The sequence below is a fragment of the Lutzomyia longipalpis genome, chromosome 2 (assembly GCF_024334085.1).
Source record: "Lutzomyia longipalpis isolate SR_M1_2022 chromosome 2, ASM2433408v1".
Lineage (NCBI taxonomy): Eukaryota > Metazoa > Arthropoda > Insecta > Diptera > Psychodidae > Lutzomyia > Lutzomyia longipalpis.
In genome coordinates, this window is record NC_074708.1 from 40,330,804 (window position 1) to 40,617,419 (window position 286,616).

Consider the following 286,616-nt stretch of genomic DNA (forward strand, 5'->3'; position numbering starts at 1 on the left):
TTTGGCTAAGCCTCAACATACCTTTTAAGGACAGAAGCTATGTTGAAACTCAATCAAAGCTTCAGGAAATAATATATCGAAAAAAACGTTTAATAAAACCTCCAGGGAAGGAAATTTCAATAGGAGCTTAAAAAAAGCTGTAGGAAAATAGGCCTAAAAATAAATTTAAAGAAAACTTTAGAATAAATAGAAGAAACAATGAAAGTTTACAGGAAAAAAGCTAAAAATAAATTCAATTAAAGCCTAAGGAAAATTCTGAAAAGAATTTTAATGTAAGCTTTAGAAAAAAATATCTTTATAAAAAAAGCTAAATAATAGCTTTAATCTTTGTAGAAACTAAACAGAAGCTCGATGAGAGCTTTAAGGAAGGAAATCGTAAAAGAGATTTTAAGAAAAAAAAGCTAGAAAGCACAATAAAAGTTTTCGGAATGGAAATCTTGTAATACGCTAAATGAAAACTTTAGGAAGGAAAATCTCAAATAAGCCAATTGGAAACTTAGGCTTTTGTAAAAGATAGAAAGAAACATAACTAAAGCTTTATAAACAAATAACAGAAACTCGGAAATATGCTTTGTGAAAGCTTTTTCTAAAAGTTTCATTAAAAGACTAGAAAATAGCGAAATGAAATTAAATTTCTATAAATCCTTGAAAATCCAATGCTGGAAATGAGGTAAATCTTTCCACTCAAAGGACGTTATGCACAATATATGGATAAGTCTTCTAAAATTAGCTCACTTCTAGTTATTAAATCATTGAAGCACATCGTTAGGAAGCCATGGAAAATGAAATCAAATTTCTGGGAATTTGCTGAGAAAAATATGATTTTCCCGGTAGAAGATGAAACTTTTTCTCACCACGGCGATTTTACAAAATAATCAACTGAGCGAGAAAATCAGAATTTTCTCAAAATTTTCCTGGAAAATTGACCATGATTTCATTGATTACCAAGAAGTACTCTAATTTGTGTTTACCTCACTTTTGAGCTGTTTAACATTCAGCTTGACAATGTGTGGGGGATCATACAACAATAAGGTCACAAATTTCCTGTTGAATCTGTGAGTGCATTTTTTTATGTACTACATGTACATTGAAAATGCAATAATAAAAATCCCTCCCACCCCAGTTTTTTTTACAACTCGCTTGCATTTCCACAAATTTCCCAGGGTTTAACATTGATCCTTGTGCGACATACGTTCATATAGTCGTCTGGATGTGCAGCAGTCCTGGAGTTGCGCTAATTAAATGAATCATGGTAAATCTGATTAAACGCCATGTTGCTACACACTTTAGTTTTCTATCCACGTATTTATGTGGGTCACATGCTCGTAGTCTATCTGCATACTGGATTTGTGTTCTCCGGGAGTTGGGTCAATTGATTTTAAATTAGGCATAAATTTGAAATTGCCCAAATTATAGCGTATTTTTCAATGCACACCCGACATCGATACGCACATCATATATAGTGTAGTCACCCCTCACTGAAAATTACCATGATTATTTCCAGATAACCAGCTTTATTTATTTTTTGTCGCTATGAATATTTTGCAGAATTTTCAATTGATTTATGTTTGCCAACATACCCCCCTATGGGGGTGGGTAGGGTGGATGTCCCCCTTGCACATTTAAGTGAAACAAACCACAACTAATTGGGGTTGTTATATAGTGGCGAGTGAACTCCATGTATGTGATATTTTTCCAAATTGCTAGGAAAAATAACACAACACTGTTTAATTAACAAGAAAATACCAATATACGGAATTTTCTTCAATGCACCCAATTTTCTGTGTGGTATTTTTGGAAAATGCATACAATGCTGGTTTTCCGAACAAATCCCCCAACATAGAAAGACAGACAGCATTTCCCACACCCATACATGTATTGTTTGGGAAAAAGCAGAAGAAGAAAATTGTTTTTTTTTTTTTTGGAAAAACATACGGGACAATGAAAAAAATTTCTCATTGTTCTATGCAGACTTTTGCACTTTTCCACTTAAGTAAGCACAATATATATACGTTAATACTTCTTAATAAGACCCAAAGTAGGTATATTGTGTATAGGAGAGAATGCCAAGTATTTGAATTTGAAACTTTCCCAATATTGATGCTGTTTGATGCACCAATTCCCATTCGTTTGAGTTTCAATCATGAAAAGCTTTTATCCTAAATTACTGGCACACTCACCTATTTCAATTTCCAACGCATGGTGCTCTTTCAATTGAAAGCCATGAAAGCGGAAATATATCTACTCTCGCACTCTCAGTAAAAGGTCAGAAATCAAAGTGCTTTCGCGTTAAAAGCATGAAAAAAAGCTCCCCGGGAAAAATGATCAGCTACTTCCTAGAAGGTACCTTTAGGAGGTGTATTGTTTTACTATACTTTGACCTACAGAGCGTATTGTGGTTGGAAAACATAAAGTAGTTGGTATATAGGGTAGTGCTATATACACAAAATTTCGCTTATTATAAAATACATAAGCTGCATGAAATTAAACAATTTGAAATGTTAATTAAAATTAGTATCCATTTCTCTGATGTGGTTTCACTCTCTGGACTGTGATGTTTGTCTGATGGTCATTTTAAAGTTTCTCCCCCTATAATTACATAGTTAGACATGGTGGCTTTCACCCCAAAATGATTATATTCCATGACCATTGCATATAATGTTTAAATAGTCATGAGTGTGGCGTGTATGCAACATTTTGCAACTCACTAAAAAGTCTGCAAAAGTCTCATCGTCCATCCCCTCTTGTAAAATGTAATGTAATGTTTGTTTATATAAAAAAGAAAACATTAACAGCTCCTTCCATCACACTTCTTCACACTCTAAGCAATTTAAATATAAATTTTCTAGTCAAATAAACAAATTACAAAGTCATTGTAAAATCGTCTTCTTATGTTGCAAAGCATTTTTGAGTCTAGCTCCCACAATTTTTGAGATATCGACTATAAATTGGGAGCAAATGAAATTTTTTTTAGTTTTTCTACATTTTGCTTTTTTCCCGCATTGGAATATCTTAATCTAATGAAAAGATATAAACCATCAAACATGCTTTAACTTTTGACCCTCCTTGTATTAGAAATAAATTAGTTAAAATAATTTGAGAGACAAGAAAAACTAATGCACGTTGAAGAAGCTTTTGCTCTCAATTACTCAAACTCATGCTGTTTGATGATTTTTATTCCGTCTTATTGAATATTTCAATTTACAACCCCTCCCCCACCCATCCCATACTCTGAACTCTCACAATGAATAGAAGACGTAGAAATTTAATTTAAAAATTTGTGTAGCAGGTAGCAGACAATCTCACAAAAGAGGCCATAGTATGTAATTAATTTTGAAAGAATGAAAAAAGAAGAAATTCCGTGAAAATTAGAGCATAAAACGCCTATGAACTCGCAACATCAAACACCCAAGCAAGATGGAAAATAAAGGGAGACAATAAACTTATTACATTTTCGCCTCTATTTGCCGAAGAATTGTCATTTTTGTATGCCCCCACCCTGTTTTTGGTAAAGAGCTAGGGCACCAAAAAAGCTCTCAAACTTGGGTGATGGGAGATGTGCACAAAAAGCAGAGCAATTATTAAACTAAATATAGCAGAATACCTAATACTTTGCCATCGATATCAAAGTGCAAAAGTACGAGAATAATCTCACAGAATGTTTCTTTTTTTTTATTTCACAAAGATGGTACTTTCTCGGTTTTTTTTTATCTAATTTCACGCCACGCAAAACAATCTTTTAAGCATAAAAAATCCCATCATACCCCATAAGTCGAATGTCAAATGCTCTTTGAGGATTTAATGCGTCTTTCCTCGATGGGAAAATATTTTCTTTTATGCAATAAAGGAAAAAGTTTGCTTAGGAATTTTTACTGTGTAAAAAAATACTTTTACAGTGTTTAGAATATTTCTATATATGTATATAAGTAAATTATTTACATATGTACATCTTAAATGTCATGAGAAGATGTTTTCTATGAAGTCAAATATATGGATATCATGCTGATGCATTTATACTTAACATTCATGTGAATAGAATTTTAAAAAAAAACCTATATTAATGGGGAAACACTATGTAAAATTATCTACAATTTTTTTTTCTAATTAATAAAGAAATTCCCATAAATTATACATGACGAGAAAAGAATTAATATTAATAACAATAGTTATAGTTCTGGGAATTGATATATCAATTTATTTGAAAATCCTGGAAAATCGTATTGCAATTTGGTTAAGCTCGTTAAGCTAAAAATTCGATATCTACCTAATACAAAAAAATTAATATAGATATCATAAATTCAACTCTATCCAAATGATTAAATATTTTTAAAATAATTATTCTGCGCTAATAAATTATTCTAATATTTCAAACATTGAATTAAGCTCTGTGAAATTTAAAATTCATTTTTATATATCAATTTTTTTTGAAAATTTTATACATACTTCTATTGAAGCAAAATACCCCGATTAATGAATTCACACACAATCTCCTATATTTAGTAATACGTTCACTTCTAGCTATATATGTATGTAGGTATATTTTCGTTTCGGCGTGAAAGTATGCCACACCGTAGGAGCCATCCATATATGGGAAACACAGCGAAAGAGGAAATGCTATTTTGTCGTGTGCAGCAGAATGAAAGTCAAATAGAGCTTTCGTGCTTTCGTGGCTGGGCTATGGTGGTGGTACAAAATCCGGAATTGATAAGTGCTCACTGAAAAAGCTCATCTTGGTCCCATAGCAAAACAAACGCAGCGCACAGTGGGTGTGCTCTGGGGTTCGTTCTCTTTTTTGGTGGAAAAAGGGGTTCCGCGAGTGATACTACTAATCGCCTCAGCGGGAAAATGCAAATAAACGTCGCGGGGTGTCGAAAATTCACACACACACACACACCCCTGAATGGAGAAAAAAATCCCAATATGGGCGTGAGAGGTTATAAGTTCAGCACATGGTGCTCAATATAGGGCAAATATGGGATATAGAGGGTGTGAGAGATTTTTTTTCTGGCACACCCGCAAGTCGTAGTCGGGAATGTTTCAATGCATAGTTATTAGTTTGTTGGCAATCCCTAAAATACGACTTCAATTTAGTTATGTAAATTCAAGTCTGGCCAATGTTCTCTTAATTTGGTGCAGTAATGCTATGTGAGATATATGTAGTACAGAGAGATAGAGAGAGGGTGGGGGTTGGGGTACTCTACCCGTCCGCACATTTCGCAGTGCGCTATATATGGGGCTCAGCATGGAAGGGTTATATTCCCTTTTGGTGGTGCCATGGCGTGAGGGTGCACATATGTGGGCCGGTTGGGCTGTACCATGGAGAAGAGTTAGAGACAAAGGATGGCGTGTTTAATAGAACACATACGGAACTCGTCGTAAATGGAGATTCATGGTTTAATGGATGGGTTTCGTACACATATACTCTCCTCACCAAGTGAGTTTGTTTGGATCTCTCTCTCTCTCTCACCCTGCCCATATGTATACTCTATGTATGTTGGAGGCATTATAAGAGGCTATGGGGGATTGATATCAATTAAACTGTATCGGACTTTATTGCTGGTGGGGCTTTGTGGTGCTATCGAATCAGTCCTAAATCAATAAAATAAACTGACTAAACCCGCCCATACCCCACGGCCACTTCACATTATATATCTCAGAGATACATTTTACTATATTATGTAATAAAATTGTGCCAATTCACTTCTAAAAGGCCCATATTTTCACCCCCAACCCCCCTCTATGCCATCTGCGCCCTTTAATGAAGACATCAAAACTATATATTTGTACGTACATAATACCTCTACACCGTTGTGCTGGTATCCACCACCACTCACCCCACACCAATTCATGTCAGATATGTTTTTGATGCTTCAGTGAATATAAGTCTGTCTCCTCATATACATACATACATATATGTAGGATGTGGTATAAGTATGAAAAGGATCTGTCCTCTATATGCGGGGAATCCTACACACCTGCCACGTGCTCCTCGTGCTCAAGTCTTTTCCATGATATTTAGAGAATTTATAACGGCATGAAACTGCATAGGAGCATACACGATAGGAGGGGGTGTGTCAGAGGGCATCCATGGGAAGAAGATAGATGAAAATGTCTCTCTTTTTATCCCAATTCCGAATAACCACAGCCATTCAACCACGAAGACTTGCGACACACATAACAACATCCTCAACATATATACACAAATAAAGCATAAGAAGAGATACGAAGAAAGTTCATGCGCAGCTTTCTTTGTGATATATCTCTCTCTGTGGCAATTTTGCCCATTCACCGACAGACACCCAACGTACACACAAAAAAAAAGATCCATGAGAATGGTCATACAGGAGCTGAGGAAGCAAAAGTGAGAAGGACCGGTACGAGAAAAAAGAGCCTCCGTGGTACATCATCCTCAAAATTTCTGTTTATTTTTTTTTCTCCCTATTTACTCTTCAACTAATCTTCATGGGATTTGCCACCCAAGCAATATTTCTCATTGCCTTTTGGTTGTATATATATTGTAAAATCTACGAGATTAACTGCCCTGATCTCTTGTGGATTTGGGCCTTTTTTTTTCTTACCCAGTATTTGACCCCCCAAAAACTACCCGAATGATTCTTCTTTCAGTAAAGGAATAAAAAAAATACTCCCACACCCACCTCCACCAAGAACAATTCACATTCTTTCACTCGAGGGGGAAGGCATGGGGCGTATATTTTGTGCTAAATAAGCAAGGAGAATTTGGGATTCCGGACCGCAGAAATTATTATTCAGTAGCCAAAATAATCTTCAAATATCTTGCATTTTTCTCCTTGCAAAGGAATTTTCACATTTGCACCAATGACATTTTCATGTAAATCACAAAATATCCAATGCAATGAATTTTTTTCTTCTCATTTACCAACCCCCAGTCTCCCTTTTTTTTTTGCCAATAATCCGAATACTTTTTTGTATTTTTTTTTTCATTGAATAATTCAAATATTTTATCAGTCAAACTCATAGCTTTTTGTATCAAAATGAACCCTCATTCTATTAATGCTTTTAAATTGAGCACAGAAAGGCTAATTATATATTTTCCCGAATATTTTATTAAATGCTACAATCGATTAAAAAAAGAACAAACCCTCCCACAAACGATCTAAATAAAAACAGAAAATCAAAATTCAACCCTTTGAATGACACACTCCTGGTAAAAAAAGAAACATCTTCCATCCCATAATACTTTGCCATGAATTCGTGGAAAAGAACCCTTTTTTGGGAAAATTTTCCAATGAGAGCATCCTTGGAAAAAAGGGAGACAGAACACCCCTTGAAATTTCAATTGGATTTCTCGCCGCAAGCAAAAGAAAATTAATAAGAACAAATCCGACAAAATATATCATAACAAGGGGTTGTGAAAACGTTTGAAATTAAGCGCTAAAATCTGGGCTTAAAATCCAATTAAGGCTCAAGTGGGAGGGAAAATAGCATAAAAATATTTCATTTTCAGCATAAGCAGCAAAAGCGGAGAAAAAAGGATTCAATTTTCGCTTGGTCCGCGTGGGAGGGTAGATTCGCGCGTCCTGAGCTTTATATAGGAGGGCTACACACCTCTGTCGATATGTATGTATGAGCTTTTTTTTTCTCTCCGCTCTCTGCCACATCGCATTACATAACACTTATGGGATGAATATTAAAAATCAATATGACAATATTTTATGCTATATATGGTGCTCCTGCAGCATTCAGGGTGGGGGTGTACCTTAATGCGAAAGCCTCCAATGCTATTCGTCATGTATACATTTAATACCAACAGTGGGGTCGAATGAAAAGTCTGACGGTTGTGGGGGAGGTTGGGTCGTGCAAATTTGATGCATGCCATAAATGATTTGGCAGGAAGATGGAAGACAACTGAGGAAGGTACACAGGGGTGGGCTCCATCCGTGTCAGTATTAGCCTCACACTCCACCCCAATGTAGAGGAGTTGAGGCATTTTCCTCCAAACACTGCTTTCTCAACATATATAGAACACTTGAAGTGTGGGTGGGTATATTTGAGCTGGTTGTGCCTTCGGTGGTTTTGGGGTGGAAGAAATGCATTTTGTGTACGTGATTCTCACATAAATTGACGTCTCAAAGTTTGTGCACCCTCTTCAGCTATGCTTTGTCGCGTTTCATCATTGCAAACACTGCATCCACCCCCACATTGGCCCACATCCCACGGCCATTGCGCTGCAGTTGCATTCAGAGAAGCCAATCCACTATGTCATTCCATCCATGTCAAAAGTCAACCATAGTACGGGGTCCGCTACACGGTGGAATGTGCAAAATGTGAGAAAACAGAAGGCAATTTCTAAAGATCCCCCCTCATGACAAAACTCCTCACACTGTTAGTCCCGAACCAGACATTGCCACAGAACACTCCATACGAAATCCACGAAATGTTCCATCGCTATGAAACTCTAAAGCAATATAACGAATAAAGTTATATTGAGGGGAAATTCCTCGACAGATATGAACTGCTTTTCGAGCTTAGAAGAAAATAAATATATAAGGAAAAAAAAACTAAAGAAAGCCAATTTAATTTTCAAACTAAACTTTTAGCATTAAGATATTGAAAGTTTCACGACAAATGAGCTACTTAGAACTAAGAGAAAAGAATTTTCTTAGAGCTTTTTGGGGTTTCTGTTATACTTTTTCATGCTAAAAGCGTTTTTAAGAATTTTTATTGATCAATCGATTTGTAGAGGAAAACTTAAGCTGGAAGTTTTTTTTTTTCAAAATAAATTTAAAAATTGAATTATTTCATCAGAAAAAAAACTTTCAGAACGACTATTAGAAATTTCGAAGGAGTTGTTAACCCTTTGTAAGCTAAGTGTTAATGGGGTAACTGACTGTCAATTCAAACTATCAAATAAGGTTTTTATTTGACTATTCAGAGATTCTCTGACGATTTCTTATTGATTTCTGATCCTCTAAGAGACTAAATATCTTCTATAATTGTTCTTCAAATCAATACTTTTTTCCATACAACCTGAATATTTCTTTTTTATTTTTGAAAAATAAAAGCAATTTTCTTTACGAATTTTTATATTTTCGCATCTAATATTCTTGTTTTAATTCTTTTGGCATTGAATTTTATCAATTAAACGTAAATTGTGGTTGCATTTATATCAGAAAATCGGAAAATTCAAGAATATTTGAAAAAAAGGAAGGGATTTGACCGTTACGCCAATTTTTGAATTTCTTTTTTTTGCATTCTTATTAAAAACTCTTTCGTCCTAAAATTTCTTTACAACCTTCTCAAAGAATCATGGAATTTATGTATTTCCAAAAAATTGACTGCATTGTAACACAAAATATAGCTTTAGGGCCTTTAACCAAACCCCTCATGACATACAGAGGGTTAAAAGATTAAAATATCAAAATTTCTTACTAAAAGAAAGAAACTATATAAAATCTTCTTTACATTAAAATTTATATAAAATCTACTCTCTCGTAGACTTTCATGCAATAGGAGGATTTACCAAAGACTTCAGATCCTGGTACAGACATTCAAACAAGATTATTGAATAATTCATTTAGCTTTATTTAATAAATAATTGCCAAGTAAAAGGTGTTCTGAATACATAACACGGTGCAAGCCATAGTTTGCATAACTTTTAATTTATCTGAAGCACGTTTGCTAACTAAACTAAAAAAGGAATGTGGGAGTGGGTGGTGTGTTATCAAACTGATGTCATTTTGTATGAAATATCACATACATGAGAGAGAATTTCCTCCCACCTTGAAAACGAAAAAAATAGCAAAAATCGACAATATTTTCCTCATAAATTGTTATGCCAATATGTGGAGGGAAAAAAGGGATTTTCTGTACCTTTTTTGGTTGATTTAATTTCATTGCAGTACCACCGCGAGATAATTTCACGGTGCTAAATCTCATGGGGAGATGCCGTGGTATATTATACGGAATCGTACTGTATGAGAGAGGGTGGGAAAAGATGCCCTTATCTCGGTGTTTGCAAAATATTTTTGTGCTCCTTTCTACCCTTCTCATAATAAATAAATCGCAATTGATCGATAGGCTTTCCAGCGATGTGACTTGCTCGGGGATTAAGTAAATCCGCAACCAGCAAATTGGCTTCGCTTTTCAGTCACGAGGAATGATTTATACCATAACGAAGAGTAAATACCTCAGCACTTACTACCCTTCCCGAAAGTATGTATATCAAAGGGATGGGGGTGGTGTAGAGGTATTTTGGAACCGGAGGGGGGGAGGGAGTTGTGAAAAATGCTTTGGAAAATGTCATGAGGTTGTTAAATTTTTGCTCTTCCACGAAAAGCGCCTTAACTAAATTTATCTAATTCCAATTTATATTTAAAATAAACCTACCTCCCAAAAATATCCTATATTATCAATTTATTTTATCCACATGATTGTGATCACAAAATTTCATCCTATTTAGCCGCTTTTTCGCATAAAATATCGCAGAAATTTCCCAAAATAAACGAAGGATGTTTGTTATAAAATCAAAACCAATTTCACTGAAATAGTTCCAAACAGGTAGATGCTGATTTCATTTAATAGTGTGATTGTATGAAATTTTTTTTGATTAAAACAGCTTAATAAAAAATTGCGGAGAGCAATTTTCAAGCCAATTTTGCTGATGGAAAAGTAACAAAAACGAAAATACCATTGGTGGGATCTCATTATGGGTATTAAACCACATTACAGTATGATCTCAAATTTCAAACGTATATACTTCAAAATGGTTAGCTATTCGCCAATGTCGATGGTGCGCAATCTGATTCCAAATCAGCCGCACATTGATGGAAATTATCCAGCACTTGGTGCTGGGTGGGAAAATGAAATTTGGTAAAGTCTGAAATTGGGTAATTTTATTTCAATTTTCTCAACTTTTTTCCACACCTTTGCTCATCTCCTTGGGTTTATGGAGGGTGGAGGAGAGCCCCATCAGAGTAGTAGTGAATGAGTACCTTTGTGCGAGTCACCCAAAAGTGGCAGTGGCAGAGCTAAACGTTTGGGGAATAAAAATACGAGGAAAAGAAGTGCAATAAATTGTAAGAAGTGGTCTCCATTAGATATATAAATTTCTTTGGCGTGAAAACTTTGCTGTATGCGCCAAATAACGCCAAAGAGTGTAAGATAAGAGGTTCTTGCAGCTATGTATGTGTTACGGTGAAAAGCTCCTACCCCCCCCCCCCTCTCTCATCTTATGCCGTATAAGCTTGACGATGGAAATGTTGTATGGTAGCTGTGAGAGGATCCCCCACACCCCACATTGGGCTTTTATACGATCCTCAAGAGCGCCAGAAGAGACGAATTTAATGGTTTTCATTAGAATCTAAATTGAATTGTGAACTATATTGAATGAGCGGAAGTGGATGGAGGAAGTGAAGGAGAAAAAAAGCTATGTGTGAAAGCTTAAGGAGCTTTTGTCCTCATTTCTCCTCCACCCGACCTACCCTTAGCACAAGAAACTTCTTCTTTCTCTCTCTCTTGTTAGAATATTGCAAGCACCTTCCTACGCTGAGTCTCTTTCAGGGCCCTCTTCAAGCCCTACGCCCTCAGTCCTCCCTGCCACATCCCGTTTATCCCTAAAGCTCCCACACATATAGTAAACCCTCAGAAAACTTTTGTGGCAATCAACACAAATGTTGCTATGCTGGAGGAAAAAATACCATTTCATTTCCTCTTCGCCCAAACATCCTATCGAACATGAGAGCTTTCCACAAACAGACGGCCCCCGCATTTGGAGTTTTTGGCCCATATTAATGCCCCGAGTTTGTGTAGTTGCATGAAAAATGATTCGCGATGTTCAGCACCACAGTATTAAACACGTCTTTCTCGTCAGTCATGCCCTCATCACACAGCGTATTGCCAAAAAGTACCTCATACAGCACATTTCTACTACACAAAGAGAGTCCATTCACCATTTGCCCATATTCACAAGAAAATATGCATGAGAGAATTTTTTTTTTCAAATAACTTCAAAAGTTAACGACTTTTACGTACATTTCGTGTGTTCCACTTTTCACGAATCCTACACCATTTTCACGAAATCTCAAAGTTTGTTTCGATAGGCACCTAAAAATCTAAAGGGAGAAACAAATAATATCCCTAAATGAGAGAAAATAGTATTTGAAGCAATGTAAAATAAAATGGGGATGAATGAATGAAAGAAAGGTTGATGAGGAAAAAATGTTTTCCTGAAATAAGGGTGAAATAACTACCATTTCATTAACCCCTTAGCGCCAATTGGATCATACTTGAAGCGTGAATTTATCTAAATGACTTTTATCTAGCTTTATATCTTAAAGAAAATCCTTAAAAAATTATTAAAGGAAGTTCCACCGTATAGAATTAAATTTTATTAAAAACTAACAACCCCCAGAAGTCTCATTATTATAATTTACAAGTACAATTTATCCTGTTTCAGAGTGAATTTCATTTCAAAATAAGCAATTTGTACACACACCCACAGATTACATAAAAGGCAAAAGAAAAACTCATACGAGAGTTCAATGTGCAAAACTTTTACTCACATTACAAACGCGCCCATGTACAGCATGCGTTATCCATCCAAAAAATTTGATTAACGTTCTTCATCCACAAAACTTTCCACGCGTGGCTCCTTCTTTCCACGATGGAAAAAGTTTAAACCTTTCTGTAAATGATGTGCAATATATCATGGTAAAATTGTTTTATTGTCATTAATTTCCTCTCACGCAGTTTGACGATGAGAAGACGTTTTTTTTTCTTCTCTTCTCATACATACAACGGACGGTGGGGCGGGAGGGGATCTGAAAAGCCACTTGTGTTTGCCATTTTGGGTTTGAATTTATTGTTACCATCCATTTTATGGGGTGGCGCGGGAGGGCTCAAATGAAATCTTGAGAGAAACTTGAGTTTAGAAATGACTTTGGGGCAACATTTTCCAAAAAGTTTCTCCTCGAAAAAAAAATGTTAATTGCTTTGGATTTTGATGTACGACGAAGTTCGGGGTGGCCGAGGGATGGGAGCGGTTGTTTTAGCAATATCAGCCAATGTGACAATAAATATTTTCCTTGGAAACCAAATTATTTCACATTTTATTGCCAATTATTGCAATAAAGCCGATATATTGAGATATTTTTGGAAGGGTGAATAGCACTGTAAAAATTCGGAGACAAAGAATTTTTCATTTGAGTTGCTTTGCCATGCTATATGTCTGACTTTTCTTCGTGCTTAAGAGAAAATGCATTGTGTTAAAACAATACCAATTTGGCGTCGTCTGAGACGGTCTGAGATACATTTGAATGTTATAGAGTGAAGAATAATATGTTAAATCATGATAAAAACAAACCCTCAATATTTCCATTTGTTCTAGTTCACGAGGACAGTATGGCATGATTTAGATGTCTATTGATATATTTAATTATTGAATTTTCTTATTAAATAAAAACTTAAAAAAAAACTTTTTTTTTACTAAACTAGAATTATTTTAAATATTTTTTTTCAACTTGGCGGTTCGTTTCGTCTATTAGTCATAAAACAGTTAAAACAATCCGAGAAGTTTCTGTTTTATGTAAAGGTTTTTAGTTTATAGCTTTTTTAAAAGCGAGCTTTCTAATTTTCTTAAAATTGTCCTATTTTTGGAATTTTAAATTTCTTCAATTTCTTAAAATCCGATTATCCTTTATCAGTTAATCAGTTATGTCCCTAATACCACCTTAGATTATTCCAAGTGGTTAAAGATAATTAATAGTATAAAATTTATCTTCTTTTCGATAGATGAACAAAAAATATTAATTTAAAAAAAATATTATTCGCGTCCACGTAAAACACAGAAACAGTGAAACATCCGCTGCTTTTGTCGCAATATTTATTCTATAGATGCTCTCAGAAGACATTTCTCAGTCAAAACGTCTTCTTTGGTCTAATTAACGTAAAATAACGCATTTTTAATTTGAAAAAACAATTAAATTAAATGACCCAATGGACGCAAAGGGGTTGGACAAAAAGAAAATATTTTTTCAACAAATCTTTCGAGCACCTTGATTAACATTTGGTGTATGTAATCGCATAAATTTAATGATGGATTACGACAACTGTATTCCACCTCTCCTGAGGAGTATATTACCATAAATATAAATGTGGAAATTGTTGCTACATAATTATGATTGATTTCTCAAAAAAAGAAAAGAAAGAAACAAAAGGAATTTTGTTGTGGGTAAGAAAAAAAAATTGGAGAGCATTTCCACAAAATATTTCGAGACATTGGTGGGTGAGTTTGTGTGCAGAAAAGCCTCCGCCATCAAAGGGTGAAAATTGTAGGAATTGCCATTGCCACAGAAACGAGCGCGCATGGTATTATTAAATGTTTATCAATTTACTTTTGAATACCTTTCTTGCACGGAAAGTGCACTAATGCATTAAGTTTTACGCCGATGAAATCAACCATAAGAGAACAAACTTCAACTGTGGAATTTCCGTTTTGGAATAGTACAGAAAATACCTTCTTTGGGTGTTTTGTAAAGAAAGAAAATTCACACACAGGTACTACCACGATATAAATTAATTCACAAAATATTATTCATGAGTTGCTTTTTGTACATAGGTAAATGGCGTGGGGGGATGGGGTGGATAGAGGGGAAGTGGCTCAGTAAAAAAAAAACGACGGAAGAGGAAGTAGCGAGAGTTGTGTAAAGTGAATCTCTGTAGATACATTTTTTTTCGCGTGAAGATGAACGCTCATAATTTGCTGATATATAAAACTATGGTATAAATTAGGGAGAAGTACCACCCCGCTCATTTTTCATTTCCACGAATAAAATCCTTGAGCCACTTGTTTGTTTAACTCAGCACAAGTGAAAGTTTTCCTTTATGCACCACACCTTTTTTTGAGGATGCTCTTTTCCGGTTGTTCTCATAGCCACCGCACATACTACAAACCAAGTAGCACCCCCTATCCCTCCCCCAGCTCCTCTTCTTCACACAACTACTTCGCCTCAATTTTCCCCCACACCCCCCAGAGGCATCTCATCCCTTTCACAGAGCCGTGGCTTTTCTTCTTGGTCGACTTCTGGGTGGCAATATGTGGCGCGCGGGTTGGACAAGGGAAACATGAAAAAAGTATAAAGGTAAAAACTTAAAAAATGTGTGATTTATTGTAAAAAGGTGGTTGCTTTTGGGAAAGTTGTTACACTAAGTTGGTCTACCGTCCCTGGCAGTTTTAGTGTGTGCACGTGAAGGGTGAAAAATTGGGGAAAAATCATGAGGATGTAGGGAGAATTCGCTGTGTGCTCAATTTGCTGCATAAAAGCCACAAAAATGAGCAGAAAATTTACCAAAAAATATCATATTGAAAGCTCTAATTATTCTCTATGTCTTACGGAAAAATTAATCTAATAGAAATTCCTTTAAAAAGTCCTTAAAAGAATTTACTAAATATATTTTTTTTACATAGAAATACAAACAGATTGATTTCATTGCAACTCTCCCCCTCTTAAAAATAGACTGTATGTAAAATAAAGTGTTAGAAATGGTTTTGTATATCTCTCCTCAACTTTTACCACTCTGTGAAAAATATATAGTTGTTGGAGACCTATAAATGGTTGGATATGTAAAATAATTTACGACTCTCTGGCAGGATAATCACGCAGATAAAATATTGCTCTTATTTATTTTCTCGCTTTTCGTCCCACAACGTATTGGTGGTGGTCGTGATAGAGGAAAGCCAAAACACCAAACCCCCTTATTCTTGCATTTGAGGAAGTTCATCCAAGCAAAACTCACCCACCCCCATAAGCGCAACAACACTCCTATCCAATCAACTCCAATCTCAATTCATATCATTCTATTTCGCGCCAAACGACCACCAAAACCATCGAGAATAGTTCTTTTGAGTTCTCCCCTTTTTCTCCCAATTTTTTCATACACCCCATACACAGTGATGATCGAAAAAATAGAGTCAAGATCAATTCTTGTCTATATTTTATTTTCAATTGAATTTGATTCATCAATGTTGGGAAACAATCAATTTTAATTTTCCTACAATAATTTCAATTGTGAGATTTATCCAGGGATTTTCCATCCCCAACAGAGATGATTTTTCATCGAATGCATTTTTGTTTGAATTAATCATGCAAATCTCTATTAAAAACATGATCAAATTGACAATTTTTTTTTAATTTCGAAGATAAAATATTTGTGTTTATTTGAAAAGTAAATTCATGACCAATAATCTCAAAAAATGCATATTATTTGTTTATTTTAGTTGGGTTTACGCTACTATTTTTTTGTTCAAGATTGTTAGGGGAGCTAGGCAGCATGTATTAAAGATTGCTGAATGGTTAAATAGAATCGATACTCGTCGGTATGGAGCTCACGCAACCCATTCGTTCAACTTGTACAACATTTCTGAGGGGTGGCGACTAGAGGGGTGTATGTGATTTTAGCTATTCGCCACCTCTCGTGGCTGCCACACAATCAGGGTGACCAAATTCTCCAGATTTCATCCTTGATTTAGCACAATTGTGAACCACACAGCACACATCATGGCACAGCGCCACAGTGTCCCCACAACTTTTCGCAGTCATGCTCAAAAATCTAATTTTTGCCACACACTGCACCGTCACAAATTGCCATCAAACCACCCCCTTCCCCCTTCCCCGTATACCCTACCCTGCTCTCCCACAAAGGGGTTAGGGGTGCATGCAAGGGGGACCATATCAAGGGAATTACTCCTGACGAACACAAATATTCACTTGAGTGGAAATTATCACGAGTACTGCATGCAATATACTTTCCCGGGGAATTATTCTGAAGAAACACCCCGCGCCCCCCGCAGTGTTCATGTGAAGTAGTTTAGAAGAAATTTCGCATTACCATTTGAGGTACACTAAATCACACGAGTTGGCGAAGTGAAGCTCGCGGGATTCTCTTCCGCCAGAATTTAGCGAAATGTGGGTAGGAGGAGGGGGGTATCTCTTAGTTTGAGGAAATTTTAGATATATACATTTATATGGTATTAGGGTGAAATGTCGGGGGATTGTTTCGCAGGAAAAGCGGTTCTTTGAGTTTTGCATGTGAAAGTTTGATGTGAAAAGGGGTTAAAAGTAACCCTTGAGAACCTTGATTCTCTCTCTCTCTCTGTGTACAACTCTTCGCCCCCGTATAGAACTTTATGAAATTTCCAAACAGAGAGGTAAAGAGTCCAAAATGAAAAGAACTTTCGCAGCACTTGAGAATTATTATATGAACAATTCTATAAGCTCATACTTTACATACTCAACATACTCGCATAGAATAAACTTGAACTTTGAACCCACAGCTTCTATTTTCATTTTTTTTTTTTTGGAAATTTGAACACAACAAGAGCTGATATTAGTATTTTCATTGGTTTTTGAGTATTTGAGCTTTTTGGAGCTTTATGAGCAAATTAGCTTCAAAGTTTACTATAAATTCTATTATCTAACGATCAACGTTTATTAACAAAGAAAATTTTTAAATTTAATTTACTAAAATTTAGAATTAGATTCGGAGATAATTCAAAAATTCTTTTTCCTTAATTATTCCAAGTTCCATGAAAGAAAATTCCTTCTTATATCTAATTAGTTAAAAATGCAATTTAAAGTATCCTTCTTTATCTATTGCGGTAATTTGAAAACTTTTATGCAATTTTTTAAGTAGAAAAAAATATAAGCTTTCAATTTTTATGTTAATTTTCGGGTTAAACTTAAATTTTTTTACTCAACAATACATCGCATTTTAAAAACTAAATTTTCTCTAATTAGAACAATTAACATATAAATATTTTTCTGCTGGAATATTCATATTAATTCCATCTAATATACAAAAAGGAAAATTTACGGAAAATTCATTTTATATTTTATTCTAAATTTTTCTTGGAATTTTCCATGGTATTTCCATCTATTCATTTCACGCGCTCTTGCTCTTGCTCTTGATACTAGTTTGTGTAATTTACAGCATCGTTAGCATCTGACTGAGAGGAGGACACAATTAAAGCGAGCGAAAATTTCCTTGCAAGATGATAATTAAAATTATTCCCGTTTTTCTCACAATACCTATATACCGAAATCACACCCATTATTCTCCTGTGGTGCATTATAGTTTACCATTATGTGCAATAAACCTTTTGAATTAAAATCCATGATTATGCTTTTTTGTGCTTTCTCTCTTACTCGTGTGGAAATTAAAGGAATTTTGCATTTTTAATTATTTTTTATTTAAATTATGTTGAATTAGTTTTATGAGAAAAATTCTGCCTTTGTTAGTAATCTCTTCTGCCTACCCTTAAGACTACCCCTTACATCTTACTGCGAAGTTTTCATTTTTTCAATGAAGAAAATAATTTTAATTTTTTTTTTAATCTCCCCCCGCCTCCCACTTGCAGGATTTTCCATTGAGAAGCTGAATAGCGGGGAAGGAAAAGAAAGTGCAATGAAAAGAGATAAAAAATGACTATTTCTAATACAACCAAGAAAATAGTGGTTCACCCCCAAGAAAATATCTATGTCTGCAATTTCAAACTAACATTTCTTCTGAGTCAGTCACTTTATTCAGCACATAAAGGTCTCCACTCCTTGCACCCACTGTGAGATATCTTTCTTTTTTTTCTTCTCTTCTTGTATGTATGCGCCATCATCTGTATGTTGTGTGTTATCTAAAAGCAAGAAGAAGTGGAAAAGCAAGCGGAAATTTCTGCAGGAGCAGTAAAGTAAACGGAAATTTTCCTTCTAGGGGGGGGGGGAAAGAATAAAAGTTGTTGTCTGCAGAAAAGTGATTAAATGTGTATGTCGAGGTTGTATTTGGTACGTTTATATTGTTGCAAAATGGTCATATACCTATGTGTAGACCGACAAATTGATGGACAAAAATATGAAGGATGTTTACAAAGTCCCCGACTTTTTAACAAAAAGGTAATACTATAAAAAAGGAGAAAGTAGCCAGAAAAATATTTTAATTCTAATTTTAATTTTTTTGAAAGCTTTTTGAAGGAAATTTTCTCTTTTCATTGAAAATTGTTTAGAAAAGTAAATTCTCAACCAATTTTTTTGGATGCAAGAAGCCACAAAATTCTTCCTTTAGAGTGAAATTCAGTAAGACAGACTTAAGATTCTTAAAGTTTTCTGAATATTCTTAAAATTTTCTGAAGAATGCGTTAAGTTTTTTTAGGGTTTCTTAAAAAAAAGTTAAGGCTTCTTAAAAAAGCTTAAGTTTCTATAAAAAAAAACTTAAAAATCTTAAATTTTTCTTAGGAAATCTTAAGTTTTTCTCTTCTTAAAGAAAACTTAGGACATTCCTAAGAAAACTTAAGTCTTTCTTAATGAAAACTTAAGTCTGTTTAACTAGTGCATTTCACCCAAAGTCAGCGAAGGTAAAATTTCCGAGCGTATAACAAGCTAATCCGGGTTACGTTTCGAGTTTAAAATTACAGTGGAGACGCCGGGTAATGCTTTCGGTTTTCATTTTCATTATAAATAAATTAAAATTCAGAGGCATTAGATCTAATTTATTTGTATCCTTAAATCTTCTTAAGATTCTTTAAAATCTTGAGAAGATTTAAACAAATATAAGAACTGTTAACGTTGAATAATTTTGTAAAGAATTTCAAACATTTAGCCTGATACTTTTCAACTGTTCCTAATACACTTTATAAATCGAAAATGATACAGATGACGGTGGTTGGTCGTTGCTGACCGAGCCTCCAGTGTAATCAAATAATTGAATCAGGACAAATTGCATCAAACCCTCAAGGGAGAAATCTTATACTAAAGGGAGGTTATATTGTGTGCACAACTATAGTGCAATATGTTCTTCCCTCCCACCTCCGGTATCCCAGCTCAGTGTAGCAACTCCATGAAAGATGATAAAATGATACAACTATACTGTGTCTTTAAACGATGTGTATGCTCTCAATAGCAAGTGATGTTCTCCTATGTTTGTCGGCTTGAGAGAACATCGCAGTTCGTCTGAAGACCTCAGTCAACAGTATCCACCGCACTCTGGTGCAAAAGGAGGTAGAGGAACCATTGCTGGGGACATGACAAAATTGGAAATTTAAACCAATATACAAGCCAATAAGTGCACATTACTCCTACACTTTTGTATGGAGGTTAAGTTTTGGGTCAAGTTTATTAAAAGATGAGACGATGTACGACTAATGGCTTACAACCTCCACTTGCAAAATTTACATGTTACTCAATCAAGCATCTCATTGGGGAATGATGAATAAAATCAATCAATCTCTATGAGAGTTTGCCCTATAAACTACGATCTTATGCATCAAAGAACACCCATCTCTATATTGATGCTATTGTTGACAAAATAATCCTATCACTCTACTCGTATTTATTGCCTTTTGAAGATTGCCTTTGTGCAAAAACGTTAACATGAAAACAAACGAGGAATTTTCCATGCCAACGTTTTTCTTAGGAATACCAGCAATTTATGATAAATCTTTTCCTTGAAATGTAATTCATTCAATTTACATTTTGTTTTATTTTTCCAATGCTTCAGGAAATAATTTAAAGGGCTTGTTAACCTTTAGCCCTTTCTATATGTAATTGTGTCCTTAAAATCTAAGAATTGCCATTGGATGCGGAAAACATTTTCTTATTATTAAATTTAAAAATTCCAGGAATAGAGAATGCTAAGTAAGAGGTCTAAAAGAAGTAAATCTACATACTAGAGAGATCAATTACTAATTGTACGACAAACATACAATTGCAACCAAGGGGTGATCTGGCGAATATTCTGTTATTTTCAGCGAATCATCCGAATATTTTACTCGGTTTGAATTTAGTACTTTCTTAGCTTCCAATCCTCAATCGGAAACTTTTTAATGCTAAAAACCGAATAACTTCTTTTCAAGTTGAATTTAGTATTTTTAGGCTTCAATGAAAAATTTTTCATTAATTTTCCTCCGTTAAGTGCCGGTTAATATTCGATTTACCATTAATACATGTAAATTGCCAGAACTTTCAATTTAGCACTTTTAAGCATTTAGTATTTTTTTTTAAATTTAAATTTAGTAGGTACTTTCTAAGATTTTACTCCTCAATATGAGAATTTTCGGAACTGAAAACTGAATTGCATTTTTTTCATGTTGAATTTAGTACTTTCTGGGCTAGAATTTAGTACTTTTTGGGCTTGAATTTAGTATCGTTGAGCATTCACCCTTTTATTCTTTAAGATTAAAAGGTAAGAGTTGTTTATTTGCCGAATATTTTGATTTTTTTTTAGAATCATCCAAATATTTCCAAGGATCCGAATATTTTCATTCAGATAAATGCCCCTTGATAACAAAAAACTCTTCTAATGTAAAAAAATAAATAAAAACAAGAGAGTGAAAAGGCAAGGTCTTCCTGCGAAATTGTTAATATTTCAATTTGAGAAAATAGAGAAAAAAAGTAATTTATTTGAATGTCTTTTGCATAAAGAAAACCAATAAATGTTTGACCTACAATTTATCGTTAGAAAACTTCGTGACACACGAATCTTTAAATATTTATTTTTGTTCACCTAAATTATATATTCATTAGAGAAAGAAAAAATTCTTTTTTTTTCTCAAATTTCGTGACACAGAAAAAAAGTAACATCCGTGTGTGCAGTTGAATGGTTAAATTGGTTCAAAAACGAATGAATTTTCTTATTTTTTCATTGATTTCGGCATATGAAATTTTCCCCCGGCAAAGGGAAATTTTTTCCGTTGAAGAAAATTCTTCCAAAAAAAAGGGTTGATGCCGGGTATAATTTTTCGGGGTATAACCACACGTGTGTGAAGCAAAAAGGTACATAGAGAGTGTTTTATTTGAAAACATCCCAGGCTCTTTTGAGTGGGTACTCACAATGCATATTGCATGTGGATTTTTAATTGCTTCACAGTTGCGGAGTATTTTGTGTGGTGTTGCACGGGCGGGGGGGGGTCTCTGAGAGTAGCTGCAATAACGAGGATGGGGGTAAAGCGAAAAAAAAGGGGCTTATTGTGTGTTGAAAATTGCTGGGAAAATTGCAGGAAAATGACTGTGAGATGACAAGCAATGAAATGGGATTTTCTGTGCATTTTCTCCACTTTTCCCCAAATCCATATACATGTATGTAGTTCCACATGAAAGTGGCTACAGAGTGCCTTCTGTATGGGTAGGTTCTTTCTGCGTTTCCCACCCCTACACCCCCATCGTTCTCTTACACACAAAAATGCCCTCTAAAACTATCTTCTTTTCATATACAATTTCACAAAGTATTGCCCCACTTGAAAATTTTTTATATAAAATCTATGAGATAGTTTTGAGCATATATCTGAGAAGAAGGGTGAGGGGGAGAAATGCATACAAAGTTGTATGATAAATTATTGATTTCAGTTTGCAATTGAATTCAACTTTATAAAACAATGCCCAAAGAGATAAAAATACAATTGACATATATTTTTCATTCCCGCCCCAGTATTTTTAGCCCACCCACCATTTTCCGATGCGCATTGTTTGAATTTGTTTGTACCCACAGTCATGAAAAAACAATGATTTATTGCATAAAATCCCAATCGCCGCCGCCACCGAAGGCGCGCACACAACCTCTCGTTCAATCCCATATATACCCCACCATAAAAATCCTTTAAGGCGTATTTGTTGGGGGAGAAAATGCTGGCGAAAATATCAAACTTGCACCATCCATCGATTTTGCACACACTGAGAAGAAATTCCCCCACTAGTTTTAAAACAACTTATAAAGTCTTGCATAGTTTTTTTTTATTCCTTTGAAATGGGGTTGGGGGGTGGTTCAATGTGAGTTGTAAGCGAAGCAATAAAATGAACTTTTATTTATTTACTTTTAAAATTCCATTTTCAATTAACTTCTAAATCAATCAGATAAGATAAATAAAATAGAATTTATAATGCGAATTTTGTATGTGATAGCAGTGGAGGCGCCTAGTCATTTAATTTATCTTCTTTTCTTTTGTTCTTTTAATTGGCTTTAAATCAGGAGCGTAGTCGGGAATTAATTCAACAGGGTGTTGAAAAATTTGAAAAGTATATGATTTTTGAATGTATGTATGTAGTGTTAATAAATTTTAAACTTTGATCAATACTTTGAAAACATTAAAATAAATTAAAATATTCAGCTTAAAATGTCGAATTTTTCCCATTTTCTCACCCATATATTTTTTTCAGATTGACCCTGATATCCCCTAATTTCAAAATCATCAAATACTCTCAATTCCCACCCCATGCTCCCACACACAAACGAGCAAATTATTTGTTGCAATACCCCAGAACAATGTGAATGTTTTTGGCATTTTAAGCATCTTCTCAATTTATGTGAAAGCTCTCCTTTTCGTAATATCTCAAGTAGAATGCAATAAAATTCACAAATACTTTTCCTCAGTGCTACATCACAAAGTGACGTGGATGGCGTATTGTGATGTCCTGCGGAGATTGGATTATGCATCAAATCACAAAATCAATCAAATCCCACCCCAGGAAGGGCAGGATGGTGAGACGAGAATTTCCATAAGCCCCTCGTCAGTAGCATACGGGTAAGATTGTTGACTTTTTTGACGTTCAAAAATATGTATAATTTGTGCATTTGTGGTGCCAGGGTCCCTCACATGTGAGTTTAGCGTGTTATGTGAGCAAAAGAGCCACCACAAATGCCCAAAATGTTATTTGACGTGGAAAATTATGCACCTGGGAAGAAAATTATGCAAATACAGTGCAAATTTTCCTCATGCATTCCAACACCACTTTTCATTGCAATTCCTACATTAATTTTTGTGTAATCTCATGTAGCCAATATGTTCCACCACGATGATTTACAATGCATTTTCTACCTACCTATACATTAAATTATGTAGCTAAAATATAACGCCGTGAGTTTTGGCTGGGAAAAAAAGCTCAGTGAATTGTTATAAAGTGTGCAAAAGAACAATGCGGAATTTCCTTTGGAGATGCAAATAGCGATATAGTTTAGTCTCAAATTAACCCAAAGCATTTATCACTCAATCATTTTAATTGACCCCCAGTGGTCACACAGTTTGTCAAGAATTAATCACGATATCACTTGCAATTACCATCAGCATGTAAAGCCAAACCCCCCACCTTACACACAAAATCATCCCCCTTGCGTGACTTTATTGATGGACCATAGTTTCTAATTAATCGCAATTTTTGTTACATTTGAAATATGACAAACAATCAAAATAAATTGTTTTTGCATTCTGAAAAATATATTGAATTTGTTTGGGAATGCAAATTGTTTCAAATTTATTTAAATTGTATTTTATTTAGAATCATAAAAGTAATTTTCAGAATTTAAATTCAATAATAACACCTACAGCATTATGAACGTTGGTATTTCACAATGTGCAAACCAAACAATGCGTTGTAATTTCTATTTATCAGTTCAATTAAAATAAGTCGAACGTTGCAATCTAATATTTGCTAAACAACTCGACCGATTTTCAAGGATAACCTGTCGAAGAAAATGTCTTGCTAACTCCTATAAATATTCTAAAATTTTAGCTACCTAGCTAAAAAGGAATTTCAATCTATAATGATTTTCTGGGTATTTCATCGGTTAAATGGGGGTTCTCACCCAGAAAAACTCACGTTTTCCAAAGCTTTCTGCTCCGTTTGGAGCCTTCTTCAGTGGCTACAGAGAAAAGGAATTTATTTGCAAATATTTTCTACAAAAACAAGACAATTTTCCACTCACTCTCTGTAGCCACTGAAGAAGACTCCGAACGGAGCCGAAAGCTCTAGAATACGTGAGTTCGTCTGGGTGGGAACCCCCTTTTAACCGACGAAAAACCCGGAAAAACATTATTATCTCTACACGTCGGAAAATCTGTTCTTTTTGAAGTTCAATCTGAATTTTGCATTTTTCTTTTTTTTACTCTTTAATAAAATTCTCCAATAAATTCGATATTGGAGATAATAGTTAAATTTCCACCATAAGCTAAGTAAGTCGATGCTCTTTGGAAAATTCGTGAAATTTAATTTCCCACCAAAAGTGAAGAGTAAATATTTTTTGTTTAGGATTGCTAAATATAAATTTATTGGATTTTATTGATAAAAACAGTCAGATGAGGAAAGGAATTGATGGCGGAATGTATGAAGGATGATCCTCTATCGCAGAACAATTTTAACCCATTCCATCTTGTAGAGGATCAAAAAACATTGAAGAATCGCGAGAGAAACTCCCCAAAATCCACTGGGATCACATCGAAAAGTGCAAATAAAAATTGCAAAAAAATTCAAATATTGCGACGCCATTCGACGTTTTTTTCCCTATAAAAAATGTTTCAAAAGTTTTCTGTAGACTTGTCGCTCATTTTCTGTAGAGTTTTTTTCTAGTCAAAATAAATGTTTATTTTTTCGTTTCTGGAGTGATTTCTACATCTAAATCAGGTGATGCACAGCGAAATGAAGCTGAGGGAGGTTGATAGAACCAGCCCCTTGCAAATCAAAACAAATATTTTTACATTTTTTTGGGCCTTTTTGGGAGTGAGAATTTAAGCAAATCTTACCGAGTTGAATCCCATCCAGCGCAAAATACCTGATTCAGATGTAGAAATCAGTTTAGTAGTCAGTATCCGGAAACATTCGACGGAGTCATCAAGCAAATCATGACCAGCACGGAAGACATTTCTGAGAGTCGCAGAACTAACTGCCCTCAAAGCTATTCTGGGATTCCTCCGGAAAGTCTCCTTCTGAGATTGGAACACTGAGCAAGTCCACAAAATCTTCATCACCGTCTTCCCATACATCTTTCCCAAGAGCAATGACTTCCTGGAGCTGACAAAAGTGATTCTCAACTCTCATTTTGCCTCTCAGAGTTCTTTTCTGCAGAATGCCCACGAGGTTTTGCTGTAGAAATTGGGACTTCCGGAAGCGAAAGATTTGCTCCGGCACATTGAAATTGAATCAATGGGTAGTGAACAGAAATTCCATGTCCTCCTCCTTGTTGCATCCACTCTCGAGGAGGCTGCAATGTCAAGACATCCGGAAGTCTCATGAAATTATTCACAGCAATAAACTCGCAATTAGTTTGTTTTCTCAGTGCTTTGAGAGTATCATTAGATGCACAGACTTCCAAGGAGCAGAAGATTTCACAGATTCAGATGTAGAAATCACTCCAGAAACGAAATAATAAACATTTATTTTGACTAGAAAAAAACTCTACAGAAAATGAGCGACAAGTCTACAGAAAACTTTTGAAACATTTTTTATAGGGAAAAAAACGTCGAATGGCGTCGCAATATTTGAATTTTTTGGCAATTTTTATTTGCACTTTTCGATGTGATCCCAGTGGATTTTGGGGAGTTTCTCTCGCGATTCTTCAATGTTTTTTGATCCTCTACAAGATGGAATGGGTTAAAATTGTTCTGCGATAGAGGATCATCCTTCATACATTCCGCCATCAATTCCTTTCAGTCCGCAATAGAATTCCATTGAGATGAGTATGTGTAGAAGAGAACGAAAATAGATGCTTCATCAATATCTGATGTTTTTTTTTTTTTGCTTCTTCCTTTTTTCCTAAGAAAAGTTTCATGTGGAGTTTGTGAGCGTGTGAAGCAATTTAGCACCTTATTGAGGATATATGCGATAAGTTCGATAGAAAATTATATTCTTGGAAAATTCTTATAAAAGAAGTTTGGGCAACAACAACAAAAAAAACCTTCACACAGAAAGGCTTTAATGAACAACGCTAAAATGGCATCTTTGTGCTAAAATTTATAGCAAACTTTCTTTGGAAAATATTCTTCTTAAGTTCTTTTAGTTTCTTTTTTTTTGGGAATTTTTAAAAAGAAAATATTTGCTTAACACATCTATAATTACAAGACATTTAACGGCATACTGATTATTTACTACACGTGGAGTAAAAAAATCAATTTTGAAGTATAAAATGGTTGCTCAATGTGTTAACAAAAACCTTCTCCATCTCTTATTGACTTCAACTTACTGCGAAGCCCTTCTCTTTATCATCCTATAAATTTAATTATATACTTCCTCATTCTGCCAAAATGTGGCAATGTACATACATACATATATTGGCACGCGCTGTCCATCGCGGAAGAATGCAAATAGGAGAACATTCAGAAAATTATTATATTTCATATTGACTTGTTTTCTATTCATGATGTTAAATTATTTTTGAATGCAAAATGCAAATAATGAATTTTTGAATCACATAAATTATATATTGTATGAGTGGGATAAATGGTGTTTTTGGGATTATTCATTTTTCACAATGCACAAAAGCCCTTTTTACTGTGTAAATATTCGCGAAACAATTAAATTTTGGCGTGCATTCATTGAAAAATCGTTACAAAAACGCCCCAATATTTACTTTCTACCCCAAAATGCGTGGTGGATGCTGGCGTTGGCCCTTTTTTGTTGCAAAAAAAAACCAAACACACAGCCAAAAAAAAGAACGTGGCCGTATAATGAAGTTGGGCGGCACAATGAAAAATGGCTCCACTTGAGAGATCCTTATGCAATTTGCTGGCTATGAGAATTTTCAACCCGTATTCGAGGAAAAAGTACCCCGGAAAATTCTCATGAAAATTCCATTTGTTTGTGGACTTTTAAGGGAGTTGAATTTAAAAAAATGAGGGAAGGACCTGAAATTTGACTTTTCCAACATTATTTTCTCATTATGTTACTCTTGCTGAGAATGTAATATTTTCCATAAAGAAAAATAAAATTTAGAAATACAATACCAAAGAAAAGTCAAAGAAAATGAAAATTTTTAGGCAAATTTTAACCCCTTTAAAATGTAAGAACCAATTGCCCCTAAGCTCGTGGAAATTTATTATTTTAATTAATACCATTTAAAAATTTCTTGAACTTGCAAAACTTTCCTAATTTTCATTAAAGTGTGGAAAATGAGATGATGGAGAACTTTTCAGCATAAAAAACAACTTTACAGAATAGTTAATTTTAGAATAGAATCCCTTATCATAATGAAAGCTTCAAAAATACAGCTCCTCTTAGATTTGAGCTTTTAGCAGACTTTAGCTTAAAAAGAACTTGAATTCTTTTTACTTTCTTGAGTTCTTTGTGTAGGATCTCTGTAAAGAAAACGTTAAGTCAGAGAATAAGACAAAAGGCACAAAAGCGAGACAATTTTCAGTTGAGAAAAATTTCCCCTGTGCACAAAGAAAATAATCCTGATGTCTCATGGGGTGGGTGGGGGGGGGGGGTGAAAGATGAGCATATATATGTGTGGTTTTTGAAAAAGAATCGCAAAATTGGTATTTAAATTACTCTGTCATTGGGGAAATATCAAATTTCTCGCCTTTGTCGTCACACAACTCCCTCCTTACGTAAAGGTTGAATTTTCCATTTGTACAACTTCCCACCCACCCCATTGTGGCTGCCGTGTCCCACAAAAGCAAATCCCATATCGAAGCAAATCAGAAATAATCATGGAAATAAATAGAAAATATTCGGAAAAATGTAAAAATCATAAATGGAAAACTTTCCATCGACAAATGGAATAGGGATGAATTTTTCCATCAAGTTCTTCAGCCTTTAGCCGGGGTTTTCTTCTTTAGAAAATCCTCCAAAAGGCTTACGGTGTGATGTCATAAAATTTTATTAAAAAGACGTGAAGTGGTCAAGGGAACGAAGAATCCAGTGTGAAGTACAACCTCGGGGTGAACCGATGAAAGTCACCCCCTTTAAATACATTTTAGTGTTTTATTATTTATCAGGAGAATTCCTCCTTCATCTTTTTTTTTTAACCACAAACCCCGCAACAAACTTGCCCCAAAAATAGGGGTTGGTTCTTTAACCGAAAAAAAAAACCTTTTCCTCTGTGGAAATTCGTGTGAGAAAAAAAAACAACCCCCACCCCCAGACAAACAGAATAAGTAACAAAACACATTTCTTGGGATGAAATTGGAGGCCAAAATCGTTTCTCATGCCTTGAGGGCAGAAATCAATACTCATGATATTTGAGAGAGAAATCGTTTTAAAATTAAATCATCACGTTTTTATTTCTTCGCACTAGTCTCTTTTTTTTCTTTCTTTCATTCAATCTAAATTATGTATGTATATAGCATACACCCGCAAAGAGAAACAAAACAAAAAATTGGCTCAATCAAATGGCGGGAAAAAAGGGCAAATACGAATGAGGGAAAAATGCAGAAAGTATAAAATACAATTTTAAAGCGTGTTCTTGAAAAAAAAATGTAGAATTGATTGAGAAAATCCCTCCCAAACTGACCTTTTCCTGCGGCATTTGAAAGCCACCCATTACAATTTATAGGAAAATTTTGCTAAAGAAAAAAAAAAGAAAATACTATATCTGAGTGAACTTTAAGAGCTTTAACAGCTAATGGAGGGTCATTTGTTGTCCTTGATCTTGTCCAAAATAATCTTCAGACTCTTCAGTGTTCTAATCAATGATAAATAGTAAGATTTATCTCTTTTAAATTAAGAGAATTGAGAAAAAATCCAAAAAGTAAAAGCTCACATTTCTAATAATTTCTTTGCAACACATAAGAGCTTTTGAATATGTAAATTAGCGATAGATGTACAAATGCTTTTAGAGATAATAATTCATTGCCTAATAATAATTTATTTCCTTTGCACACAAGTGCTTTGAGTTGATAACACTTTAAACCAATTTGAAATGAAAATTCCTCGGACAAATGACCGAGAAGAAGTAACGAAAACGCAACGTTTTCACAATCAGCGATGCTTTGAATAATTCATATTAATCTTCAGGTTCCTGTGGATAAATCATTTCAGTTAAAACTTTAAAAGGATTCTTAAAGATTTACTTAAAAAATATTTTTCTTTACGTCGCATTCATTATACTTCCTTATCTTTTTGTTCTTCCTTTTAGCATGAGATTTGAAAATTAGACAAGAGAAAAGCCCTTCAAAAGTGCATTTGTGACATGTTATGTGCAAAATGTAATTTCATACCAAACTTTACAAATTCTCTGTCATATAATTTCATTGTCAAACATTTTCACGGTGCACAATAGAGAGTTAAAAGAGATAATTTAAAACTTGGGGGAAGTTGTTGAGCTTTTGCAAAGAGGAGTTTGGGGGTAGGGGGGTGGACTACTTTGAAGCTTCTGCGCTCCCCTTAAAAAGAAAATGTGAAAGTTTTCGGTGTGTAACACCAGAAAATTGACTTTTCCATTGCAATAGGGAATACATGAGATTTTCTATTATTCGATTAAGGAGATAAAGGATGCGAAAAGAAAAGTTGAACAACGAGAAGCTATTCCAAAGGATAAATCCCATGTAGTCCCGAAAAAAAACGTGGAGAACATTCTCCAAAAGTATTTTTTGGTTGCGAAATCAATATTTTTTTTTCCTTTCTTTCAAGTATTCAATTGGAAAAATATCTGTTTTCCCAAGTCAAGGCTGTTGTTTTTTTTTCCTACTTCAGTATGTTTCTGTATATAGCACTTACTAAAATATTCATAGAGCATTTCACAAAATAATCCGATTTAAAATGATTTTATTCCATCTCCTGCAATATTTAACATGGTCTTTATATGGTTTTTTTTTTTCAAAGTGATTATTGCAGAAGGAAAATTCCGTAGCATATCTCTTTCAATTTAAATTTTCTTTCATTATTTGACACTTTTTAATCTCGAACTTTTTTTTGTTCATTTTCCCATTTAGATTAATATTTCATTTTAAAACAGTTGGAATAATTTGATCAAAAGAGAAAAAAGAAAATTGGAAAAATTCTTGAAATTCAAAAATTGCACGGAAATCTTGTATAGAGGAAGACGGGGCAAAGTGATAGAACAAAAATTGAGTAATTTTAAAAACTTCAAAGAAAAACTTTCAGTATTAATTTCTAGGCTTAAATGAATATTTTAAAAAATTTACAAGCCGAGCTTTGACTTTTAATTGAGCTTTTTTGATTTTTTCTTAGAATTGAATTTTTTCTTGCATTATTTTGTTCTTTGTTTCAAAATTTTCTAAAACTTTTACCAATAATGCGTTAAAATTTACATTCTTAAGCTTTATTAAAAGCTCAATTCCATGCATTAGCAATAAGCTCAAATAATATCTGAACATTGAAGCAATTTATACCCCCTCTCCCCTTCAAAGATTTTGCATAATAAGTCTTCATATTGTTTATTAAGTGAATTTTAGAAAGTTTTTTCTTCTTTTCTCTCATTCTCTCTCCCCACACCTACAAACAGGAGCATTTGGTCATTCCTTGTACTTTTAGCTGTGATTTCTTTTCTTTTTTTTTTCATTGAGATAAAAAAGAAATGACTCCCTGTTTGTTTTTTGTAAATAACAAGAATAAATCTGTGAAATTTGTTAATCTCACACCAAAAAAACGGAGCGCAAAGCGGGAACACATAATTAACGTTATACGAAAATTTTCTTCCTTGGAAAACTTTCACGTAAATTCTCAGGCTGATTGCGCTCTTCTTTGGAAAAACAGGAAAAGTTTCTTATGTAAAATTAATGATTTAATACTTTTTTTTTCTGCATGGTGCTTGTAATTGAATAAATTCAATAAACAAGCTTTTGCACCAAGTCGAGGATGTGACAAAGTTTTGCTGCTCCTTGAAGATTCGTGGAAATTTTCGTGCGAAAAGTTCATTTTCGCGGAAGAAAATCCGAGTGGGATAGAGGAGGTAAGAAGGGATTCACTTTTCGAAGTGTAGGTGTTCCTAATAAATTACCGAGGTGGATTTTTTTTTTCAAGAGATGAGCTGCAGGATATTTTCCGAAACGTAGCGGAATTGTAACAACTTCCTATCAGGAGAGATAACAAGTACGATGAAATTGGAGGAAATTGTTGAAGTCAGAATATCTTGAGATAAGGATTAATCACTCCATTCCGGATAAGCACAGGAAATCCATTCCCATCAATAGTAGACACACCTAGGCAGAACGCCATACAATTCAACCAGAAGACAAATCAGAGAAAATATCTAACCTCACATGGAAAACAAAGGCAAAACAACAACCGAAATTTTAAGGAATTCTCTGATTTGCTTCCTACTGAAAGCTTAGATAGCCCCCTAGATATCCGAAATCATTTACTTGTCTTATGGTTAATTATTCTAAAACTGATTTGTTATCCAACAAATCTTCTTAATGCTATATTCTAATCGTTCTTATTCGGCTCATTCACTGCCCATGATTAGTACTTAAGTTTCTAAATTTCATTTATCACTAAATATAAACTTATTTCCGGCTTAAATATGACCTTAAGTAGCACGTAACATTATTACGGAGAAATAATAAGGAACTAACTCACCGAACATTCCGTTGCGCTTATCTATCCCTCATAAACTGCCTGTAGCTGCGATGACTCTTTAGTGCGCTTCTTATTGAGACGACACAATCTCCTACTGCTGCCTCAAGAGGTCCCTAGAAAGAAATATCTAAAGCGGAGAGCAATCAATTTCTGTAATTACAGAGTTGCAATTGGATATTTGAAGTGAGAGGACGTTCTTGATTTATTGTGTTATCAAAAGTTACGATAAGCTGGGGCTCCCGCAGACCCTGTTCTGTTGGGGGCTCCCTTGTCAGTTTTCTTGAAGGGAAAATTGCTTCATTTTCTTCTTTACGAGAAGAAAATCTAGAAGCAAGATCAGTCTCGGAAGGAATTCATAAAAGATGGATATGGATATGAAATCTGGCTCCTCGTGGGAGTTCCATTGTTGCGCTGCGGATTCTGAGTTCCGGAGATCGAAGTGCCCTCTTCCGGTTCTGACCCATTAGAAAGAAATACTATCTGGTTTAACTCTTGGATTATTTTGGACAACATTTGATAAGCCTTTTTTGTAACATTGAAGAGAGAAGAGTAATAATGACTTAAGAGAATTAATGTTACAGATAAAGAGAGATGAGAGACAATAGTTTAGTGAGGAGGTGAAGGAGAGAAAAAACCCAAAAAATCGAGAACCACAAAAATATCAAGAACTACATAAAACTCTAGAAAAAGACGCGATTTGAAGATGTTTTTCAACCAATTATTTGGTCTGCTTCTTCATCGAAGAAAAGGTGAATGGAAGTCCTCAAACTTCCAAGCTGAGACAGATAAAAGAATTATAAGATTTTGTAAAGAGTGAATAATTATGAGATAGGTGATCTAATTCAGGAGAAAATAAGAGATGTGAAATGAAAAGTTATACTACATGCACCACAGATTATGTATATTAGGCCAACTGGCCAGATTACAATAAATTTTAATTTAGTTCAATTCAATTCTGTAATTACATTAGCAGTGCCTGGATCGTCAACTGCTCTCATCACACACCACTCACACTGGGGCCCCTCTTTCACTCAACATTCACACTTATACTTATTCTCTATTCTTGGAATTTTGGTATTCTTCTTCCGTTTAGCATTGCTGCTTTCTGCTTCAATGATGCCATCTACATTCACTGCACCTTCCCTGATGCGTTGTTGATCTCCGTTGATTTGCTGCACCACTTCACCTTCTTCGTGCTGATATTTCCCATTACTAGTCTTCGCTGCTCTTTTTCCATGGAGACGTGATGATACGGAGACTCATGCATACACTGCTGATCTCCCATGTTGTCATTCTATACTGGAAAACACCCTCTTTTCCCTTTCCCTCATATTTCTCGGAAATGTACTGACAGCTATCTTAGATGCCTTAGAGAAATGCTCCCTGATGCTGATTTTTGCTTTTCATGTTGATTTCTTCTTTTATTCCTGTTTAGGGGTTGCTGTGGTCCAGTTCACCATGGCACCCAAATTTTATAATTTCGGGAACTTCACTTTCCATCATTTTCTGACACCATTATGAAGAATGAGGCACCTTTTCACTGTACGGGCACATAATTCCGTGTAGTTTACTTCTGAAGCATTTTTCTTCCCTCAACTTCTCTCGAATTCTGCTACTCTCGCTGTTAGATTCTCTCGTTCATCTCTTGAAGCTTCCGGCCAAGGGGATGGTTTAACCTCATTTTCAGTGAAGAAAAGTCACTTTTTGTTGAACAAAATGTATGAGGAATTCTCGAATCTCGCTCAATCTCGACCGATTCCCGAGAAAAACTTTAACTTTTTTTATATTAATAATGTTATTTCGATGATGAGAAGGGATCAACCGAGAGCTAATTAAATGTACTTTCGATTGCAAGTGGAATTGTGCAAACTGATCCCTTATTTTGATCGGAAGAACCTGCTGCCTCACTAAAAGTACTGATTTCTCGGGGTTGGGCATCCCCCTGCTTCCGGCGCTCAATGGATCTATTACACTATCCTGCACCGTCACTGCACAGGGTCATCCTCACATTCTGCCGCCAGCGTTACTCCCGTTCAACTGGTGTGCACTTATCACTTCTGCTACAAACGACTTAGAAGTCTATGCAAATCCTCCCAATGAGCTCCCTGAAGATGTTTTGGGTTGATTCCCTTTTTCTTTTTTTTCCTTATTTTATTCACTTTGTTGCCATTGATACACGTGCTGCAATTCTCACTGCTGTAGATCCACTTTTCCAGCTGTTTTGGCCTTCCACAAAGCTCCACTTAATGGATTTTATTCCTTTGTTCACGTCTGCGGCATGTGCTCTTCCACGAATTACGAAGCCGCCATCTTGGATTTCCTCTGAATGATCCTCCAAAATGCGCCTCTATGGGGAGATTTCTCTCTTTCGGTGGCTAAATTTCTCACTGATGATACGATTTCTCCCTTCTGCGGTTCACTGTGATTTTTTTCCACGACTTTTCTCTTTTATTTTATTTTTTTTTTCACTTCACTGGCACACTTCTGTTAAATGTAGGCGAATTAAAATAAATTATCGCGCACTCACGGAGATACGGATTGGGACTGTCACCCTTTTTCACGCCGGAGAGGAACACAGTCTGCGGTGACGTGCGTTCGCTCTCACGGCATCAGCCCAACTCCAACTGATCTTTCTCAGTTGAGCTGCAGTCCTCAGCACCGTTATGGGAGAGAGAGGAATTTAGGAAGAGGAGAGGGTTCATATTTGACCGTCGAGAGGGCTCTCTTCTCGAATTGGTCAATGCGCTCCTACAACTAATTAATTTTAAGCAATAAATCAGCAATAAAGCGCGTTGAAGTTATGGAACTTTTATGCTAAAAGAGAATTAAAATTGAGCTTTTTCTGAAGAATTTCAGAGAAATTCATTTTACTTTTGATACGGATCTCAAAGCTCTCAAAGCTATCTCCTCTCTCTCTCTGTAGAAAGAAGGTAAGGTTTGTTGATGCGATTGGGTCAAAAGTAAAGAAAATTGTGATGTGAACAAAAAACCTCTGGGGCGCGAGTGGAAAAAAAGCTTGCACCCGCAACGAAGTAAATTGCGAAAGCACTTCATTACATCCATAGTGATGTTGTGGTAAAACTGGTACATAATATATTAAGTGGTGTGTGAGTAAAGTGATGTGCGATACGTTTGGATGAAAGAAATGTTAAAGAGAGTGAAGGAAAAAAAAGCAAAAGGGAGGAAAGAGAAGTCATTAGAACAAAAGATAAGATAAAATCATAGAAAATTCCTTTCTCATACACTGAAAGCTCATCGCACGAAGCCCCCCCCCCCACCTTTTTTTTCCCCCGCATTGGTTATGTGAAACTTCTTATGCTGCCAATGAGAGTAGAGTACATCTTTCACACATTTTTCCTCACCTTTATCAAATCCCCTTTCACACCCTCACACCCTGCTGGCCAGGCTAAATCCGCAATAGCACCCCTACACGAGCGTCCAACCACCACCCCCTTAGCACGTTTGCTGTACGACGATGGAACAACCATTCACACAATGAGTGTGTTAATAAAAGAGCTGAGGATTGTGGTGCTATATTTTTCATGCCAATAAAAATTAATTGAACTTGTTTTGTTAATTAATTCAATATATAAAAGGCACCCCCTGTGTGTGGGAGCAATATATACACAACCCGTGGGAGCCATTTTGGTGTCTTGTGAATGGAATACAAATCAACTTATGACCATTAGCCACACTTATAGTAAGACGATTCCACCATATCGAGGCGTAATGAATCACATTAAAATTTTATAGGGGTGGCTGTGTAAGCTATGTATATAGGTCAAGGCACGCAACTTGAGGAAATTGCTGAAAAGTTTAACCACCAACCCTTAGGAAATGCCAAGTGAGAAAAAATATGTAAGCAGATTTTCTTTTTTTTTTATCTTTCTGGTCATTTTATGGTTCTAAAAGTATTCTCATAACACGGAGTTTAGTATTGATTGTTACTTCCGGTTCTCGTAAAAAATATAATTACTACATTTCAGTGTTAGTTTTATATGTATACCATTTCACCGAGGATATGTTAAAAAAAATTAAGCATAATACCTTTATGTTTCTCATAACGCCTGGAAAACTTTCTAACGGAATATTTTTTTTTCTTCTTCTATTTAATCAGTAAAATAAATCATAAACATTAAGTGAGGGGGAAATGCCTTTTTTCTTTACTTTTCCTATGGTATCGCAAATCTTTGGAAGATGTAGTCAATAAATCAGAGTGTCGCTGGAAAATGGAAAATTCCTTTTTTTATCTTTACAGCTTGTGCGTAAAAAAAATTATTAAATAACTAAAACATTTAAAACTTTTTATTAAGCTTTGACAGGTAGGTATGTAGTTGCCTTGGGTACATATAGAATTCAGTGAAAAGAAAAGCTGAATGAACAAATAAATTTATTAAGTTTAGAATCATTTTTCATTAACAAAATTGCCTTCAATTTATCAATTCTTCTCAACGTTTTAAAACAAACCGAACAAATACAAAAAATCAACAAAGAAATTCAACCCATTTCTAGCTTCTTTTGCAATCACTTGATGATGGTGAAAAATTGAATGTTTTATGTGGGAAAAGCTGAGAGTCAATCAATTGTGTGTTATCTCTGAATTCTCTCTTGATTATCTCTTCAAATTGAAAATCCATGCAACTCCCCCCACCACATCAATGATTTTCTCACACATTTCACACAGCATCACACATAAAATCGCATCTTGATTAAATTATATCATGAAAAAGAAGAGGATTGATGCTGTGTGAGATCCATTGTGTGCGATGCCATCCCGGAAGAATAGTTTTGTGTGAAGTATATAGTAGAAAATTTGTCAGTTGACAATTCATTCAGAGACTAACCCACAACCCCCACCCCTTCCACCCTATCCGCAAATGGCATTCCTTTGAGGAGGAGTGGGTACATTTATTTTCGATACTGATAGAGATGATAAAAGCCAAAATGGATTCAATGTGGTGGGGTAAGGAAAATGTGTCAGAGTGATTGAGATGGTGCAATAAGGAGCGTCTTTTCCCTTTTGTATTATACCAAGCAAGGGAATGGGAATGAGATCTAAACAAACATTAATTTAGTAAGTTGCTTAATCAAGATCCCGTAATAGTTGGAGAAATTGATTCTTCTCCTTTGATGCTGTTTTTCCACCAACACCATCACAGATGGAGAGAGAGAGAGGACTCCCCCTGAATCATTTATAAGGCAATCACAATCAATTTCCAGATCAGTGGAGAAAATTGAATATAAGATACACTGACAAACTGCTTTTCATTACTTTCCCATCTCTGGACCTTTTTTGTTGTTGTTGGTGTTGCCCTCAACTATGCTACTCCCTCAAGGGTCTCCCTCTATATGTACATACATACGTAAATGTATGTAATACTTATTGAATTTGAGTTTGAGGATAGTGATGTGCTTTTTTTCTCTTCTCACTCTCCTTCTACTCCGTTGTTGGCCATCCTTTCTTTACACCCACCCACCCCCCAACATTGAACCCCATCCATTCTTCTCTTTCGCTCGAAGCTCTTATTCACTTATATGTGACGGGTGTTAGTAAAAGCCCAGAAAATTGGGATAAATAGCTAAGGATTCCCAGCCGCAATGGTTGGTTAAATTGAATCGTTTATTGGCCTCTTATCTCCGTTGGGTGCACAGCAGACTCGACATTCTCACAAGGCGCGCACATATAGAACACGAGAGGACGAAAAGTGAGAAGTAGCTAAGACTCTCTTGGTCCAGGGAGATGAATAGATTCGGATATGTACGAGTTGGTGGCTCATCACTTGTGAAATACTTTGAGTACTCCCACACACACACACAGTATATATATAGTGTAAATGCGCTATGCTAAATACCAAAATATTTGTATATAGCAAAAGAATTTAAGCAAATTAGTTCATGTTTGACAGAAAAGCGGGAAAGTGGATGCAAATAAAAGCTTTTTTATCCCATAGAATTTTTAGAGTTAAGAGTTAAGTTAACCTTTTAACTGAATTTTTAAAGGTTTTTAAATAAGAAATGATCTTTCGAAATTTTTTTTTTTTTCAATATATTCAAACTTTTAATTTTATGATTTCGGTTTATGCTAATTATGTAGCAATCAAAAAACATTATTGCATAATTAGCACAAAGAATGGTCATAATTATCCCGAAATTAACCACAGTTGTTAATTTTTAATTTTTCATTAATCCAGTAAAATTCAAATCATTTTTTAACGAATAATTAACGGTCAAAAGCTAAGAGAATTTAAAAAGTTCCTTGACCATTTGAAGAAGCCATTAAATTGTAATATAAAAGGATATAAATTCCAGGTTATTGCCTACACGCCCACGCTCTCCCCAACCGCCCACCCCACGGAGGGGCGGGAATGGGTTAAATGCAAAATATCTGCGTGAATTTGAATGGAGAGGCTGCAATAAATTACCAATTCAAATCACACTTCCTCTAATTACAGTCAGTAGAGATATTCTTCCACGCTGTCGCGCGTTCATTTTGGTTTATCTTGGTTTAATTTCCCTCGCGTTGATTTAACTTCATTCACTGTGCTATGCTGGATCACAATAAATTCAAAATGAAATTGAATGTCTCTCCCTTTTCCCCGAAATATCACATCCCTTTTCACTCTATTTTCTCTCTTTCTCTCACTCTCAAAAACTTTGTGAAAATTATCCCGCAAAATAGCTCTGAGAAGATTTTCCAATTATAGAGAAAAGCTGCAAATGCGTGGGGAAAGGGGGTGAGATCTTTTTTCTTCTTCTTCTTAGTTTGTTACCATAAAATACGCCCAATTTAACATTTTCCTCAAAAGCCACCATCTCGCCAAAATATACTTGATCTATGCTCCAAATCTCACAATTTACTGCTCGCATGCATAAATATCTCAACGCGCCATCTTATGCTATGTGAAATGAACTTTGAGCTCTTTCCGTGAATGGAGAGTGGGCGGAAAGGGGGGAGAGTTGAGTGTAAAACTTTAAACACTTTTGAGAGATTTTGTATCACATTTCCGAATACAGAAGTAATACAAGTCAATTGAAAAAAAGGAAGAAAAAAAGAAGAAAAGGGGAGAAAAAAGTCCTCAAGAGAGTGGATGGAACATAAGATAAATTCACCTTTCAACAATTTCTCTTGGAAAACTTTTCACCCAACAATTCCACATTGTTGCTAAATTGAGTGCGGAGATCATTCTCGCGCGCACAAGTGGGGGTGTTGGTCTGTTCGTACATGTTAGAAAGGTCCTGCGGAAGGATATGATTGAAACAGGAGAAGTTAATGTGTCACGGGGTTGGCAAACGCGCGCGAGAAAAGTCAAAAGATCGGCTGTTGGGAGAGAAAAGTTTATTGGTATTTCCAAAGGACTTTTACCTTCACCTTTTGCACCATCTTGAGTGCCGTCTCCCAAAAGAATTTAGCAAGCAATTTCTCACAAATTTCCTTCTGCTTCCCTGCTCTCGCACCCATAGCCCCGCCAAGAGGTGTGCTAGCCCCGTACTTTCGCCCCGCCTCACCCTCCTTTTAAATTACATCATGAAGATTTTATCCCGCATGAGAGAGAGATTTAATGTCACGATTGTTTCTTGTACCACAGCGTGGTTGATTTTAATAATCTGATTGATGGCTACGACCTGCGTCTTCGACAGCATAAAATCTCGCCCCAAACATTCCGCACCCTCATCCATAAATAAGTGGTTTTCAAGAGAGAAAAATAATTTTATTGGGCCCCTCCTCTCTGTGTCAGAAATCTCCATCAAATGTGCTTTATCTTTAATCATCTTTGATTGATGACATCGCGACGTCCCCCACCACCCCTCTTAAAAAAATGCAAAAATCACCGAATTTCCTTCCGTTTCATTTTTACGTCTCAATTAAAAATTTATTTTCTTCTTCTTGGAAAATTATCAAGTTATATCTTCCTGATGGCAAAAAAGTGACAAATAAAATCATCCAGAATTTATAGATCTTAATCGAATCGAAAAGGGAAATATCTCACTGGATTTTTGTAAGGGATTCGTGGGGATATTGAGGTGAAAATATGATAGATAGTGAAAATATCCTTCATGGCGTAGCATAAGAAGCGCACATGATTTATGTATAGAAATGCAAGCTGTGCTAAAAACGCACAAAAGTTTCTTCAATTTTTCAATTTTTGCAACTCAATCATTTTTCAAATGACACGAAGAGGGCGCATTTCGCAGAAGTCAAAAAAGCTTTTTAATTTCTTTCTCATGTTCAATTTTTTGCTCTGAAGAAAGCTCTGCATATGGGGCTAGAGCTTACATATTATCACGGTCCGTGATATTATACAAGCGTTTGGAAAATGTGGGAAATTGGATTTATTTTGGGAAGAATAAAATGTGTTGATTTAAATAAATGTAGTGGAAAGTTCTTAAATTTTTCACTGAAGCTATTAATTTCTTTTAAAGGGATTTTATTTAAGGGAAACTAAAGGAGATTTTAAGTCAAATTTCGAAGAAATCTGTGTGAGAAAAATTCAATCTAATAAATATATAAATTTTCCTTTCTTTTAACTAAAAGTTAGGGTAGAAAATTACCCATAATTTCAATTCATTAGAAATGGAATGAATTGAATAAATGAATGGAGGAATTTATTAAATCAGCATAACCATCCCAATTAATTTTGCAAAAACATACACATATAGAAAGAAGCCTCAGATTACAAAAAACACATAATTAGAGCTTTCAAAAGCTCACAATTAACCGCGTATACCACTCTGAATTTTATTCTACCGCCAATTCTCGTGAATTTTTGCAATTCACAGAAATATGGAAGTTGTGAGCTTTTATATAGATATATTTTTTTGCGATTGTCAACAAGATTGTCAATTTAAAAAGCTCTTGTTCCACTTTGTGACTGATATTCCAATAACATTCATTCGCGTATAAAATGATGCCTGGACTGTATGAATAGCCTATAGATTTTAGAACAATCGTAAATTTCAATTGACTCATAACACCGGACCCATTGGACTCATGGTTGATAGTCATCTCTTGTTCACCCCCTGGGATTGGGGGGAGTTAAAAGCGTGTGTGTGTGTGTGGGTGGGGATTAAAAGCGAATTAGTGAACAAGAACCGAGTGTCATCTCAATCAAAAGTGAAGTATATAAATGGAAAAATATTATACATGATGTTTTGGACATGGGGCTTTTGGGAACAATCACTTCTCCGGCAATGGTGCTCAATGAGCGATTTTATGATGCTTCCAGGGTCATGAGAGACTGAGAGATTGGGTGGAGGGGGAGGGAGGGTCCTTAAGTGTATATTGTATTTGACATATCGGAATATTATTTATTATACATGGGAATGGGTCCTTAAGGAGGCATCCCCCGTATACGCACAATATTCGCCCGTCACTCATGTGCACCTCACTCACCAAGGGGTGAATTGGCGATGAAGCTCGGTCAACAGGCACCCATTGAGGCAATCATCAATTCACCGAATGATTGATTCATGACCATATAGGAGTAGCACACAAAGCACACAGGAGCTGATAGGGTAGGAGGGGGGGGGGTAGTACCCTTGGGGGGCGCTTAAGCTCAATATTTCCTCTGGATCATCAACCACTCTCCGGGGATCAGGGAATTGGCACTATGAGAGAGGAATTGTGCACGTAATATATAATAAATCTTATTGTTTACAATTGGGACGACAAGGATGATTTCTGTTAAACTACTCACCAGCTGCAATGGGTTCCCCTCCCCGCCCCACGTTTACATATGTAAATTATACACAGGAAAGTCATTGAGTAAAACCCAAATATCCAGGGAAATCACCCACATACACACACATTCTAATTATGACTGAAGAGTTGAAAGCATTGTGGTAGATTCTAATAAAAATCTTTTCTTTTCTTTCCTTAAAATTCATCATTTACAAGATTTTTGGTATTCTGAGAAATATTTTATAAGATTTCGACATTTTATTTTCTATCTTTTAACTGGGTTTTGAAGGAAAATTACATTTTCATGGATCTTTAAAGATCTTCGTGATTGTTTTCTAGATCAGGAAATTCTTTATTTTTCCTTTATTAAACGACAATAATCAAAATCTTGCAAAAACTCTTAAGTTGTTAGAATAGATTTTTATCACAATCCGCCCCATTGAAGAATTTTTTTTTGAATGATAAAATTAGATTTTTTTGCATTGAGCTTGTAGTTTAAATTATAAATTATGTAAGTAGTTATTAACCCTTTAACGTCCAACGTGAAACATAAAAACATTGAAACATGCGCTCTTTTATTGCGATTTTTATTCTATAATTTTTTTTAGAGGACTTTTCTCACTCAGAACGTCTTCTTTGACCCTTTATGCGTGAATTTGATGCATTTGTAATATAGAAAAACAATTACATTCATAAATAATTGAAAAAATAAAATATTTCACGTTTGGGTCAGCGTATGACCCAAAAAACCTTAAAGGGTTAATTAAAGGATGATCAAATAGTTATGGAAACTTGAGGACTTTTTTGTGCGATTTTTAAGTCAATTTTGTAACAAAGGATAAGGAATTTTCTTTTTATTTCATTCATTATATTTTTTAACATTCTAATCAATTTTTTCAGTTGCTCAACAGATAAACAGAAAATCAAAGAATTAAAGCAACGTTTTACCTGAGTTTTGATTACATAGATTGCATATAATTAACGGCCATTACCGTTGACAGCTTCTGTTAATTTTATTTCATCAATTTTGACGTTTCTTTGAGGTTCATTTGAAGTTTCATTTCTAACGTTTGACGTTTCTTTTTTAAAGTTTGACATTTCTTGACGTTTGACATTTCATTTTCCAGTGTTTGATTGTTTTTCCTAGGCGTGACATTCATATTCTAACGATTGACGTTTTTTTTATCTTCATTTTCTTGCATTAAATTTCGAAGAATATTTTCATCTTATAAGTAGGTATTTAAAAGAAAATAAAAATTTTTGTTGCTCAATTTACCCTTTGGGCGTCAAAGTGTTAACAAAGAAGAAATCAGACACTCAATCTTATCTCATTATTAATGAAGTAATAATCTCCGGAAAACTTTGCACCATCCTGTTTTGATGCAAATGGCTCAACCAAGTACCTCAAATCTTCCTCGTATTGATCAAGTAATTTATTTTGAATGTTTAATGCATTAGTTACTACATGAATATTACTTTACTTTGTAATGACTTTAGAGTTAAGGGTTCGTTGCGTACATTGGCCCCATTTTGGTTCACTTTTGTGAATAATGAAGAAAAGGAGAGAAGTGTAAGATTGAGAGGAATTTTAGTGAATCGTCAATAAAACACCCCAATTTGAAGGATAACGCACGAATTCCTTCAATGGATGCTCATATAAATTCACATTTAATCTGCTCATTTGCATTTCATTGACACTACAAGTGAGTATACAATGAGATGATTGAGCCCAATTTGTGAACCATGACGTACCCATCGTTATCGTCGCATAGATTTACAACACGCAGCTACTTTGCACAAGAATTCTTGAAGAAATACACGCAAGAAGCGTTTGTATTTTTTTTTTCAAACAATTATAACCGAATTTTAGCTAAACTTGAAGATATTTTTTTTTAAAAATCCGTTTCTTGTATTATAAATAGAAGAAGTTTTTTCACTTAAAGGTTTTCATTGAAAACATCGTCGAAAGTGAAAAATCCCTTCAAGAAAAGATAAAAACGGTTTTTCTTAAACAATTCATTGCTAATTGTAAGATAATATTTATATAAGTTAAGATAAAAATATTGTCTGACAGATTGCGATGTAGGAAGTAACTGGGGTAAAATGGTGAATGTGAAAAAAAAATTAAAATGAATCTGTCTAATTTTGTCAGGAGTTGTACTTTATACCCCTGCTTAAGCCTAGAAAGTTTCATAGTTAGGAAAACTCAAATATTTCCATGGAACTCAGGAAAAATTATCTCCCAAAAATTCACCATTTTACCCCAGGTTGCCCTACTTACCTGTGATATATTTGCTGACCCAATAGTACATTTATTAACTTTTTTTTAAGAATAATTAAAGCCTTATTATATAAAAAATAAACAAAGAATAATTAACAAAATTTTCAAACTTTTTTTTTTAATCTCATGGAGTATAAAAATGAATTAACTCCTTTTATTTGATTTTTTTATCCATTTATTCAATAATTTTTAACGTTTTATATATTAGAAAACTAACTCTCGAATGCTAAAGAAATTCAAGAAAAAATCAAACATTTTTTTTATTCATTCAAATTACTTTTATTCTTTCAGCATAAAAGGGTTAATTGCCCTTGTACTACAAGGGTTAACAAGTTAATTTCCGCGTGAATAAAACGTGCCTTTTATTCGTGAATTCAATGATGATTTTTCTTTAAAAGAAAGAAAAACTCCAAAGAAAAAAAAACCACAAAGCTTCTGTGGGTGGGGTGGTGCCCCCATCCACACGATGGTCCCCCGATGCGGGTACCCCGCTAAATTTGCATAGAGCGGAAGTTGTTTGAAGCATTGCGGTTTTTTCTGTGAAGAGAGTCCTCGAGGAGCATGTTCAGTGAGAATGGGCGCCCACAGCCCAAACACAATATACACATTTTCGGATAGAGCGGGTGGGGGGTTGCTTCGTATTTAAATGTTGCCGCCAATTAAAAGTGTTTACATTCAAAACTCCCGTATATTTTGGGTGGGAAATTGTGCCTGGGCGAGCAAACACTGTCGATTTGCGATTGTTTGCGAGCTAAAAGATAGAATATTTTGCACGAGACAACTTTTTCGTGTACCCCCATCCCGACCCTGTCTATTATTCAAATGACGAAAAACGGCTGCTAGAGACATCCACCCTCTCTCTTTCTCTCTTTCTCCCCACGAGAGCGCCTCTCGGTAAACCACCCACAATTTTCCCTTTTAATGCAATTTTCTCTCCACACCCTGACAAATGAATGGCGAGAATTTTCATATCAAATGGAAAATGAAATTAAAAACTTTTCCTTTTCGCCTTTGGTGTTAATTTAATTAATCGGTCTCCTTACACATTTAAAATAAAATATTGTATAGAGAGAATCTTCCCTGCTATTAACTTCCAGAGAAGCTTCCTAGCACGGGAAGTTCAATCATTGCTAGCATCGACATTATTTTCAAAGTTTCCGGATAAACTCTTACCGCGATGGTTAAAGATGTAGAATGAAGGAATGTTGCTGAGGGTTTCCCAGGATTTTGCCTGTAAATCCACGGCAGCCCGAATCTCGCGGAACTCACCGACAACTTGCAGGATGCTGTACACCAAGACAATTAGACTAATAACTGCCTGCAGTTGAATCTGAAAGATTTCAAATTAACAATTAATGTGTAATGGTTAATTTTTTGTTCTTAGAAAGCCCGGAAAACTCCACTTACATCGAATGGTAGGGAACTAAAGGTCTGCTCTGTGATTCTCAGGTAGGTTCTGTCTGCAGATGGGAAAAAAGTGAGGTTAGTTTGGGATTTTTCCTTAATTCTCGTGAATTTCTACTTACGCTGTGCTGCTGAATATGCAGCGTGAATTAGTGACACGAATCCTGCAACTAGGAGGAATTTATGGAGTGTTTTAACAGCCATTTCTGCAATTTTACAAATAAATTGCCACAATTCTCGAATCCAAACCCGACTTTGCTGTCAAATTGAAGAAATCGTCGAAAATCGTCGAAAATTCGTCGATTAAATCAGCAGTTGTTGCTGTTCGTACAAAAATTTGACAGCTTGACAGCTAATTGTTTTGGTTTTCATTTCATTTTCCAAAGTTCTGCAGGAAATTTCTTTGAAAAAATGAATATTCTACCCAAGAAAAGGTGAGTTTTTGGCAATAAAAAGCATCCTGAAGGACTATTCTAACCCTCAAATGTTTTATTTTCAAGATGGCACGTCCGGACACGTGAGAATATCGCCAGAGTTCGTCGAGATGAAAAACAAGCAGCAGAAGAGGAAAAGGAGCGCCTCCGGAAAATTGCTCTTGCTGTAAGGAAACCCCTGAGAAATCCTCAAGAATTTCTAATTAAAATTGAATTTTCTTTACAGGAGCAAGAAGCCCGAATTGATTTACTACGACGGAAGGCGAAAAAGTTCCTTCCGGAAGGTGCAGCAAAGCAGGAAGAGGAAGAAGGAACATCTAGTCGGTGGGAGATTGAGGAGAAGCTAAAAAGTGGGGAGCATGTGAACTTCTTCAGTGAAGTTGAGAGTGGAAAGTACCAAGCGGAAGGGGAAAACAAGGAGTACGTGAAGGAGAAAAAGGATGAGAAGGAGAAGTATGAGAAACAAGTGGGGTACCTCACGTACCTCGGGCAGGATACAAATGAAGCTCTGGGCAAGAGAAGTTGGTACGAAGAGCCCCCAAAGCGTGAAGATAGATTCACGGAAAGTGGGAAAATTGTCGAAACAGGACTCAAATCAAAGATCTACAATGATCCTCTGAATGTGATGAAGCGCTACCTGGCGGCAGGATCATCGAGAACTTCTACCTCCTCATCAACTCCTGACCCATCTCTGCTGAAAGCCTACGAATCCCTCCTACATTCACAGAGGGAACGATCGAGTGAGGGAAGGTCAAAGAAGCACAAAGAGAAGAAGAGAAAGAGATCCCGAAGAAGTTCTTCGGAATCAGAGGATGAGACAGAGAGGAGCGCTAAAAAGGCAAAGCTGGAGAAATTGCGAGCTGAGAGATTGCAGCGAGAGAAGGCAGAACGTCAGCGAACAGATGCCTTCCTTGCCAAACTCCGGGGAGATCCGGAACCGGAAAAAGAGCCCAAAAAGACTGAGAAGGAGCCTCCAGTTCGACCAATGAAGCAGAAATATAACTCTCAGTTTAATCCTGAACTTGCCAAGCAGAACTACGACTGGCGGCGATGAATCCTTTGCAATAAATAAATTAATTAAAACTTCTTTGATTATTTCTTAAACAATTTATTCACTAATCTAGCCCAAGAAGGAAACTTCCGGACAATTTCTACCGATACCGTCCAAACCATTTGTGGTCAAAGGGCGATAGCCAGTTGTGGCAGCCCCCAAAGTTATTTTGAATGACGTACTTCATCGTGTAGTGGTTTGTATTAGAGCGCTTTCGCTCCTCCTCCTCAGCCTGACGCTTCTCCATGATTTCCTGGGACACAACGAGCGCCTTAAAGGGCAGCTTGTGGGCAACCAATTGGAGGATTTTGTAAGCTTCTGGATACTCCAAATGCCCCCCAAGCTCCATAATCACCCTCCCTTCCTTGATGGGGCTCACGTAGTGATCTATGGCACCTTTCCCGCCACCCATTCGCTGCCCCTGGCCCTTCTTCGTGACCGGCTGCCACGGAGGATCAACGCGCCAAATGGCAAACATGCGATTGACGTCAATTTTCCGCCCAACCCCCATTCGCATCATCTCAAAATGATTCCATTTGAGCCTCCCGCCGCCCAGGGCGATAATCCCATACTGCCGATGAATCAATTTATTGTGCACAAGCTCCGGACCACGCATCAACCTCAGGCGCTTCTGCATCTTTGGTGGACGCAATCCAGCCGTAAACTGCGGAACTTTCTCAACAATTTTCAGCTTTGGTCGATCAACTTTTTCAAATGCTGCAAAAATAACAAAATATCCTCTAAATTCTTAGCATTCTAAGCTACATGAATCCATCTGAGAACCTTCAGGACATACCGTCAAATTTTATTGGAGCCGGAAAGTACTTCAGCCCTGCTATTTGACTGCAATTCCACAGCTGTGGGACATTTTCTGCAAAGAATTTGATTGATTAATAATCAAGCAAGAATTAGAGAAGGAAATTCTCACCTAAAAGTCTTCCTATTCGACTTAATTTTAACATTTTGTGGATGAAAATAAAAATTTCGCGATGCCTGTGCCAGAAGTGAGGTTACGTTTATCTGTTATGAAACATTTCTTGAGCATGAATGGAATGAATGAAACATGAAACACGATTTTGATGATTTTTTGCATATCGATGATGTCGGTATATCGCGATATCGTCGATAGTTTGATGTTCATGATTTCTGACAAAATTATTACAATCTTTGCTGAATAAATAAAAAATTCAATAATTTTACAGTCTTAAAACATAAATAATAATAAAGTTACTAAAAACTCATTAAAATATCGATAAATTTCCAAATATCGATTACGCCGATATCGATATTATCATCAAAACTTGCCCACCGGGTTAACACCATGTGCGTGCTGTGAAACGTCACAAAAATAAACAAAAAGTATTTTTGTTGGCTAAAAAATGGCAAAATTACCGAATTTCCGTGAAAAGAAACCCCCAAAAGTGTCCAGCATGAAGCCCAAAACTTCCGGGAGTGTGCCCAAGAGTAAACTCGAAGTGAAAGTTCATCTAGTTGAGCAGGAAATTAAATTTGCTCAAGCTCTTGCGGGGCATGATCCAAAAAATCAGGCAAAAGTGTTGAAAAATCTGAGAAAATGGCTTTCCCTGCGCTCCAAGAGCTCCTATCGTGAGTACTGGATTATTCTGTTGATTGTCCCTGTTTCTGGAATTGGAGTAAAGATTAAATTTTCCTTTTCCAGCATTTACGGATAAGGATTTTTTGAGGTTATGGAAGGGCTTATTCTATGCAATGTGGATGTCGGATAAGCCGCTCGTTCAGGAGCAATTGGCTGAAGATCTCGGTGGTTTGTTGCACCTCTTCCCTACACCTGAGATAAGTCTCCAATTCTACGCGGTGTTCCTGCAGACAATTAATCGGGAATGGTTTGGAATTGATCAGTGGCGCATTGATAAATTCTTAATGGTACGACCGTCCGGAAGGGAGGGAAAGCAGCCCAAATTGAGACTTCTTTTTTTGTCATTGCAGTTGGTACGGAGGGTTACGCGACAATGCCTCGTTATCCTGCGGGACAATGGATGGCGCTTGGAGCTGATAAAGGTCTTCCGGAAAGCCTTTAAAGAGCACATTTTTGACGAAACACGAATGTCCGTTGGTTTAGCCATGCATTTTGTGGATTTGTACCTTGAGGAAGTGGCCAAAGTATCCCAGGGGAGCATGAAGAAAGCCACCGTGACAAGCCTCATCCGTCCATTTGTCACCCTCGTGGGCACGCTCACGGATACACGCGTAACGAGCTCTATTGTCAAGAATATCTTCAATAATCTCCTGCAGCAGAGTGATTTGGGGCGTCAGCATAGGGAAAAGTATGAAGCATGGAAGAGTTTTGGCTTTCCAACATCTTCCATTGATGATCTGGAACTTGTTGAGGAGGAAGAGAGTGAATTGAGTGAGGCAGAGCCCGAGGAAGGTGCTGATGAGGAAGATTCTGCAGATCCCGAGAAGGTAGCCCTGGATCCACGTGCTGGGCGTGTGAATGTAATCCTTCCGGAACTCAAATTCAATCCGAAAGCCATCCTTGGGGCCCTCGAGAAGCTTCTCTATGCTGCCGATACGAAATCCAAGGCCCGGAAGCGCATAAAGAGGATTATGGAGAATTATGAGAAGTTCGCCGAGGGAACGTATCCTCTGGGCGTTCACACGATGCCACGGTTGCAGGATGAGAAGGCAAAGGCACCGTCAATAGATGAGAAAATCACGGAGATGGTGAATTTTGAGAAGGAACTCCTGAATCCAACAAAACTCCTGAAATCCCTGACAAAGGGTCAAAGGAGGAGGTTTATGAAGAGTGGCCTCTCAATTGAGGAGTTTGTGGCTCAGCTGGAGCCCAAACCCACACAATCTGTGCTTCCGGAAGTGAATGGTATGAATGGGGATTCCGATGATGCAGTTCCGGAAGCAAAAAGGAGAAAAAAGCGCCCGGAAAAGGCGCTCAAGCGCAAAATAACATCCCCAAAGTTCACAGAAGAGCCTCAGGATGAGTGGCAGGAGCCCCTGAAGGATGGTGAGTATGAATACTTTGTGCCATCCATGAAGAAGCGCCTCGAGGAGCTCAACAAAGAGTCCCAGGATACGGTAATCAATCCCTTTGCCCTGAAAAAGGCCAAAAAATCTGCCAAAAAGGCCAAATTAGTCGATGCCACACCCAGCTCGAGCGCCAAGAAGAAGGTACGGATTGCCCTGGAGATGAATACATCGCAGGATACTGCCGAATATCTCAGGCAGGTCAGGAACTCCCCGCAGATTCCCTATGATTCGGACAGGAAGCCCGCAAAGAGCTTACTGAAGCCAAATCTCATCCCCGGGCCCATAAATCCGTACTACAAAAGGAAAATAAATTTTGATTAAATTGTGAATTATTTGTAAAAAATAAATTTTTTTAAGAGAAAATTGAAAAATCTTCCAAATTTTCTTTTCTTAGGTTATGTTGATGAGAAAGGGTGTGGATATTCCTACGACATGTCTGTTGGTTTTCCAACGAGATCAGTTTGAAGTGGAGAAAAAAGTGTTTTGTAAACAAAGAAAAATGACAACAAAGAAAAACTTTTCCACGTGATTTTCCAAAGCAAAATGCTGAGTTTTTTCAAGCGAAAGGAGGTTGAAAGGAAAGGATACAAACTCTCAAATGTGAGCAGAAGCAGAAAAGTCGGTGTTGTTGCGTCTTCTTTGAAGGAATTGCTGAAGAAGGGACGAGAAAAATTTCAGGTAAAGAAAACCCAGAAAAGTCTCAAAAGATGGAAAATCTTTGAGATTCCATTGAAAATTTATAGATAGATGACTGCAGATGCTATTTAGCTCAAGATGGAACCCTTGTGGATGATGAAATGTACTTCCGGAATCTCCCGGAGCAGACATTGTTCGTTGTGGCAGGAAGTGATGAAGTTGTAAAGACGGACTTTGAGCTCCTCTATGACGTCATTCGAAGCAGGAACTCTAGTTTGCTAAAAGTCGGTGAGATTGTAAAGAATTTCATTTGTAGCAACAAAGACAGCTTCCTGAACTCCCTGAAAGTTCTCGAGGAGAAGGAGAATGAAAAGACAGAGAAGAGTCTACGGGAAGAAGATGGAGAATGGTTTTCCGGGCAGGAGAGTCGTTTCGCCAGCAAAGAGGAAGTAATGGCGAGAAGGGCTCAAGATCGTGTGAGAGGATACTTCTATAAGGCCAAAGATGAGATCACACGATGCCAGCTCTATCGTCAGAGTCTCCCGGCAAAATTAAAGCTGGATGAGATTCTTGGGGTCTTTCAGTACTTCCTCATTGGGTGTGATCATTTCAGCTGCCTCTTCGACAGGAAGTACCCGCGAAAGCATCATTCAGTCGAAGAAGATTCCCCCGACGGAGGGATTCCCAAGAAGAGAATGCGCCTCTTACGGAATCTCTTCGAAGAGGAGGAATTCTTCAAGGATCTCTGTGTCTCCCTTTGCAATTCGCACGGAGATTTCCGCTGTCAGGGAGTGTGGAGTGATGTCACATGCCAATACCCAGGACACACAATAAATCCCTACTCAACACGCGAGAACTTCCTCCTCTTCCAAGTCTGGAATCTCGATCATCAAATTGAGATCTCTCGCACTGTCATCCCATCCCTGTTGCAAACAGTTGAGCTCCTCACCACGGAGAATCGGGTCAAGTGCAAAGTTCATCAGTCGCGAGGAATAAACATTGACATTATCACGTACTTCCTGGAGCTCTTTACAATGGACAATCTCAAGCTAGTTCACATTGTCTGCCACGACAAAGGCGCCCACCATGGTCTCCAGTCCAAAGGGAGAGTACTCTGTGCCAAATGCACCGAACAAGATGCCCTTGATAAGATAATGAGAAAGATTCAGCAAACCAGCAGCATCTAAGGTATGTGACTTCCAAATCTCCCAAATTGATCTCCAAAAAAAAATTTTAGTATAAAATTTAATGTTTTTTAATTAATTAATACCATGCCGGACCTAAAGTAATTAATTAAAATTTTTAAATAAATTTTTCACACAATCCTGAAATGATTTTTTATCCCAAAATTGAAGAATTTTTAAACAAGATCTTGATTTTCACTCTAAAATTCTTTACAACTGCAATTTTCTTTTTTTTTCGTTTTTTTATTTAATCGTACGGATTAGAAAAAAAACTTAAAACTTAAATTCCAACTGAAATATTTTAAACAAAACATCAAAAGAGATAACAAGATGGCGGCTGAAGCGTGGTTTCATAACCTCACAGTAAAGTTTTATTCGGTTTTGTTAGAAAACTATTTTTTTTTTATTTTCTAAAAAAAAGAATACAAGAAACTCTTTTATTAAGGTACTTATTTTCAAGATGGCGGATGAATTTCACGACAATATAGGGTTGGGTTTATCCGAATTATCGTTAAATTTAAAGAAAATAACCTAAAATTTAAAAATCCAAGAAAACAAATTTTAAAAAAACCACTCAATAAACGGAAACAAGATGGCGTCCAGTGTGATGTGATAACCCAAAAATCGTGTATTATATTTTTTTTACAATATGATTAAAGTATAGTTCTTTGTACATATGAATTTTCTAGTAAAACAATCAGAAATAATCTTTTTAGCTCTTCTAAACTAAAAGCCAATGGTGGCCTTGAAGAGCTACTTTGTATATTTTCAAAATGGCCGCTTATTTGAATAGCAAATTTATCGGAAACTAACCTAAAAATTTCAGAAGTTACGAACATATATTTCAATGTAAAATTAATAATTAATTTAAATTTTTGACAAACAATGGGTTAGATTCTGATAAAAATCTTTTCTTTTCCAACAACTTTAAAGTTTGTTGTAAGATTTTGACAGTTGATGTTTTTAAATCGTTCTATAAGAAAAACCAAAAATTAGTTGTTCCAGAAAACAATAAGAAAAAACTCTTAAGAACATCGGAAAAGTAATTTTCTTTCGGAAACCCGTTTAAAGAAAGAATTAAAATGTTAGAATCTTATAAAATTTTTCCCAGAATACCAAAGATCTCACAACTAATGAATTGTAAGAAAAGAAATGAAAAGATTTGTATCAGAATTTATCCCAATGTTCTGAAAAATATTTAAACAATTTCTCGCGAATTTTTATTGCAAAAAAAATGTAACTAACTAATAAATAGGAGCACAATATAAAGAGCAAACTGTAGCACTAAAAGTGTACCAATTTACTCTTCTCAAATGAAGATACAGTCTCTATTGTTCATTAGATTATAATTAAGTGTCAACAATACCTTGCAAATTCCCAAGAAATGTTTCACTTTTTTTTGCAATATTTAAATCAGGCAATGAAAGTGAAGGTTTTCTGTGCAAAACGAAAAAATAAAACTTAATGCAAATGAGCCATTCCAAATTATTTTTTCCGAAGATCCCTTTTAATGGAGTGGCTTCCATTCATTAAGAGTATTTTGTGAATCATCCACAGAAAAAGAAAAGTTTTTAGGAAATTGCCATTTTGCAGCTAATTGAGTTGTAAATCATAAAACTTTGAATCGTTTAGTTAGAGGGAAGAATTTATATTCTTTTGCCTCTTTTTATCGATTTTTGTGATCATTTTTTGATCTTTTAACTATTCGTTGGGTTAAAAACCTAAATGATCGCCCCCTTGTTGGGACAATTTCCGCAACAGATTAAACTACATTTTATTCGCAAATTGAGGGCTCTTTTTTTCGTGCAAAAGAAGAAGACAGAGAAAGAAACAGAAAGTCTTGGTTTCCAAGAAAATACCAAACGTTTTTGAGTGCAACGAGGAGAAAATTCAAATGCTACAAGAATTTTAATTTCAAATTGCTCAATTGCGCGTGAACCATTTAATATAAATATAGTAAAAAAAAACATTCGCGAGGCATCCGTGAGATTTTGAGATGAATTTTTAGCTTATTTTGAGATTTATTTTCCGTAAACAAACGAAATTAGTTGCAATTTAGCTTAAATTTACAAATTGATATCAAATTGAAAAAAAACTTTAATTAAGTTTATTACATGAAACAATCGATAAGTTGGTTATTAATAAGAAAGCTAAAATTGATAGATTTTGTAATGTTGTAAATTCGTATTGGAATGTTCTCTTTATGTAGATTTTTTTCTACAGATAAGATTGTTTTTGGTTGGGAAAGTTTTGCAAAACTAAATAATTTATTTGAATAGGTTTTGCAGAAAAATAAAATTTTCAATATAAGAGAACTTAGCTCAATTAGAACCTCCAAAGGTCGCGTAAAATAGAAAAATAAATATAAAATAAATATTTCTTTATTTAGTACGTTTTTCAAGTCCACTTAATGCCTTAAATATTCCCTTAACTATACATATATGTATGTATTTCTAAAGACTTATAGCTTTAAAAAATAAAGTGAATTAACAAAGACGCTTAAGAGATTCGAATTAGGCCAGGTTCCCCTAAATAAATATTCTTTTAAAAAATTCAGAATCATTCATAATTTTTAAAAATTATGAAAAATGATCAATGCAGTCTGAAAAAGCTTCAAAATGTTTTGAGCTTTACCTGTTTTCCGATTGGGGGAGTTTTTCCCAGAGAAATGTTCAAATTTTCTTGAAATAAATGGCCTTTAAACCACTTATTATATTATGCTCTGTATGCTGACTATGCCTATATATTACAATTTTCCTGCTTTAGTCTCAAATGAGCTTTTTCTGAATGGTTTGGGCTTTTTCCAATAGAAAACAAAGAGAAAAATATTGATGCTGTTATTTTTCTCAACACTGTAATTTTATTCTTCCGTATTGTACATTTAAATTTATTTTTATTCCATTAAAATCACATTGAATAAAGCTTATTTGGCAAAGATGATTTCCATATGCAACAGATATTGATATAGCATGTCACAGATTAAATTATTTTAAATGAAAGTTCAACTCATTCAGCTTAATTAAATTCAAATTTGCAATCTTCTCTCACAAAACCTTAAGCTCCGAGTTTTTCGTCAAAGCTTGAAGTCTTGCAGGTGGTTAAATGTTATCTTAATTGAGCTAAATATCTGTCTCAAAGCTCTCTAAAAGAAATCAAAGTAAAAATGAAAAACTCGCGCGCTAAATCTATAAATCCAGTTCAATTTCTTTTCAAACCGTTCAAATCCCTCAGGGCTAATCTCTTTCTCTGCAAATTCTATAAATGATCTCCCCCGCTGTACCCTCTCATGTAATTGCTGGATCTGTGGCAGAAGCTCGCCGCGAGAAATGTGCATTCTTGCGCGAAAGACTCTCAAAGACGCGCGAGTTTTCTTACAGCAATAAATGGTACATATAGGCAAAATTGAGGAAGTTTACGCGAAGCAAGAGCAAAGAGAGGTGTTCAGGCGAATTGCTCTGGAATTGACTTGATAATGAATGCACAGGGGGATCTGGTGAGGGGGGAGGGAGGTAGGAGTGTTGCTCTGTATTTGGGTGTATGGGGGAGCAAGAAGAAAAAAAAAGAGCATAAAACTCATAATTTTGCTTTCAACATTGGAATTACTTAGTGGTGTCCCACACACAACTTTTATATATATGCCTCCGCCGCAAAAAGCCATCATATAGATACACATACATACGAAAGCCAAAGAAGAGGTACAACCAGATTATCCGGCAACGAAGCCACACTTGGGAGCCACTTGGCATCATATTCATTTTCATTTTCCGTTCGATCGTTGGGTTGATCGCACGTTTGTGCTTCCTGGACGTTCAAAAAGTTTTGTCTGTGTGTGATGTGTATATAGCAACGGACAAGCCGGTGCGGGACGTATTTTTTTTTAATTTAAATTTTTATTAAAACACTGAAGGACCTCTCACAAGTGTGCTAGATGACCTCATAGAAGTGTCTCAAAAGTGATGACTTTTAGTAGCACCCACAAGGAGAGAACGTGAGGTGTTTTGATTGTGGAATTAGCAGTGTCGCGATCACATTTAAAAAAGAAAAGAAAACTGCATGTGGTGGTCAGAGATTTTAATTTTGTCCATGACATAACCGTTATTGAACTGTGTGAAGAAATTGTTGTTTTGTGTTAGTTTGAAAGTTAATAATTTGTTCAATATAAAAATCTATATGTGCCAAAATATCTCCCCCAATTAATCAGGTGGAATTTTTTTTTCAAACCTGACTAAGCAATAAAAGCCAATATAGCTACCTTAATCTATATGTAGAAAGAATCCCACCACAAGAGTACCCCGATAGTGTGCCCAAATGGTGTGTAAACGGACGATTTCGTGGCTTATCGAAAGTGCGTGAATTTTCACTATCAAACGGTTTTATTGTTAGAAGTTGAACCATTCTACCTCCTCGAAGTACCATGGCCTCGTACGACGAATTACATTTCGATTGGTCAATGCTCTGTCAAGAATCTAAGAACTGGACTCTATCAGGTACGCTTTTTTACACGCTTTTCTTTGCCACCTCCTTCACTACTTCTTGTGATTCTTGCGTACATTCATAACCCATGTATACCGGTTTGCCCGTACGTAATTCCCCGCACCATGCAATCATACTACAAAACCCAAGGCAAGAATGAGAGAGAAACACTCCAATATATCGCGTATCCCATGCTAAATTACAAAACAACTTCACATCCCATTCATGAAAAGGAAATTATGTACGTACATAGCATGACAACTTTGAGATGTGCTTTTACCATCAAATATAGTTGTGGGAAGACCTCTGATTAAAAATAAAATTCATTCCAGGTAGTAGACGAACAAGAAAACATCAAAACAATAAAAAGAAATTAATTTTAATTAAATATTTTATAGATTTTTATGTATTAAAAGTTCTTTTCAAAAACAATATAATTTAGAAAAGTAATCAGAAACTAATTATTTTTTTTTTATCAAGGAAGTAATGAACTTGTTTGTTCATAATAAAATAAATATTATTCATTTTTTTTGTACTTAAAGGGGATAAGTTTAATAAAAAGTGGGTGGAATAAATTAACAATTAAATTGTTATTAAGAAAAATAAGTCTGTAATTTTGATATTATTTTTCTTTTGAAGGAAAACATTTGAATAAAATTTTTCCGGGAAAATGTTTACTTTGGAGCTATTGAGCCCTTATAAAACTTCAATTAGATTGAATATTTATTTAAAAAAAAAACTAATTATTAGTTCTAAAACCAATCAATTCTGTCCACATTATCTGTAAAAAATAATAATAATAATCAAATTATGTTTTACGATCTTTTCCTTTTTTTCCAACTTAATTACTTCTTGAAATTATTTTTAATGCTAATAACTTCTAAAACATGCTGTCCTACAAAATATCTAATAAAAAGAAATCTTTAGCAAATCACCTAAAACTTCTAAGAAGTCATTAAAGCTTTACAGTGTAAAGTTTACATAAAGCTTTGCAAAGGTAGCAAAAATAGAGAAAGAAAAAACAAATTAAGCGAGCGGATAACGCATAAATGAGTTTTGAATGGGGTGTACGACGTATAATCGCGAAGGCGTCCATTGGTGCAGGTAAAAGGTGCAAACCAGCGGTGTTCTTCATATGGCAAAGACAATTGGGAAGGTGGTCGATTGTATTACATACGGCACAAACTTTTCTCTAATGCAGCATTAGTTGAGTTTCTAAATAATTAACACATTACAGAATATTGTGTACATATACCTACATATTTAAAAAAATATATATTTGCTATTTCCCCGCACATGCTTGATTATTAATTCCACCTTCGAATCCGCACCTGTAAATATACAAATACTTCTCAACCTTCCATTTCGCTCCGACCACCGCAAAGCTCCCCATTGGATGTCCCTTTCGCCCGCTCCATTAAACATTTCTGTCTGTTTTTTTTTTCTTTCTTATTTCGTAAAATAAAAATTCTTTCATCTCGATTTCTTTTTGGCGCGCCGGTGTTAATGCAAATTGTTGTTGTGGAGGAATAAAGAAAGATCAGCCTGACTCATAAATATTGCAAAATCTTTGATTTTTTTGGGGGCTGCATTAGTTTCCTTTTTATGACTTTCCTTCCTAGGAAACAAAAAACTTAAACTTCAATCATCATTATTCGTCATTCCAGACGGACTAATGATTTGTGGCCAAAAATGCACGTGGACAGTGCAAATTATATATTGTTGAGATTTTTGCCCATTGCTTGAAGTACGTGCAAAAGAATGGCAGCACGTAGTTTTTTTTTGCCATTGCAACGGTAGATGGGTGATGTCATCCATCATCTTGGCCATTTGGAAATTAGCATGTGAAGAATACTTTCAATCACATTGTTCAAATATTGAACAATTAACAAATCTTCACGCAGTCATTCCCCACCCGGCGACGGAACTTTCATTGCCGCATTTCTATTTTTAATCTAACGCTTAAGATGGGAATTTTTATATTGAATCTTTAAGCATACTCTCTGTACTCAATTTCCATTTTGTTCTTTGAACCCCTTCTCACACACGGAATACAGTTCTATGCTGAACTTAATGGCGCCACGTTCATAATGAATTAGGTTAGAATTATTTGCATTTAGTTGGGTTTTAAGCATTTTTTTGGGTTAAGTTTTAAAAATCTAAACTGTAATTTTAAGGTTTATTTAAACGTGCAGTTTTTAAGCAATTTTCAGGCAATATTGAGGCAAACTTCGTGCAGTTTTAAACCAATATTTAAGCAACATTAAGGCAGTAATTATTCAAATTAAATGTAAGATTTATGAAGCAGTATTCAAGTTTTCTTCCAGCTGACTGATTCTTCCAGACAATCAGTGATCCTTAAAGGGTTAATCAAATATAAAATAAAATCCCTCTCAAATTATTTCTGCTCCATTATTTTCAGCACTCTACTGTCATTTAAGCTAATTATTTATATAAGTAATATATTTCTCTGTATCAATTGAAAACAAGAAGAAGATCTTTCTCCGGAAAGCATCTACTTCACACCGATTTGATTGGCAAATGTGCCGAAGAAATGCCACAACTGCGTTGAGAATGCAACTCTTCAAGACATGCAATCACTTTATTTCCGTCCTGATTAAATATTGGGTTATTGATAATCGTATAATAATCTCAATTCTCTCAATTAATTATCCATTATAATGCACCCAATATTTATGGTCATCCATGTGAAATTCTTGTTCTTTTGCGCAGGGGAAGATCACTCCAAGATAATAACTTTGCTTGCTTCTATGGAGGCTTTGCTCTTTTATAAATGGATTAGCGTATGCGAAACATGGTGCAATTTTAGCTTCATTCAATTAATTTACAATAAATTATATAGATATATAATAGATCCATGTTTGCAATGGTGTGCATAAATTTAAAAGGCAAACATGGGGTGAGATTAGCTACGGAAAATCATGTTGAATTTCTGGTAAAGTGCCTCCTTTGTGGAGAATATTCTGGATTGAGGAGTAACGTTCTAATTGCTGCAAAAACATAATTTTTCTCTGGTTTTATGTAGTTGATTGGATTTATTAATGGTTTATTCGTATACTTCTCGCAACATACAGAGTCATTATTCAAAAATCTCCCGCAAAAAATGTCAGGAGAGCTCATTTTATAAAATTTATATTTTCTTTAACATTTTTTAATAAAAAACAACTCCGAAACCGTTGGAATTTTTTCCCGCAATTTCTTGGGCAGAAAATACTTTGAATAGAACATACTCTAAGAGTTTGAGAAGTTTCTCGATTGGGCACATAGAATATTTGCATATTTTCTGTATGTTTTATGTGTGATATATGACGATTTACGGGACAAACGGTAGGTCTAATTGAATTTGCGGACACTCGCATATTTTCACATGATAAATAGCATAAACAGAGCTGCAAACGTTTGCAAAAAAAATGTAATTTTTTTTAGTCAAACCCTGTCTATTTTGTTGCACCAACAAAGTTATAAAATTTTTATTTTGAAACGACAGAAAATAACACAATACCTCACGCCAAAATATGTATTTCTTCACATTCTTTTTTTTTTTTCATTTATAAATAAGTCTTTGGGTGCCTCCCCACCCTCCCCAATGGGTTGTATATTTCAACAACAATAAATAACTCGAAAAAGGTAATTGGAGGAAGCAATATATATAGAGAAAGACGTATTTTAGAGGCCTTTTAGGATGATTGGAAATTTTCTTTTTCCCCTTGGCGACCCAAAATAGGGCTTGTTTTTTTTTTAGTTGGAAGTATTTTGAGAGTCATTTCCGGGACTACAAGGGGGTGATATTTGAGCTCTCTCACCGTGATTGGGATCTCCGGGCAAATATTTACAAAAGCGTCTGACTTTTACAGCAAGTCGTCTAGAGTTTATTTATTAAACTGTTTTAGAGTTGGTTCGCTTAGTGATAAAATAAACAGAGAGACTTGCAAAGATCTTATTGCGGAACACGGTGGCACTATAACGTGACCTTTTGGGGTCAAGATCTTTTGCATTCATGAGAAGATTTTGCAGTTTTCTTGAATTTGCTGTTGTAGTTTTAGTTTTTGCAAAAAACTAAATTAAATAAAAAAACTTAATAGGAAAAGAATTCCAAGAAGCTGCTAAATTTTATTTTATGATCATTTAAACAGTTTATTCGTTATTTTAAATTCATTCTTCCCACACTTTAGAAGTACTTTTCCAAACCATTTAATTCGCAAACATTTGTGAATGTTTTTTTTAGGGACCGCACCTCTTCACGATATTGTTGCGTAAACAAAACTAATTCCTCTACATTTTAGAGACATTTCCCAAAATGTTTCATATCGGGCAAATCGTCCGATTTAACATCTTCTTCCTTTCCATTTCTAATGCTGCATTACACATTAACATTTAATTACAACAGCATCATGAGAGAATTTCACAATGTCTCACTTTTGTTACAATTTCAGTTTCTTTTTCTTCATCTTGTACGCAAAAAAATTTATAATGGATCGCGGAGTACTTTTATCTCCCTCTCCCTAATTCACTGATTATTATCTCTTTTGATATCAATTAACCATACTAACAATAGCTTTTGGGTGTTAGAGGTGTAAGAAAGAAGAAAAAAAATCACTCTCAAAGAAGTTTTTTTTTTCTTTCACGTAATCATGCCTGAACGGAGTCAATGCGGAGGAAATAAATATATATATTATGGAAAATATGGGCTGTGGGAACTTTTGCAGTGAATGTTATCATGTATTTACACTTGAAACACTACGAGTGGTAAACAGTGCACTGTCTCCATTATCTTATACTTTCATTCACAAATAAATCTATTTTACTGCATGGAATATGAAAATAATCGCTTAAGATCTTCTCGGCGGCATTTCGACTTGCAGGCAATTTTTAAACTGAATTTCAGGGGATTTTAAAGCGATAAAATAAGTGAAAATAAGTACCTATACAGATGTGCCTCAATTAGTGAACATTGCGCCCATTTACATTCAAAGGAGACTAGGTACGCTATGTACACACAATATAGAGAGAAAATCTGTTAAAATTTAATAGTTTTGTTTAATTTATATTTGAGGTAATAAAAAAGACGAATTGAATGTGGAATAATTTTCATGAGAAATGCTGAGAAAATTGTTTTTCAAATTTTTGATAATAATTCAGATTTTCTTATTAAAAAAATTGAATTTTTTAAAATCTTCCTTGAAAAATATATTTTCAGATTCTCATTGAAAATAAAACAGAATTTTCTTTATAAAAAAAATATTTTACAAAACTTTTTTGAAGAAACTTTTATAGAACTTTATCAACAAAGTTTTAGAATAAAATGAGAAATAAACAATAAAATAACATGTTCATCAATTGCAGCCCCTCTGTGGGTATGTATAGCACAAAATTGTGTACATTCTCCTTATCGTGTTGTGAGTTTTTTGCCCCTTTTGCTTGGCTTATAACATATAATTGAAATTACCACGTTTTTTCTCAACAAAATTGCCTCCATTTAGCCGCTAGGCCTTTTGTGGTGAACCATAAAAATCACCTAACGTTCAACCCATTGCAAATCGGAAGTGAGTTGTGCAGAAGATGGAAAAATAGTGGCAAACTCCTATGTGCAAAAAAAACAAGAAGTCAAACCCCTCGGAGGTGTTGCAGATAGACACAAAATTCCCATAAAGCTTTTGCTAGAAAAAAAACTCTGCTACCAATGATCTGATTCTTTTTTTGCCATCTGCATCATTTCGCTGAGCAAAATTCAAAATATTTTTACATCACATAGCCATCAAAGTGCCAAATGGGAATTTAATGGCACTTATGGAGTAAAGAAATTGGCGAGCTCTATTTGTTTGTTTTTTTTTCTCTCACCTGCATTTCGGTTCAACATAACACACACCACCGGTAAAACATGTTATGCTGTCATGAGGTGTGGTATACCCTCGACGATCCGCATTAGACCCCATGTTTGATGCAATCTCTTTTCGTTTTTGCATTCTTTTTTTCGTCAACCTCACGAAATATCCATCCCAATATTTCTCAATACAAAATGGATCACTTTCCAGCCACGAAGACATATGGCCAATGAAGGAAGAAATGGACTCTCACAAAATCTCAAGCTATAACTTCACATTAAATATTGTTTTTACGGGATAGAAAGTAGTTTTAGACAGGAAGTGATCGTCAGGAAACGGTAGCCCAGGGGGTGAGCGATCGTGGTGATCTTATAGTGTGTGGTTTTACTTATTTATCAAATCTCGCGATCTTTTGGGGGGAAATATTAAAAGATTGCAATTTTAATGCAAAGATCGCTATTTTTGTACGAGGATCACAAGTTTTCGTGTAAAGATCACATTTTTTATGCATATATCGCAATAAACGACATGCTCTTGCGATCTTTGTTTATTTTTTTTACAGCAAGATCGCAAAATTCAGAAAGATTTTAAACTACAAAGAAATCTTAAAAAAGTTTTTTTTTTAATTTGGCTGGATTTGAATTCTTTCTTTATTTTTTTCAATGAAGACGCCTAGTAAAAATTATTCAATGAAAAAATTAATTAAATATAGAAATGGAAATTTAATTGATTATATTTAAAGAAAAATTATTGATTATTTTACACATCTATTCATGGAAAATGAACTCACGTCATTGCAACATGATGATAAATAATTTTTCTGTGTGATTATGAAGCTCAACCATGAGCACAATATATCGATTATTTTCTCGTGAAAAATAGGAAAAAAATACTAATTCAATTGAAGTCCCTTTTGCACAAATATTGAAAAGAAAATGAAATTAAAAATTGCAGACTGCAGTAATTTGTTGTGAAGACCCCAAACTTCCTGTGTGCCCACAAAAAATGTCTGCAATAAAATGAAATTACTCATGAAACGTCGTTTATGAATAAAATAAAATAAAATGAAAAACGCACTTTGGAGGAAATGAGCAAAGTGCGAATGCTCTTTTCATTACTTTGTGGGCAATTTTCCATTTGGTAGAAAAACGTATGAGGCAATTAGCACGTCATTGTGAAAATGGCCACATTTTCAACACGTAGTCCACATCAAACTAACACCAAAAGGGCAGTCTTGGTGTAAATCAAATAAATCTGACGGGCAAATGTGCATTTTTCAGCTCTTTCACACGATGGCATTCCAACAATGTGATTAAAGGTAGAATCGTTAAGATGTTGTGGTGTTGATTGAAGTAGCAATTAAAGAATTTATTGGGCTCGTTGCAATTTGACCTTTCTCCCAATTCACCAAGATAGGCGTCCTCAAGCTCTTTTTTTCTCTCATTCTGTCTTCAACTTCATCAACTTGCAAAAGTTACACAGAGAGGTGAATATATAAGGCATGTAATTATTGCTCAACGGCAATAAGTCAATATGGAATTGCTGAAATATTGTGTGTTGGTGTTGTTTTTTTTCTTAATTCTTTTTGCCGGTTATACCTTCACGCTTGATGCTGTGGCGCACAAAGAGGCTCCTCTTTCGCACGAAATATGGGCTAAATGGTGCGATGAATGAAGAAATTAGGGTTGATGGTGTGGTAGTTTAGAGGTCTCTCTCTCTAAATGGCAATTTGATGTGTGTTGATTCGGGTGAAGATGAAAATCTCTCAAGCAGTGGAATTATGCTTGATTGACATTATTGATTGCCTATTGTTCAAGTCGATTGACCCCATTTCACTACGCGAATTCCCGGCACCAAAATCCCCAAAGCGGAAATTCAAAATGCATCAATTGCAAATCCCAATAAATCGATGTCGATGCATTTTGCTCTGCATTTGAATTCTTTGGAATATTTCTTTATCTATATATTTTTTGAATAATATTATAAACGGCGTAAAATATGCAATCAATACACATACCGTCAAATGGGGTGAGTTGAGCAAGAATATTTTTCGTTTAAACTTATGTGAGTTAACGTTAATTCTAATGCTTCTTCTTATGTTTGGCTTCTATTCTAGCCTTTGACATTTATTCAATGTTTTTGACGTTTAATTCCTAACTTTTTAAAAAGTTTTTTTTTAATTTAAGTTTATTTTAACGTTTAACATTTCTATCATTTACATTTCTTTTTTAAGATTGACTTCAATAATAACGCTTAACGTTTGCTTTTTTACGAGTGACGTTAATTTTAACTCTTGAGGTAATCTTTTTTAACGTTTGACATTTTTATTCTCATAATAACGTTAGAAAATTCCCTTTTTATTCATTTTTTCATATAAGTTTTACCCAAAAATTATTTCTTTTGACATCAAAAGGCAAAAGAAATATCTGTCTCAACTCTCTTCTATTCACCCCCATTGATGGTACATCTTCACGCTCAATCAATTATTATTTTTTATATCTTCTGCTCCATTATCTATTCTCTCAAGGATTTTTTTTCTTTTTCCAATAATTCTGTATGCCCGATAGCGTAGTAAGTAAGTAGATAATAACTATATTTGCCAGCATCTTCATCGAAATTGCATTGCGAAATGCTCTCTATGCAATTTTTAGTTAATTTATTAAAATTTCTCTCACAAACGCGTGATACGTCGTGATAATAATTTGCATTTTGAAATGTATTAAAGAAAGTCCATTAAAGAGAATAAATTCCTGATACCATGGTGCCTATTTTGGCTTTAAATTGACATCTCAGATTTCAGGAAGTAATAATAATTTCTTTAAAAATGCCAACTGAATGTAATTGATTTGTGAAACACGACAGAAACCTTATCAAAATTTACGCTCATTTGAACATGTTTTTCTCTACCACAAGTCAGCAATAAATGTACTAGTTTATCGTAGTTTTATCAAATTCCCTGCACATAAAGAGTGGAGTAACTAATTTTTATTGCTTGAAAATTACTTTTATTAGCATAATCACCTTCACACATCTTTCATGAAAGTTGGTCGGCTTGCTAATGGGACGATCAAATAAACTTTAAAGAAAAAAAAAGTTACATGGTTGTCCCAACAAATTGGTCTAACAGAACTACGCCCTGTCGCCGGCACTCAAAAAGTCACGACAATATTGTTTTGGATGATCTTGCAATCTCTCCTAATAGACCTTTTGTGTGTGGAGGAATAACTCTCAACATGGGACTGTGAGAGAGGTTTTCCCAGCGAGTTAATTTTTTTTTAGAGAGATAGAGTGCCACTCGAGATGGGAATAACGAAATGAATAAATATGTGCATCTGCTAGGTGAAAATTTGTTAGATTTACTTTCATTTTATCTTTCTCCTCATTCTCCCATCTCTCATGGGCCTTTGTTGGAAAGTTATCATGTGCATTTGTCGTGTGGCACGTCTGATAAAAATCACACCCAGGTGTTTCTCAAAAAGACTTCTCTCTCGTGGGCACAGGTGAATGTTGTTGCATCGTTATATGCAAAAAAAGAGTCACTATATTTATGCATATATAATGTTTGATTAGAAAGATTGCATTTGGAAAATGTTGTAAATGGGTTATTCCAAGCACAGACTAAATTGCAATTGAATACATCTCTCACATTCTCATCCATTCCAATTGGTGATTGTTGGATTTTAAATTATTTTGCCACCAACAGCGTAAATTGAGAACGCGATTGTTTAAATTGATATGAACGTGATAAGCGATTGTATGTATATTGAAAATATTAGATTAGTTAGTATATAAGTATTTAAAGATTATAATTAATTAGGCTATCAAATTAATTAACTTTACACGTGAAGAATTTATTTGTAAAGAAAAATACGATTGAGTAACAAATTTATTATGATTCACGACAATTATTTCATTTTAATTTAATTTATTATTTGTGCAGTGGAGGCGCCAGGTAATACGTAATTATTTTCGGTACCTATATTAGACGCAGAAATAATCAATCTTGAAAGAAAAATTAAGAAAGATCGCAAGATCGCGCAGTGGAGGCGCCAGGTATAACTAGGCGTCTCCTTTTCTTGTAGCCAAAATAAACACTTTGATAAAAATCAGATATTTCATCATAATTTTCAGCTGATTTGAAGACAATAAAAGACGCTTTAAACGAGTAAGGTGCATTTCTTGGGCCCATCGATTGACTATAAAAAAACTATACGACCAACGTAAAAATTATCTCAATCTATTGACTTCATATTAATTGAAACTGAAGGAATTGAAAATTCGTTATTTATGGAATTTTCGAACGATAAATAATCGGCTTTTCTTAACACGAAAAGGGCTTCTAAATCCGATAATAATTTACTCATCTTAAAGGTTTTCAAGTGGATTTCACATAAAATGGCATCAATATGAATCCCTTTGAGTATGTAACATTGCAAACGACATTTATTTTATCGTCTCTGTCTGACACGCATTCAATGTAACGCAAGCGCAGGACATTTTACTTCCCCCACATTAGGGGGTTTTTCATAGAAATTTTCCAGAACTCAAAAAATCAACGCTGATTTCATGGGACTCGGTGGTATGAATCATTTATCGTTCTGCAATATCAAGAGGGTTTCTCTGGGTGTTTTAAATTAATAAAGGGGAGACCCGTTTTCCGTGCCAGACATGGCCTATCGATTTTCCTGCCGCGCATTTAAAAAATAAAGGGGTTCGTGCTCTAATCGTGAAAGTCGATTTCTTCCCCTTCTTGAGGAGGGTTGCATTGCACCCAGGGGCTTCAGTTTATTTCAGTTGGTTCTCAACCATCTTTCATCGATTGCAGTGACAAAGATCTCGGGGGGTTCATTGTTAATTTATTTTTTAAAGAAGAATTGTATGTTAAAGTGGTTGCCTTTGAGATCTTCTCTCTGGTGTATTTTCTCACCTAATTTACCTTCTCAGAATTACCTGGGAAATGTGAATAAAAGTGCGACCTTCAGTTGAAATAGGAGGAGCACGCAAAAAGTAGCTCGTTTTTGTATTATACTTCTTATTTTTTTTCTCCTCTGCACCTCATCTCTCGCATTTACTCCCAAAGGGGGGTATGAAGAGTTGTAGAAGAAGTGTATATTATTAGCCTTCGTGTAAAGAGGTATATAGCAAGAAAAAAAACCTCTACAATTTCAAGATAGTTTCATTGCGAACGTGGCGATTCTGTCCGAGAATTAATTTGTACCACCAGTCAATGTGAATAACTCGTTAAACAGAGGTAGACTTTTGAGGCAGTGTGTGAGAAGTTGAAAAGAAGAAAAAAAACAGGGAATATTTTGCCACTGAAAATTGCTGCTGAATACTTTATAAGAGACTTTTACTTCGATAGTAACACCACCAGACTTTAGACAGTAATTTATCTCATTAAATAGCTTCTTATTTGTAAAAGTGATTGCAAATCTTGTAAATCATGTTTCAGTGAAAGTGACAAAGCTACCAAATATGGATTGTGATTTGCTGATTTAATACAAGAAGAGATAAAATTTTTCTTATAAGAAATTCATAGACTCATGCGTGATTAATAAACTACCTTAGAAGGGATTTTCCTTATCGGGGGTGACTGCAAAAAAAATGATTAAAAGTTTCCATGAAGAAATTTCAAGATAGACGAATAAGCGGAGATAGACACCGGAAGTGAATAAAATTCTTATCATTGTGAACATTTGAATACAAAGAGGCGTGACCTTATACGCCGCAAGTAGCAAACATCTCGCAATCTCTGACAATCTCACCGGCATTTGGGTCAAAAGTGCACGGCAACAATGAATGCATTCAGTGAGCCACTTGAAGGTCCATCGGCTACCGAGGATGACTGCCCTCGTCACATGTTGGACGGTATGTTAATGTTGCATTAATGTTCCATCGCGCAATCACCTCAACCGAGGAAGTCACACCGTTCCATTTGAATTTTAATTCTTATCCCCTGCAGAACCTTGAATTTGGCACCATCTCCAAAGTCCAAATGCTGCACATTCATTTCTCATTTTGTACCGCATTGATTAGCCCCTTCGTTTTTCCATAGCAAGATGCAAGGTCATGATGGAGACTGTTTGGCCCTGTGCCTAAAAAAATCTATAAACTACATGGGGAATCTGTCCGGAAAACTCATGCGGGAAACAATGCAAGAGGGGAAATACTCTGCAAACTCTGGCAGATGAGATTCCTATTTAAATAATGCAGCATTTCATGTGAAAAATGTTGCGCAAATCTGTGAATTATATGCGCGTAAATTACGCGTAGAATATAGATTTATTGGCCGTGAAATTAAAGGGATTTATTGATTTTTAATTTTGCACAAGACATCACAAAAACAGGTTGAAAAAAAATGTTTCTAAAGAAAAAAATTCATTGCAACGAATTTGTTGTTTACAGACTGATGGTTTTTGCTATTTATACTTTATTTTATGTTGAAAAAAATCATAAAACATTTTTTACAAGGCCTGTGAGAAATTCTAAATGTTTCACCTATGAAAATAATGGGGCATTAATGGGTTAAGAATAAAGATTATTAATCAAAAGAATAAGTAATAAATTTAATTTATTGCTTTGCTGTAATCTCAACAATTCAGAGGTGGTTATAGCTACATGTACTGTACATTATATTCTTTATCAGAGTTTTAAAATAGAAAAGATTTTGAAGGAAATGAAAAATGATTAGGAAAATTCTAATAGATGCAGTGGAGACGCCGGGTCGTACTATGTATCCTATCTACGAGAAATCAATGATAAATATTTTTCCAAGTACGAAAATGAATTTATCCTTCATTCTAACTCCGGAATATTCTTCAAAAACTCGTAAAGGTTTAACAACTTTTTTAAAAAGGGTTAATGAAATAACGTAAAGCCATTTAAAGGGCAAAAACATACCAAAGAAAATCAATAAAAGAATAAAAGGAGAAACAAAAAAAGAAAAATTAATTACTTGACAAAATATTAGCAGAATAGAGCATCGATCTAACTACAAAAAATCTCATTAATCTTGCACATTATTTTCTCACAACATTTTATAAATTCCGCACATTGATTGATTTCCAGCCTTTTTTGTTGTTGTTGATCTCTTCTTGTAAAATGAGTGAAAATACGATCATTTCTCTGGCATTCACACACTTTGCGCGCATATTAAATAACACCAACACCTCTTTCTCAGTGATTCAACATGAGAAATCACTTTCTTCGATAGCGACCTTCGTCATTTTCTATATCAAGATCATCATATATAGGGGCTACCATCTCTGACGTGGTTTGCTTTGCCCCTTATCTTATCGCACAACCAACGAGGTCTTTTTTTTTGCCACTCAATCTCTCTGCCATCACTTGTCCATGTCGTTTAAAGTAATTATTACTTTTTTTCCGCGAGTTGTTTGCCTTTTTGTTAAGCCTCCATCTTCAGGCATCTGAAAGATTTATGGTTTTCCAACATATGTATATTTATTAATTAATTCAATGGAGTAGGTATTCCTGTGGTGTGAGTATTGCAAGACACCGCGGCGCATTGAAAGCTCGATTGAGTTGTTGAATGCGTGAAAATGAGTTGAACTTTTCAAAAAAAAAAAAGCCACAAAGTCTTTTGTGGGCATTTTCGTGCATTTCATCATGAGAAGGTGTTAAAATTTTTAAGAGACCTTTCATTGGAAGATTTATTTGCAGAAATGTTGAAACACCAAAATAGCGCTGCTTAGCCTGCCGTATAGCCCCTGAAAAGCAATTAATTATCACTAAACAGCTCTCAATGTTTGATTTTGTTTAAAAAAAAAGTCTTCTATTTTCTTTTGCTTACTTTTGTGTACATAACGCGCAATGTTTGAACAATTTGATAAGATCGCATTGAGTAAATTCACATTTAGATGTTTCTCAAGTTATAATAAGTAGGTACAACTACTTATATTACACAGGAGGGTTCACATGTCCAATTGCATTTAAGGTGCTTGCTGGCATGGCTTGGAATTTAAAGGCGTGATGAAAAGAACAAAAATTTGTGAAATAGTAAATTAAATGTTTTGTTATTTAATTGGTGGAGTTGATTTTAATTAAGAGAGCAGAGATTTATTTTTCTAATTAAAAATTCAAATTGGGTTGATTTTTCTCTCTTTCTATTTTTTTTCCTTAATAACTCATTGTGATGCAGAGGAGCGCATGAGGTGGAACAATTGAGATGAATACACCTCTTTACCTCAATTACTCCATCTGCCATGAATTGCAATTTTATGTTCGGAGATATTTTTTATTTCAAGCAAATACTTCCCCAAATCCGCCCCTGATGAAAAGTAAGTTGGTAATATGAATCCAACAATGATTGTGCAGAAATAAATTCGATAGCTCTAACATGTGAAAATGTCGCAAAAAGTGATGAAGTGGACAAAATGCCAAAAGATTCGATGCTAAATGCTGTAACATGGAATTTGAGCTTTCATTGAAACACTCAAAGTGACTTTTTGCTCAATCCACCTATAAGAGGAGCTCTTTAACCTGCCTGAAGCCCTTTTAAATTCATCTTTCACTCCATTCTTCGCTTTAGCCGCATTCTTGTGTACCGTGCATATATGGCTATTGTGTGCGAAAAGAGGGACAGAGGTGAAGCCATCGTGGAGAAGAGAAAAAAAGACCAAAAGGGTCAAATGTTTGGAGCACAAACCACCCACTAATATATTCTATGGGCATTTATTTATTGTGTTGAGGAAATTCCTTAAAAACCACTTGGAATGCATTTGTACATAAACTACAAAGCTCTTCCAGTTATATTGATTCAAAAGAGAACCTCAATGTTTAAGGAAATGCGGAATAATTTATTGTTTGTATGGAAATATTAAAATAGTTCATAAATATCCCATTAATTTCAGTTAAATAATATTTTTATTTTATAATAAATGAAAAGGTTGACGAACAAATAAATTAATTAAATCCACATGAAAAATCATTATGTGAATGACATAAAGACATAAATATTTCCATCATTACGTTTAAAGTACCTACCTATATTTTTTTCTTACGTCAAAAGTATTTATACCTTAAGGTTTTTTTCATTAAATAAATAATGTTGGTTGTAAGTATTTTTAATGATTGAATCAATAAGATTAATCAAATATCGATCAATAATTGATAAATCAATTGAATCAGTCAATCGATTGATTGATCAATTCTACCCCCACCACTCAGTCCCTCCTAAGAACCAATTTTCATTTTTTTCAATTCTTTTTATTTCCATAAATTCGTCAAAATATTTGATTAATTCGCAATATCAGAAGACAAATAAAAACATATAGCTGTGCTTTCCATAAATCACGTAGAAAATTTCCTCGCACACATAGAGATAAATGTGACTCTCTAAAACTGCGCACCTGAAGTAAAAATGTTGTTTGTACACAGGTGTCCCAAAAATTGCCTCTACGAGTGATCTACTGCTCTACTTTGGTGCATGATCTCATGATCAAATGTATCAATTTTGCAAAAATTTTATTATATACTTTTTACTGCCGCTCAGTGGAAAAAAAAAGAGAGAACTCTTTAATATCTCCTTAACATGGATTGTTTCACCGTGTCTGTGAAATGTGTACATAAATTGCAAAATTGCGATCTTTCTCCCCAATATATGATCATGTCTGGCCTGAAGACAGCGCGCAGACGCTGAGGCGTGAAAGGTGTTTGTGTAAATTCTAATTAAAGAGAACTTTTATGCGTCATTTGTAGCTTATTTTGTAGCTATATTTCTTCTCTATTTCCGTTTTTTTTTTCTTTCATTTGCAACAATGTGTGCAAAAGAGGCAAAAAACGTGATAGTGCATGGGAAATTTGCAAGAGAAATGATCATTTCTCCTTCAAGAGACAATTTTATTGTCAAATGACGGTTGGAATGATGATATATTTTTGCATATACTTAACTTAGGTAGTACAGACTCCACGTTGGTCTTTTTCACATACATACATCACTCACTCCAGCCATTTAGCTTAACATTTATAATTTTTTAATTGACTTTCTTTTGGCCACATTACTCACAATATTGTTTATTTTACTGGGTTATTTGCCTCTTTCTTCGTTGCCGGTGCTTTTTTATTATGATTTCTGTCCATTTCATGAGATCTCCTCCTCAGCAGCACGGTGGTAGTTTAAGTGAGAGCAAAAATAAGAAAGGTAAAATGTTATTGCAGCATTTGCAAGTCTAATAATTTTTATTTCTCGTTATAGAATTTTAGCTGTGTTTCTTTCAGACACAGCTTTTGTGTACCGAGCAAAATCGAAAGTCGTCAGATCGGGCTCAAACTTGGGATGAGCACGAATTAGGGTCCCCACATTCCAAAAAACGTATGCGCCAAAAAAATTTTTTTCCGGCCGGCCGTCCGTCCGGCCGTCCGTCCGTCCGGCCGTCCGGCCGGATCATAAACTTAAATTGCAAGAGAACGGTGATAGATAGAGACTTGCGGTAAACGGCAAAGTTTAAATATCGACCTGAAGAAATCCGATTATGAGGTCAAATCCACCCCCCCACCCCTCCGTCCGCCATTTTGAATAACCTCAAAATTTTGTTTTCACTATATCTCAGCCGCTATTATAGCTAGAGGGCTGAAATTTTGATATGTTGTAGGGGCCATCAAGACCTTTCCAACGATACCTCATTTTCGAAAATCGGTCAAGCCGTTTAGTCAATATGGCCGCCACAATTTTTCATCGAAAATCGACCATAACTCGAAAACGGCTTGACCGATTTTGATCAACTCGGGGTCAAATGAAAGATCTCAACAAACCCTACAACTCTCTAGAACATCAGAAGTTTCAAAAGTGACCGCTAGGGGGCCAAAAATCGAAAACAAAATTTTCGATTAGTTTTCGATGAATATCTCGAAAACGGCGACATAAATTTTTTTCATTTTTTGATATGTTGTAGCTGACCATATTATCTAGCTTCATGCCGAAAATGAAGAAAATCTATGGATCCGTTCTCGAGATATAGCCTTCCAAAGTTGGCATGTCATATCTCGGGTTCTACAAGTCCGATCTTGATCAACTCAAGCGCAAATGAAAGGTTTCGTGAAACCCTACAAATGTCTAGAACATTGCAACTTCGAGAAATGACCGCAAGAGGCGCTAAAATCGAAAACAAAGTTTTCGAAAATTTCGAACTCGAATTTTTCGAAAATGGCGACATAAATTTTTTTCATTTTTCGATATGTTATAGCTGACTTCAAGACCTTTCAAACAAAAAAAAATTTATGAAAATCTATGGATCCGTTCTCGAGATATGGCTTTCCAAACATTTCTTAGGGTATGACTTTTCAACTTTTCCCGACTTTGCGCGTATTTAAATTAATTCGCGTTTAGGTTTGCTCTCACAAAATTGGTACACTGAAAGAAACACAGCTCCCGTAAGCTTGGTCAGCTTACCAGTACATTTTTATTTTTATTTAATGATATTTCTCACTATAAAGCCCTTTTTTGCACAGAAAAAAAAAACGTCAAGGCATTATTTACTTTTCTTCTCTCACGCAGCGAGGAAATTGGTATTGAATTCGGTCGGTTTGCAATGCGAAGAAATGAAAGGAAAAGCCCCACAGAGTGTGAAGGAGGGATCATGAGATGAATCAAAAATCAAGTACAAATCATATATTTAATAAAAAAAAAACAGCTCCATACAACGTTTTGTCCAGTGTGATGGATAGAAAAGTCATTCGAAGATGATGGGAATCTTGTGGAACGTTTTTTTTTCCTCCATCATCTCTTTATACTCACATAAATTTATTCGTAATTTGTTGATTTGAAAATGAAGAAAAATGAACTTGTCAGCTTCCGGTGAAGGTTACTCATTAATAATAATTTCATTATTATATTGCAATTGTTAATTCCCCGCCAATCTTTACTTAACCCATTGCTGCTATCAGAGCAGGGGAAAAAGGGAAAGTCATGAAATTTTCTTTCCATGCGAAAAATGTGTCTCTCCGCGAGAAAAGTTCGCCAATAAATTCATCATCTCACGACAGGTGTCCACTTTTCCAATTCCAAAGAGAAATTCTCATGAAATGGGAAAAATTGATTCATACCACGCGCGTTTATATGCAGTTGATGCCGACATTTTGCAATTTAAGTGGTTAATTAAGTGGAATCTAAAAATTAATTTAATCATTCGGTGTGATTTAGTTAATCAGTCGTTAATCTTTTCTTTTCTTCTTTCCAAATGCATATTTGCGTTTTTTTTTTGTGCAACGTTGTGCGTTTATAAATCAAAATTAGCAGTTTTATGTTGTTTCTTTTAACACAAAATCTTATCTTATGCTGCTTCTTGGGTTTTGTTTTCTTCACAGAGGTTAATGTACAAAAAAAATTCAGGTGTCAGCTTTTAATTAAACATCATAAATGTATGTAAATTAATTTATCAGCGTTCAGGTGTTTAAATAATCTGGGCTTTGAGAATTTCCGGGTTGTTTGAAGGAGCTTTTTGCGATAATTTAATCGGCGAAACATTGACTCGAATGATTTGAAGCATTTTGGGCAAATTAATCAGCGAAACATTTTCAGGAATGTTTTGAAACATTTAAAGAATATTTTTGAATTTTAAGTGTAATATTAACCGGCTTTTTTTCTCTGTAATTCCAATTGGAAATTGTAAGTTTTTTTTCGCAAATTCTTACTCTTTTTCTAATTTTCCAAAAAACAATACGAGTCAAAATTATTTCCTTGAGTCAGAGCAACATCCATATATGGTTGAATAAGCTCCTTTTACGACAATTCATTTATTAAAAAAAATCTTGTTATAGAAGGAAACATAAGAAGCAGCATAAATGGGTTAACATGTATTTGCAAGACATCTTTAACAATTTTTTCCTGCCAATATTCCCCGCTAGAAAAAAGCAAATATAAGAAAAAAGCAAATGAAGAAATTTGTCACTTTTTTCCCATCATAGTGCTTATTTTCCCCCACATGAGGAAATTTCTCTATGTATGTATGAGGTTAATGAAGGCTAATCGATTGAAATTCGCTATGAGGCAAAAATTGGAAGTAGCCAAAAAATCACAAGAAATTGATGAAGTGGAAGTGTTTGCTGGGGCATCTTCTAAAGCACTTTTGTCCATCACTTTGTGCTTCGTGGCACAAAATGAAGATTCATTGCACTCGGGCATTACATGAACTCCTTTTCTCCATACCATTTGTCTACTATATACCTACAATTTTATAATACAATTTGATGTACTCACCTGTGTTATATCGGTGTGGTTGAGCGAGAGCTCGTGTATGGGGCATTACTTGCTTGCTTACCATCGAAAATACCTCAGTTGTCGGTTTGACTTCGAACGAGCTAAATCGTGGTCTCCAAGCGCGACTCCCGGGTGCACACTTGGTGTTTGCTCAACACTCATCTTTTTCCCTGGAAATCCAGGGAGGAACTCTCATTAAATTCTTTTTTATTTTAATTTAATTTAAGTGTGGAAAATAACACGTTTTGGCAATCATGTGATTTTTGTGTGATTTTGTGGTTCTTTTTTTTGCCTCGCGGAGAATCATAAACTTCTTGACATGAAGTTTTAGGATTCTCTGTAGCCTCTCCCAGGTTTCTTAATCACTATTAAATTTAATTCACATTCAGTAGCCAAAAAAAGTGAAGAAATTTATCAATAAAAAAATGTTAATGTGAAGTATAAAAATTTTCTCACTACAAAATTAAATTGTAATTGCTAGAAATTCTTCGTTCCACATCAATTACTTTTGTGTTATATATTTTATCTTAACGCGCCCCAAAAACCTCAAGAAATGCAACTATTCTTCTATTTTTTCGGTGTCAAAGAAGGGATTATTTATTAAGACGATTTATAAGGTGTTTTAACTGTCTTCTAATCACATTATGTTGACAGGAAGTTTGAGCAATAGAAGCATAAAAAAGCAAATGATTGTAAAATAAAATAAAATACAATGTTGTCAACCTTCTTCGACCTAATAACATAGTCACATTGCCGAGTCTCTATCATTGCTCGAAAATTTTAAGTTAAATGGAGGGAAAATAGTAAATTGCTGAGCGATAACAGGTGTATTAGCTTTTTTTTCTCTCTCTCGAAAATTGTTGTGCTGAAGCAAAATTGGCTGTTGAATGTGATGGAGATGTAAAGCAATTTTAAAGAAAAAAAAATGTGTATCATCACTGAAGAGGGAAATTGGAGCTAAAATAGGCAGATTATAATTATCTCCAATGTCCCTCTCACTTATTGGACGATGTGTGTGCCACAATTTCCAGTGATTGAAGAGCTTTGGTGAAAAGATGAAATTTTTGGTGAAATGACTTCGAACAATGTGCCAAACGGTACGACGACCAACATCATCAAGGCACCCAATGGGTCGTCTATAAATGGGAAAGGTGCTGAAGATGATCCCTCATGGGATGCTCAATCTGCATCAACATTCTCCCGGCAAAATAGCATGGAGTGCTGGGACTACACCATTGAGCTTGAGTGTCTCCAAGGGCCCCAAGGTTGGCATTTTCTTCTTTTTTTCACTTCTCTGTAGCAGCATCTTTAAGGGGCATATCGTTCCCATCTCTTTTGCATTCTATGTGCAAGAAAATTACATTCTCTTACAGTTATGCAATAAACCTCCATTGGGTGCTTGTTCTCATCTTAAAAAAAAAACTATGCAATAGACGCTGTCTACATTATGCTATATGTTTTAAGTTCTCTCGTAAATGAAGGCGCTGGGAATTTAAATTAAATATCGATAGTTTTTTTTTTTCTTTTTATTCTTTCCTCACCCAAACTCAAATTGCGGTGTGAATGTCGCTGGGAAGCACAAACAACTTAAATTGCAGATCATTAGCTTGGTAGGGTCTGATTGCTCTTATGCTTTAAGTTTAGATTCTTTTTTTTGCACCTCTTCTTGTGTAGGCAAACTAAGCAACGCACCAGATGTAGAACTCCCGTAAATAAAATTAATAGAAGATGTTGAAGAAGTAATTAGAGGAAATTTTCTTTTTTTTTTGTATCTTTACTTAATTTGATTATTGAGCTGAAGAAGCTTTGAAGCCGAAGAAAATCGAGAAAAAATTAATTTAATTTAAAAATTTCATGAAGAAACTTTGAAATAAATAATGAACATTAGCAAAAGATTTCCATTATTTTTTTCAACACAACAATTTAAAATTCAAATTCATTTACAAAGTTTGTGAAAAATTATCCTCAATTTCACAATGAAATGAAAATCATGAAATTTATGAAAAAAATGTTTGGTCATTTAATTTTATAAGTAGGTACATTTGAGACCTGAATTATATCGTAATTTTGTAAACCAACAATCTCTGGAGAGACTTTTTTGGTTTGTTTTGACTCCCGAGGTTCTTGCAGAGTCATAACTACAAGTATTTTGTGATGTTAAGTAGACTCTGGGAGCTTCTAAAAGAATTTAAAGAGTCATAAAGTTATAAATTGACATTTTTCAGGCAATTTTAAGGTTAAAAAATCCGGGATTTTTTTTCAAAAGACTTTGATAATAAATAAATAAATAAAATTACAAATTCTTCTTTAAAAATTCACAACATTCCATGCAATTTTTTGGGGAAAGAGATAAACAAATACCAAAGTTAATGTTTCAGCCTTGAAAATACATATTAGTTGCAAAATAAATATCACCCTGAAAAATTAGCTCCATCTCCCCTAAATTACTATAACTCGTGATAATCTGCCGTAATCAACGTGAAATTGAAGATTTGGAAAGATGAATGGTTGGTTAAGTTTTTGGATAATCTCTCAAAAATGCTTCTTTTGTGAAAATTGCAGTCTTTCCCATCCTCTCTCTAAAACGTCTAAAATAAACACTTTACAACCCATCAATAAAGTGATTGCCACATCAGATATACGTCACCGATTTTAATATAATTTCCCCCGGCAAGTAAAGTGTGTGCCCGTCTTGCGCAAAAGCAACCGAATTACATAAAAAAGGTTGAAGAGAGAAAAAATCGTCGTTGAGCTTTGGAAGCATTTTTTATGCAAGAAAAAGATTACCATTTCCGCCGGTTTGAGGCAAAATCTCCACACCAAAGTCTCTCTGAGGTGGTCTGGAAAAGAAGCTTCAATGAATTCACTGAAGCGATCATTTGATCGTGTTTCTATTGATTTTTATAATCTCTCTTTTCTCTCTGCATTTATTTACCATACATATGTGTGTACCTGTTCAAACTCTAATGATTTACGGGAGTGTTGGGGCGAGCATTAAAAAAATAAAAGATGTGTTAATAATGAAACTTGCTTCAATGGTGATTCAGCTCAATGACTTTTTTTTTAAAAAGGTAGAAAAATTTCATGAGTGTGATTTGCGTTTTATATAAATTGAAATGCTCATTACATGAGCGATCCTCGGCGGTTCGTTTTGTTGAATTAGCCAAACTTCCCATGTTGATGTGGGCTGCCGGAAAATTAAAAAAATATTTACTGACACTTTGGCGGGGATTGTGTAATTATTTTTCATTATACCCTGAAAAAAGAAATTGGAGCATAATATTTTTCCGACTTAGAGCTCGCCGTGTAGCTTTTGCGGAGGTCAGAAGTCAATTGCCTCTGACGAGAAATGTGAAGAATGCGCTTAATTTTAACCTAATGGATCAATTTGTTGCAATTTTTTTTCCATTCACTCACCTGAACGCCCTGAACCCCCTACCAACGTCTCAGTGGACGCTTTGAAGCATTTTGCGATCTTGAAATTACTCAAAAAATAACTCTCATTTTACCTATAAGAGCTATACCTTGGCAACAAAATGAAAGAAGAAATTGGCAGGGAGGATCCCTTGCGAAAGGAAAATGTTTTAATTTTAGGATGATACCGGCATTATATAGAAATATTTAAAGTGAAGGAAAGTCTCAAGTCATGACAGGAATGCTATTTTCCCTTTCCGGCATTGTGTCTGATCATTTTGAGGCAACAAATTGGATTCGTTAGCCAAATTCATAAGCCAAAGTGCCGGTGAAAGTTCTCACTCTCTGATGCAAAATTACTTTTTGGCATCTCTCGCTCATCTGACATGAAGAATTGAAAGATTTGGCAATTTTTTCATCACCCCCCTTTGGCCTTCCTCAGCAGAATCTCTGTGGGAAAATTCAATGAAAGTACCAAAGTGCCCAGATATTTACCATTTTGCCGTTAAAAATTCACAAAAAGAACTTTCATCGGAATTTATTGAGGAAGGAAAAAAAGCTCAAAACTCAAAATGGGGGTGAATGCCATGAGGAAAAAAATGACTCGAAAAGAAATGAAATCGTCAATCAATTTGGTTATAATTGGAAGGTAATAAAAGTTAAATGAATGTGTTTATTGGAATCAATTGAAACCCATTGTTAATGGTAAACCGTATCGCTTTAAAGAGTTTCGCGGTTTTAATTTTCAATAGTGCTTTATTGCCCGGCAAGTGTACTCGACACAGGGAAATTGGAAATTCATCGTGCACAATTTCTCGGAATCTTGAAATTTTGCCAATTGGGGGCTAGTAACTAATTAAATTAAGTGTAACAATGAAGATCATTCACTGATCTATTTAGACTATAAGTCTCCACTGTTTACTTCATTACTTAATTTAGATTAAGTAGTTGAAAATGACCAGGCATCTCCATCATGATTTATGACCAATTTAGCAAAAAACTTATAGGTAGTACATATGGAAACCAGGCGCCTCCACTGTCATCTCTGGTTTACTTCGCACTAAATCTTTTGACGACCAGGCGTCTCCATCGTAATATTTATTTATTCTCTTAAAATTATGTCTAAATTATCTCAACACGCCTAATGTTTAATCGTACGTAGTTTGGGATTCTGCAGTTTCTCATTGAATTAAATCTAAATGAGAAATAATTTTAATTAAAGAACATATTTTTATATTACTTACATCCCCTTGCTAAATTCTTCACCTTCACCTTCGCAAAGTTTTCTAAATGTCTCGCTGAGAAGAAATGAATTTCGCAGATTCATTTCTATCGAGATTATATGTATGTACCTTTTGGGTGAATTTTAATTGAACATGTTTCACCTTTCATTTTCTTTCATTTGCAATAGGAAGTGAACAAAAAAAAGCGAATAAGACTCTTGTCCATTTTACGTGGGTGAACAATTGTGCGCTTGTTTTGCCACAGCATTCACCTTTTATTGGAGGGAGTGTTTCTTTCTCGATATAATACCTTTATTTTTTTTTCTTGCCATGATTTTCACTCACAGCAGCAATTAACTAAAGAGACAATCTCAAAATCTTCAATTTGCAGATCTTCAGCTGGCCGCGGAATTGGGAAAGACACTGCTGGAGCGAAATAAAGAATTGGAGAGTGACTTGCGGCAGCATCAAGCGATCATAAGTGATCAAGCGCAAGAGATTGAGGTAAAGAAATTCATGTCATGCTTAAAGAGCATTGACCATTGCTGGCTGGGTGTAGTATGTCTTTTAGGAGGCAAATGTTTCTCTTTTGCTAAAAATAAAATCGATTTGGTACCATTTCGAGGGTATATAGCATCCAAATGGCATTGTTGGAATTCTCTTGTGGTCAAAATGCCAACAAACTCACACACAATGCGTCCACTGCACACTTTTCGCGGCTTTTTGGCCATAATATTGTTTGGTCTTTGCGCGCGCGAGAACAATTGGGATAGTGTGGTGAGATTGATTGGAATCTCGGTGAAAGAGCAAGCCATTTGGGACTCGTACAGTGCTTATGGGTCGCTCGAAAGTATTTAACATTGTTATGAAACACGTAGCGTCTAAAAAAAATCATGTGTTTGAATACAATGATCCATTTCTGTGATTATTTATGTTTTTATTGTCTGATGGATTAATTAAAAGAAAGAAACTTACACCGAAAATTCTTCACGCCATTTGATCACTGTTATACCCGCCCGAAAAGCCTTGCGAAAATCTTCTCGAAAAAAAAAAAGAAAGGTCCATGGGAATTTGGTCAATCTTTCTATTTATTTCTTTACAAATTTTTTTTAAACTTTTCTGTCCAACTCAGAGAGAAAAGAAGTGTGACAGAGCTATTACACACCCGGAGAAGTGTGAAAACACACCTGGAGAAGTGTGAATGAGGGTCAGTGACGTCACCGAAAATTTCAGCAAATATTTCAACAAAGATGAAACTTGAGTTTCATGGTCATCTCAAAAAGTATGTCGCAACCCTTCAAAAATTAGTGTCTGTCAAAGGAATTCGCGACGACATGTCGTAAGACAATTCAAAAATTTTCCTTTTTTTCAAGATTGAATATTTCTTTAAACGATTTAATCACTTTTAACTTTTTTATGTTATTTTTTATTTAATAAAACTCATAAAATAATTTAAAAAATAAGAAAATATTTTTTAAAAAATGTAAAAAAAAATCGGTGGTAGATAACACATTTTTAGGTTTTTGGGATCTTTTCTTTTAGAAAACAATCAGGATGGCGTCCTCTCATCACATACTTTCGGCCGCCATATTGAATACCAAACCCTTATTGACTTTTTTTTTATATTTCCGAATCTACAAAAAAAAGTTCTGAATTTTTAATTAATTAATTTTATGAAATTATTTTAGCTAGGCACTAAAATATCTATTTAGAATGAGAAATTTGTATACCAATGAAAACTTTTTTGAATAAACCGTACAGTAGTTTTTAATTGATGAATAAATTATTATTATTATTTGCGGTAAACGGCAAAGTTTAAATATCAACCTGATATCTGATTATGATGTCAAATCCATCCCCCCACCCCCCACCCCGTCGGCCATTTGGATAACTTCAAAATTTTGTTTTCGTTATATCTCAGCTCCTGTAGTAGCTAAAAATCTGAAATTTTAATATGTTGTAGGGGACATCAAGACCTTTCCAACGATACATCATTTTCGAAAATCGGACAAGCCGTTTAGTCAATATGGCTGCCACAATTTTTCATCGAAAATCGTCTATAACTCGAAAACGGCTTGACCGATTTTGATCAACCCGGGCTCAAATGAAAGATCTCAACAAACCCTACAACTCCCTAGAACATCCGAAGTTTCAAAAGTGACCGCTAGGGGGCCAAAAGTCAAAAAAAATTTTCGATGAGTTTTCGATGAATATCTCGAAAACGCCATTATCGATTTGCTTCATTTTTTTGATATATTATAGTCTACTATAACATCTATTTATAAAAAAAAATTTGTCGCCATTTTGAAAATATTGAGTTCCAACTTTGACATGTCATATCTCAGGTTCTACAAGTCCGATTTCGATCAACTTAAGCGCAAATGAAAGGTTTCGTGAAACCCAACAAATGTCTAAAACATTGAAACTTCGAGAAATGACCGCAAGAGGCGCTAAAATCAAAAACAAAGTTTTCGAAAATTTCGAACTCGAATTTTTCGAAAATGGCGACATAATTTTTTTTTTTCATTTTTCGATATGTTATAGCTGACTTCAAGACCTTTCGAACAAAAAAAAATTATGAAAATCTATGGATCCGTTCTCGAGATATGGTCTTCTAAAGATTTCATAGGGTATGACCGGTATGATTTTTTGTTTTGTAAAAGATATTGTATATAGTTCAGTGAATTACTTTATGTATTATGGATAATGTCTGAATAAAATTCAATTCAATTCAATTCATTCAATGACTTATCAACTTTTCCCGACTTTGCGCGTATTTAAACTAATTCGCGTTCTAGTTTGCTCTCACAAAATTGGTACACTGAAAGAAACACAGCTCTCGTAGGCTTGGTCAGCTTACCAGTACATTTTCATTTTTTTTTTAAATAAAAAACCAATTTATTTAATAATTTTTTACAACTTTTTTATTATTTAAAAATTTAAATATTTTAAATTAAAATAAAGAATAAACATATTTTTAAAAAATAATAAAAAAACAAAAAATACAGTGTTGTTGATGCTCGAATCATATTTCTTTTATAAAAAATAATAATATTAAATCCGCTTTATGATTATTTTAATTTAAAAAGAATAAGTTTTTATATTGTTTTTTTTCTAATTTTTTTTTATTTTTATTTAAGAAAAAAAAACTTAAAAAACTTATTATTTTTTTTATTTTTTTTAAATTAACTTGTAAAAAACTATTTTGGTTTTTAGAGGTAGTCCGATTGACTTTAATTTTTTTTAAAGTTAGGTAAAAGACTTACAAATATTTCAATTTTTTTTGTAGATTCGGAAATATAAAAAAGTCAATAAGGGTTTGGTATTCAATATGGCGGCCGAAAGTATGTGATGAGAGGACGCCATCCTGATTGTTTTCTAAAAGAAAAGATCCCAAAAATCTAAAAATGTGTTATCTACCACCGATTTTTTTTTTTACATTTTTTAAAAAATATTTTCTTATTTTTTAAATCATTTTATGAGTTTTATTGGTTTTATTAAATAAAAAATAACATAAAAAAGTTAAAAGTGATTAAATCGTTTAAAGAAATATTCAATCTTGAAAAAAAGGAAAATTTTTGAATTGTCTTACGACATGTCGTCGCGAATTCCTTTGACAGAAACTAATTTTTGAAGGGTTGCGACATACTTTTTGAAATGACCATGAAACTCAAGTTTCATCTTTATTGAAATATTTACCAAATATTTTTTTTCTAGATAATTTATCATTTATTAAATGGTTCTAGCTCTGGTTCTATTTGAGCCTATATTGCCGTGGAAAAAAATACGCGAAATATTTGCCAATAATCAACAAAGATCAATTTTATTGTGTCTTACAAATATATCAGTAGCGACATCTATCGATTGTTCCACAAAAATTTCAGAGCTGAAATTTTCGGTGACGTCACTGACTCTCTTTCACACTTCTCAGGCTTCTCAGGTGTGTTTTCACACTTCTCCGGGTGTGTATAGCGGAACAAAAAGTGTGTATGACGGAATGATTTCTCTCTGAGAAATTTCTTTTGCTTGACTTAAGAATAAAAATTTCATAGTCCATTTAGAAATTTAATTAAATTAATAAGAAAAATGTGAAGAATTTGAAGAAAAATTGAGAAGAAGAGAATGAGTTATGACACGGAATTTACCTTGAGAGTGACCAATTCTTTCCTGTTTCTCACCTTCTAAAAAATGTTTAAATTTCTGCAGTATTTGACAAAACAAACGGCGGCTCTTCGGGAGGTGAACGACTCGAGGCTGCGGATGTATGAGAACCTCGAAATCAGCATTTCAGACTTGGAACGAACCAATCATCGGTTGGTTATTGAGAATGCCGCCGATAAGAAGAATATTAAAACGTGAGTTTTATCTAATTCATCTGCTCCAGCGATGTCCAACGATTTCCTGCTATAAACGAAACTTTTCTTTGCTTTTTCTTGCAGCCTGTGCCACACGGTCGAGAATCTGGAGGCTCGATGTGACGAGCTCGTAAAACAAACGGATGAGCTCAATCGAATCATTGCCATGGAGAGGCGGAAGAAGGAGCGCCAGCAAAACAGGGAGAATGGATGGAAGGATGGTGCGATGAAGTCATCAAAGTCATGCCAAGGAAATCACGATAGTGAGCCAGAAGCAGATGAGGTGAGATTTTTCATATGAACATGAAACACGTTAAAAAGACAATTTGAACATATTTAAAATGCCCCAGAGATCAATACATTGTGTATCAAATAGAAGTTTGCAAATAGCCTCTGCATGATTCGCATGATTGCAAAAGAAAAGAAATTAAAAAAAAAAGAAAACGAAACAACTTTATAATTTTTTAATGATTCCCAGCTTTTGCCATGTTAGACATCTTTTTTCTCCATATAATGCTGCATAAGACGTAAAAACATTAATAAATCTTTGAATTTTTATTTGTAATTTATTTTTATGAAATATCTCCTAAAAAATATTGCAATAATACGTTCAGCCCTGATAATTTTTATCTCATGGGAGTTCCTTGATATTAAAAGAAAAAAAAACACCCTAAGATTGCCAAAAGATTGTGGGTGACCCTATCAGGTTCGAAATGTGGGCTAGGGTGTGGTTTTCTGGAATATTTTTTTTCAAAGTTGCAAATTCATAATTTTCCTTTATGGATGAATTTCAAATTTCAAAAATAATTCTTAATGCTTTATGATTCGTTTCTAATTTATTTTGTTTGATTTGTATCTTCTAAAATTCGAATAGGAGCATTAAAATGCATAAACTTCTTTTCCAATCCAGTCAACTTTGAAATTTCTCAAAGAAAGTTAAGAAATAATTTTTCTAGACTTTTAGAAATTGCAAAAAAATCTTTAGCATCAAATTAGGACAATTTTCTTTAAAATATTTTATTTGAGGGATTTTTTTTGTTCATATTAGCGGGAAATTTATATAAAATCTACATAAATAAATTTTGGAAAATAGCTTAGAACAATAAATTCTTTACGTTTATTTTCCTTTATAAAACGATATTTGTCAGTTATTAGGGTTCAACCATAAACTGTCAAAATCTTACTACAACTTTCAAAAAAAAAAGAAAATATTTCTATGAGAATCTATCTTAATTGTTAAAAATTGAATAGTTCAGAAAAAGCTAAAAAAAACTCATTTCCCAGAAAAATTAAACAAAATTAGTTGGTGTTCCACTTCGTGGCCAACACCAAGTATTGTAATCGTCGGAAAAACCGACCACCTCAGATCGGGCTTAAACTTGGTATGAGCACGTTTTAGACATCCCACATTACGAAAATGGTGGTGGAAAATTTTTGATCCGGCCGGCCTGCCGTCCTGCCGTCCTGCCGTCCTGCCGTCCTGCCGGTGCGCCAAACTTTGCCTTATAGCTCAAGAACGGTAATAGATAGAGACTTCCGGTTTGAAGTTTTCTATAGAAATGTGGGTGTAAAATTTCATTTTTTCGCATTTTCAAAATCCAAGATGGCCGCCGTCCGCCATTTTGAAATACCGTCAACCACTTCCCTTACCGCTAGAGATCTGAAATTTTAGTATGTTGTAGAGCTCAGTGAAACGTTTTCATCAACAAATCATACTTGAAAGTCGGTCAAGCGGTTTAGCAAATATGGCGGCCTAAAGCAAAAAGTGTTTTTTCGATATAACTCGAGAACGGCTTGACCGATTTTGATCATCTTGGTATCAAATGAAAGGTATTGAGAAGCCCTACAACTGTTTAGAACATTTCAAGTTATAAAAACATCCGCAAGAGGCGCTAAAAACAAAAACAAAAATTGCCTAACTTTAAAGGGCTATATCTCCGAACATCTGTTATAGATTTCCTTTAAATTTTGATATGTTGTAGCCTGACTCAATATCTATCACCAGTCCGAAAATGAAGAAATTCTATGTCGCCGTTTAGAAGATATCGCAGTTTGAAAAATTCTTGAATTTGAAAAGTTCTAAGAGCCATATCTCCTGAACTACTTGTCTGATTTTGCTCAATTTGGTATCAAATTAAAGGTTTTGCAATTATCTACAACTTTCTAGAACATCAGAAACCTCTAGAACCATTCCTTCAAGACGAAAAATGCGAAAAACTCTTTTTGTGAAACAAAAATCCGCCACTTTGTGTTCTAGAGGTGACCTTGAAAATCATTGAGATATATGTCAAATTATAGCTTATTTCAAGACCTTTCTAGAACTAATCATGAAATTTCTGTAGGTGTTATAGAACTAGAGATATGAACATTTTTATGCATCAAATTGCTGAATTTCACAAAAAAAAATAAACTTTGCCTACTAATATTGCTCACAAATAGTATTACAACGCATAAACAAACTTCTACACGTTGTGGGACACCAACTCTTATAACTGGACGCGTTATGATTGACTTTCCTGAGAAAAAGATTTTGAACAGGAAATTTCCAATATGAAAAAACCTTTGAAAAAAATTTTTGGCGCTTTAAAGAAATAAACCTAATTAATTTCCTAATTTAACCCGTTTTCCCTTAAATATTGAATTATTAAAAATGAAAGAAAAATGATTATTTCTTGATTATTTGGAACTCCTAATTCCCGGATTTCCGCAGACATTCTAAATCAATGAAAATTTAGATAAATGAGATTTATTGAATCAAATTATCAAGAATCAAGAGATAAAAAATCTTATCAATTCTATCCCTATTCTGGTGGATAAATCAATGAAAATTCCACCTAAATAAAATATAGCACATGCAGAAGAAAATTAAGATTAATTTTCATTTTTAATTGTCCTACAATATGCCACTCATTGGGTCAGATTTCTACAAATTATTTCTACAATGATTCTCATCATAAAATAATAAACTCTCACAAATAAATTCATAAAAATTTTCACCATAAAACCTCAATTAAGCATTCCACCACCACAGGTGATATCAGCTAAAATCTTGTCATTTCTCCGTACAAATGACATCATCCCATGATAAGAAAGTGGCATATTCATTTAGCGATGAAAACTGTTGTTTTATTGCAAATAAAAATTTCCCACAAATAAATGCCAACATTAGAGGAACTTTTTCTGAAAATTTTTGGTGTGAATGAAGATTTAATTTTTCTCTCATGTTTCTTCTACACCAAAAAATGGCTTTTGTCACATCTTAATTTTTTAATTTTTATGTGAAAATTTTAATAGAAAAAAAATGCATTCGTTTTGAGAAAGAATTAACTTGGAATAATTTTTCCCAGAGAAAGAACAAACAATACGTTGTGCTATGAATAAATTTTAATGCTTTTTTTGGATGTTAAATAACTTTTTTTTTCGTCACGTGTTTAGAAAGAAAAAAGATAAAAAAAAATGAAGTCAAGGCGAGATTGTGAATTTACAATCTCAGATCAACCTCATGAAAGTCATATTAAAGAAAAAAAATATTTCAAACACTTCACAGAAAGTAATTGAAAGAATTTTGCCAAATTCACTGAGAGAGAAGTATGTCGAATAAATCACGAGTTAATAGGCCGCAAGTGAGAGAACATTCCAGCATAGCAATTATGCTTGCAAATTTTATGCTGGGTTTGAAGAACCCACGTGTTTTTTTTTACTTTTGGGAAAAGTATTATTTTTTTTTGGTTTGTTGTTTATTTTCTCTTCTTTGATTTTCTTTTGCGAGGTATTTTGCGCGCAGAAGAACTTTTTTTTCCGCTTTTGCATTGCTTAAACGCCTCTTTTGGACTAATTAACCAAGTCAATATGCTTCATTTGAGGAAATACACAAATACAATCATGTTATGTACAAGAATGTTATTTTACCCCTCAATGATATTTGGTTTTTCCTCTTCCTTATTTAATACCTTCCTTTATTTTTTCTAGTTTGAGAAAAAACTTGACATTGCTTTTACTTTTTTTTCCACCCAGGCATCAAGTTTAACAAATGAAGAACATTTGCATTCTTCAAATAACCACGAAACCGGAGATTTTAGTAGTTTATCCACGAGACTGCACGATGCTGTTGATTTTGCAGCAAATGGAACCATCAGACCCAGTGCCAATTCCACAGAGGACCAGGTCCATGAAAATGAGGAGCTACTCAAGTTAATGACTGACTTGAATAATACAAAGAAGGAACTTTTCTGTGAACAGCAACGAAATTCCGAAATGGAAGAACAACTCATTTCAATAAGTAAAATAAATAATTAATTTGAGAAATCATTAGGGAATTTTTTTATCTAATAAACCTCTTTTGTGCTTAGTTCAAGAAAATCAAACTCTGCAGGGACGGTTGGCAAATTCAAATGCAAACGAAGAAATGAAATCCATCCACGATGAATTGTCCATTCTTGAGGAAGTTCGGTAAGTTAAAAGAACTTTTTGCACTCATTTCATTTGAATTTTTCTTTTGAATTCCCACTGAATTTTCCACAGACAAGGTCAAATGTGCAGTCGATGCCTAAGAATGGTTGACGATAAGAATCTGCAGCAAGACGAAGATGATGGTTTAATGGGTGTAGATCATGAGGATGACGATCAAAGTTTGCTGGATCTGATAAATGCCCAGAAGGTTGAACATTCATACCGCCCACCACCCACAAAGGTGATTTCTTGCATCAATTTTTCTATTTTCTCTCACCCATCAACTCGCTACTCCTCCGCATCTCCCTCACATCCCCATATTCCCATAAAGGAAATTGGCTTTGCAATCTTTCTCTCAGTTCTATGTCAATTGCTGTGATTAATTGTGGTGTCTGTGCTTCAATTCTCCTCACCCTCCACCACCACCCACTTATAACACCCCCACCTCCACATACGATAAAATGAAAGAAGAAAAAAAACTCAGATTTTGGTGATTTTTTTTTCGTGAGATACTTCTTTGAGAATTAAATCACGAAATTAAACCGCATTTTCGTGTTTAAAAGCTACAAGAGGCTTAGAAAGTATAACTCGCAGCTCTCAGTCAGTCACAATCAATCAACGTGATAAAGTGATTCAACACACTAACAGAAAGAGAAAAAAAAAGAAGGCACGCGGTTTCACTTTTTATATGAACACATGAATTATTTCGTCTTTCTGATCATCTTCAATCGAAAATTAAGTGGTAAGTCATTTGGAGCACACAAAATTAGAATTTTTAAACGCAAACTAATGAATTTTAAAATACGCAGAAAGAGAGAAAAAAAATTTCTTATCTTGCCATTGAATTGCAAAATTCTCCAAATTATGTTGTATGCTATGTATATATTTTCGTGACCAATCAATTTAATGATGATTTCGTGAATCTCAATAACTTCATTTAATAATTGCCATAGCCTAAATTTCTAAGCTAAACGATTTTAATTGAGGGTTAAAAAGAAGGCGGCAGAGTGAAAAGTTAATTAATTGATTAGAAAATTTCGAATATTGAAAGCATTTTTTAGTCGATTTCTCGTGAAAAAAAAATGTCTTGTTCAGGTGTAACTAGGGGTGTGTTTGGGTGTTTTAATACCCCTAAAAATTCAGGCAATTCAGGCATTTTATTTAGGGGTCAAAAAGTAATATTTTTATGCTAAAAATTACATTAAAAAAAATTTAAAAGGGGATTTAAAAAAAAATATATAAAACTTCAAAAATAAACATAAAAAAATAACGTCAAACGTTTGAATTGAACAAACAACAAATTAATAGCTGATAATTCAAATGCAATAGTCGTTATTATGATTTAATTTTAAAATATTTATAACCTTGATTTCTTATTCATTTTCAATTCATTTTAAAAAATTAAAAAATTTGTTTTAATTATTCCCTTAAATAAATTTCTGACCGCGTCTCTCTTTGTGCTTTTTTTTATTAAATTGTGTCGGAAGTTGTGCTCCAAAGTTTTTCAATCAACTCAAGTTTTCTTGAATAAGAAAATGAGGAGAGCTTTTAAAAAGTGTTCGAGATAAATTTCTCCGAAGGTAATGCACAAGCTGAGAGTTTTATGTATTCAAAATTACTTTGCATCGAAGCTCTCTCTCGTAATTGGGCGGTAGCCAATGTAGAGCTTTATACGAATTTATTAGTCAATCAAATGTATTTTTTAAAGAATTTAATCTTCGTAATATTATTATTTTACAATTAAAATCTATTCAAAGGAGGTGTTTAGATGAAAAGTTTATTCAAATAGAAAGAGAGTAAAAATTCAGAATAAAGGATCATATTCAGCAACCAAGAAATCCTTGAAATTTCAGAAGAAAGTCTTGAAATTTCAAGGATTTCTTGGTTGCAGAATAGGGCCAAAAATCTCAAGTTTGGAATTCTCTGTGCAAATACGAATCGTTAAAAAAATATTCAATTAGAAATAAGACGTTAAAATGTTCATTTTCCTAAAGAATCTAACATTAGAATTTTCTGAAATGTAAGTAAATTTTGGATTAAGACCTAAAGAAAATCTAAATTACGGTTAAAACAATAAGAAAACTGACTGTTTTAGTCATCGATTTGAGAGCATTGTAAGTATTTTTTTTTATTATTTATTTCTTTCAATTTATATAATTATTATCAAAAATAAAAGATCGAACGAAAGAATTTTGGCAAAAAGCAAGAAAAATTCATTAAATAGAATCAAAAGCCGCTCAAAGTTAGCACGGCTTAGGACTCGAAAAATTCAATAAAGTAAAAATTCTAATTTCTTCAATTGTATAAAAAATATTTTATATTCTATATTTTACTATATTATTATTATATTATTATAAAATTAATCTAACAAAGTTATTTATTGGGGATTTCTTTGCATGCTATTTAATAATTATTTTATTATATTATCCAATTTGTAAAAGTTATTTTGTGAAAATAAATATGTAGGTATAAAATGCGCAATTCATGCAGATAGAGGTGAAGAAAAATTAATTAAATGAACGTGTTTTATTTAAAATATTTTGAAAAAAATACAATTTTACAAAATAAACAGAGAATATTTTAATAATTTTTAAAGAAAATCATTGGAATGAATATATTTTTATACATGAAACTTGATTTATAGTTTTCAGAGCTTTCAGAGGTATTTCACGAAAGTTACTCCAAATTTTGAGTTTTTTTTTGCAATTGAAAACACACCACTCAACACAGTAATGAAATAAAGTGTACCTCCCTCTCTTTTGAGGTATCGCGCGCCCCCCTCAAATGATTCTCTCACCATGCATTTTACACAACTTTTATTTAATTACACCTTTATACCATTTCTCTCTCTCTTCTGTTTTTAGGCCGAAAATCACGCTTTAATCACGCAAATTTCCCGTGGCTTTAAATTCATGTTTTACATATTACTTGTACTTTTCATGACTTTTCGATAAACTTTATAAAAATAATAATAAATTTAATAATAACTCTGCACAAGTGAGCACGTGAAAATAGGGTACAGTGGTTATTTCTTTTTTATTTAATTATTGGTTTATCTCCGTTTCATAATCACATGATTTTCTTTCTCTCTTTATTCAATTAATCATTGAATATATTTTTTCTTTAAAAAAAAAAGATATATTTTATTGAAGAAAATCACGTTGAAATTTTTTTCCACGTGTTATGGAGTCGCAGAAAGTCTCTGTAAGTTATTACTTCATTCTCTGAATTGATTTCTTATCTATCTAGTAGAACACATACAAAGTATCAAAATTGTCGGGAAAGTCTTTTATACAATTTTCTTTTAGACATAACACCCTTTAAAAGCATTTGAGGAATAAAACTATTAATATTAACACGTAAAAGTCTTGAAAATTAAAAAAAAATGTGAGAGAGATTTTAGTTCAAGTGATTTAACCAACTAACCTGCATGTCCTTTGTCGTAACGTTTTATCTTCTTTTTGGTTTATTTGTTAAAGAATTTTATTGTTGTTGTTGATTTTGTGTAATTTGCATTTAACACTCATAAAAACACACCCTTAAATATTTTTTTTTATAAAAGAAAAAAATTCTTTCAGTTTAAGAATTTTTTCTCATTGAAAAAAAAAAGAAATTTTAGTATCATTTTTTCTTTTATTTATTATTATTTTTTATAGGAGAGTTGTTCGATTTGTGAGCACCTGACAAAATATCTGCATGAATTGCCAGTGTCGTTAATTTCATTATTGCTTGAATTGTGGCTACATTTTAGGAGTTTAGCTTTTATTCGATGGATCCTTAAGATTGTTCAGTGGCCAGCACTCCTCATTTACCGTATGATCGGTTTTCCCAACTATGACGATTTCAATTTTAGTATGTAAGATTGAAAAGAAGAAAAAACAATTTTTTGAAAAAGAAAATAATTTTTTTTGGTAGAAAAAAATTACAATTCCACCCATAACTGTTGAACAGTTTAAAAATTCTTTTAATTTATCATTTTGAAAAATACCACAAAGAGCACCAAGTGATTTTTTTTTTATTTTTCAATAATTGTTTTTCTTTGTTATGTGCCAAAATACTTAATTTATTTTAATATTACTCTAATACTATCTTAGTAAGAAAAGGATGATTAAGTTTTTCTCTCATGATTAACGTATAAACTTGGATTTAGAGGAAATTGGATGAGGAGATTTTTATACCGTAAAAAAATGACATACCAGTGCCAAAATTTGCTAACAATTACTATTTTTACTACTAAGAAGAATTTTTATTTAAAAATGAACTTTTTCACTCTAATTCCTAAAATGCAAGTTAATGTGAATTGGAAAACACAGAGAAAAAGTTGTGATATTTTTTATACGAATGGAAGAAATTAGAATTTAACAAAATCATGAAAAAAAATTGTACAAATAAACGATAAAAAGGAACAAAAAATATAAAGAAAATAAAAGAAAAGTTAAAAGTTGAAAGGAGTTAATTTTCTGTTTTATTGCATGTTTTTTTATTCTTGTTTTTTTTTTTTGTGTGTAAATATGTTTTATTTTTCAGTGGAATTTTATAAAATAACAAAATTAATTTTTATGTCGTTAAAACTTATGCATAAATGTTTGTTTTTTTTAATTATTTCTTTTAAAAAAATATTGTTTAACTTCAATTTGGTTATGTTGTAAAATTCCAAAATGTCTCGTGTGTTAGCACCGCGACGACACAAAGTACTTACAAGAACTCTTGCACAGCATCCGTACAAACAACTTAATGTATTTATAATTCTTACAAATAATCTCAACCTACATAATTCCTTATAATCGAAATATCCTAGTGTTTGTGACCCAACAAAATGGCGTCCAATTGAAGGAAAACTACTTGCATGCTCAATAGATGGCACCACCCACCCACAGAACTCCTGCAGCGTCAATCCTGCGGGTTTGTTATGAAGGTTATGAAACAAAATGGAGTCTCTAACAGCGTGTGACTAACAACCCCTAAATGTTGATCCTTTAAAATAAAATCACAAATAGGATCTTTTTTTAACATAAAATCTTTGTTCCTAAATTCGTATGTTGCTGTCATATCCTTGCAGGAGATATCCAAGCCGGAAAGTTTGGATTTAGCCGCAGCAACTTCTGCAAATCCCTATCGGGTGCTGGTGGAACGCTATGAGGCTCTATTGGAGGGACAGAAGAGACGCAGTCAGGTGATTGGGTTGCCAGAAGAGAGCCACACATCCGGAGATTTTAGTTCCATCCACACCAAGGATACGGATGAGGAGAGTGCAGCAGGTAGTGGTAGGCGAACAGCCGCAGCCGAAAGTGGAAAGACAACCGGAGCAAGAAGGAAGACAACCCTACGGACACCTACAGACTTCTCCGAGACCGAAACCACGAGTTCTGGCTACTCCGATGAGACCAGCAACAAAGCCACACAAACAGATGAACGAGCTGGGTCATTCCTCTGTACAATTGCCGATGGGGAGGACTGCAAGTTCAGCATCTATGACGATGCTAGCCCAATTGGTTCACGTTTCCGCAACAGACCAGAATATCGGGAGTTGTTCAAGGAAATTTTTGCTGTCCTCAAGAAGGCAGCAGAGAATCGTGATGAGGGTGACAAGCTACCACTACTTGATGACACTCATCCCCCGTCGGATGTCAAAGTACCACCTGTTACACCGGCTACAGAAGACCTCCCCGAGATTCAGGATGATGCCATTAGTGTGACTTCGTCAATGGTATCGGAACAATCGGTTGCCATGTCGGAGTGCATCACAAAAACTGAACGACGAAAGATTGAGCAGCAGAAGAAGCACGCAAATCAGGAGAATAAGCCTCCAGTTGGGCAAATTGTTGAGGATGGCCGTGTCCTAACGCCATACAAGCGCCAACCGCTCGAATACCTGTCTGTTAGTGTGAACGTACGTAAGAAGCACCGCAAGAACCGACGCAACCATGCCATAGATCGATCGGAATCACCAGCGGGACTCCCATCGCCACCAAAAGTCTTCTACTCCCACGGGAGTGGACGCAAACGGCGAGATATGCGTCCCGTTGATCTCAGCAAACTCAGCCCAAGTGGCTTCGACTGGCCCGGCAAACAATCCACCAATCGAGCTGTCTCCGAGTCACCATCCACCCCAACAGCTGGCAATAGTAGCCACAACGACATGGAAACAAGTGCCGTGGAGTTCCGTCCCAGCACTGCGTCGCAGGATCTGCAGAAGCTCAAGAAATTGGATCTATCCTACGCGGAGGTGCTCAGGAGGGCTGATAAGTGTCAGCATCAGCACTGGCGCAAGAATCAAACGCCAAATCAGCACCACAATGGCGGACATCGGCATCACCAGCAATCAAGACGCTAAAACATTCCGCGAAATGCCGCCATTTTGGCTCAACGATCCCCAACTTTTATTCCCAGATCTTAATCTTGTTCTATATTATTGAAAGAAAGAAAGAAAAATGTGTAATTTTGAACATTCTCTATAAATGTACCGAAATCCTTTGTACCATATTTTCGCAGAGGTAATCTCAAAAGAAACTCAACAATAAAATTCAAATCTATATAATAAAGAAAGGTCTCTCTAAAATATGGTGTCTGTTCAGCTATGCATTTCTACACCGTTGGTCCGATCGTGAAGAAATTTGGTACAGAGATTCCTGACACCAGGCGGTTTTTACCAACGGCATTCATTTTCCCCCCAGAGCCCCCCTTCGTAGCGCCCCCATATAATTTTCATGCTTTTTTGACTACTTTTTGAAATTGGCGCCATTTTCGGTACTATTTCCTCAAGAGAAAATGAGATGGATGCATTTTACCGCTATCCGTCTCTCTCACACTTTCACTCTTTTACTGTTTTCTCGCGTTTTCCGCCGATTTTTCCGGCCGGAAGTAAGTTTTTGCAACCAGGAAGCGACGCCGCGTCGAATGGCATCATTGGTTTGAAAAGTTCGCGAAAATGCATTTCCAGAAAAAAAAGTGCGTGTAAAATCCCCAACCGTCAAAATTTCCGCGGGCCCCAAATTTCGCACGGAGGAGCTCCCCGAGGCTCCCGGAGCACCCGTAAGTGCCCCAGGAGCCCAAAAAATGCGTTCTATGCCCACAAATTTAGGAAAAAACACGGAAATCACGAATTTTGTCGAAATGCAGAAAAAAGTTCGTTTAGTTCAAATTTTATTATTTTGTGCCCTCTCGTTCTCAATATAATCGATTTAAAATGAGTTTTGAGTGTTTTATGAATGTTTTTGTTTTAATTTGGAGCTGTTGGATACGACAAATTGCTTGGAATTAGTGCAAAGACAACAAAGGTGAGAAAACCCCCAAAACCCCCGGAATATGTGCAGAGGGCCCCAAAGAAGCTCCCCGCGGCAGGAAAAGCGGGAAAATTGCAAAGAAGTGGAAAGAAATAAAGCTTTAATACCGCCGCCAAATTATTTCGGCGTAGTACTTCAAATTTTAAATATTCTGCAAAAGAAAAAGATCTGGGGAGTTGCGCTCCCAAATTGTTACTGAAGCTCCCCGGGGGCTTCCTGAGCATTCACAGCGATTTTGAAGCCCCAAAAATTAGTTTTTTTTCTCAGTAGTTAAAAATTTCCAATCTTTCAATGAAAATGCGGAAGCATAACTCGGAGTGCTTGTGGAGAATTTCCCAAGTTTTGTAAGACACTTCCTGTGGATTGTCCATAACCTTTTCCACACGTACACAGCTGTGGGGAAGCAGCATGAAACACACGTGAAGCTTCAAGCTTGTTTGTCAACAAAAAATATATTTTTTTTTAACTTTTGGGAAAATGCGAATTTGCAAAATTTATCTACCTTCGGAGTATCACAAAGTGAATGAAGAAATCCCCCTTTGGGGATATTACGAAGAAACCAAAGAATTCAGCACATTCTTCGTCGTTACAAACAATAACGGCGGTGACGATGAAACCAAAGAAATTGGAAGGATCTCACCGATTTCGGGCATTTCCGGTGGAAAAAATAAGAGGAAAGCATCTGAATCTTCCGGCAAACCATTCCTAGACTTTCTCTACAGTCCTTCTGAAGAGAAGAATATTCTAATTAGAAGTGTAAAGTTGCCAGACAATCCGGAGGGGGATTTGCAAGTGGAGCTGATCCTCTATCATAGCCGGAATTTTAATTATTTATCCAAGAATGAGATTGTCCAAGCAGGATCACAGAATGATGTGATCAAACTAGCGCACTACCTAAAAATCAGCAGGAGTTGTGCGTCAAAATTTCCTGATTTGCATTTTTTGGGGCTCATCCTTAAGCTCCTTCTTGTTCTGGGGAAGCTGCTGAAGATCGTCTTCCCGAAAACAGCAGTTCCTTGTCATGCTGAAGAGTGGTACGAGAATATGAAGAAGAATTCACACAGAACGTAAGGTTTGATCTAATTTAATTATTTTAATCTCATTTTAATTTAAAAAAAATCTCTTTTAGTGGTCGTTGGTGGACGATAGCCTTTGATGTAGCAGCTGGATTAGCAATTCTTATTTGGCTACACCACTTGGGAAATCCCGAGGAATACCTTCTTGAATTTGCCTATGTATGTTTGATTTTTAAATTTGGGTTTTTCTGGGAGAACTTGTCGTTACGAAATATTAGATTCCTATCTCGGGAAGCATTGACCTTAACGTGGAATGTTGACCTTCAAAAACAAATTAAAAATAAGAACAAAAATTATGCAAAATAACTTTTTTTTCTCAAACGTGACCTATGGCAAATATTAGGTAAACTATTGTTGATTTTTTATAGACTTCTCTCTACCAAATTCCCCCAAAAAATCAGCAAAATTCCCATAATGAAGAATCAGGAGACAAACACGTGCATTGGGGATATTTCTCAAAGTCATTTACACTTATTTAAAAATTTTTTTTAACGAATAAGAACTCCCCAACAAAGCTAACAAACTATCAATTCAGCAATATTCCAAGAATCAACCTTGTGCGTGCCTTGCAAAAGAATGTTTTTATCGCAAAAATATTTTAATTAAACGTGCTTTTTTTAAAGATTAAAACGAGTTGAATATTCTTACAAATGTGGGTCAATATGTCTTTCCTTGAAAATAAAAAAAATCGCCCACCTTCACTCTACTTTTTTTAAATTTTAAATTAATTCCCAATCAAAACTTCCTTTATTAGTTTTTTCTAATTAAAAAATAATTTTTGGAGTTTTCTTTGAGCAACGAAAAAAAATTGCAAATTAATGGGAAAATTTCGCAATCAAGAAATTCTTCTTTTTAAAGATTCAATGTGAGAAATAAAAAGAAACTAAAAATTTAATTTCACAGAATGTCGTTTACTACCTGCGTGGCCTTCTAACGAGTCTGCGGGGAAGTCCGGCCGGTCTCAAGCTCAATGTGCAACTAAATCATTTCCTTCTCAAATGCTTCATCTATCACGTGGATCTCTGGGCTACGTTTTTGGGTAAAAAAGACAAAAAGAAAATTTAGAAAAAAAGCGAATGAATGGATTTTCGCGGGAAAATCTTTTAAATTAAAATTCCCCCTCTCTCTCCTTGCAGATATTGTAGCACCTGCACTTCACTATTTATTCTTGCCATTGTCAATTCTGGGCCTTTTTGGCTTATCATTCCAATTGGCACTCCTATCGGATTTACTTGTACTCATTACCCTCCATGCTCACTGCTTCTACATCTATGCGGCTGTGTAAGTCCAATTAAATGCAGTTTAAATTTTAAGATTAAACGCGATGATTTTTTTTAAGTTAAACAAGGCTAAACAAGGCCGTTTAGAGATAAGGTCAATTATGTTTTTATTGTACAAATAATAATTTACTTTATTGTGGGGGGTGGGGTGGCTCTGTCTTCCGTACAGGCTCTATCGATTGGAGATTTTCGGCATTGGTGCCCTGTGGAGAGTTGTCCTGGGCAGAAGGAAAAATATCCTTAAAAGTAAGTTAAAGACTCTTCCTTCTTATAATCTTTTGCGCAAGATTTAAAAAAAATCATCTTGCAGATCGCGTTGAATCGTTTGAGTACAAGAATTCCCAACTCTACCTAGCAACACTCTTCTTCGCTAGTTTACTCTTCCTCCTACCCACTGTATTGGTGTACTATGTGGTTTTTGCAACGGTTAGTTAAATATATTCTTTTTAAACTTTAATCTCTAAATGTGTAGAGCGCTGAGATTGGTGGAGGTATTCTGTTACGAAGAGAACACACCCCCATATAATATAACTAATTAAATTAATTGACTCTCTCTCCTGTATTAGTTGCGATTCGGCACGTACTGCATCACATACATTCTTCTCATTATACGAAGACGAATTCTCCATTTGCCTGTTGATACAATCATGCGATGGCTCTTTGGTGTCTACATTTCACCAGGTAATTTCACTTAAATCCTCTTCTTTTCTCGTAAAACTCGCTAAAGAGGATAGTTATATGCATTCATTCGGGTAAAATCTGATTAAAATACAAAATTTAATATTTTGTTAATTTTGCGAAATAAAAGGCTAAATGTTAAGGGAGGATGGTCAAATCCGGACCTCTTAATGTCCTTTGTAATCAGCTATTAAGATTTCTTTTCAAAAGAATGAAAATTAAATGGATTAAAAAAAACGTCTTATGAATGTTGAGATTACTGATTCACATTGACAAAATTTGACTATTCTTTTCTAACGTTTGATAGGGGAGAGCGGAGCTAATAAAGTCACGTAAGGGTTTGGAAAAAGCCAAAAATATCATATTTCCCAGCTAGATAGAACAAAATGATCTGAGAAAGAGTTATAGAGCAGTAAATTTCCTAAAGAAATAAGCTATACATTTCACTTTATCTATTTGGGAAATATAAACCCTTAAGTGACTTTTTTAAACCCCGGTCTCACCTACTTATTTTCTAACGTTCGACATTATATTTTTTTAATAAATTGTTTAAGTCTTTTTTTAACGTTAGACGTTTATTCTCTAACGTTTGAGTCTCCATACCGCATTTTTGATGTTTTTTTTTCTAGTGCAAAATTTTTGTTAAGAGGTTTGAGTTTTTTTAAGGTTTTAAATCATTTTCTTTTGCTTTTAAAGATATTTTAAATTCTAAAAATGCAACAAAAACTCAACGTCATTCAATAAATTCAATTTGAATTTATCTAAATTCTTAATTTTATTGCAAAATTTTATGGTTTTCTGGGTTTTCTTAAACATTAATTAATCGAAAAAATGTTTGAGATTCCCTAAAAGAATCTCTTTACTTTTTTTTTTTTTTGAATTTTTGAACTTACGTTCACTCGGAAGCGATGAGCATGGAAACTCTGGACCCAATGCCTTTTAATTCCTTGGATTAATTGAGCAAAGTTTAACGACGCTTCCGAGTGAACGTAAGTTCAAAAATTCAAAAGAAAAAGTCACAAAACACGTCGGAAAATTAAAAATTTAGAATCTCTTTCCCTTACAAAGGATTTTGGTTTATCTTTTAGGTAAATTTCTTTCGCCCCTCAAATACCTACAAAGTAAAAGTAAAATGGGGAGACAAGAGCTTAATTGCGTGTCTCATTTCAAGAGATGGTTGTTGATGTTCATTTGTTGAAGTGCAATCAACTCAATTTAGGAGAAATTGTCTTTAAGATTGATCCTCTCTAATGCCTTGCTTGTGTTTGCAATGAAATCTACAATTTTTCTTTTTCCCTCTTTTTTGCTTTCTTTCCTCCCCCGCACGCACTAGATAATGTGGATGTGAAACTATTGGCAGTTGAATGTGGACATGTGAGTGATTTTGCGGGAAGTTTAACGACAATTTTCATCAAGCCACTGCCCTCCTGGCCACAACAAAGTCCCATGATTGATACGCAGAGTGACGAAAATGTGTACGGTATCAGTCAATTCTTCATTCGGCTCATCAAAGGGCAACTGATGGGATCAATTCAGCCCAAGTTCTCCGCACCGCAGTGAGTTTGTACGTATTGTAAAAAAAACATCAATGTATATGCCTCTCACCTCAACACTTCTTATAAGCCATAGACGACAATGTGGCACGCGACAGGGTGAGAGAGAAAAAAAATGATTGAAGGAATTACAAATAAAAGCTCTTTCGATACGCGCATTGTTCAATTAAATATTAATTTATTGTAGGTGCGTGTATAGCAGGTGATTTAGCAAGGGGAGGGGGGATAGGTGAGATTGAGTAAAACAGGGAAAAACACCTGATGGTGCTCTTGACCTCTTCTCCAAAGTATACAACAGCAATTTGTAGAATCTCCTAAGAATTTTATCTTAATCATTTAACAATCTATTTACTTTATCTCCCTCCCACCCCCTCTAATTGGTTTATTTGAACATTGCGAAGGCATCAATCAAATGCTGTAAATTTCTTTATTGTAAAAAATTCTTTCTCTATTACTTGTCATTGATAAAGTATTATTGGCGGGAAAAAATCGCTGCTTATCGGTGAATTGAAAAGTTTGGGAAAATAGCTGAAAGCTCCTCGAATAATTGGAGCATTATAGCTGATCGAATGAACAATGGAGTAGCGAGGAAAGATGTTCGTGTGTCTAGAAGTTAAAATAACGTTAAAATTGTATGAAAAAAATTGTTAAAAGCTGCTAAATTTAATTTAACAGCATTTCCTTTCAATTCATTTTTAGGGATCTTTTAATTTAAAATAAATTGCTTTTTAAATGAATCCTTTAGAATCTTTAGAATAAGATTTCTGGCTAATTTACTGGAGAAGTAAATTAGACTAGGAAAATGTTATTATTTTAACATAGGAGGATATAGCTCTATTTTCTTGTCATCCTAAAGCCATCTTCCTTGCATCTCTAACAAATCGAATTAAATTCCAAAACTAATTTTAAATCAATCTAAAAGAGATATAAATATAAATATTTTGGCGCTACGTCCCATATAGGAACAGGGCCGGCCGCCCTATATGATGTTGTTGTTCTCCTTGCGGAGAAGTAGTGGGCTGCCTTGCTAGATACTACCACGTGTGGGCCATTTTACGGATAGGAGTGTATCAATCTCCTGATCCAACCGGTCAACGTGATCTAATTGCACGTTGGCGGATGGGGTGCGTTGCCGGGTTCTGTATTCGAACCGGCGACCTTTGGATGCGCACTCAAGCGCTTTATCCACTGCACCCCAGGCCCACACAATCTAAAAGAGAGGAACAATAAAAACTTTCCATGATGGTTGATTTTATGGCGCCTAAATCATGAGAATTTCAGCAGTAATTTTCCCCTTCCAAAAAAAAAGCATCTTTATCATGCTTTACAGCACTACTTGAATCGCCAACAGTTGTAATTAAAAAGATTGGGAAGTGAGCTTTTTCTTTTTCTTTACACAATATCAATGAATTTTCGCTATCAATCGACGTATTTTCTGGGTATTTCCTTAACTTCTCATGCCAAGACATGGGTAATGGTGGTGGGTGGACAAGAAAGGAGTTGCGATCTTATCTGCAATTTATGTTTGTACTCATTAGTCATCAAAACACCAATTGATTGGTAATTTTTTGAGTCATTTAGTTATGAAAAAAAAAACGAAATAAAGAGACTTTAGAACTATTCTTATGTTGCCACATGTTCTGTATTATTATAGAAAATATTTTCAAGTTCAAAATCATATTTTATTTATTTTACCGACAAGTTATTCTAAAAAAAAATGGTGCAAAAGGGATGGCGCAATTGATAAATTGTATGGTAAATATTGTGAAAAAAAAGTGAGTCACATTGAAAGAGGTGAAACAGGAAGGAACAATGCGCGGTTTCTCCTCTCACAGTTTGCGGGAATATTTCAAAGTCATTATCATCTTCAAGGAGGTCAAGCATGGGAAGAGCGTGTGGTACGCATTAGGTACAAAATAATAATGCACGATACAATCGTATTTTGCAACACTATACTTTCCGTCACATTAATTGATAATTATGTTACCGATAAATGTGACTCCTATGCGTGCGCTAACACTACCTACCAGGTGATACTACACTGTTTTGCCCTTTTTTAGCAAAACTTCTTCTCTAATTGGATTTTTCATTGGTCAGAAAGGTTGTGTATACGGAAACTTAATAAGAAATAAAAATATCTTTAGTTTAAATGAATTTTAGAACTTGTGAAAAGTGTCTATATTCTTTCTATTTTTCATGTTAAAATCATTAGATTAAAATCCTTTAGAAAGTCATGAATTCATAGAATTTTTCCAGCTTATCCCAGTGGAAAATATGAAAAGTCTTTTTGGCTTTTTTTATTATTATTATTATTCTGAGACGATTTCCCCATGAAGAGTGGGTAAACCTCTTTAAGATTAGTTAATCTACAATGCAATTATATTTTTTCTTAAATTACTAAAATACTTGAAAAGCAAAGAAAAGAGCCAATTGCCAAAAAAAAACCAGATTCTCATGAAAAATGTCTTTCGGCTAATATCTTAATTCTCATTTGACCTGCAAATCCCTTTTTTATACCAATCTTAAAATTTTATTTGAGCACAGTGGAAGGGAGTGGCGTACTTGTTTTATATTTTAGATGGACTTAGGTAGAGGAAGATAGAGGCTTTTGAACGCAAAATGAGGTCCCAAAGATAAAGTTATGAATCACAGCGTATAGCATATAAAAGAAGACCTACCAATACGTCTCATCGGTTAAACAATACTTTGCACTGATTGGGAATTTTTCAAGTGCTCAAATTGTGCAAATTAATTCATAAAGCATATTCGTTCAGTGAATTTGGAAATTACCCGGAAAATAAAATAATACATAATGCGTGCGGGGAATCCCTTTTGTTAGGAGAACTTTTAGTTTTATTATTCGAAGAACTTTTAAGATTAGTTTTGTGGTAATTTCTCGTCAAAGAAATAAATTTTTTTAGGTTGTGGGAAAATGTGAATTTTCCTTTGAATTTTCTTCAGTTACTTTGCGCATGAGTGAAGCTAAAGTGATCTTGATACCATCACTAATTCTTATTTAATTTCCTTCCCACTATTGGACTTTTCTTTTGCCACCCCCACCATCCGAAAGGGGAAGAAACGTTTAAGAAAAAAAAAAGAAATCTTAGAGAAAGCTCCCAAGAAGCTTCGAAGAAAATCTGCTTCCCATTCAAAGTGTTCTCGTCTCTCGAGCAACAGGTGCAAGCTGGTCAAGTTCCAAAGAATTTTATCAGAAAACAATAAAATTTTTTCATGTGCAAAGTTCGTGTTTAGAAGATTGAAATTGAAAAAAGAAAAAAATATGTTTTAAGGTGATTTTAAAGGGGAGGTGGAGCATTATTTCTCAATCATGTGTTCTTGTCAACATTGCAATTAACAAATATTTTACGGTTAATGAGACAACCAAGAACAATTTTTATCAAACAGACGTGTAAAATTGCTTTATTGTCAGCATTGAAGTAATATAATTTTATTATTATTTGTATACAAACAATTTTTATATACCTCACTCCTCTCTTGGCTAAAATTTTTTTTCTTTACCTCCACACTCGGGCTTTTTTTCTCTCTTTGCCTTTTTCTGACACACTGTGGAATTGAGTGGCGATTAATTTTGCGCTTTCTGGTATATTCTCTCTGACTGTCGGGTCTGGGAAGACTTTAGTTCCATTTAAACTGTCGTCCAGAACAGTTGGAAATAATACTTTACTACTTTTTCGGAAGATCGATCTACTACTGAAAGACGGTGCGCTCGTGTGAGGCTCAAGACGAGGGGCTTTGCCTGATTTTTCTCAACGAGAAATAATCAAATTTTAAAAATTATTTTGAAAGAAATTCTTTAAAAAAAATTAACGTGCTACAGTTCTTTTGAAAAAAAGTGAATTTATGTGCTGAAAAGATAATTATTTAAAAAAAAAATAGAAAAACGCCATAAATAAATAACTATACAGAACACAAACGATAAACCACCGACAATTTAAAGTAATTTTCTGTTTTTTATTATTAATCAATTTTTAATTATATAACTTAGACAAGAAATAAAAAAAGTTCAATTCAGTGAGTGACTACATATTTTATTTTTGCAATTAAATAATTACACATAGAACCGATAAAACAGATAAAATTTAGTTGAAAAGTATTAATTAAACAACAAAAAAAAACCACTGAATTGTAATAATTTTGTGTGGAAAACTAAAGTGAAAATCGTGTACAAGGTGACAAATGTGGTTTTTCTATGGAAACATTCTGTACGAGAGGAGCTTTTAATTGCAAGTTTACCTCCAATTTGAGCTTTTAGAAGTTTTAAAGACTTCATTTTCCTGTGTGAATTGTGATATATATTAATCAAGAGTATTAAATCGACTTGTGGTGCGGATTAAGCTACCAAAAGAAGAAAAAAACAATGAAGAAAACCTACGGAGTATCCAATGGAGGTTTTGTTGCCTCAACAGACGTGAGTTGACCCATTGAAATTACCAAAAAAAAATGCATTTAGAAAATTTAGAAAAAGTTCTGAAACGAGGATCTTTGAAGATTGAAGGTTATTTTTTACTGAGGAAATAAATCTTAATATAAATATCCAATAAATGTGCTCAAGCAGCAACGACAGAAAATCAAGGAAAATTTATATATTATTTAGCATTAAGTATTGAACTTGAACCGTTCGTGCAGTTAATCTTTCAGTGCAACGTACTGTTACGCAGAAGATCACCTTCTCTATTTGATTTAGCAATTGAATGTGGATATAAATGCATAAATGAATTTAATTCTCTACAATTCGTAAAAGTTCCCCAGAACATAACAAGTTTACCTTTGAAGGAAATTTTTTTGAATGAAATATTCTTATCAAATTGAAAAATAAAATGTATTTTAAGTACACGCGCAACACGCGTTTTACTCGCGATTTGTAAGCTTTACTCATTGCGGCTCTTGAACTTCAACGAAATTTTTCATTTTAAAATTCCTTTTGATCTTATCGCAACACATTAATGGCACATTTTTAGATTAATGGAATGATGTCGCGCATTAGCGAAAAAATCACTCAATCTAGTTCAAAATCAAGACTTATTTTAATCAAATTTAGGAATTGATTAAATTAGCTTTCTTTTTATGCGATAGAATAGGGGAGAATAGCTCAATCTGAACCCCTAACGAATGGAACTAAATCAAGAGAAAACTGGAATAATTTAAAAGTCATAATTCTTTGTTAGTTCAAGTTTAAAGATCATTTTCGGACAATCTGAGTCCTTCCTCAGGATATCAAAAGACAGATAGATTAGCTAATAATTGTGAAATGAGTGGAATTTTGTGTTAATGTGAAGATTTTAAAATTGAAAAATTCTTTTAACCAAAAAACTAATCGAAAATCTGAGTTTGGGCATTTCTCCGTTATTTCTCTCAATTTTCGTTTAAGAAACTGTTGAGTGAAAAAAGCCTGAAGAGTCGAAAGTTTTAAAGCCTAAATTTTTTTTAATGATTCTTCTTTTTTTTTAAAATAAATTTATTATTATTAAATAGAAAATCTTCGATTCAGAACTAACCGAATGATCTAAAAGAATTAAAAAAAAAGAATTAAAAAAGACATAAAAGTATTAAATGCTTAAAAAATTAAAATGCCTTTTCTCCTTAAAAAAAGGACCTCAAAGCAAAACAGAATGGTATTGAAATCACAGAGGTACGAGATCCGGGAGAAAGTGAAGCACAGGAAGGTGCAGAAAATCGTGCAACATGGGGTAACAGCATAGAATTCCTCATGTCCTGCATTTCAATGTCCGTTGGACTTGGGAATATTTGGCGATTTCCCTTTATAGCTTATGAGAATGGTGGTGGAGCTTTCCTCATTCCTTACATCATTGTCCTTATTATCGTTGGTAAACCCATGTACTACATGGAAATGATCCTCGGGCAATTTACAAGTCGGAGCTCCGTTAAAATATGGGCTGTGTCACCAATTTTTAAAGGTAAATGAAAATTCTTTATTCCTCTAATTCTAACTTAGAATAAATACTTCTAAATAAAAGTTTTTTCCACTTTGAGTGCAGGAATCGGAATTGGACAAATGGTTGGAACGTGCTCTGTGATCTCATACTACTGCTCAATGATTGGACTAACACTGAACGTAAGAAATTATTAAAATGAAAAATATTTCTTTTTTTTATTTGAGTAAAGTTAAGGTGAATTTAGAGGTGTTCCCGAGAAAATTAATGAGAATCATTCGTTAAAATTACATTTTTATGGTCTTTTAACATATTATAAAAACGATAGTTAAGCGAAAAGAATTTTTTTTAACTAATTTTTGCAAATTATTTTGAAGAAATAAATATTCATTGAACTATATTTTCTCAAGTAAGAAATCTCTAGCGATATAAGTTTACAATCATGATAACAAAATGAGAATCCCCCTTTTGAATTGCCTTAATATGGTGCTCTAAGCCCCCATCATGCCATTGGCCTAAGCTCAGGCAATTTAGGCAGATTTTTTCTTCGGGTTTATTTAATTTGAAATTAAACGAGATTTTTTCTTCGGGTGGGGAATTTTTCTAAAATAAATAAATTCACGGTCATTTTGCAATTTAAAAAAAAAAACCTCTTTCAGTATCTCTTTTCATCATTCCAATCTGAACTTCCGTGGTCACGATGCCGCGAAGAATGGGGAGAGAATTGCGTGGACTCCAAACCAAATCCCAATCAGACCAACATCGAAAATGGTGTTAGCAGTTCCGAATTTTATTTCATGTAAGATCCACCACGTTTTAGTGGCGAAAAGAACACATATCAATATTAATTTTTCTAGGTCATGACATTAATTGTTTCCTAATTTTTCGTTTTTGTGGTATTTTTGCAGGAAAGAAGTTCTTAAAGCAAAAGAGCAAATTGATGATGGAATAGGTAAATCTGATTGATAAGAATCTATTTCTTTTTTTTTAATTTGCGAAATAAAAATACTTATCTTTCCCCTGATTTGACCTCAAAATTCACCTGTTTGGAATTTAATTAAATTAGAAATGTTGTTGATCTTAATTTTCATTGTTGAATGATTATTAAGAAAATTAACAAATTGCTGGAAAATCAGCAGAATTTTATGCACTTTTTACATTGAAAAGCATCACTCTTTAGAACATAATACAACAGTTGATATACGTAACTATACTCTGTATTTTTTCATAAAATACATTAAAGCTCATAGTTCACGCTAATATCTATACGTACAATGAACGTGTGCCAATTTTCGCAAAAACTCTCTAAAGATATGATTTCATTGATAGCTCGCTGAAGCTCTCTGATTGATTGTGCACGCTTGCAGGCAAAAAAAAATAAAAGTATTGAGCACGAGTCTTGAATTAGGGAAATTGGCGGGAAGAATGAAAGCAAAAATTTCTTGTGAATTGTAAAAGAGATGGAATTACTCCATGCGAAGTTATTGCACCTCCTCCATCACGGGGTGTACTAAAATAGGGAAACAATTTTATGATTTTGTAAACAACCTCAATTTTATTGGTGGAATTTTTTTGCACCACTCTCTGACTTTCTTATCACCTGAAAGATGATGGCACAAATTCAATTGCCTTCAATTTATGAATGGAAGTTTTTTTTTTGCTCACTAAAATGACTTTGCAGAAGACGAAAGAAAAATGCGAAAATTGGCGCCAAAAAGATTGGGTTTGAATGTAATTTGATTGATTTTACCACATACAGGTGTTCCTGATTGGAAAATGACGTTGTGGCTCCTTTTGGCATGGGTTTTGGTCTTTATCATCATTTCGCGGGGTGTTAAGAGTTCCGGAAAAGCTGCCTACTTCCTCGCCATTTTCCCCTATGTCGTGATGATCATCCTCCTCATACGTGCGTGCACACTTGAGGGTGCCGGCGAGGGGATACTCTTCTTCATTAAACCACAATTCTCCGAATTACTCAATCCAAAGGTAAATTTCCGCTCTCATAAAATGACGAAAGTAACGAAAAAAATTTCCATTACTGATCAAAAAGAATTTTCCGATATTTTTATTTTTGCAATTTTTCTTCTTTTTTTTTTTATTTTGCATGTTTGTACAGACTCCTATTAAATGTTACTATTTTGCTGAAATATTTAATCAAGTGTCTCTTTACTCTATATTTAAATTTTTATCTCCTTTTCTTTTTCATATACCTACTTAAAAAAAATATGTATAAAAAGCGTATTATATAGCTTTTCGCACTAAAACTCCCACACTGCAGAATGTGCTGTGTAAATAGTTAATCAAAAGAATGTTCGGCAGTGATGAATTTTTCCAGGTCATATAAGTTATTCTTATTTATTCTCTCTCAAGGGGAATTACCCAAGTTCAGGGAATAACGTGATATATGGAAAATTCATTTTGCTAAACTAAATAAAATTTTTTAAATGTATTACCTCTTAATGGCGTCTGCTACATTTTTACTACCCTATTGTAATTTATTACTAAGAACCATTAGTTAGATAATATTGAGTAGACACTGTGTAAAACTCACATATTTCATTTTTTTAATTGGTATGCAATTTTAATCTTTTTACTCATCATTTTCTTCAAAATAATTATTATTTGAAAAATTTAGCTCATAAAAGTACGAAAATTACTTGTAAAATTACTTTGCTTCCTAGCTTAATAGCATTTAAAAACTTGGTTAAAAAAAGCTTAGCTTTAAAAACTGAAGCCTATATGGTTAAAAGAACGTTAAATCTAAACTAAAAGTTAACAAAGTTAAATTGCAGAACATGCTAAATATCGGTTTGTAATAAAGAGAGAAAGCATAACTAACAATCTCTTTATTAATACTTCTCTCGGATTGTTCCGTTAATTCGAGATTGCCACAGATCGCGTAAGCTTGGTGAGGTTATCAGATAATTCTAAGATTTAGGAACAACACATTCTAAACTAGAATTTGATTATCTTGGCTTTGAATAATCTCAACGATCTACGTCAGACAAACTTTCTTTAAATAAAATATTTAGTGGACTATCATCACTTGTCGTTTTTTATATCATCATTTTACAAAAAAAAATAATTTGAGATTTATTACGACAAATACCTACGTCCGCTATGTCAAATGACGATATATTATATTTTTTATATTTTTTAGAATGATTAATGTTGTTTCATTATATTACTCGTTTAATTTGTAAAAAAAAAACTTTTGCTTACATATTTTTTGTTAACCTTCTGTACGCTCTGGCAAAAACCACCACGTATACATTCCATGGGGTATATGACCGACCCCATAAGTAATTTTCCTGCTAAATAAGCAAATTCTTTCAATCAAATGAGCTTTTTTGACTTCTTGGTCAACTCTAAAAACAAACTTCTGTCCATTTCACAGCAAAAAAACATTTTTTTTTTTATTTTAAAGCTTTACGGCCCCAGCCTTTTCAAGCCACAAGGCCAAAAAACACATTTATAAATGGATTGTTAGTGATATTTGGAAAAACGGGGTTATGATAGAATTTTTAAGAAATTTTCTGAACCTTATCTAAGCAATTTTTGGTTTTACTTTTTTTTGCTTTGTGGTTATTCGGTAAAATGTGAATTGTGAATATATTCATAGGAGAAAATGGGGAAAATGTATGAAAATGAGAAGTGAAGAAGCGAGCTTTGACCGTTACGCCAATTTTTAAATTCCCACTTTTATTACATTTAAACATGTCAGATTTATTACGCAATAACACAAAGTATATCTTTGGGACCAATTACCTACCCCTCATGGTAATGGGAGGGTTAAGTTTTCTTCATGCATGCCCTGATCATTTACTGCAATAATTCTAGAATAAATAGCAAGTAGCAGATCCTAAAAAAATCAAAATTAAAAGAATTTAAAATTGCATATCACCTTAATTTTTAAATTGTGAATAATAATAATTGAAAATATCCAAAATATTATGAGATTAAAAGAAAGGTCTCATTAAATATTTTTTCAAAAAAAAAACAAATATTCAATGATATTTTTTGAATTCAATTTTTGGATATTTTCAACAATAAAAATTAAGCAATTTAGCTACTAAATCCCCTGTATTATATATAAAAAAAAGCAATCCATCTAATTCCTAACTAATCCTCTTTTTGTTGCCCTGCATGTAAAAGAATGCCTTTAAATTAAAAATCTCTAAAAGATAAGTAAAAAAAAATTTTAGGTCTGGAAGGAGGCTGTCGTGCAGTGTTTCTTTTCTTTAGCCACCGGAATGGGTCCAATTATAATGTTTGCATCTTATAATAATTTTCATCATAACGTTTATAGGTTAGTGTGTGAGTATTTTTAACTACATTTATCTCAAAAAGATTTTAAAAAAAAACCTTTCTGTCCCCTCAATGTGTGGAATTTTTGAACACTAAACACACACAGAAAAAAAAACATTTTCGCGTAAGATTTCACGTACAAGAAGATTTTCAAGGTGTGGTGCATGTAAAAGGTGAAGCTTTTATAAGTAATTTATTATAGTTTAAGATTTTTAATAATCCCTCCCTCCCCCACCTATTAATTTTCAACCCAAAGAGCTTATTGCTTCAATGAAAGAGCTTTTTCCTCGTAGTCTAAGTTAATTGATATAGATTAACATTAGTGCTTAATTATTTCATTGTAATTTTAATACAAATGGTGTGGGTGGATCATTTGGTTTCGCTTTGTAAAAGATCGCATGCAGAAGTTTTTCTTTTTGAAGAATTTTTCTCAATTTCTTTTTTTCTTTATTTTTTTTTCTTCTACTCTCAGATCTTCACAGATTGTTTTGTTTCAAGAAAAATAAATAAATAAAATTAATTTAAAAAAAATAAACAAATTACACACACTACAGGTCTGGTATGCAGCCACAACTCAACTCTTTTTTTCGCTCTCTGTCGGAATGGGTACCATAGTCATGTTCGCGTCATATAATCGATTCGATCATAACATTTATAGGTAAACACTAAAAGCCACCAGGTTAATAATTTTTTTTCTTCTCATTTATTTTAACTCTTTGTTTTACTTTCATGTGCTTTTTATTTTATTAAAAAAAATTTTTCGTAAAAATGAAATGTTTGGAAAAAACATGTTTGTCGCATAAGGGGGAGAGCTTTCGGAATTTTGGCAATTTTTTTGTGAAAGAAATTTGCAATTGAAGAATATCTAGTTATTAAAAATAAAAGTCTATTTGCAATTAACTAATTCTGTTCATATAGAAAAAAACTAAAAATTCTAAATAAAAAAAAAGTAATTTGAGAATGTTTAATTAATAAATTATTGATGAAAGAATAATAAGGATTGCAAAGAGTTTCTGTTGCTTATTTTATTGCCTTTGCATCATTATATGGTTTTTCAATACATAATAGTTTCCTCTATAAATCAATTAGTTTTGGATTGTAAAACCATTTATTTTATTACCTAAATTGTGTTGATTTTAATTCACGGAAATACTTTATAGTTAATCACACACGCTTCAAGTACGTTGTTTCCAAGTTAAAACTTAAAAATTATTTGTTTACATTACTTTGAAAAGTTGGAAAGAAACACCTTTAAGAAAATAATCAAATAAATATAAATCTAATATATAATTTAATTGTTCTAGTGCGTGACAAATATTTGATTCATTTACTAATTTATTTATTTTTACATCACAATAAATAAACCTCTATTTACTCCATTTAATGCCCCTGAATTTAGAATCTGTAAGAGGTTTTTTTTTGCAATGTCCATGACTTTTTTCCACCGAAACTATGAAGCATAAAATAATTACTACCTAAATTAGAAAGAACATTTAATTATGCCTTTTAGCTAATTTTAGGACTTTAATTTGCAAAGAGCGAATCAGTGCTAAATTGTAGCTTAATAAAAAGAATTATTCTTAATTTAGGGTATACACTAAAAAAATTAGAAGTTTTGAGACGCGCGCGTTTTAAGAGCATTCTGTCATGCAAATTAGAACTTTTTTTTTGCAGAGAAATTAATTTATTTCCAAAGTCGGCAGAATTATTATTCTTTTTTATTTCATTCCTAATCTTTTTTTCTGTTTCGTCACTTTGCATGCTAAATTGTATTTTTTTTAATGGGAGGGGCGAAGTAATGAAGAATATTCTCAAAGGTTTTTTTTCTTTCTTTAAATAAAATCTCTGTTAAGGGATGCAATGATCGTGACGACATTGGACACGTTCACGAGCCTCCTTGGGGGCATCACCATGTTTGCCATCCTCGGGAATTTGGCCCACAATCTCAACGTTGACATCACACAAGTCGTGAAGGTTGGCTCTGGATTGGCATTCATCTCCTACCCTGATGCTATCTCGAAATTCGACTGGGTACCTCAGGTGAGTCCCAATTGAATATTCTCTAAAGAATCCCCAAAATTTCCCACTAAAATTCTCATTTTTTTTGCAGCTCTTCTCAGTGTTGTTCTTCTTCATGCTCTTTGTGCTCGGCATGGGATCTGTTGTGGCCCTCGTGAGTGCTGTTGTGACCGTATTGAGGGATCAATTCCCCAAAGTAGTCTACTGGCAGATGGCACTAATTGTATGCTCAGCCATGTTCCTCGCTGGACTTATTTACACAACTCCGGTAAGAGATAAATAGTCAATCTTCTGTGTTGAAAGAATTTTGATTTTTCTGACGTTGCTCTTTGCTTCAAATAGGGTGGTCAATGGATGCTGGATCTCGTAGATCACTACGGAGGAACTTTTCTCATCTTTGCCCTGGCTGTTGTGGAATTGGTGGCAATCTTCTGGGTCTATGGCCTTGCAGACTTCATACTGGACACGCAATTCATGTGCAAACGCTACTTGGGCATCTACTGGCGCTACTGCTGGAGCTTCGTGACACCCGTCTTCATGATGGCCATCTTTGTCTACTACATGGCCACACTGAAGCCCCTCACATTCGGCGACAGTCATTACCCCGAAGCAGCTCATGTGGCTGGATGGATTCTCTTTGGCATTGGCCTCCTGCAGCTACCACTATGGGCCAGCTATGCCATTGGATGTCGCGGCTCCTTCATGGACAATGTGCGAAAGAGTGCACGACCCACCGAAGAATGGGGTCCCAAAAATCCCAAATCCTACCTCGAGTGGAAGCAGTTCAAGGCAGACATTAAGGCACGCAATGATCTCTACAATGCTGAACGTAACTACCCCAAATGGAAAATAGCTCTTCGCAATTTCTTTGGTATCTATGTGAACTGAAAGAATTTAGGGGGACGCGGGCAGGAAGCAACCCAGCGAAATGCAGTGTTTTAAGTATTGTATAATAGCTCCTAAGTCATAATTAAATCATACATATTGTATAGAGAAGAGTATATTAACAATTAAATCTACTGAGAGAATAAATTAAATAAATTTGTTTCTTTTTTTTTTTTAATTTTATTGAAAAAATTCGGTTATTAGTTTTCACGATTCTTGTGGTGAATTAATTATTTCATTATGTGGTTAATACAATATTGTGGGTACGGGATGACTCGAAAATTCAATCAGAATGGCTCTAGAAGAAACAGGAAAGCCAGAAAATGCAAAAAAAATGTTTTCGGTTGAAAAAATATAAGGAAAAAGAAGAAAAATCGATGAGAATACAACAAATAATAATTCCGTTCGGATTAGGTGGTATATAGATATTGTATGGCCAATAAAAACAATAAAAGGGAAAAGTTTCACTACCATTCAATAATTTATTATAAAGAGAAATTTTAATTTACCTAATCAAATTAAAATTAATTAAAAAAAATAGTTTTACAAAAAAGTAAAGGACGCTAGCTAATCGCATCAACTACGCCGAATAATTTCTTGCGGCGGATGCGGTTTCAGATACATCGATTAAAATCGGTTAGAATGGCTTTTGATTTTCATTTGAAAGTGACTGTTGACTGATCGCTGAAGTGTCAGGAAATAACTTCCGGAAAGTCTACAAAACACTGCTTGGGGTGTCGTAAAATGGGATTAAGAATGGGGAGCTTGTTGAAAGGAGCCCCTATGTTTGTCTTCGCCATGTGCTTCAAATACAAAGAGATGTTAAGTAAAATTCCTTAATATTTTTTTATTTATAAAAAGGGAGCATCTTCCGGCAACCCAAGCATCGATGTGTGGACATCCCGGGAGTTTCTTCCTGGAGTTTCTTCGTGAATCTTTTAATCTGTTAGGGATTTTTTCTTTTCTTTTCTTGAAATTTTTGTTTCTGTGGGTTCTTATCAGTTATTTAGAATAAGATAAAAACAATTAATTAATGGTTGTTTAAGATTTATTTATTTACTTGTTCATTGTAGCTTGATTCTTCAATTGAAGTTTCTCCTGTTTTTTTATATGTACAAAGTAATAGGATTTCTTGCAGAGGAAAATCATCTTAAAACCAAATATATATAATATGCAAATCTTACGATTTTTTCTTCACCAATTTCTATGTACATTCATGCATTTGGGAATAAAAAATATATTAAAAATTCATCATGAAAAAGAAAAACGTTAAAATTTCCTACAAATTGCAAAAAGGATCGATGAATTTGTTATTTTAATTTTTTTTATAATTAATTGGTAAAAATTGATTAGACAAAACACCTCAATGTGAACAATTTGAAATTTATAAAATGTACAAAATCTATTTTCATTTCTATATTCTTTTTTTTATCTTCTTATTCACTTATCAAAAATATACTATACACAGTGAAATAGTTTTAAGCGTTTGCTTTACTCAATTATTTGCCTTTTCTCTCTCTTTTTTTTCTCCCTTCTTTTGCAAATCTTATTCATCTTCAAGAAAAAAAAATATTTTGCCAATTAAAAAAATTCATGAATTCACATTTAAATACTGAGCCATTTTTTTGCGTTGATTTAATCAAAATTTCGATTTATATAAGAATAAAAAAAATTTCAAAGTTAAAAAGCAAACAAAACTGCATTCGGTGACAATAAGAAATTCATTTTAGAATTCACAAAAAAATTGAAAAAAAAAACATTTAATTTTCAATATATAAAATAATAAATTTTTACTTAAAGAAGTCAATCTATCAAGTCAGAGAAATTAATCATTTTCATTAAATTTTATGATTTTCCTTTAATAAATCTTAACATAAATCAGGATTTGTACTGTTCTACCTATTTTTTTTTCATCGTGTATGATACATCAATTAAGAATGATTTATTTATGGGCTGATTTAACCATTCAAAATATATATTTATTTCAATATTATATAATAAAAAAACTAGTTAATTAATTAATAAATTGCTAAAGAGAAATAAATGAGATAATAATGAGACACTCATAAATTTATAAAATTGATTCAAAAATGATTTTATCCTTTTATATAATAATAAATTCACTATTTCGTATTTCTTTTTTATTAAAAATTCATTGTTATATATTTTTTAATAGATATAATAATTCAATTCTTTATATACTTTTTTTCTCCATCTATCCTATATCCTTTCTACTCTTTATCGTGTTTTTTAGCATCTCTACATTATGCTGAATTTATTCTTTTTTTTTCTAAATTAAAAAAATGGGTCTAAAGACTTCATTAAAATTTGAGTAGTATGTACAACGAATAAATGAAAATAAGAAAAAAAAACCACAAAATTCACAAAATTAACATTTACAGAAGAAAATTATTCTTTTTTTTTTAAAGATTTTCAACAGCTTAAGATATTCACACTATGTTTTGTTTTTCATCATCATCTTTTCAAACTAGTCAAATGAATTTTAAAAGAATTATTCTTTTTAAAAAGAAAAATAAATGATATTTTTATCAGTATTTAATAGTGTGCAAAAAATGATAAATTAATGATAAAAACAAAAATGTGAAAAAATGTGAAATCAATCATTCCATTAGAAGAAAATTGAAATAAATCTTTTCTCTCGCACTCTTCGAATTTCTATTATTAAATATCTTTCTCATTTTTTTTTCTTCATTAATTTTTAGGATGAATATTATGTCATATATCACTCAATTATGATTAAAATCATAAATGTTTTTTTTTTTTACTTGCATTTTCATTTGCTCCTATATAACCCCTAGGCAGTCATTATTCAAACATATTTTTTTTCTTTATTATTATTTCCTTTTACGCCACCGTATCCTCCTCAACCCATTCCGCCAAACCACGAGCAACTAGTTCCCGATTTAGAAACACAATGTTCTATGCAGAAGAAAATATAAAAACATTTGGAAATTGATTTAAAAAAAAAATAGAATAAGAAAAAACAACTTCTACTCACATCTGGGCCATAATTGGCATAGAGGTAGACCTCTGGAAGGCCTTCAGGTGTATAACCTGCAACTTGAGCCTGGAGAACCATACCAGTTGTGAGACTTTGCAGGACTTCAGCTGCCATTGGAGACCATTCCGCGCCTAAAAGACATGAAGAAAGATTTTTTTATTTAAATTTAATTTTTGCTAAAAGATCTTTCTCACAGAAACGCAAAGAAAATGATTCAAAGAGCTTAAACAAAAAATATTCTGAACATTAGGTATAGTTTAAATTAAGCTGAAAAGGTGACTCACCGGTTGGCTTGATGTTTGACAGCGTGCACTCGATCGCTTGAAATGGGACATTCATGAAGTCATGGCGAATTTGTCGCAAATCCGCAGATTGGTGACTACCGAAACCGCCATAGTCCAAGTATTTTACTAGAGTCATTTTGGTTTCATCATTGTACGTGAGCACCACCACGCGGTACCACATATTCTGCACGCATGCAACGCACACGGAATTCTCCGTGGGATTCTCCAACATTGGTGATTGATTTGACGAATAATTCTGATACATCAGCTGATTCAGATTATTCAACGATGGATACGACGGATGAAGGGGTTGCTGCACAAAAATGTGACCCCCATCGAGGATTGAGCTGACAACCACGTCATTGTTAATCCCCTCAATTAGTTGCAACTACACAGCGCGCAGCAGCAGCAGCAACGGGGGCGTGATGTAGGCGGAGGGAATTGGTGAAATAAAATCACATTATTATATACAATTCAGAATGCAAAAAATACATAATTTGTCACGAATTCAATCAATACTCTTCACTTCTATTATTTTTCTTCTTCTAAGTATATTTCTCTCTTTCTTAATTACCCAGTAGTTTAGAGTCGTGAATAATACTTACTTATTGTGAATAATTTCTTCACAAAAACTTTAACGAATTGTTCAAAATTTTTGAAATAAAAGAAAATACTTTATTTTCTCCTTTTTTATATAAAGAAAATAAAACCTTTGCAAACATAAAATTTGCCTACGGAAAAATAATTAAAAGACGCTTATTGCTGATTAAATTGAAAACTATGTATTATATAATCTGAGCTATTGTAAATTACTCAAATTCCAACAAAAAAAATCCACGAAAACCCCACTCAAAGAGCATTAAATAGGCATCATTAAGTATTAATAAAATAGCATTTCAACAGGTATTTCCCAAATGATAAATTTTGTTCTCTACACCAGATAACAACGAAATTTCCCACCCAAAGACGTCAAGTGTTTGTTCCAATTTCACTTTTTTAAATTGTCCCACTTTGCAAAATATAAAGAATAAAAAAAAAAACCAGGAATATTACCTACTTTCCAGAAATTCTATGACGTTACTTATCAAATAAACTTCAAATATGTGTGTATGATAACGTCGTTGTCGTATTATCGCGTGTAAAATTAATTGGAATTTATTCAACTGCTAAAAATGGTATCAATGTTATTGAGAAAATAATAAGAAAATGAAAATTGTTGAGCGTATAGGAAAAATGTTATGAAATATTTCGAAATACATCTGCTCTTCACCTTTAATCACAAAAATCGACACGATTTTATTTAAATACCTATATAGATTTTATTGTGACGCAAATATTTATTGCTTTGGCAAACAAAAAGCATAAAAACACGTGGATTTTCCTCAAATTACCAACGTACAGTGAAAAATTTAAAATTAACGTGTTTGATTGTATATTTTTGTAATTTGAATGTTGAAATTTCAAAAATTTTTGCCAACAGATGAGTTATAAAAGCTTCAACTTGACTAAAAGTGTTTTAAAAGACAGAACTAATAAATTAACTTACATTAATGAATGCCGGATCCATCGATTGCATTGGACTTGGGAGAGAATATTGAATTTTCTCCATTGTGAATTTAGGATACCTCTCCAGTGGAAACATCCTCCTTATTTCCGTAAGTGCTTTATCAATTTCAGCCTCAGTTCCCTCAACGACGCAAATTTTGAACTTTGTCGTATCGGGATGACGTCGAATCACCACAGTGGCACCAGTAGTCTTCTTCAAATGCTGTATAACCGACCCCTTGCGCCCAATCATCTGCCCAATCATTACGGCTGGCAGGAGGAATTCACAGCAATTTGCTGGGGCACCCTCGGAATACGGTGGGCTGGACCCCTTACCCGAGTCCAGAGAGTGATTGCTGCACAAACTTAACGGTGGACTTGAGATTGGTGGTGGTGGATGATTCTGCCCATCCTGCCCCTCATCGTGCTTCCCCCCATTCTCCATTGGCATTTGCCGGCATGTCGTTGCACATGACGACGATGACCCGGCTGCAACTTCGGGACTCTTCTTTGTTGCCGTCATCATTTCTTCTGTATTAACATACTTTGGTGGCTCAAGAAAATCGTCTTTGGGCGATACTTTTGCAATCATTGTCGCTTTAATGACAACTGGCTCCTCCTCAGCCACATTCACGATGGTTTTGTGAAAATTAAAGGGTCTCCGTTCAAATGACCCCGGTAAATCAATTGGTGACCCCAAATCGAGATCCTCCTGCTCCTCAATGGATGCCAATGTCTTCAATTCACTATCCCTTATCTTTGCATTGAGTACATCAGCATCAATCTTATTGGGATTATTATCAACAGCCCCCACACTCTTGCGCCCAATCGCCAATGGGGGACTCCTACCGTTCGGTACAATATCAATTGGTGCCGATTTGGCTAATTTTGACGGGGTAATGTGGGTGTTGCCGTTAGCAATGCAAACAGATGCACTCTGTGCCGGTCGCGAATTTAAATTGCGCAACGTCACCAAATCCTCGTGCTTACTACCACCCTCATCTGAGATTGCACCCGAATCAGATGATTTTTCACCTGTGTCAGAGTTTATGCGTTTTTTGCGCCGGAACCACGTTAAACCGAGCAAAAGTGTCAGCGTAGACAGAACAACTATTGGTCGAATAGCTACCATATCGTGCCAGATTGATGATTCTGCAAAAAATTAATAAAGAAAAATGAAAATGCAGGCGAAAGCCAACATGAGATGCATATCCGGTTGAAACTTCTTCTTCACACAAATAAGGAGGAATTAAATTTAAAAAAAATAACATTGTGTGGGTGGAAGGAAGAGAATTTATTGTTGTTTTCTTAAAAAGAGTAGAAAATTAATCAAAATTCTCCCAAAAAAAACATTAAAAAATATTAGGAAAATAATTTAATGCGAAATAAGTAAATCAACATTTTCCAGCACGTTTTCATCATATTGATTAATTATTATGTGTTAAAAAAAAACTCATAAATAGTATATAATCAACATACAATATTTCAAGCAATAAAATATATATAGTCTTGATGACAAAGTTGCGAGAAAGCGATAATGAAATCAACACAATTTTGATAAGGTTCGTAATTTTTCTCCTTCTCATTTCTCGAATACTCTCTGTCCAGTGACGAGTACATAATTTTTTTTTCGTAAAAAAAAGTAATAATTTGCTACATTCCAGTAGCTTATTTTACGTTGTTGGCAATAAAAGTAATTTTAAAAAATAGGTAGGTAATATAATAATCCAATCTCTCTTTAATCGTCAACCGCAATGAACCGCAATGGACAATTTTCTTACAGACGCGGCAAATAAATAAAAAAAATACTTTGAGATTATTAATTGAAAGAGATTAAAGTAAAAAAAATAAAAATTACACCTCCATGCCGCATTTTAGCTTTAATTTTTTGATTTTAATTTCAATACATTATACAATTTCTCGTATATTTCGCGCATTAAAAATTCACAATTAATTATGATGGAATTCCTCCCCAACACAACTTATTTTAATTCACACCAAAAAAAAAAGTTTCCCCCCTCGGCAAATCAAAGAGAGAACCCACACACAGATTGAGAGAGAACCCAACTACATTCGCTGTTGGTATTGCTGTGAGAAACACGACTTACAGCCCCAGCTGCCATGATGATGATTTTGCTTGTTGCCTGCTCAATATTGACCACGTGTACAGAAATTTCGTGAAGTTCCTTCCAATTTGACGATTAAATTCCACCAAAATCCCACCAAAATCTCCAAAAAATTACAATTTAACCACCAACAAATACACTAAATGTCTCTCAAATAGGAATTTCTTTTGATAAATTCCTCAAATCAACTTTCTTGAATGTGGAAAAGTACTTTTGTGTCCTTTCACTTTGAAAAATCTCCAATGTGGTGTTCACGTTTTCACAAGACCACGTCAGACTACTAAACACAAAATCATCGGAACTTTTCTCCTTGCAAGACTCAGAATTTTGATATCAATACTTTTTTTTTAGAATGTTAATTAAAAAGGTAAAATACTTGAATTATATATAATTGAGAAAAGCTGATCACTTTTTTTTTCTTCTTATTTCTCTCTCGTACTCTCTGCCAACTCTACCGGCTCCGACCGGCTCAATGAATAACCACCAACTAGTGTGACTCCACACGCTGATTTTCTTCTTTGGAGCCGCTCCTCGAGCAACAAGGGGCGAAGCATTTTGTAAAATAATTTCCCATAAATTATGTTGATTTTTTTATTGCAAAATTTGAGTCATTTTTTTTTACAGGACAGAACTTTCAGGAAGGACCCTCAAAAGTTCTTTAATGAAAATTTAGCAGACACCTGGTGGATGTCAAATATAGGAAGAAGACATCATGTTTAACACCATAAATTCTGTGCAGGTCGTAAAATATCACAAAAAAGAGAAGTTTTTTTTTTTTAAATATCCTAATTAAACATAATTATTTTTTTCCACAGTGTTGACTCTGTTGCATTTATTCTCTAAATAGGGGAAGATGCAAAAATTTTATAGGTTTTTTATTCAGGACAGTTTTTTTTGTCTAACAAAAAAGATCTTTTTGTTTAGATATTTGATAAGTAATTCAGATACAAAAAAAATCTAGGCCATAAAAAAGGTAATTTTCGTCAATTAAACACTTCCGGGGAGGAAGTCAGGACTTTGCGGTTGAAATCATACAGCAAAGCCTCGTTTAACTCATTCTCAATTAACGTATAAAATATCATACGGAAAATTTACAAATTTTATCCAATTTTCCAAGCAATATTCGTTCCGGATGTGATTTTTTTTATATTCTATGTTAGTCCAAGATTTCCATTGAATCATGGAAAAATGGATATAATTCAAAAATTATACGATTTTAATGTAATTACGGTAATTACCTAACTTTTTGACTTTCTTGTGAGACTATATTTTGTCTGAAAGCTTTAGTTGTTTGCTCAATGAACTTGTACTCATACGAAGCCTTACTGTAATGGAAAATAACTTGAATGCTCTTGAATGAAGTTAAAATAATAATTTATGTACACGTATTTTTCAAATGAATATCCCCCTCATAGAATACATTGAAATTGTATAAGAAACTCACACATAGTACATTCAAGCAAATGGACACATATGAAGGTTAAACAGCAATACTCTCACAATTTTAAGCTTGAATTGGTTCTTTTTAGTTAGGTATAGTTCCAATTTTTGAACAATATATATTTTCTAAACAAATATTCATTATATACAGAGTTAATGCTATATAGAATAAGTTGGTACCACCAATTTTTTCACACACAATTTTGTATACATATTATTTTCCTAGAAACATTGTGATATTCTCAAGTCATCTCTGTCTCTCTTCTACTTTGTAAAAGAAGAAGAATATAAGAGAAATTTTCCTAGCAAGTGTTGCAAATTCTTTACCAAAACATCCTCATTTAAAACAGAAATTCTATGGTGTGGTATACTTATTCATCAATCCTCTCCTTGCTCCTCCCTTTTAGAGCATTACTTTGTAATGTTACCGAAAAGACAATTTCTGGCATTTCGCATGATCTTCATCCGGGAGATAGTTTTGTTGCTCTTTCTTCTTGTAAAAAAACCTTTCACACACAGTTGCAAGATTTTTTTCTGACCCTCTTCAAGTTTAAATTATATACATAGGTAGGTAGGTAGATATATACCTACATAAACCAATTCTCTTTTGCATTTTCTTCTTCCCAAATTCATGCTGCTCTCTCCCTCTATACCTGAGAGGATTCCAATGTTTCTCTATATATTATGTATGTATGTGGAACTTTTTCCCAGACAATTGTATCTATATATTAAGATGTAAATTATGTGTCGAGAGGAAGATTGCATAATATTCTGGAGAAAATACCGGCAAAACTAATAAATTGCCAAAAATGTGTGTTTTTGGGCAAAATATCTCACTGATGCTGATATTATGGAGTAAAAAAAAATCACAATATTCAGCTATCAGTTAATTAATTTAATATATTTTGCATTTTCCCCTTAATGACCCCCATATTGTGACTTCTCAAGGTAAGAGAGTCGCATTTTTTCAACTCGAATATTCAATCAATAAAATTTCAAATTCATTGAAATACTTTGAAAAGAAATAAGAAGTAGATAAAGTGATAAATGAAATATCATTTATCAATCATCAAACTTTACTGCTTATTTGGCATCAGTATAGACGGATTTATTCTCCAATTTCTCATTAAGCGTATATGTTCCATAATTCTCAATGAATTCTCATAATTTCTTTTTCTTTTTTTTAAGAAGTGGGTATATACATATGTAGTAGTAATTATACAACTGAACTTTTGAATTACCCACATATCTGCAGAGGTAGCAAAAATTGCTAATTCCGCGGTATTTTATTGCAAAAATATTTCGTAGTGTCTGGCAATGAAATCAAATATAAAAATTTGTGCGCTTATGCGAAAAAAGAAGTTATATCAACATTCCATAAATATTTCAAATGAAAAAGAAGTATAATCATCAAAAAAACGTACTTGAATTCATATATGATTGTGAAGGAAATTACGTCAATTTGTCGCCCTTATCAAAATATTTTTACAATCACCTTCTTCATTATCACTATTTTTCAACAGTAGGTATGTATTTGAAAAAAGGATTCGAATGTGATTTACTTGCTGAAAAAAATCTATATATTTGCTATAAAAAAAAGTCATGCTATAAAATTATAGACATGGGAATCCCAAACTGATTTATTCCGCCATGATGTTTATTTTTATTTGTATTTTTTTAAAATATTTAATAGCCTAGATCTCCGGTTCTAATTGTCCGATTTCGATGAACTTGAACTCAATACATGAATAATTTAATTTTCTTTCTTTTTCATCCCCAAAATTATCACAAAAAGACTATTTCTATCTGATTAATTTCTTTGCAATCTTCACCAAAAATTAAATGATCAAATTAAACGCCAATTGAATGATATTTTCAAGACATTTTTCTTATCGCAAAAAAATCATGTAGTATCGAATGTGGTCTCTCTTATGCGAAAAGCACATCGCGAAAAATTCAGCGTGGCATTTTTGGTGATTCCACGTATTCGTATCTTCATTTTTCTTCTTTTACATTATTCAAACACCTTTCACTGGACCATTTTTTTTGTGCCAATCACCCCACTGACGATCTTGTTACTCTTTTGTGTCCATTTAGCCGATCCCCGAGCGCGCGATATATCCGCAATCACATGATATTACTCACGGGGTGTAGCATTTAGCAATATTTCTAATCTTTTTTTTTCTTCCTACTTTTATTTATTTTCATCTGTGGTGCTGTTCTCCTCCTAATTATAGCAATGGTTCACGTATAAATTTCTCGCATAAGGTGGTACACCAGAAACAGACAGCGAACTGTGTGTCTGTGTGTGATAGAAAATGAAGAAGATTGCTATTCATAGGATAATGTTCATTTCTTTTCATAATTCAATGGTAATGTGAAGAAGAAAATAAATGAATGACATGAAATTTATTTATTTTTTTTTTTTGGTTATTAAACATGAAATGGTTGCAAATAATTTTATTTTTCTTATTAAAATTATTATTTAAAAGAAAATCAAATTATTCATTAATTGAGTTCAAGTTCATCGAAATCGGATAGTTAGAACCAAAGAAAAAAACATTTAAATTATGCAAAAAATAAATAAAACGACGGAATAAATTACAAGAAGTAGATCTCATTCGTATATTTTACGCTAGCTGAATTTTTAGGAGTAAAGATGTGATTTTCTTTGTTGATTTTGAATCTTTTTTTCTCCTTCATCAGTTCCCTCAAAGTATGTTAATTAAAACATTTTGATGGCCTGATGAAGGGGTCGAATTAAATGTTTATAATGCATGAGAAGTAAAGATCAGAATAATTCTCTCTTTTTCTTCTGCAATTAAAAAGCAATAATCACAACAAAAAATCTTCTTTCTCTTCTGCGAAAACGTAAAATACCAAAACGTCGTCTACACACACTTGATATTAATTGTGATCTTTAAAATGTACCCCCAAGATATATTTTTTTAACATTTAAAGAGCCGGAAATTAACCGGTTTCACCTTACCAGCCATTGATTGACTTGGTATTGTAAAAACCACAGCATAAATTGGGTGCTTTTGTTCCACGTTTTAAAAATTTTTCTTTTTATGCAAAATGTAACACGACATCATTTCCCCGTGTCGACACGAGCCTATCCACAAAAGCGCGTGATCATTATAATTCATCGAGAAAATGAACTTTTTGGGCTTTTAATCTCTCCCAAATTGATGGGAGTTTTTTTTTTTTCTTTTGATTCTTCATACCTTCTTTTTCTACTTTAGTATTGAGGAGACTCAATTTGGTACAGACTTCAAGTACACCTAATGTACATAAAATTCAACCAAGATTTAGAGCTATAGAGCTTGTGATAATTTTCTCTCTCTCTCTCTTTCTAGGTCTAGAGAGTATGTATATAAAATATGTAATGCAGCTATGGAATTTTCTACCAAAACACGTTGCTCACATTTTCGCGCCGGTTGGAGATTAAGAGGACTCGGCATAGGTTTAAAAGTCACACCGATAATGTTGCCATCGAAAAATGTTTTCCCCATCGACGGCAACTTTTACACTGTGTGTCGCGATGGGTTTTTTTTCCCTCAATGTTCCTTCTCTCCTATAAAGTATATAATACACAAGCACCAATAAATTGTGGTAGAATTTTTAAACGAATTTATATCTCATACATACATATATATGTGGGAAAGGCTTGATATGTTTGAAAAAAAGTATCCACGTTGCACGTTTTTTTCCCGCCTGAACGTTGTTATTTTTTTCTCTCATTCATCAAACCATTCGTCTCTTTCTTGAGCACTATGCCACTTCATTCACAACACTTGTTAAGTAATCTCACACTCAAAAGACTCGCGATTATAGCCAGCAAAGTGGTTATAAAAATTTCTGGACAACTCAACTACGTTGAACTTGTCGTAAGAAATTGTAAGAAACATTTCAAGTATAGGTACCCCTTCAACATCTCTCTCTCTCTTCATCCACCCACCTACTACAAGGAAAATCACATAAAATACCGCCAAAAAATAATTAATATCAAATAAAAAAAATAATATCATCAACACCCCCCATCCTTGAGCCAAAAGGAAGACAATTTGGTGCGGGATGAAAGAAGGAAACAGAGCAAAAATATGTTCTAAATCACTGAAAACCTTGGTAAATTGGTTTGTATACAAGACTTTATATCATCACTATGGGCACTTTTCACAGCGCGCAACATCTAGGGCTATATGCGCTGTTTGGTGAAATTTCGGGGCCCCCCGAATGGTATTGAGTACAAAAGTCAATGGTTTAGAGATTTTTAAATTTTAGTCTTTAGTCCACTCTTCTCCACAAATAACAACACTTTTTTTATACTGTTCTCATCACTCTTATCACCGATAAAGTCAATTAAAATGCCGCCGAGGCTACTTCTAACGTCAGAAAACCTGACGCACTCCTCAAGCAAGTGTTTGACCGTAATGGTCTTATTGCCCGCACACTCATCGCACTTTGGGGGACGGATACTTCCCTCCATAAGGTACCCGTGGGTTTCTCGCGTGTGCCCTATTCTTAAACGAGTGAGAATGCACTGCTCTCTTCTAGTAAGGTGGCTGGGGTGAGCAAGGGAGAATGGATCGGCGCAAATATCTCTCAGTTTGTTTTCACAGGAGACGCTCTTCCACGTCTCGCGCCTTTTCTCCCGCCACAGGGACTTGGACTCACGTTGGACATCCTCAAGGGATATCCTGGGGTCATCCAGAAGGCACCTGCTTATGGAGGAATTGGCCAATTCATCTGCTGTCTCGTTGCCCGGGATGCCAGAATGCCCTGGGATCCAAACGATTCTATACTGCGGGTTTTTTATCAAGAGGTCTCTGATGTTGGTAATGAAAGAGGATCGAGAGTCAAAACCAAGCACAGCGTTACAGACAGATAGACTGTCTGTGAAAACAACTCTATGGTCCGAGTTCTCCATGCTCAGACGTAGAGCGTGCAAAATCGCGGAGGCCTCCGCCGAAAAAACCGACGCCTCCCCTCTCAACTTCTTCGCCAATCTTAACTCAGGGGACACCCTGAACACTCCATAACCCGTACCGCCGGTTTGCTTAGTTCCATCGGTGTAGAAAAGAACGCTTCCCTGCATGTTTTCCAGTTTTTCCAGGACCATCCCTCGATACTCAAAGGGGTTGGTGTCTCTCTTTTTGTAGAAGCTAAGAGATGTATCCACTGAGGACTCATTAAAATTCCATGGAGGATTGTTGGGGAAAGCCCTACGGAGCACGGTCATTTGGGGAACTTTGTATTCATGTGTCCTATGAAGGTAGTGATCAACAATAGAGGTGATTCTTCTACTTTTTGCGAGCTTTCTACCAATAACCACTTTATGCAACAAATGGGAAGAGTCGGCCCTGACCTTGTTTGCCCATCGCACGATTTGCAGGTTTCTTCTTTCCTCTAGGCTCGGCAAATTAGCTTCAGCAAAGACACTCTCTATAGGTGAGGATTTAAATGCCCCGATTGAAAGGCGAATTGCAGCATTATAGGGACCGTTGAGTTTGTTCAGTGTGGAAACTGATGCAGTTCCGTAGGCTTGGACTCCGTAGTCATATTTTCCTCCCACCACCGCAAGTGATACTTTAAGCAGCTGTGATCTGTCAGCGCCCCATGACGTGTTGGCCAATGTCTTAATTATCTGTACCCTTTTGGCACATTTGGTTTTTAGGTCAGTGACATGTTGTTTGAAAGACAGTTTGTTGTCAAAGATAATCCCAAGGATCTTGATGGTCTCCTCAACTGCAATCGGCGAGTTGTAGATGGTGAAACTGGGAGGGGCTAAACAGGGTTGATGTCGACAGAAGTGAATTGCTTTTGTTTTCTGCGCTGAGAAATTAAAACCGAAGTCCTTAGACCATCTCTCCAGGCACCTGATCGCTCTTTGCACTTCTATTTTGGAGCTGCCATCCCTCGAGCTGGCAAAAATCACAAGATCATCTGCGTACAAAAGATGCTCCACCTTACAAAAGGAGAGGGAATGAGAGACTCCACTCATGGCGACCAAGAAAAGAGGAACGCTTAGTACGCTTCCCGTTGGGACTCCATTAACCTGGGTAAGTGGCTCCGAGACTGCGGATCCAACTGCCACCATGAACTCTCTATCAGACAAAAAGTTGCTGATATATAAGAGAATTTCTCCACTGATGCCCCACATTTTCAGCTGATTCAAGATGATCACCCTCCACAGTCTTTCGTAAGCCTTCTCAATGTCGAAACTAACGCAGTAGACATGATCCCCTCTGTTCACCGCATCCGCCACGAAATGCTGGAGATACGCCAGGTTATCGGATGTGGACTTATTTTTCCGAAAGCCTGATTGGTTGGAGGGCAACAGCTTGTACCTTTCCAGCCACCACATGAGCCTATCTGCCACCATCTTTTCTAGAACCTTGCCAACACAGCTCAGGAGCGATATTGGCCGATAGCTGCTCGGATCTAGGGGAGATTTTCCAGGTTTCAGAATCGGGACGACAATGGCGTTTTTCCATTCCTTAGGAAGCCTTCCCTCCAAGAATACTCTGTTGAAAAGAAACAGCAACTTCTTTTTTTCGGGGATTGGTAGTTTTTTGAGCATGTTGTAGGAAATGTCATCTGGCCCGCAAGACTTTCCCTTAGCTGAGTGAAGAGCTTTTTCTAGTTCTCTAAAAGAAAACTTGGAGTTGAGCGAAGCCTGCGTTTGGAGCTCCGGTGCGAAACTGAGGGAGGCCAAAGCCTCTCTCTTGGACAGGTCCTCAGGGCTAAGATGGGAATCGTCAGAGTTACGGCGGAAAGCCAAGGCGAGGGCACGTGCAATCACTTTGGGGTCAGAAGAAAAACCATCCTCACCTATAATTTCTTTTGGGGCACCACTACGTGGATTTCCATTAATTCGGCTTATTTTGTTCCATACATCTTTGGATGGTGTGTCTGGTCTGATATCTGCCACATAGTCCCTCCATGCCTTTTGCTTAGCCTCCGCGACCGCTCTCTTTACCTCGCTTCTCTTGATACGATAAGCGTCCAAAATCGCTGGTGTGGGTTTGCTTCTCACTTTTCTTCCCAATTTCTTTTTTTCCGAAACCAGTTTGGCCAGTGACTTGGACCACCATGGGACCATCTTTTTGAGTGGAGCCCTCGTCGATCTTGGAATATTTGCCTTAGCCGCCGAGATTATCACCTCTCCGAAGACCCTCACAGCCTCCTCAGTGTCCTCAAGAAACTCAATTCCCTCTAGACTACCATCCAGGCCTCTTTGAAAGCTCGACCAGTCTGCTCTATCCTCGATCCATCTTTGTCTTGGCCTATTTACAGCAGGTTGGAAGATGGAAGATATAACAATGGGGTAGTGGTCACTGCTGTACGAATCATCCAGAACATCCCAATTGTAAAGCAACTCAAGGCCCGGTGTACAAAGTGAGACATCGATGCAAGAAGAGGAGCCATGTCCTGGGCTTGTGTATGTGAGTCTACCGTCGTTGAGTACGTTCAAGCCATGATCCTCAATGAATCTCTCTATAGTCCGTCCTCTAGAATTGGCTCCCTCAGAGCCCCAAAGGCCGCTCTTGGCATTCATATCCGCCAGAAGCAAAATCGGAGCAGGAAGTTGCCGCATTAGACGATTCATTTCTGCAGGCAGGATGTCTTCAGCCGGATTCAAGTAAAGGGAGCAAATAGTGATTTTTCTACCCAGAATGGAGGTTACTACAGCAGTACATTGGAGGGGAGAATCGATGGGAAATTTTTTTGCTGCTAGGGAAGCCTTAGCCAATATTGCTGTGCCTCCTTTGGCAGTATTAGATGGGTGATTATTGTAAAAAATGTCGTAGCCTCTGAGAGAAGGAGAGTTCCTACTTGTTAAATGGGTTTCTTGGAGAGCAATGATAGATGGATTGAAATCCTTACACAGCAAATTTAAATCAATGAGATTATTAAAGAACCCATTAATATTGTACTGGATTATCGTTGTTTTATTAGGCATTTAAAATACAAAAGATTAAGGTTGTGTGTGTATGTGTAAGAGTGGCAAGAGTGCGATCACTTGATGAGTATTTTGATGAGCAAAAATAGCGGTATTAGTTGTGCACTGATTCATGTGTTTTTTGTGCATGCTGAGTTGTGGTGATATGAGAGGACAAACCATGTGCGGCGTGTCCCCGAGTGGGATTAAAAATTGTGGCTTTTTTGTCGAAATAATCTTAACAATGGGATCAGATTAATTGATCCGACCATTGAAAAGACCATTTATTTATGAGTCTGTGTCCATTTGATGATTTTCTGTGAGTGAATCTTTGTCGTTGATTGTACGTGTTGTCGGAGTGTTTGGAATTTTGCCTTGAATTAGAGAATCTGCTGCATTCAGAACTTCCTTCAATCGTTGTTCAAGAGGAAGATTACTCGTATCTTTTGGAGTTTCATGTTCGGAACTACGTGACATTTTTCGTGGTGGGGTGGCGCGGGGTTTTGTGCTATTTTGTGCTATGATTTGTTGTGTTTGTTCCACTGAAACTCCTGCGATTCCTTCAGTGGCTGTTGATGAGGCAAGTGAAGTATTGCTTCCTAGCATCTGTCTCTCCTTGTCGGCCCTACAGATGGCCTCTTGGATGAGCTGTTCATCTTCGATCTCGGGATTGACTCGTTTAGTGCCTCTGGGATTTATTGTTCGGGCTTTTGGGGATGGTGCAATTGCTGTGGGTTTTTGATGGGTTCTCGCATAGCGTCCAGCGAGTGCGGTCGTGCTATCAATTTCGCGCCGAATTCTCAGTTCGCTGTTCTAGAGTTTATTCTTTTTTCTTTTAATTAACGCGAAGTTTCTATCGCAGTTTTCTCTCTTAATTGTGTGAAAAAAAGGGCTTATCTCGGATAGGGGTCTGGTGTTGAGTTGAGATGGCGCAGGGCTCTGAGCCCGGCGGGGGCCCCCCCGCACAAAAAACTTTTGAGTCTTTTGAGTACCTTTCGGGAGTCAAATATAATGGTTTTAGAGTCATGTGTACTAAGGAGAACATCAGTCCCTTGTCTCTTGGTGAAATGGTTAAAAAGAATTGTGAAAAAGACATAGTTTCAGAAATCGTGAAGATTGGTAAAAACAGTGCAGTGATTCATTGTAGTGGCAAAAAAGCAGCGAACGATCTGTGCAAAAATCTCCCTATCAAAGAAGCAGGTTACAAACTGTATATACCGCTTTACTATGTGGCCAGCTGTGCGATTATCTTCGATATAGACGTTGAATATTCTGAAAAAGACATTTTTGAAAGAATGGACGCGCGCCAGTTCCAACCCCTGAAAGTAGAGAGAATCAAGAGGAGAGAGTACAACAGCGGGAACTTGGAAATGACTGACACAAACAGAATGAAGGTGCATTTCCATGGCACGGATACACCTCAACACGTTTTCATCAATTACGTCCGCATTCGTTGCGAGCCCTTTATCCAAAGGCTCCAACAATGCAAAAAATGCTGGAGAATTGGCCACTGGAAGACCATCTGTAAGGAGGTGAACGCCAAATGCATAATCTGCTGGGGAAACCATCTGGCAACTGAATGTGTTTCTACTAATCATCCTAAATGCATCCTCTGTCACGGACAGCACCGCTCTGGTGACTCGTCTTGCCCAGAAAAAATGAGGCAGCTGAATATTCGAATTGCAATGGCATCACAAAATCTCTGCCGAAATGAAGCAACTCTGCTATTTCCACGTCCAAGGAAGAATGCTTACAGCTTCAGGCAAATCGTCCTCAGCAACCCATTTCAAGTGTTAGATGAAGAAGAATATCCCTACCTTCCAAGCCAGAAGCCAAACCAGGTCAGCAGAGCCGCAACAAGACTTTATAGAAAAAAAATATGAGAAATATAGCATATTACACTGACCCAGGAATAAGTTGAAACTCGCTAATGTTCTTCTCCTTCTTGCCTCGTGTTTTTATTTCTGCGCGCTCACTTCACGGTTCGCCACACGAAAATTTATTTTATAAGAATGAACTTGTACCATAGCAAGAGGAGGAATAAAATTTAAACAAAAAAAAACTTCCTTTGTTCCTCAATACTAAGAGAAAAGAAGAGAGAGAGAAAAGTTTAATTCTGATAAACTGACCGCACTACTATATACCTCAACTCGACACGGTAATCACTGAGCCCTGAACGAATCCGGAGAATTTTTCTCTCTGTGCCTATTATTTATATTGAAGAAAAAAAGTGAATAAATGTTTATTTTATTTACAATAAATACCCTAACTATGGTGTAAGATCAAAAAATATTTCTTTCATTTCTTCAGAACGTTTCTTGTAAAAAAAAAATTAAATTTTAATATTTTTAAAATTTTCAACTTTAATTGATTGCTTGAACGAACATATTGAAGAAAGAGCGAGAACGGATGCTGTGTTGTGGTGCAGACTAACAAAATGAAGCATTCAAATCAATTGTGTAAAAACTTCCCGAATGAATCATCATCAATATAAACCAAAATGTAAACAAGAGATAGTTTTACAGCAGAGCAAATACATGGATCACTGTCACGTTAAAATCACCAAATATTTGATTATTAATTTTGAAAATTAAATGTAAATTTTTCTCATTGTGAAGGCAACATAATGTTGCTCACAGATGATTTTTGTAAGTTTAAAGAATTTCCAAAAAAATTCTAAGCCACAATGGTGTAACCAGGGAAAGTAAAGATGTCTCAATATACAAAAAGTTGGTAAATCTATTAGAGATCAAAAAGAATTTCCAAGTTAAAAATTACATGACAAAATTCAAAGAGAAATAAAAAATAAAAAAGTCGCTCTTAATCGATTTTTAACTTCATTTCAAATAAGAAAAAAATATTTTTCTAAAAACACCTGAAAGAATAGAGATCTGGCTACGCCCCTGACTTTTCTATCGAGGAATTCCTTTAATTTTCACAGCAAAATCCCTCAAGTTAAATTTCTTTTTTTTTGAAAATATTTTTTTTAACAACTTATTTCATAAAATGCCACGTTGAGTAATTAAAACAAAATTTATTCTCTTAATATCCACATAATACTGAGGAGACCTTCACTGTTGCGGTCGTGTCTTTGGAATGCAGACCATCCACCAGTGTCCATCACCGGTGTCGTCCACTTGATTTGAATGCGTCTTGCATAGATTGAAGAGAAATTCCGGCAGGAATTCTTCAGCAGAGAGACATTTCACAAATACAAACTCTCTGTATTTTGTGATTCAATCTCTTCTCTTTTCATGAGAATTTTTATGTGCGAGCATGAAAAACACATTTTATAATCATTTGAGAATTTCGGGGCAGAATCATTGATGGCAATCAAGACAATGTGCAAAAATCACGCAAAATTTTGAAGCATGACGAAAGTTTTGACGCAATGGCACCCAACTGAAGCTTAAACTACTTCTTGGAAATTGGCAAAATTAGCAGAAACATAAATCGACATAAAAAGATTGTTTTGCATTTTGGGGGGAATTTATAAATAGATAGTATTTTAAAGAAAATACTAAATGTTAATTTTGTGTGCACAAGGTTCAAACAAATCTACCTAAAGTGACAGAGAAATAAATCCCTTTTCAAGGAGGAATTTATGTTTGAGAGAGAATTTTTACAACGTAATGCCCCCGCAGGGTGCAAGTTGAGTTAACAAAAATGAAGGCTAAACAGTACGTGTGTGTTGTAACCAACTGGCTTTCTCAGGAACTCCTTCCCGACCGCAGTAAAGTATTGATAACAAGTCAAACTCCCTCAGCCAGCAGAAGTGTGGTGAGAAACTGATAACAACACCCCATCAATCTTTGTAGTTGTGATTCTAAGAAAATTAACAAAATATGCCTTTGAAGAAGTCGCCAAATTGACCTTGCTTGAGACTGATGCTACCTACCGGCTTTGTTAGTATACAAGTAGTACTCCTAGGAAGCTTTTCTCACGTCCTTTAGCTACACTTTAACTTTTAAATAGAGGCAATTGTCTCGTTTAAAAAACAGGTTTTCTGGACAAATTCAATGGTTCCTCCATGAACAGCTGTTTCTCTTTAAATCTAGGCAGCGTCATGGTGATTTTGTAAACATCCCCTTTTTATCTATCATCAGAGTGATAAGGACGTGCCTCCTTGGCTCAATTGATAACAATCATCCTTATCTTTGTGGGCAAATAAACAAATTCCCATAAATCTCTAATGAGCCTGAATAAGAATGTCTCCAAGGCATCCCAATGCCCAGAACTTCCGTCGACGCCCTCGAAGTTTTGATGGAAAGTTCCCGTGCGTTGTTGACGCAATTTTCACGCGGAATTTCCCCGTGACTTTCGCTTTAGCCGGCCAAAGTGTGCCGCCAAGTTAGGAGGGCGGTGTGGGTGAGATGAAAAGGCAAAACCGAAAAAAAATTCTAACCTTTCTCTCTCATCTCTCGCGGGTGGCGTTTGTAAAAATAAAACGCGACAGGCATTTGTGACCCAATTTACGCAGCATTTCGAGTAGACAAAGAGGATTTTTCCTCACTACTCGCCCCCCTTAGACCCCAATGTGCCTCATTGCGTGGCCATAGAGCCCTAATTTCTCATATTTTTCATGGGGAAATCACCCGAAAAAAAATGGGGCTCCCCCGGGTGTTGCAATGCTGTGAAATTCTCCACACAAACCCCACCATGATCACCGCATACCGCAAAAATTCAAAAGGATTTTTCATGTATTTACTCACATTACAGTTGGTGAAATTTATTGCCAAATATATCCTCGAGATGTGGAGAATCTTTTGTGCACTTTTTTATCCTCACTGATGCGCTAATGAGCTGGGAATTTTCCAAAAAACTCACTCCGACGACTTTTCACCACGTGTTAAAAGCATTCGCTGTCGTTTGCACGTAAAGGTGCTACCTCCAATGCTCCAATGAATATGGTTGTCAAACAATGCTTATGAAAGTTGCCGCTAGGCGTCACTGCAAACTGCGCGTACGCCAAGTTAACACTTTCTGCACCAAACGACGCAATTTTCACAATGCAACTGAGCGAGATTTGTGAAGGTTTTCGCTCACTTTGTAATCGTTTTCCGCATTTTTCTCATATTTTCCACGAGTTTTCCACGTGAGGGCAATTTTCTCATATTCAAACAGAAGGCTTTGGATATAATGAGAAAATTTGGATATTTGAGGAGAAGAAAAAGATCATTATGCTGTTTTTTTTTGAAAATGTTTCAAGTAACGGTCATTTGTAAACTTTTTCCAAATTTTCTTCTAAACTAAAGAAGAAAAAAAAAACATTTTTGAGTTATTAATCGGAGAAAACGTGAATTACCTGTATTCATTATAATGGAAGGGTACGAACTTCAATACAGGAATTATTAAAACATAAAGAAATTAAGGAAAAAAGGATTTTTAGACTTCTTATTTTTTTGGCAAAAAGATTTAAAAAATTTAAACCGTTCTAATCGTTCTAATTAATTCTTCCTGACTTTCTTGAATAAATTATTTCTATTTTTTGTTCACATCTCCTTTCTGAAAAAGTAGAATGATGAGCAAGAGAACGACGGAATTAAATAAAAAAGGAATGTAAATCTTTCCTAGGCTGATAAAGGATTCATCTAACCAATTTTTTCGATGTGGATCACACAGAAATTTGTTGTAGATCTTGTAGATAGTGGAGCAATTATTAGGTACATGAGAAAGTCCAAATGAACCAGAAGATGGTGTTAAGAAAAGGCCCGTGGCATGGTGAAGTCGATAAAGCTTGTCCAGAAGAATACAGTTGAGCTCAAATGTTATCAAACTTCTATAGATAAGAATAAGGTTTATGATGAAACTTTGAGCCAGAGATTTAGTTCTTTGCTATAAAAGCTTACCAATATTTCAAAAAAAAAACAATTTAAATTTTATTTGAGTAAAAAAGCTTGAAAATGAAATTTTTGAATAAATCATTGACCTAATTTGCCAGAGTAATTAGCACATTTAAAAAAAAGTCAACACGAGACTCATTTATCAAAGAATCACGCATCATGAGGGTCTTGTTATGTGTTGATCCTCATTACATTTTATTGATGACCCAATGAGAAAGCATTCTAGCAACAACATTATATTGTAGTAGGAAAAAAAAAGTGAAAGTAGTATGAACAAAACAGAAATTAATTATTACGTCGTACAATTTGTAATTAATAATTGCTTTGGCTTATCAAACAAAAATCAGTAGCGATGTTTCGTTGTTATCACACCTTTTGATTGATGCCAAGAATCTATACTTTATATTATAGCCTTATATGATTGTGTTCTAATACATAGAATTAAATGGCATTATTGTCTACACAACTCAGTTTTTTTTTCTTCTTTAAATGATATTCATAAACCCCTTATTTACTTTTAATCATGAAGAAAATAATAAAAAAAAAATTACGCCACACAATACGAGAATAAACACTTCTTTCTGCTTGATAAGATATAAGTCTGTTTTGTATGTATATAATTGATAAAATGCAAAGGTATCGCTATGTGTACTGTAACCTCGTTCACCTTCTTGGCCCCTTGTTGAGCACACAACTCCAAGATAATCCCCATTCGCACAAAATGAGTAAAAAATAATTTACAAAAATAATCACACAAAATACTGAAACTTGTCTCATTAAATTAAAAAAAAACAAAATATGAATTAATTATCACTACATTTCATTTATTAGTGCAAACTACAATATAAACCCTGTAAAATATATAAAATAAAATCATAGAAAATAAATTGTGGAATAAATGTTTCTCTTTTACGTCTCTTTTTTTTTATAAAATAAAAATCATTGTACAATATTTAATGGGGGAGGGGGGGGAGGATCACCAAAAATAATAAAATTTAGTTTATACAATAAAAAAATAAAATAAAATAAAATTGGCAAAGGCCTTGCACCAAAAATAATGAATATTTTGTTGTTTCTTTTTCCTTGTAGAAAAATAAAATCACATTTTGTCTGATAGGAGAAAAAATTATAAATTCTTTTTTTTTAATCCTTCTGTTAATTTCTTTTTATAACCTATATTTTATTCTTAATAATTAACTACTTAATACCCCTATTCCCTTGGGTTTTTGTGTTAAGGTAGAGTCGGTAGAATGTTGTTGTTCTTGCATCTCATGCGTGTCGTGGGTGGATCATTTGTTGCGCCTATTGTTGATAATGTGAGCCATTTTTTGCGCCACAAATGGCCAAATGACGAGGAAGAAGAACCATTTGGGGGAAATATCCTCAAATGGCCACCAACTTGGGTATTGACGAATCCTCGATGCCTGCATGTAGCGTACTTCCAGGAGGGATCGTTCCATGATGTTTATTCTATTTGTCACCTGCTGCAAGTCCACACTCATTCGATCTACTGTGGAATTGAGGAGGTTCAGCACTTCCAGGAATTCCTCATTGAGCGTCGTACTCGCCACACCGTTCATATGCAAGTCACGCTTGCTCCCAGAAGTTGGGGCTTTGCTCCAGTGCTCATTGGTGCGCACCTTTGATCGTGATGTGTGCTGGGATGTTGTGACACTTGCCAGGGATCGTGATTCGGGTTCATCTTCAACTGTGTCGATGTATTCATCATCAGATTGCTCCGTAAGATGCCCATTTTGATACACAGCAGACACGTCATTACCATTCACGAGGTACCCATTGCCATTTGTTAGTTGTGGCTGTGTGTACCCATTGTGTGGCAGCATGGGTGCCCTGGCGGGGCTGGCTTCTCGTGATGCAAAAGGAGAATTGGGACGGGAACGGACTTTCTTTATCGCTTCAGGTGCTACAGCTTCCAAATCCTCCACATTAATACCATCCAATTCACTGATACTCCCCATAAATTGGGCAACATTCTCCGTGTAGGACATTGTCTCAATGATCTTCTTGAGCTCCTCCACATAATTCTCCATTGCTCGTTCCCGTGACATCTCACCCAGATGCTTCCACGATTGCCATTTAGCCCTGTTAACAATGTCCCAGAAGGCTGGCTTACCCTGTGTGCACGGTCCAAGGGTAGCCTGTTTGTACAGTGAGTAGAATTTCAGCATCATATCATTGCTTGGCTGGTAGGATCCATTCTTAGGCAGCCCCCGTATAACATTAACTGCTGCTGTGAATCTTTCCTCAATTGTTGACATTTCTTTATTTTTTTTTAAAAAATATTTCTTGGAGGGAATCAGGAACAAAAGCCACTCCTTTTCACTTACTCTTACACACCAAAATTGTAGTGTAATTTGCAATTAGCACGGTGTGTGTGCAATTTAATTTCACAATATAACTCTTTTTCTCACAGGCAAGAAAAAAATCATTGAAGGTGGACTTTGTACTTGTGTCACAATTTTATCTTCTTATTTGAGAAGTAATTTTTTCTCTATACCTTCACTTATTTATTTTTCTCTTCAAACTTTTTCCTTTTTGTGACTCACAACAACCCGAGTTCACGAGGTTAAAATATATTTACATGTCCACTATGCGAAATTAAAATGAATGTGTAAGAAGAATATTTAAAATCCCACCACAAAATTGTAATTTTGCGGAAACAATATTTTTGTAGAGAAGGAGTTTGTGACTGAGGAGCCCCAGTAAAAAACCTTCTTTGATTTTCTGAAGAGAGATTGTTGTGATTCACTTAAAAAATATCAGCGAATTCTGCAGAGTTTATCGACATATTTGAAATTTTATTCAAAACGGAAATCTTTTTTCGAGAAAAGATTATTTTATTTATTTAATTAAAAATAATTTAATTGCTTAAAAATACTAATGCTTTAACATTAACATTTATTTCCCAATTTCCCTTGTCTATTTTTGAGATTTTTTTTTACTTTTAGGGATTCCAGGGAACAAATTCTATATAATAGCGTCCTTTTCAGTAGCTTAATGATTAATAAATTAATATTAATTAAAAAATCAATTTTCCAAACGAAAAAAAGTCTCTTAGCTCGCGTACATCACGTACAAAAGCCCAAAGAGCCCAAAGACTATCTCTTAATCGTTATGATGTGAATGTGACCTCAATAAATCAATAGAGCAGCATAGATTGAACGCAGAGGCGCTAAATGATGTAAAATAGCATGTCTCTTATGTCGTGTACAGGCAATTCAACTAGTCGGAAGAAAGTGTAAATATATGTGCAACGTGTGCGACAAAAAAATGCGTGTATACCTACAGAATCTGAGGCACGAGGTTGTGCCAGTTTGATGGAAAGAATTGCAATTGAGAAGAAAGTTGAAAATTTAGAAAAGAAAATCTTTCCCTCCTCAATATATGGAAGAAATTGAAAATAAATCAAAAATTGGGCGGAAGACAATAAACTGTGTCATTTGTAAACTTTAAATTCCACTGACTCACATTGTTTTGCGGAAATTCCTCTTCTTCAGTCTTTGGGTTGAGGAGAGTGAAACGTGAAGACATTTATCCACCCGCACGCGCGAGCCTCAATTTGTCAATCATACGCCTAATTTAATTGCATTAATTTTGATTTATTACCGACAATTAAATTCTTTGAGAATTCATTAAAATTTTGCAAACAAAAAATTAGGGTAATAAAAATTGCGCGGAATCTTCATATTGTCTTAATGGAATTTAAATAAAATTATTTTAGAGAATTTGAGAACAATCGGAACGATCTTATAATAATCTTCCTTATCTTCCCAGAAAGATCATTTTCTTAAGAGCATGACGATCTCTACAACAACATTCCATGAGCTAAAAAAAGTAGATCAACGGAAAATTATTATTTTTTTTTTTTTTTTGATTTGCTTAACAAGACGATTTTTGTTGGGAAGAGCGGGGTAAAAAGATCACTAAAAGAAAGGGTTAGGAAAAACCCAAAATTTCTCCTAAAGTAAATTTTCCACCCTCCAACTCTTTCTCTCAGACCACTCTATCTCTCTGGGAAATACGATATTTTGAGCTTTTCTTAACAATTACTGATTGAGAGATTTTTTTTGCCCCGCTCCTCCTAATGGAGGTATTTAAAATTCCTCTTCATGAGAACAAAATTGAAGAAGAACGAATGAAAAAAAAAACCACGCGAGAAAGTTGATCATCTCTGTGAGAGGTTGCATCATCGAACGTTTGAGATGGTGGATAATATAATATATATAGTTTTCTTCTTGACCTGGACGATGAAATTGAATTTTGTCCGAGAAGACTCACCGCTCGCGCGCGCAGTTTCACTGAACCCGGAATACGCGCGCATCTTTATTAATCTCGCACACACAGCATCCCAAATGAACTCTCGCCTCTCCATCATCTTCCAAAGATAAGTCCTTGACTTTATTTACCTTACACACACCTGGTGTGATGGGTGGGATGACTTGAGGTGGTACGCGCGCAATCAGAGGCAGGTGAAGATGGTGAAGAACTTCCATGGCGCGCGCGATGCCCAAAAGGAGGATGATGGCACTCCATGGTGTGGACACGTAACCGGTTTTTGAGGTCAATCGACTTCAAACCTGGTGCCCTACTTTTCGGTTAACGCTCTGCAAAGAATCTGGTGGACGACTCACCAGAGAGTTATGCATAAATAACATATTTTTGTGAGAGAGAAGAAAAAATAAAGATCCACAATGAATACACAATTGGTGGGTGACTTCCTGCTCTTGAATGCTCGCATATGTTTGCCCATGAAATTGTGTGAAAAAAATTTCACTTTGGATTCTGCAAAATTTCATCTCTGGCTGTGTGGCACAAAGAAATCTTCATGCGCGCGAGATCGATGCGGGGAGATTTCCAGAGAATGAGCATGAGTGCACTTCTTTTATATTTTTGGGTGATCCAGTCTATGCGTTTTCCAGTGTTGGGTTCTGGTTCCACGTCCTCCTCCTCCTTCGCACCTTCCCATCGGCGAGTGGGATAGCCAATGCTACTTCATTAGCAAGCGCAGCGGTTCTTCATCGACACCTCAAGAGTTGGTCGCTTGCCCGGAACCCACTCTCAGATTCAGTCTCACACTAGCACCCAACGGAGGTAGTCATCGAGAGGTACCTTCCTCACTCTCCTGCAACAAAAGTACTTTTTTTCTCATCAAGTTGATCTCAAAAAGTGAATTAAAAAATAAATAAATAAATAAGTGTGATCTTCAAGTGTGTGAGGATCACAAAGAGAGATCCTCAACAAAGAACCCTCCAAGTGACCGTCTTTTACCCAAAAAAAAAGAAAATTAAATAAAATTGAGAAAAGAAAATTAGAAGCTACTTTAAACGGTAAAGATCTCCACCAAAAAAACCTCTAAAGAGGTCTCTCTCCCATCTTATCTCACACCTCAATTTTGGTCTTAAATGAGAGAATTTATTCGCGATAAAAGATTTCTTCCGCTTTTGACCGTGTGCCAACCGTTAACTTCTCGTACTTAATATGCGCACTTTGAGTAATTTGCAACTGTAGTTTATTTCTTTTCTTTTATTATCCCAACAAACTGCCCATCTCGAAATCTCACCCATTTTTTTTCAATTAAATAATACATTCAACTAATTGTTTGCAATTAACGTTTTCTTTTAATTTTTAATTTTATTACTTTTTATCTTTCATTCTTGTGTGCCCCATTTATGCGTTGTGTGCAGACAATGAGGATTTCAGTGATTGTGGAGGCGTTGGTGATCTTGGCAATTGTGGCTTTTGCCTCTGCAAGAGTCATTGAAGCAGGTGAGAGGAAATTTTCCTTGAATCACGATCTTTCTATTTGTTTAAGAATTTACAATTTCTTTGTATTTCTTTCTAAAAGAGAATTTTAAAGAGAGTGAGAGAAAGACAAGAAAATCTTGGAGAAAAGGAAATTTGTATGTTGAGATTGAGAAAAGTAAAAGTTCTCTTTGTTCTTTTAGTGGAGTGAAAGAAGTGATTCTGTGTCTTCTTGGCTACGTACTTGTCCCATTTTTTTTCAATCATTTTGGAATGTGTCTTGTAATCTTTTCAATGCGCAGCATCTTAATTATTCAAAAAGATAATGATGGTTTTTAGTGCAGAACTTTAGTTTTAATTTAATTTAAATGCTGGGGCATTTAATGATGAGATAAAAAATGTTTTTTTAAGTCCCTTTAAGTGAATTTTTATGCTTACCCTTTTTGTTTTCAACGCAGAGTAATAATTTACTTTAATTGTTTAAAATAAACTGAAAAAAACCGTTAAAAATGTCCAAAAATTTTTTCTTCGAATTTCTTCGAGAAATTCTTTGTTAAATATGTAAAAAAAATTTTCTTTGTTTTCATAAAAATTATTTCTTTTTCTTAAAAGAAATTATTATATACTCCTGCTTTTGAATTAAAAAAAAACAAATACATACCTAAAGATTACAAGAAAATTTAACAGTTAAAAAACCAAATTATATTTTTTTCAAAGAAAACGAAAAAGCAGCTCCAGCTGCAACAAATCGCCAAGAAGAGATAATCGTCAGCGATGATGATTTTGAGCAGGAGCACGCAGCTGGTGATGATATAGCGGCGAATGAAGTGGAATCAACTGCTGAGCAGGTTATTGCTGCACCAGAAGCACCCGAAGTTCCCGAAATTGTAGCATCATCAACTGACGACGGGGAAGCCCCTGTGCCAGTTAACATTGACGATGCGCACCCCATTAATCGCTACTGCACGTGCACATCAGAAGAATGCAACTGCTGTCGCGAATTTAAGCTGCCTCTCGTGTCCATCCGTGGTCCGGGATGTGCAACAGTGCGCTACATTGAACGCAACAAGTTGTCCGTGGCCATTAAGTATGGGGACATTACATTGGGACAGAGAACAATCTCTGGGCGAAAAGCAACTCCCATCTGCATGCCACTCCCTGGTGGCTACTCGCGCTTCTGCGGACGTGTCTATGGGATTACAAGGCAGAAGGATGACTTCAAGGCTTGCCTGGGTTTGGAATTGCGTGCACAGGATGAAGTGGAAGCTGCCCTTAGGGTGTCTTGCTTCAACTTTGGACCCAAAGGGTTGTCTCTATCGAATGCTGAACCCCTCCCACCACCTGCTGATGCCGATTCTGACGATGATGACGACGATGATGATATTCTAAGTGGATTAGTTGGTGGGGATGATGATGATGATACGGGTGGTGGTGTCCTAGGATTAGCTGGTGAGTAAATGGAGTCATTTGTCCGATAAAAATCTACGCAAGGAAAGTATTTATTAAAATTATTCATGAATTTCCACAGATGATGACGAGGAAGGTGATGCAGATGATGACGACGACGATGATGATTATGACGATGACGATGCTGAGGAATCTGGAAATGATGATGCGGACTATTCGGGTTTTAGCCTCCTCAGTGGTGACATAATTGACGGACTCTTTGGCACAGGTGGTGGTGGTGGTGGTACGCGTAAGAAGAAGCCATCAGCTGCATCCGCGGATGCGAATCGCAAGAAATTAACCATTGCGGAGCCGCAAGCAACGAAGAAAGTACCCGTGGTGGCAGCTCAGCAGGTGGAGAAGCCGAAGAAACCCACCCGAAGTGGCGCAACGAAAGTTGTCATACCAAATTCACCCGGAATTCTCAATTCTGCCCAAATTACCCAAAATGAAATCGACAGCTCAACCGCCAATAAGGTCGACGCTGTGGAAGTTACAACGAAGAAAAATAAGAAGGATGAATCGCTGTTGGATGTAGTGGGAGCCCTTGTTGCGGGGGATGATGACACAGCTGAGGAAATTGACGATGATGACGATGAAGCTGAAAAGGATGATGATGAGGAGAAGGACGACGATGACGAAGATGAGGATGATGAGACGGAAATTGATGCAGATGCCGAAGAAGAAGCCGATGAGGAGTCAGAAGAGGATGCCGACGAAGAGGATGACGAGAAGAAGAAAGCCACAACAGCCAAAGCCATCCCCAATAAGAAAACCACCCCCAGCAAGAAGAAGAATGATTTTGGACTAGGACTCTTGGGACTTGCGAGATTTTTTAAATTAATCTAACCAAGTCCACAAGCAACTTACACACACGCTCAAAAGACTAGATGATAGTTAATTTATAATTTCCTCTTACCTTTTATATTACCTTTTACATTCTAAATTTAGTTTTATATTTTTTAACGATTAGGTAAAAAGAATCTCATTCTCCATTGTGGTTGTACAAATTATAAAATGATTTTCTTCAGAGGGAAATTCGCGCGCAACAAAGTAATAAAGAAAGGAAGGAAAAAAAAGTCCTTTAAACTTTAAACTACACAAAAGATGTTCTTCCCTTTGAAAAAACGACTGGAAAATAATTAATATCTTTATTTAAATGCTAAAATAAACATGAAATTTCAACAAGAAAAAAAAAACAATTCAGTGTATTCCACGGATCACCTCCATGGTCTCCAATGTTTGGAGTTTGATGGAAGTGGATTGGTATCAATGCGCCGGAAGGCACTCTTGGATGGTAGCTGATTGAGTATCTGTGGCAAGTTTTCCTTCTCATCAGACAATCTGAATTTCACAGGGGCACGCATTGTGGTCTCTGCTCCATCGCATGTTGTTGATGTGACACAGTCACTGACGACACTCTCCGTGGCTACCAGTTTCTCATGCAGCAACCTCACATATTGCACTGTTAACTCCAAGATATCTGCTTTCTCCAGCTTCGTGGGGCGACTGTAGTGTGTGGGAAAGAGCCCTGCATTCCGTATGATGATCTCTTTGAGGATATCCAGGGAATCATTGATACGTGCTCGTCGTTTCTTCTCCATCAGTGGCTTCCTTATTTTCCGAATATCCATTTTCTTTTAAATTTCTTCTTCTCTCACTTTTGGCACGAGATTTTTAACTTTCAGAATCAACAGGTAATTTTATTTCTTCGCTAATTTCGTGTTTAAAGTACCGAGTCTCGACGTGGAATGAGCAACTTGAGAGCCTATTGAAGTCTTTTTATTCCCAGGAAATGTTCCCTTCTCCCTATGTCTGTTTTTATTTCCTTTAACACGGCGCTTCCGAGGAATCACCTCAGAGATCCGCCCAATTTCTCATTGTTCCTTCTTCTGTGAATCACTTTCTCACACCGGGGCAAGGAAAAGGGAATTTTGAAGCATTTCCCGCAAGGACAGATAAATCGGAAAATTATCTTTCTTTTCACAAAATTTATTTAATTAATGAAATTTCTTGGCAAAAAACTAATTTTCCCATCGAAAAAATCAGTTAAATTCGGTTAGTGACTTCATTTCCTGTAAATTGTCATTTAAATTCCGGCTCCTCAATATCGCCCTCCTTGGCGGAATACCAAGGAGGAACGTCTTGAAGGAACTAAAGCTAAAGTGTGTGAGAGAAGGAAGATTCCGGTATCAAATTCCCAACAAAAGGACACTCGTAATTTATTCAAGAAAAGCGAATGAATCGCATAGAGACACACACGCACAATACACCTCAAAAGGAAGACGAGAAGATCCTTTTTGAAGGACTGAAGTGCAATGAAAGGGTTGACCTAGAAATTCAATAAATTTCTCCTCTCGATCTTTATATTCGAGGGAAGATTTCTTTTCTTTTCTTTTTTTTTTTTTTTTTTATTTTAAAGCTTTACGGCCCCAGCCTTTTCAAGCCACAAGGCCTTCTTTTCTTTTTCTACTATTTTATATAAAATGACTTAATTTATTCTCAATTTCTTAACACATACTTTTCACATTATTTAACTTATTTGATTAAATTTTTAATTAAAAAAATATTCTTTTAAAATATTTATGTAGAGACAAAGAAGGAAATTAAAGTCTTATACAATTTTTTTTTAATTTTACAACTCCCTCCCCCACAGATCCTTTTTTTTCAGCATTTTCTTCTCTTCCTTTTACTCGAAGTTATGAATGAAATCAACTTCCTGTCTATGAATTGGTTTACTTACCCACAACAAAAAATCCTCTTAGTCGCAAAGAAGGTGAGTGACCTTCAACGGTCTTTTAAAAAGTAAATTCCGCACTTCCTTCTAGTTCTTTTTTTTTATACAATTGATTATAAAAATTGTGTCTTCCACGGCAGTGATGAGGAGTTTTGTGATCTCGACGCATTAGGCTTTAGGTACATCCCTGTGGGCATTTGTATCATCTGGTGGTGCTTCAGTTGCTTTAACACCAGTAAAGTGCTCAAGAAAGTATTCCATTGTGACTTTCTTCAGCTTGTGTGCCTTCCCAAAGACTTCGCGTATCTTTTTCCGACGATTCTGAATTGTAACTTTGCTGGTGGTCCTCCCATCGGAGAATTTAATGCTCCTGTTGAACTTCCGATTCCCCAGAAGTGCCACCTTCTCCTTAATTATCTGTGGCTCCTCGAAAATAGTTTCAAGGGGCGTACACTTCGTCACGACCTTCTTATTGAGATAGTAAGCCTCAATTTGCTTCTCCGTGGTGGGCTGGACGCATCTCTTGGGCCTCATTATGGTCCGTCTCTTGATTCTGTGCAAATAATCCTTCTCCTCCTTCTCCTCAATCCTTCCGCCAAGCCTCGAAGATCTCCTCACCGAGGAGGATGAACTCTCATCTCCTGGACAGTCTAATGAGTCTTCTGGCAGCTCCTCCTTTGACCCTTGTGAGGAGCTAGCATCACAGTTTGTTTTACTTAAATTAAGTGTTGACATTTTTAATCCAAGAAAACATTCGTAGCTGCAGAATGATAAGATTTAATTTTAGTTTTTTAGGGCATTTAGCGCTTTAATTGTTGACTTTACCTTTCATCATTCGTTAGGCTGATCAGGGTAGGTGGAAAATTCATATTTACAACACAATACGGACCATTCTTTCAGGACAAAACACTCAATTTTTCATTTTTAGTAAGAAGCTTTCCTTGAGAAACAATAAAATTTTTTGACAGTTTTCCAAACTACAATGACCGTTATTTCATGACGTGCGACGATTTGAAAATTCGTTATTGGAAAAACGGTTAAACGACGGCGAAAAGCGGAATATACGGAAAATTGCTTGACAATTCATAGATCACCATTCGATTGCTCACAGTGTACTTGTATTTGCCCGTGGTTTTTTCAATCCTTATTTTCAATCGCAATGAATTCGATTTTTCAGAAGAATTTCACGCTAATTGCAGCTGTAATTTGTCTAGTGGCCATTGTACATGTATTTCCAGCTGATGCAAATTCAGAAAAGACCATTCCCATCTCAAAATTCAGCCAAAATGTTGCACCCACAATGACTATACTTTATTGGTAAGAAGAACACAAATCCCTCCAGTCAGACAGAAGTTATCTCTCTGCTCTCACTCTCAGTTCCTGTAATCTCCAGCAAATAGGCTGATTTATGAGAGCATCCGCGATAACTCCCCCGGTGAATGGGCATTTTTACGCGGACATTGAGGTTATCTCTGTTTTTGTTCCTTTGCAGTTACTCCTGTGGCTACCGGAAGGCCTTCGATGATTACGTGAGCATCCTCAATGAGAAGTATCCGGAGATTCTCGTCCGGGGCGCAAACTACGACCCATCGGGGTTCAACATGCACCTCTCGCGGATTGTCTTGCTCACCAAGCTCATCCTCATTGTCGTGATTGTGTCGTCATTCGATCTTTTTGGCTACCTCAGACAACCAATTCCCGGATGGTGGCGATGGTGCATTGAGAACAAAATCTACGCGTGTATGATGATCTTCTTTGTGGGAAATATGATTGAGGCACAACTCATATCCTCAGGAGCTTTCGAGATTGCCCTCAATGATGTCCCCGTGTGGTCAAAACTACAAACGGGACGTATTCCTGCTCCACAGGAGCTCTTTCAAATAATCGAGAGTCATTTGCAGTTCAACGATAAACTAGAGCAAAATCCCAACTATGTGAAATAGATGAGGGGGTGTACACAGTACTGACCTCACCCCTCAATCTCACCCTGGTGTCCTCATCGTGTGTGTGTCGTGGTTAAAGAAACAAACGGTTATTTATCTTTGAGAGAAGAGTGGCATAGAGAAGAATCCTGCGAAGAAAATTTTATGTATGTATAATATTCTTTCTTTCCTTTCTTGGTAGAATCATCCCCACATATTTTCCTTTTTCTTTCTTTTGTGTAAAAAATAAAATAAAATAAATCCCCGTGGATGGGCAGTTAAATCGCGTACTAAAGATTGTTTTATGATATTGAATAAATAATGATAAAAGAGTAATACAAATATGAGTCTTTTGCTTTGCCAAATTCCGCATAAGAAATTAATTTCACAGCTCCACTAATTTTTAGGTCATTTCACTCAGGTGCGGAGGAACTGTAAAGAAAAAAAACAAAAGAATTATATTGCCTAAAAATCTTCCATTTGTCCACGCAGGCAATTTTGCGTTCTTTTAGCCGGAAGTTTCCTTTAAAATGTTCAGAAATTTTCAATGGAATATAGGTAAAGGAATAGCAGCAAATGGTTCATTCAATTCAAATCAATGCACCAATTTTCATTGAATACCTTACTCCAGAGAAAAGTGCTCCAATTAAAACGTCTCACATACAGCCGGAGTCTTAATTACTGTCCCATCCATATCACATGACTTTATTTTGTATTACTCATCTTTATAAATTCAAGCGATTTACGTATACACAGGTAAATAAATTAGCGCAAATGGATATTTTATTTTTCAAGCCAAAAGTGATTTATCATTGAAATTAAATTAATTTTTAGTAACGCTAAAAATAAATTCAAATTCTTCATCAGTTTGTTTCTTTTTATTGCCTTTATACCGCTTTTTTATTTCCTAATGAAGTACCCGAATTAATTAATTAATTAATTACTAGTAATTAATTATTATTAATCTCTCCAGATTATCCAGAACTATGTATATATTATAACATAGGGTTATTAATTATGTACAGACATCACCTACATACAATATATCGAAAAGATTCTAATTCTCTCAGAAGAATAGTATATGTACTACCCTCAAAAAGTTTCTGAATGAGCAATTTTCTAATGAATAATTTTTTACAATCTTAAACATTTGAAATTTCAAAATCTTTGCTAATCTTTCTACAAAAGACGCATCCTTTTGTCCATAATTTCCGATTTTAGAAAGCATGAAAGCCTATTTTTGAGTCTACTGAAATGTTCTGCACGATATTCTATTAATTTGGTTGATTTATTGAAATTTCGATGAGAACCAAAATTTAATAATTTATTTCTAAGCATATAAAATACAAAATTATATTCCCAGAATGTTTAAAATGTCAACATTCTAATTAATAATCTTTTTAACATCAATATTTCCAACAAAAAGTTGAATTTGAGCATAAAATGTCTTCTTTTGATGGCATTTAAAACTAAAAATTAAATTTCAGATTAACTTTTAAATTTTCTTTAATTTTTCAACTTACCAATTTTCATGAAAATTCACCCTCAAAGCATCAATATAAAGAACTTCTAAAATAAAGTCAATCTTAAGAGAATTAAAAAAAAATGCATTAAAATATTTATCTTTCTTTATTGAAAAATTATAAATTTTTAATTTTTATTCTTACACAGAATGGATTATACAATTCAATTTCTTTCTTGACGATTTCTTCTACCACTCGCTTTATGATAGGCAGTGAAAATATATAATATGTAGAATTGACTCAAAGCGAAGGGAAAGTAAAAATTAATTGTTTTATATACATACACATTAAGCTTATTAATCAACAGAGAACAGCTTCACCTCTTCTTTATTTTTGGTTTCAATGGGTTTTTTTATCACTTTCGCAATGGTCACGGATTCGTGATTTTTGGGAAGGAGGGGTGTTAATTTTTTTTTAAGTAAGAATTAGAATTTAATTTTATTCTTTAATCATTTTTCTTTTCTTTTTTTTAATATATTGCTAATTTTGCTGGGGTCTCCACGGTCTTCGATTTGCACCGGGACGTCGGAAGCGATGCCGACGAGGAGGTGGCTGAATCGGTGGACGTACCCTCTCTTCTGGCCTCAGAAGGGCTGAGGCATCAGGGAATTCTGCTGGGCGGGCACGTGGAGATAGATCAATTTTGCGACAAACGGTGCACCTGGATTATGGAAGAAATTTAGGTGAGTTTAGGGATTTTCTTTTTAAAATCATCTGTTGATGGTTAAATTACACTTACCTGCTGACTTTGGAAGACTGATCCATCTTAATGGTTTGCTGGACAGGTTTCTTGAACATATTGCCATCTTCAATCACTGTGAGCCAGAAGGACATCAATTGGTCGTAGTAGTTGCATCGTCCATGGCCGTGGCATTCAATCACTGGCATCTGCCGGAATTCCTCCAAGCATGAGCCAGGAGATAGAAGATCCTGACCATAGCCTCCAGTATTGTCGGAAGTGTACTGGAAAAAAAAGTTTTAACACAAAAAAGAAGGTAAATCAGAAGAAAAATCTCTCGAGATTATTTTAATTTCCTCACCATGAAGTAACTATAGCCCAGCCAAAGTTCTTCCCATCCATTCGGGCAGTTTGGTATGGTCATAGACTGGCTGTGAATTGCAATAACTCTCGTTCGGCTTTCACACACAGAACACCTGGAGATGTACTTCTCAACTTCTCGCGATGGAATGGGTGCCATGGAGAAGGTCATTGGCTCACCAGTAGCCAACCACATGCTGTCATCATTGTTCTGGGCGTAGTTGCAGACATTGTTAACGTCGCAGAAGAGGAAGGGCATCGTTGAGAATTTCCTTAGGCATGATCCTGCTGATCCCAAATCTTGCCCAGCTGTCTGTCCACCACCAATAACACTGGCCAAGGAGTACCCATCCCAAAGCTTAATGGTGTTTGCCGTGCAGTCCGGAATGTGCACAGATTGGGAGTGACGCGTGAAGACAAAACCGCGAGATCTTCCAGGTGGTGGTGGTGGGGCTGGATCACCAACTTCACCTGCAGGGCCACGGTATCCATCGAGCCCATTGAGACCGCGTGGCCCCGGAAGACCTCGTTCACCTTTAATGCCATCGAATCCAACTAATCCAGGGATTCCTTGATCACCCATCATCCCTTTGAGACCCCGGAGGCCAATGAAGCCAGTCGGACCCATATCTCCCATATCTCCTTGCAATCCCTTCCGCCCTGGGAAGCCATCAAATCCAGGTTCTCCGGCAATTGCGAGTTCGTACCTGAAGGAATCACCTCGATCTCCTCGTAGTCCAGGAATACCGTCATCCCCATCAACACCATTCCATCCGGAGTCACCTTCAAGACCCCGAGGACCTGTAGGGCCACGTGGACCTGCACGGCCAGGTAAGCCGGGTGATCCGGGAATTCCTTTAGCTCCATCATAACCAGGTGGCCCTGCAAGACCTTGATCCCCCGGTTCTCCTCGTCTTCCCGGAATACTGAATCCAATATCTCCTTGAATTCCCTTGAATCCAGTATCACCGCGATATCCCATTGCACCTCGAAGTCCTGGCAATCCTGGACGTCCTGGGGGGCCTTGGAAGCCAAAATCTCCTGAGACACCCTTTATGCCGTCAAAGCTTTCACCGGGAAGACCAACAGCTCCTGGTGGCCCATTATCACCATAATCTCCAGGAACGCCTTTCGGGCCTACTTGTCCAGGCCTCCCGGGGAAGCCATCAATTCCTGCAAGACCTGGCTCTCCGGGTTCAATGAATGCACCAACCATACCACGTAGACCTCTCAATCCTTTATCTCCCATGATACCTTTCCGCCCAACGAAACCATCGGGACCGGGATAGCCTTGTTCACCAAAGTCTCCCATTGCACCCTTTCGACCAGGGAATCCGGGAAGTCCTTTAATACCCGGTTCACCTTTGGGCCCAGTCTGTCCGTGGGGGCCACGATCACCTCGATCACCCTTCTGAGCAGGACGTGGTGTAACTATACCAGGAATACCCGGGAAACCTTTATCACCCCTCTCTCCAGGCAATCCAAATAGACCTGGTGGCCCAGGATCTCCAACATCTCCCGGTAATCCAACCAATCCTGGGAATCCCATATCTCCAACATCTCCACTTTCACCTTTGGCGCCATGAAGTCCAACTGTACCATACAATCCGGGTATGCCTTTCCTGCCATCAATTCCCCGTAAGCCTGGTCTTCCTGGAAGTCCCATTTCACCTGTTTCACCAATTAGTCCAATATCTCCGGTGTCTCCTCTTTCTCCTTTCAGCCCAAAATATCCATCTCTTCCATCTCTACCCTGATCTCCGGGAATACCCTTCTCTCCTGGATATCCATCGAAAACTTCTCCTGCATCACCTTCTGCACCTTTTAGCCCAGGTGCTCCTACACGACCAGGGATTCCAGGGAGTCCTTGTAATCCTTGAACGCCCACTTCACCCTTCACACCACTAAATGCAGGTTCACCCCTTTGCCCACGTAAGCCCATTAAACCGAAATCACCTCTGAAACCCTTTGCACCATCTCTTCCAGGACGTCCTGGAGCTCCTTGTGGCCCTTGATCACCAACAGGACCTTTGGGCCCATGTAATCCAATACTTCCTGGCCGGCCTGGGTAGCCAAATCTACCGGGTACTCCTTGATCACCTCTCTCTCCTGGCTCACCATCTAAACCACGATATCCAGGAATACCAACAAAGCCAGGCTCACCTGGTGGGCCAGCATCTCCGGGCATTCCAGAAAATCCAGGTAAACCAATATCACCTTTAGCACCAAAAATACCAATAGCTCCCTGATATCCTGGATCTCCTCTAGCTCCTTTATCCCCATACGATGCGGGTAAACCGTCGCGACCTGGTAATCCAGGAGGACCTCTTCTGCCGAATATTATATCACCGCGTTGTCCACGAACTCCTGGGATTCCGGGAATTCCCATTAGACCATCATCTCCCTTTATGCCTTTTGCGCCTTTATCTCCTTGGAAGCCACGATTGCCAGATAAACCTGGAAATCCTGCATCACCGGGAATTCCTTTGGGTCCAACTTCTCCATCAAATCCCATTTCTCCGAAGAGAATTGCTCTTCCGGCTTCTCCTCTACTTCCTTTCATTCCCTCCAAACCAGGTTCTCCGGGTTCCCCATCAATACCAGGCAGTCCAGGCTCTCCAGATGGTCCCATATCTCCAATTATTCCTGGATAGCCCTTGAATCCCTCAGGGCCTTGAATTGTTACCCCCGCGGGGCCCATGTCTCCATCCCTACCTAAGAAAATTCATAACGTTTTTTAAAGAAATTTTGTAACAAAAAAAAAATAAAAAATCATACCTGGAACACCTATAGGTCCTACAGATCCATCCCAGCCTTTCCTTCCGTCTAATCCCTGTTCTCCAATGTCTCCCGGTAAGCCTCTATCTCCTTTTGCTTCTGTTACATTCAAAGCTGGGATGTCACCGTCTTCACCTCTTGGACCTGGAACACCTTGATCACCTTTTTGACCCCTAGAAATTAATAATTTATTTTATAAATATTTAAATTAATATTTTAATTAAATAATTAATTAAATTAAATTAAATTAAATTAAATTAATTAAATTAATTTAAATTGTTTCAAAAATATTAATTATAATGAATTCTCATATTTACCAGGCACCATCCAGTCCACGATCTCCTTGGAGGAAATAGATGGGAACATTAGCATTTTCTCCTGGAAGTCCATCTCGTCCATCACGTCCTGGTGCGCCATCTCTGCCGGGAATTCCGGGTATTCCATCGAGTCCTTGTAGACCTTTTTCGCCGCGAGCTCCAAACTTTCCGGGAAGTCCAACTTCTCCTGGCCTTCCGGGTTTTCCAACGTCTCCGGGATATCCTTCATCACCCTGATCACCTTGATCGGGTTTAACTACATTGCCTTCAAATATGAGCTCACCAGGACGACCCTTTGGGCCAACTCTTCCAGTTTCACCGGGGCTTCCGGATGGCCCGTCGACTCCTTTACGTCCCTTCAAGCCAGGAAAACCCATTATGCCGCGATCTCCTCGTGGCCCAACGAAACCCTTTCGTCCGTACATTCCGGGAAAGCCAGGACGTCCAGAATCACCTTTGAGACCCTTCAAACCAGGAGCACCAGGGCTACAACGACCGCAGTCATCTCCACGAGGACCTTTGTCACCCTTTGGTCCGGGAACACCGTCATAGCCATCATCTCCTGGAACTCCACGTCTTCCTGGAAGCCCAGGTACTCCTGGGGGGCCCGTGACATTGACACCTATTCCCGGAAGACCCTTTGGGCCAGGTAATCCAGGTTCACCACGATCACCCTGATATCCATGTTGTCCATCATGCCCATTATTTCCGGGGAGGCCTTTCGGGCCGTATGTATTTCGTCCGGGAAATCCTTTTAATCCTAATCGACCAGGAGGGCCAGCTTCACCAGGAGGACCTATTGGCCCTGGTGGCCCACTTTCACCAAAATCACCCTGTTGACCTTTTATGGAAGTTCCCTTTTTCCCTCGAGGTCCTGGCATTCCAGGATCACCAGGTGGGCCAGGAAGACCTGTTAGTCCCCTACGGCCTGGCTCTCCTGGGATTCCATTCATTCCACGTTCACCAATCTGCCCCATTTCTCCCTGTGGACCTTGAGGTCCTGGTAGTCGTTCATCGAGATTCGGATCGTAAATACCCTTTGGTCCTGGAGGACCCTGAACACCCGGAAGACCATAATGCCCTGGCTCTCCGGGTTCACCTTTCAAACCATCAGCTCCATCATAGCCGGCATATCCTGGGGCTCCTTTGTGTCCCTTCTCGCCAGATGGTCCTGGTGGCCCATCCTTGCCACTCTTGCCACGATCTCCTATTTCTCCTTCCTCACCACGGTAGCCCTTGAGACCTGGCTCACCTGGCCATCCTTGACGCCCCTCACTACCCCTTGGACCAAAATCACCCATATAGCCCTTTTCACCTTTCTCCCCTATAATTCCCTTTGTTACAGTTTCATTCTTCGAAGTTAATGGTGGTATGAGACTGTCTCCTTTATCTCCTGTCTCCCCTGGTGGTCCTCGATCACCTTCCACCATTCTCATATCTATTTGAAAATCTTCTCCACGTTCACCTTTATCGCCCATTCCACCAGGAACGCCCTAAAAATGTTTTTTTTTCTTTTAATTAATTTTTAATTTAAAATTAAACGTGCAGATAATTTACATCAAATCCTGGCATTCCTTGGTAACCCTTCATGCCAATTTCACCGGGATACCCACGATCTCCTGGTCGTCCATCGGCACCGGAATCACCACGATCACCTTTGGTGCCTTTGGAATTAATGCCACCCTCTCCGGCATCACCCCTTGGCCCAGGTGCTCCATCATAACCCGGTGGGCCACGTACACCTGGTCTTCCTGGCATTCCTGGGCTACCCATGGTGCCTTCAGTTCCATTGCATCCATCTAATCCCCGTGGCCCACGATCTCCACCTTCTCCCTGAGTTCCATTGTAGCCAGGAATACCAAAGTATCCCGGCATACCTTTTTCACCCTGAAATGTAATTCAGTTAAAAAAACGAATTTGTTTAAAATTCTTTAAAGGGCTTCTAACTCCTAAAATTTATTGTCCTTTTATTTTAATTCTAATTACCCTGAAGCCTTTCTCGCCAAGCATTCCATGCTCTCCATTATCACCATAGTCTCCTGGTCGTCCTGTTGGTCCCATAGGGCCTACATCTCCATGAGGACCCTCCTGACCTGGCAAACCCGGAGTTCCCATTTGCCCCATTGTCCCCTTTAGCCCTTTGCAATCGCATTCTCTCTTATGAGCGCTCTAAAAAAAATTAAATTAAAAGTTTTTTTTTAAAGTTAGATTTGACCATCAAAATTTACTTCCCGCCATTGAGAAAAAAAAATCTCTCTCATCTCTCAAGGGTCAGAGGTTGTGTGCGATTAAAGTGCTCGAAAAAAAAATTATGCCATAGAGTCGCGCCGATTTAATCATTAGCAACATGTAATATGTATATTTAGTGAATATTTAGGGGCTTTGTTTGCGCTTAAAAGGGGTTAATAGGAATAAATCTCAGTGTGGAGAGACAAATTGTTTCGAGAGAGAAATTGGAGCGATTTTTAATTAAAATGCCTAGAGTTTGTGGGGCTTCTCACTGGTAAATTATGAGTGATATATAGGCTTAATTGCTTAGATATGCTAGCACGATATGGCTGCGACAATTAAATTGCTCACAATCGTGTCCCGCGCGAATGTTCTACATGTGCGCGCCTTTTTTGTGTGCCATCTCCCCAGTGCAACATATATTTCTATTAGAAAATATGTAAATTGCAGTGAAATATTTAGTTCATCTCTTGGGAGTCGCACAGCCTCAAAAAAGCCCACACAATGCTCCACATTGCCACCATGCAATCCAGTCGGGAAGTTGTCTCTGGCGGGTTGCGTGGAGAATTTTGCGAATTTGTTTGGTTGATTTTGTGTGCCGTGGCCGTCGTCTGTCGGAAATTGTAGACCACGGAGTGTCTCTGCCACCCAGAGATATGAGATCATTGTATATTTTCACTGGGTGGAAATGCTTATTAAACAAAATACCGCGCTGTGTCTCGTGGAAATCGACAGCTAAATTTAATACAAAGTGCATCCAAAGTGGCATTGCCACAGGCAAAGTGTCTACTTATAATACCTCTACTGTACATACATGTATGTATGTATGTATGAAGAAGAATTCATAAAATGATCTTCATATTGCAATTAGAAGATCAAATTCTCTGATGGGATCATACCAAGGGGGGAATTCCCTTTACCAGCAGAGACACTGTGCATGGGATTAAAATAACATTGAGATAGATATATGGGATGAAGGGCTGATAAATCATGAAATTGAGAACTCAATGTATTGTAAAAATATTTAAAATTATTCATAAATTTAAAAATTTTTTTAATAATTTTTGAAGTTAATAGTTTTTTTTTTAAGATTCAGCTTAAGACTTAAGAAATCTTAACTTTCATTTAAGAATACCTCAAGGGGTGTTTATTTGGCGAATATTTTGGTTTTTTAAGCGAATCATCCGAATACTTTCGATTACCTGAATATTTGACTTCGAAATAGAATTGTATTTAGAATAGATTCTTACAAAAGAATTTCGCAAAAAAAAACCAGAGTTATGAACTTTTCGAATACATAATACGATTTGATTAAAATTTTAGCTAATTGAATTTGTGAAATTAATTATAACAAGAAAAAGTAAGAAAGAAAGAATTACTATTATTGATAAATTAATGTTTTTTTTATTTAAATGATTCGATATTAAATTCGAAACAATCAAAATGAAGAAATTAAAATTCTTCCCATGGAAACATTCAGTTTTGTGACTTATCCACTCCTTGGCATTGTGTGTAAGATCATTAGGAAATGGGTATAGCAAAATCCTCAATGAATATTTTTGCCTTTATTGTGTCACATTGTATGCTGTGGAGATGATTTAAAACACTCTAAGCATTAGTACGTAGTTCAAGTTGTAAATTATCAGCATTTTTCACGCAATAATATATAATTTATTTTTATAACTAAACCACGGGGTCAAGGAACAGCACAATAAAAGTTATTATAAAAAATAAAAGCTAAAATGTAATATAAGAAAAATTCTGTGCATGAGGAAAATTTTTTATCAAAACGGGAATACTATCAGTAAATGTGGTGGCAGAGGAAGCTGATCTCGGGGTCCAAAACTAGAACATATCGCGTCTGATAACTTCCTTTCGCACACAATTTTATTTCTCTCGCGTGAAATAAAATGTTAAAGGAAAAACTTTGCGATTATTTAGCCAGAAGTTTTTTTTTTGACTGTTCTTTCTGACATTTAAAAAGGCTCAAAAGAAAATGAGAGCAATTCGAAGGATCTTTACAATAAATTCAATTTTTTTTCGTTTAGACTTCTAAAGAAAATCCCTGTGTGACAAAAAAAATATGCTTCTTTTCTTTTTTTTTCTTTCGATGTAAAGTCCCCGCAAAACATCTGTTAAAACATGCCGGATTTTTTTTCTTTTTCTCTCTGGCTAATTTCTCGCTTTTCCACAAACACTATGCCGACACATAAATACATAAAATAGAAATGTAACGCTAAAATGGACTGTCACCACTTGGCTCATATAGGATTGGATTATTGGCAAAGATCCACACGTGATGAACGATGATGGCATAGCACTTGGCATTCATGCTCAAGCATATAGGCATTTCATTCATCATTCTCGGTGTAAGATAGCTTCTTCTCATCACACACCACAGCAGAGATTTTTTAGTGAACTGAAATGCATATTTTTAAGGGTGGATGACACTAATTAGTCACAGTTCCTTGTGAATTTATTATGCCAACTTGTAATCACTTTGATGGGCGTGAGAATTTCCTTTTTGCATTTCCCAGAATCATTTTGTGTCAGTTGTTGAGTTTAGTTTTCTTCTGACATAGTTTCTTTTTCATCTTTTTATCTCTCCTTGATATAAATATTTGTTTCAGAATGCAACAAAAAGTGTGGACACAACATTGTTGGAAATATGATTCATTTGATATTACAAGAAGATTTCGCTTGATTTTTTTTTTAAATTAAATTATAAGAAGTAATCTCATGCATTGAATGTCAACAGAAAAGATTTTTTGCTGTCTTTTGGGGAATTTTCTAATAAAATTTTGCTTTCTAAATTATCTACAATAATGCCTGTAATGCCCTAAGAACGATAATTCAATTTAAATGGCAACAAATACATAATAAAGGAACCAAAACACAAAATTTAAATAAAAACGTTTTATTTCCTAATAGATTCTGTTAAACAGATTTAAAAAAAATTATAACGAATACAAATTTTTAAAGAAAATTCGATAATTGAAGACTTTTTATATACAAAACTTATAAATAGATCTATCAAATGAGAATTGAAATTATATACAGAAATACTAATCATTTGTAGTTGCTTCCACTTGACCCCTGACTACAAGGTTAATTCAATGGCGTCAGCTTGAAAAAACTACATAATCATCTATGTTTTATTGAAAATTATTTTAAATTTTAGTTGAGTTAATTGGAACAAAAAAATCATCGTTAGCTTTTTTTAAATACTATTTACATAAATTAGAAAAGAATGTTTGATTGTTTTGGGAATATAATCTGGAGGATTTTTTAAGAACTTCCTTGAGAATTTTCTTGGATAATTCTTAATATTTTGGCAATAAAACATTGAGCTAAGCTCATTCCATAATTTCTTATTCATTTGTAGAAGAAACTGCGGGGCAATAAAATTCACATAAGACAAAAGCTCAAAATAAGGAAAAAATTCTCCTTAATGTTCAAGTGCTCTTACTTCTGCCTAAAGCATCCCCCACAGAAGAAGTTAATGATTAATCTTCAAAGAATTTTCTTTTTTTTTCCTACGAAGCCAAATTTATTATTTTGCAACATCGCGAAGAAAGGATAAACGAGCAGACACTTCATAAAGCTTTCAGCAAACCATTCTCTCATTCGAGTAATAAAATTCAATTATAATTTCATAAATTTTCGATAAATATCCTCATTTAACCATCATTCAGCACAAGCAGTGTGTGTGCGTGCAAAGAGTACCACAAGAAAGGCACGAGAGATGAACATAAAACGCATGTAAAATTTCTAGAAAAAAAAACGATCCTCAATATTAATTTTCATCACGTTCAAACGAGGAGATTTTGGGATGAAGAATTCGTTCCAGCAAACACAAATGGCTTGTAATCTATTTTTAAAGTGTTAGAAGTGAATGATTTCTCTATGTGCGGAGTTTCTAATATAATCTTTTGCTGCTTTTTCAAATCTTTCATTTTTTTTTGTTTAGCAGCGCCGTATGAAACGTTTTTTTTTTTTCGGGAGGATGAGATTGTGCGCGAGGTTGTTTGCTCTCTATCAGTAAATTAATTTATTCTTTGCGAAGCTTTGGAGAGAAAAGGTGAAGGGGTCAAGCGCAGTGTTGATTGATAAACAACATGGGCCACACACCATTTTATGTGATTGTAATTAATTTTCCTGGCTTCTGTGGATGGACCCATGAGCATTTTTTTTCTTTTGAAACATATGTGCGATTAGATTTTGTTCTCGCGGTTTTTAAATGTTTTCGGATGTACTGGTGTGAAATAATCCCGTGTGGAGCAGCTCACATTGCGCTACAGATTGCGAATGATGTAACAGGGGTTATAGTTTATTTATTATTTAACATCATTTTGCTCCAAGAAGAGGGAGATATGCTAAGAAAAAAAAATAGTAAAATAAAACGGCGCTTCACAGTGCCTCTTCCTGCCAAGCACGAGATAGTGAATGAAACTTGCAGGCCTGTGCCTGAAATTGTGGCGCACACATCATTTATTTAATTTTTAATCACAAATAAATAGCAAACAGACCATAAATTTTTATTAGTTTTTTGTTAAAACTTTGATTTATTACAATTTTTTTTTGTAATTTTAAATAAATAAAACAAAAGAATGAAGGTTTACAAAAGATTTTTATAAAAAGATAAATAAATGATAAGATCACAATCTTTTAATTAAAAAAAAAAAACTTTTTCCACCACAGATCTGTACACCAAAAGTCATTTTTTTCATCTTTTGGAAGTCAATTGGGAAGAAAAATTGATGGGAAAGTTAATTTTTTTGCGCCTATGGGGAAAATGATGAATTTCATTGGGTGAGAGCAAATAAACTGCGTGAATATTTCGTGCAATATAAGAGAGCAAAGAACCTAATAGAAAAAAAAATTGTCTGTTTACATTAATTGTGAGAAAAAACTAAACAGGGAGCAGATAAAACAATATTTATACGAAAATTTATCTATTTTTAAAGCTCCACAATTTGACCCATCTCACAGGAAATATTGACTCATTGGGCCAATTTACTCAGCATCTCATTGATTTCTCATCTCCTTACACACTACTAAGTACACACGAATTTTTTTTTGATTTAATTTAATTTCATTGCCCCACGGAGGCGCATTACAAATGGAAGGCGCGCGCGAGAGTGAAAAAAGAATTAATGCTAAAGGGTTTCGTAACTGTTTCATATCTTTCCACTGTTCCACATATCGAGGGGGGCTAACACACTGCGTGGATTGCTACTATCCCTCCGCCTCTCCTATATGTACATTACATCCATATATATACACATATGTGTGGCCAAATGTATATAATAATGCTGCTAAATTCCTCATGAGAGAAGATCACAAGGAATTGGCGCATGGATGGCATCAAAAGTGCGCGCAGAGTGTCTCGAAAAAATATATATCAAGCGATTAGCGCGCGAAAAAGCTGCAAAAAAAAACTACGCGACCAAATGCGAAAAAGGGGACAAAGGAGAAGAAAGAAAAGGCGCATAGAAGCAAGAAAAAAAACCCTTCAGAAATTTTTCGTCGTTTTATGAATTTATCTCTTCCACCGAAACTTTTGGCTTCCCATGGAAATTAAATAATAAAATAAAACCAGTTTAGGGCAACACTGCAGAAGAATTTGCACAGCGCGCATCCACACACAACTATGGAGGAGAAGATCCCCAATGATGGAGGCTGAGAGTTGAGTGCAAAAAAAAACCGCCTCGCGGATCATCAAAATTCAAAAATGGTTTATTTGTTGGAAGGCAATTCTTCTTTTAATTAGATTGATGCGGACGGGATGAAAAACGCACCCAAAAGTGCCCTGAATATTGATGCTTTTTGCCTGGAAGCTAATTTGGGAATCATCGCTTGATGAGGATCGCGCGTAGCCCCCGGAATGCTTGCTGTAGTCATTCACTTTAGCAAGATGTACCACCAAATGCATAATTTTGACCCACTTTGACTCCAAACTTCTCTGCGTAAACATTTTGGGTAACGCGGGTGGAGGAGTGAAAGCGATTGATTTGAAACAGTCGTCCCATTTCAGATTTTGTATTCATCTAAACACAGCCACAAGGGTGATTTGCTGTAACGCCGCAATAAATACAATAAAATTCAATAACATTATTTTATGTATTTTCTACAAACTTCTTGAGTAGAGCAAGATAATAAATTTCTTCCTAGCGTGCGAAATTGTTGAATTAGAAATTGTAGGTAGGTTGCTATTTAGGTTTTATAACTGTTTTTTAACGTATTTTTTTTTAATCGATTTGAAAAAAAAAGTTTAATTTTAAATCAAGAAAAAAATTCGAAAAGGCGTCTTGGAGTTACTATTTGTTAATTTTTAATTCACTCCAAATTGATACTAAAGTAAATTTGCACACAATTAAAAGATTAAATTTTTTTTCTTTGATCTTAAATTCATTTTTAAATCTTATTGAAAAATTCATTATAAGAATTATTTAGTTTTCCGATGAAAAATATTTGGGCATCAATTTATTTTTAATACCTGATTGGAATTCTTGTAAGGAACTGAGATTTTTTCTTTGCAAATTACAAACAATCATTGACCATATTTTGAAATTATTAAAATCATAAATAGATAGACCAAACTCTTTAGGTTTTAGCCCTCTTACATTATTCTGGTTAATTAAATGATCATAAACACAGATAGTTGATGAGAATTTAAATTAATTTTGTCAAGTTGTTAAAAATCTCCTTTCACTACAAGAAAGCATAAATTTTCTTCCATATAATTTGTAGATGTCCCCTAAAATGTCGCGTTCAAAAAGAAATAAAAAAAAGTTCTTTTGATAAATTGCCTCCACACTGTGCACTTTATCTTCAATCTTGTGTTGCTTCAACTCAAATTTCAGGTGCATTTTCCGCACAGAAATCCCCAGTTGAGTGGCAATAAAATGCCTTTTCACACTCACTCTCTTCTTATGCTGAAATGTTATTGCTATTGAATTATTCTTACAATGCGATGGATGTAAGAGGCTCCCGATATGCTGAAGCAAAAGCACCCACTTCTCATGACCACTTTACTCCCGCAACATCCTTCTCTCTTGCGCTTTGTGCTTTTCACTTTTCTTTTATGATCTTCTTGAGTCATAGGAAGGAAATTGAAGCAAGAGGCTATAAATAAAATCTCTGCGTTTACTGAAAGTTTATTGTGCTCCCGCGCGAGAAGAGCAAAAAGACTCATATACAATGTTTGGGGGATTAATGTGCGCACAGAAGGAATTTCCTGAAAATTTTCAAATTGACTAAATTTTCTAAATAATGAATTAATGTAAAAAAAAGTCTCTCATGCGATCTTGTGATGATTTTAACCTTGCATCTTGGCACTTGCAAGAATCACGACACAATTGGAAGATTAAGTGAATTTGAATGATTGTGGGTGGTAAAGTGTGATGATGATAGTTGATCTGCATCTTATAATCACTCCTATCTCTCTCTCTATGCGCTCTATTCCCTTTTTTTGCCAGCCAAACTGTCGTCATCGTCATCGTAGATTTACAAAGTCAAATAAAAGTGACTTCTTCAGCTTCTCCAGCTTCCAGAAGATCAGCTAGAAAAAATGGAAGATTTTCAAGCAGAGATGATCCCAAAAAACAAACTAAATCTTGAGCTGTTGCATAAAATTTCAAGCAAAATGTGTTTCAACACAAAAAAAATCCCACAAAAAGTGACTTTTTTTTTCCTTTTCTTCCTTCTTCTTACCACCACCCATTCTCCGCCCTGTTTGCCATGTTAGACCGTGTTAAAAGTTGTAATGAAAACACCAAAGCATTAAAATACAACACACATCATTTTATTTTTAGTTTATTCCGAAGAAAATTTCATACAACCGTGCAATACAAACATAAAATTTCTCTCCCAACATAAAGATTATATGTATCCCATTCCTTTTATTGTTGATTTCTTGCGCACACACAGCCTCTAATTCGGCCACATGTAATTAATGGACATCTCACCCGATAAACTTCCTCAACCAAAAAGGTTCATACTCGCGAGAATTTTTTTTTTTCATTCTCATTTTCTCCACCTCTTTTTTTTAATTTCTTAACCCTTTCGCGTTTAATCGCGAAAAAAAAATTTCCAAATTTTTATAAATTTAAAAGATTTTCCAAGTTACAAAATACATCAAATTCACACAAAAGATGTCAAAGAAGACGATCTAACTGGAGAAAAGTCCTCTGAAAGCATCCACCGTGATAAAAAGAGCGCATGTTTTAATGTTTCACGTGGACGCGAAAGGGTTAAACCATCTTCCCTCACAGTCTCTGCAATACATATCACACAATTGATCCACATAATTCCGAAAGAACAAGTTAAATTCATTCCCCGCCTGCAACAATATATTTTTAGAAAATCCACAGGAATTTTGAGCTATGCAATTACACTGAATTATTCATCTTTGGTGGGAAAATCATTTTCCAAAGAAAAAGCCTTTTCACTTGTTGACGTTAAGTCCCTCCAGCATGAACCATTCTTCAGGGAGTTTTCACGTGAAATATGAAACGTTTCTGCTTTCTAGAAATTGCTAATGGGAATTTTAATAAATATGGATTTGGATTCTTTCAGCGTGTTCTATTCTTGTGGATTCTTAGTAAAGGCAGATCCTTTGAGAAGTTGGATGCTTTTGGGATCAAATTACAAAATCTTATAATTTCTTGAACAAGGATTGGTTTAAAATTCCTTGAAAAATGAAAAAGATTTTTAATAGTGAATAATCAAAGTTAATAAGAAAAATTCTTTTTTAGGCACAGCAAAAATTCAGCAAAGCACAGCAAAAATTAAGTTTTTTAATGGATTTTTAGTGATCATTCCCAAGGCATAATTTTTACGGTTCTTACGCAAAATTTCTTAAACAATTGTAACTCATTGACTCTCTATCAAACGCTTGTTAACCTGCTCATGGAGTCATATGACTCCTAAATCGACAATTCAGGAGCTTTAGGAGATAGATATTCATTTTTTTTTTAAATTTCTTTTGAGAATCCTTTTAGAGACTAAAGGAGTTCATGCACGGGTATATGAAAGATGATCCTCTATCGCAGAACAATGGCGTCGAAATATTTGAATTTTTTGGCAATTTTTATTTGCACTTTTCGATGTGATCCCAGTGGATTTTGGGGAGTTTCTCTCGCGGTTCTTCAATGTTTTATGATCCTCTACAAGATGAAATGGGTTAAAATTGTTCTGCGATAGAGGATCATCTTTCATATACACGTGCATGAACTCCTTTAGTTCAAGAAAAATTAATAAAATTTGTTTGTCTTAGAATTTAGATCAAAAGAAAAAAAATCAAAGACTTGAAAACACCTCATTCAGATTTTAATCTTCTCTCTCAATTTTCCCGTTAACAGAATCTATTAGAAAATTGTGAAAATCTAATTTAATTCTTTGAATTGTTCTAAAGATTTTAAAAAGGGTATATCCCCTGATTTTAAATCCTCATCGTGGCTTGAGTAATAAATAAAATCACGTTCTCAGTTCAATGGCTGGAAGTTCTGAAATGTGTTTGTGCGAGAAAAATGCCGGAAGAATGATAAGACTTTGGAATATACATATACTTATATGTGTCATAAATCTTTAATGAAAAAAGCAAGGAGACTTCAATGAACAAATCAACAAAAAAAAGTATTTTTCAATTAAAAATTCCAGCTTTTCTTCTCTTAAAGAATCTTCAGAGTTGGTCTCTTTTTGATTTCTTAGATGGGAATCTTAATAAAAATCAAACTCAAAGAATGAACGTAAACCTTGGATGACTTAACCACGCAGTAATACATATAGCTCTTAATATACAAAGAATCTTATCGGGAGTGCAGTTTGTTGGCATCCGGGAATAGGGAAAAACGTCGTGTGATGTATGATGGTCTGCGTGGACGAAAGAATGAAATTAAAATGGCTCATTCATCCAAAGAGATGTGGTTGAGTTTTGAATTACAAAATTCAGTCCTCCTGATAAGGAGCCATGATGTCATCATCTCAATTCCGTTTTTATTGCGGAAAAAGTTATAAATGCGCGAGTGATTCGCAGAAGTGCTCCACAATTTCCCTCCATATGCTCAAATTGGGTTCTTTGCGATAAAGCGCACAATTTCATTTCAGCTCAAGTCTTTTTACCCAATTAGATAGGATTGCGCATTCCTTGGGTGGCAGAAAATTTATTCACAAGAATTTACTCTTTTTTCTTCTAAGCATGTCATCTCCTACATAGAAAAAAAATCACGAAGAGCAAATAAAAACTGTTGCAAATTTTTCCTTTCATGTTTGAGACACAACTTCCATGAACAAGTTCATATTTTTTTTTAGTGAAGAAGACGACGCTTTAATGGATTATTTGCTTTTTCAGCATCATGGGAAAAAGTGTGTGAAATCTTGAACTTGAAATTCAACACGGGCACTTCTTTCGTTTAAAAGCTGCCATCATCAAAATTTTTGAATTTGCTTTTGAATTATTCGCGACATTTCATTCATTTTCATATTATTTGTGGTAAACTGCTGTTTTCTTTTAAACAAATATCGAGGGCTGCATTGTAAAACCGGCTAAGTCGGTTCGTAGCTCATACCGACTTAGCCGGTTTTACAATGCAGCCCTCGATATATTATTTATTGACTTGAAGGAAAATTTTTAATGCCATTATTTAGGAGTGAGAAGGTCGAAAGATGGGAAATGTTCAATTAGTTTGTATAAGAATTAAATATGGAATGATTGAGAATTCTTGAAAATAATTTAAGGCAACCCGGCGCCTCCACTGTCATAATTTGTCTCTTATGTACATATTTAATTCTAGAAAGAATACATCAAAGTAACTGACTACCTATTTTTAAAAAAATACCAGACGCATCCATAATTTTCTTTAATTAGTTTAAAAAAAATTAAATGAATATAAATATTTCTTTGATAAAGAAAACTTAATGAGAATCAGAAAACAAATATTTGTTTTAATGCAAAAAATTGTTTTTTTTTTTAATATATAAATAAAATCTTTCACACATCCTGACCTAAAAGTCTCAACTTTGAACATGCATGTAGTCTGAAAAAGGCGAGAGAAATTCTATATCTCGATTTAGAGCTAAATTGCAATTGCAAGAGGAAGTTATGCATAAAGTCTGCTTCTGCAATTTCTTGTGTAAATTATTTTTCCGGCATTTTGCAAGTTGTGAAAGAAAATTCTCCGTTTAAGACATGCCTAAAAGAAAGAAGGAGGAAATGCAAGAAAATTCGCTGATCTTTTCATCACTTTCTACTCTCTGAGAAATTGGACACTTCTTGCAATCAATTCTATGCCAATAAGCGAAGAAAATGTGTGGAAGAAGATCTGAGATCTCTAATAGGTCTCTCATGTGGTTTCTATACCATGAAAATAAATAGCTTTTCAATTGACGATCTACTGAATCAATTTGATGAATGGTCATCCCGATAGCGGATCAGAAGCGGTCAGTGGCGGATTATTTTTTCTGTGTTGTTTCTACTTTTTAGGTCCGGAAAATTGATTAGACGTCGCATGCCATCAGGCACATGAGAAATCTCAATGGAAGAATCAATGCAACTTGTTGTCCAAGAACCTCCTCGTGCTTACTCTTTCTCTCTTCCTTATGCACCGCCAGACGATCTTATTTTCAATCGCGAAATGTCTTCTATTTTGCATGAGTTTACACATAATATTTATATGTGGTAAATATGTAATATATCGCATTTAGCATTACACAAAAGGCGTTGAACTTGGCGGTTGGGAGAGAGAGAATATATGCTCATTTATCTAGCAACATGTCTGCAATTCATCGATATTGTATGTAGTGGCGAGAGACCCCAAAGAGGAAGGAAACATGGTGAAAAATCTTGCTTTTCAGCAAAGTCAAGGAACTAAAAAAGATTCTTTTTTTTCTTCTTGAGATTAATATCAGAAAGCACATTTGAGCACATACTGCCTCTCAGAAGTAGTCGCGTTTGCTCTTCATTCACCACACAGCACCAAGAAGACGATGATTCTCTTCTTTTGCCCCAGCTGTGTGTTACAATTCAATTGATACTATATCAGTGACTGGCGCCGTTTTAAAAAATTATTCTCGCTTCTCTCAAACAATGATTTTTGATTTATGTACGAATTTAAACAAAAACCATTCACCATAGAATGGTAATAGAACATAATGGTTTTTCAATGTGAGGAACTTTAAGCTAATACGATCAATACTCTGGCATGAATGATAGTTTTCTACAAGTCAAGCATGATTACAGAACCTTTATGAAGTTTTGTGACTATTTGAATTATTTCTTTTTATGGATTTAAAGGAGTTTACCCGTTTTCCATAAGGAGAACCCTTTCATTCAAAAAAAAAAGATCAACAATATGAAAAAAAAAAAGAAATCATCAGGCAGTCTTTTAAATTTATCTTAATTATTTATCACATTTTAAAGTAAAATTTCTCTTGAGAAAAAGAAAGATGATTCTAATTTTAAAAAAAAATAATAAGATAGAAAAAAAACGATTAGTAGATTTAAATAATTAAAAGGAAATCTTAATTCTTAAAATATCAACGTCCTTAAATTTTCATCAGGTACTGTATGTATAGAGTATAGAAGTGAAAAGACATCTAAGAGTCAAATGCGAATAAAAGAGGGAAAAGGACAATAAAAATAAATCAAAAACGAATTTATTTTCAATACTAAAACACCAAAGAACATGAAAATTCCGCATAAACTAGCATCATGACCTAATCCTCGGTATGTTGTGAAGAAAACGGCAATTTATTGTTGAATAAATAAATAAGAAATTTCGGGTGGTTGACTTACTGGGTGCACGGCGTGGTATGTTATCAATTACATGATGGATATATGTACATATATGACGAATGAGAGGGAGGTTATAATTGATTCATTAAGGGATACATATTTTAATTAATCCCTAAGTAGACGTTCCATTTAATTGGCCTCAATGATTAAAGAATTTAAACTCTTCGTTCTAACGGAGAGTGGCACATTTAATATACAATATTGTTGTATTATAACAAATAGGAATATTGTCTAAACGCCTGCCTGAGGAATTTACAATTTTTCTTCTTTTTTCTCCTCGTATATTCTGTGTGAAAGAAATTCTCCTTAAGAAATGTCTCACTTCTATACAAATTATCACGCGTGGGGGATGAAGGAACAGATGCACATTTTGCTTTCTTTTTTTTCTTCTTCAAAGTAGGTACATATACGTACCCAAAATACCACAAAGTCTTTGCATGGAAATAAATTTAACTTCCCAAACTAATTTCAATTACCAAAAAGATTCAAAGCCCCACAAATTTCCTTGCTCTGTGCCTTTTCTCTCCCCGAAAAAAAAATCTTTTCATAGTGTTTTGGGGAAATTTCTCAAATTCAAACTAAAGAGGAATTTTGTTGGCTTTCCGTGAGGCAATTTATTGCAGAATACGCCCTTTGAGTTTGCCAACGTAAACTTTTCTTCTTCTTTTCAGCACTTGCAATTTATAAATATATATGTACGTATAAGGTTTCACTTCTCGTCAGCTACTTCTTTGCATTGCTAACCACTAAGCATCTTAACCCTTGGAATGCGGAGCGGGGTCGTTGAACGACCCCAGCGCTATATTTCGTGTTATATCTCCATAAATATAAAAGATACCATTCCCATCTTTTGGAAATAAGTTCTTTGGTTATCTGAGGAGGTTGTGTAAAAATTTCAGCTCAATCCGACCACCACAAGAAAAGTTATTAAGGAAAATGTAGAAGAAGGGAATTCAAAAATTGGTGTAACGGTCATGCTGCGGAAAATTTTTTACAGCATAAGCAACATAAAACATAATTAGAAGCATGTAAATGTGCAAAACAATAAAGAATATTCGAGAAATATTGCCATTTATCACGTTGCGGGAAGTGAGGGGAATGTGGGGAAGAGTGAAAAAAAAATTGCAGTTTCTTGGCAAATTTCTCAAAAAGAAATTGTGAAAAATGAGTGAAAAATGTTTTTCCCAAATATCTTCTTCTACGTGTTTTGTGGTGGAAAAATTGTGGTGCAGGGTGCAAGAGGACTATATAAGGAATCTATAGGCACTAACCCGACAACTCCAGGTTGTATAGTTTGGGAGAAAATTGGCCTTCTTTTTGGGGTCGCTCAACGACCCCACCTTCGCATTCTACGTAACCTCCAAGGCCTCCGCATTCCAAAGGTTAATAAATTTGTACTCAACATAAGTCATTATTCATTGGCTCACAAATCATCTTTGTTACATGGTGTTGAAGACTAAATGAGAAAATTGCAAAGAATTTAATATTTCTTTAAGGAAGAAAAGCAAAGAAGGATTTAATGATTTTTCTTTTAAAATGAGGTGGATTTGGAAATTAATTTTACCGGATACCAGGCGCCTCCACTGCTCTAGAATTTATAGATATAGGTACATATAAATTGAATTACATTTCAATTCGTTTAATTCAAATAATCATTAATAAATCGTTGAATTTAACGGAATAATTATTCTCTAAATCTTAAGGTTTATATTAAGATTTCTTTTTAAACTCATAAAGGACATTTTTGTTTCAGAAAATCTCAGGAGATTATCTTACAACATAAAATTCTACAACATGTTCATTCAACAACATCCTGTTACAATTTATCATATAAAAATATTCATAAGTTCTTTCTATTTATGATGCGACAACATTTCCGACACAGCTCTGTACATTATTCTTCTATGAATAAATGGGGAAGCAAACTCCAAATGAATTGAGATTTGAATAAAAATTTCTTATAGCATTAAAAATATCTTCTCAATGCTTTATTTTTTCCAAGATTTCCTTCTTTAATAACAAATGGAAATCTTCCCTTTGCCCTTTTGCACTATTATTTGCAAACTTTTGATGAGCAACGAAGAAGGGAGTGTTGGGCTCTTTACTACACACCTCTAAGCTCAATGTTAACTCATCACGATCACCTTTAGGGCTTTGTTTTGTGATCCAGAAGAAAAAGGAAATTTTCATTGTGGCAATTTGGAGGGTGAGAGCTCATCCTCGACACAAAGAATGCGAGATTCTTGGCGATTATCTCTTCATGTGAAATTGATGCACAATTTCAAGATATTGGAGACCCGTTAAGAAGCCATTTACCCACATACTTAATTCTCTTTTAGCATCTTTTTCTCCCCTTTTAGGAGAACCTCCTTGTTGCTCAATCAGCGGGGAAGCAACACCGCTGTCCCCTCCGATCACGCGGAGCTGCTATTTTATTCATGAAGCACCAACAGAGAGTTTTTTGGATTAACATACAATATAAAACAGTGCTATCGCGCGTACTTCTGCGAAAAATGTGCCAAAAAAGATTCCGTCTAATCTTGGGGTCGTGGAGGTGATGATGGTGGAGGAGAAGAAAAAAAAAGTAACGCCTCAAAGGATCGCGCAAGCAGTTTGATCTGCACATAAAAACTGCTCCATATCTCGAATTTATTTGGGCAGGGAGTTCACAGAGATCACGTCTAAGTAGAGGAAAAAAAATATACGATAATTTTGAGACGGAAATTTGCTCATTAAATCCAAGGGCGATCTTTGCGCGTCCGCATTTGGGAGAAAAAAAATGGCACCAACGGGGAAAAGCACATTTTGGGGCTAAAGAGATTTTCTTTCACACATTGAATAATTTTGACGGTTACTTTCTTTGAATTATTTGAATTTTCACTATTGGCTTACCACAGAGGATACAATCTGGAGGATTACAAGGATAATGAAGACTGCCGATGATTGTTGTGTGTTCTTTCCCCGGCCCTTGAAGGGACTCGTGGGTGTTGGCCACATCTTCTCCCTCGTTCACCACACACTTTCTCCTTAATGGGGCTTCTCAATCACAGAGGGGTGAAAGAAAGAAAAAAAAAGTTCACGATCGCGATCACTTTTGCAAGCCAAAAAAGATGCAATGTGGCTTACATCGGCAGCCGCTAACGTTCGAAACGGTACTAAAACGGAGTCAAGTTGTGGAATCACTTCCATGCCCCGATGGTGTGCCTCGCGCCCGCCTCCATCCCTCACCAATGATCCGCACGTGTTGGAGCCATACCCCGCAGCGCCCCTTGCCTCGACGCGTCCTGATTTGGGTTCAGGAACGATGAATTTTCACAGATTGTTCAGTACGCTCTGGACGATCCATCGCGCTAGATCGGAAACCGTTCTCGGAGGAGAATACCCGCGGTTTCGTGAGTGTTTTATTGCCTCTCTTTTGCCTTCTTTTTTCCCCCATCTTCTCATTGCTCTTCCCCACAAAAAAAAGAAAATTCTTCATTTTCCATTTTCACACACCCAAAACCCACACAATTCTTCCCTGGAAGATATTTTTACTTTTTTTTCTTCTCCAGTAAATCCTCAATCATTCCTCAGAGTCTCCAATTTTTCTTCTTTCTTTTTTTTTTAGGGTGAAACCACCAAAAATCTCGCGGATGAGATTGAGAGTTATTTTGAGTGTTTGTGATCGGCTGAGTGTTTTAGTTTAAGTTTTTGTGTGATCTTACAAAGAGGGGGATCACTTTTTGCGGAGCCCTCTCGATTTTTCGGCCCGGCCAAAAAGAGGATTTTGTAATAAGAAAGGAGCCCTCAAAGGGGCGATCTAGCAGGGGAGCCACTATGGGCATCCCATACAGGCGGTGAGCATATATAATACATATCAGTGATCACGACACCGACGGCGATCTGTGAAAATGTGAAAGAAAATCCAATCAAGTGAAATTTCTTTTTCTTTTTTTTTTAAGAAAGAAAAATTTTTTATCAAAAAAAATCTCAAATTTTCACTCGTGGTTTCGGTGATCTTGGTTCAATGTAAATTGCAATAAATTAACCACTGTGCCAATCTTTTTAGGCTCGCGACATTATTAACGATCTTATGTTGTGTGGTTGGAACCAGAGCGGTGAGTAAATTGCATCATTTTCCACTCAAATAGAAATTTGCAAGTGAAATTTCAATATAAAGTGTCACCTCCCGTCTCCAAAGAGCGCTAAAATATCAAGAATTGTGCCTCCGCCCGTGATCGCGAAGGGAGATTAATTTCCCCTCTTGGGAGAAAATTGTGTGATATGTTGCTTAAAAAATAATTAAATGCAACGAAAGAAATATTCAAAGTTCAAGACTATGCTCGGAAGGGAAAAGTGCTAAAATTAGGAGAAAATTGAGGAGGAAGTAAATTGAAAAAAAAAAAATAGCAAAAAAAGTCTAAAATTGTCCCATATTGATGGCATATGCGTGGCAAAATCGACGACAATGCCAATGATCGATTTTATGAGCAAGTTTTTGAATAATTCTTCGAAATGAAAAGTCTGGTGAAAAATTATCGTGATCATGGTGCGAGATTTGCTCTTTAATTACTTTTCTTCTGAGAAATGGTCAAGAAAATCTCCCAAGTGCGGACATGTACAGTGCTGTGCGAGAAATAGTAGAGCCATTATGGAGACTTTACTTATTATTTGAGAAAAATGACAAAAAAGTGTAATTTTAAATTATAAACAAAATTTTTGCTTGAGGAAATATTATTTTTCAAAGTAATAAAAAAAAACAGAAAATTTAATAAATTGAATAATTCTTATAAGAAAAATCATTAATAGAAGGTAAAAAAAAATTTAAGGCAAAAATGATCTAAAGATCCTAATGGGTTAATAAACGTACTGTTTAATAGAAAAAATGCTAAATATAAAATACATTTTAAATAAATGTATTTATGAGCTAAAAATTTTTTTTGTTTCTGAAGAATCGTCCTCAAAAAAAGAAAAATTAATAGAACAGCGTTAATTAAAAGATTCTCGCAAGACGGTAAAAACAAGAAAATTCAATTTTATCGTAGGAAAGAAATATAATATAGTTGAATAATTTAAATTTAAAATATCAAAAATTATTAGTTTTAGTGACTAAACTCCTCAATTGGCATTTAACGATCATTGATTGATTTTTTTTCTTCTAAATTCTTTCTCCCCATAAATAGGACTCGCGCAGACGCTACCAATATCAAAGAGTAGGTTTTAAGTGTGAAAAAAATGTCTATTGAACTGTTTGCTTATAATGCTTTCCGCTTCGTAAATTTCGTGATTTTCTTAAATGTGATTTTATATACATAGTACAACAAGAAAAGATTGGAAGGAAGAAAAACCTACACCCGCGATAAGATCGCGCACAAACGATCGTGTCATAATTAAACGATGCATCTCCCTCAATTGTTCTCACTGTGCAACAAAACTTACATGTAATATAGTGCCTACATGTAAATCAATAAGTAGTCAACATTATTCTGCACAAATATAATGTTGTGTGACTATATTAAACTCTTGGTGAACAGAGGTTAAAATGTAGTCCAAGCAATTGGTGTTTACGATCAAAATCATTTTCGCCCGTCCTGCCCTGGTTCTGTGTGTCTCGGATTTTACATTTTAAATCTCTCCCTCGTTCTCATAGTTAAATAAGTAAAATGTTCACAATTAATGATTTTAATTGAAACGAACATATCGCACTTTGCGTCGAAATGTACTGTGACGAAGTACACACAAAAAAATAAATGTTTTGTGGCTTTTTTTTTTCTTATAAAAATTTTAGAGAAGGATCGAGAAGTCCGCGCGCGCGATTGTAGATCGTGTGTGCGCGCGTCTTTTTTCTGCACTGTGCTATACGAGAGTTCCGCACTTATTATCACAAGTTGAGAGGAAAATAGCCACTTGTGTGATAAGAATGTGCCCCTCTTCTTAAGTTAACACAGAATCCGAAAATTTGCCAAGCACTGGTGGGTGCGCATTTCGATACGATCGCAATGAATGGGAGCTGCTCCAAATTAACTCATAACATTTTTTTCCTCATTCCTCAAGAAAAAAAGATCAGCTCAATTATTTTAAGAACAAGATTTAAAGGGAAAAAAGGCTCTTTGATAAATTCTTTAAAATTAATTTCAATTAACTAATATCAAGATTAAATTATTTTTCTATCAAAAATGCAATGAAAAAAAATTTTGAGTAATTTTTATAATGAATTTAACGTTGATTAAATCATTAAGAAATATCAATAAATAGATGTTATGTTCCCATTTTTTCTCAATAGCTCCCCCCTTAAGATGTAGCCAGATGTAGCACAAAAAAATGATTATGATCGTCTATGCTGTATAAAATTTATGTCTTTTTGTGCAACTAAATGTGCCCCAATTTCCCTAATAGCAAGGCGCGGAAACATTAGACAAAAAAAATTATAACATTATACATACATTTTTAGCAATTTTGGAATGATCCGAGCAGCGGTGGGGTAGGACTCTTCCGAAGGCCAGACTACTATAGATCCACACCGGAACCCATTCAACCGGAAATAGATCCAAGTTACGATGTAATTGATACAGCAAGTGGACGTCTAACTGGGCCCCCGAGGAATTGCACAAGCAAGGGATGCTGCATCCCCAAATGCTTCGCTGAAAAGGGCAATCGTGGATATCCTGGTGTTCCCGGTATTCCAGGGCCAAAGGGTGTTCAGGGTTTTGCCGGAGCTGAAGGTCTGATCGGTTCCAAGGGGCAGAAGGGAGAGCCCGGACCAGCTGGACCTCGTGGACCCAAAGGTGATCGTGGTGCACAAGGTAGCCCTGGATTCCCAGGTGTTCACGGTTTACCTGGGCACAAGGGTGAAGATGGCCCACCCGGTATACCCGGTAGAGATGGTTGCAATGGAACAGATGGCCTGCCGGGTATCTCTGGTTTGGATGGTATTCCCGGCCCCAGGGGTTTGCCCGGTATTCCTGGAGTGAAAGGTGAAAAAGGTGAACCAGCTGAGTTGAATATAAATTACCTGAAAGGACAGAAAGGTGATCCTGGTTTCGACGGTAGACCCGGTGATCCAGGACAAACCGGCCCTCAAGGACCACGAGGACCAGATGGATCACCTGGTATTCCTGGTGTACCAGGACGAAAAGGAGAGCCTGGCTTTAAAGGTGACAAAGGACAGGGATGTGTTGCACTGAAAGGTCCCCCAGGTCCTAGAGGGCATAAGGGTGAAAAAGGTCTAAAAGGCGATGGACTTGGAGAAGTTGTGGGACCAACAATTACAGTTGCTGGCCCAAAAGGTGAAATGGGCCCCATGGGAGAAAAAGGAGACATCGGCCCTAAGGGAGAACAAGGAGAACTCGGTGCTCCAGGATTCCCCGGAGATAGAGGTCCACAGGGAGAAAAGGGCCTTCCTGGTCAGCCAGGACCTAGAGTAAGTTTACTATACTATCCGTTGGTGATCAGATAATTAAAATAATTTTTTTTTAGGGACGAGATGGCAACTATGGACCCACTGGGCCACCTGGGCAGAAAGGTGACAGAGGTAATGAAGGTTTACGAGGATTGGATGGCAAACCAGGGCAGAAAGGTGAACCGGGAGAAGCTGGATTACAGGGTGTACCCGGTATGCTTGGACCTCCTGGCCCACCAGGCGGTGGACGTGGATCCCCAGGCCCATCAGGTCCTCCAGGACCAAGAGGATATAGAGGTCTTCCTGGCCCAAAGGGATTGGATGGACTAAAAGGCGAACCAGGAATGCGAGGAGTTCCAGGAGCAAAAGGAGGACCAGGTATTCCTGGAAGAATTGGAATGGAGGGATTGCCCGGCGAGAAAGGACAAAAAGGTGATAACGGCGTAATCGGTATGCCTGGTGTGCAAGGCCCACGAGGTTTTATCGGACCTCCCGGAGCTGATGGATTGAGAGGACCCAGTGGTGAGCCAGGAATTGGATTGATTGGTCCCAAAGGAGATGATGGAATTCCAGGGTAAAAAAAATCAAGTTTACACTGTCTTTCAAATTTTCTTTTTCATTACTAAATTTTAGAAAAGAAATTTTTACTAAAATTTAGTAGTTATGTCACAAAAATACTTAAACTAAACTATAGTAATAAAATGCAATAAAACTAAATATTTTAGTTACCTTCACTGAAAAAAATCATAGAAAAATGGAATTTTAGTAAAATAATTTTCTGTTAAAATTACTAAAATCTTTAGTAACTTTTCCATTACTATAGACTTTAGTGGCAATTTAGTAAAATTTTGAAATGTAGTGTAAATGATTAAGTATAACCACCCCCGAATCCCCGGGAAAATGTGAGCAATTTGTAAACGATTTTACATCTTAATTTTCTTTTTCTTTCAATAGATATCCCGGTGCTAAAGGACAAAAGGGTGAACGTGGATATCCGGGTTTGCACGGTGCTCCAGGTGATTCTGAGCAAGGAAAACCCGGAATTCCAGGAGTTCCAGGTCGTCCAGGAGATAAGGGAGAAAGTGGACGTCCAGGAATACCCGGCGCAAAGGGAGAATACGGAGAGAAGGGTGATATTGGAGGAAGATGTTTTGATTGCCTTCCGGGATTGCCAGGACAAAAAGGAGATAGAGGGTTCGATGGATTACGTGGACCTGCAGGTCTTGATGGAGTCCCCGGAGAAAAGGGTCACCAAGGAGAAAGAGGATTGGATGGGCCACCGGGAATGCCCGGAGACCCAGGTGCTCCTGGCCAACCAGGATTACCAGGAAGTCCTGGCCCCAGCGGAGAAAAAGGAGAAAATGCAATTGTTCCCTCTAATTTGCTTAAAGGTCATAAAGGAGATAAGGGAGAGAGAGGTTTCCCTGGAAGACCTGGACCCCAAGGATTAGATGGAGCTCGTGGTTTCCCAGGACTTGACGGGCCTAAAGGGGAGATAGGTTTGAAAGGAGATAGAGGTGTTCCTGGGCTTCCAGGCCTTGATGGTGCGCCTGGAACTCCAGGACGCGATGGCCTTCCTGGAATTAAAGGATTGAGCATTAAGGGAGAGCCAGGTTTTAGCGGAAGGGATGGCCCCAAGGGGCAGAAAGGTGAAGCTGGATACCGAGGCGACAAAGGTAATCCCGGAGTATGTCCCCCATTGGATTACAGTAGAGGATTTAAGGGTGCTAAAGGAGATAAAGGCAATAAAGGTGAACCAGGAGCAATGGGTAGAGATGGTATCCCTGGAGAACAAGGGCTTCAGGGTTTGCCAGGATTGAAAGGAAATACAGGACCACACGGGCCACCAGGACCGGTTGGGCCACGAGGTTTGCCCGGCCCGAGAGGTGAAAAGGGTCTTACTGGACAAATTGGCTTTCCTGGACAACCCGGAAGGGATGGTTTGCGAGGAATTCCAGGACTTTCGGGAGCTAAAGGACAAAAAGGCGAAGTAGGTGCATCAGTAGTTGGACCACCCGGCCCTAAAGGTAATACTGGACCATGGGGACAGAAAGGAGACCGTGGGCCACAAGGTTTAAGAGGAATGGACGGACTTCCAGGACAAGTAGGATATCCCGGTGATAAAGGTGAATCTGGACTTCCGGGAACACCTGGACCACCAGGTGTTGTTGGGCCAAAAGGTGAACCTGGGCCAGAGGGACCAATGGGTTTGGCTGGTCCTCCAGGACGACCTGGCATGGATGGCATCAAGGGTGAGCCCGGAATGAAGGGAGAAACAGGTGTACCTGGATTAATTGGTATGCCAGGTCTCAAGGGTGAAAGAGGAGAGCCTGGTATTGAAGGACAAAAAGGTTTCCAAGGTCCTAAAGGTTCACCGGGATTACGTGGAATGCCAGGTCTCTCTGGACAGCCTGGATTGAAGGGAGACAAAGGTGAGCTTGGTTTACCCGGATATGATGGTTCTCCTGGTACTCCTGGGCAGCCTGGCCCAATGGGACCACCAGGACCTAAAGGTGACTACGGCCCAGTTGGTATAACGGGATTGGATGGTATTCCTGGGAGAGATGGAGAAAAGGGAGATATGGGATTCCCAGGACCTGTTGGTGCTAAAGGAGAACCCGGTTCGGTATCTGAGAAAGGACAAAAGGGTGAACCAGGACCGTCTGGCTTGAGAGGAATCGATGGTAGAGATGGATTCCCCGGAATTGCCGGAGAAAAGGGAGAGCCCGGAATTCCTGGATATGGTAGACCAGGACTCAAGGGAGACAAAGGTGAAATGGGTCTCAGTGGACGTGATGGATTACCAGGCATACAGGGAGAGAAGGGAGATCGAGGATTTGCTGGAATAAGAGGACTCAAGGGTGACAAAGGAAATATGGGACCTCCAGGAATTCCGGGAACACCTGGAATTGACGGATTACCTGGTCAAGATGGATTACCTGGCCCACAAGGTCTTTTGGGAGAAAAGGGTAATAAAGGTGATCGTGGATTGCCCGGATTTGCAGGAGAAAAAGGTGACAAAGGCCTTATTGGTATTCCTGGACGTGATGGTATAATTGGCCTCAAGGGAGATCGAGGATTCACCGGTGAACCTGGAGCTCCGGGACCATCAATTGAAATAAAGGGACAAAAGGGTGAGATTGGCGAATTTGGGCTTGTTGGACTTCCAGGAGAGAGAGGTTTACCTGGTTTACGCGGTGATCAAGGTTTCGATGGCATTAAAGGAGATCGCGGTCTAACTGGCCCACCTGGGTTGCCAGGTATGGAGGGTAGACCCGGAGAGAAGGGTGATCGTGGTCTTATCGGTGAACAAGGTGAACCTGGACCAGTTGTTAAGGGTGAAAAGGGTCTCCCAGGGTTACCAGGAAAGAATGGGCGCGATGGATTACCCGGGCCGCAAGGTGAGAAGGGTGAGAAGGGATTCCCAGGATTAATTGGGCCACAGGGACCTCGTGGTTTAGCTGGATTACCGGGACGACAAGGCGAGAAAGGTGATAGAGGTTTAACCGGAGTACCAGGAAGAGATGGAATTGACGGTGCCCCCGGATTATTGGGACCAAAGGGAGAACCTGGATTCCCAGGACCAAAGGGAGATCCTGGATTGCCTGGAGTAGTGGGATTGACTGGTGAGAAGGGTGATCGAGGACCTCCTGGTATGCCAGGGCTTAGTGGATTTGATGGAATTAAGGGAGATCGTGGTCTTCCGGGACCTGAAGGACCGATTGGGCCAGTTGGATTCCCAGGAGAAAAGGGATTACCAGGTCAGCGTGGTCGAGATGGACGCGATGGTATGGCTGGTTTGAAGGGAGACAAGGGTGAGCCGGGATTAGTACCACCACCAGGGCCAAAAGGTAACCCAGGAAGACCCGGTAGGGATGGTGAGAAGGGTGATCGAGGACCCCCAGGGCCACAGGGTATTCAAGGATTGCAAGGAGAACGTGGGGAGAAGGGTGATCAAGGTTTCACGGGGGCACCGGGATTACCTGGCTTGCAGGGACTTCGCGGTGAGATTGGTGTTGCAGGTCCACCGGGATTAGATGGACGTCCAGGTGCACCTGGGCCAAAGGGTGATGCAGGTCTTCCATGTACTCACGCACCTGATTACCTTTCCGGCATTCTCCTTGTGAAGCACAGTCAGTCAGAAGAGATTCCTCAATGTGAAGCTGGTCATGTTAAACTCTGGGAAGGTTACTCACTTCTCTACGTCGACGGGAATGATTATCCACATAATCAAGATCTCGGATCGCCGGGTTCATGCGTCAGGAAGTTCTCAACTTTGCCCGTAATAACGTGCTCCAACAACAATGTGTGCAATTATGCTTCACGCAACGACAGGAGCTTCTGGTTGTCAACCACCGCACCTGTTCCCATGATGCCCGTCGTGGAGGAAGAAATGAGGCAATACATCTCACGGTGTGTTGTCTGCGAAGTACCATCCAACGTCATTGCCGTACACAGTCAAACGCTGGACATTCCACAGTGTCCAAGTGGATGGGAGGGTCTCTGGATTGGCTACAGTTTCCTCATGGTATGCTCAAGAGTTTCCTTCTTAATTTGGGAGTTGAGAAAAAAAATGTTAATTATCATGTTTTTTTTTACAGCACACTGGCGTAGGAAATGGAGGCGGTGGGCAGGCCCTATCTGGTCCTGGATCCTGTCTGCAGGACTTCCGAACGACACCCTTCATTGAGTGCAATGGCGGTAAAGGTCACTGCCACTACTATGACACACAGACCAGCTTCTGGCTTGTCACGCTCGACGAGCAGCAGCAATTCACGCGGCCACAGCAGGAGACCCTCAAAGCAGGAAGGCTCCTAACGCGTGTCTCGCGATGCCAAGTGTGTATAAGAAATTAACATTTTTTTTGTATAGGATCTGCAGTTAATTTTTACATTTTTTTTACCACGTTCTTGCCTTTCATATTGCAATAAGGCGCATTTATACCAAAAAAATGATGAATGTTAAGAGGATAAAGAAGAAAAAATCTTTGTAATTTCCTAATCTACCCCCCCTAAAAGATAAATTAATTTCTTCCAAAAAATGCTTCAAACGTTATTTGTTCTTTTCTCACTCAAAACTCTTTTTTTTTGTTAATGTCTCTGAAATGAAAATCCCTCAAAAAGTAATTTGTAAAAGTTTTGTAGATGTTTTGGAAGAAAAATTACACTTTGATATTTTTTTTCTTCTTATTAAATCCAATAGATTTTTTTTGGTTAAATCTTTTCCATTTTTTTTGTTAAAAAGTGTCTTTTTTTGCCAAATTGCTACAAACTTTTACAAACCATCACAATTTACTTTGATTTCTTGACTCAGGAAAATAAATTAAAATAGAATCTTATTTCTTTTCTCTAAAAATGATTAATTTTTTTTCTTAAATATAAAATTCTTTTTATTGAATTCTAATTTTTATTCCTGACTTGAGATTTTTTTTTCTTACAAATTAAGAAAATAAGAATAAAAATAAAATCCAAAAATAAAGTGGAATATTTAAGAAAATCTTTAAAAACTTTAAAAAAAAATAATTAATAACAATTTGGTCAAATAATTTTTCTATTTTTTTTATTCTTATTTTCTCAATATCTGCTTAAAGAAAACAAATTTCCCCCATGCCCCAACAGCCCTAGAAAACTTCCTTTTTCAACTTTTTAAAGTTTTCCACACACTAAAGAGAAATTATTCTTTTCGTAAAGAATTTTCAAGTCTCCCCATATCCAAGACCATTTTTTTTAATGATTATAAAAGCAATGAAAAAAATATATCATTTGTTATAAAGTAAAAAAAAAAAAAAGAAAGAATGAATGTCACAACCCTATAATGATAATAATGTGATATGTTATTAAAACAAAAAAAATCTTAATTATACTATGTAACTGCCTTCTTTTGAAATTAAAAAAAAAAACTTTAAAAGCATTGTGTTCGATGTTAAAAATTTAAAATGAAATTTAAAAAACAAAAGTGCCATTAACTAGGAAGAAAATAAATAAAAATAAAACAAGCATTGAGGAGATCGTGTTCAGTTATCAAATATAATACCTATTTTTTCTCTTATATTCAGTGTAAAAGTTTCTTTTTTTTTAAATAATATAATTTATAAAATAAAATAGAAATCCAAATATGATGTATTTTCTGATTAAAAAAAATTACAGGACAAGAAAAAAAACGGAAAATAACTTTCAAAGTAATACTGCCTAATGAGAAATATTTCGAACGAAATGTAATGTATATGTAATATCAATAAAACAAATTGTATTAAATAATTTCAAAGGTTTTTTTTATTTCAACAAATTCATGTGACTCCTCCCAAAATCTGGTGGCGCTTAATTTCTTTCTTTGGGTATTTAATTATTTGAAAAATTTTGGAAGAATCCATCGAGTGGATCACGTGAGATTTCGCAGTGAGATCCCTCTGACTGTGAGAGATCATTAACAAAGGTATCTTCAACATTCGACAAAGAAATGTTTGAAGGTTCTACAATAGAATTACTCACGTGTGGTGCTCCCATCAAATTTGCAATGCGTTCATCAGTTACATCCAAATTGCACTTCTCAAATTCCTCCTCATTGACTTCACAGATACTCAGCAACTCCCTCAGTGCACCATCATCACATCCTAGGAACTTCCTCAGCAGCTTTACTTGATGTTGATCAAATTGCACCTCCGTGCCACCTTCGGAATCAACTTCAATCACTTCCGGCGTTGCACGTGTCCCTTCATTGATTCCCAGAGTCTCCTCAAGGTAGAGGTACCGAATGCCAGCACACACGTCATCTTCAGTGGCGGAAAGAAAAAAATTATCAAAAGGAATAATATTAAGGGGGGTCTCTTGGGCAAATTGTTGGAATTCGTGGAAGAATACATTTTTTTTACACTTACCAAATTTTCCTGAGTTTGATGGGGGACCATTATTGCTTGTCGAGGCCTTGGATGAAGCACCTTGCACTTCCTCCTCCATTGTGATGCCACGGGAGATGCTGCAGAATCTAATTCTTTCCGTGAAGCTTGATCAGTCAGTGCAAAAAAATAAACTCAATTAAATTGAAATTATCTCAATTAAATTAGATTTCAGGAAAATATATTTTTTTTAAGTAACAAAAGAGCTTCGCAACTAACTCAATTTCGTTCTCAGATTCGTAGGCAATGCCTACTTGGTTTGTGTCTGATTCGAATTCCTTGGCCCTGGGATAACTTGTACAATATCCTCCTCATCTCGGTTAATCACATTGGAATTATCTTTAAACAAGAACGTCATAAATTGAGAAAAAGATCTCACCTGCAACAGATTTATCTCCATTTGGAAGGTCCTGCTTCCGTGGTCTCTTTGGGCAACTGAACTTGTATGCAGCTGAATTGGATTCCAGAGGACCTGAAATTCATTTTTTAGATCACCACAAAGAAGCTTCAGGGCAATTCTCATACCTTTGCTGTATTTTCAGGTACATAAAGAGTCTATAAAATCACACCCGGACATAATCACTCCGGATCCAGTCTCCCAGTTATTATTGATCCATCTCACAGTTAGTGATTGCCAGCCAGCTCCGAGAGTTCCCAACTGAGTCCTCACTTCTTTGCCCTCGTGCTGATTTTGGAAGGATCTGCATTGAGCATCCGCCCTCCCAATCCATGTGACCAATCCATGCGTATTTCCAGTGCTTCCTCCAAATCTCTCACATTCACGGGGATTATCCCCTTTGAATTCACACCCACAGGGATGTGGTCAGAGACTCTGTACCAATTTCTCCTACACTCTGGCTTCACATCTTTCTCAAAGAGATTCGTCCTCAACAGGAAAACACCGCAATTTATGACAAACCCCACACCTGTTGACACAATTATTATTATCTTTATCTATATAATAAAGAAAGGTCTCTCTATAATTTCGTTCCTGTTCATCTATGCATTTCTACACCGTTTGTCCGATCGTGATGAAATTTGGTACAGAGACTACTGATACCAGGCGGTTTTCACCAACGACATTCATTTTCCCCCCAGAGCCCCCCTTCGTAGCGCCCCCATATAAAATTCATGCTTTTTTGACTACTTTTTGAAATTGGCGCCATTTTCGGTACTATTTGCTCAAGAGAAAATGAGATGGATGCATTTTACCGCTATCCGTCTCCCTCACACTTTCAGTTTTTTACAGTTTTCTCGCGTTTTCCGTCGAATTGTCCGGCCGGAAGTAAGTTTTTGTAATCAGGAAGCGACGCCGCGTCGAATGGCATCGTTGGTTTGAAAAGTTCGCGAAAATGCATTTCCAGAAAAAAAAAATTAAATATAGCATGGATGGAACAGTATAAAGCGAAAGAACGGTAAGTAAAACTTACGGGCTGTGATTCTTTCTTTGTCAGTTAAATGTGAAATTGACTGAAAATTGAGGATGGGCAAATTTTGAGGAGAGACTTACTCGCGAGCCGAATCACAGCCAACGCGCAGAAATTTTGAAGAAAGCCTTAATCGTGGCGGGCGTTGGCTGTGATTCGCCTCACGAGTAAGTCTCTCCTCAAAATTTGCCCATCCTCAATTTTCAGTCAATTTCACATTTAACTGACAAAGAAAGAATCACAGCCCGTAAGTTTTACTTACCGTTCTTTCGCTTTATACTGTTCCATCCATGCTATATTTAATTTTTATCTTTGCAGTTTATATATATTTATCTTTGCATTTTTATATGTATATATCTATGCATTTATATATATATATATTTTACTTTACTTTTACTTTTATATGTGTATATATAAAACGCCCCGCTTCGCGGGGCGTTGGTCTTATGCAACTCAAGATATGACATGTTAACTTTAAAACGCGATATCTCCGGAACGGCTACATAGATTTTCTTCATTTTTGGCATGATGAAAGATATTATAGCCAGCTATAACATATCAAAATTTGAAGCAATTCTATAAAGCGGTGCTCGAGATATTCATCGAAAACTCATCGAAAATTTTATTTTCGATTTTAGCGCCACTTGCGGTCATTTTTTAAACTTGCAATGTTCCGAGCAGTTGTAGGGCTCATTAATATCTTTCATTTGAGTCCGGGTTGATCAAAATCGGTCAAGCCGTTCTCGAGTTATGGCCGATTTTCGATGAAAAATTGTGGCGGCCATATTGACTAAACGGCTTGACCGATTTTCGAAAATGAGGTATCGTTGGAAAGCTCTTGATGGCCCCTACAACATATCAAAATTTCAGATTTTTAGCTATTACAGGGGCTGAGATATAGCGAAAACAAAATTTAGGGGTTATTCAAAATGGCGGACGCGGGGGTGGGGGGTTGGATTTGACTTCATAATTGGATGTCTTCCACCCAATATATGAACTTTGCCGTTGACCGCAAGTCTCTATCTATCACCGTTCTCTTGTAGTTTAGCAAAAGGTTCCGGACGGCCGGACGGACGGACGGACGGACGGACGGCCGGCCGGCCGGACGGAAAGATTTTTGGCGCATACGTTTTTTGGAATGTAGGGACCCTAATTCGTGCTCATCCCGAGTTTGAGCCCGATCTGACGACTTTGCATTTTTGAGTGTACACAGAAGCTGTGCTTCTTTGAAGAAAGAATCACAGCTAATTCTTTGAAGAAAGAATCACAGCTAAAAGTGCGTGTAAAATCCCCAACCGTCAAAATTTTCAAATTTGTAACCCAACCGTCAAAATTTCCGCGGGCCCCAAATTCCTCACGGAGGAGCTCCCCGAGGCTCCCGGAGCACCCGTAAGTGCCCCAGGAGCCCAAAAAATGCGCTTTATGCCCACAAATTTAGGAAAAAACACGGAAATCACGAATTTTGTCGAAATGCAGAAAAAAAGTTCGTTTAGTTCAAATTTTATTATTTCATGCCATCTCGTTATTTCTGTTGACACAATTGCATGCAAGTAAACAGTGGGGAAATGGAGATGAGGTGAATATGGAGAAAGTGGGGAAAATATTTTAGGCGGTTGAACTGTCACTGTCAAGTCAAATAAAAGCTACTGGTTGAAAAGTTGTTCGAGTTGTTCTGTTTAGTCGGTTTAGTCATAAATTTCGTTTTTTTTACCAGAATTTTCAGTGTTTTAGATATTAATCCGGGTGCATTTAATTCAAGGAAGTAAAGGAGACGAACTTTAATGAAAGAACCAACGAAAAAGCCTTGGAGAAAGAGGCTGCATTGAAAAACTGCTTTAATTAACAAAAAAGTTTTAATCCGCCACGCCAGCCACCGCATGGAGCACATGGAGCCCATGGAGCACAAGTAAAAGCTGCATTTTGTAATAAAATTCAATAATAGTAAGTACTTAAGCATCCTCTTTTATTGAAATTTAATTATCAATTTAATTTCTTTGCACATCTATGAAGAATATGCGGAAATTTCTCAAAAATAAGCTAAAAACAAAAGGCTTATCCCCTCGCCGCCATTGACAATAATTCTAACCTAACCAGCTCAAAGAGTTAATTTAGAAAAAAATCGCTCTCCTAACATTGTAGTATTATCCATTGCGAATAGATAGCATATTATTTGGCTTTTATTCTTCCTCGTTTGTCATATATACAAAGTTGGCCCCAGAAAAGCATATTTCCTCATTCTCACCCCACTTTTCAACCCCTCACTCTACAGTAGGGATTCTATGAGAGACCACAAATACAAATCCTATATCAACGCACTTTGCAGAGTAGAAGAAAAAAAATTTACACGCATCCTGGCAAATCCTCGAGACTTTTCTTCATAAAAGATAAAATACTTTGCAACGGAAGAAAAAACTCCGAACCCGTCAATGTATTTTATGGATATTTTATTTTCATCCCATTTTCAATTCACTCACCCCCGTTGAATGCGTGGGATGAATAAAAATGAAGGATTTTCCACATGTTTCAGCGACTTTTATTGACCCACGCCACGAAATTGCGTCGAGAGACTTCTTCTATTGCCTTTTATACTCTCTGAACTGACCCAGAAGAATATTATCTAAAAAAATATATTTCTTTCTCTTCTCTCGAGGAGAAGGAGAGAAGAAATTATTCTTTCATTTCCATGAAGGATAATTGATTTAGAATATGGCGAAGATGGTCTTTTATTGCCGATAAATCAATTAAATCTAATCAATTTTATCCATTTTATCCTCGCTTCTCTCTCTGATTTCTTCCTCAACTTGTGTTCCTTCGTTCTCTACAAAAAGAAAGAAAGTTAATTCACAAAAGGATCTGTAGGGATAAAATAATTTAATCAAAACGAAACATTTTTTCTTCAAATTCTTTAAAAAATAAATTTATTATTGGATCAATTCCAAAGGATTTTTTTTACAAAAATTCCATCGCATTGCGAAAAAGGAAAATGTAATATTGAATTGCAGTAAAAAAGAATTGAAGCTTTAAGACTGAAGCTTTTACGCAATTTATCATAAAAGCTGTATGGGAAAGTGTGAGAATAGAATCCTTGAGGTTCCTCCCGACATAGTTCGCCATTCTTTGGCACCACCACCCCAAAACCAGCAATGTTAAAATTCCCCAAGTGAAAGCTCATAATTGAAAATGTAAGCTTTTGGGATTCATTTGTGTTGAGCCTAGCCTGTGGTTTCGTCTTCCTTCTGTAAATTGATTGATTTATTTGCAGAGGGGTGGGGGGGGGCGGTGTTTGCCAAAAAAAACCACCCGCGTCACTTGAAACTCAGCTGAACTGAACCCCTTGTGGTTGAAACCCGGGGCGGAGTCCACCATGGGGTGTGAAGTGACTTAAAAGTTTTCTCGCCCCCGAGAGAAAGTTTTCGCCATGAGTTCACATACATTTTAGTACAAATCCTTGTTTAATCTTTCGTATCTCTGGACGTGACTCTGGCCAAGTGGGTAGACCTGGGGGTGAGAGGAGGACCACAACATGGCAACTTTACTCTCTGTCTGCTAAATTAGCTACCACACATCCCCCCCTAGAGCACGGTAATCACACCATTTGCACAGCCCAAAACAAGAAATGTTAATCTCTCTCTGCCACATTGTCGCAACCAGGAGGATCCATTTAAAATGACCAGCTGAGTCTTTTTATTGCTGCTACAACCAACCCCCTTTGGGCTACTTTCAAATGCTTTTGTAGTGCTAATAAAAAAAAAGGCGTCATTTCACGCGGGTTTTTACGGGCCATAGCCAGTCAATCGCAAAACCTCCTGTCTCTCTACTATACCCCTAAATTCTCTGATTCTCAACAGACTCTCCTCCCCAGCCTCCCACCCATCTCCCCCTTCGCTAAATGACCACCAATATTCCCCGAGATTTGTGCTTTGTCAACACAAATGGCGCTACATCAATCAGTCCTCATTTTTTTTTGTTTTAAAGAATAACGGCCAAAATTCCTCTTCATGCACACGCATAAAAACCAATTCTCCCTTTTCGCCCGGAATTTTCTACGCGCTCTGTTTGGGGTCCATTCAATGGGGATCAGAGTTTGAATTGAATTATGACCAAATTTTATGACCTATCAGCGAAATCGATTGAAAGCCATACATCAACGATTTTGCACGCGATTTTTTTGCACAAAATGCATCAGCAACAGAGCGAGTTAGGTTTCATAGAGCAGCGGATAGCCATAGGACAGTCAAAAGTCAATTGGGAAAGGGATGTTCAATGCAAAATATAATTTATTACCTCTCTGCGTAAAATTCAGTTGGAAATCTAATGGGAAAAAATTTTTTCTTTCATTGTGGGGCTTTGGAATGATTATAGAAATTCAAAAAATGTAAAAAAGTTTTTTTTTATTTTGATTGTGATCAGTTTAGATATTTTGAGGGAAATTTTGCTTAAATTGGTATAAACATACATTTAACTTTGCTTTATTTTAACATGAAGCATTTGCTTCTACAACATTTTTTGTAATTTGTGCTTTATTTTAAATCATTATCATAAGACGTTTTCTTTGCGTTTCTTACATTTCTAATAAACTTCTAACCCTGGTTCTGACTCCAAAGAAATATTGTGGAAGTTTTAAAATATACTATATATATAGCAAAATGTTATTGGAAATATTCCAAGAGATTATTCCTTTTGGATGAATTGGATGAATATAAAATTTATTCTTCAATTATCTTCGACCTCGGTACACTACAAAAAAAAGACTCCCCGCGTAGTTTGCAATTCTCATTCATTTGGAAATCTCTTTGCTTTTGTGCACTGCATTGAAAAGCTATAAATTTCCTCCACTAGACTTACCACGAAAAGCTTATTTTCATTTTGATTCTGTGGAATAAAAGACGCGCGCGCGAAAACTCCCTGAGATGGGCCTTCAGGAGCATTACGTAAAACTTCTCACCAGCATGGATAATTCTGTGTCCATGTTTGGTCTACAATTTCTCATGAAGGATAAATTGTGGCATTTTAGTGCTCGTCAAGTTGTGGGATATGTAATACTTTCATTTTATCCATTTTTCATCATTTACACCGTGGCCATGTTTTCGGATGATTTTGTACATATCATGTACTGCCTTACAACATTTGCTGTTTTTGTGTCCCTCGGCTCGAGGTTGTACTCCTTCAAGTTCAGATGGATGAAGGCACGAGAGTTGAGTGATGAGTTCTCCGTGGCTTTTGAGCGAATGAGTAAAAGTCCACACATTAGGAGGAATTTTGAAGAATATTTGGTGTTTTGTGAGAAGTTTCTTCAAGCTGTTAAATGGGTTCTATTCGGATGCGGTTACAGTCTTCTGTACAGCTCAATCTTTATCTTTCTGTGGACTGGCGAAAAACTTCTGCCCTATGAGTTCTACATCCCTTTCTTTGATCATACAACTATCACTGGGTACTTGGTAAGAAGTTTCTTCGCAGAATCTTTCTCCAAAAAAAAACTAAAAAAAAGAACGTCCTTTGCAGGAAATCTACGCGTATCAGGCTATAATTTCTAAGCTCAGTTTGGACATTTTAGTCTGCTCAGTTCAGCATTTCTATTGCCACATATTTTTAGGAATTGGTCATTTGAAGGTCTTGGAACAGCATTTTGGTGACCTTAACGAGGTCATAGTGGAAGAGTCCCTTCAGCAGGATCGACAGGCAATCAGGGAAATTTTGAAAAAGATCGTCATTGAGCATCAGAGTCATAGAAAAATCATGCGATCTTTCAATGATTTCTGCAGCATTCAAACACTAATTGGAATCATTTGTGATATGTTTACTCTCATCATTTCCATCTTCTTGACAATGTCCACAAACTGGATACAGGGAATAGGTATTATTCTCGGTACATGCTCTGATATCTTAGCTTCTAACTTCATGGGAAGTCTCTTTGTCATCGGTTGCGAGAGCTTTGAAAAAATCATCTACAATTGCAAATGGTGAAATTTTTGCTTTTAGAAAAGTTTTATTTTTGGATCATTAAATGTCCTTGATTGTCTGTTAGGTACTGTCTTTCGGCTGACCTCCAGACTGATCTCTATATAATTCTTCATGCTGCTCAGCATCCTGTAAGACCATCAATTGGTGGATTTATGGCTCTTGAATTGCAAACTTTTCTCACTGTGAGTAGCACGAAAAATGGGGCGAATAGGATTAGTTTTTTTTAAAGGTTTTTATAAATTCTTTAATTTTAGTGCATGAAGAATGTCTACACTATCACAATGTTTCTCTACAATTTTGTGGTCTAAAAAAGAACAACAAGAGCATCAAAATTATGTATGTTTGTTGTTAAAACCGTTAGAGTTTTAAGTTTTAAATTAAGCTAAGGATTTAACTAAAATTAATCATTTAAAAATGATTGAAATGTGAGAGATTGAAGCTTTTTCTTCAAAGTAATGCAATAAAATAGGTAAAATATTGCAAAATCAATCACTAACTATGAAATTGTTTGGAAGCCAATGGAAATGTAACAATCACTAACAGTAAAATTAAATTAAGCACTTACAATAGATGGTCAAATAATTTTGGCGGTTCTATAAGAGCAATTTCTAATCAATATATCACCATTTAACAAGAATGGCAAGAGTTGAAGAAAACTTTTTCTTTTTTTTTTCAAAAATTAGCTCGAAAAATGCTTTTTTAATTCCTGCAGCTTCCAAAATTACTTCACCACCCCATAGAATGCAAAGAAAAATGATTTTAGAGAGAAATAGAACCAAAATATCATACCTATTAAATTGCAAAGCAACAAAATTTTAAAATACATATAATAATGATTATATTCAAATTAAATCCATTTAATGCCCAGATTTATTAAATAATCTGGCTCGTAACGTATTTAGGACAATTTACAAATTTTCACTAAAACTCTGCGCATTTGATTATTTCCCAACCTGTTGTATTTTGAACATGAATAAATAAACTTTTAATTGATGATTGCATTTTGCCAATAGTCTGATGAGAGGCATGCTGGCACCATGGGCAATTTAATAAAACATCCCGTCGCTTTTGTGCTTTTACAGTGAACTCCAAAAAATACGGATTGAAACACACAAAAAATCAACAGCAAAAGGTATAAAAGATTAATATACTAAACTTTCATTTAAACACTCATTTAAATTAAGTTTAAATGGTTGAGAAGGAAAATGGCGAAATTGTCGAGCTTTCACCTTGATCCACGTTGCAAAATTCCTTGAACTTTGTGCACAAAATGGGGGAGTAAGAGGTAGTGAGGGGGGTTGGTTGGGTGTTATATGCACAACATTTGAACACAGTCAAGTAGATAAAACGAGAGTTGGTTGTGAAGTCTTATATGTGATATCTGGCCGTTTGTCTTTGCTGGGATAAACTCCGAGAGTGCTGAAGGCAAACGAAGCGCCAAAACGTAACATTTGGTGCTGTGGAGGATGAGGAATTTAGATGGGTGGGTGAGATAGGTTTTGGCAAAAAAAAAACAGAGAGGAGGGATGAAGGTGAAAATGTAGCAATTGCGCTTGATTCTTCAATGACACACATATAATCGGATTATTTGAATAGTTTTGTGCACAGAGCGGATAAGGGGATTCCAAGTCACAACTTTACGCTCCGACAAATCAAGAAATTGTCTGCAATATCCCAAGTGAAAGATCCATAAGTGTGATTTTTTGCACCCACCCCCATTCACTTCATTCAACACTCGGTTTTGTAGAATGGGAAATGCAAATAAAACTCCCACATTATTGGCATTAGATAGTGAACAGAGCACACACATGTCAGGTTCTATGATGAAAGAGAACTAATACTCCAACCTTTGAGAGAGTGTTATGTAAAGAAAAATTCAAATATCTCGAAAACTATAAGAGATAGTCTATATTCTTATCTTCCTTGGATACGTTGTTTTGCAAAGTATGCACTTTAATATGCTTAATATGAATATCCTTTCAATATATACATAGGTATATAGTTACATATATAATTTCTTGCATAAAATTTATGGTAAATTCCACAGCTCAATATTAAATTTTTATGCCCAATATATTTCAGAAGAATCTTACCACTTTTTACTGGAATTTTCAATATTTCTTTTTTTATACTATGTTATATTCTTTATAACTCCACAGCCGGAACTCCGTCCTCCGGACGACGCTGTAAACAATGCTCACTCAACAGTCTCCTGGTGATCTTAGGCGGAAAATCGTTCTTCTTGAGTATGGAATTCAGTTGTAAGTCCACATCCACGACAAGCTCAGTAGTGAGTCCCCTCATTCTCTTCACCAAGTTTCTTCCCACGTTGATGACCATGTTGAAGAGGTATGTCCACTATTGAAGTTTTAACAATCTTCCTAATTATTATTTTTATTTATGCTGGAGAAGCTTTGAGAGCTTTTCTTTTATTTTCTAAATAAATTAACTATGAACTTTTAAAGCTCATGAAAAAATATGTTTCTTCACTCTCAAAGCTTTAAAAGAAAATTTTAAAACATTAGGTAGATTATGAAGAACGTTACTAGTTTTCACTGAAGTAGACTGATTATTTATTTAAAAAAAATTTAACCAAAATTTTTTCCAGTCCCCCTTATTCCATATTCAACGTTAATTTTTATTCAAGAAACATCATTGATAATTTATTCATAACAGTTGATTTACATTGTTTTGTTTTTCACAAAATTCTCTACATTTTCACATTTTTCTTCGTGAAAACTGAGAAAATATAATCAGAAAATAATGTGATGACTTTCCACGAAGATTTTCCATTATATTTTTCATCAGAATAAAGAAATTATATATATATACAATGAATTAGGTTTATGGGAAAATTAGATAAAAAATTTATCAACTCATAAATTCCATGTCAAACTCATTTCACTCAAGGTGGGGGGGGGGGAAAGCTTCAAAAATTTTCGTGGAAAATTGTGTAAAATTTATCCTCTTTTACCTGCTTCGACGCCCCATTCGACGCCACCGGGTGTGCTGCATTTTCATAATCTAACAAAACACCACGAAAATACTAAATTATTTGCTCTTGTTTGGTTTGTAAGCCACACGGTATCTCTCCGAAAGCTCTCTCTGTGTGTGCTATGTATACCTCTGCCTTATCATCTGGATCAACACCGCATAATACGAAAGATGGTATACGCTACTGTGTGGTCCCTTGTTTGATGTCTTCCAAAGCAGGGTAATGGGTGGGGGTGTTTGAGGACACACGTACAGGGGGTGGGTTTATTGGGATGAGAAGTACAATATTGACGAATTTCTAATGAATTGAGTGTGGCTAAATTGACAAAAGACTTTCTGCGGGGTGAATGGTGCAAACTTTCTTCTAAGCACAATGGTAAACAATTGGAATCTGTTGAATGGCTCAAAACGTGATTTGAGAGCTAAAATTTACACCAACATCCCACCCACAATGGCCCATGTTTGCTTGACTTGTTCGCATTTGCAATGTGTTTTATTGGGAGAATTTTTCTCATTGACTGAGTGGGTGGGTGGGTGGTTGGGGAAAATTCGTTTGGAAAATGAGAAAAGGAAATTACATATTAAATCTACTGTGTGGCACTCGCAATCACTTTTTCCCAAACAGGGAAACCCTCTCATGCTCGGGGTTTTACCTTTCAATTCACTATAATGCCAAAGTTTTGTACACACACACGAAATGGGAAATGAAACACCTCTGTCGTATCACGATATTGAATTAATTCCATACACTCCCACGCGCTTATTGTTGGCAAAAAAAAAGGTTGGGTAAAGTGTAAAGGGAGGAAGAACTCCTATAGCTGAGAGAGATTCAATGTGAATCAACGAGAGATATTTTTCTTTTTAACCCCTCGCTACATCAACCCCCATTTTGGCGCAATTGAAAAGCTCAACGTGACAATTTATCTCATTACGCGGATGAATTAACTAAAGCTCCCTCAATGGAGACGAATTTCCGCTTCCACGAGATATTCCTTCTCTCTCTTTTTTTTTTATACTCTGCAGTCAAACTGGATAAAATTACTATATTATTCAATGATTATAAAAAAACACAAGGATTTTTAACTAGCAATGAAGAGGCTTTCCGAAAGAGAAAATGTATAAAAAGTGGTAGAGTGGAAAATTCAATGAAAAAGCTTTTGGAATTTTTTTTGTATTCTCTCCAGGACAATATCTTCTTTCTCTCGAAGCTCCTTTTGCTGTCAAATGCTTTTATTGTTTTTCTCCTTTCAAATTCCATGTATTGTTATTATCTTCAAAGATTGAATTTTAATTTTTTTTTTTGCTTAAGAGTTGGTGTTTATAAGATATTCAAAGTAGAAGATCAAAGCGTTTTGTTGTGTTGCTCGGAAGCTTTCTGTGGTGAGGAGTGCAGTTAATTAAATTTTATGATATTCTTCTTGTTAGGATGTAAAGGTTTAAAGGCTTTATGAAATTAATAAAGTTTTGAAAATTTAATAAAGCAAATTTTTCATAGGTGAATATGTACCTATATGAAAGCTTTGAAAGCTCTGTGTCACATATTAATTGGAATTCTTTATCTTACTAACATTTTTAACCATTGTTCAGTCAATCGAAAAGACTCCCAAAAATGTCTAAAAATTGAATTTCAAAAACTGATAAATTTTTCTTTATTTTTATTGTGATTGTGAAAGAAATCAAGAATTTTCCATTTAAATATTAATACTTAATTGCTCATGATGTGGAGAAAGTATGGTACGAGCACCAAACCACGAATGAGAATCGAATAAATTCATAAATATGGGACATAATCGATAAATTCGGAATCAGAAAATACGTAAAATTATCCTCGTTATTATTCACAGAGAACTGCAAGGACTGCCTCAAAATTAGTCATTCTACTTTATTTAATTTCTAAAATAGACAAGAATATATGACCTCTGAGTTCACCTTTGGCCTTAATTTGAACGTATGACGTTAAAAGGATATCTCAATATATCCTTTTATATAGTAGGTATATTTTCTATTGATTCAAAGCCAATTCAGTCCATTCTTTTATTCACTATTCTTCTAGCAATTTGCACAGAGAAGTGTAGTGAAAAAGAATTGCTAATGGAAGGTAAGAAAGAGAGCTTTTTTATGATTCACAAAAGCCAAGAAAACTTCTTTGAAAAACTCCCATATATTGTGCAAGAGAAATAATAAGAAGTTCTCGGTTCTTATCAAACATTTACTTTCAATTTGAAAAAGTCTTTTTAATTTTAAAATAATGACAAGAGAATAAATATTTGCATAAAGTCAAAACTCCATGAAAATGTTGAAAATTTACATTCTCAAATTAATGTAGGATTTTCTTTTGAGATAAATAAATTATGTGAGTTTACATTTCCTTCTTTGAAAATCAGTAAAAATTCTAAAAGTACATATTATAGCAAATTACTATTGAGAGGCATGCAAGTCTTTTCTCTTTTGCCGGTGTTTGGAAGCTCAATCATATGTAAATGAGCCCATATATATAGCAAGCAGAGCATCAAAATTTCATCGTATTGAAAGTGATTTCGGGTCGGGACGTTTCGATAAAATATTAACAATTCGACTTTCAGCGCATTCGCTCTTTCTAAAATCCACATAAATACAACATGCTTTGTCGTCTCATGCACACCCATCTGTGCATCCGACATTATATTCAAATCGGTGCTCTTTGAAGTGCAGCAAACTTTAATAATTTATATATAATTTGCACAACATAATCCACACAGCAAGGTTTTTTTTCTGTATGTGCAAATTCTGCACTTTGTAATCAAAAAGTTAATGTAAATTGTGTGCAAATTCACCGAAATATTTCTGACAAGGAGAAAATTTCGATTAAAGAAACTTCTATAATAAGGTCTTGATTCTGAGAAGATAGTGTAAGTTATATACATAATATATTTGCAGAGTAAGTTTTGTGTGGTGTTGAAATTGCGACGATAGTAATAAAAGTAAGCACTCTGAGAGAATATTTTCTGAAGAAATTCAAAGTTTAACATCATTTGCACGAGGATTCTTTTGTAAATTCTTTAAATCGATAACTTCTTTTAATATATAATTGGAATGTTTCCTTTCCCTTCTTTGTCATTGTGAATTTTTTACGAAACAATTGATTATATTTTATTACGCCATATATTTTATTACATTTAATAAATCTTTACTTTTTATATGACCTACTCAAGGTGTGTTTAGCAAATTTATTTTAACACCAGAGGAACGTGATACAAAGTGGCGACATCTAGTATTTAATTTAAAACACCAAAAAGTGACTAAGAAATATGGGGGGGGGCTTGTAATAAATCACTTCTTGACATAAAAAAAAAATGTGTGAAAGATCGTTCGTTATATTGACCATATTTTTCTCCACCAACATCTGTTGGCCCTTCTGTGAGGGAAAAAAAAACTTCTTGAATTAATGTTTCAAACGAGTTGTGGGATATAAAATTAGCACCCTCTATGCGTGATCAGTCGATGAACCCACCCTCTCATCAAGAAGGGTGGAGGGTGGGAATGATTGAGAGCGTGGTAGAATCATTTCCAAGGCACATAATTACGATATGAGATGCCATTCCATTTATTTATGGGGTTCTTGAGCCCCCCGTCTATGTGGTGCGGGAGAAGCAATATTTGTTGGATATATATCCACCCAGCCTCTCATTCGAAGACAGCCGAAACATGAAAAGATTAATTCACCATAAAATGAACATTGAGCCATCATCGTCATGAGGGGTGGGTGGGGAAGGCGAATATCATTCAGTTCATAGAACTCAGGAGGATTCTCCTGGCGATGCGACGGGTGGGAAAGTCAAAAAAGAAAAATAATAGATGAATTTAGAGAATAATCTGTCTGATGGCATTCGCTTAAAACATAGAGAGAAAATTGCGGTGTTGGAAGTGGGATAATTTGAAATGATTGTCGGTGGAATTGATGTGCACGATGGATGAAGCTAATTCAAAAGCTCTTTTGCGGTTGATAGAGCTTTTTTTTTTCTTTCTCACTCCCCCCTCGAGCATAGAAGCCGCAATTTCATGAATCGCACATTTTCTTGTCATACCCACCTCATCGTATATATAGCTGGGATGCGGGGCGAATAGTATGGTGTGTTCTTATGGCTTGTGGGTGACTCTTTGGGGTGTTTTGAGGGTAAATAGCGCTGAAAGTTTGGGTTTATTCTTCACACATTGCGCGCCCGCAAATTCCATTGAGGGCGGGGGGTGGAGAAGTATGAAACACGTTTGCGATGGATGTGAAATTGCCAAGGAACTCTTGTGGAATTGTAGCATAGAGAGCAATACAATAGAGAACACAACTTATACAGTACTTTCCTTTCGATGATGTGAATTCTGACTTTGTGGAGGAAGCACCACAGTTTCTCATCCCCAAACCAACTTCAACCAACCTTTACGTTAGTATATAACAATATGATTCCATCGTCCCTAATCTCTGTGAGCGCTTTACCACGATAAAAGCAGCGTGGTGATGGTAAACTCTTTGAAGCTGCGGGATGGCATCCTTTAAGGGTTTGCTTATTTGGACGAACAGTTTAATTGTCCCTCTGCCCTCCTATATACATCCTCAAACCCTCCGAATTTTGAGCAAAGATAGAATTTATATACATACATATTCCGATATTGAGGTTGAAATTAACAAGACAGCTAGGACAAAAGCCAAACCCAGCAGAGTAGTGGAAGGACTAAAGAGAAACAAAATGTGTGTGAGGACTTTAGGCTTCACGGTGACTTCGCACCAAAAACCTTCCCTTTCACCATTATTCATTGCAACCCATTTATTTTATGTAAGTTTCTCCTTCATAATTAACAACGCAGCTGAAACCGGCTGAAACCGTGCCTTCGAAAAGACTTTCCCACATATATACAACACTAAAGATTTCCAACCCAATGACTTTGTATAAAATGGTGAAGGAGATTTTCACCCGCTCCCATTCCCCCCCGCCCCAGAGAGGAAAGAGTTGGTGTGGATTCCAGCCTCCAACACCCAAAATAATGCCCATCATCCTTCCCACTCGACAATATCGAAATTTTGGGTTGTTTTTCACGGATTAAATGTATAAATTTCAATTAAACGACCTCGTATTTTATATCCATACACAAGAATGGGGTTTACACAGCATTTTCAGGGGGAACAATAAAATCAATTTACCTTCCACATAAGCACCATTTTGGGGCACAACAAGACTGAATGACTGCCGAGATGATAAGAAAGCTCCCGCCGCGAGAAAGCTTCTACCACATACCATATATGTATGTGATTTTCCTTTTAAGCTCGCATGACGAGTAAGAAATTGAAGATTGTGTGTATTCCAAAATTGGAGGAAAAAACTCATTGATCCCTACTTAAGGGAATGTTTACCGAGATTCCTTTTGTAATTTCACTCAGGTGTTTGTGGTTATTTCCTTTAGGATTAAGGCGTAAGGATTTTGAGTGATAAGGGGTTTTTGGATTAGAGAGAGAGAAATGTTTTCTTTTTTTTGTGCTAAAATACCTGTAATGAATCTTCCATGATTGCGAAAGAAAAGAAGGATAAAAGACGTATTTACTGAGCTTTCGAATCGTCATTTTATTTCATTAAAAAAAACCTCTTCCATCTATTCAATAACAAATAAGAGATATTTGTCCTCAAAATCTTAAGGAATTGCTTCTTTTCATTGGAGCTCTTGTGCTCAATTAAAACCCCAATCTTTCTTAATAAAATCAGCTCCTTTCTCCCCAATCATAATTGTTGGAGCATTTGTATTTCCTCGCGTAACATTAGGCATAATACTAGCATCAATAACACGCAACCCCTTAGTTCCCCTAACTCTCAATCTAGAATCAACAACGGCGTTTGGATCGGAGTCAGGACCCATTCTACATGTCCCAATAGGATGAGAAAATGTCGTAGTTAAGTATCGAATATAGCAGATCCAGTATTCATCAGTATCAAAGACTAAACCATCGCAATCAGGCAAAGAGAGTTGGAGGAAAGTCATTTGATGGGATCTATAGGAGGTAGTTTGCAAGAATTTGAGGTATAACCGAATAGCCTTTATAAAGTCCTCAATATCCGAATCTTCTGCCAAGTAGTTAGGGTAGATGCGGGGTTTTTCTGTGGGGTCAGCACTTCGTAGAAGAATTTCACCCCTAGATGCTTCCTGTAGATGCGGAAGGAGTACAACGAGAATGCTTGACTTTGCAACTTCAGTTGCAATTGTTTCTATAAATTCAGGAATATATCCCGTGGATCGGAGGAAACCTGCTGCATCATTGCTCTGTCCTTTTTGAAAGAATAAATGGACATTTTGGAAGTTAGGATATGGTCCTAGGGGGTCGTTAACATTAACAAATCCTGTCGTCTGCCCCGTTCCAATTGTGGCAAATGGTCCATTGTGGTGTGTTAGGTATTCAAAGAAATCCCTCAAGGTGTCTGCAGGTGAAACAGCCGGTGCGTCTGGATCGAGGGTAAAGAACAGAAGAACTGCTGGATGATCTTGAAGATTTTTCCCAACTTGTAGATCTCTTATAACTGGCAATCCCATTTCGGTTAGATGCTCAGCTGGGCCTATTCCGGACAGCATGAGAATTTGTGGGGAATTCACAGTCCCTCCACTTACAATGACTTCCTTTCTGGCGTAAGCTTTAAGTTCCTTTTGTCCCCGAAGGAGCATCCTTACCCCTGAAACAACCCCATTGCTATCAATCTCCAAATTTAGTACATGCGCGTGTTTGACTATATGCAGATTTGGTCTATCTTTGGCAGGAACTAAGAACGCAGCAGCTGTACTAGCCCGAACACCATCGTCAATGGTAGCTTGAAGATATGTGAATCCAATGTGATTCACAGCATTGATATCCTCCACAAAAGGATATCCCATTTCCTTGGCAGCTTCAACAATATCACCATTCATTGTGCTGTTGTTGTTGTAGAGCTCAACGGAAAGCAGACCGTGTGTTGAGTGGTAGTACCCACCGTAGGCATTTGCTATTTCGGGATTACGATTCCATTCGGACTTCTTAAAGTGCTCCAAGACATTCTCAAAGCCCCATGTTGGGTTCCCCAGTGCTTCCCATCTGTTGTAATCATCTTCATTGCCCCTCACATAGGCCATCATGTTCATTGAACTAGAACCACCGAGCATTTTCCCTCGTGGCCAGCCATTTGAGAATCTACTGTACCTCTCCGTTGGTTCAATGTAGTACTGCCAATCATACTGGGTTTTATGTAATGTTGCAGCCAGTAGTGGTATCTGCAGTAAAATGAGGCTTATTAAGTCTGCAAGACTACCAAAGAACTAGAAAATTTTCCCAATAAATAATTTTTAAAGTAAATTTTTTATCCTTAAACTTTATTGGGAGAGCTTTTCAGAGCTTTTCTATTAAATTAATAATCAACTTACAGATGATTCAATCGGAGGATCACCTCCTGCTTCAAGCACAAGAATTTTCCATTTTGGATTTTCACTGAGACGATTTGCTAGAACCGAACCAGCTGAACCTGCTCCAACAATAATAAAATCATACTCTCCAAAGCCTAAAAGAAAATTTTTATATCAAACTTCTAATTTAAAAAATTCCCAACGAAATGAAGGAAAAACCTTTTCTCATTGCAATATCTCCATAATCAGCGGGCCATCGCTCTGGTGGGGAAAGAGAGCATGTAGATTGACTTATGTAGTTCATGAGAAGGGCAAAAAATTGATTTGCAGCCCCTGTACTTAAACTTGCACATGGTGATGTAAAACAGTCCATTCTTCTGCCAATCTTGCTGCCAAATTCTTCTTCTTTCTGGGTCAAATGTTAATGACTTTTGGAATGTTTCCTTCAGAGACCATTGAGGTCCAATGCCCAAAACTTGATTCCGCACTCACAGCTTCTCTTCGTTTTCAGCGAATGAATAATTCACACACACGCGGTGCAATGAACGCGATATGGCGAAGTTTATTTTATACAATAAACACACTAATTTATTTTCAAGAACTTTGAATCATTCGCTGATTTTCAATCAAATGGAAAATACTTTTCACAATTTTCAATTAATTGAGAAACAGTTCTCGGTAAAAACATAAATATGAAATTGTTTAAGTAAAACAGAAAACTTTTTTTAATTTGATCTTTATACTCCCAAAGCTCGAGAACGACTAATTTCTCATTTCTGCTTATTTCTCTTCGAATGAGGCATATATAAATATTTCAAAACATCTTCTGGGGAGTTATACATAAGTATGTAAAGATTGTATAGAATGATGGAATTTTATTGAATTTATTTTGACTTCTAACACGAATTCTAACATAAATTCGCAGCATTTTGTAAGAATTTAATTAGAAGCATCTTTTCAGAACGAACGTCCAGAAAAGTTTAGATGTGCATTCGCATTAATCTTGTTTGAAATTAAGAAAAAATTATCGTCTAATAAAGTAATTTCGTGTTGAATTTAATTAATTTCTATAAAGATAATTTTCTCTTAATTTATTCATATTTTATTGAACTTTTCCGAAGAATTTTTCTCTGAAGAGTACCCCAATTTTCATTATTTTTCCCATGGGTTTGTACGAGCTTTAAAAAAGCTTTGTTGTTGGACATAACAGTGAATGCGAAAGCTATTTTATTTAGGGGCACATTGCAAGCTTTTTCCTTCAAAATGCGGGGTGTGTGCTGTGAAAAGCATTGTACTTTTATAACAAGCACAAGTTTGCGTCTCTAAATTGAAAATTTTCATTATGTTTATGAATTTTCAGTTTGTCACATTATTCGTCAAAAAGCAACATAGCCCCACCCCCACTAAGCTTAAGCATTCCATCCGCGGGACACCACCACATTGTTTTCCTAGTTGACTTTTCATTTTCATTTTCAACTGGAATTTTCAAACATTCTCCGAGGGAATTATATTTCTATATAGCGCTCTGGCAAGTGGGGAGTTTTTCTCAATGTTTCCAAAGTTGATGCTGCATGCACAGAGAATGGCGGAGGGGGTGGGAAGGAGGTGAAATAATGGGGTGTATGTGAGCTGTGCTTCCCATTTTTATTCGAAGGATGAAGTGGTGCTTTATTTCCCTTTTGCTCACACTAACTTGGTGGTTGAGAGAGGGTTGAAAAATTTCTCGAATATATTCAATCGATTTATTTGTCTTTTTTTTTCTTCAGTTGCTCCCAAATGTCACAATGCGACGGAAGTTTTGCGCGTGTTGCGCGAAGCTTTTCGGGAAATTGGTGATTATCTCAAGGTGTCTCACCATGAAGAAATTTTCTCGTCTTGAGAGAAAATTTTCCTCCATCAGCATTCGCTCTTATTTGCTGTGAAAATTTAATGAAGAGGAAAAGTTATACATAGCGAAGAATTTTGTGAGTAGCGCACGGACGGAAAAAGTCCTTCCTTTGACTCGTGAGCGAGATTTCCGCCGCATTTCCCATGAGAAGCTAATTGATTTTAATGAGCCAAGTTATGGACAAAGGCATTTTTCCCATCACACGGTTCGGAGTTTTTCTTCTCCAGGGTGAATGGTTTCCCACAACGCTATTAGGGGGGGGGGGGAGGTGAAAAAAGCTACACGAAGGAGCAATGTTGATTCAATCTTCTTTCTGCTACAATCTGCAATCGAATGAGTTTAGTCATCTGGAACGTCTCGTACGTTCTCCGATAGTCGTGGTCCCCTGAAAATTGGTGGGATAAAACAACTTGTGGCCTTGTCTCGTGCCCCAAATTGTACCTGAACGTGCCGGAAAAGTTTGAGGAAAGTGGCCCGAAAAAGTGGCTTCATTGATTTTATCTAATTTCCCCACAAATTGGTGAATTGTTTCGCATACAAATTGAATTTTCTTCTCTGCCACCCCATCCCCAAACCTTCGTACCATTTCTAAGCCATCCCAAAACTGTCCACCATGGTGCTCCTTCGCAGAGTTGTCATTTGATGCAAGATAATCAAGAAACTTTTCCATCTGTCTCCCCTTGTAGCGCAGAAATGGGGCCTAATGTTGTCAAGAAGTGTAATTAAAGTTGCTACCATTTCACTCAAGTGCCACACCCCTCACCCTTCTCAAACTCAATGGTCTCATGTCTTGCTATAAAAACTATTATTATTCTCTTACGCAAAATACTTTTCCATGAATAACTTTGCAGCTTTTGCTCAACGCCAGATACTTCAAACTTAGAAGACTTTTTTCTTTAATTATATAAACTACAAAACTACAAAAAGTCTCTGAAAGTTTTGTATAAATAATAATAAGTTTCCTTGTTGCTATATACACATTATTTTTAATGGAAAAAAATAATGAGCAGCAGGAAGGAAGTTAAAGAAAAATAATAGTCCGTTTGGGAATTTTCCAAGACCCTTGACTTTTATTTTACTCGACTAACTGAAGTGTCTGTTTCTATTATCCGCATTTTGTTTGCTGCAGAGACTTGAATTTGAGCTTTCAAATCCCGCTCTTTAATCCTAAAAGCTCATAAATTAAATTCACTCTAAATAGATTTTTTATAAGAAATTCTTAAAGAGCTTTTTCATATGCGTTTGTAATGGGTTGTTAAAAAGCTACTTTTAAGGCTTTCCAGCAATTTTTTAGAAATTATTTTTCGTTAAAAAATTAGCAAAAGAATATTTTTAAAAAAATCTTGTCTAAATATTCTTACAACTCAGAATAAAAGGAAAATCACAAAAATCTTACAAAATGCTTGAGATATAAAACTTTGTGCCATTCGAAATGGTCATAAAAGCTCAAGGCTAATTTTAGGAGGTCAATTGTTACATAACGCATACCTATAGAAATAACTAAAAGTTCAGGTTGTAAAAGTTCATTCAATCGAATTGTGACGAGAGATTGTAAAGATTTCTCTGTGACTGCGAAACTTTTGCAGTTTAATCTAATTGAGTGCAATGAAATTGAAATATATTGCATTAGATGGAAGCTTACGGAGAAAGCTTCGATGGCAAATTCACGTTATATTGTGGCTCATATGCGTGGTACTCAGAGAGAAATCATTCCGTCATACACACTTTTTGTTCCGCTATACACACCCGGAGAAGTGTGAAAACACACCTGAGAATCCTGAGAAGTGTGAAAGAGAGTCAGTGACGTCACCGAAAATTTCAGCTCTGAAATTTTTGTGGAACAATCGATAGATGTCGCTACTGATATATTTGTAAGACACAATAAAATTGATCTTTGTTGATTATTGGCAAATATTTCGCGTATTTTTTTCCACGGCAATATAGGCTCAAATAGAACCAGAGCTAGAACCATTTAATAAATCATAAATTATCTAGAAAAAAAAATATTTGGTAAATATTTCAATAAAGATGAAACTTGAGTTTCATGGTCATTTCAAAAAGTATGTCGCAACCCTTCAAAAATTAGTTTCTGTCAAAGGAATTCGCGACGACATGTCGTAAGACAATTCAAAAATTTTCCTTTTTTTCAAGATTGAATATTTCTTTAAACGATTTAATCACTTTTAACTTTTTTATGTTATTTTTTATTTAATAAAACTCATAAAATAATTTAAAAAATAAGAAAATATTTTTTAAAAAATGTAAAAAAAAATCGGTGGTAGATAACACATTTTTAGGTTTTTGGGATCTTTTCTTTTAGAAAACAATCAGGATGGCGTCCTCTCATCACATACTTTCGGCCGCCATATTGAATACCAAACCCTTATTGACTTTTTTTTTATATTTCCGAATCTACAAAAAAATTTGAAATATTTGTAAGTCTTTAACCTAACTTTAAAAAAAAATTAAAGTCAATCGGACTACCTCTAAAAACCAAAATAGTTTTTTACAAGTTAATTTAAAAAAAAAATAAAAAAATAATAAGTTTTTTAAGTTTTTTTTTCTTAAATAAAAATAAAAAAAATTAGAAAAAAAACAATATAAAAACTTATTCTTTTTAAATTAAAATAATCATAAAGCGGATTTAATATTATTATTTTTTATAAAAGAAATATGATTCGAGCATCAACCACACTGTATTTTTTGTTTTTTTATTATTTTTTAAAAATATGTTTATTCTTTATTTTAATTTAAAATATTTAAATTTTTAAATAATAAAAAAGTTGTAAAAAATTATTAAATAAATTGGTTTTTTATTTAAAAAAAAATGAAAATGTACTGGTAAGCTGACCAAGCCTACGAGAGCTGTGTTTCTTTCAGTGTACCAATTTTGTGAGAGCAAACTAGAACGCGAATTAGTTTAAATACGCGCAAAGTCGGGAAAAGTTGATAAGTCATTGAATGAATTGAATTGAATTGAATTTTATTCAGACATTATCCATAATACATAAAGTAATTCACTGGACTATATACAATATCTTTTACAAAACAAAATGTACTGGTAAGCTGACCAAGCTTACGAGAGCTGTGTTTCTTTCAGTGTATCAATTTTGTGAGAGCAAACTAGAACGCGAATTTGTTTAAATACATGCAAAGTCGGGAAAAGTTGAAAAGTCATACGCTAATAAATCTTTAAAACGCCATATCTCGAGAACGGATCCATAGATTTTCATAAATTTTTTTTTGTTCGAAAGATCTTGAAGTCAGCTATAACATATCGAAAAATGAAAAAAAAATTATGTCGCCATTTTCGAAAAATTCGAGTTCGAAATTTTCGAAAACTTTGTTTTTGATTTTAGCGCCTCTTGCGGTCATTTCTCGAAGTTTCAATGTTTTAGACATTTGTTGGGTTTCACGAAACCTTTCATTTGCGCTTAAGTTGATCGAAATCGGACTTGTAGAACCTGAGATATGACATGTCAAAGTTGGAACTCAATATTTTCAAAATGGCGACAAATTTTTTTTTATAAATAGATGTTATAGTAGACTATAATATATCAAAAAAATGAAGCAAATCGATAATGGCGTTTTCGAGATATTCATCGAAAACTCATCGAAAATTTTTTTTGACTTTTGGCCCCCTAGCGGTCACTTTTGAAACTTCGTATGTTCTAGTTGTGTTTTCCCTGGTGCTAGGGAGTTGTAGGGTTTGTTGAGAGCTTTCATTTGAGCCCGGGTTGATCAAAATCGGTCAAGCCGTTTTCGAGTTATAGACGATTTTCGATGAAAAATTGTGGCAGCCATATTGACTAAACGGCTTGTCCGATTTTCGAAAATGATGTATCGTTGGAAAGGTCTTGATGGCCCCTACAACATATTAAAATTTCAGATTTTTAGCTACTACAGGAGCTGAGATATAACGAAAACAAAATTTTGAGGTTATCCAAATGGCCGACGGGGTGGGGGGTGGGGGGATGGATTTGACATCATAATCAGATATCAGGTTGATATTTAAACTTTGCCGTTTACCGCAAATAATAATAATAATTTATTCATCAATTAAAAACTACTGTACGGTTTATTCAAAAAAGTTTTCATTGGTATACAAATTTCTCATTCTAAATAGATATTTTAGTGCCTAGCTAAAATAATTTCATAAAATTAATTAATTAAAAATTCAGAACTTTTTTTTGTAGATTCGGAAATATAAAAAAAAAGTCAATAAGGGTTTGGTATTCAATATGGCGGCCGAAAGTATGTGATGAGAGGACGCCATCCTGATTGTTTTCTAAAAGAAAAGATCCCAAAAACCTAAAAATGTGTTATCTACCACCGATTTTTTTTTACATTTTTTAAAAAATATTTTCTTATTTTTTAAATTATTTTATGAGTTTTATTAAATAAAAAATAACATAAAAAAGTTAAAAGTGATTAAATCGTTTAAAGAAATATTCAATCTTGAAAAAAAGGAAAATTTTTGAATTGTCTTACGACATGTCGTCGCGAATTCCTTTGACAGACACTAATTTTTGAAGGGTTGCGACATACTTTTTGAGATGACCATGAAACTCAAGTTTCATCTTTGTTGAAATATTTGCTGAAATTTTCGGTGACGTCACTGACCCTCATTCACACTTCTCCAGGTGTGTTTTCACACTTCTCCGGGTGTGTAATAGCTCTGTCACACTTCTTTTCTCTCTGTGTAAACATTTTCAGGGTGTGGGGATTTTCTCCATTAAAGTATGTTGCACGGAGCATTAACTAAACAAGCAAAATGCGGTTTAGGGTTCCAACTTCCTCAGAGGACCTATCCTTCCCTCAGCAAGGACGCATGCCATACGACATGCCTTTTCGGTGCTTCATAATTCTCCTTGTGGGATGACTTTTTATTATCCTCTCAAGCTCAATTCATACACATACACCCCTGGAAAACGCACATGTAGCACCCTGCAAAGTCTTCCATGGGCGTTTTTTATTGGAGGGTCATCCCCATAAATCCCATTATGTCGTTGTTGACGACATCTACCTGGGCTATATATCGCAACATTGCGCGCCATGGGCCCCCCAATGCTCTCGTTGTAATCACACGGAAAGAGCTCCGTTGTTGGCTCTCTCTTTTGGTTTAGACGATAAAAAAGATGAACTACTGGAGCAGAGAACGATGATGGTTGAAGCATGGCTTATCACAATTTATGGTTATGGGGAAATTGTTTCAATTTCAATTTGCCCAACTCGACTATCTTTCATCCCACACCTCGCAAATGCTTTTTATTCCTATCTCCCTGCTTTTGTTGCCATTCCCACCATCATCAATTGAATCTTTTTGGGGGCTTCGATATGTATATGGAATCGCAAGAGTTTATTCTTTTTCCGAACAAATATTTCCCATCTGTGGGCAAATTTCTCTTCACAGAGCAGCTTTTACGGCTATAAATACATATGATTGGGGTGCGACGTCTTATATAGTAAAAAAAATATTAGTTTTTCAAGACATAGGACTTTCGGAAAGCTCGACGTTTCGCAAAACTAACAAAAAGCTCGAGCTTGAGTTATATAAAAAGTTTTAGAGAAGGAAAAAACTATTATTCGTTATGTTTGAATCTTTTATTGATAGAAAGCTCTACAGAAGCTTTACATGTTCAAAATATTTTAAAATAGTAAAGCTTTAAGAATTATATGTATGTTTTGTCTCTATTTGAATTCAAAATTTTCCATTAAATTAATTTCATCACCCATTTAATACTAGAAAAACTATTTTTCATCATCAACAAAGACTCTAGAGAACTTTTTCCTCCTCTATAGGTAGCTATTTTGTTGTTCTTTTCTGCATGACAATACAACAAAAGAGTTTATTTACAGAATAATATTTTCAAACAATTCCGAGCTTTCATTGCCCCTCCTGCGTTGATATAAAAATGAAAATTTGCAATTTTTATTTTTATCTTTTGAAACTTTCACAATAAAAAAAATCTAATTTCCAATATCGTTTGTATGCGGGGGTGTTGAAAAGGAAAATGTTTGTCCTTTAGTTTTCACTATATGTGTAGTTTTTTCGGGGGAGGGATTTGCCGCGCTCTGCTTTTCCATCTGCAATAAAGTTTCATGAGGTGGGTCGTCTTTGTTCTCTATGCGAATATTACGGAATACAAAAAGGTCCCAGCCCGTACACCATCAATTAAGGGAAAAAGTCTTGTTTTTATTGCCGCTGTTCCTACACACCGTGTATAGTGGGGGGATACCCATAGAGGATGCTGGGGCTTCTGAAGTACAAAAGCTCCATTAGGGGAAGTGATTTGTTTGTTCCTTGGGGAGCAAATGAATGGGGCTAGAGTGTGTTACTCTCAATTGCGGGAAAAGAGAGCGGAAAATATGCTTGAGCACCCGTGGGGCGATGAAAGATGTGACAAAAGTTTCATATATAATCTAAACCATTTTCCAGCATACATTTAGTTCTTCTGTGAGAGCTTTTCCATGCTTTTTTTTTTTGGGGGGCAAGAGAGACAAAAAGATGATGTAAAACCCTTGCTTGGTTCTTGTTGGAGTATGAAATTTATTTTTGAAATTTACAATATTTGCGAAAATCTCTGTGAAAACAGACCGTCCAGTGTTAATGAGTTTTTTTAACGACAATCACAAGTGGAATTCATCGCATGGAGCTTTAGGGTAAGCTTTAGGGGGTGGATGTCCTCTGTACTCGTGCTCATATTGAATGCAAAGTTTTAATTGCTTGGATATATTGGCTATATTGGGAATTAAACCACCACGTTTTATATGGGAAATAAAAATTTAATACTTCTGTGCTTTTTTTTTCTCTCAGTGTGTGTGTGTGTGTGGCAATTGTCTCTCACATGGGAGAGGGTAGATTGGGGGTGGATTGATAGAGAAAAAAAACGACGAGGGAGGATTTAAATGGGAGAGTCACATGAGGGGTTTCATGTGAGACCACTGCACTGTTGACTTTCCTATCAGTGTGGTATATACATCGAGGGTGATCAGGAACATTCACTGCCCCAAATACTCCATATTCATGCTCTCAATGGAGAATTTACATTAAAACTGTCTTCATTTTCCCTTGTAGCATCGACATCCCGTACTTGCGCAAAAATTTCCATCCACACTCTGGGAGACTGTTCCGAGAGCGCGAGAGCACAAACGTGCACAGCCGAGAGAGCTTCTATTCCGAGAATCTGTGAGCCAGATGATGCGGGAGAATCAGAGATTCAGGAGACTTTGGCGTGTCTGGACCATACTCTCGCGTTGTGTGCGCCTTCTGAGGGAATAAAGGTCGAGCTTTAAAGCTCTCAAATACTGCCTCAGGCTCCGCGAAAACCCCCACCAATTACTATCGTAACCCAAAACCAATTTACACCGTGACTTATTCAGTGCTGAGGTGAATATCAGTGAGTAGTTCTGCTTGAAAAAAAAAAACCTGCAGCTCAAGTGTTTTGGCTCAACAAAGGAATAAAATCTCATAGACTTGGACTAAAATTGCACCACCAGGAATTTAAGTGCTCGAAGAAAAAAAGAAAGGAAAGGAACGAACGTTGTGAGAGTGTGGTAAGTGAGAAGAAAGTAATTGAATAAGAGAACAAGGTGAAAAAAAATAAGGGGTTGGATTTGCAACATTTAAACTCATGAGGGTGGGTGGGTATATGTATTAAATTATTGAAGGAACTTGAAGGAAAAATTGAGTGAGGGGAAGGAAATAATAATGCATGCTGAAGCCCCTTTCTGTGTGGAGGCAAAAGAGAAAAGCCTTTTAGTCAGAAAACTACTATATGTACAGATGAATGTTTAATTTCACCCCACGGGGTGGAAACGGACATCTTCTCGATCTTTTAGATAAAAAATTCAACATTTTGATCAAAATACAAAGGGGGTCGTGGGGGAAGGAGAATAAATGCAATACGTAGCAAAAAATATTTCTTATGTTCCAAAAACTCACTGTGTGCCTCTGAAAAAGCTTTATATATTCCTTTTGATACCCATGGGGATGTTTTTTTTTTCTTCTTTCTTTATATCCTTCACACAGTCTGTACTCCTCTTTTTGAATCAACACAACACTCTCTTAAAAAACATGATCCAGTGGGGGGAGGAGGTGGGGGTTTCATGGCAAAAATAATGAGACTATTAAATGTCTTGTGAAAGTATAAAAGTTTCAAATCATCGTGCCTTAAAAGAGGTGAAAAAGCTCCCGTGAGTATGGGATAATTTTGTGATTTAATTGACGAAATATCCCTGTGTGTTGGTGGGTTGAATGCAGTGAAAATAGATGAAAATACGCGAGCAATTTTCCCTCTTGTAATTATGTAATCTCCGGTAAGTGTTCTTCGCCACATTTTCCCACTCCAAGTGACAAAACTTTCACCCTACGAGTGGGTGGCAACATATGCTTGTCGCGCTTAACTATATTCTTCAAAAGCTCAACTCCATTTTCCTTTTGGCTCCCATGCAAGAATTTTGCTCCTTTTGCTCCTTCAGCAACAAAACTTTTCTTGAGACAATTTCGTCTCCCTCAAATAAATTTCTCGAAAATTAAAATAAAGCTCTCCCCCTAAAATGCTACAAAATACATAGAGCTTTCATTGCTATATATAAACCAAAAACTGATATGTAGACGTTCTCGCTATAAATAGCTGCATGTATTTTGTAAAATCAAAAGGAAGATTAGATTAGAGCGCATAAACGGTTTATCAATATTAAATAAGACCATGGAGTTTGAGGCTATTGTGCTTCTTATACACGTTGTCGCAAAACAAACTTTCCCTGATACCACCTTCTGCGGGAAAACTTGGATATTAGATCTCAAGGGACGACATACACAGAATAAACCATAATTCAATTGTGTGTTTCACAGTTACATCACAATGATTTGTATATCTTTTAAACTTTGTTATGGTGGGTGAATACAACCACCCACAAAACAAATAAAACAAGAAAGTATGGCAATAATTTTATTTTCTTTTCCGGAAAACATTAAATACGGATTGAATTTGGATAAATTTTAGAAAATTCTTTCATTGAAATTGTACAACTGAGTTATTTAAAATTGATTTAAATGAAAGAATTTTATTTATTTGACACTGAAACACAGAATTGGATTTAGTTTTAATGAAATTAAGTGTATGAGAGAAACTTCTGTATTAATTACAATCTATTTTGGCAATGTAATACCTCAAGATATTGAATTTTGAGCTAAAATTGTGTGAGTGAAGAATCTTTAAAATTAATCAAATAATCTACAATATGGTTGCTAAACTATATAATGTACAGAAAGCTTCAGTTGTATATCAATCAAAGGGCTTTTATGTGGTGAATATTTTTGATTTTTAATCAGAAATAATCCGAATATTTCATTCAAATAAATACCCCTTGCTAACCAGAATAAATTATCTCTGCTTAAATTTAGTATTTTTGACTTTTCAGACTTGAATTAAGTATACTTCTTAAAGCTTTTACTCCTCTATCTAAGCCTTTTTAGTACTAAAATTCGACTAATTTTTTTGGGCTTAAATTCAGTACGTTTTAGGCTCCGACTAAAAACTAAAAATCCCGAGTATATCTGGGTTAATAAATAAAATTTGATTGGATTATCTCGAGTTGTTTACAACAGAGTCAGCCATTAAGAATAGAACAAGAGAAAGTTTTGTATTTAATTTGGAATGTGTAGCTAAAACAGAAACCCTAAAGCTCTATAAGAATGTTTGACAATATTCTTGTTTTATAAAATATAATACTTTCTAAAACTTTCTTACCAATAATAGAGCACTCAGGCTCTCTTTAGTGTATATGCTGCTCGTTTTCCGGGGAAAACACAAATGGCGAAGGTTAGAGAAATAAATATTTAGAGAGTGCGATTTATAAGTTAGTGTGCATTTTTTTGCTGGAATTCTGGTATAGGGAAGGCTCTGGTTCAATAGAAAACGTGAAGCTATGAAAAATTCTCGAAAATCTCTTATATATGAATTTGAGACCGGAGGGAAGTTGCTTGGTTGCACAAAAGCCAAAATGTGGTAAACTCTCCCTCTCTGTGGGTGGAAAAGCATATGAAAAGATGGGAGAAATGAAAAATCAATTCCTTTTCTGTTGGATGGTGTGAAAGCCATTGGGGAAAGTATAGAGGGAACTATAGAATAGAGCATGTGGGGGGTAGGAGAGGGTGTAGCATTTCCCCTATGTATTATTTATATTCTTTCTCAGGCACAAAAGTTATCTCACGGGAGGTGGAGGGCACAATTCCTCCAAAATTTCCAGCGCTACCCTCTCGAACGGTTGTACATAGGGTGAATCTCTGAGAATAATAATGAGGAAGCAAAGAGCAAATTTAACTACCTATATATTTCGGATAAATTTCAATAATATTGAGATGCGAATGCCATCGACGTTTTAATGATGTCGAATGATTAATTTTCATTTTAAACATCACAGGAAATTTAATTATAAGCAGCTATGTGCACGTTTTAAACAAAACATTCGTACTCGCGCTCTCCTCTGTCTCACACAATTTTCACGATAATTCCACAAAAGTGAATCTCAGAAGAGGAGAGAATCTCCCTCAAGTTGCTGTATGACGACGACAGTTCCTGGCCACGCGGCTACAAACTCGTCGTAGGGGGGAAGAGCGAGATATTTATAAATCAATTAAGTCCGGCCCGTCTCTTCGTCATCCTCAACATAAATATGGCTTCACCATAATTTTACCCATAGATAGCGATTACACACAAGTCCCCGCAGCATTGGCAGTTCGCGCATACGCCAGAAGTACGAAAAACATTTTATTAGCATCCGCATTACAATGGATGGTTAAAGGAATGGAGGACATATTGATGGGAAAAATTAAAAATAGCTCTCTTGTATCATTCACCAGGCAGTGTAGCAACAACATTATGGCAATCACGGCAGTCGGTATGCAATGATCCGTTGATACATTCGTCAAAATCATAAAGGAGTTTAGTCAGTGATATATGGAAATTGACTGAAACGCGTGATTTTTTTTTTGCATATTCAGGCTAAATCTTTGCTGACTTTTCTCAGCTAATTCCAAGGAAAAATAAGAAATTTCCAAGATGATTTTGATTCTAGATTAGACTGAACTCCGTTCTCTGTTTTGGAGTTAAAAGGCTGATTTTTGATTATTTAAACACAAAGACATTTTGCTGACTATTCTATCATAAATCTACATATACAAGACATCGGAGATAGTTCAATCACCCTAATTTTTAGCTAGAAGCCATAACTCATTTTTAGGGCTTCTTATTTAATTCTTATTCAGGGAATTATTGTTGTTTATTCTCTGTCATTTTTTTCTCATTGAAATAAGTTAGTCAAAAATTGTAATATTCAATGAATTTCAGCTTAATTGAGGTTGTATAATGTATTGTATATATGGTCAATGCAGTGAAAATTTATTACCTACAGTTTAATTGCTATATTTATTCGTATATTATGTACATTCTTATTTAGATCTTGAGAAACTGAAAACGTAAAGTGATTTTTTTTTGATATTGTGAATATTCAGTGATTTGCTGTAGGTAAAAATTAGGAAATATCTTTGTGAAATTCTGCTTGTTTAATTAATCATTTAGTTTATATGATTGAATTTTTGCATGTCATCAAAGTCTTTTTGGAAAGAACGAAAATTTGTTTAAAAGTAACGTTTTCCTGGCTCTATTTTTCAACGTTTTGATTTCATATGTGCCACTTTTTTGCTACTCACTCAAAGCTTACAGCTCAATTGAGCTAGCGCCACTCTCATTTTTTGTGCTGTGTTAGATGTATAAGCAGAATAAAACCTGTTGTATATTAATTGTCATGAAAACTTTGTTAAAACACTGTTTTTAAAAGAAATTTTTGTAATGTAAAAACACACTCAAAGAATGATGAATAAATACTACTACTATTCCCTATGTTCTACTATATCGATTTTATTATTCCTAATATAATAAATAATAATATTTCACGTGGTTAAAACAGATATTTATTTTCAGAAAAGCATATTTTATCGCGCTATAGCTTCACTATAAAGTAGTTAAGATATATTATGGAATAATGGACTATTCAGCAAAATCAAACACTAAATGTGCTCTTTCGGGATAAATGATTCCAATTAAGGGATATTGATATCAATTTCCTTTCGCTGAGAGCTCACCCACTTCCAAAGTCGTTTATCGCATTTAACCATTTCAGTAATGATTGTAACAATTTCATTCAAGAAATCCTTTGTTGAGGCCTCCATCACGTCCTCCGGCCCCCTTTGGAGTACTTCACGCACAATGTGGCAAATGCCAAAACCCCCTTTAAGCAAACCCCCCGGAGCGACATCAGCTTCAATTCCTTCTTTTTTGGTTGCGGGGTGGATGGGAAATGGGAGAAAAGCACCCCTTGCGCTGATTCGCACTTTTCGCCCAACTCCTTGGGGGCCATTGGGAGTGCTCTACAAATAGCCGATCAGTGATAGCATCGCATATAAATGGAGAAGCATAGAAAGAGGGAAAATCATTGAATTACAGCACAACATGGGGCCGTATACAGAGGCATTAAAGGAAAATAATCTCTCTGGGTAGGAATCAGACGCAAAGTTCTCGGTGTAAAAGCTCTTCCAGTGGAAATGAAAATAGTTCTTTGCATAGTTATTTGGGGGAAAATTATATCAAACGGAATCTCAAAGTCTCATTTGTGAGAATAGCAATTTTAGAGGTTATGTGAGTTAGTCATTAATGAAATCCGAATGGCTTCTATAATGATCCTTTAGTTAGTATGGAGAATGTGCTATTGTGATGATCAAAAACTTTCTCGAATAGCTCTGAATATTCTTCTGCAGTGAAATTTTATAGCTTAATTGTCGATAAAACTAAAGACAAAAATAAACATTTTGATCCTTTATTTGAGGAAGCTTTAAGCTTTCTTCTTTATTATTTACCACAGTATTGCCTTCACATTTTTAATTCAATTTTAAAGGACTCGGGATTAATTTCTTAAATCTTTTAACTTCACACAACTTCTCTAACAGACAGTAAATTACTGCATAAGCTAATCTCTGGGACGCGTGTGAGCTTTCTCAGGAAACTAAGAAACTTTTCGCTTTTTCATTGCCCTAAAAATTTCCCAAGATATTTGCGTTATAGGCGTTATGCTATGAGCAGAAAAAAAATCTCTCCTTGCTCCCTCTGTCACTGGGGACTCCATCAACTTTGTCTCTAAACAAACACTCAACTTCGGGAAGAATCTTCATAAATTAGTTAGTCACATTGTGCCTCGATATTCCTAATGGAGTTTTTCGATTTTTTTCCTACGCGCCCACCCTTGAGGATTCCTCTGTGTGACCCAAGAGAGCGACTAATGAGAGTACCATCGAATAATCTTGGGGTTAATAAATCTCGGAGCGAGTACATATCTATTTCTGCACTTGAGAAATTTTTCATATCCCTACTCCACAAAAGCTTAATCTAGGAAACTCCTCCCCTATACAATTCCCCGTATAAAGGGATGCTGTCTGTGCTCTGTAATTACGTTTCTCTGCGGGGAGGGAAGATACGTTTCTCATAAATTGATAGGTAAATCAGGGTCAGAGCCTTGTACTTAAGACCAATACTTGTTATCCCTTTGATACTTTAAGCCTATTAATCCTCAACACCCCCCACATAGACCCAGTATCTTCCACAAAATTAATCTCACAGCACTAAGGTGAATAGACCGCAATTTCTCCTATGAGTAATGAAATTCTATTGTATTCCTAACGGATATCAAGAGGATATGAATACAGTAAGATTATATAGGTGTATCTCCATAATTATATCTTGATTTATGGCTAATTTACTAATTTTGAACCGAAATTGAGGCATAACAACCCGGCGTCTCCATCTAAATTGATATGTAATTTTGGGGCAAACTAAAAGCTTCAATATAACAAAGTGCTTTTAATTATTTATTAAATTGCTTTATTATTTTAAAGCTGCATAAATTTTGTCAATGAAATAATGAAATGATGAAAATTATAATTTTAATTGGTTTTTCACAAATCTAATTACCTACATTTAATTCATTAAATCAGTGTCATCTATTGTGTTGAATTTAATAAAGAATATACAATTTAGCCAATTTCAATAAAAGCTTTTCTTTCTGTTAGAATAATTTCAAAATCTTGCAAGAATTCATAATAGTTTGCTAAAAAGAAATGATTTATATTGACACCGTAGCAAGGACATCCAGAGAGCCACTTTATTATGTAGAAAGCATTGGAACTCTTAAAATTCACAAATAAAATCAATAAATTCGTCTAAAGGGAATGGCATATAGTTTACTTGAGAAGAGAGAAGCTTTGGTGAACATAAATAAAATGTTGCAATTGATGGTAATTTGTTCATTCAGATGTATCTCTTTTGAATGCCAAAAGTATTTTGCATCTGTTCAATGTAACAAAGTGAAACGATTTCCGTGATTTCTCCCAACAGTACTGTAAATAATTTTACGATTCATCACAATTCCCCCTTTTTCGTAAAAGCTTTCCTCAAGAGGAGCTATGTTCATTACATTTTAATGTTGCTTTTCCACACCACAAAAATGTGAATGTAAATATTTTCCCCGCTCTCTACTAAATCAGAAAAGTCATTTGCAATAATTTATATATTACTCGATGACACTTTTATATTGATTCCATGACAATATATTTATTTTATTTGTGCAATTTCATTGGAGGGCTTCTCTTTCCCCCATTAAAATTCACTATCAACTCATTTATGACGTCTAGTGAATTGGAAAGCTCTAGCGCGAGAAATTGGGTGGAAGGAAAATAAATGTAATGTATTCCATGCGATATTGAACTGCATATACTTTTAGACATACAATATTATGAACCACCCTATTCAAGCTCACATTATATCTTGCACATAACACGGGTAGTTTGGAAAGTTTGTTGAGTGAGAAGAGAATTTTTTCCTTGCCTTCATAGGGGATTTTATGGGGATGAAGTGAATAGTTTTTTTTTCTTATTCTTCTTCTAAACCATCCTCTATTTTTGTTCTCGAGTTATATAGAAAATTTTCAAAAGTAGTAAAGAAATAAACAAAAAGAAAATAGTGCAATAGAGAATTTCTTATGAGCTTTTCTATCTAAGTTTGAGGCGTTGAAAAAATATTTTTTTTTTTTCAATGATTAGACTGACGTCTTGGCAATGCTTTTTGGCACACAGGGAGAGATGCTACTGATGCTGAAATAACCAGGGAATTGAAAAATTTAAATAAAAAAAAAACTAATAAATCTCAACATATATTCCTCATGTTTTGTCTATTTTTTATCCTTAAACTTTTCTCGTGAAAAAGCTTTCACGAACTTTGCAATCAACTTTGTGAATTTTTTTTGCGCTTAATAAAAACTGCCATAATATTTCAAGTTCATCGTGGAAATTTATCTGAAAAAAATCACCTCGAAAAAAAAAGGCGTCGCTATAAAATACTAAGGAAATAAGAAATTTTACGAGGTACACCCCCCAATTTTCTAAACTCTTTTTCCCAGCACTACACACACACCATATCGAATTTTTATGGATCGCAGAAAGATGCTCAATTGATAGAGTGCCTGCCATTAGCTATTTTAATAAACTTTTTCACTTTTAGTCGCCTCAGTGGTGCTGTCACACTCGTTATCCTCTCACAAATGGAATAAACTGATATTGATCGCATGCAACACATCCCTGACAAAAAAAAATATCTGCATAGCATGAAAATGAATTTTTATCATTGCAGAATGATTGCATTTTTGCAAAGTTTTCATTGAGTTTATTTTCCAATATATAACTTCTCCGTCCGCTACTTCATTTTTTCTGCAAATTTTCACACTCTAATGCTTTTGATGGCACTCTCTAGTGGAACTTCTTGGGGAAAAAAACTTTTAAAATGTAGGAAAATATGTCATTTTTATGACAGCAAAACCATTAGTTTGGATTTTAAACTTTCACCAAATATGTAATTTGCATAACTCATGTTTGCAGGTGCTAGCTGTAAGTTTCATTCGATGCAAATTCCAATGAATAGTTTTTAAAAAGGTTACGTCTAACATTTTCGAGAAGTTTGTTAAGGAAAATCTTCCAGAAACTTTCAGTAAAAGCTTTCATTGAAAGCTTTCATTGAAAGCTTTCAAATTTTGATTCGCATTTTTAGCAAATAAATATAGGTGTACCAATATAATTATAATTAAATATTTTCATTGGTGAAAATTGTAAATTATTTTAGCCACACACTAAACGGACAAAATTATGGAAAAATGGAACGATAATATTTGTTTTGTAAAAAATAACATCAGTTAGACAAAACAATTTCCAATTTTTCCACAAATATTTTCTCATTTTCCCAGAATAACTATTTTATTTGAATGAGAAAGCTTTTCGGTGGTCCATTCAATAACATTTTTATTCCACAAAAATAATTTGTTTTTCTATTAAAAATATTTTAAACATTTCCCAGAAAAAGAGCTTTTTTTTCCAATAAACCAATATTTTTAATTTTGCTAAAAAAAAGCTCTCCATTCTAAATAACAAAGCTTTGCAAATACCTACATTGTGAATTCTATTAATTCAGCTTGACGCGATTTTTTCTCTATAATTCAGGGGGTGTATAAGTAATCCAATGTGCTGGCTTGCGGAAAAAGCATGGTATTATCAAAAATCCCAGAAAAAACATTAAGGAGATTATTTTCAGAAATAGGAATCTCATCTCATTTTGCTGATGTCAATTGTGATGATTATGCTGATAAATTTCGCAACATTAATTAAATATCGTGTGCCGTTGCTCTCGCCATCCTAAATAAATGGCTTTTCATGGGAAAGTTGGGGCGGGGTAGTTTGCCTTGTGAATTGGGCCCAATCTAAATGCTCTCTCATCTTTCCCTTAAAAAGCACCCCGCTCTTTCCCTTGGGCGCCCCCCCCCCCATGTACCTTCCCTCACCATCATTAACTAAAACATAATACAGAGCGAGAGAGAGAGAAGAATTTAATATTATAAAGGGAACACGACAGTACCACCCAGTGAAGGAGGAATATGCCAAAAAGAACAATTGCTTCAGCAAAAATTTTATCTCACATCTGGATTTGTGTTAGTATTTTGCAACTTGGAGAGATTAAACTTTTGTATAGAGTCTCCCGGCATAGGAAAATGATGTGCGGGGAATGTCAAAGACGAGGAGAATTTTGTATTTTTAGACGGTAAACATTTTGGTCAATCATAAAATTTATCTATGCGTTGGTATATGTTTTGCAGAAACATTTTGCATCTGTTCATGCATGGGAAATTAAATGAAAACCACCACAAAGGAGGGCACTTAGGATGATAAAATGGTTAACCGGAGAGACCTATATTTGATTTTCATATGAGAACAATGTTATTCTTGTGCATGTTGGCTCTGTTTACATTCAGTTTCGTAATTTCATCCACCGCAATTTCTCCCGCAAAGTACGACAAACATTATGGGAAAGATATTATATACTGTAGCATTATGTATGTATGTAAACACACGTGGAAAGGGGCGTGTCATGTTTAAGGAACTGAAAGGTGGTTCAAAGTTGAAATTTAAGTTCCAACTAAACTCTCCCCCCCCTTACTAAAAGATTGACATTGATGCTGATTGCTAATCTCTCTGATTTATGATGTTGTACCAGTACAATCATCCTCCTCTGTAATTCACAACTTGTGATATGTATCTCATAATAGCACTATGTACAACGACAAAAAAATATATCGTTGTATGTTTGAGCGCAATTTCCTGAAATGTTCTTTCATTTCAGATAAAAAAAAAATCCTTCTCGGTGGATCAGTCGACGGCGTCACTCACGTGTGAGATGATTGCATGACAAGAGAGGCTCCCGGAAAGACATGGATGGTGAAAATCGCATAATTCTCAATGTGGGTGGCATCAGGTAATTTTTCCCATCCACCTATGAAACACTCAATATTGTGTTATGAGCACAAAATTCACCCCACAGAAAAAAAAACACCACGGAATGGGAATTTTTTCGCAATTTTCTCTGCGTTCACTTCCGTGGCCAGGAAAACCCCGAAAAAAAAGAAACGAAGGATGGGAAAAAAATTGCTGGAGCGTCACGATGAGTGTTGTGCGGGGGCAGTCGGGACACACAGCAAAATATTTATTCACATTCACCGGAAGAATTTCTTTGTTTGCTGCTTTCAAGTTTTGTGAAGCCATTGGTTTTTTTTTTCATTTAGTCGGGGTGTAGACGCACCAAAAATTTGAGACTTACAAAAAAAAGTGCTTCATCATTGAGAGCTGTGGTGGTGTATCCTACACGGAATGGACGTGATGATGTGAAATAATGCCCATTTGGAGTGTGAGATGGAAATCACGGTGAAACATTTCACTCGGCTCTAAATGAATCATTTTGTAGGCCATTTTTTCTTTCATCCACATTCTCCGCGCCAGGAATCTACTGGGGGGTGCTGTTTTATGCCTTTTTACCTCTGTGATGAGAAACAGTGACACCCTATATCATTGCAAGACGTGTACTTGAAGCAAGAAATTGAGGGAAATGGTGAAAATTTCAAATGATTTTATTGGGAGATTTTATTATTTGATTCCCTGTCCGTTGCGATTAATGAGAAGAATGATAAGAAAACTTATTAAGGATCTTTCTTTAATTTTAAAGATTGAAAGGACTTTTCTTAATTTTCATTAATTTTCAATTAAATTGAAATATTTGAAAATTTTTGCAACCATAAAATACTAAAGCTTACAAAGTTTATGCAGGTTTTTCATTCAAGCCAATAATTTAAAAATTTTTGCTAAATTCTATTCAAAGAGGTGTTTCTATAATCTTTTTTTTTATTATAATTGTTCTGATTTCACATTTCAAATTCCTTTTAAATTTAAATTCCTTTTAAAATGGCTTAAAAATGATATGACATTTCTTTCAAACATTAGACATTTTTTCTTTGACTGTTTAATGTTAATTTTGAACGACCGACGCTTTTTTTTCTAACGTTTGATAATATATTTTTTAACACTTGAGATTTATTTTCTTAACTTTTGACATTTGGCTTATCAGACATTTTCTTTCATGTTTGACAATTTTAAAAGTTTTGAAAATTCTTTCCCCTTCAAAACTATTAAATGATTTTTTCTTATGAAAAAAATTGACTTTAAAAGAAAAGCTTGAACTTGACCAAGAGTTATAGTGTCACACAATAATGGTTAAAAAAAAACACACAAAAAATTTTCCCAGTATTCTCAAAGAGACTTTTCCGCTCTACAACTTCCTTTCAGACTACAGTCGTGCTCTCGTGGTAGGACCGTCGTCAAAATGACTTCTCCGCGGTAAAACGGCTTCAGAATGAGGAATTTTGCCTTCGCAGTGGGACAATTAGTATCCTACCTTTCCAATAGTACTAATTGTCCCACTGCGAAGGCAAAATACTTCATTCTGAAGCCGTTTTACCGCGGAGAAGTCATTTTAACGACGGTCCTACCACGAGAGCACGACTGTACTTTTCTCTATCTCTTTTGGGAAATGTGATATTTTTTTTTCTAAGCCTATGTCTGACCTGAAAACTATTTTTAAGTTATTGTCTTGCATGAAGTGGGAATCACTGGCTTGTGAGAATTTCCCACTGTTTTTTCAACAACCCTCAACTTTTCATTCAGATACGAAACGTACAAAGCAACACTGAAGAAAATCCCCGCAACGAGGCTCTCCAGATTGACAGAAGCACTGGCAAATTATGATCCCGTCCTCAACGAGTACTTTTTCGACCGGCATCCGGGAGTTTTTGCACAGATTCTCAATTACTACAGGTCAGTACCATACCTACCTACATCTCTGTGTACATTTTAAATGTGTAGATTTGTGTGTGTGAGAGCTTTTTTCCACCACTTTCCTGCACCTAAATCACCCCTATGGTGCTTTATAGTTCTCGGGAAATGGCTCAAATCGAGGCTTGAATAAAATGCATGGAAAATGAGAGCGCTACTGCACTAATTCGAGTGGTGGTAGTTCTAATTTCGGGGCGTGGTGCAGTGCTTTTGAAAATGAATTTAATTTATGTGTAAAGCACCATATAAGCATCACTGCTTAGCATGGCGGTGAATGGAGGGAGGTGGTTGTATGTATAGGGTGGTAGCTGTGGTGTGGATACCCTGTGGAGCAGCTGCTTTTGTACATATTTAATTTTCCAAATAAATTCAATAACCGAGAAATGTCTAAAGCAGAATTAATTAAAATACTCTCTATTAGTCAAATTTATTACTCAGCAAGTTTTTGAGGGAAAACTTTTCCACCCTTTGCTCCTTAGAAGGACCCAAAATCAAAGAGCGAGACTCTTCAGAAAATTTACCCCATAAATTACAACACGCCACTCCACCATGCGGGAAAAGTATGAAATTTAATAATAAAATTTTCCAGTCAATATATTGGAGGGGAAAAATCCCGAAGAAAAAAAATTAAAAATGTCGTTTATTCAATTTTTTTTCACTTCAACTGTTACCAAAAAAATAAATAAACTGATGAAAGGTCAGAGGTGATAACATTCCACATCTCATCCCATGTGTATTTACATAAATTTGAGCACCCAATTTACAACTGCAGTTGATAAAATTCCCAGAGAGGCAATCAGTTGATGTCCAATCATGAGATATAAGAGAAAATCAATAAGGTTTGGCATTAAATGCAATTGGTGCTTTACGATTCTGTAAATACCTACCTAACCTACATATGTGTATTTGTATATAAACCCAGCATATTATGTACATGATTAGTCAAAAGATGGGGGTAGTGGTGAAAATTGGATTTTAATTCTATTTCCGACAAATTTTCTGTTTTAACCAATATCATGTTGAATTTTATCAAATAATAAATTTATTTTATTAAATAATTTGTAATTAATTTATAGGTTTGAATTATGAAATAACAGAAACACGTTAGTTTATTTAATTTAAATGTTAATTCCATTAAAATAACCTTCAGGATAAATTATCTGACGTGTTTTATTTTTAAAACATGTTTCAATTAAAACCGTATTGGTCATCATAATATATTCTATGCTACACTTTTATGCTAAATATTTCACCTCAAAATAAATTGCATTCCATATCAGAAAGCAGCCTGTCCATCCCAAAAATTTATGCTGTGGCTTTAGGCTTTAGGCGAGCTTTTGGGATAAAATTAGAACACTTAAGACAAAACTCAAAGAGCTATTTTGTAACCCGAGAGCATGAAAGTTAAACTCTCTGCTCTTAAGCGAGGGGACATTGAGAGCTTTGAGAAAACATTGATTTTTATCAGTTTGGAAGAGTACTTGATGGAACTGTTTGAGGGTATATGTACTTGAAAAAGCTCTCTGGAAAATGGGAAAAATACATAAATAGCATTTATGAAAATAGCACGTTCTATTAGACAATGCAAATATATGTTTTTCCCCATTATTATGCAAACAATGCGAACGATTATGTTTGCCCGTTGATTGAAGGGAAATTGCATTGAATGTCACGATTAAACATACGGAATAAAAGGGAAAATGTTGATTGATTTTTGATGTTCTGTGCAGAACTGGGAAGCTACATTATCCGACTGATGTGTGTGGACCACTTTTCGAGGAGGAGCTGGAATTTTGGGGTCTCGACTCCAATCAGGTGGAACCATGCTGCTGGTCCACGTACAGCATCCACCGCGACACACAGACTACTCTGGCGATTATCGATAAGCTTGACCTAGACAACGAAAAGCCCACCGAGGATCAAATAGCCAGGCTATTTGGTTTCGAGGAAGCCCTAGCGCGTGGGGAACTGAACTGCTGGCAGAAGCTAAAGCCCAAAATTTGGGCACTCTTTGATGAACCATCGAGCTCAATGGGTGCCAAAGTAAAGCAAAACAATGTGCATTGAATGATTTTTTTCTTCTTTTATAAGCCAATTTTGACTAATTCACGGCCATACCCATCCCCTATTCTCATACCCCCACAGGTTGTGGCGTGCATTTCCGTGTTTTTCATTTGTACATCCGTCATTGTGTTCTGCCTGAAAACACATCCGGGATTCAGAGTGGAGCTGCTTCCTGTGGACTTTAGTGTGGCCAATAGCAGCGTGGCGGTGGATTTGGTCAATGCAACAGTGGCATATCATGAGGAGACAACGACTGTATCAACAGTGCGTCCAATGTCTCAAGGTGGCTTCGCAACAACGACATACCCAGGCAGGTGGAAACGACCGAGTATGGTGAAAGATGGCTGGCAAGATACCTACGGTCAACCACATCTTGCCTTTTTCTACGTTGAGCTCGTCTGCAATATATGGTTCATAATTGAACTGGCAATTCGCTTAGTGGTAAGAGAAACTTTTTTTTTTAAATTTCCCGCCAAAAAAGTTATTTTTATAAAAATCGTAAAAATCACATAAAATTGGCAAATAGAATTCGATTTTTTTTGTATCTTTGCCATAATCCCTTTTGGGTGTCTCTAGAAACTCCATGAAAGTGCTGAAATTTGAATAATACGGCACACAAGGTACAAATGGCCACAGGCTATAACTTCCTGTGCAACATTGAAAATCAATTAAATCATTCACATCATCCCCCCACCCCCTGTTTTCCCTTGGAGCACTTGAGGTGCATTGGAAATTCATTGTGCGAGAACCACAATTTGAATACGTCCATGTCTTTTCCTTTTAGAAGCACTTTGTGGTGTGAAATGCGAACTATTTGACGACAGAGCTCAATAACAAGCTCGATAATTGCAGGTTTCACCGAATCTCTTTCAATTCATCAAATCTCCGGTCAATATAATCGACCTAGCTGCCACCCTTAGTTTCTACACGGATGTTGCACAGCAAATGGGGGAACAGCCTGGACTCCTTGAAGCTTTCTCCATCATTCGCATTTTGCGTCTCTTCAAGCTCACACGCCATTCACCAGGCCTTCGGATTCTCATCCATACCTTCAAGGCGTCCGCCAAGGAGCTCACCCTTCTCGTCTTTTTCCTCGTCTTGGGTATCGTAGTCTTCGCCAGTTTAGTCTACTACGCTGAGAAGCTGCAGGTGCGTTTCTCTCGATTTCCATACATATACATACATATTTCCTTTTATGGATCAGAGTTGAAAATGTTGTTGAAAGTTGATTAAAGAGAGGATACAAAATTATATTAGGAATATATCATGGGCTTTTTTTGTTATTTAATTGAAGAAGTAATTGAAGCATTGTTCCTTTTGTTCAGCCGAAAATCTGTCCTATATTTCTTCAGTAAAAAAGTCTTTTCTGTGTAAATTTTATCGTCTTTTAACTTTGAAAAAATAATTAATTTTTATTTTAATTAGCAAAAATTTTACATTATTATTATTAGAGCTTATTGAAAATCTTCATCTATTTAGTATCTTTCTCATAAACAAACTTTCAACTCTGATTGAGGATATTGTAAGTCTTCTATAAGCTAATGCCTCGTACATATCATGTTTCCTTTAGGATAATCCGGATAACCAATTCAAAAGCATTCCACTTGGCCTATGGTGGGCAATAGTGACCATGACAACTGTTGGATATGGAGATATCGTGCCCAAGACGTACGTGGGGATGTTCGTGGGGGCCCTGTGTGCTCTTGCTGGTGTACTGACGATCGCTCTGCCCGTTCCTGTCATCGTCAGCAACTTCTCCATGTTCTACTCCCACACACAGGTATGTTAGGTGGTAGGTATTCATACGACCCCATCTTCGTGCAATATTCACACTGACCATTGGGTTATGAGTTCTGTCCATATGAATCATATCTCGGTAATTGAATGAGCTTCTTCTTTCCTCTGTGGGCCTCCTTCTGGCTAAATCAAGGGGCGTTTTTCGATGAATAAATAAATGGATGAATTTACCATTGAAAAATTCATCGTTTGAGTCTTCCTTCGACCTCTTTGGTAAATGCACTGAGTAGTGAAAATTCTCGGAATTGCAAACTCCACAGAGCAATTGAAATTTAATTGAATTAAATAGATTTTCTATCTCTATACGGCCTCTATGGGGGCTAAAGTGGTCAAATGTGTGTCCATTTTCGTGTGAATTTCGGGATGTGTTGGCGGTGGTAGCGGTTGCACAACATAAATGGAGGAAGTATTGGTTGGTGGTATGGGAATATTTGAGACAAACAATCTAATTCAAAAGCGAATTTAATCACTTAAATTGGGGGTATACTATACGTGATTATATCCGTTTTAGGCACGATCCAAATTGCCGAGGCAACGTCAGCGTGTAATTCCTGTGGAGCAGCCACGCCGCAAGAGGGACACAGAGGTCTCAACGATACGACATAATGTCAACAGTAGCCTGAAGAATAGTCAGCACCCGCCGAATGCCCACCTCAACAATTTCAAAGATGCCTTTGGTACGGCTAAAATTGGTATGAAACCCTATCCTTGGTTTTTTTTTGTCTCTTCTGGCTCCTACATAATTTATTCTAACTTGGATGGGATTTCTGTTTTTTTCTTCCATTTCTTATACAATACGTATTGTGACCCACCCACTGAACTGTGGCCTTTTCTTCCAAAACAGCAGTTATTTCACCCTCTGTCGATAACAAGTCACGTCAGGTGCGTAAGGATGACTCCACCCAGGAGACTGATAACCATCGTGACACCAAGTACCGCCTTGATTATTTTTAATACATACAAAGATATGAAAGAAAAGCTAGAAGAAAAAAAAAGCGCCAGAAGAAGAAAGAAAAAAGTTTTAATTGCCAAAATGAGGATTTTCCAATGGAGCCTCCTACCCCACTCTCACTACCCCCCATTATATAAATAATATACTTTTTTGTGATAATAAATTTATCTTCTCAATCTTTATATTGTAGCAAAAAAAAAGAAAAGAAAAACTTCCAAACAAAGAAAATGACAAAGAGATTTCTTTACATTTAAGTAATGAGATCCATACCAAATTTTGTAGATAGGTCAGTGAATAAATTTTCTTTATATATAGAACCAAAAATTGAAGAAAAACTTTTGCAGCAACACTCTCTGTGTGAGAATTTTCCCAGAGCTTTCTTTTATGCAATTTAATATATTTTACAAATGATTTATGGAACTCATTATGAAAGTTGAATTTATTCTTTAGTTGGACAAAGCAAAATGAATTAAGAGAAACTTATATTTTGATGAGCGAACCGTGAGGAAATGCCGTAAAGTGGATTCATCGGCAAGTGTGGGTAATTGGTCATGATGGTATTCATGCGAATCTTGAGTGTTCTTCTTGATCTTCTTGATGGTTGGTTTTTTTTTTTGAAAAAGAAACCCAATTGAGCTTGAAGAATTGCTAAATTGATTGAAGGTAATTGAGGTTGCTTAAAAGGATAAATTCAAAAGATGCGTTAAAGAAAACAGAGGAGATTTAATTGAAAGAAAGCTCACACCCCCAACTGGTTGAAGCTTTTGATGAAACTTTACATTCTCAAGCTTTTTCTTTATGATATTTCTTATTCAAAAGAATACAATTAAATAGGCGGAAGAAAATATGTAATGTAGAGAAAAATCTCACCTCTATGCAGGGAAAAAAAAAGAAGAAAAAATCCTACAAGTGTGCTAAGTACTGTCGCAATTAAAATCTCTAAAATGTTGGTGAAGAAGTTTTATGTATGAATGTACGTACATAATGCAGGTGAAAAAAAATTAGAAAGCAAAGAGTGAACATCTTGAAACGTCCTACTTTTACAAAAGTTCTCGACTTTCAAGAACACGAATTCACATCATTTTTTATTGCTTTTAATTCACAGTAAATTTCCCTTTTTTCCTCTTCAAATTTTCTTTTCATAATAATTCATTAATTTCTGATAATTGAGCCATAGAGAATGAAATCCAAATGAAGCTTAGAAACTGAAGGTCGGGAAAACTTCGAAAAAGCTTCTGGCTTAATGGCTTGACATATTTTCAAAAATCTGACAGTTTTAAGAAAAATGAAAAGAATGTATATCTCTCCTAAACTGGCACGCTTTTGAAAATAGGCTTTGAACAGCCAAAGTTAGAGCCACCTAAACTTTAAACTTCTTTGCCTAAAAAATCAACAATTTTCGTTTAAACGAAAACTTTTTCCTGGTAGTGTAAATTGCCAAACAGGAAAACTATCATCAAGAAAACTTGAGGGTATTGCTGCAAAATCTTCATAATAAGAAGAAAAAAAACTAATACTTCCTTAATATTTGAGACTTAGAATGCGAATGAAAAAAAATCTTATATTGTAGTAAGAAGGAAAAACTCGTTAAAATGAAGTAGTTTTTCAGAAATGTAATAGTCCTCCCTTACATAATATATTTTGTTATTTCTAAACTTCAATTTGTATTTTAAGATTATTGTATGTGTAAACATATATATATGAAGAAAAAAAATACTTGTCCAAACTGTGATTCATCTAGGAGAAAACAAGGAGATTAAAACTTCTCAAGAGAAAGAAATAAAGTATAAGGGTATAATAAATAGGAGAAAAGTGGTCTTTTTTTGGTTCTCTTATACTCTTCTTAGTGTTTCCCTTTTTGCCGGACATGGGTCAGCCCTTTATCATTTTGTTATCTTCCCTTAATCCTTATTAGGTATCAGCCTTACATTTTCCAGACAAAACACATTCAAAATCCCCCCCTAAATTCTAAAAGGAGTGGGGAAAAGAAAAGTTTTTGTTTTCGCACTATTTGTATGGAAAAACACCGTTGTGCGGTGGGGGAGGTGGAAAGTGGAAAGAAGCTTGAAGTGGCTGTTTTGGGAAAACTTTTCCATCCATTTGTGGTGATCATTGGGAGAAAAAAATGGATAGCCCCAAAAGTACCAAACCAAGCTATATATGTGGAATTTGTGGGGGGGGGAAATAAGTTGAAAATAGGGTTTTATTATGGGGAATGGGTGGTTTTATTTGATTACCTTCACCACCCCCGCCATGTGGTGCAACACCGTGTATGAGCATCATCTAACTTCATTTATATGTAGCGCGAATATATCGCACACAGTGAGTGTTGCGAGACTAAATTTAACCAACAAAGTTGTGAGAAAAAAAGAAGTATTTCAACAACCTTAAATCAATCATCTCCGTGTACTTTCTTTTTATTGACTCAACAGTAAAAGTTTGTTTAAGTACCCACCTCACACACGCAGAAAAAATGTACTGGTAAGCTGACCAAGCTTACGAGAGCTGTGTTTCTTTCAGTGTACTAATTTTGTGAGAGCAAACTAGAACGCGAATTAATTTAAATACGTGCAAAGTCGGGAAAAGTAGAAGTCATACCCTAAGAAATCTTTAGAAGGCCATATCTCGAGAACGGATCCATAGATTTTCATAAATTTTTTTTTGTTTGAAAGGTCTTGAAGTCAGCTATAACATATCGAAAAAAGAAAAAAATTTATGTCGCCATTTTCGAAAAATTCGAGTTCGAAATTTTCGAAAACTTTGTTTTCGATTTTAGCGCCTCTTGCGGTCATTTCTCGAAGTTGCAATGTTCTAGACATTTGTAGGGTTTCACGAAACCTTTCATTTGCGCTTGAGTTGATCAAGATCGGACTTGTAGAACCCGAGATATGACATGCCAACTTTGGAAGGCTATATCTCGAGAACGGATCCATAGATTTTCTTCATTTTTGGCATGAAGCTAGATAATATGGTCAGCTACAACATATCAAAAAATGAAAAAAATTTATGTCGCCGTTTTCGAGATATTCATCGAAAACTAATCGAAAATTTTGTTTTCGATTTTTGGCCCCCTAGCGGTCACTTTTGAAACTTCGGATGTTCTAGAGAGTTGTAGGGTTTGTTGAGATCTTTCATTTGACCCCGGGTTGATCAAAATCGGTCAAGCCGTTTTCGAGTTATGGTCGATTTTCGATGAAAAATTGTGGCGGCCATATTGACTAAACGGCTTGACCGATTTTCAAAAATGAGGTATCGTTGGAAAGCTCTTGATGGCCCCTATAACATATCAAAATTTCAGCCCTCTAGCTATAATAGCGGCTGAGATATAGCGAAAACAAAATTTTGAGGTTATTAAAAATGGCGGACGCGGGGGTGGGGGGGTGGATTTGACATCATAATCGGACGTCTTCCAGTCGACTTTTAAACTTTGCCGTTTACCGCAAGTCTCTATCTATTACCGTTCTCTCGCAATTTCGTGTTGAACTACGGAAGGACGGCCGGCCGGCCGGCCGGCCGGACGGCCGGAAAATTTTTTTTTTTGGCGCATACGTTTTTTGGAATGTGGGGACCCTAATTCGTGCTCATCCCAAGTTTGAGCCCGATCTGACGACTTTCGATTTTGCTCGGTACACAAAAGCTGTGTCTGAAAGAAACACAGCTAAAATAGTAAAGTATTTCAAGTGAATAATAGCCCTTGTGTCTATTTTACAACTCCATATAGCAGCTTGGCGGTGATGTGGGTGATTGTTTGTATTTTTTTGTCAGACAAGGAAAATAACTATATATAATTTTTTTTCCACATGACACAACTGTAATAACAAACGAGCGAAATGTGGCAGCGCCAAATGAAAAAAAAAATTCTGAATGATATAACACGTAAAACGAATAAATTTCATTTTTTTGAATTGTTGTCGTTTGGGAGAATTAGGAAAATTAGAGGTATTTTTTTAAAAAGATTTTTATATACTGACTGAAAATGTTTAAAAGTTTTCCAGGATTGAGAATTTAATCGTGAAAATCATTGAAAATCGTAATGATTTACGGAATCATAAAAGCTACAAATTTCAGAAATTATTTAACTGGATGAAAAATCCAACAAAACATTAAATAGAGGTGAAAAATCGTTAAATTTCTTCACCTTTAGAGTGAGAAAGCACTCTATTATCCTTTTCTTATACAACATACAATGTCATCCGTACCAAGGATGCCAAAAGACATTAAACAACAAATACTACGGGGTAAAGTTTTAAATAAAAAATAAATAAATTGCAAAAGTTTGGTCTGGAGAAGGCCAAATTTCTTCGTTTTCTTCCCCATAAATCTTACATATCGCGAGATTTTTTCTCCAACAAAGCAAGAAGAGTCATTCTGCAGTGTGAACGTCATATAAATAATTGGGTTATTGCAAGAAAATCCGAGAAATTCAATTTTCCAAAAAAAAAGAGAATTGTTAACTTTTTTATTTCCAAACTTGGCAAGTTTACATGAAGTTGTTGCATTGAGTTTTAACTCTTGATTGCTTTTTCTTTATTTAATTTAAAAAAAAAAGTGATTGCGACGTTTTGATATATTATCGAGCCAATAAGAATGTCCAGCATACATGTACATAAGAAACAGAAAGTGTTTAAAAGCTTAAACTATTTTATTGCATTTTCAAAGTAGATCATGTTGAGTGTGTTAAGTAAATAAGAAGTCACAAAGTCGAAGATTTTGATACCTACTTCTTAAGTTTAAGTAAACTTGAGGAGTTTCGAGAGTTTAAACAGCTTCTAAGTAATCTTGATTCTTGATCAAAGAATCCACAACTTGAAGAAACATTTACTTAATATAATAATTAAATGCCTGAAGTTGTAGATTCTCAGAGTTGAGGATTCATAAACAATAATTAACGGTAAGGGATTGTTTAATAATTTTGAAAATTCTTCAGGAACAATATGCCCAAATTATAAGAATTTTAAATGATTGTTTTATCAATTTTATAATTTTTTTTAAAATTTTTTTTCTCAAAAAAATGACTCGAAAATCCTTCATAAAACTTCTCAATTTTCCATAATTTTTTTTAAACAATTCTTTAATTCAATTAATCTTAACAATTAAATTTGTTAAGATATCCCTTAGTTGGAGTATATAATGGAATAAAAAAATTCCCTGTTATGAAGGCATTAATGTCTGGGAATAGCTATTCTTGGGGGTTTGCCATGGAATCAAATTTATTTCTGCTTTAATTGAATTGACCATAGTTGGGACTCCTCCTCCGTATCCATGTCGAGTGGTGGCACTTTCCATTTTCTTCGCTACATTAACACCGCTCTACAGTAAATATCACTACGGCCGGATGAGCCTTACTCCCCCACCCCCCACCCCCCACCCCCCACACTCCCCATCCCCCTCTGCATCCAATAACGCCTCTAGATACCCGAAAGCATATCTAAACCTCAAGCGACAGGAATCAATGAAGTGGAAACACCAGAGTGTGGTTGATTGGCGCCGGAGCGTGGGGGTTGGGGGTAGAAAACAATCCATTTTCTCATCTACATGTGAATGGAAGTGCCTTTTGGGCATGAGAGAGGGTGAAAATCGCGGATATGGAATCACAGTGATGAGGGTTAAAAATGAATATGATTTTGAAGTGCTCGAAAGCAACAATTTTTCCAATATTTTCATCCCTTTTCATTCCCTCTCCCGGAGAAGCCCTATAGAGGACGTTATGCGAAAAAGGAAGCAAAGAAGATATGGCGAGAATTGACTGGAAAATTTCCTCTGTGTACGTCACACAAGATCAAAGAACATGCAGATTGTTTTATTCAATGGGCAAATTTGAATAAATCTCTCAATGCAACACTATTGGGGACTAATATGAATCCATAATATAATTTATACAATGCCACCTGTTTATCCGCCATGAGATGCTAATGCATTAAACATTGTGATTAATTATTCTGCGACAAATATTTCTGTGTAAAATCTACCCACCTCTCAGCGGGGAACTTCTTTCCGGGACTCCCGGAAGCTCTTGACATGTACCAAACTTCCGGTAAAAACAACTTGAGATAGCAGATTAACTAATTTCAAATTGTTGAGACATTTTAGTTCCTTCATAGACAGTCTAAAGTACCTGAAAATTTCATGTAAAAACCTTCATAAATTTTGCATTAATGAGCACATTTTGTTAAATGGGACAAAAACCAATAACCATGAGAAAACATTGAAGGTGTAATGTACCTGAAAAAAAAAAGATATTAAAACAGCAGTTTATTTTTGCCTAAAATGATAAATGTTTCATTTTTTTTGTAAGAAAATCCACTAAAATGGATGAAAATGTTTTTGATGTGGTAAAATTTTTCCTACCCAATAGCACAAGAAATATACTCTGTAAATGTCCTCATAAATAATTCAGGATGCTCCGCATCCAATTTCCACTGAAACTCACATATATGTATGTACATACATACGTAGTTTCTAAATGCAAAAGCTCACGCGAAGGGAAATTATTATTCCTTGAAAGTGTTGTCATCTATTTCTTATTCTTGGAAATTAACATGATTGAACTGCAAATTAATTTTGCAGCAATACCATGAAAGTCAAAAGCGAAAAATGCATTTAATTTGTTTTTTTTATCAACAAAACAAATTTTTGATTTATGTATTTATTTATGTATTATTAATATTATGTTATGTTATGATGTTTATTTAAAAAAATAATAATAAAATTATTGAAATTTCCATGAGAAAATGAAAAATTTGCAAAAAATACTAATGTCCTATTTCGATTCATTTTTCAGCTAATCAGCTTAAGAATATAAAAAAATGAGAGAACTTGCTGATGTATGGCATAACATTTTTTCAATTGTGGGGCGTACGTACACAAAACCTGTGCTTCTTTGAACAAAGAAGAACAGCTAAAAAGAATAGAAAATGTACTACATAGCACAACAAATGAAAATTTTCCAAAAAATCTTTTCAATCATAAAACTATGAAATGCAACGACTTACATAGTGTATTAAGGTAACCATCAACATGTTTTTTTTTTCTAAAATCTACTATTCTTACCCTTTACGCTCTTAATGACCCATAGAATAAAATATTCCTATGAATCCAAGAGTTTGCTCATTTAGCAGAGTTTTCCATTTCGATGGAAAATAATTTAAATAAACTGTTCAGTCAGTAAAATATCCTTTAGAAGTATATAGGATCAATGGGTTTTGCCAATTGACTTTCAAATTGGTCACCATTTAGATGCTATCCGTGACACTTATTGACAGAATTAGCTTCTAAATGGGAAATGCCTTTTGAACCCTTATTTTCCCACCCAGGCACGTATTCTGAATGCTAAAGCAACTTTTTTTGCTTTACATGGGGTTGCCTGTATGAGCTCTGGAAAAGAGGATCCTCACGTAATTCATTGACAGAATGTTTTTTATGGGTGGTATCTCCATGCTATATTATGCACTTTTTTTCGTGGTTTGATAAACGCCCCACAATTACCAGCATTTGCTTAATTCATTTTAGTTGCCTCATGGGTAAACATTTAATTTGCATTTTCCCCATTAATTTAATACACCCAATTTAAACTCAATTTCACTCTTTTCCCAAAAATAAAACTTTAAGCCATATCACGAATAAATATACCAACTAATTGGTAGCTACGTGGGGGGTATGTGTATAGTAGGGGGTGAAATTCAAACTTTCACAATGCGAGTTTAGGGGTCGGTACCTATACTTTTTGGGATTGGGGTTTTTTGTTCATTATATCCATCCAATAAATTAATTATCCTTATGCGGTATTGAGAAATAATTTGGGCCATTTTGGGCATAATATACAATATAGGGGAACGTGGCCCAATTGCGACCCCCTAAATTCTGTTTCAGAAGGATTGAAAAAAGTCATATTAAAATGAATTAAATCTTCCCAAGTTTGGTACCATTGGAAAGGTCATTTAATAGGCTAACTTTGTTCTATAGATGCAAACATTCTATCTCTTACCTGTTCTGAGTAATAATGGAATTAAAAAAAGTTGCTAAAATTGCACTTTTTCACCACGGTGTTCTAATTGCGACCCCCCGAGTGTTCTAAATGCGACCCCCTTTTTTTGCCGTAATTTGTGGGTTTTTCACTAGTAGATCACTTTTATCACTACTATAAATAGGAAAAACACCATGAATTACCCGGAAAAGCCGGAAAATCAAGAATTTATTTTCATTCTTCCCCACATTTGTTTTGACATTTCGCCCTTGAGGTGACTACACACACTTTCACACACACCGACAATTGCGCACTCACTGACGTAATTCCCAGAAAATCCACGAAAATTCTTCTGAGGAATGCGTAAATTACACTAACTGCACTCCCCTTTGGCTGTAGGAACATTTTCACTGCGAAAAAACTTTCAAGAAACGTGAAAAAATATTGATTTTCCCGAAATCAAAACACAGCGCGGTCTGTGTGAGAGAGACACTTCCACACCACTACACGCATGCGCGGCTGCTTTACCGTGGTGAGTGGTGGAAATAGACGGTCCGAATTGAAACATTTTGGGGGTCGCAATTAGACCATTCTGCATGTATTACATTTTCACTTAATTACTTAAAATACCTAAAATCTTTCAAAAAATTGTAAATCAAGTAATAAACTAGACCCTCTAAGCTACAGAAACGCGGCATAATATGAGACATAATAGTGGGAAAAAAACTCATATCAACTTGGTTTCTAAAATCAGAAAATGTCGGCCAAGTGCTGAAAATGAATTTTGATTTTTTATTAGTCCTGTTGTGTACCAAATTAATTTATTTTAGGCGCTAACATTATCTTACTATAATATCTTCATAATGTAGTGAAACTAATTTTATAATATTTCGTCATTTACGAGAAAAAGGGGCGGTCGCAATTGGGCGGCGGTCCGATTTGGGCCACGTTCCCCTATAAATTTTCGTCAGTGTTGCACAAGTTTTGTTAGACTTTCACATTAACCTCTGCCGCCCCCTTCCGCTCTGCGTATCAGCACAGTGCCATAAACATTCATACCTAAACATCCCCCACGTGCCATTGCAGAACATTGAAAAATAATATCAACAAAGTGGGAAGTTGGTTGAGAGGGAATTTGTTGATTTTGCAAACTTTAGAGAGGATGAAAACATAAAGACACCTGCCATGACAACCCGAGCAAATGAGAAAAGCACCCAAGAGCCAAAATATACTTCTTTATACATGAAGAAGCAAGCAAAAGGAGGATTTCATGGTGACTGGGAAAGCCTCTGCGGAGGGGTATCTGTTTTTCACAACGCCATGAGCTTAGAAAGCAACCATCCATGTTTATTTAATAAGTCGCGAAAAACCTCCGAGGTTTTCTCTTTTTGGCTCTTTTAGATACATGAACTAGATGAAGGTTAAGCATTTTGATTTTTGATAAAATTTATGTGCCCTGCGTATGTTGATAAAATAGTAAATTCAGAAAAATAGAATTCAGAAATATCCCAATCTAAATATTTAACCAAGGTTTGATGGAAAATTTTCTTTGTTGAGTTTCTTTTTAGCTTTTATTTTCATAAAAACTAAATGGATTCAGTTAAAGTCAATAGAAAGAATTTTGGTACTTATTTCGCTAAATTTCAAGAATTTTGTATAAAAATTGACTCTTCTAGAAACTTTTTAGCCAAACTTCGATAAGGAGCTTATTCTGACAAAAATATTTTCTTTTCTATCTATTTCGTCTTACAAGGGATTTTGTAAGATTTGGCATTCCCACAAAAAATTTCTTTTTCATTCTTTTATAGTAACACATACACAAACCTCCGAAATTAGAACACGAAAACAGATGTCGCTGTTAAAATTTAAGTTTTATCAAACGAAGTGAAACCGAAGATAGACGAAGTGAAATAAGTTAATGTAAATAAAGAAAATGAGGTTAAAGTTAAGTGAATTTATCAACAAAACACAATGGATTATTCGATTTTTGGTAAAAATTTAACCCTTTTAAAGTATTTTTGCATTTTCCATGATGAATTAAGAGTTTTTTCTTAATTTTTTTTTATCTAGACTGTCATGGAAAAAAATTGAATTATCCGGAGCTTTTGAACATCTGTGGCATCCACGGATTCCGGGAAAGAATACCCGGACAACTCCCAGGCAGCATGAAATTTTTGTTTAATAAGCAGAATCTCATGCGGAATGATGGAAGCATTTGTGAAAGAGTAGAAAATGGTGGGACCAGCTCTCCGGAATGGCATTAAGAGAAGAAGTCGCTAATCTACATAGAATGTTCCTTAATAAAATGTCTTCCCATACTCTAACTTTTGCCTTTTTTCTACACTACAGAAGTATCTTTTAATGCAGTGCCTGTGTGAATGCATAATTCTAATCATCTTCCTCAAGGCCAAGTCTCTGGAAATTATTGACATTCGTTGGCATAATTCACAAAAAATGGTCAGAGTTTTTCCACATATTTCACAATATTTTTTGTTAAAAAACAATTCCAAACACTCAGATTCATGTAAAATATCCGTCAAAGTAGTCAATTGTTGCCTATGACGATAAGGAATCATGATTTGGTGGTCACAAAATGCACAAAAAGATTGAAAAAGCACCTCGGCAGGTCCTTATAAAACATATGATTTTGTAAGATTTTCTTACAAGTTATAAGAAAATATTCGACCGGAATACCAAAACCTTTTCTTTTCTATTATAGCAAAAATGTTTCTCGCGACGTGGTCTAAAAGTTGAACTGTGAAACTTTTTAGATCTTACAAATTTATAAGTTTTTTTTGTGAGAATGCCAAAAAACCTTATAACTCACGAATTGTAAGAAAAGAAAAGAAAATATTTTTGCCAGAATTAGCTCCAAAATTCAAAATTGCCTAGAAATGCGAATTTTTAAATTAAATACTTTGGCGCCATTTGAAGGCTCGAAGAATTCCAGAGGTGGTCATTGGAAAGTTCCAAAATGTTTGGAAAAATAGACTGGAAATTATGACATAAATGTCAATGATAAAACTTGTCAGAACGCTCTGAGGTTAAAAAGCAGACGTGTACACGGAAGTCCGCGCTGCTCAGAAGTTCAGTATAATCGGTAAAATAAAGTTACGATTTATTTTAACATTTATAAACTACACATAGCAGTAATCGCAGTATGTAATAAAACATTTTCATCTGGCTTTCTCTCTTTTAGCCTTAGTGGTTCTTCTAATGTAATAAAATCTCACAAATAGATAAATGATTACCTATGTAAGTAGTACATAATAAGTTAGATACATAATAATGTTGAGACTCTTTTAGCTATTTACTTGGGCTTTGACTCTGGGTCGAGTGGTTTCGAACATTGAACACGTACGTTTATTCTGTAGACGTGAGTAGTACTTCAAATTTCTTAAGATTTCTCAGCAATGATTTGAGACTTCAGCTTCAATGCAAAGCTTATAAGAATTAAAAAAAAAATAGTTTTATTACCTCTAAAATTAATCATGAACTTTAAAAATATATATATATGTAGGTATATTTCGCATTATTTCGAAGTATATAGCGCAAGGTAAAGGAAATGAATAAAAAATTACTTCCCAAAATGGGAATACTTCAAACTCTCAAATACCGAGCGAAAGGATTGAAAGTTTTGTGGTATGGGAGGGGGTGGACTTCCCTGAAAGATTGATATGAGAAAGTTCGGAAGTAGAAATGCCGTCATTTCTACTCAGAGGGATTCGAACAGAAACAAAAAATCAGAGGGGGTGGAAAACAGAGCTGTTTTCACGCCATGATTTCCAATTGGAAAAAAAATCAACTTAATACATACAAAAATAACTTATGCAAAGGGTGGGGGAAATTAAGAGAAGGACAGAGAAAATTATTCTGCCGAAGAAAATCCTCCGTAATTTCAATTTGAATTAGTATATAGCTGAAAAAAAATCCTGCATGCTCAATCGCGGTTAAATTGAAAAGAAAAAAATAGTTAAGAAAGTAAATTGAAGGGAAAGCCGCCCATTTGAATTTTCTCTCGTTATATTCCTTTTTATTTCAATTTGTCCTTTTTTGTGCCCCTCTCCCTTCTACTTCTCTGTGAAAAAAAAATTGTGATGAACATTTTTTCAACCTCATAATGAGAATCTGAAAATTGCCAGAAGCTCAATATGATGAAAAGCATTTTTATACCAAAAAGTAACACACACACACAGCAATGATAATAATTTTTATTATGATTTTAACCTGCTCATACCTCTTGGAAAAGTCCTTCTGGGTAGGGTAGGTTGAATTATATGTTTATGAAAATTCAACAGGCACCTTTAGTCACGTGCTCTGGGGAAATTTTTCTTGTTAACAATTTACGCCCACCTTGTTGTGGTTTTGACCCCGAAGGTACAGCCTCTTTTATCGAGTAAAAAATAACACCCCTCTGGCCCCATAAAATGATGTGTTTTTTCCATCAGCAAAGAGAAACATCTTTCGGTGGGAAATTCATTGAGTTTCGCCATAGTATGAAAATTTTGTGAAGCATTTTAATAACCTGTCCGTGTGTTTTGTGGCTCTGTTCATTTTCCTACCCCCTACTTCATTCTGGAATCAAATGCAAAAGAAGAGCCCTTGAATTTCTCATGGGGATGCGGATGATATTGTTTATGCTGTCACTCCTTATACTTATCGACAAGAAGGATAATATTGGGGACTTAATGCTTTTCTGTTTGGAGACGAAAATGAAAATTCAGACAAAATTAGAAGACTTGAATATTAATAAGATGGAAATTCTATACCATAATCTTATTTTACATTGCGTATGTCCTATATATGGGTACAATTTCAATGTATTTTCTGCTGCTTGATTATTCTTTGTCACAATAATTAAATAAAGTTCAACAAAATTCATCTTTCTTGTTAACAATTTCCATTGTGGAAACATCTTCGAGTTTTTTTTTATCTTTTGCTCTTTACTACTCTTTAACTTTAACTTTTAACTTAAAAGCTTTTTATTTTAAAAAAAATAAAACTATGATTAACCTTTATTAGGTAGGAAAGATGTAAAAGAACTAAAACAAGCCAACTTAACCATCATATTGCAATTTCCTGACAACGTAAAGGACGTTGCCGTACGAAGAATTTTATATGATATGGAGGGATTAAAATGTTTTCCATGGGTGTCATATCTCCTTAAATGAGAATATCTGCTCTGTCTGTAGTACACGATTATGTGGATTATTTACGGCATGTTGATCCAAGAATAGTTGAGTATTATACACGTAGATACATACATGTTTCATCCCCTAGAGAAAGTCGCATGAAAATATATCTCACAGGTGAATTATCCAGAAATTAATCTTTTGCGTTTATGAAGCTGAAGCCCCATCGTCTTTACATCAAACACCATTTGCCTCTCACCTACACCCAGCATCTCCTTGACTCCCCATCTGGGGTGGCAAGCATTTGGGAGTGTGTGTGCTACATGTGCCGAAACATAAAATACTGACGCCGGGGTGTGCGATATTATATTTACGCCCCGAGACACGGAAACAAAATTATCTGACGGTGGGGGTCATACTCATCTCATTACTCACCCTCCTGTTGCGTCCAAACACAGTGTGGTTGCTACCGCGTCCACTCCACATGTGGTTTTATGTTGGGACAAAAGAAAGTGTTAACCTTGCAAACAATATCACCACCACACCACACAATTACCAGAAGGAGTAGACCCTATTAGGAAATTGATCTCATAGCCATACAAACACCTTTAGATAGATATCCTTTTTAATGAAGTACAAAAAAGATAAAATTTAATTAACAGAAAGGTTCTTTAGCATTAACATTCCACCCACCTATAAAAAAAGTATCTTTTCTACAAAAAGAAAATGTCAGAGAGTTTCATTTCCTTGGAAAGGAAGAATTTTGTTTATTGTTATTTCCCTTAAAATTCATGCAAAATTCATAGAGAGAAAAAATTCTCGGTAATGTCAAGAAGTAAAAAATATTATCTGTTTACCAAAAGGAAAAATCAACATGAGCAAAAAAGTGAACTCCCACACAAAATAAGGAGATAATTTCTATGATATAGCATTTAGACGTACAGATTCTAAAAGGACGGTGAACTTCGGAGAAGGTTCCATATACCTTGGAAAATCTCCTAAGGGTGGAAACCCTCGCTTTTCTTTCCTGCCATGTGAATATTTTATTATTTTAATGAAGACTTAATAAGACATCAACAAACAAGGAGTTTGGTATTTTGTTTAATTTCTCCCACCTTCACAACCTACGGGGAATTCGTATGTGGTGTGTAGGGGGAGGGGGGTCGTTGGGGGTATAGTAGAAAACCCACCCCCAGACGGTGGTACACAATGAAACAGCAGTAAATCATGCTGTGGATGCTGGAGGAACAGCAAAGTGGCAGTGAGACAAATTAAATCATCCCCGAAAAGCACTCAAAAGTACACGGATGAGTGCAAAAGGGGTTGGAGGGGGCCACACCAAAAAAGCACCATGAAGTCCATCGTGGCGCTTCGAGTAATTACACAAGATAATTTTGATGGGAAAGCACCCATTTAAGGCTCCAACAGATGGACGAGAAATTCCTCGTGCGGTGCGGTGCGGCGAGGTTTTCGGCCAATCAGAAGCGAGAGATGACTCACACACTCTCACCGCACCGTGCGAGAACGTTTTTCGGCCAATCCGAAGCGACGATGGGCCACGAAAACCTCGCCGCGCCGCACCGCACGAGGAATTTCTCGTCCATCTGTTGGAGCCTTTAAGGGGATTTTTGGGCACGCCACTTCTTACACATGGGCATTCTTGCAAATTTAATTGAACTTGCGGGGGATTTTCTTCAGTAAATTCCATTATACAAAATTATTTTGAATTTTGCAAAGGACCACAACATCATTTGAAGCAATTTTGTGGGAAATGTTCAGAGTATACATAGATGATTAGTAATTAATTAGGATCATACATTATCATTAATATTTACAGTAAATTTATCATCGGGGTAGTGCTCGTGCTATATTTTATTTACTTTATTATCCTGAATTTTTTTCTTGAGGGATTTTCCAAATGGAATTAAGGAAAAGATGAAGAGATTCTCAAAACGTGGGGTTTCAATAAATATTCCCCACACGCAAGGATTCAGAGTTTAAAGGAGTTTCCTTATATTTTTATGGATTCATGCTGCGTCAGTAACTTGATCTATGAGAATGCAATGCTTAATTTATTACATATTTCCCAGTATGTTGCATATAAATAAATCTTAAAATAGAAAATCAGTTTTTCCCACGGCAGGATGAACTGTCGCTGTGAATATTTTTCAATTAATTTTTGATTTTTTTTTCGCTCATATTCGCAATGCTTCATTCATAAAATAAAGAACAATATGTGAATATTTATGACGAGAAGTTTATTGAAAATGGTATTAATTTATATATTTTTTTAATTCAAATGACTTTAGGCTTTCAATTTTGGTCGAAAGCTATTAATATTTCCTTTATTTTGCTACTTTTTTTCACGGCACATTTTTTAAACAAAATATGCTACCTCATGGTCAGACGAAAAAGAAAAACAAATTGAAACACTTAAACATAAACTTCCAACATTCATTGAATTATGAAACAAGCAGTAAGGGAAATTTAGTTTATGAGATCCAAGAAAAGTCAATCATAACGCGTCCAGTTATAAGAGTTGGTATACCACAACGCAGAGGGGTCAGTCTATGCGTTGTAATTTATTTATTTCATGTGCAGTATTAGTGGGCAAAGTTGATTTTTTTTGTAAAATTCAGCAAATTGAAAGATAAAAATGAACATATCTCAAGTTCTATTAGACCTACAGAAATTTCAAGGTCACCTCTAGAATACAAAATGACGGCTTTTTGTTTTACCAAAACAGTTTTTGGCGTTTTTTGTACTCAAGAAATGGTTCTAGAGGGTTCTAATGTTCTAGAAAGATTAAAAGCTCCGGTGCATCAAACTCCCTTCACATAGAATATCAAACTGAATTGAAGCATGATCCTTGACACTTGGTTCGGTTCAAGGGGTACTTTCTGGCAAATTTTAGGGAATTTTCGTCGAATATTTACAAATATTTATTTTAATCCAAATAGAAGATTTTTTTTTCTAATTTCAGAAGACTTAGTTTCTAAAGTTTGGTTGCATTACCCATTAAACGATTTTTTTTTCTTATTTTTTAATAAGTAGGGTAAACACAAATCAAACTTTTAAATAGTCTGTTATATTTTCTAATAGATTTGTGGATAAAGTAAGCAAATTAATGGGTAATGTGGCTAGACTTGATACTTAAAAACTAATGCCCTATTTTAGCTATTTTACGACTTATTTTTCAGGTTAACCTCTTCTGGGACAGCAGTCATCAAGCTTCCACGACAATCATCTAGTTTTTTTTTAAATTTATTTTTAAAAATCCTTATTATTAACCCATTTCCGTTCATTCATACATTAACTTTGATCAATTTCAACGTATCATTTTAAAAAAAACTCAATTCAAATATTAAAAAAAATGGATTTAAATTTTCTTTCAAATTTTCACACAAAAAAAATTTTTTGTACCAATAAATGAAAATGACGGAAATGGGTTAAATATACCTACTGATTAAATATACTAATGCTCTCTATTACGACTCATTTTTCAGCTAATCTTCCATCCGGTGGAAGCACTCTCACCAACGACGGGGAGTCTTCAAAATCAACGATGTGAGAGCATAGCTCCCGGCAACGGCTGGGGGTAAGTCCAACACTTAAGAAAAATAATTAACTTTATTTTAATGATTTTATGCGCCTAAAAGTAATTGAACAATTTCCTAGTGTTCTTGTCATTCTATATTAAATTAATACATATTTTTGGATCTTGAAAATTTTCTTCAAACCAGAATTGGGGTGTCTTTTAATTGGAATTCAGAGCGGAAAGGGGAGGGGTTTGATAGAAACTTAAATTAACTCTAAAATATTACTTTATATGGATTTTTATTAGTACCACAGCTTTGCTATCTTACAAAGAAATCTTCTACTAAAAAGCAAAAACTCTTTACCTCATTTTTTTATCATAAATTCTTCTTGAGGAATTAAAAAAAAAAAAGTCAATCATAACGCGTCACGTGCCACGATTGTGGTATACCAACTAATTCATGTATTGCTGTTTCTTTTATTCCCAAATTTTCCGATGATATTCCCCATTAGGGTTCTCCGCGTGCTTCTCCTCACTGGCTTTTTGCGCCTCTACATGCGAATTTTATTCCATCTGACTGAATTACTGCAACATAATCTCATAATCCAATTAATTCACCCTTCAACTGGCTCCTGAATTACAGAAAAGGCATTAATTGTAATTCAATTTGCGTTATACACATCCAAAATGTAATTCCATAAATTCAAAAGGCCGCTTTAGCTCTCTGCCACGTTGCATAAGTTGATGGGATGTGCGAGATACTTAAATGATAAATTCCATTTGCTATATAGTTTCAGTTTTAATTAATGATTCTATGGCGGTAATGTTATACCACCTACCTACCTATTTTCTGGCTCATGATGATAAAAGTTTATCAAATTGCACTGAAATGTATGTATTTGCGAAGGATACCTTGAAATGAAAGAGACTACGGTGCGTGGTGTGAATCGGCTGATAAAGCTTATTCTGAAGCTTTCAAGATTAGCCAAGTCATTAAAATAGAAAAGATATATAAAGAGACTTAAAAGCTCATTAAGAGTTCATTAAAAGCTCGATCATATCAAATAATGTTCTATTTAGGGAATTTTTCAGGAAATAATTCTCTCTTTTTCATAAATTCTTTTAACTTTAAAAACTCCAGAAAAGCACAATCCTATCACATATAATTTTTTCAGAAAAAAAATCTGTTTTTGCTCAATTTATTCTGCTGATTTTCTTAAAACTTTTAATTTATCTAGGATTTATCTTTATAAAAGCCCAAGACTTGTTTTATTTCCAAAAGTCAATATATAACTTAAGGCTTTTGTTTCTTTACTCAATTTAAAGCAATATCCGCAAGTATTATATATACTCCAAAATCTTTGATCCCAAATTCAATAGCGTCATTTACAATACAGTTATTCTTTAGAAGCACAAAAAGCTCACTGTTTGTGGAGCTTTACAAGCAATTTGTTCGTGTAATGCTGCACCAAAGTAAGTTGCAATGAATATTTTGTGCCCCAAGGTAGGGATTATTGGAAAGTTTTGTGGGAAAAAGTTGGCCACATTGTGCGGATCAGGAATTTATATAGCATGTATGTGTCGAAAGTAAGGATAAATAGTCAGCTGCCGTATGCCGGTCAATTGAGTTTAAGGCAAGAGAGAGAGAGAGAGAGAGAGAGAGAGAGAGAGAGAGAGGGTGAATTTTGGTAGATGAAGTCTGCTGTGGAGGTGACTTTGGGTAAATAAAACAAACACATGCCAAAAGAATGAGAGAATGTGCGGGAAAGTGAGCACGAGAGTCTTTTCCGAGGAGTGAAGCTTGCGCAGGAAACTCAAGACTGTGGGTGGGACAAGGTGAGGAAGCTGTGTATATTGCGTACGGGATGCTGAGTACTCTGACGATGGGGATAAATCTGTTTCAGCGTTGTAGAAGCCCGCTCAACTGCTAAATCATTCAGTAGCTGTGCCGTGTATGTGGCAGCTACTTTTCTGCCTTTTCCTCGCAGTACCATGCCCGTGCGCTTCCAATTCAACCCAACAGACCGTTGTCGGATGCTGAAGCGGTAGGATCTCTTCGGTGCGGTGTTATTTTCTCACAAAAAAAACTTCTCCTTCTAGCTATCTCGCAAGACAAGTGCTTAGGTAAACTTTTTGAATTTGCACCCATTCTCGCTCAGAATTTCCGTTACAACATACTTAAAGAAGAATCCACACCGGAAGTCTCATCAGTTCATTTTTCCTCTCACAGTTGCGTGCTCTCCGCCAAATAAATATCTTCATATAGAGTCGTGAATTCCGTGTGTACAACACATTCTATTGCACATTTTATTGATGTACATTAGAAAAACTTTTACACTTCTTACCACCCACATTAGATAACATTCCAACCACGTTCTTCCTTGCCGTGAATCTTGGCAGTTGCTCTTGTGATTTGTGCCGTGGAACTTGTATGTTATGGACTTTACCACTCGTGTGATTTATCCCCATAGAGAGATATTCCAAAAAAAGGTGTTGGTGGTGTGTACTGCAGTGAATGAGTTGTGCTGCAAACGAGGTAATTAACACACTTCATAAAAGACCTTAAAATTCATTATGTTACCTTTAAAATCATCTCCACACGTCATAAGGAAATTACGTGTCGTCGTCATGTGAAAAAGCGCCTGTGAGTGCAAATTAATTATATTCCACTAAACTTTTCGTCCCATCATTTAGAATTATAGGTATGTATAAAAATAAGTAATACAAAAAAAGCTCCCCTAAAATATCACTAAAACCTTCCTGGAAAGATAGCGGAATGTATTAATCATAAAAAAGCTTCTAAGTGCAAAGTCTTATAACACTTGATATAATTAAAATTGCTCTGTGATTAGAATTTATTCTGCCTCCTTGTTTATCTCCTTTTAGGGAGCTTTACAGGGTGGTGGAATGAAAATGAATGAGGGTTCATAAAATATTATTTTTACTGCTTCCCATAATAACTCCTTTTATTGTGTAAGTTTTATAATTAATACCGCATATAACAACTAAATAAGTTGAAGATTTTTTGTGCCCACCCCCGTACAATTAATGTTTATGTACTTCTATGCGCCGTGTTGAGTGATCTCCCAACATAACGTGGTAGTTTTATTAATTCAATAAAAAAAGAAAATCCTCAAGAAGTTCTCCGTCAGATAATTATGCAACTTTATGCACTCACGTAACAAACTTTGCAGCAATACAAATCATTTAATTGATTGCCAATTACAACCATTCGGTCTCTATACTGTGAATAACTCGAGCAAAATAAACTTTATTGTGATGCTTTGGGAAAGCATAATTTCCGTAGAAGAATGCGGCGAAACATCATTGTCTTAATTGCAATATAACTGAATGAGCTAAGCACTCAAATACACCCAGAGAAATTTGTGGAAATTTTAGCTTTTTAAAAGAGTCTTATTCATGATGCATATGAAGTCTTCTTGCTAAGTTGTAATGAATTTCTTTTTTAATTAATGTAGGGCATTGGAACCAAGAAAATAATATTATTTTCCCGGAAAATCGCTGGAAAATTTAAGAATTTTCACAAAAAAAAATATATAACCTATTGGTTTTTTTTGTTAATTTTTTGCCTTGGAAGAATTTTCTATTTTTACTACTTTTAATCACATCTTTTAATTCAAACAATTTATTTTTTTATGTGCTTTTTCTCAAGAGCTTTTTCACGATTTTTCCTGAATCTTTTGAAAAAAAAATCCATTATCAAATATGTTAATCGTTCATGATGGATTTTTGCGTGTCAGCACCGTTTACGCACAAACAAGAAATTTTTGGTGTGTGGTAACAATTTCAGGCAGCAATTGAGGAAATTGCTGAAACATCCGACTTAATAACCGAAAATATATTTCCCTCAGCCATGTAATATTTTCCAGTGTTCTTTTCCCATAATTTTCCCTCCTTAAAGACATATACGAAAATATTTCAAGAATTCAGCAACTTCTTGCAATGTTGACGATTCAATGATGTGAGACGTACACACACATATATACATGAGAGATACCGAGGGAAATTGTGGTCATTTGGAGTGAGATTGACTCAATAAATTCCTCCGCAAATTTCCTCCACTAAATTGTCATTATTATTCACACTATGATTTTTTTCCCTTAAAATTCCCAGCAAATCCTAAGAGAAGAAAATTATCCAAAAAAGCTGAGAAGACTTTAAGAATTTTACAAAGAAAAATTTTATTTGCTCATCCGAAATCAGTCATCATAAAATTTCTATAACATGTGGTCTCTGAGGCTTTTTTCTTGCTGCCATTTGCGCCTCCCAATTGTGGGGGGAGGGTGGTTTGTTGTTCTGCTTATGTTCTGAGGGGGGAGGGTGAAGGAAAAGAAATGGAACATATGTAATCGATATCTTTAGGCCGAGGGTGCTCAGTGATTCGGAGAACAACAAGAATCTTTGACAGTATGTAGCTCCGCAGTGTAGCTCTAAAAGCATCACTTTTAATGGACCCACACACATTGAATCATTCTGTGGCTCTTTTTTCCGCTGCTCTTCCTCCGCATTTTGACTTTTTAGATGTTTTCCCCAACCCCATCCCCCCCCCTGCGAAGAGGGTGGAAGGGGGTGTATTTTGAAATCAGAGGAAATTGACTATCGAATTCTTCAAGTTCATTCTCATGGCAAAAATTCTTTCAAGCAATTCCACCAAGTGTTTTTCCCTTCCACAAATTCAAGACAACAACGAGTGGTTTGTTTTGCTGAAATGTGTGGCAGTCAGTTTACGTTTCCCATGTAGCAATACCATAATGTCACAGATTTATGTATCAAGCAGGAATTAATGTTGGTTCTATTAGCTCAGAGGAAGTCAATTTAATGAGTTATTGTGGTTTGAAATTTAATTATTTATTGATTTAAATTAAAATGAATTTAAGGAAGGAACGAGATTGTCTATGTACATATTGATAAAAAACTCCAGCTTTTTTGCTGAAGATCCTTAGTGTACATATAAGAATCTTACTTACAATGGAAGGAGTGGAGCCTATCATTTCCATCATGATCCAACACTGAAGTTTTTTTTTTTTTTTTTGAAGCAGCCTGAACAAGTTGGAGTATTTTCGAATATCTCGTCGAATATTCACATTTTCCTTTTAAATGAATCACTTCCATCAATATATATGTACATTATACATACATATGTACTTGATGGAGTGGAATGTTGTCTCATCTCCTTTAGGAATATACGCCCCCATACGATTCAGTTTCAAATACCTCCACTCCACACACTTCTTGAAATATATTTGCCAAAGATGTGTACAGGGATGGTAGAGAGAAAAAAAAACCTTCTCCATCACCATGAGATATTTCCTTTTTTTGTTCTCCATGCAAATCCCCTCGCTATCTATCGTGATTCTCTTTAAAATAACTCAATAACATTTATTTGCTATTTTATGGAGTCACATAGGCAAACATTCTCGACTCCTCCTGCAAGGGCTTGGGTGTGTGTGTTATCTATCAACGAGGAGCTTTATCAGTCACCCTCCCCCCCCCTCTATGTACATTCTTCCACTACAGTGAAAGTGAAACGTTGTGCTCGTATCATGTCATCCTGAAAGGGTTTTTCCAGGACACTGACAGGACGAATCATACAAAATTTATATTCCAAAAAAGCCCCCAATTGCAAACTTTTGCTGTCGATATCAATTTTGTTTTGTACAAAGAAATCTCTCTATCTAGAGGTTTCGAGAGCTTTTTGTCAGAGAAAAAAAGCCCAATCAAAACCACAAATCTATTTGGGGAATATGTATATAGTGTTCTGTTGAAAAAAAAATCAATGTTAAAAAGCTCTTGTTCGATTTTTCCAACACTTTCTTGTGAGAGCTTTCTGAGTTAAAAAAAAATAACAGAAAATGTGATAAATGTGATAAAAACTCCTTAATCTTCCATACAAACTCCACCAAAAGTCAGCCAGGGCTGAGACAATCGAGTTTGTAAGTAGCTAATGAACATATATAGGATAGTAGATATAATCATTTGCTTTAATTGCACCCACCCATCTTTCAGGAAAAGCCTGGCATCCGCTCGCTCAATTTCTTTGCTAAGCATGTTGTACAACACAGCAAGAGGACACGGTGTGCTAATTAAATAGAAGGAGATAAAGTCAACTCAATAGAAAATATTGCCCAAAGCCTTCAAAAGTATGCGATGATTTCTTGGCAAAAAGTTTGGACGCTCCTAAATGGCTCAATATGTACACCCAATTTCGTGCGTATACTTTTCAACCCTATACAGCCCATAAAAGGTCCAAATAAAAAGGCCGCTATACCCTGAGGATACAGCCGTGTTAATTACAGCATGGAATGGGCAATTTTCATTGTCTAACTTTATAGGCAAATGAGGCAACAGTCAGATTTCTGGGATTTTTTTCTCCGTTCGAGCAAAAAAAAACTTGAGGAACTTTGTTTGCCTTTCGACCACTTGAGAATGATGGATTATGATTGCGTGAAATATTTAAATTTACACGAACAAAAACTTGTGTAATTTTATCTTTTTGTTCCATTTTCATGATATTTTCACATTATCCACAATTTAAATTGCACACACAGATAACTTTCAATTGAAAAAACCAACCATGGATGTCCTACAAAAAAAAAACTTTTAGAACTTTCTAGGAATTAAATTATGTGTAGCACTGAGAATTTTAAAAGAACATTTAAATAGAATAATTGGTTTATATTTATCTTTTACATATATTCATAGAAGTTACTTGAGAGACTTGAGATGAGTCCTTCATTGGATAGTAGGATTATATGTACCTATGTACATATGTGTTGAAGAAACTTTGGCAAAGAGAGGGAAGAAATTAGATTTGAATTCGAGATGAAAGTTGAAAAGATTATTGCCAAAAATCAAATTAATAGTCATGCCTTTGAAATATAGATCTTTTAATTAAATTTTAGAGCTCAACCTTTGATATATTATGCTCTTTTTGCTTTTATTTTGTCCATCAATGCAAATGTAAAAGGATTAGATATTCTAAAACTTGAATATTGATTTTTTTTTAAATAATTTATTTATGCAAGAAATGATTTTTAATTAGAATAATAAAATTTAAAAGCTTTCAATCCTTTCAATATATTCTTTATCAAATTAACATTATTTAAAATTTCTCATTTTCCAATAAAAAGCAAACAAGAGCTTTATCTCTTAATATGCAATTTTGAGTGAAAACAATAACCCAAATATGTTTATTAGATTAAAAATTAAGTAGTAAACTATAAAAATTTATTGGTTTTATCCGTGCACCACGTATTTTGCGTGAAACTCAATAAATTGCAATTTTATCATATTTTCGATTAAAAGCAAAAGCTCAAATATTGATCATTTTTTTATGAAATGTTCATTTATATAAAACTTTATAAAAATTCATCAGCACATAATTGGATTTTTGAGGTTTTTTTTAGTAGCCAGCACATATTTCTCAACATACCAAAATTATGCAATTAAAAAAGGTATTTTAACGAATTTCTGATCAATTCTGGGCAAAGAAGAATTTTTGAGAAGGATATTTGAAAAATTTACGTTAACTCCATGCTTTATATTAGAGTTTCTTTGTCTCTTGAGGACTGAGGAGAAGCTCTATATTGTACGACCTCATTATATGTTATGGAAACCAATTTGGATAACTTCTCTTCTCTGCAATAAATTAGTAAATGTTAAGTTCTAGAGAGTATATGTAGGTACTATGAGTATTTTATCTTTCCATTGTATGCTATGTGAAAGCTAATTAAAATAGAATTTTAGAGGCTAAAATGAAAGCGCTAACGATCCCTCTTTTAAGTATTTAATTGGAACAATTAATAACACAATAGAATTAATGAGTCAGATTGCGGGGAGAATGAGTAAATTGTGGCGAATAGGTTTTCAAACCATTATCAATGACAATCCCTATTAGCACAGCGTAAACTCCCTGTAATTTGACAGAGATGAAAATATTGTTTGGTCTGGGGTGGAGGGAGGGAGACGTTCTCTAAAGGGGGCAATTTTGGACAGTGATTGATGGATTGAGAAATACTATATACATATACTTTTTCAAAGCAACCCCCACAAAAAAAACTTCCAATTCCACACTGTGAGACATTTTCTAAAATGTAAACCCACCCCCAAAACTCCGTGGAATTGTTCAACTTTCTACAACATTCATGGGGATCATCTTGTGTGCGGCATTATGTTGAGCAAAAGAGACTCAAATGTAATTCCCACACACGATTGAGGGGGACACATGTGAAATACTTGGTGTTGGCCACGAAGTGGAACACCAACTAATAAAAAGCTGAAAGATTGAGCAAAATACCGAGCCTAATCCACAACATCACCCCTAGAGTAGACTGACAAATATTTGCACCGCGCCCCCACCTAAACCTCGTTCAAGTGATAAATGGCGTAAAAAGTGAGTATGTGTGTCTCCCACCTCATGTTGCGGAGGATTACGTGGCACTTTAATTAAAATTTTATTGAGATTACTTCACCCACATTAATTGGCTGTATCCCTGTCACCTCAATTAAATTACATGAAATTTCCCACTGTATAAATTTTATTTTCCTTTTAATTATTTCAACACGATCGTGGTGTCATCGTTGGGTTATTTGTCATCGCGTTTGGACAATGCTGACATTTTCAAAATCGCGCGAATTTTGTACGTACTTAGCCATGAACATACTTTATGTTTGCGCCATCACTTTGAGGAGCTGAGTTATGTGGCAAATATTTCTCTTTATGGGATTTTATGGGAATGGGGATTTTTTCCAATCAAGTACATTGAATTAATCAATTTTAACCGCTAATAATTAATCTAAAACTATCGCTTCTTAGCCTTAAGACTAAAATTAAAGGGTAGTAGATTTTTAATAATGAGCTTTCGTATTATATATATTTTTTGTGTATATAAAAAAAAAGCAGCAGAAAAGCAGCGAGATAATTAAAAGAAAACCAATACTTGCTTTAGCTGGAATTTTTTCTTTTCATTCTTCAATTTATGATGAGAATCGAGAGCCAAATTTCTATTTAACTTATGCTCTACATATAAATATCAGTGCGGTGTAGAGTTAGGCAAAAGCTCACTTTTAATTTCTAGGTAAAAATTAATGAACCGCCCTCTTAAATTAAATAGAACATATAAATAGAAGTTGTAGAGAGAACAAGTAAGACTTTGAGGGTTCTTTACAGAATCTTATTTAAAGTTTGATGTAAAATTTTTAATTATTAACAATTTTTAATTATTTTTCCGAAAGTTTGGACATACATTATGTTGAGTGGATTTGTGTGTGGGTGTGTGCAATGGGTGGGTGGGTAATATAATAATGAAGGATTAATTTTATTCAATAGTTTCCATGATAATGTCTGTAATTGTACACAATCAGACCATAAATTTACTTCAATTTCATTGAATTTATTACACCAACGAAATATTCAATTACATTCCGTCTGTCATTTATTTAATTGCAGTAATTACACACTTCATTTCTCATTACCCAAAAGCTCTTCACCCACACAGATTAATCTCAGTTTATTTGGTTACAATTTGAAATTTGAACTTTCAGTGAACTTTCAGATGATTCTCCGCGCGTAAGTTGACGAATAAAATTGGATGAAATTTAGTTTAATTCAACTGAAGACCATGAAAGTTGCATTAAGGAACGCAATATCCTTTATCCTTTTTTGGGGGAATTTTTCAAGATAAAAAATTAAATTGAAAAAAGAATGAGATGAAAAAGGAAAAAAAATCTTGTTTTTGACATTCTCCTTTCGTCTGGAAGAAAATTTTAAATGAATTCATCACCCGGAATAAAGCTCTCCCCCGAAAAAAAAATCACAAGTCGCGCGCTCATAACAGTTTCCATTTCACTTTCTCAAGAACTCCTGTGAGCATTTTGGATGATTCCCTTGAATACTTACGCAAATATTAATATTATATTACAAATTTTGCATGGATGGGAAAAAAGGCCATGTTTCCTCTTGAGATTTTGTACCATTTCATTGGATTTCCATAAAATATACCCCGAGGTATGGTTCTCCCACACGACGTCTGCCTCCCCCCCCCTCCCTCCTTATATTAGATGGCAAAATGTCTAATGCCATATTCTTCGTCAGCTCATCTCGACTGGGTAAAGGGAGAAGAGATAAATGCAAATAAACTATCAACAAGTTCTCCATCCCGCCGAAGGGCTGGCCCCCCTCAGAAGAATCTGCGAGTCAAGTGAATAAAAACATCCAATCGTGAATATTTGTATGATCAAAATTTCAATAAAATATTCATATATCTTTTTGGGGCCTTTCCCAATCGGCTCGTTTCCCCTTACGTTTTTTTTTTCTTCTCTTCATTTCTTACAGCTGCCAAAGTCGCCCCAAGCCGGAAGCACGTATGGCATTTTCTCTCTCTCTGTTCACTCCGCACCCAAACTCGTGTTGTATTTGCGTAAAGCGATATGATTCCAAATTAAATTCGTTGCGAATATTTGTTTGATCTCACATGCTTTTGTGTGTGCCAAAGGAATGAAGGAGAAAAAAACCTGTAGCTTCATCAAAACTTTATGCTTGCTTCTGCTATATTCGTCGTTGGTTGGATTTGATGTCTGAAAAAGAAAAATCCCTGATAATGTAATTCAGTTGGTTTATTATTATAAAGTGGAGGAAAATTTCATGCAGGGTGTTCTTAAGACAAGAATTTATTCCAGATATGCTCAGGATTTTTTTCTTATTTCGAAATTGTCTAGAAAAAATCAATCTTTAAGCAAAAAATTTTTTATGCATTCAAAGGCAATAAAGAAATTTTCTTGATGAGTGTCGATGGGCGAATTTGTATTAAATACTCTTCCTAATATCTCGAAAGTATGAAGAAGAAATATCCTTCATTAAAGAAAAAAAAAATGCTAAAATTTTAAAAGCTACATGATCTCGCTTTGTGCCCCCACACAATTTTCTATTTCATCCATTTTCAAAAGCTCTTACTCAAACAGTGTGGGACTGGTGTAGGTACTTAATTATAAATGAGGTAAACACAAAAATCGTATTCACTGCAACTTCAGCAGAGCTTACACGGCAGAAGAATGAGTTTCTATAAAAAATACAATCACAGAAAGAAAAATTCTCCAACCTCTTGGCAATTTAAGTGTTTCTTGAATTCTCCCACAATGTGCTTCCTCGGCATCCTTTTTTCTCAGCTTCCAGCCCCTATTTTGACAACCCTCCACAACCGCAGTCCTTCCTTCGGAATATCCCGAATATTAAGATGAATGTATATTTTGAGCCCCACCCTTTGGCATCAATCTCATTTGTGTGAATTGTGGGAATCCCCAGAGCTAGTAAAGTAGAGGAGATAAGAGTGCCAAATTGACACTGGCAATATTGCCGATGGAGACGCCTGGTATGTGTGGTGGGGGCGTTGAACAAAGATTATAGTTGTTAAGTTGTGTCTTGGTACGAACTTGGGGAGCCATTGAGGAGCGTCCCAATTTGCTCTCATGTTATTTATATTTGCTACCCTAATCCGCCTGAGGATGCGACGCAGGGATTGTGGTCGTGATGGAGAGGTTCTCTTGGTGAAAAAAAATCAGTGAGTTATTGCTCATTCACCACCCGTTAAGAATTTAATGCGCTTGAGTGTGAAGTTGTGACTATTAGGAGATTTACCATCGAGCCCAAAGGGGCATGTAAATGCAGAATTTTCTTTACTATTTTATTTAAATCTATAGATTTGTCCATTGTATTATATTAAGTACTTCCAGAAATTTTTTTTAATGAATTTTAGTGCATAAAAATGACATAAATAACTTTTTTTATATTATAAAAACTGAATTGATACGATTAAAGGAAGAATTTTGGTTGAAATTCTGAACATGAGGTTAAGAATATCAGAGAGTTATTCCTCCATACTACTCAGAACTTCTACTATCGAGAAAGATTTATAAAAACTAAGCTTTATGGAAGCTTAATATAAAAGATTAAAATCTGTAAAGATCTCAAAAGTTTGAATAAACTTTGATGGCTTTTAAGGTTATTTTTTTAAGAATATTTATTTATCTCAAATTTAAAATCAAAATCACTATAAATTTAATTATTTTCAATTTACCTGAAAATCCAATATGTAATTATAACCAGGTACTTACCCTTTATCTGGCAAGAAAAGCAGTATTTTTGGGGGGAAACTTTCCAAATTATTTTACGGGGAAAAATGTATAAAAAATTCATTTTTATGACATTCACACGCCCCTCAGAGTGTCTCAAGCCTCCAATCTCCACCACGGATATCCACACTGGCTTTTCTGCGAATTGTTCGTCGCATGGAAGGGCAAACCTCTGGGAATTTACGAATAGGGTTCACGGACAAGCATTTCCATCAGCACATGATTGTTTCAATTAAAACCGTATAGCCCAACGGGATGAAATTTATTTAAATGAGTCATCCGTGAAAGTAGAGATTATAACTAAATATCGTGAGAAGGTAGTTTTGACGCCTAATTCCCAGCTAGAATGATTACTAGAAAATGGGCAAAGGGACCGTGATGAGTTTTAAATGTATGAGATTTTCCATTTAATTAAATTTTGTGCTGCATGACAATAGAGTTAAATTAAAATTTATCGCCGACTAGTTCAGTCATGTTCGGGCCGTCGGAGAGTGAGGTTGGGTTGACGGCCACAGGTGGCCCGAAGTCCGACCAATTTTGGTTAAGTCGCCCCATAGCGACTTGGGGGCCCCTATGGGGTTCTTACAGTTTTATTCTTTTACTTTTGCTCCCCCAAAACTTTAATAATTTCTAGTACTGTAGCGCATTTTAATGGCGTGGAAAAGTTTTGCTAATATTCTTTATGCATTTTAATGAGGAAAAGATGATGGAAAGTGATGTTGAGAAGTGTTGCGAGGAAAAGTTAAAAGTAAAGCTTTGCTGTGTGGTTAAGAGGAAATTACATGAAAATTTTTATAACACATTGCTGACTTGATTGAATTCTATGTAAGTAGGAATGTGTATACATAAGAAAGTGTTATGCAGGAATTTTGTGCAAAAGTCAGACTTTTGGCTCAGTGCCTGAGCGCTGAAAAAAGAAAAACAATGCGAGAAAAAAAAACTATTTACATTTGGAGCTTTTCGGTGTAGGAAGATAATCCTACAGGGGCTAGTAACTTTACTTAATTTGAGCTAAGCGGGTCCCGAACTGAATCGGACGAGCGACAAAGGGCTACTGGTTACCTATGAGTGCCTGATGAGCGGCATAGAGCTAACGACTCATCTCACTCTTTCACCCAGAGCAGTCCAACCCTAGACACACATAGTGCCATAGCTCAACATATAATACGGTAGAAGGGTTTCTCTACCGGGGCACATAGCATTGTTCTACATCGGTTACTTTTGTGTGCTTTTTGGTATTATTTTCCAGAATGTAAAAAAAAAATTTGCGATGAAAACTTGAGTGCGAGGAGTTGAGGAAAATGGGAAAATATGTTTATTTTTATTCTCCCGCCTGGAATTCCAGTGCGATAATCATATGGGGGTTTGCCAACAGCGTCTTTTTATGACACACCATTCCAGGACATTCGCTTCTACACAAATGTTGGCTCAGAACCATGAAGAGGACGAAGAGGACTGTCTCTGTGGCAAAAGCTCATACCGTTGCGGTGCCCTTCTAAATATTTAACTTGCAAATGCACACACATGTTCGCACCAGGATTTATGTATGTTCCACAAGTTTATCGTAATTTACCCAACTATGCGTGTACTCGACATATGAGCCACTACACATAGACCTAAATGGTCGTTTAAGAGCACCACCAACCTCCCCATTGGGGGAGCAGCATGCATTGTCCCCTGGATCTTGTCCAAACTTTCATTTATAGCAAAATTGATGGAGGTGTGAGGAAGTGTGCAGGTGAAATGCCAAACTTCAAAATTTAATAATAGGTATTGAGGTACACACACGTCAAAGTTCTCTCAAACTACTTAAAAAGCTATGAAGGTAATTTAAGGGGTTGTTATCCATCTCCAAGATCCTCTCTAGATATTTTATCATAGAATTTTTTCACCCTCCACCCACCCATTGTTATAAAAATAATGACGTTCATGTTTTAGAGAGATATGTACCTATGTTCAGATAAAGTGAAATCATTTTTTCGAGAAAAAAAAATATCTTAGAAACTACTAAAGTGTGTGTGTGTAAACCTACGAGTTTAACCTTACCATCAATCAAAAAGATGTTGCCCAAATTACCTTTGACAGGATATTTATCACCTCGTTGCTCTGTGTAAGACAAAATCGTCCCCAAGGGAGGATTGTTTTCAAGTGATTTGAATGTTTATAGCAGAAAATTCTTCACTCCCCGATTCAATTTCACCCCCTACCTCTAAAAACGTAAAGTTTTCTTTTGAATTTCAAACAGTTCAACAGCAATTGTCTGCAGAAGTGCTCTAAAACCTATTCAAAATGCAATCCTTCTAACCCTACTACTAATTTAGGAGGGATTTTTTAAAGAAAAGTCTCTTAGCAAGAAAAAGGACTTTTTTTTGAAAATTTCATTGAAATGTTTTATCTTTTTTTTAGGGAAGAACATCGCCAGATGAAATGAATGTCATTCTAACTTTCAAAAGCTCTCTTTGCATCTGCTGAGCACTGCAGCAATGATGGATTTGAATTCTGTACACTCAACATAGGACATGGATGGTGAAAACCGGATCATATTGAATGTGGGCGGAATTCGGTAAGAAAATTTTTTATTGTATTTTATTCTTGTTAATTATTTATTACAATGCATTGTTACATTTTTAATTATAAATATTTAATTAAACCGTAATAATTTTCCTCTTGCATTTCCCGATAAAAAATTTCTGCAAAACATTTTGGCACAAATTTTCATTAAAAAAATTAAAATAATTTATCACATTTAGTAAACTTAAAAAAAAAAATAAATTTTATTCATTGAAAAAATGAAAAAAAAAAGTTGATAGCATCAGAGTGAATAGCTTTTCTTAGCTGAGAAGAAAAAAAACAGACAATTCTTTCAAAGCTTTGCCTTAGTCAGTACCTAAGCTTTAGACATTTTGATGAATTAATTAGAAAGTTTCAATAATTAATGAAGATTTAAAATAAATTCACTGGGTTAGGTTTCAGAGAAATTATGCAAAGGAAAATTTATTTTATTTGAAAAAAAAAGTCTGAGTTATTCAGGTTATTTTCCACCATTTGGAAAAAAAAATTCTGCATTATCTTCATTTTTTCACAATCCATAAATTCCAAAGAGTATGACAATTTTTTTGAATAGGTACCTACAGGAAGATGTTCTGATTTATGAATATCTTATAAAAGCATTCTTTATGAACTGTGAGAATCGGGAAAAAAGATATACCTATGTAAAATACATCAGATGGAATAAATCAATCAAGCAGAAATATCTTGGCATATTCACAACACTTCTTAAGATTTTCTTTTCATTCATTTTTTTTGTCACACAATACCCATTACTTAGCACTTGTATTCGTCATCTTTACTAAAATATTTTCCAGAGAACGCCTCCATTTATATGAGGTACAGAAGGATGTTCGGGGTAAAAAAAAAACAGGAAAGGTCTTTAAAATCAGGAAGTGAAAGAAAGTGTATCTATTGTCTCACAAAATCAAAAACCTTTTTTTATCTTTTCAAGGTATGAGACATACAAAGCAACGCTGAAAAAGATTCCAGCAACAAGATTGTCTCGCCTTACCGAAGCTCTTGCGAATTATGATCCCGTCCTCAATGAGTATTTCTTTGACCGGCATCCGGGAGTTTTTGCACAGATTCTCAATTATTACAGGTCAGTATTTTTTTAAATCCGGCTTTCAGAAATGTGTGTGTGTGTGTGTGTGTTGTATAAAAGGGAATCCGTGTTGGTTGTTTTATCCTTGTATGCTTCTACGGAAGCTCGTGACCGGAATAGAGGAGCAAAACACTCGGAAATGAGCAAATTTTCATTAATCAATTAGCTTGGGGCGTGCAAATAACTGAATCACTTTTCATGTTTGTTTAGTCAACCCCAAAGAGAAATTTGCAGCTCTCTTTGACTCCACTTCCCTTTGCTGCGTACGCTTCGTATTTTCTACACAATGTATTTATTATATATGTGTATATAGCATAAGAACTTAACATTAGAATACTCCTCTTTAATAAATGCGATGATGAGGTGGAAAGTTGATTTTAATGATGCGCAAATTGATATTAATGCTTTTTGGCATGAGAGCAAATAAAATATGGCAGAGAAATGACCAAGGGTTATTAATACTCCTACTATATACTACCTTATACTACCTGCTTGATTTCCTCCATAAATTAACTTACAACTCCTTATGGGTGCTAAGTAAATTCCACATTTCTTCATTATTTTTGTTCAATTTCTTTCTTCTTATTAATTCAATTTCGTTAATCACTCACTATACATCTAATTATTTCCAAGGAGTATTATTTATTTATTTTCTTTTATTCACAAAATGTTCGACAATAAAAAAAGTAAAAGAGGGGAAAATTTTGCAATAAGCAAGATAAATTTATGGGAAGTTTTCAGGACATTTTGAGACGCCGGTAGTGCGCTCATAATTTTCGGAAGAAATGAATAGTGGAAGCTCTGGTTATACTGATGCAATAGTAATTTGAATAAATCTCAAATCGTATGTTGTTTCAATTTCCTCCTCGTGCATTCACAGACTGCACAAACATGCACATTGCACATACATTAAATCCATTGAATTTCTTCTTCATATAGCAAACATACAATCTCACGAATTGAGTTCAAAACGTTGAAAAAGAAAGTGGAAGCTCACGAAATTTATTGTAAGACCGGATGTGAAAGGATTTTGTAGATTTTTCATGAATTCTGACTTTTTTGATACCTATAGCTAATGTTGAGTAATAAATTTGAGTGATTCATGCGTGTGTATAGAACAGGGAAGCTTCACTATCCGACTGATGTGTGTGGACCACTTTTCGAGGAGGAGCTGGAATTTTGGGGCCTTGACTCCAATCAGGTGGAACCATGCTGCTGGTCCACGTACAGCATCCATCGCGACACACAGAATACCCTCGCGATTCTAGACAAGCTTGACCTGGATAATGAGCAACCGTCCGAGGAGGCAATTTCGCGCCTTTTTGGCTTTGAGGAGAGTGGAGATGTGAGCTGTTGGCAGCGTTTGAGACCCAAAATTTGGGCAATGTTTGACGAACCATCGAGTTCAACAGGTGCCAAGGTCTCGCTGCTCTGGCATCCTGAGAATGCCATTCCAACTTGACTTTGCTCACATTCACTCCATGCCATTTTCTCTTTTACAGATAATTGCTTGCATTTCTGTGTTCTTTATATGCACTTCTGTGATATCGTTTTGTTTGAAAACCCACCCGGACTTCCGTGTGGAAATTCCATCACCCACCACCCATATGAACATTACCACCCCAATGCCAACGGCAATAAGTCTCGAGGAACGGACATCTCGAGCTCGCTTAGCCAATAAAACCACCACATTGGGGGAACGACACACACCAACATTCCTCAACTTGAGACGCGTCAGGAAGGATGGGTGGCAGGATGGGCAACCCCACTTGGCATTCTTCTACGTTGAACTCGTATGCAATGTGTGGTTCATCATTGAGTTGGCAGTACGTTTTGTGGTGAGTCCTCCTCCATGCGAGTGATATTTGATGGCAATAAAATAAAAAGTTCTCTCAAACTTTTCCCTCTCACTCAGGTGGCGCCAAACATCCTTCAATTCATCAAATCCCCGGTCAATATAATCGACCTAGCTGCCACCCTCAGCTTCTACACGGACGTTGTGCAGCAAATGGGAGAGCAGACGGGTCTCCTTGAAGCCTTCTCCATCATTCGCATCTTGCGTCTTTTCAAGCTTACGCGCCACTCACCTGGTCTCCGTATTCTCATCCATACCTTCAAGGCGTCCGCCAAGGAGCTCACCCTTCTTGTCTTTTTCCTCGTCTTGGGTATCGTAGTCTTCGCCAGTTTAGTCTACTACGCTGAGAAGTTGCAGGTGAGAGCACAACCCTCATTCCTACCACCCGACCCCCACCCCCACGACATTGCGGTAACCCTTAGATGGTCTTTTGCGATAAGCAAGAAGGTAGAGAAATGAATATAAATAAACGCAAAATGATGTTAGCGAATTTCATTCAATTTTGCTTACATTTCCGCCAAAAGGATCTTGTCTAGGGGTTTACTTTCGAAGGCTCATAACTAATTTATGCTATACGTGTAACCTACTTGTTGCAAATAATTCTAGAAAATTTAATTATTTTCCCTTTTTTCCTTCAAATTTTCACTTTAAATTTAAAAGTGAAAATATCGAAATTCTTGAAGAGAAAATATATCCTCCCTATATACTGACACATATACCACAAAATTCATTATTTTATCAGAGAAAGATTAAACCTATATTAATTGTTTACTGATTCGCCCCTTGAATCTCTTTTCCACACCCCCAATATCTGGACCCTTTTGTGGCAGAGGGAAGTGATTTCTCATTTAGATGCCTTATCTCAGAACCTGAAAACTCCCCCGTTGAATTTACATGATTTATTGGTTTCTCCAGCTATGCTTTATCGAGAAAAATTAATTTCCCATCTCTTCTGTGTTAAGTGATTTTCTGCCGTTGAAACTTTTGAAGGCTTCGGCTGCATTTTGCCATGAATATATCGTGTTAAATAAAGTCGTAAAACCGCAAAAATCCATCAATTCTTCGATTTTGCTTTCTACTTTTTTTTTAAACAATATATATTCCTTGTGTGGTTGTATACGAGAACTTTTTACCACGAGTACTTTTTTCTACTACTTACATACATAACATATGCATGTACGTAAGTATAAATAGGGGAAGTTGGGTAAAATCTGACCTTTTTCTTACGATTTTACGTTGGGTTTTTTTGAAAATTTAAATAAAAAGAAAGCTTTTTATTTATAAGTATATTTAATTCATTTTATGTCGAGTTTCATCTTCTGCAGCCTTACTTATCTAGACAAACTGCAGAAAATCTAGTTTACTGATCAATGAATACGCTTATAAAATTTTTTATTTAAAGACAGGGTTTAAGATGAATTTTTTGCATTAAGAAAAAAGTTGAAAGTCGTTGAAAATCTTTATCAGGGACGGATTTACACGATCCTCCCGTAACAAGTGTAAAAGGTAGAGTATGAGGAATTATACCCATATCCATAACGAAGACGTATGACATAAAGTTACTCCAATGGAAGGCAACAATATGACATTGCTCAGTTTTATGAAAAATAACTCAAAAGTTTCAAAAGAGGATGTTAAAGTTTTAAGACGACCGAGGGGTTGAGATATGTATACGAATAGGGGTTGTATGTCTTTAGCTGTTATTAAAGAAAATTCATTAAAAGATTAAAATGAAAATCAATGGAATTTATTTTCTTAAATTCAGTCTAAATATTAATAATATATTAAATTTAAGATTTCATTAAGCGTCTGTATGAGATGAAATTTAATATCATTGCAGGATAATCCAAATAATCAGTTTAAGAGTATTCCTCTGGGTCTATGGTGGGCAATAGTGACCATGACAACTGTTGGATATGGAGATATGGCCCCTAAAACCTACATTGGGATGTTCGTTGGTGCCCTTTGTGCTCTTGCCGGTGTCTTAACCATCGCCCTACCGGTCCCAGTCATTGTCAGCAATTTCTCCATGTTCTACTCCCACACACAGGTAACGTTGTCTTCTTTCAAATTAATTACTCACTTCCCCCCCTACCCACTCGTCCTCACACGAAGCATCACACTCTTGTGAGAATCTTCACAGAGGAGACATGTTGTATTACATAAATGAAATTGCATTTTGGGGTATTCATTAAAAATTAATTCAAACGAACTCGATGTTATCCAGCAGCATTATATGGGTACACACAACATGCGAAAGCTCACGTGTGTGTGCACACAAATGCAGGATGGATTTTATTTAATTTATCCTATGTGTATACGCAACCCCCCATCAGTTCAATCATGCATATTCAAAGTTCATTAATACGATGCCTTGAAGCTATTTAGAACATAAGCGACTCACTTCACGCATTGATGAGCAAATGGTAATTATTTATGTGAGTGCCATCCTTGTACACACATTTCCACGTGTGGCTCGTGGACTTCCTACTGTGTGGCTGGGGGGGGGGGGAATAAATTTCCATTTTTCCAGAATGAAAGACAAATAAATACTCCGCAAGTTCATCGTGGGAAAATTGAGTGTGAAGAAAAAATTGCCTCTTTATTTGCATAATTGTTGACAATTAATCACCTTTTCCCACAACAGGCCAGGTCGAAGCTTCCCAAGAGGCGTCGTCGAGTCCTTCCGGTGGAGCAGCCGAGACGCAAACGCGAAGTTGGCATCGCAACGCATCGTCGTGTGAATGCCATGAAGCACCAACATGCATCCCATACACATCCTGCCATCTTCAAGGATGCCTTTGGTGGGGCTAAAATTGGTAAGTGCCTCCACACAACATCCCTCGCGCTATATATGCGGGGAAAGCTTTCAGCGAGTGTGCGCCTTAACTTTTTCTCGCAGAAAGTTCCCCAAATATGTTTCCATCGTTTCCATGTTCTATGTCCGTTGTTTCATGAGTTTTCGATGTATTTTTTTTAGCACAAGGATTGTTGTCCTTGTTTTCAATATGTTGCTAGAGGTGTTTTCGCTAAATGAAATGTTTTGTACTTTCATTTACAAACAGAAAAAAATAGTTAGGTATTTTCGGTTATTAATAATTTTGTAAGTTGTCTGGTTTTTGCCACAAAGTACGGACATAATGTTGGTTTTTTATGTTGAGAAATATTGTTTGTCATTGAAGTTTTTCCTCTATTCATATGAAAACCAATTCTTCCGATTTCTTTTGGGGAAAACAGGGAAATAATTTTTGTTGTTTCTTAGAATTAAAAAATTTGGTATTTAGAGCTTTCGTAAAAAGCTCATTCTCTTCAAATATTGAAATTAAATTATTTTAATAAAAAATGTATTTATTTTTATAGGTATGTAGTAAAAAATAATGTCAGGATTGCTTATTTTCCCAGAATTAGCCCAATCATAAATTGCTCTATTATTAAAAATTTAAATATTATGTTTAATTTCAACCGCCTATTAGTTCAAATCGCAGCTTAATCAGTGTATTTTGACCACAAACGAATCGTCAAATTTTATTAAGATGTAAAAGCCAAACCGGCCATTACTTCACTCACTAACATTGTGCCCAACAGGACACGTGGATACGCTGAATATAATCGGACTAAGCTTGCAAAGTCCAACCGTACCGGGGCTTGCGGTTATGCGACCTCTATTAATGCACAATCGCCCAGGTACAACCAATACATTGTCCCAAATTATTCTATTCTGCTCTAAATGCTACCTCGAGCACAATGCCTGTTCCCCTCTAAATTATCAGGAGCAAGTCCATTTTAGAGTAACCAAACCCCCAAATCCATTTCACATTGCTTCTCTTCCTTTTAGCTCACTTTCCGCATGATATCAGCAACTTGGTACACCAAAACATCCCACAAAATCTCCCCAAATATCTTCCAGCATATTATGCACCTGAATTAGGCAATATAGTGTATCAGATTTCTAAGATAACTTCTATGTTATTATTCGACAAACCATGGCAGTTTGAATCAGATCACCGTCCAAATCAATTTAAGCCCTGACTTCCCAATTTAGACAATAATTGCATGCATATGAGTACATAATCGGGTTAACCCTTTTCTCGTGCACACAGACAATGCAACAACTGCTACATTGTGCAATTAGATACATAGATTAATTATATTTCACTGTCAAGACCAACTGGCAATGGATACAAGGTATGCACTTTATGCTGTAGCCAAACATTAATTCCGTCATTGTGATGATCGTCACATAATATAAAAGCGAGATTTTACCCTTCATTCTACCGCATCAAAAAGCCCTCAATAGTCAAGGAGATGATTGGTCAATGGAATACCTATCGCAAGCATAAATATATTTATTATGCCTTTACTGCCTATGCTGATGAGACAATGCTCTATGCTTTTCCAACTTTTTCCTTTTTATGCTAACCATCTATAAATAGGTAAAGTAGGTATTTTTCTTTTTATACATTTTTCCCACAGAAAAATGATTTGTTTTTGAGTATGAGGACATTTTTGGCAAGCTTTTCATGTCTCCACACATTACAATAATGTTGACAGAGCGACTGGCTTGAATATTTCCAAAGATTTCCATGAAATTTATGAGAATTGGCAATTCAAAAGTCATAAATCTTTTTTTTCCAAAGGGGATGTTTTTTATGCTCACATTTTTTTTAACTTCATTATGTATGAAAATTTAAAAAAAAAAAGTACGTTACGTGGTCCACCGGAAGCTATTCTCTCTTTACAGGCCGTATGGTAGCAAATGAAGGGTGGGATGAGAATAGACAGGAAGCGACTAACTAATTTTCCTTTTGAACTATCTTATTCTGTGATTGTGAAAAATATGTATGAATATAAAAGCTTTAAATAGATGAGCTTTAGCTCATTACAGCTGAAAGCTTCCGGCATTTTAACCCTCTGAAGAGCATAATTCGTTAAACATTAGCTCCACAATGATAATCTTTCTGCAATTTTCTTTAAAAAAAATAATATAATTTTTCTCAAGCTCTCGTAACGTTTTTTGTCGATTTTCCCCGCGGAAAATTTCCCACGAAGGAGAAAAATTAATTTCTTTTCTATAAAAAAAATATTTAAAAGTATTGTTGTTCTTTTTCCATAATAATAAAAGCTCTTAAACATTAAAACGAAACTTGGATGAGCTTTTTGATCTTGAATTCTTGAAAGAAGAGAATAGAATGAATTTTCCTTCCATTAAATGTAAACTAAAAAGATTCTTAATGGGTAGCCTTGAAAATAGCACTAGTGGGTATCTATATCATTATTGAATTTCCTCCATATGCAACAGATAGAATTATTCGCACATATTCCACAACTTGTTTTATGAAAAACACATATATAAGCAAGAATAATGGTAAATTAGGGAAAATATGTCACTCTTAGTCAAACTTATCACTTCACACATTGCCTGCCATATGCCTAGGTAAGTGGATAAAATTCTAAGTGGGTATCATATAATTACATACCTAGACGAATATTCCAGAGAGGTGAGCTTTGTATTAATTATCATCCTCTTTTTTCTCTCTCTCTTTGTTCCCACACAAGCCTATTATGCAATGCTGGATGAATGAAAAATAAAGTTTTTTCTTCTGGTCACATGAATGTTAATTATGATAGTAAATTAAGCTTTAAGCAAGAGTTGTGTGTACGCTATATTAATTTAGTCTTTACATGGTAAGCGGAAATTAGACAACTTTTGACTTATAATGCAATTTTCCCAACACAGGTGATTTCCTCGCGGTACCCACGCTACAGGCACTTCAACCTCGGGCTGCAACAACGGGAAATGTTGATCTCCTCTTGCCGCTACAGCCAAAGCTCTTGGCGAATTTAGGTAAAATATAATTCCGTTTGATTATATGCTAAAAATATTCCATTTATTCAAAAGCTCGCTGTGTGTTGTGTTATATAGCAAAGATTGGAATTTTACAATGCATTTTGAATTGATTTATGCGAATTAATTTGCAGAACGCAGAGAAATGCCAACACTGAGGGAGGAAATTCAATTAAGAGAGCAACCAAAAGTTACATTGCAGCGTGACGATATACCTTACGTGGATGTTGGTAATGAAAATCCAACCTGCGATTGAAATTTTATGTTTTGTGATTATTCGGAAATTTATTCTGGAAATGGATGAGTCTGGACTCTTGGTGAGGAGGAATGATTCTCATCAAATGTCTTTCAAAATCAGACTAATCCTGTAATATTGAAAATATTTTACTTTCCTGTCTGGACTTGAAATTCTTTCAAAGAAATTTTATTTTTAAGTATTTAAGACAATCTATCAGCGCTGGATTAACATGGATAAAATCAAAAAATGTATACTGGCGTATAAGAGATTGACAGAGCATTGTAGAGTTCCATGCAAAGAAATTTAATGAATTTTAAAATTAATCCAAGAAATGCTTTCTAAAACCAATCCACAGATTTATTCAGAATTCAAAAGTTTTTCTTTGATTACATTTCTTTGAATCAAATAAATTAGAAAATGTATGTAAATATATATTTATGTAAACATGAAGTTCTTCCGTGAAAGACAAAAAAAATATTTTTCTGACCTTTATAATTATTTTTTTTTATTTAAAAATAATTCGAACCAAATGAATAAAATTGTTGTTTTTTTCAATTAAAATCAAATAATATGGAAGCTGTTAGTTAGGTAAAATAAAAAATCTCATTGTATATATGTATGTAGTTGATTTTTATCTCTTATGAGAGATCCAACTGTCAATTGATGGCTCAATTTAATAAAATTAATTCAAGATTTATACTAACACGAGCGCGTTCAAATAAATAAATTCTTCGCATGAGTTCGCAGTTACATGACAAAAAAAAACTCCTCATGGAAAAGCACTCACCATCCTCTAATTTTGTCACACAATTTGAGCTTTACACGTATAATTAAAAGCTGTTGTTCAATTAAGTTCTCGTAAGTAAATCAAATGAATTGTCACATTGATGTGTATAAGAAGAAAGCGATGTTGGACTGTGAAAGATGTTTCAATATAGAAAATTTTATGGAAAACAAGATGTATATTATTTGCCAGCAAATCTTCATTAAGTGAAAATGAAAAATTTCCACCCGGAAGTGCATCTGATCGAGGGAAACCTTCATTGCGAATGTTTTACTATACATACCTACGCATGTAATGAGAAATGTACCAAAAAATTAAGCCAGAAAAAGTTAGAATTTTTTTCATTTTTATTCAACAAAAAAGCATGAAATTAGGTTAAACAATATTTTATTATAAATCCAATAAAAATGCCCATGTTGTGATTAAAAATATATAATGCGTTTTATTTAATAGTTGTCCAAGCAAAAGTCGTAATACATTCAGTTCACAATAATTATAAAGTTATTTGGGTGGAAGATGAGGGCGATTAACTTACTGGAAGTTTCTGAAATGTGATTGATTATCCTTGACTACCCAATCAATTATAACACCTTTCACTCCGTAGGCAATCTCACTGGCAGTTCCACCATTTCCCACGAAAACAATTCTCTTTCTATCCGTGATCCTTCTTTGAAATTCCTGCACTGATTCTGTGTCACGAATCCCAATTATATGGGGGTGCTCTTCTATTAAATTGGGACAAGCTCCTGCGCAGAATGAGTCGAGACTCTGTTACGAGGATTATTTAGTTTTCCTAAACTTTTTTTTCTCTAATGCTTTTCTTTAATGCTTCTTTCCTTTAGCAAAATGCATGATCAGGTGTCGTCTTATATATTTCTTCGTTAAAAATATTTGACCACACAGAGCACATTCGAAGTTCTTACGATTCGTTTCATGCAGTTTCGAATGTTGATTCAGATAATATATAATCTTAAATCCTTTTCCACATATCTTGCACACATGGAGCTCTTCACTGCTATGTATCATGTGATGCTGTCGAAGAGTGTTTTTCGTTTTAAAAGTTTTGCCACATTCTTGGCATTCGTGGTCTCTCCTCTCTAAATGTGACTTAAGATGTATGGCAAGATAATTCTTTGTAGAAAATGCTTTTTCGCAGATTGTACATTTGAAGATTTTCTCTCTATGAAGCTTTTCATGCTTCCTGAGGTTATTTTTTTTTCTGGAACGTCTTTGAGCAGATGCTGCACTGAAAATCCTCAAAGTGCGTTCTCAGTTCCGGAGATCCTTTGTCTTGCTGATTTAGGCCAGAAGTAGTTTTCTCTGGACTTCCAGATATCTCCACTCCGTGATGTCTCTTCTTATGCTTTGTAAGTTCGAAGAATCGGATGTATGATCTTGAGCAACTTTCGCAACGGAAACTCCTCCTCTTCTTTGTTTCAACATTGTCTTCTTGGCATGTATCTGAGGAACTTGACCAATCGTGGTGGTTCTTCTTTTTCTGCACTCCCTTCACCTCTTTCTGTCTATCACCTTTGACCCTGAAAATGCATTGAAGATTATCATAGTCATAACCTCTAAAAAAAAGAGATTATTTTCAGAGGACTCTACCTTTTGGCTGCGATGTTTTTCTTTTGAATCACCTTCATTGTGTCAGCACTGGATGCGAGTAATTAAAGTCTTCGTCCTGATTTTTGCAGAGATATGAACTGTTTTATTGGTGGAAAATTTGAAAAAAATGTGTCAAAAACTTTCCTTACCAAAATAAAAATGGCAAATAAACAACAATCTCATTCCAATCTTTCCAATGGAAATCAATTGATAGATTTTTAATCTTTCCAAGGGCGCTAAAATTTAAATTCAAAACTCATAATTTAGATTTTAATTTCTTTATTTTTTTCCTACTTTTTTCTCTATCATAAACTTTATTCACTTTATTACTATCACATCCAACTTTTTAATGTCTTCATTATTACACCAAAGTCCGTATACTTATTTTTTCTGTACACCGCAATTAATCTTTTTGCCATTAACCACTTTGTGACTTTTCCTGGAAGTTAATGGTTTATTTTTTAATACAATAATTAAATAGAAAGGAGCCGGTAAGTTTTACTAACCGTTCTTTCGCTTTTCCATCAATTTTTATTCAAAACGCGATTTTTCTTTAGAAAAAAAAACCATGAGAACATAAACTTAAAAAAAGATGGTTCCAATAAGTGGGTGTGAAAATTAATGTGGCGATGAAAATTCGATTGAATTTGACCAAAATACGGTTCAAATAAATGGGTGGGAAACTAATGTGGGGATGAAGATCCAGGACGAGAATTATTTGTACAAAAAAACGCCCTTTTCAAGGCAAAAAAGACATTGAATAAAGAGTTTTAATGAATTTTTATACAAAAAAAACATTTAATTTTATTTAATAAATTTCAATTAAATAAAAAATCTTTTTTATTTAAGAAAAATAATTATTCTTATTACTCTTTAAAAAAATTAATTTTGTGGGCTCTGAAAAGAGCAATTTTAACTCTTTTTGGGAGCCAAATCAATTCCCTGCTGGCTTCCATGTGGCCGTACAGCAATCCCCAGCCGCATAAATATCCACCAGGGATGTTCGCATGAGTTCATTGACTGAAATCCCACCGTCTGTGGCACGCTCCAGTGGTGAATCTACCGTGTAATCAATTCTGGGATTGACACCACTTGCTGAAACGACAAAGTCGCACTCAAGAGTTAGTGAATGTTGACGGAATCCGGGAGATTGCGTCCACTTCCGGAAACATCAGGCATTCAATGCCAATCGGGACCCAAAGCTGCTCCATTATTTCCCTGCGTTTCACCTGCGGAGAAGAAGGAACAAAGTTTAATCGATTTAATCGATTTTTGAGAGATCCTTAAGAGGAAAATTAGTAATCATCTCACCACAATGGAGCCTTTTCCCTGCAGATTCTTCTTGAAGAATTCAGCAGCTCCTGGATCAAGGAATGTGGAGGAAATGTGATTGATTATCCCTGACTACCCAATCATTTGTAACACCTTTCACTGCGTAGGCAATCTCACTGGCAATTCCACCATTTCCCACGAGAACAATTCTCTTCCTATCCGTGATCCTTCTCTGAAATTCCTGCACTGATTCTGTGTCACGAATCCCAATTAAATGGGGGTGCTCTTCTATTAAATTGGGACTGGGAGCTCCTGTGCAGAATGAGTCGAGACTCTGTTACGAGGATTATTTTCTCTTCTGGACAGAGAAAGGCAATTGTCTCAGCACACGATACTCCGGCAATTCCTCCTCCCATAATCCTTCGGAATTAGGCAGAAGACTACACGAGACCTGCAAACAACACCAAAATCATCAGAAGAGTTTTTAACATAAAAATAATGCAAAATTCTTACCCGGAAGAAGGGAATTTTCTGAAACCAACAAACTCTCACAACACGGAGCTTCTGCTTCTTGGTGCCCCAGTCACCAGCACACACCTTCTCCAGGGAACGCACATTCCGGGATGTGAGGGTGATGCGAATACGATGAACTGAAGCAACTTCCGCCTGGGGCTTCTCCTCAATATCTATCTATCAGCAGCCTGTGGAAAACACGTTGCGAAGCAATTTTATTTACATTTCTCACGAAAAACAAACAAAATCACGCGTATTTCTACGAATTGACCACAAGATGGGATTATGCTGGAACTTACCATGCTTTGGGAGATGTTTCCTGGGCGAGATGGTTGTTTTTCACGTAAAAATTGCAACCAGCGCTGAATCAGAACAACTGACTCGCACGAACGCTTGCAGAGCACAAAAAGGAACCCTCCTACGCCAACTTTTTAACAAGGGGAAAACTTCCATGGAATTTCTTTGATGAAGTTCACCCGAGGAAGACAATATTGTGGATATTTTGTCCAGCATCCTAACACGTTTTAATTATACACGTTTTATGGCCAAATATTGTGAAATTAACTTCAAAATTTTTCCTCATTTCCGTTTTTTTTTTAAATGAAGTTTCAACGTAATTTCATGTTTCTCACTTTTTCACTTCTTCACAGCTAACAGCGCCAAAAGCTTCCAGCGGAGCTTTTTGAAACTGATTCCACCTGATTTCTTTCTTCTGCAAGATCCGGAGAAATCTGCCCGGAATTCCCCTTTTAGCTGTGATACAGAGTTCCAGGAAAAGCAGGAAGCCTTGGAGTACGCATATCCTGAACATTGGCAAGTGGGGCAGCAGCTGAGTGAACGAATTGAGGGTTCGGTGTCCTTTCTGCGTGAGATTGATTCATTTCTGAAGGATCACGGAGCTGAGAGAACACCTGGAAAGCAATCGGAGAAGTCTATAATCAATCTCAGTGACATTTCAATGGGAGATCTTCAACCCGTGGGCAGGAGTGGAGATTTTGAGACGATGCCGGGGGGGATTTGCATGAGAAGGCAACACACAATGCACTGCAGAGGCACACAGAATCAATGGGTAAGGAGGATGAGGGGATCGAGGGATTTGGAGACTTCCACCCCGGCAGTTAATAGAAGTCTCAATTTCTCATCAAATGGCCAAGATGCTCCTCTGATCAATCTCAGTGAGCTCTTCAGAACAAGAATGAAGTGTTTCATGCAAAAATTATCCTCCTCACAAAGGCAAATGACGACGTGAAGGAGATTACGAAGCAGATGGAACAGCCTGGAGAGTTGAGCAACTTCTGCGTGAATTTCTGGTGCAGACAAAAGAGAAGAAATTCCTCTGCGATGTATGTGGGCTCAGCAAGGGGCGCCTGAAAAAATTCTCTAAAATCATGTCATCCTCCGGATTACATGATTTTGTACCAAAAAATGCCCTTTTCAGGGCAAAAAAAGACATTAAATAAAGAGTTTTAATGGATTTTTATTAAAAAAAAAAAAACATTAAATTTTATTTAATAAATTTCAATTAAAATAAATTCTTCTTTATTAAAAAAAAAAAAGAATAATTATTCTTTATTAAACTCTTTAAAATAACAATTTTGGGGGCTCTGAAAAGAGCCATTTCTTTGCATTTTGGGAGCCAAGCTCCCCATTGTACCGACGTGCACTCGACAGAGTCGAACGCGATACTGATTCTCTTTTTCGTTGCATCTTCCTTTTATAGAGAGATTTCCACTAAACGAACGGGTAACTTTTCATCGAAGCGACCCGGCACTTTTGGGTAAAAATCTGGCTGCTTAAGTACGAGAATTTGTGGGAAATGCTGCTCGTGACAACCAGAAGACCAGGATAATTCCACGTCATCCTCCGGATTACATGATTTTGCACAAAAAACCGCCCTTTTCAGGGCAAAAAAAGACATTGAATAAGGAGTTATCATGAATTTCTTCTAAATAAGAAACGATTAAATTTTTTTCAATGAATTTGGCGTTTTTAATCATTTAGATTATTATTTTATATTTAAAAAACATAATTATTCATTTAAACTCATTAAAGAATTAATTTGTGGGCTCTGAAAAGGGCCATTTTGTCTCATTTTGGAGCCTAAACAAACAGGATAACTTTTCATCGAAGCGACACGGAACTTTTGGGTAAAAACATGTTATAAATAGAGGTGACGCCGTGACTGAAAAATCATTTCTCTGCGAGCTCTCGCAGAGTGAATGTCTTCTGTAGAGGAAGACAAAACTTTTTTTTCAGGAAAATGTTTATGAATGCGGAAAGGAAGGAGGAAAAGACACGCTCAAACCATGGTGAGCTCCACTTCCCCGTGGGACGTAATCCATCGTCTCTTGCGCATGGGAAATTATGCTGGGAATGCCGGTGCTGGTGCTCCTCCGGATTTAAAGATTTCGCACAAAAAACCGCCCTTTTCAGGGCGATAAAAACATTGCATAAAGAGTTTTTTTTCTGAATTTCTTCCAAAAATAATTAGATTTTATTTAATTAATTAGCTGGTCAGAGTGGTGTTCTTCCCAACATTCATGCAGTCTTCATGTCCAAGAAGAAGGCCTTAATTCTCTGAAATCATGTCATCCTCCGGATTTCATGATTTTGTACCAAAAAATGCCCTTTTCAGGGCAAAAAGACATTGAATAAAGAGTAATGAATGAATTTCTATAAAAAAAAACCATTAAATTTTATAAAATAAATTCTTCTTTATTTAACAAAAAAAAATAATTATTCATTTAAATTCTTTAAATTATTTAATTTGTGGGCTCTGAAAAGAGCCATTTCTTTGCATTTTGGGAGCCAAGCTCCCCATTGCATCGACGTGCACTCGACAGAGTCACACGCGATACTGATTCCCTTTTTCGTTGCATCTCCTTTTTTAGAGAGATTTCCCCTAAACGAACATGGTTGCTTTTCATCAAAGCGACCCGGAACTTTTGGGTAAAAATCTGGCTGCTTAAGTACGAGAATTTGTGGGAAATGCTGCTCGTGACAACCAGAAGACCAGGATAATTCCACGTCATCCTCCGGATTACATGATTTTGCACAAAAAACCGCCCTTTTCAGGGCAAAAAAAGACATTGAATAAGGAGTTATCATGAATTTCTTCTAAATAAGAAACGATTAAATTTTTTTCAATGAATTTGGCGTTTTTATTCAATTAGATTATTATTTTATACTTAAAAAACATAATTATTCATTTAAACTCAATAAAGAATTAATTTGTGGGCTCTGATAAGGGCCATTTTGTCTCATTTTGGAGCCTAAACAAACAGGATAACTTTTCATCGAAGCGACACGGAACTTTTGGGTAAAAACATGTTATAAATAGAGGTGACGCCGTGACTGAAAAATCATTTCTCTGCGAGCTCTCGCAGAGTGAATGTCTTCTGTAGAGGAAGACAAAACTTTTTTTTCAGGAAAATGTTTTTGAATGCGGAAAGGAAGGAGGAAAAGACACGCTCAAACCATGGTGAGCTCCACTTCCGCGTGGGACGCATTCATTGTTTCCTGCGCAAGGGAAACCATGCTGAGATGAGAATGCCGGTGCTGGTGCTCCTCCGGATTTAAAGATTTCGCACAAAAAACCGCCCTTTTCAGGGCGACTAAAACATTGCATAAAGAGTTTAAAGAATTTCTGTAAAAAAAAGCCATAAAATTTTATTTAATTTAATTAATTTTTAATTAAATAAATTCTTCATTTAAAAAAAAGAATTTAATTCTTCATTTAAAAAAAAAGAATTTAATTATTCATTTAAATTTTTTATTTCATAAATTTTAATAAAATGAATTTTTTTTATTTAAAAAAAAATAATTATTCTTTATAATCTCTTTAAATTATTTATTTTAAGGGCTCTGAAAAGAGCCATTTCTTTGCATTTTGGGAGCCGTAGCTCCCCATTGTATCGACGTGCACTCGACAGAGTTGCACGCGATACTGATTCTCTTTTTCGTTGCATCTTCTTTTTATAGAGAGATTTCCACTAAACGAACATGGTTGCTTTTCATCAAAGCGAACGGGAACTTTTGGGTAAAAATCTGGCTGCTTAAGTTCGAGAATTTGTGGGAAATGCTGCTCGTGACAACCAGAAGACCAGGATAATTCCACGTCATCCTCGGGATTACATGATTTTGCACAAAAAAATGCCCTTTTCAGGGCAAAAAAAGACATTGAATAAAGAGTTATCATGAATTTCTTCTAAATAAGAAACGATTAAATTTTATTCAATAAATTTGGCGATTTTAAACAATTAGATTATTATTTTATACTTAAAAAACATAATTATTCATTTAAATTCTTTAAAGAATTAATTTGTGGGCTCTGAAAAGGGCCATTTTGTCTCATTTTGGAGCCTAAACGAACAGAATAACTTTTCATCGATGCGACTCGGAACTTTTGGGTAAAAACATGTTATAAATAGAGGTGACGCCGTGACTGAAAAATCAGTTCTCTGCGAGCTCTCGTAGAGTTAACATCTTTTAATTTTTCAGATGTCGGCCGAGAAGCTGGCCCCATTCATCCGCAGATACTTGAAATCTGCCGTCACCAGTGAGTGCTCTTGTACAGACAAAGGGAAAGGGAGCATCTGGCTCCTTCAAATTGGCCATAACATCCAAGGCTGAGGAGAAAACAACAAAACAGAAGCCACGTGCCCCGAAGAGAGCTGCAACGGGAGAGAATAAAACAAAGAAAGTCCCAGCATTGTTAAAGAAGCCAACGGCAGCAGCAAAGAAAGCTGTGACGGCAAAGAAGCCCAAGTGATGAGAAGAAGACCCCGCTGCTTCACGGAAAAAGGCTGGTGGATCAAAGAAGGTAGCGCCAAAGCACAAACCAACAAATCCATCTGCAAAATCAGCGGGAAACCGAAAACACCCAAGAATGCGCTGACCCCAAAAAGACAGCCACAATGAAGAAGTAAAATTCTTCATTTAAATCCACAAAACAGCCCTTTTCAGGGCTCTCAGAAAATCCATAAAGAGTTGATCAATGAATTTCACTATTTTTAAAAAACTTAATTCTCTAAAATCATGTCATCCTCCGGATTTCATGATTTTATACAAAAAAAAGGCCCTTTTCAGGGCGAAAAAGACATTGAATAAAGAATTATGATGAATTTCTATAAAAAAAAAGGCATTAAATTTAATTAAATTAATTAGCTGGCCATCCGCAGTCCGAAAATTGAATTAAATTGCTATCTGGCGCAACAATTGCGAACAAAAAACCGCCCTTTTCAGGGCGACAAAAACATTGAATAAAGAGTTTTATTGAATTTCTTTAAAGAAAAAAAAGCCATAAAATTTTAATTAAAAAATTTTAATTCAATAAAATCTTTTGTACTTAAAAAAATATTTTAATTAATCATTTTTTAACTCTTTAAAAAAATTAATTTTGTGGGCTCTGAAAAGAGCCATTTTTTGTCATTTTAGGAGCCAAACCAATTCCCTGCTGGCTTCCATGTGGCCCTACAGCAATCCCCAGCCGCATAAATATCCACCAGGGATGTTCGCATGAGTTCATTGACTGAAATCCCACCGTCTGTGGCACGCTCCAGTGGTGAATCTACCGTGTAATCAATTCTGGGATTGACACCACTTGCTGAAACGACAAAGTCGCACTCAAGAGTTAGTGAATGTTGACGGAATCCGGGAGATTGCGTCCACTTCCGGAAACATCAGGCATTCAATGCCAATCGGGACCCAAGGCTGCTCCATTATTTCCCTGCGTTTCACCTGCGGAGAAGAAAGAACAAAGTTTAATCAATTTAATCTAGTTTTGAGAGATCCTTAAGAGGAAAATTAGTAATCGTCTCACCATACTGGAGCCTTTTTCCTGCAGATTCTTCTTGAAGAATTCAGCAGCTCCTGGATCAAGGAATGTGGAGGAAATGTGATTGATTATCCTGGACTACCCAATCAATTGTAACACCTTTCACTGCGTAGGCAATCTCACTGGCAATTCCACCATTTCCCACGAAAACAATTCTCTTCCTATCCGTGATCCTTCTCTGAAATTCCTGCACTGATTCTGTGTCACGAATCCCAATTAAATGGGGGTGCTCTTCTATTAAATTGGGACGAGCTCCTGTGCAGAATGAGTCGAGACTCTGTTACGAGGATTATTTTCTCTTCTGGACAGAGAAAGGCAATTGTCTCAGCACACGATACTCCGGCAATTCCTCCCCCCATAATCCTTCGGAATTAGGCAGAAGACTACACGAGACCTGCAAACAACACCAAAATCATCAGAAGAGTTTTTAACATAAAAATAATGCAAAATTCTTACCCGGAAGAAGGGAATTTTCTGAAACCAACAAACTCCCAACAATAAAAACTAACCTCAACACGGAGCTTCTGCTTCTTGGCGCCCCAGTCACCAGGTCAGCACACACCTTCTCCAGGGAACGCACATTCCGGGATGTGAGGGTGATGCGAATACGAAGAACTGAAGCAACTTCCGCCTGGGGCTTCTCCTCGATATCTTTAGCAAACTGCAGCAGCCTGTGGAAAACACGTTGCGAAGCAATTTTATTTACATTTCTCACGAAAAACAAACAAAATCACGCGTATTTCTACGAATTGACCACAAGATGGGATTATGCTGGAACTTACCATGCTTTGGGAGATGTTTCCTGGGCGAGGTGGTTGTTTTTCACGTAAAAATTGCAACCAGCGCTGAATCAGAACAACTGACTCGCACGAACGCTTGCAGAGCACAAAAAAGGAACCCTCCTACGCCAACTTTCAACAAGGGGAAAACTTCCATGGAAATTCTTTGATGAAGTTCACCCGAGGAAGACAATATTGTGGATATTTTGTCCAGCATCCTAACACGTTTTATGGCCAAATATTGTGAAAATTAACCACGACATTTTTCCTCATTTCCGTTTTTTTTTTTTGATTGAGGTTTTAACGTAATTTCATGTTTCTCACTTTTTCACTTCTTCACAGCTAACAGCGCCAAAAGCTTCCAGCGGAGCTTTTTGAAACTGATTCCACCTGATTTCTTTCTTCTGCAAGATCCGGAGAAATCTGCCCGGAATTCCCCTTTTAGCTGTGAAACAGAGTTCCAGGAAAAGCAGGAAGCCTTGGAGTACGCATATCCTGAACATTGGCAAGTGGGGCAGCAGCTGAGTGAACGAATTGAGGGTTCGGTGTCTTTTCTGCGTGAGATTGATTCATTTCTGAAGGATCACGGAGCTGAGAGAACACCTGGAAAGCAATCAGGGAAGTCTATAATCAATCTCAGTGACATTTCAATGGGAGATCTTCAATCCCTGGGCAGGAGTGGAGATTTTGAGACCATGCCGAGGGGGGATTTGCAGCATGAGAAGGCACACAGAATGCACTGCAGAGGCACACAGAATCAATGGGTAGGAGGATGAGGGGATAGAGGGATTTGGAGACTTCCACCCCGGCAGTTAATAGAAGTCTCAATTTCTCATCAAATGCCCAAGATGCTCCTCTGATTAATCTCAGTGATCTCTTCATAACAAGAATGAAGTGTTTCATGCAAAATTAATCCTCCTCACAAAGGCAAATGACGACGTGAAGGAGATTACGAAGAAGCAGATGGAACAGCCTGGAGAGTTGAGTAACTTCTGCGTGAATTCCTGGTGCACACAAAAGAGAAGAAATTCCTCTGCGATGTATGTGGATTCAGCAAGGGGCGCCTGAAAAAATTCTCTAAAATCATGTCATCCTCCGGATTTCATGATTTTGTACCAAAAAATGCCCTTTTCAGGGCAAAAAGACATTAAATAAAGAGTTTTAATGAATTTTTATCAAAAAAAAAATATTAAATTTTATTTAATAAATTCTTTTTTTTATTAAAAAAAAATTATTCTTTAATAAACTCTTTAAAAATTAATTTTGGGCTCTGAAAAGAGCCATTTCTTTGCATTTTGGGAGTCAAGCTCCCCATTGTACCGACGTGCACTCGACAGAGTCGCACGCGATACTGATTCTCTTTTTCGTTGCATCTTCCTTTTATAGAGAAAGTTCCCCTAAACGAACAGGGTTGCTTTTCATAGAAGTGTCTCGAAACTTTTGGGTAAAAATCTGGCTGCTTAAGTTCGAGAATTTGTGGGAAATGCTGCTCGTGACAACCAGAAGACCAGGATAATTCCACGTCATCTTCCGGATTACATGATTATGCACAAAAAATGCCCTTTTCAGGGCGAAAAAAGACATTGAATAAAGAGTTATCATGAATTTCTTCTAAATAAGAAACTATTAAATTTTATGCAATAAATTTGGCGTTTTTAATCAATTAGATTATTATTTTATACTTAAAAAACATAATTATTCATTTAAACTCAATAAAGAATTAATTTGTGGGCTCTGAAAAGGGCCATTTTAACTCTTTTTGGAGCCTATACGAACAGGATAACTTTTCATCGAAGCGACCCGGAACTTTTGGGTAAAAGCATGTTATAAATAGAGGTGACGCCGTGGCTGAAAAATCATTTCTCTGCGAGCTCTCGTGGAGTAAATGTCTTCTGTTGAGGAAGACAAAATGTTTTTTTTTTTCAGGGAAATGTTTTTGAATGCGGAAAGGAAGGAGGAAAAGACACGCTCAAACCATCGTGAGCTCCACTTCCCCATGGGACGTAATCCATCGTCTCTTGCGCATGGGAAATTATGCTGGGAATGCCGGTGCTGGTGCTCCTCCGGATTTAAAGATTTCGCACAAAAATCCGCCCTTTTCAGGGCGATAAAAACATTGCATAAAGAGTTTAAATGAATTTATTTAATAAAAAAGTCATAAAATTTTATTTAATTAATTAGCTGGCCATCCGCAGAGAATTGAATTAATTTCTCTTTGGCGTAACAATTTCTCATCGTGGTGATCTACATAACATTCAGGCAGTTCTCCTGCCCAAGAAGAGCAAAAAGATGGCCTAAATTCTCTAAAATCATGTCATCCTCCGGATTTCATGATTTTGTACCAAAAAATGCCCTTTTCAGGGCAAAAAGACATTAAATAAAGAGTTTTAATGAATTTTTATCCAAAAAAAAACATTAAATTTTATTTATAAATTGTTTTTTATTAAAAAAAAAAAAGAATAATTATTCTTTATCAAACTCTTGAAAAAATAATTTTGGGGGCTCTGAAAAGAGCCATTTCTTTGCATTTTGGGAGCCAAGCTCCACATTGTACCGACGTGCACTCGACAGAGTCACACGCGATACTGATTCCCTTTTTCGTTGCATCTTCTTTTTATAGAGAGATTTCCCCTAAACGAACATGGTTGCTTTTCATCAAAGCGACCCGGAACTTTTGGGTAAAAATCTGGCTGCTTAAGTACGAGAATTTGTGGGAAATGCTGCTCGTGACAACCAGAAGACCAGGATAATTCCACGTCATCCTCCGGATTACATGATTTTGCACAAAAAACCGCCCTTTTCAGGGCAAAAAAAGACATTGAATAAAGAGTTATCATGAATTTCTTCTAAATAAGAAACGATCAAATTTTTTTCAATGAATTTGGCGTTTTTATTCAATTAGATTATTATTTTATACTTAAAAAACATAATTATTCATTTAAACTCAATAAAGAATTAATTTGTGGGCTCTGATAAGGGCCATTTTGTCTCATTTTGGAGCCTAAACAAACAGGATAACTTTTCATCGAAGCGACACGGAACTTTTGGGTAAAAACATGTTATAAATAGAGGTGACGCCGTGACTGAAAAATCATTTCTCTGCGAGCTCTCGCAGAGTGAATGTCTTCTGTAGAGGAAGACAAAACTTTTTTTTCAGGAAAATGTTTTTGAATGCGGAAAGGAAGGAGGAAAAGACACGCTCAAACCATGGTGAGCTCCACTTCCGCGTGGGACGTAATCCATCGTCTCTTGCGCATGGGAAATTATGCTGGGAATGCCGGTGCTGGTGCTCCTCCGGATTTAAAGATTTCGCACAAAAAACCGCCCTTTTCAGGGCGATGAAAACAATGCATAAAGAGTTTTTTTTTAATGAATTTCTTTAAAAAAGAAAACATTTAATTTTATTTAATTAATTAGCTGATCATCCGCAATGAAAGAATTAAATTTAATTGCTCATTGTGTGAGTTTCTACCCAACATTCAGGCAGTCCTCCTGCCCAAGAAGAGCAAGAAGAAGGCATAAAATTATCCCAAATCATGTCATCCTCTGGATTTCATGATTTTAAAGAAAAAAACGCCCTTTTCAGGGCGACAAAAGTATTAAGTAAAGAGTTTATCTTGAGTTTCTTTAAAAAATCCCATAAAATTTTGTTTAATAAATTTAAATTGATTAAATTCTTTTTTATTAAAATAAAATATTTTAATTATTCATTTAAACTCTTTATCTACGCGATTTTTCTTAAGAAAAATCTGAGACATAAATTTAAAGAAAGACGGTTCCAATAAGTGGGTGTGAAAAGTAATGTGGCGACGAAAATCGATTAGAATTTTGACAAAATGCGGTTCCAATAAGTGGGTGGGAAGTTGATGTAGGGTTGAGAATCGAGGGCAAAAATTAGTTTTCTATGAGCTCTCGTAGAGTTTATGTCTTCCGTGGAGGAAGACATAACATTTTGGTGAGCTCCACTTCCCCGTGGGACGTAATCCATCGTCTCTTGCGCATGGGAAACTATGCTGGGAATGCCGGTGCTGGTGCTCCTCCGGATTTGATGGTTTCGCACCAAGAAAAGCGCCCTTTTCAGGGCGAAAAAAACCTTGCATAAAGAGTTTTATTGGATTTCTTAAAAAAAAACTATTTAATTTATTTTATTAGCTGATCATCCGCAATGAAAGAATTGAATTTAATTGCTCATTGTGTGAGTTTCTACCCAACATTCAGGCAGTCCTCCTGCCCAAGAAGAAGGCCTAAATTCTCTGAAATCATGTCATCTTCCGGATTTCATGATTTCGCACAAAAAACCGCCCTTTTCAGGGCGACAAAAACATTAAATTAAGAGTTTGTGTGAATTTCTTTAAAAAAAAACATTAAATTTAATTAATAAATTAAACATTTTAATTAAATTATTATTTTATTCAAAAAAAATAATTAATTATTCATTTGAACTCTTTAAAAATTAATTTTGGGGGCTCTGAAAAGAGCCATTTCTATGAGAACATAAACCTGAAAAAAGACGGTTCCAATAAATGGGTGGGAAAAGTAATGTGGGGACGAAAATCGAGGACGAATTTAGTTTTCTACGAGCTCTCGTAGAATTGATGTATCCTGCAAAGGAAGGCATCTCTGCTGTGGTCATCAAGTAGATGATCAGCATCAATGCTGGACGTCCAAACGGAAATGACGTATAGTGATGGGAAATTTTCCGTGGTAATCGACAAGGGAACATTGGATGCTTTCGATGCTTTGATGACGGATGATAGCCCGGAAACCCTGACTACGGTGCGGAAGTACTGGTGCGAAGTGATACGATGCCTTCGCCTTGGTGGACGATACATTTGCATTTCCCTGCTGCAGCAGCACATCCTTGAGGCAATTGTACGGCATTTTTCTGCGGAAAATTTCATCGTGCGCATAAATCGATGCCACGAAGCAGAGTTGAAGAGTAGTGAGAATAGCAAGGATGGCACAGCAATAGCCATGAAGTGGTGATTCTGGTGTCCTGTGGCAGTGCTCAGTGGCCGGATGTACCCATTCTACGGGCGGAAGGACAGAAGAAAGTTTAAAATTCTCTAAAATCATGTTATCCTCCGGATTTCATGATTTTATACAAAAAAATGCCCTTTTCAGGGCAAAAAGACATTAAATAAAGATTTATGATGAATTTCTTTGAAATATATTAGGTTTTATTAAATTAATTAAGCGTTTTAATTAAAAAATTATATTTATTCATTGAACTCTTTAAAAAAAATTAATTTGTTGGGCTCTGAAAAGAGCCATTTTATGTCATTTTAGGAGCCAAACCAATTCTCTGCTGGCTTCCATGTGGCCGTACAGCAATCCCCAGCCGCATAAATATCCACCAGGGATGCTCGCATGAGTTCATTGACTGAAATCCCACCGTCTGTGGCACGCTCCAGTGGTGAATCTACCGTGTAATCAATTCTGGGATTGACACCACTTGCTGAAACGACAAAGTCGCACTCAAGAGTTAGTGAATGTTGACGGAATCCGGGAGATTGCGTCCACTTCCGGAAACATCAGGCATTCAATGCCAATCGGTACCCAAGGCTGCTCCACAATTTCCCTGCGTTTCACCTGCGGAGAAGAAGGAACAAAGTTTAATCGATTTTTGAGAGATCCTTAAGAGGAAAATTAGTAATCGTCTCACCATACTGGAGCCTTTTTCCTGCAGATTCTTCTTAAAGAATTCAGCAGCTCCTGGATCAAGGAATGTGGAGGAAATGTGATTGATTATCCCTGACTACCCAATCATTTGTAACACCTTTCACTGCGTAGGCAATCTCACTGGCAATTCCACCATTTCCCACGAGAACAATTCTCTTCCTATCCGTGATCCTTCTCTGAAATTCCTGCACTGATTCTGTGTCACGAATCCCAATTAAATGGGGGTGCTCTTCTATTAAATTGGGACTGGGAGCTCCTGTGCAGAATGAGTCGAGACTCTGTTACGAGGATTATTTTCTCTTCTGGACAGAGAAAGGCAATTGTCTCAGCACACGATACTCCGGCAATTCCTCCTCCCATAATCCTTCGGAATTAGGCAGAAGACTACACGAGACCTGCAAACAACACCAAAATCATCAGAAGAGTTTTTAACATAAAAATAATGCAAAATTCTTACCCGGAAGAAGGGAATTTTCTGAAACCAACAAACTCTCACAACACGGAGCTTCTGCTTCTTGGTGCCCCAGTCACCAGGTCAGCACACACCTTCTCCAGGGAACGCACATTCCGGGATGTGAGGGTGATGCGAATACGATGAACTGAAGCAACTTCCGCCTGGGGCTTCTCCTCAATATCTATAGCTAACTGCAGCAGCCTGTGGAAAACACGTTGCGAAGCAATTTTATTTACATTTCTCACGAAAAACAAACAAAATCACGCGTATTTCTACGAATTGACCACAAGATGGGATTATGCTGGAACTTACCATGCTTTGGGAGATGTTTCCTGGGCGAGATGGCTGTTTTTCACGTAAAAATTGCAACCAGCGCTGAATCAGAACAACTGACTCGCACGAACGCTTGCAGAGCACAAAAAAGGAACCCTCCTACGCCAACTTTCAACAAGGGGAAAACTTCCATGGAATTTCTTTGATGAAGTTCACCCGAAGAAGACAATATTGCGGATATTTTGTCCAGCATCCTAACACGTTTTAATTACACGTTTTATAGCCAAATATTGTGAAAATTAACCACGACATTTTTCCTCATTTCCGTTTTTTTTTTTGATTGAGGTTTTAACGTAATTTCATGTTTCTCACTTTTTCACTTCTTCACAGCTAACAGCGCCAAAAGCTTCCAGCGGAGCTTTTTGAAACTGATTCCACCTGATTTCTTTCTTCTGCAAGATCCGGAGAAATCTGCCCGGAATTCCCCTTTTAGCTGTGATACAGAGTTCCAGGAAAAGCAGGAAGCCTTGGAGTACGCATATCCTGAACATTGGCAAGTGGGGCAGCAGCTGAGTGAACGAATTGAGGGTTCGGTGTCCTTTCTGCGTGAGATTGATTCATTTCTGAAGGATCACGGAGCTGAGAGAACACCTGGAAAGCAATCAGGAGAAGTCTATAATCAATCTCAGTGACATTTCAATGGGAGATCTTCAATCCCGTGGGCAGGAGTGGAGATTTTGAGACCATGCCGAGGGGGGATTTGCAGCATGAGAAGGCACACAGAATGCACTGCAGAGGCACACAGAATCAATGGGTAGGAGGATGAGGGGATAGAGGGATTTGGAGACTTCCACCCCGGCAGTTAATAGAAGTCTCAATTTCTCATCAAATGGCCAAGATGCTCCTCTGATTAATCTCAGTGATCTCTTCATAACAAGAATGAAGTGTTTCATGCAAAATTAATCCTCCTCACAAAGGCAAATGACGACGTGAAGGAGATTACGAAGAAGCAAATGGAACAGCCTGGAGAGTTGAGCAAATTCTGCGTGAATTTCTGGTGCAGACAAAAGAGAAGAAATTCCTCTGCGATGTATGTGGGCTCAGCAAGGGGCGCCTGAAAAAATTCTCTAAAATCATGTCATCCTCCGGATTTCATGATTTTGTACCAAAAAATGCCCTTTTCAGGGCAAAAAAAAAACGCATAAAATAGAGTTTTAATGAATTTTTATACAAAAAAAAAACATTTAATTTTATTTAATAAATTATAATTAAAATAAATTCTTCTTTATTTAAAAAAAAAAGAACAATTATTCTTAAAAAACTCTTTAAAATATTAATTTTGTGGGCTCTGAAAAGAGCCATTTCTTTGCATTTTTGGAGCCAAAGCTCCTCATTGCACCGACGTGCACTCGAAAGAGTCGCACGCGATACTGATTCTCTTTTTCGTTGCATCTTCTTTTTATAGAGAGATTTCCCCTAAACGAACAGGGTTACTTTTCATCAAAGCGAACGGGAACTTTTGGGTAAAAATCTGGCTGCTTAAGTTCGAGAATTTGTGGGAAATGCTGCTCATGACAACCAGAAGACCAGGATAATTCCACGTCATCCTCCGGATTACATGATTTTGCACAAAAAACCGCCCTTTTCAGGGCGAAAAAAGACATTGAATAAAGAGTTATCATGAATTTCTTCTAAGTAAGAAACGATTAAATTTTTTTCAATGAATTTGGCGTTTTTAATCATTTAGATTATTATTTTATACTTAAAAAACATAATTATTCATTTAAATTCTTTAAAGAATTAATTTGTGGGCTCTG

At 35.7% G+C, this 286,616-nt stretch overlaps 19 protein-coding genes and 2 long non-coding RNA genes across 40 annotated transcripts; 12 read left to right on the forward strand and 9 right to left on the reverse strand.

The window, feature by feature from the left end:
- Nucleotides 1-44,478: 44,478 nt before the first annotated feature.
- Nucleotides 44,479-45,906, reverse strand: LOC129791429 (ER membrane protein complex subunit 5). Its single transcript, XM_055829600.1, has 3 exons — nucleotides 45,751-45,906; nucleotides 45,632-45,684; nucleotides 44,479-45,554 (listed from the first exon to the last, which is right to left on the reverse strand). The coding sequence occupies exons 1-3, from the start codon at nucleotides 45,830-45,832 to the stop codon at nucleotides 45,345-45,347; spliced, it is 345 nt and encodes a 114-aa protein (XP_055685575.1). The 5' UTR covers nucleotides 45,833-45,906; the 3' UTR covers nucleotides 44,479-45,344.
- Nucleotides 45,907-45,959: 53 nt separating this feature from the next.
- Nucleotides 45,960-47,149, forward strand: LOC129791430 (leukocyte receptor cluster member 1 homolog). The gene is made up of 3 exons (XM_055829601.1): nucleotides 45,960-46,062; nucleotides 46,129-46,228; nucleotides 46,289-47,149. Exons 1-3 carry the CDS (start codon nucleotides 46,040-46,042, stop codon nucleotides 47,114-47,116), a joined length of 951 nt encoding a protein of 316 aa, XP_055685576.1. The 5' UTR covers nucleotides 45,960-46,039; the 3' UTR covers nucleotides 47,117-47,149.
- A 5-nt stretch (nucleotides 47,150-47,154) lies between these two features.
- On the reverse strand, nucleotides 47,155-48,160 carry LOC129791431 (39S ribosomal protein L16, mitochondrial). Its single transcript, XM_055829602.1, has 3 exons — nucleotides 48,042-48,160; nucleotides 47,910-47,984; nucleotides 47,155-47,830 (listed from the first exon to the last, which is right to left on the reverse strand). The coding sequence occupies exons 1-3, from the start codon at nucleotides 48,073-48,075 to the stop codon at nucleotides 47,214-47,216; spliced, it is 726 nt and encodes a 241-aa protein (XP_055685577.1). The 5' UTR covers nucleotides 48,076-48,160; the 3' UTR covers nucleotides 47,155-47,213.
- Nucleotides 48,161-48,427: 267 nt separating this feature from the next.
- On the forward strand, nucleotides 48,428-50,500 carry LOC129791432 (ribosomal RNA processing protein 1 homolog). The gene is made up of 3 exons (XM_055829603.1): nucleotides 48,428-48,718; nucleotides 48,792-49,015; nucleotides 49,079-50,500. Exons 1-3 carry the CDS (start codon nucleotides 48,493-48,495, stop codon nucleotides 50,456-50,458), a joined length of 1,830 nt encoding a protein of 609 aa, XP_055685578.1. The 5' UTR covers nucleotides 48,428-48,492; the 3' UTR covers nucleotides 50,459-50,500.
- Nucleotides 50,501-50,595: 95 nt separating this feature from the next.
- Nucleotides 50,596-52,104, forward strand: LOC129791434 (DNA fragmentation factor subunit beta). Its single transcript, XM_055829604.1, has 2 exons — nucleotides 50,596-50,815; nucleotides 50,881-52,104. The coding sequence occupies exons 1-2, from the start codon at nucleotides 50,681-50,683 to the stop codon at nucleotides 51,958-51,960; spliced, it is 1,215 nt and encodes a 404-aa protein (XP_055685579.1). The 5' UTR covers nucleotides 50,596-50,680; the 3' UTR covers nucleotides 51,961-52,104.
- Nucleotides 52,105-55,659: 3,555 nt separating this feature from the next.
- LOC129791435 (cerebellar degeneration-related protein 2) lies at nucleotides 55,660-95,486 on the forward strand. Of its 4 annotated transcripts, none has more exons than XM_055829606.1 (9): nucleotides 75,567-75,839; nucleotides 76,321-76,751; nucleotides 80,515-80,627; nucleotides 84,330-84,478; nucleotides 84,563-84,761; nucleotides 88,493-88,757; nucleotides 88,828-88,927; nucleotides 89,000-89,168; nucleotides 93,987-95,486. In XM_055829606.1, exons 2-9 carry the CDS (start codon nucleotides 76,559-76,561, stop codon nucleotides 95,259-95,261), a joined length of 2,463 nt encoding a protein of 820 aa, XP_055685581.1. In that variant the 5' UTR covers nucleotides 75,567-75,839; nucleotides 76,321-76,558; the 3' UTR covers nucleotides 95,262-95,486. The 4 variants fall into 4 exon arrangements, with proteins under 4 accessions (XP_055685583.1, XP_055685584.1, XP_055685581.1 ...); XM_055829605.1 differs by having other exon boundaries at nucleotides 75,568-75,839; nucleotides 76,518-76,751; XM_055829608.1 differs by lacking the exons at nucleotides 75,567-75,839; nucleotides 76,321-76,751 and adding an exon at nucleotides 55,660-56,444.
- A 1,116-nt stretch (nucleotides 95,487-96,602) lies between these two features.
- On the forward strand, nucleotides 96,603-100,949 carry LOC129791438 (uncharacterized). The gene is made up of 8 exons (XM_055829614.1): nucleotides 96,603-97,277; nucleotides 97,340-97,445; nucleotides 98,190-98,325; nucleotides 98,423-98,567; nucleotides 98,736-98,812; nucleotides 98,877-98,992; nucleotides 99,133-99,247; nucleotides 100,578-100,949. Exons 1-8 carry the CDS (start codon nucleotides 96,688-96,690, stop codon nucleotides 100,802-100,804), a joined length of 1,512 nt encoding a protein of 503 aa, XP_055685589.1. The 5' UTR covers nucleotides 96,603-96,687; the 3' UTR covers nucleotides 100,805-100,949.
- Nucleotides 100,950-102,392: 1,443 nt separating this feature from the next.
- On the forward strand, nucleotides 102,393-114,077 carry LOC129791436 (sodium-dependent nutrient amino acid transporter 1-like). 2 transcript variants are annotated; one of them, XM_055829611.1, is made up of 10 exons: nucleotides 102,393-105,226; nucleotides 106,409-106,733; nucleotides 106,815-106,891; nucleotides 107,369-107,508; nucleotides 107,618-107,661; nucleotides 108,469-108,695; nucleotides 110,915-111,018; nucleotides 112,871-113,057; nucleotides 113,128-113,304; nucleotides 113,379-114,077. In XM_055829611.1, exons 1-10 carry the CDS (start codon nucleotides 105,176-105,178, stop codon nucleotides 113,922-113,924), a joined length of 1,878 nt encoding a protein of 625 aa, XP_055685586.1. In that variant the 5' UTR covers nucleotides 102,393-105,175; the 3' UTR covers nucleotides 113,925-114,077. The 2 variants fall into 2 exon arrangements, with proteins under 2 accessions (XP_055685586.1, XP_055685585.1); XM_055829610.1 differs by lacking the exon at nucleotides 110,915-111,018 and adding an exon at nucleotides 111,572-111,675.
- An 874-nt stretch (nucleotides 114,078-114,951) lies between these two features.
- Nucleotides 114,952-135,213, reverse strand: LOC129791437 (A-kinase anchor protein 1, mitochondrial). 2 transcript variants are annotated; one of them, XM_055829613.1, is made up of 5 exons: nucleotides 134,996-135,213; nucleotides 118,774-119,924; nucleotides 117,228-117,615; nucleotides 116,941-117,074; nucleotides 114,952-116,861 (listed from the first exon to the last, which is right to left on the reverse strand). In XM_055829613.1, the coding sequence occupies exons 2-5, from the start codon at nucleotides 119,902-119,904 to the stop codon at nucleotides 116,787-116,789; spliced, it is 1,728 nt and encodes a 575-aa protein (XP_055685588.1). In that variant the 5' UTR covers nucleotides 119,905-119,924; nucleotides 134,996-135,213; the 3' UTR covers nucleotides 114,952-116,786. The 2 variants fall into 2 exon arrangements, with proteins under 2 accessions (XP_055685588.1, XP_055685587.1); XM_055829612.1 differs by lacking the exon at nucleotides 134,996-135,213 and adding an exon at nucleotides 120,881-121,423.
- Nucleotides 135,214-136,929: 1,716 nt separating this feature from the next.
- On the reverse strand, nucleotides 136,930-138,859 carry LOC129791283 (acyl-CoA-binding domain-containing protein 5). Its single transcript, XM_055829357.1, has one exon. The coding sequence runs from the start codon at nucleotides 138,403-138,405 to the stop codon at nucleotides 137,416-137,418; it is 990 nt and encodes a 329-aa protein (XP_055685332.1). The 5' UTR covers nucleotides 138,406-138,859; the 3' UTR covers nucleotides 136,930-137,415.
- Nucleotides 138,860-140,961: 2,102 nt separating this feature from the next.
- Nucleotides 140,962-144,534, forward strand: LOC129791286 (surface protein-like). Its single transcript, XM_055829360.1, has 4 exons — nucleotides 140,962-141,474; nucleotides 141,832-141,913; nucleotides 142,607-143,338; nucleotides 143,418-144,534. Exons 2-4 carry the CDS (start codon nucleotides 141,835-141,837, stop codon nucleotides 144,182-144,184), a joined length of 1,578 nt encoding a protein of 525 aa, XP_055685335.1. The 5' UTR covers nucleotides 140,962-141,474; nucleotides 141,832-141,834; the 3' UTR covers nucleotides 144,185-144,534.
- LOC129791289 (transcription factor HES-4-B-like) lies at nucleotides 144,528-145,567 on the reverse strand. The gene has a single exon (XM_055829364.1). The coding sequence runs from the start codon at nucleotides 144,967-144,969 to the stop codon at nucleotides 144,556-144,558; it is 414 nt and encodes a 137-aa protein (XP_055685339.1). The 5' UTR covers nucleotides 144,970-145,567; the 3' UTR covers nucleotides 144,528-144,555.
- A 227-nt stretch (nucleotides 145,568-145,794) lies between these two features.
- LOC129791287 (protein tantalus) lies at nucleotides 145,795-147,175 on the reverse strand. Its single transcript, XM_055829361.1, has 2 exons — nucleotides 146,898-147,175; nucleotides 145,795-146,832 (listed from the first exon to the last, which is right to left on the reverse strand). Exons 1-2 carry the CDS (start codon nucleotides 146,939-146,941, stop codon nucleotides 146,241-146,243), a joined length of 636 nt encoding a protein of 211 aa, XP_055685336.1. The 5' UTR covers nucleotides 146,942-147,175; the 3' UTR covers nucleotides 145,795-146,240.
- Nucleotides 147,176-147,231: 56 nt separating this feature from the next.
- LOC129791288 (thioredoxin reductase-like selenoprotein T homolog CG3887) lies at nucleotides 147,232-148,336 on the forward strand. Its single transcript, XM_055829362.1, has 2 exons — nucleotides 147,232-147,389; nucleotides 147,565-148,336. The coding sequence occupies exons 1-2, from the start codon at nucleotides 147,232-147,234 to the stop codon at nucleotides 148,013-148,015; spliced, it is 609 nt and encodes a 202-aa protein (XP_055685337.1). The 3' UTR covers nucleotides 148,016-148,336.
- A 1,268-nt stretch (nucleotides 148,337-149,604) lies between these two features.
- LOC129791284 (collagen alpha-5(IV) chain) lies at nucleotides 149,605-171,835 on the reverse strand. Its single transcript, XM_055829358.1, has 8 exons — nucleotides 171,569-171,835; nucleotides 155,638-155,820; nucleotides 155,209-155,538; nucleotides 153,652-155,144; nucleotides 153,335-153,507; nucleotides 150,558-153,271; nucleotides 150,257-150,480; nucleotides 149,605-150,178 (listed from the first exon to the last, which is right to left on the reverse strand). The coding sequence occupies exons 1-8, from the start codon at nucleotides 171,671-171,673 to the stop codon at nucleotides 149,998-150,000; spliced, it is 5,403 nt and encodes a 1,800-aa protein (XP_055685333.1). The 5' UTR covers nucleotides 171,674-171,835; the 3' UTR covers nucleotides 149,605-149,997.
- A 148-nt stretch (nucleotides 171,836-171,983) lies between these two features.
- LOC129791285 (collagen alpha-1(IV) chain) lies at nucleotides 171,984-182,311 on the forward strand. Its single transcript, XM_055829359.1, has 7 exons — nucleotides 171,984-172,068; nucleotides 172,284-172,512; nucleotides 172,725-172,773; nucleotides 175,107-176,075; nucleotides 176,132-176,628; nucleotides 177,009-180,582; nucleotides 180,656-182,311. Exons 2-7 carry the CDS (start codon nucleotides 172,493-172,495, stop codon nucleotides 180,908-180,910), a joined length of 5,364 nt encoding a protein of 1,787 aa, XP_055685334.1. The 5' UTR covers nucleotides 171,984-172,068; nucleotides 172,284-172,492; the 3' UTR covers nucleotides 180,911-182,311.
- A 3,715-nt stretch (nucleotides 182,312-186,026) lies between these two features.
- LOC129788323 (potassium voltage-gated channel protein Shaw-like) lies at nucleotides 186,027-229,037 on the forward strand. Of its 10 annotated transcripts, none has more exons than XM_055824288.1 (11): nucleotides 186,027-186,314; nucleotides 192,494-192,683; nucleotides 209,678-210,156; nucleotides 220,374-220,505; nucleotides 222,245-222,394; nucleotides 224,143-224,455; nucleotides 224,558-224,917; nucleotides 225,329-225,625; nucleotides 226,047-226,256; nucleotides 226,785-226,965; nucleotides 227,118-229,037. In XM_055824288.1, the coding sequence occupies exons 4-11, from the start codon at nucleotides 220,462-220,464 to the stop codon at nucleotides 227,225-227,227; spliced, it is 1,665 nt and encodes a 554-aa protein (XP_055680263.1). In that variant the 5' UTR covers nucleotides 186,027-186,314; nucleotides 192,494-192,683; nucleotides 209,678-210,156; nucleotides 220,374-220,461; the 3' UTR covers nucleotides 227,228-229,037. The 10 variants fall into 10 exon arrangements, with proteins under 10 accessions (XP_055680263.1, XP_055680268.1, XP_055680258.1 ...); XM_055824293.1 differs by having other exon boundaries at nucleotides 186,034-186,314; nucleotides 226,785-226,950; nucleotides 227,121-229,037; XM_055824283.1 differs by having other exon boundaries at nucleotides 186,049-186,314; nucleotides 224,143-224,470.
- On the reverse strand, nucleotides 198,892-201,546 carry LOC129788322 (glucose dehydrogenase [FAD, quinone]-like). The gene is made up of 3 exons (XM_055824282.1): nucleotides 200,931-201,546; nucleotides 200,733-200,866; nucleotides 198,892-200,582 (listed from the first exon to the last, which is right to left on the reverse strand). Exons 1-3 carry the CDS (start codon nucleotides 201,082-201,084, stop codon nucleotides 199,020-199,022), a joined length of 1,851 nt encoding a protein of 616 aa, XP_055680257.1. The 5' UTR covers nucleotides 201,085-201,546; the 3' UTR covers nucleotides 198,892-199,019.
- A 7,938-nt stretch (nucleotides 229,038-236,975) lies between the features above and the next one.
- LOC129791447 (uncharacterized) lies at nucleotides 236,976-241,189 on the forward strand. The gene is made up of 2 exons (XR_008750698.1): nucleotides 236,976-237,178; nucleotides 237,259-241,189. It is a non-coding gene; the product is annotated as an uncharacterized LOC129791447 (long non-coding RNA).
- Nucleotides 241,190-245,965: 4,776 nt separating this feature from the next.
- LOC129788358 (potassium voltage-gated channel protein Shaw-like) lies at nucleotides 245,966-268,811 on the forward strand. Of its 6 annotated transcripts, none has more exons than XM_055824331.1 (11): nucleotides 245,966-245,982; nucleotides 246,089-246,394; nucleotides 258,412-258,568; nucleotides 259,508-259,657; nucleotides 260,777-261,080; nucleotides 261,163-261,498; nucleotides 261,576-261,872; nucleotides 263,356-263,565; nucleotides 264,163-264,334; nucleotides 267,253-267,360; nucleotides 267,495-268,811. In XM_055824331.1, the coding sequence occupies exons 3-11, from the start codon at nucleotides 258,525-258,527 to the stop codon at nucleotides 267,614-267,616; spliced, it is 1,743 nt and encodes a 580-aa protein (XP_055680306.1). In that variant the 5' UTR covers nucleotides 245,966-245,982; nucleotides 246,089-246,394; nucleotides 258,412-258,524; the 3' UTR covers nucleotides 267,617-268,811. The 6 variants fall into 6 exon arrangements, with proteins under 6 accessions (XP_055680306.1, XP_055680305.1, XP_055680307.1 ...); XM_055824330.1 differs by lacking the exons at nucleotides 245,966-245,982; nucleotides 246,089-246,394 and adding exons at nucleotides 256,165-256,396; nucleotides 256,640-256,830; XM_055824328.1 differs by lacking the exons at nucleotides 245,966-245,982; nucleotides 246,089-246,394 and adding exons at nucleotides 256,438-256,830; nucleotides 257,255-257,830.
- A 14,828-nt stretch (nucleotides 268,812-283,639) lies between these two features.
- LOC129788365 (uncharacterized) lies at nucleotides 283,640-284,261 on the reverse strand. Its single transcript, XR_008750360.1, has 2 exons — nucleotides 284,056-284,261; nucleotides 283,640-283,982 (listed from the first exon to the last, which is right to left on the reverse strand). It is a non-coding gene; the product is annotated as an uncharacterized LOC129788365 (long non-coding RNA).
- Between the last annotated feature and the right edge of the window lie 2,355 nt (nucleotides 284,262-286,616).

What these genes read in the sequence shown, in the direction of transcription:
- LOC129788323 (XM_055824283.1), top strand. Translation starts at nt 220,462, where the DNA reads ATGGATGGTGAAAATCGCATAATTCTCAATGTGGGTGGCATCAG. An exon ending in CTCAATGTGGGTGGCATCAG is followed by an intron (nt 220,506 to 222,244) that starts GTAATTTTTCCC and finishes CTTTTCATTCAG; the next exon opens with ATACGAAACGTACAAAGCAA. An exon ending in TGTTCTACTCCCACACACAG is followed by an intron (nt 226,257 to 226,784) that starts GTATGTTAGGTG and finishes TATCCGTTTTAG; the next exon opens with GCACGATCCAAATTGCCGAG.
- LOC129788358 (XM_055824331.1), top strand. Translation starts at nt 258,525, where the DNA reads ATGGATGGTGAAAACCGGATCATATTGAATGTGGGCGGAATTCG. An exon ending in TGTTCTACTCCCACACACAG is followed by an intron (nt 263,566 to 264,162) that starts GTAACGTTGTCT and finishes TTCCCACAACAG; the next exon opens with GCCAGGTCGAAGCTTCCCAA. An exon ending in CTTTGGTGGGGCTAAAATTG is followed by an intron (nt 264,335 to 267,252) that starts GTAAGTGCCTCC and finishes TTCCCAACACAG; the next exon opens with GTGATTTCCTCGCGGTACCC.
- LOC129788322 (XM_055824282.1), bottom strand. Translation starts at nt 201,084, where the DNA reads ATGGACTGTTTTACATCACCATGTGCAAGTTTAAGTACAGGGGCTGCA. An exon ending in AGATATTGCAATGAGAAAAG is followed by an intron (nt 200,867 to 200,930) that starts GTTTTTCCTTCA and finishes ATTTTCTTTTAG; the next exon opens with GCTTTGGAGAGTATGATTTT. An exon ending in ATCCTCCGATTGAATCATCT is followed by an intron (nt 200,583 to 200,732) that starts GTAAGTTGATTA and finishes ATTTTACTGCAG; the next exon opens with ATACCACTACTGGCTGCAAC.
- LOC129791431 (XM_055829602.1), bottom strand. Translation starts at nt 48,075, where the DNA reads ATGTTAAAATTAAGTCGAATAGGAAGACTTTTAG. An exon ending in TCGAATAGGAAGACTTTTAG is followed by an intron (nt 47,985 to 48,041) that starts GTGAGAATTTCC and finishes AATTCTTTGCAG; the next exon opens with AAAATGTCCCACAGCTGTGG. An exon ending in GGCTCCAATAAAATTTGACG is followed by an intron (nt 47,831 to 47,909) that starts GTATGTCCTGAA and finishes TTATTTTTGCAG; the next exon opens with CATTTGAAAAAGTTGATCGA.
- LOC129791288 (XM_055829362.1), top strand. Translation starts at nt 147,232, where the DNA reads ATGAATTCGATTTTTCAGAAGAATTTCACGCTAATTGCAGCTGTAATT. An exon ending in ACAATGACTATACTTTATTG is followed by an intron (nt 147,390 to 147,564) that starts GTAAGAAGAACA and finishes GTTCCTTTGCAG; the next exon opens with TTACTCCTGTGGCTACCGGA.
- LOC129791284 (XM_055829358.1), bottom strand. Translation starts at nt 171,673, where the DNA reads ATGTGGCCAACACCCACGAGTCCCTTCAAGGGCCGGGGAAAGAACACA. An exon ending in TCCAGATTGTATCCTCTGTG is followed by an intron (nt 155,821 to 171,568) that starts GTAAGCCAATAG and finishes AATTTTTTTTAG; the next exon opens with AGCGCTCATAAGAGAGAATG. An exon ending in CAGTCTTCCAAAGTCAGCAG is followed by an intron (nt 150,179 to 150,256) that starts GTAAGTGTAATT and finishes TCCATAATCCAG; the next exon opens with GTGCACCGTTTGTCGCAAAA.
- LOC129791434 (XM_055829604.1), top strand. Translation starts at nt 50,681, where the DNA reads ATGCTGAGTTTTTTCAAGCGAAAGGAGGTTGAAAGGAAAGGATACAAA. An exon ending in AGGGACGAGAAAAATTTCAG is followed by an intron (nt 50,816 to 50,880) that starts GTAAAGAAAACC and finishes GAAAATTTATAG; the next exon opens with ATAGATGACTGCAGATGCTA.
- LOC129791437 (XM_055829613.1), bottom strand. Translation starts at nt 119,904, where the DNA reads ATGGTAGCTATTCGACCAATAGTTGTTCTGTCTACGCTGACACTTTTG. An exon ending in GTCAAACATCAAGCCAACCG is followed by an intron (nt 117,075 to 117,227) that starts GTGAGTCACCTT and finishes CATGTCTTTTAG; the next exon opens with GCGCGGAATGGTCTCCAATG. An exon ending in ATGCCAATTATGGCCCAGAT is followed by an intron (nt 116,862 to 116,940) that starts GTGAGTAGAAGT and finishes TCTTCTGCATAG; the next exon opens with AACATTGTGTTTCTAAATCG.
- LOC129791436 (XM_055829611.1), top strand. Translation starts at nt 105,176, where the DNA reads ATGAAGAAAACCTACGGAGTATCCAATGGAGGTTTTGTTGCCTCAACA. An exon ending in GTTTTGTTGCCTCAACAGAC is followed by an intron (nt 105,227 to 106,408) that starts GTGAGTTGACCC and finishes CCTTAAAAAAAG; the next exon opens with GACCTCAAAGCAAAACAGAA. An exon ending in GCAAATTGATGATGGAATAG is followed by an intron (nt 107,662 to 108,468) that starts GTAAATCTGATT and finishes TACCACATACAG; the next exon opens with GTGTTCCTGATTGGAAAATG.
- LOC129791287 (XM_055829361.1), bottom strand. Translation starts at nt 146,941, where the DNA reads ATGAATTTTCCACCTACCCTGATCAGCCTAACGAATGATGAAAG. An exon ending in AGCCTAACGAATGATGAAAG is followed by an intron (nt 146,833 to 146,897) that starts GTAAAGTCAACA and finishes ATCATTCTGCAG; the next exon opens with CTACGAATGTTTTCTTGGAT.
- LOC129791435 (XM_055829606.1), top strand. Translation starts at nt 76,559, where the DNA reads ATGACTTCGAACAATGTGCCAAACGGTACGACGACCAACATCATCAAG. An exon ending in GATAAGAAGAATATTAAAAC is followed by an intron (nt 84,479 to 84,562) that starts GTGAGTTTTATC and finishes TTTTTCTTGCAG; the next exon opens with CCTGTGCCACACGGTCGAGA. An exon ending in AGAACAACTCATTTCAATAA is followed by an intron (nt 88,758 to 88,827) that starts GTAAAATAAATA and finishes TTTTGTGCTTAG; the next exon opens with TTCAAGAAAATCAAACTCTG.
- LOC129791285 (XM_055829359.1), top strand. Translation starts at nt 172,493, where the DNA reads ATGGGCATCCCATACAGGCG. An exon ending in GGAGATGATGGAATTCCAGG is followed by an intron (nt 176,629 to 177,008) that starts GTAAAAAAAATC and finishes TTCTTTCAATAG; the next exon opens with ATATCCCGGTGCTAAAGGAC. An exon ending in TTGGCTACAGTTTCCTCATG is followed by an intron (nt 180,583 to 180,655) that starts GTATGCTCAAGA and finishes TTTTTTTTACAG; the next exon opens with CACACTGGCGTAGGAAATGG.
- LOC129791438 (XM_055829614.1), top strand. Translation starts at nt 96,688, where the DNA reads ATGCGAATTTGCAAAATTTATCTACCTTCGGAGTATCACAAAGTGAAT. An exon ending in AAGGAAAAATATCCTTAAAA is followed by an intron (nt 98,813 to 98,876) that starts GTAAGTTAAAGA and finishes ATCATCTTGCAG; the next exon opens with ATCGCGTTGAATCGTTTGAG. An exon ending in TGGTGTCTACATTTCACCAG is followed by an intron (nt 99,248 to 100,577) that starts GTAATTTCACTT and finishes CGCACGCACTAG; the next exon opens with ATAATGTGGATGTGAAACTA.
- LOC129791283 (XM_055829357.1), bottom strand. Translation starts at nt 138,405, where the DNA reads ATGTCAACAATTGAGGAAAGATTCACAGCAGCAGTTAATGTTATACGG.
- LOC129791286 (XM_055829360.1), top strand. Translation starts at nt 141,835, where the DNA reads ATGAGGATTTCAGTGATTGTGGAGGCGTTGGTGATCTTGGCAATTGTG. An exon ending in TGCAAGAGTCATTGAAGCAG is followed by an intron (nt 141,914 to 142,606) that starts GTGAGAGGAAAT and finishes TTTTTTTCAAAG; the next exon opens with AAAACGAAAAAGCAGCTCCA. An exon ending in TGGTGTCCTAGGATTAGCTG is followed by an intron (nt 143,339 to 143,417) that starts GTGAGTAAATGG and finishes GAATTTCCACAG; the next exon opens with ATGATGACGAGGAAGGTGAT.
- LOC129791430 (XM_055829601.1), top strand. Translation starts at nt 46,040, where the DNA reads ATGAATATTCTACCCAAGAAAAG. An exon ending in AATATTCTACCCAAGAAAAG is followed by an intron (nt 46,063 to 46,128) that starts GTGAGTTTTTGG and finishes TTTATTTTCAAG; the next exon opens with ATGGCACGTCCGGACACGTG. An exon ending in TCCGGAAAATTGCTCTTGCT is followed by an intron (nt 46,229 to 46,288) that starts GTAAGGAAACCC and finishes TTTTCTTTACAG; the next exon opens with GAGCAAGAAGCCCGAATTGA.
- LOC129791429 (XM_055829600.1), bottom strand. Translation starts at nt 45,832, where the DNA reads ATGGCTGTTAAAACACTCCATAAATTCCTCCTAGTTGCAGGATTCGTG. An exon ending in TGCATATTCAGCAGCACAGC is followed by an intron (nt 45,685 to 45,750) that starts GTAAGTAGAAAT and finishes TCCCATCTGCAG; the next exon opens with ACAGAACCTACCTGAGAATC. An exon ending in TTAGTTCCCTACCATTCGAT is followed by an intron (nt 45,555 to 45,631) that starts GTAAGTGGAGTT and finishes GAAATCTTTCAG; the next exon opens with ATTCAACTGCAGGCAGTTAT.
- LOC129791432 (XM_055829603.1), top strand. Translation starts at nt 48,493, where the DNA reads ATGGCAAAATTACCGAATTTCCGTGAAAAGAAACCCCCAAAAGTGTCC. An exon ending in GCGCTCCAAGAGCTCCTATC is followed by an intron (nt 48,719 to 48,791) that starts GTGAGTACTGGA and finishes TTCCTTTTCCAG; the next exon opens with CATTTACGGATAAGGATTTT. An exon ending in GCATTGATAAATTCTTAATG is followed by an intron (nt 49,016 to 49,078) that starts GTACGACCGTCC and finishes TTGTCATTGCAG; the next exon opens with TTGGTACGGAGGGTTACGCG.
- LOC129791289 (XM_055829364.1), bottom strand. Translation starts at nt 144,969, where the DNA reads ATGGATATTCGGAAAATAAGGAAGCCACTGATGGAGAAGAAACGACGA.